Source organism: Geotrypetes seraphini, chromosome 12 (assembly GCF_902459505.1).
Source record: "Geotrypetes seraphini chromosome 12, aGeoSer1.1, whole genome shotgun sequence".
Classification (NCBI taxonomy): domain Eukaryota; kingdom Metazoa; phylum Chordata; class Amphibia; order Gymnophiona; family Dermophiidae; genus Geotrypetes; species Geotrypetes seraphini.
In genome coordinates, this window is record NC_047095.1 from 113,091,235 (window position 1) to 113,379,592 (window position 288,358).

Sequence of the window (288,358 nt, forward strand, 5' to 3'; positions counted from 1 at the left end):
CTACCCACGGCTTTGAGCGAACGCTGCAGGCACTTAAACACCATCGGTCAAGTTCGAGATCTATGTGGGCCAGCACGTGCCCGCCTCTGTGCGCCAGGAGCCCAACTGGGGGCTGTCTTGCTGAGTCTGCACAGCGAAGAGCTCGAGCTCCCCGCAGGTGGCCCAGGGCAGCTGCAGGTGGCACACGCACCCCTTGAGCCCTTCCCTGGCATGCACAAGTGCCGACCCTTGCTGCAAATGGCCATGTGGAACCTACAGCGCTGCTCCATGGACAAGGCCAACAACCCAGTGCTCTGCATTACCCTGCTGGAGAATGGGTAAGGGATCAACGGTATTAAGCAAATGCTTCACTTTGGCCAGGAGGGGTAATTTGGGGGTGAATGCTGCACTGCTGATGGGTGTGTGTGAGGGGGGGGAGAAATGCTGCTTCTCCACAGGGAAGGGAAGGGGAAAGAGAAATTCTGCTGCTGCACCTAATTGGGGGGGAAAGAGTGAAGGAGGGAAAAGGAAAAGGGAGAGGAATGAGAGATTCCAAGTCCATGGGAGGGAGATACCAGCCTAAGGAGGGGGAGGAAAAGATGCCAGGGAATGGGAGGAGGGAAGGAGACAGATGTCAGACCAGCGGAAATGAAGAAAGGAAGGAAGGAGGGAAGGAGGGAGGGAGAGAAAGGAAGGAGAGAGGATGCCAGATAATGGAGGGGGAGGGGAAGGGGGAGTTGGAAGGAGAGGAGAGATGCCATGGCATGGGGAGAGAAGGGAAACTAAGGAGACAAATGCCAGACCAGAGGGAGAAGAGGTGCCAGAGAGAAGAACTAGGGCATGGGGGGAGGGAAGGGAAGGAGGTAGAGATGCCAGACCATAGGGTTTAGTGGTTAGGAAGGAAGGAAAGGAGAAGACAGGGATGCCAGAGCAAAGGGGAGGGGTGGAGACAGAAAAATGGAGGGAATGAAGCTGAAATGAATCATATACAAAGGAGAGAAGGGGCACAGGATAGAAAGTTTATGGAAGGAGCCCTCTCTTCTCCAGTCTCATAAGGATCCAAGCTCTTCCCCTGGGCTAAAATAATCTTTAAAATCAATGGGCTTAGAAACTGGGAGTTACAGACACTAGCAGCGAGTAGCCCTTCAAGAGAAGGTGGAGAGGGCTGGGGGCAGCAGTGAAGGAGACAGAATGAAGGGAAAGATAAAGGGGAGCATGAGCCATAAGATGGAAGAATGGAGGGAATGAAGGAAAGAGATGCAGAGTTGAGGGAGATAATAGAAAGGGAGAATTGGGTGTCTGAGAGAGGGAAAGATGGTGCAATTGGGGAGATAAAGAAAGAGGAGAACTGTTGTTCAGAGAGAGAAGGGATGGAGACAGAGAGAGAATTATTGGACATGGTGGTGGGAGAGGAGTGAGGTAGAGATGCATGGGTGCAGAGAGAATGGGGAGAACATGCTGGGCTAAGGAAGCCTCCTGGACTTTTTTTGGGGGGGAGGGTTTTAAAAGAAGTGCCAGGTTGGGCATGGGGAGAGCTTATGGGAAAAGAAACAGAGGACAGAGAGAGAGATGGTAGGCAATGGTCTGAAGGGAGGGAAGTTAGACCTGGGGTAGTGTGGAAGAAGAGGGAAAGAGATACTTGAAGGGAGAACTGTTGGGAAGAGAAAGAAAGGAGGAAGGGAGAAATGTTAGGCCAGCATCAAGGGGGGAGGGAAGAAGAACAGCAGAAAAGAAAGGGAGCAAAATATTGGACCATGGAGATAGAGGAGGAGAGATGGAACCATGGAAGGGCAGGAGGGAAGAGAGCTAGGATAAGATGATGCTAGGGGATGGAAAGAAAGGGACAGGGAGTTATAGCCTGACCAGTGGAGAGAGGGAGGGGGATTCTGAAAGTGGTGAGCCATGTGGATGAGGTCAAAATGGAGATGACAAGATGAGTCAGAGAGCAGTGAGTACAGTGGTATAAATGTGGTAATAGAGAGTAGATAGAAGGGAATAGGAGGCTGGGAAAGGAGTGAGATGAAAAATGGGAGAGCTAGAGACTTAGTGAAGATGGAGAATTGAGAGATAGTTGAACATTTAAAAAGAAAAAGGGTGAGAAAGAAGGCAAGATTTGAGTAAGAGGCAGAAATGAAAAAGTTAAGAAATCTGAAAGGGAAAAATCAATACGTTGGAGACAGACATAAGAAGGAAATGGAAAGAGAGAAGTAGCAAAAAAAAAAAAAAAAAAAATAGACAGCAGACACTGGAAAGAGAATTAGTTAAAGATAGAGAAAAAGCAGAAAGAGAAACTGGGACCAAGATGATGGAAAAATAAAACATCCAGACAATAAGGTAGAAAAAATTGTTTTATTTTGAATTTTTTTAACTGGAATATGTTAGCTTTGGGATATGTGCATCACAATTATTTTTGTATTCTGTGGCTTAGCCATAAACAGCTGATTTGTGGGAGGGACTGGAGCCTAAAATTAGTGGATGAGCACCAAAGATTCTCCCTGCCTGAGTGCAATTTATAAATACATGAGATAGTGGGGATTCCCAAGCCCTAACAACTGAAGACATCTTCCTCCAGTCTGGCAACTCATAATCTCCAAACTTTGCAGCCAATGGCAATATCCTCAAGCTGTCCCTGCTTACATGCATGCATGAAAGCCAAAGGGGGGGCAGGGAGAAGGGAAGGCAGCAGCTCTGCAATATTGCTGCTGGCTGCAGAACTTGGGAAGTTGGAGGGGGGAGGATGTGGCTGTCAGTTGATGAGGCTTGGGGATCCCTATTAGCTATAGCAGGGGAGATATTCATTTTGAGGGAGTCTAAGCTCAAAGTTGGAGGCCCAAAAAAGCAGTAATATTTGCCCTGATTAAATGATCCTCCACGTGCACTGCTGACAGCTGATTCAGCATCGCCACTCCGATGAGGCTCACCTCTGAAGAGGCTCAACGTAGTTGTAACAGAAGTGAATGGGAGAACCAGGAGCGTGTATCCTTTCTCATCAGAATGGGGATGTGGAAGCCTGTGGCTGCTCCCACTGTACGTGGAGGATCACTCAGTCAGGGTATTACTGCGTTTTTGGGTTCCTCTCCACAGTGTCCCTTTAATGAAGGTTTATTATTAGATACGTGCATCTTCTATATTAGTGATTGCAAATTATGGACCTGCTAAACCTTTTTTGGCTCATCAGCTAGTGTTAGTATTTATGTCCCCAGAAAATTTTTTTGGGCCAATGCGGCCAGGGAAGCCAAAAGGTTGGACACCCCTGCTCTAGGGTATACTTTTGCCACATATATCTTGGTGCATGACTTCCAATGAGGACTTATCTCCATACGTTTGTGTAGTTCATGGTGATGTTCGGTGATGTTATTTGCTCTGGTCCCTTCTCCATGCCTTGGCCTGATTCTGTGGCTGGGGCCTTCAGAGAGGTTGGTCTACTCCTACGAGGATGTAAGGCACTGATATGTTGGTCACTATCACATTCTGTGCACTTACAGTCTTTGGCCATGATCTTGATTGAAGAGCAATAATTATAACAGATTTGGCATTTTCTCAGCAATTTCTTTCAATCTCTCAAGGTCTTCTCCTCAACCCTCAACATTTCAGAAGAGGATGTGATTTCTTATATACTGGACATTGTCTTTTTGGGACCTCTATTTTTTTTCTACAGTAGGAGGATGATCTGTTGGTTGAGCTGCTTTGGGAAGCACGTCCATCTTGTGCTCTACTGCAGACTTTCTAATAGAGTTGCTATACCTCTCGACTGGCTTCTCATTCTGGAAGTAGTCCCATGTTCACTCTTGTGATCAATGTATGTTGCTAGATCTTCTCTTTCTGAGATCCCTACAGTGCTAGTGATGGATAACTGTGGCTGACTACTTGCTGCCATCTGCCCATAGACAGGTACAGAATAAGTGTGCTAGGTGCCCCTTGCATAATCACAATGTGTTGTGTAACATGTGGCAGCTCAGTCTTCCCTGGCATCAGAGTCTTTGTTTGAGATGAAAGGGGAGAGGATCAAGATGGCGTCAGGAGCGGATGCCTGAGCGAGCTCTCCGCTCGTTTGTACTTGAATCTGTGTCGGTGCCTCTTACCCGGTGGTGTTATGGGGAAGAGGAAGGGAGTCGCCCGCGCAGTTCCTCCGGTGGCTGAACCCCTTCAACGGCTGATTCAATCTACCATAACGAGCGCTTTTGCTCGCATGGGTGAGGCGACCCCAGTTACTTCGGGAGGGAACCCGGATCTCTTGGCGAACCTCAGCGCAGAGAGTCGGACTACTTTGAGTCCGGACCAGAGGCTGGTTCCTCCCCAGCCCGGAAGTGCACAAGTGCACAAGTGCTTGGAGCCCGACAGCCCCGAGAGGGAGAAAGTGACTCCAGCATTGGAGGGACATCCCTATCAAGCCTTTCAATGGAAGGAGGAGATGGGAGCCATCAAGAAATTTCCTGCACTTTGGAAGAAGAGGTGAGAGGTGCCTCGGGAGGGAATGTTATCAGTTTTGGGGAGATGAAGAAACCAGATAAGATAGATATGGAGGCGCTATGGCAGGCCATATCAGTCATGGACTCCAATCTCAAATTGACTTTATCTACAATTAAAACAGATTATGGAACTGTTTTCTCCAAAGTGGAGCAACAAGGGGTGCTTCTTACTAAGGTTAATGAAAGGTTGGAGAAACAGGAAAATAATTTGAATGAAGTAAAGAAGGTTCAGGTGGAACTGGTTAAAGAGAGATCTTATGTTTCCCATAAGATGGAAAATTTCGAAAACCAACTGAGGAAAAATAATTTAAGATTTTTGAATTTTCCTAAGTGGCCTATTATTTCACCAGTTGAGATGGCTAAGAAATATTTTCGAGAGACTTTAGCCATTCCACCAGAAAATTTGCCTCCAATTGTTAGAGCTTACTACTTGAATTTAAAAACAACACAAGGGGAATCCACACCTATAGAAACCCCAGTGGATAAAGTAGTGGACTTGAATCTGTCTTCATTTTTGGAAAATTCCCTTGAGGTTGTTACTCAAAGAACTACCATGTTGTTGACTTTAGCCTTGGAGAGTGACAGGGAATTTATTCTTCGTATGTATTTTCGACATATAAATAATAAGTTTTTGGGTTCTAATGTTCGAGTTTTTCCTGATTTAGCTCAGATAACCCAGAGACGTAGGATGGAGTTCTTGTCCTTGAGGTCAAGGTCTCTGGCTCTGGGGGCTACTTTTCTTGTTAAATTTCCTGCAAAATGTTATGTATCTTTTTAAAATAAGAATTTTCTTTTTTTCGAGCCCAAACAACTTTTGGAATTTATTGGATCAAAGGAGAAAATGGTAACCATGACTAGTAATGTATGACTTGCCAGCTGGTTGTAACTTGGGAATCTAATGCCGTGACCTTGTTTAGTTGATTTGTTACTAATGTTTTGGAAGTTTATTTCCTTTCTTGATCTTTAAATTGTGGTTTAAATTGTGGACTAAATAAGACATAATGTTTTTCCTAAATAAGTTTTGTTGAAATATTTTTTCTGGATCTTTTGCATTGTATAATGTAATGCTTGTATTAAAATGGAAAATCTTATAAATAAATAAATAAAATTTAAAAAAAAAGAAATATTTTTCTCGGGGAGGCTTTCTGGAGTGATAGCCAGTGGCAGTGCATCCGTGTGTGCACTTGTGTATGGAGATTAAATGACATACTGTCACCAGAATTTGGGCTGAATTTCTCCCTACCACTGATGATGTTATTTATTCTTTTAACTTTAACTTTAAAGTTAGTGGGAAGAGTAATATGGTTCATATGTTAGTGGGTACCTTCTCCTGATTATATAAAATTGAATATCAGTACATAATCTCCACTGGTCAGGCTATATCTCCATTCCCTTTCTATCATCTCCCCATGCAGAAGAACCCCGATAACCCTCCGACAAATCCCTCTGTTTACCTTTCCATCTCTTCCTCCCATCCCCCATGTGCAACAGAATCCCGACAACCCATCCCCCAGTGCACCTTTCTATCTATCCCTCCTATCCCCCACGTGCAGCAGACCCCGAAGACCCATCCCCCTGCACACCTTTCCATTTCTCCCTCCCATCCCCCATGTGTAGCGGAACCCTTAGAACTCATCCCCCTGTGCACCTTTCCATCTCTCCCATCCCCCATGTGCAGAACCCCAACAACCCATCCCTCTGTGCACCTTTCCATCTCTCCCTCTGATCCCCCACTTGCAGCAGAAATCCAACAACCCATCCCTCTGCACACCTTTCCATTTCTCCCATCCCCCATGGGCAGCAGAATCCATAGAATCCATCCCCCTGTGCACCCTTCCATCTCTCCCTCCCATCCCCCATGTACATCAGAACCCCGACAACCCATCCCCATGTGCACTTTTTCATCTCTCCCTCTGATCCCCCACTTGCAGCAGAAATCCAACAACCCATCCTCTGAACACCTTTCCATTTTTCCCATCCCCCATGTGTAACAGAATCCTGACAACCCATCTCCCTGAGCACTTTTCCATCTCCCCCTCACATCTCTCATGTGTAGTGGAACCCCGAGGATCCATCTGCCTGCGCATCTTTCCATCTCTCACTCCCATCCTCCATGACCAGCAGAACCCCGAGGACCCATCCTCCTGCGTACCTTTCCATCTCTCCCATCCCCCACATGCAGCAGAACCCCAAGGACCCATCCCCTGGTGCACCTTTCAATCTCTCCCTTCCCCCATGAGCAGCAGAACCACAAAAACCCAACCCCCTGCGCACATTTACATCTCTCCCTCCCATCGCCCATGTGCAGCATTACCCCGAGAACCCATCCCCCTGCGTACTTTTTCATCTCTGCCATCCATCCCCCATATGCAGCAGAACCTCGACAATCCATCCCCCTGAAATTTTTCCATCTCTCCCATCCCCCACATGCAGCAAACCCTGATGACCCTCCGAATGCGAGGCCCTGACATACCTCAGTTCTGAAAAGTGCAGCGGTGGCAACCCTGAACAGGCTGCTTCACTGCCTTCCCCGCTAGGGCCTTCACTCTGCCACCGCATCACTAATGATATCATCAATTACACGGCAGTAGAGGGAAGGTCCTGGGGAAGGCAGCAAAGCAGCCTGTTCAGTGCAGCCGCCACTGCACTTTTCAGAACAGAGGTGGGCTGGGAAGGAAGGATGGATACTCTTGCGGTTCAATTGTCAGACAGCTGCGGCTGGGAATAAGGGATCGATATTATCATGGCCCGGCTGTCAGATGGCTATAGCCTGCTAGTGGGCCGCGGATCGGGGGTTGGGAACCTCTGCACTAAGATGTACATATTGAGATCTTTAAGTCTGTCTCCATAAGCCTTATGATAAAGACCATGCACCATTTTAGTAGCCTTCCTCTGGACCAACTCCATTTTTTAAATATCTTTTTAAAGTTGCGGTCTCCAGAACTTTGCACAATATTTTAAATGAGGTCTCATCAGAGTCTTATATAGGGGCATCAATATCCCCTTTTTCCTACTGGCCACACCTCTCCGTATACACCTTAGCATCCTTCTAGCTTTCACTATCACCTTTTCAACCTGTTTGTCCACCTTAGGCTTAGCTGCCTTGTAATAACATCTCTGCCCACATATGCAATGTACTTGATAATTGTCATCATTCTCATCCCCAAACATTTCAGACAGATTAATGTTTGTCTCTCTCTTAATATGCTTCAAAAACAGCAGCAAACTATATTTAATGTTAAGTGCAGAGAACTACAGCAGATGCCCTTGAGATTAAACTCTGAGGAGAAGGACACTATAAAGGTTCTATATCCTTAGCGTGAGAGTTAAACTCAAATCAGCAAGAGACTTAAATGATACCCCCTCCCATTAATTTGATTTCTATTTCTTTGCTTATAAAATTGCCTGGATTTTAGTGGGAAGTGGAATGTCAATAATTTAAAGATGAATTTGAGTGGGATCAGCAAGAACCCTGCAACATCTTCTGCCAGACCAATGAATTATGTACAGTCTCAGCAGCTGATTCGTTGGACAAACTATTTCACAGTTTTGAAGATGAAAACTCATTCTCCTCTGATTATTTTAATTATTTTTCTTATCCTATGGAAGTTCACTGAGTGTTCATGCTCTTTAGGGAAGGATTTTTTGGCTTCACCCGGATATCACAAGAATGGAGACATCATCGTTGGGGGAATAGTAACTATCTTCAACATTGAGTCAACTATGCATTTCATCAAAACTCCTCTTCGATCTGTTGAAAAATATTTGTAAGTAGCCTTGTTTAGCTCATTCATACTAGTTTTATGATCACATATTTTACATTAAATGGTTACTAACGGTGGGAGTTAATGAACGTAGTTGGACCTTTTGAAATTGACTAGGTTGAATTATCTAAATTTAGGATTCTATTATTGATTAGAATTCCAAATTTGCCCAGTGAACTTCGGTGTGATTACCATTGGCTGCCACGGTAATCAGCTTTGTAAAAGAGGACCTTAGCTTCATAACACATTGGTGGCCATGGAGTAGAATAACAACAGAAATTAATATTCCTGAGCACTTTGACATGGAAGAGCACCTGTTTACTGGGTAGGTGCTGCTGACTGGGATATTCTCGGGCACCATCTGTGCACTGTCTCTGAATATCTTTAAAGACCCCTCTGCTTTGTGTATAAAGTGTCAGGGTGTCGTAAGTTATCCAGTGAAGTTAACAGGATAGCAGATGATATTGCCACCATCTGGATTAGTTCCAGTGCTAACCTCCTTATTTGGCTCCTAAATGTCCTGACAACTCATATATAATCAGCCTTGAACCGCAAGGTAATGGCAGAATAGAAATCACTAATGTAATGTAATAAAAACCAAATTGACCACACCAACTGAATATTGAATATGGATTTTAAGTTAGGGCTCCTTTTATCAAGCCGCGGCTTCAGTGCGTGGGACCTTTCATCATGCGCTTCCTGTGTTTGCCTTCCATGCGCTGGCAAAAAACTACCGCCTGCTCATGAGTCCAAACAGTAGGCACATTTCTACAGTGACCAGCCACAGTCAGGAAATTCATCTGTCGTTCCATAGCTCAGTCATTTTGAAAATGAAAGAGTAACTGAATCTCCTGGTAGATCTATTATTACCCCTAAGGGAAGGAAATAAAAGTTTTAGTTTTTGAGAACTTCTTGGAAGATGACATCTAGGGACATTCCAATCTAAAAGAACCGAGTAGTGAAAACGCCAAATAGGATCTTGAAAGCAATGCAGATACATTTAATCACTAGAAATTGGAAAAATTGGGAGCGTTTAAATTTTACCTTTTGGTGAGAAACACTTTGCATATATTACCATTATGAAAGAATGTTGGCGGAACAATCTGGGAAAAGTAAAAATTTTAAAGAAATTTGGAGTCCTTTGAAGTCTTTTGTTAAACAAATTAATGATTCGTAATTCACTAGATTACGTCTTGTTTGCACACACATCTAGGAAGGGAGGGTGTGAAAGGGGGAAGGGATGGGTAATTTGTTTCAGTAATTTACAAGTATGTAAGTGCTGTTTATTGAATTCTTTGAATGTATACTGTTTGCACTTTTTGTATGCTTATAAACGCAATAAAGATTAAAAAAAAGAATTCTGGGATGCATAGGAAGCCAATGTAATTCTTTAAGCAAAGGAGATACATGGTCAAATTTACTTTTACCAGAGATAAGCTTAGCAGCAGATTGCATGTTTATTTTACATTATCTGATACTGAATCTCATTACAGATATAACTTCAACAGCTACTACAACTTCCTGGCCTTCGTCTTTGCAGTGGAGGAGATTAACAACAGCTCAAAGCTCTTACCCAACATCACACTGGGGTATCACCTTTATGACTCTTACAATAATTTGCTCACACAACTTAGGGCTGCCATAAATATATTTTCACGAAACGATGTGCCAAACATTAATTATAATTGCAAAACATCTGGAACACTTGCTGCTATCATAGAAGGTCTCCCATCTGAGGGATCAAGTCAAATATCAAATTTGATCTCAATATACCACTACCCACAAGTAAGGGGACAGCTACATTTTACTTCATTTCCTGTTCTATAATCCATATCTACAGACCATCATCTTTAATAAAAGTGAATCCAAATTGATATTACAAACATAAATGTTATAAGCTTCCAAAACTAAAGGATGGCAATTAAAGTTACATTTTTAGTAGCACATCTATTTGCAAAATCAAATGTATATGCTAAGGGGCTCATAATTTTTTTAAAAAGCAGAAAAAGTGGCCTAAGTCGGTAATTGGATGATCAACAAGACAGATTGTTCAAGTACCAATAATTATAACTGGTTTTGGACGTATAAAAAAACAGCTTAGGCCTTTCCAATGCCTCTGCAAGCCCAAAGTTAAAAGGAGCATTTTTGAAGGAGTGGATAGGGTGGGAAGTAGGCCGACCTAGACTTAGTCATCTCGCAGCCATAACAAAAAAGGTTTGACAGGTTACCAGATGGAACTTATACGTTTTGACTTAGACCAAGTCAATACAGGTGTAAGTTCAGAATCAGGCTGCTGAGCTGATCGTGGCTTCCACAATCAGCTCAGCAGCCCAGAAAAACCATCCTCCCGCACCATTAATGATTGCGGCCTGGTCCGTTGAGTCTACCACAGTCTCTCTCCATCTGGCTTTCACATACTTTCAGACTTGGTGCTAACTCCACCTTCAGTTTTGCCATCTCATTATGGATAATGGATAAAGGGGAATCTATAGACATCATTTACCTTGACTTCCAAAAGGCCTTCGACAAGGTGCCACACGAGAGACTGCTTAAAAAGATATGGAACCACGGGGTACAAGGGGAGGTCCATCGATGGATCAAAAACTGGCTGGCAAACAGGAAGCAGAGGGTTGGCGTGAAGGGCCACTACTCAGACTGGAAAGGGGTCACGAGCGGAGTTCCGCAGGGGTCGGTGCTGGGACCGCTCCTGTTCAATATCTACATAAACGACCTAGAGGCGGGAACCAAGTGTGAAGTCATTAAATTTGCAGATGACACCAAACTATACAGCAGGGCCCAAACCAGGGAAGACTGCGAAGATCTCCAAAAGGATCTAACGCAGCTGGAAAAGTGGGCCGAAAAATGGCAGATGAGCTTCAACGTGGGGAAATGCAAGGTCATGCACGTGGGGAAAAAGAACCCGATGTTCACATACAAAATAGGGGGGAACACCACTAGGGGTCAGTAATCTGGAGAGAGACCTGGGAGTGATGGTAGACGCATCACTGAAGGCATCGGCGCAATGCGCCACAGCCTCAAGGAAAGCAAACAGAATGTTGGGTATCATTAAGAAGGGTATTACGACCAGGACGAAGGAAGTCATCATGCCGTTGTATCGTGCAATGGTACGGCCGCATCTGGAGTACTGTGTCCAGTACTGGTCACCGTACCTCAAGAAAGACATGGCGGTACTTGAGGGAGTACAAAGAAGAGCAACTAAACTGATAAAGGGAATGGAAAATCTCCCATATACCGACAGATTGAAGCAGTTGGGACTTTTCTCCCTGGAGAAGCGAAGACTTAGAGGAGACATGATAGAAACCTTCAAGATCCTGAAGGGCATAGAAAAAGTAGACAGGGACAGATTTTTCAAATTAAGGGGCACCACGAGCACAAGGGGGCACTTGGAGAAATTGAAAGGGGACAGGTTAAGAAAAAACGCTAGGAAGTTCTTTTTCACTCAGAGGGTGGTGGATACATGGAACGCGCTTCCAGAGGCTGTTGTAGACAAGAAAACCTTAAATGGTTTCAAAGAAGGTTTGGATAGATTCCTAGAAGAAAAAGGGATTGAAGGGTATAGATAGGTATAGACCATTGCTCAGGCAATGGGCCTGATGGGCCGCCGCGGGAGCGGACCGCTGGGCATGATGGACCTATGGTCTGCCTCAGCGGAGGCAACTTCTTATGTTCTTATGTTCTTATCTCATAATTTTTTTTTAAAGTTCACTCTGTCATGTTTTAACTGAGTTTAACTAATTAATCGTTTCCATATTGTCCTTTCATATTTTAAGCATGGTATTCTCATTTTAGTACACACGGCTCTCTTTGGTTCTTATCTTTTATTGTTTCATTTGGGTCTTATCTGTTCCTCCCTTCTGATATTTTAGATAAGTTATCTTAATGCTTCATGTGCACTTTTTATTTATGGTTTTAGCATGTATCCTTCAGATATGATTCTGTTTTTTGGGTTTTAAGTGGCTTGCAGATTAATCTGCAGGCTTATAACACTGGATGAGCCCGCGAAGATGGTTTTGGAGGGGTAAGGGTTAATTAATTAGTGGTAGGTAGGTAGGAGAATGGGTAGTGGGTTGTTAGGCAAGTTAGGTAAGGGGAGGGGTGGAAGTAAGAGGTAGGGATAGGTGTAGGTGAGAGCGAGCAAGGATTGTCTAGGAAAAGGGGCTCTGGAATTGGAGGAGTTTTCTGAGGAGAATTGGTGGGCAGTGGAGAACTAGAGGTTTAGAGGGAGTGGGGAAGGTTAGGGTTGGTGGGGAAAATTGTGTGTTTCAATTGTTTAAATTAGCGTGATAGGTGGGTATTTATGGGGCTAGGGGTTTGGTTGGGGGGCGGGTTTCATGGGTAGCCACATGTTACCTCTTTGCTGCTGTTGCTGCATGTAGGCTGCGTCGGGCAGGGCGGGCGATTTGTAGTGGTGGCTGCACTGGACATCGGCGGTAGAGCCTGGTTCATGCTGAGTCAGCTGTTTTGCATTATTGGCAGTGCTGTGTTTGCCTTCCTTGTTGATTTTGCCTGAAGGCTGTGTCGGACAGGGCTGCTGCTTGGTGGGATGCCTTGCCATTTCCTTGTATTGGAGGCAGAGCCTTGTTCGGGACGAGTGCGTTAGCAGCTTACCGCTTTTGGGAGCGCTGTTTTTTCTGCCTTCATTGCTGCTCTTGAAGGCAGGACGCATCAGCTCAGCCCTTGCATCAGAGGTGAGCCTGTCGGGTCGAGTGAGCCGGCTGCTTTCTTGGTGGTGCGTTGCTGCACTTTGCAGGCAGGGAGGCAGAAGCCTCATTCTGGTGCCGCTGGAGTCAGCTTGCGGCAGTTTGTGTGTTGGATCCAGACTTCTGAGCGGTCGGTGCTCTGTTATTCCTGCGTGGCTGGGTGGAAGTTGGAGTGACTTCAGAAGGATAAGAGTCTGCTCTGAAGATTAGGAAGTCTTTATTTGGGAACACCCTTTTTAAGGAAGTCTTTATTTAAGATGGTGCCCAGTAGAACTGGACTGCACATTACTGACTTAATGCTTCAGGCAGTGGCGTACCTAGGGTATGTGGCACCCGGGGCCCATCATTTTTTGACCCCCCCCCCCCCCCATGTAAAAAAAATTTTTTTTTTTTTTTTTTGCAATAACCATGAAATGGAATAAATGGTCAGAATAGAAACAGGCAGTGAAAATTTTCTTTTATTGAACCTCATATATGTAACCATTATTCCAAACATAACATAACATAAATTATGTCTAAATTGTCATGACATTAGAAGTACATATGGAGTAGTTGCAGGTGATGCTTGGGACAGTTCTGATTGTGTTAGTTCGGTTTTATGTGTTTTTTGAATAGAAGGGTTTTTATTTCTTTTTGAAGGTTTTGCAGTCTGTGGTTGATATCAATTGGTTGTAGAGTTGGGGGTCGAGTGTTGCAGCTCGAATGGCTAGGAGGTTGTCGAACAGTTTTTTTCTTTTGACGTTTTTGGTTGGAGGGTGTGTGAATGGTGCACAAGTTCTCCTATGTCTGTTTGAAGTGGATTGAATTATTTAGCTGAAGAAATTAGTTACCCCCCATTCCACACACATTAATTCTCTTCCATTTTTGTTCCCATTATAAAAAACACTGATAAGTTCCCAGAAAAAAAATACATTAAAATAAGAAGTGAAAACAAAGGCCCCTACAGATGAGAACATAACATAAGAATAGCCTAACTGGGTCAGACCAATGGTCCATCATGCCCAGTAGCCCATTCTCATGGTAGCCAATCCAGGACACTAATACCTGGTCAAAACCCAAAGAGTAGCAACATTCCATGCTACCGATCCAGGGCAAGCAGACACTTCCCCCATGTCTTAATAACAGATTATGGACTTTTCCTCCAGGAATTTGTCCAAATCTTTCTTAAAACCAGCTACACTATCTGCTTTTACCATAACTTCTGGCCACTTCATTTTTAAGTTTAGATCTTTCCTTTCAAACAGAGACCTTGCTAGATGTCAAATACAGCACAAGGTAACTTCACATGGACTTAGCTGTGCAGGAAATGTGAATCTCCTCATACACCCACCATATAGTGCAAAAATGTGCAAAGGTCTGTTTTTTTCTTTCGATCACTACATAGCCTAATGCCACACAAGCAGCGCTGTTACAAACATATTCTGTAGGTCAATGCTAAGGATAACAAAGTTTCCTTCCTTGGACCAGAAGGAGATAAACCACTGGAAGAGATCCCAAAACAACACCCAAAGACCCACTCAGTGTGTGAATCAGTTGAGTGGAGTGGACTAACTGGGGGGTGGAAATGGGCCCGGAGTTTGCTCAGCAGAATTTCCCAGACCACCTCTTCCTCTCAACACATTGACACGCTGCCACCATCACCACTAGGAACACCTCACTGGGTAGGCCAGCTATGCTATAAACTTTATAAAACACATTATTATATTTTCTTATAAAGCACATATTTTAACTGACCTCTCTGACATCCTCAGCCTTTCCATTCACAAAAATAGAAGGAAGAAAAGTTCCCATTTCCTGCTGTCTCATGTCCCCGGCCTATACAATATTTTTTTTCTGCAGACCCTTCAAAAGTCTGACCAAATCCTCGTTTCACTTGCATTATAAAGTACTGAGGATGCCATCTCTCCCCAATCCCAGGTCCTAAAGTCTAAGACAGTAGCGCAAACTAATGCTGCCAGATACAGGAAAAAAAATTTTTGATTCGATTCAGCCCTATTGAATTGGTTTTTCAATTCGATTTTCCTGCCCAGTTGGGTGATTTTTTTCAAAACTCCTGGTGGGTTTTATAGCTTTTTCACCCCCTTTGGCTTCTCCTAACCACACTGGCGCTGTGGTGTAAATAAAATAAAGAAACAAAAAGGACTTTTCCTCTTTCTGTTAAATCCTAGCTCACGTTTGCAGTCCAACACCAGCTCTGGCAGGATACACATTTCAAATCTGACATGTTATAATCACAAAACAGAAAATAAAATTAATTTTTCTACCTTTTGTTGTCTGGTTATATTTCAAATCTTGTTGGTCCAAGGCTCTGGTTTTCTTCTGATAACTTGCTTGCCAGGGTCTCCTTCTTTCTGCATGCTAACCATCCATCTGCCAACTCTGTCCTCCCTTTCCATTTCCCTTCCCTTCCCAGGAAGTCTGGTATCTTTCCTTTTTTTCATCTCCCTCCACAGATCCACCTTTTCTTAAATACCCTTTCATCCGGCATCTCTCCCTCCTTCCCCACCATCCCAGAGTCCACCATCTCTCCGTTTCTTTTCCTAATTACCCTCCTATCCAGTATCTCTATCCCTCCTCCACACCATCCCTTGTGTCCAATTTCTCTCCCTTTCTGTTCCTTCCCTCCCTAAATCCCATGGTCCATCATCTCTCTCCCTCTCCTCTATTTTCAGACCCATTATTTCTTCCCCCCCCCAAAGTTTGGCATATGCATGTCTCTTTGAACACCCCCTTCCCTCCGTGTACTTCTAAATCATGGTCCCCCCCCAAAGGCCTGTCCCCCCTTAAAGATCTGCCTGTCCCACCTTGAAGGCCTGCACCCCCCTTGAAGGCCTGTCCCTTCCCCTTGTAGGCCTGTCCCCCCCTTGAAGGCCTGCCTGCCTGTCCCCCCCTTGAAGGTCTGCACCCCCCGAAGGCCTGCACCCCCCCAAAGGCCTGTCCCCCACTTGAAGGCCTGTCCCACCCCCTTGTAGCTTCTCCCCCCCCTTGTAGGCCTGTCCCCCCTTGAAGGCCTGCCTGCCTGCCTTTCCCCCCTTGAAGGCCTGTCCCCCCTTGAAGGCCTGCCCCCCCTTGAAGGCCTGCACCCCCCCCCCTCGAAGGCCTGCACTCCCTTGAAGGTCTGCACCCCCCCCCCGAAGGCCTGTCCCCCACTTGAAGGCTTGTACCACCCCCTTGTAGCTTCTCCCCCCCTTGTAGGCCTGTCCCCCCCTTGAAGGCCTGCCTGCCTGCCTTTCCCCCCCTTGAAGGCCTGCACCCCATTGAAGGACTGCACCCCCCCCGAAGGCCTGCACTCCCTTGAAGGTCTGCACCCCCCCGAAGGCCTGTCCCCCCCTTGAAGGCCTGTCCCACCCCCTTGTAGGCCTGTCCCCCCCTTGTAGGCCTGTCCCCCCTTTAAGGCCTGCCTGCCTGCCTTTCCCCCCCTTGAAGGCCTGTCTCCCCCTTGAAGGCCTGCACCCCCCTTGAAGGCCTGCACCCCCCCTTGAAGGCCTGTCCCCCCCCCTTGTAGGCCTGTCCCCCCCCTTGTAGGCCTGTCCCCCCCCTTGTAGGCCTGTCCCCCCCTTGAAGGCCTGCCTGCCTTTCCCCCCTTGAAGGCCTGCACCCCCTTGAAGGTCTGCACCCCCCCAAAGGCCCACACCCCCCCCCGAAGGACTGCACCCCCCTGAAGGCCTGCCTGCCCCCCTTGAAGGCCTGCACCCCTTGAAGGTCTGCACCCCCCCCGAAGGCCTGTCCCCCCTTGAAGGCCTGCCTGCCTGCCTGTCACCCCCTCCCCCTTGAAAGCCTGCTTGCCTGCCCGCCCGCCCCACCCTGAAGGCCTGATGCCCCGACCCACCCCGAAGGACCGCTCGCCCCCCTGGCCTCCCCGCACCACCTATGAACAGCCGCAGCAGGATCGCGAAGTCAGCGTCAGCGATCCCTGCGCTGCTTCCTGCGCCACGGTCCCGCCCCTCCTCTGACGTCAGAGGAGGGGCGGGATCGCGGCGCAGGAAGCAGCGCAGGGATGCTGACGCTGACTTCGCGATCCTGCTGCGGGCTGCTTCACAGGTGGTGCAGGAAGGTCAGTGGGGCGAGCGGTCCTTCGGGGGTGGCGGGGGACCTGAACGGCAAGGCCGGGAACACCCCCTTAGGGCTGGTACCCGGGGCGGCCCGCCCCCCCGCCCCCCCCCTAGGTACGCCACTGGCTTCAGGGCATAACAATAATACAGTTTGTGGAGTTGATCATAATTACAAGTTGTATTATTGACTCTACAGAAAACTAAGCTGTGTTAACATGCAATATTTTACTGTAGCTTAGTAGCTAACTCCCACAATCTCTGGAAGATAAAGATAATTCTGAATTAACTATATTTCTTGACAGATCAGCTATGTTTATCAGAATCCTTTTAACAGATATATTGTTAAGTTTCCTTATCTATATAACACTATGCCCAATGTTCTTCCTATCATTGATGGGATCATGAAATTACTGAAACATTTCAACTGGACTTGGGTTGGTATCATTATATATGAAGATGACAACAGCCTGCAGTTTGTCCATCTCCTGAAAGAAAGGATTGAGCAGAATGGAGCCTGTATTGAATTCATAGAAATACTCAGAAAGTGGCCAAATCTAAGAGCTGACAAAATGAATGAGACTATTCATAAATCATCAACTAAAGTAATCATTAGCTATTTTGAAATACAGCTTTCATGGACTTTCATTAATTGGATAAATATTCTAGAGATACCTGGCAAGGTCTGTATCATCATAACTGACTTTGATTTTACAACCAGCTACCTATTGAAATCTAATTTCCAGAATAACACCTTGCTATTCACAGGAATGAAGAAAAATATTCCAAGCTTTTTAAAATTTGTACAAGAGGTAAATCCTATTTTGTTTCCTAAAAGTTCAGATATTAATGCGTGGTGGAATGGACTATGTCAAAATTTCTGCTCCAAAAGCATCAGAAAATCATGTAAACATACAAAATCATATTATTTCTTATACCACTGTACCAATACCCACTTTGCCAGCAGTTATACCATTTACAATGCTATGTATGCCCTGGCACATGCACTGGAAGACATGCTTTTCTCTGGCTCTGGAAATACCACCATGTGGAATGGAGACCGACAGAGATTATCAGATTATTTGCCATGGAAGGTAACACCATTTCATAAAGGAATGCTATATTTAGAAATAGAATTGGTGGCAATTGGCTACTGGTAGCGTGGAGGGAGATCCATCTTATTTAAAAGATTTATTATTACCACATGTGTTATCTAGACTTTTGCACTCATCTTAAAACAATTCTTCAGATTTTGGTCAGAATTAAATATATGTATCTTCAAATAAATTTGGGTATATGGGCCGTATATTGTGGGTAAAATCTCTATGGAATTTCCATGATCACCATATCTCTAAAAATATGTGGAGGGGCATTTTCAATATAACTTCCAAATCTGAGATTAGACATTATGTGGAATATGACCATTTTCAAAACAACAAAATATTTATTTGTTTCAAAAATGGCCATTTCTCAGATGTGCTTGTTCTCAGTGCATCTACTGTATCTTTTTTGAACCATTTTAGAAGAAAAAAAGTCCAAGTGGAAAATGTAAAAATAAGCCATTGGGATGAAAGAGGGGCCAACACTTTTAACAGACAGTCCACACAGAGAAGTGGAACACTGCATTGAACTTCACCCAAAAAGGCCCAGGAATATACCTTATCATAACTCCCTTAAGTGTATGGTTGTCCCTCCAAACCCCACTGGACTCAATTGTGCACCACATCAGGTTCATTAGTTATTTATATACTGCGTATCAATGGAGGTTATCAGTTATCTACATTCAGATACTCAAGTGTCTTTCCCTATCTGTCCCAGAGGACTCAAGATCTACTTAACATAACTGGGACAAGAGAGGGTTAAGTGATTTGTCTAGGGTCACAAGAATCAGTGCTGGGCTTGAACCCACAGTCTCAGGGTGTTGAGGCTGTAACTCTAATATACTGTTTTCTGTTTCCTTCATTTACATTCTTTATTCGCCTCATTTTTTAACTATAGTGGCTGTCATCATTTGGTCTTCTCTCTGCCTTTTTTATTATCTGAATCAATTCAATTTTAATCTTATCTCCCACAGTTCATTTCATTACAGTACTTTTACAACTTACCAAAACTTAATTTATTAATAAATATCAGAATAATTTAGTCAGTGAACCTAATCCCCATCACTCATATTCACACTCACTTCCCAACTTTCACACACATACTACAGTATTTGTGATTACACTTCTCCATCGTCATTTGCGGGGGATACGGGCAGAGCTGGACCACGAATGGTGAAAAACCATGATTATCCGGCTCTGATCCACCCCCACCTGCCTGCCACCTTCCCGGCCTTACTTGGTGGTCTAGAGGGCTTTCGGGGCAGGAGCGATCTTCCTACGATCCTGCCCCATGCAGATCGCCATGAGGAAATGGCTATAGGGAGTTCCTGACGTAGTCTCGAGAGACTACAGGAACTCACAGCAGCCATTTCCTCATGTGGATAGTGATTTAAAGCGTTCTGCCAAATGTCGTTCATATTTAACATGAAGACAAACCGAATTCCACCAATGAGTGAAGCTGAGATTAGAGAAGTCTTTCCAATTTTGCAAAATTAATTGAATAGCTAGAAATAGCAAAAGGGTCAAAAGGCGATCATGATACAAAGATAAAGGTGAGGATAATAATAATAATAATAATAATAATTTTATTCTTATATACCACCATACCTTTCGAGTTCTAGGCGGTTCACAACAATTACATTAGGATCCACATTGACATGCCGATTTACAACAATTTATTAGATTAATAACACAATTTAGCCGAACTTGGCTGATGAAGAAGGGAGTGGGTAGAAGAGAGGGAAGAAAGCGTTTAGGAAGGTGGGGGAGGGTCAAACGTGGGGCAGGTAATGCTGGAAGAGGGCGGTTACGGGTCTTGTTTGTTGACTAGGTAAGTTTTGAGTATTTTTCTGAAGCCGAGGTAAGTGGGGGCCTCGAGTATCATTTGGGCAAGCCATGGGTTCATCTTGGCTGCTAGGAAGGCAAAGGTTTTGTGGCAAAGGATAGTGCTGAGGATCCCAGAATTAACACATCTAATGTAAAAGGGTCATTAATAAGAAAAATTTTGGTAATCATATTCCAAATAGAGGACCAAAAAATCTGTAAATGGGGACAATCATATATCATATGTCGTAGAGAGCCTTCTGAGGATTTTCAAGTCCAACAGGAGCTATCTGAGGACCTCTTAATTTTGGCTTTTTTTGGAAGGAGTCCAGAAGGCTCGATGGTATGGAAAAATCGTGGATTATCTATGGGAGGCAGAGTGGAGCGATTTAAAAATTCTGGCCCACAGTTCCTTCCAAATACAATCAGTTAATGGAGACTGCAACAATATATCCCATTTAGTCAGGGAAGCTGGGATTGCAGCAAAACATTTAGAATGCATAAATTTGTACCAATTAGATGATTGGCCTTTGGAGGCAGTGAAGGAAAGAGCCAGAGAGTGTAATTCTGAGGTGGTATGAAGAGATGCTGGGGAAGGGTACCTCGCAGTAAGACAATGGTGAAGTTGAAACCATTTGAAATATTGAGAAGGAGGAATATTAAATTTGGCCATGATGTCTGAAAAGGTGATCCATTTGTCATTATGCAATAGATGGGAAATATACCAAATTCCATGCTGATGCCAAGTTTTCCATATGATCACCACATTGTCTATCTTAAGTTTGGGGTTATGCCAGATTGGTGCAAATACTGAGTCTGTCAATTTCTTGTTTGAGAGGGAGTCAATATGGTTGAGTGCCTGCCACGTACTCAGCAATATTGGGTTTTGTTTTGCCAACTGGGGAAGAGGGATAGCAGGAGCATGATGCAAAATATAAGAATCAACGATAGCAAACTCCAAAGGTAACCAAGTAGGAGCCGTACGCATAGACTCCAAATTCAGCCATAAGGAGCCCTGAGACATCAAAAATGCATAGTGATATTTGCGAAAGCTGGGAAAATTTACCCCACCCTGCTCCTTAGAACATTTCAATTTATGGAGTGCAATCCGAGGCTGCTTGCCTTGCCATAAAAAGGAAGTGATTAATTGTTCAATGCGAGAATAGACCGAATGGGGAAAAAGAAAGGGGAGCATACTAAGAATATAATTGATTTTAGGAGTGATCATCATGCGTATTGTAGATAGTCTACCCCACCAGGAAAGATTAAGGGGTGACCATCTAAAGGTGCAAGAATGAATAATAGAAAAGATACAGTCTGAATTAAGTCGTGAAGTGGATTCAATAGAGGACTCAAAATACAGATCGAGATATTTGATCTTGGAGGGGAACCAGATGAAATCGTATTGGGAGGAGTCAGATTGAATGTCGATACAATTCAACGGCAACAGTTCAGATTTATTGACGTTCAATTTGTATCCAGAAACAGCTGAAAAGCGGTCAATTTGTTCAAGGACAAAGAGGAGAGACTCCAGAGTGACGTAGAGAAGAACATCATCAGCATACGCCGATAGTTTGACTGAAAAGTCATTATAGTGGAAGCCATCAATCCGAGAATCATTCCTAATAGCAGATAAAAGTGGTTGAAGGGCAAGATTGAAGAGTAAGGGAGATAGGGGACAGCCCTGCCTTGTGCCACGGGATGGAGAAAAGGGTTGTGAAAGATGTCAATTGATCATAATACGTGTCGTTGGGTGAGAGTACAGAACTTTAATCATAGATAAGAAGGAATCAGGGAAACCATATCAACGAAGGACATGAAAGAGATAGGGCCATTCAAGACGATCAAAGGCTTTTTTCGGCATCTAGGGCCATAATTAAGAGTCTATCTGAATGAGATGTGGAATGATGGATAATATGAGACAATAGTCGGGTATTATTAGAAGAGTAGCGATTATTTAGAAAACCAGATTGATCTGGAGAAATGAGAAGAGGGAGTACAGATTGTAGACGGGAAGCGAGAATCTTGGCAAAAATTTTGGCATCTACATTGATTAGTGAGATGGGGCGGTAATTTTTGACATCTTGGGAGTCCTTGCCCGGTTTAGGGAAGACAATGAGGGTAGCTTCTGTAAAAGAACCTGTGGAATGACCTTGATTACATAAAAAGTGAAAGAAAGGCAGCATGTGTGGAAGTAAGATGGGTAGAAAGGCTTTGTAGAATTCAATTGTAAGGCCATCAGGATCCGGAGATTTGTTTGGAGCCATGGAGTTAATGGATCCATGAGTTCCTGGGAAGTGAAAGGAGAAGTAAGCGAAAGAGTATCAGTCGGAGAGAGAGGGGTGTGGGAAAGACAGGAAGGAGTTGAGACTAGATAAAGAGGAAGTGGTTTCAGAAGAATAAAGATCTTGATAGAAATTATGGAAGGCGGGAGAGATGGCTGAAGAATCCGTGGTAAGTTGTCCTGCAGGGTCCTTAATAGATGATATGGTGGTCTTCTCTTGGGATTTTTTCAAATAATTTGTGAGCAGGTGGCCGGGCCTATTATTATCTGCGTAGTAAGAAGCAGCCTGGACAAAGACAGATTTGACGGCAGATGAGCTCAATAAAGAGTTATATTGGAGTCTAAGGTTACGCAGAGTAGTCAGGGTCGGAATATCAGTAATGTCTGAAATATGAGTATCCTCCGCTTCACGTATGCGAGATTCAAGATCTCGTAGGACTTGTTTTCTAGAGGAGTGGAGTCGAGCAGTGAATTGAATTATCGTCCCACGTATGAAAGCTTTGAAGGCGTCCCAGGTGGTTATCCAATTGGAGTGTGTGGGAATATTAAAATGAAAAAATTATTGGATGGCAGCAGTAATGCACTCAGAGAATTGGGCCCCAGCGAGGAGAGAGGAATTGAACCGCCATTGCGGGAAGGGGTAAAACGCGGACCTCACGGACCTGACGAACCTCGCGGATCTAAACCTGTACGGCCTTAAAAATCTGAGGTCCGTGTCGGTCCGTGTCTGTGGCGCTTGTAGTTTCTGTCGCTGACAGACCTTGATGAGATTTTAGCACTGACGGATCCGTCTCAGCATAGGGAGGGAAAAGTGTTAGGATCCGTCAGCGCTAAAAATCTCTTCGAGGTCTGTCAGAGCCAGAGACTAGTGCTGGACTTTGGAGACTTCTTTTTCATAACGCACGTCCAAAACCTATGTCCACACTCTCTTGGCTTCTGCTCTGCCGCTCCAGCTCTAGTCTCTGGTTCTGACAGACCTCGAAGAGATTTTTAACGCTGATGGATCCTAACACTTTTCCCTCCCTATGCTGGGACGGATCCGTCAGCGCTCAAATCTCAATCAAGGTCTGTCAGCGACAGAAACTACAAGCGGCAGGGACACGGACCGACACGGACCTCAGATTTTTAAGGCCGTACAGGTTTAGATCCGTGAGGTCCGTCAGGTCCGTGAGGTCTGCGTTTTACTCCTTCCCCACCATTGCCTACTGCAAGGTGTAAGAGAAAAGTAAGAGCAAGTCAGGGTAATAGCAGCATGATCAGAAATTGTGATGGAGTGAATATCAGAAGTGGTGATGTGTGGTAAGGTAGATGCACTAGCAAGAAAATAATCAATCCTTGAATAGGTCGAGTGTGGTTCTGAAAAAAACGTAAATTGATCATGGTTTTGGTGCTGCAGTCTCCAGGGATCTGTTAAATGAAGCTAGGAAATAATATCATGTAATGCGTACCAGCATTTTGGTTTCTTGTATGAGGCATGTGATTTCCTGTCCTTGGAGGGATCTAAAATAAGGTTAAAATCACCTCCAATAATAATAGGAGTATCAGGATCCTGTAAAATATGATTAGCCAAATTATGAAAAAATTCAGGAGAATCTAAGTTTGGAGCATATATATTAATGATACGCAATGCACGATTGGATATAGAAAGTTTGGTACTAACACATCTACCATAAGTATCATGAGAGCTGGATAATATGGAGATGGATGGGTGTTGCTTAATTAGAGTAATAACACCATTTTTTCCATTCAAAGCAGGGGGAAACAAAGGTGAACAAAAACCTTGTTTAAGAAACTTACTTGATCCAGAATCATTAAGATGAGTTTCCTGAAGCAGAATGATATCTGCTTTAAGATCATCAATGTAAGACAGTAATTTAGTTTTTTAATCACATTATTAAGACCTTTGACGTTTAAAGAGATTATAGATAATGACATTGGAAACAGACGTCACGATATATATTCAGTAATGGCCCCTTTAACTTGGAACGACCTGCCTTTATATATAAGAGAAGTTAAAGATCTCAGAAGATTCAAAAATAATTTAAAAACTTTTCTCTTTAAAGACGTATTTAATCTTTAAATAATCCATATGTAATAATCTTATCCCATTTCTCATGTTCTCTCCTTATTTGGCTTCTTCTTTTCTCCCCAATTGAATAATATTAATTTTGTAACTTTCTCCCTTTCCTTTTCCCTTTCCCTATGTATCTGGGTTTGTCTGTTTTGTCAGTCTGTTTTCAATCCCTTTTAAAGATGTACAATGAACTCTAGATCTATCTTATATTTTACTGTTACTCGCTTAGTATGTAATAAGCGATTTATCAAATTTAAATAAACTTGAAACTTGACATTGGAAACAAGGAAATGTGTTATGCAGTAGGATTGAGGTACTTGTAAGAACCATACAAATTTAGATTGAGGACTCATAAGCAATATATATGACAAGGCCAGAAAAAGTAGAAGCTGTATGCATCATGAAACACCAATAGAAAGAATAAATAAATAAATAAATAAAGTAAAGGAGTAGGAAGATATACCTGAAAGGAGGAGAGAGCCCACTGTAATAAAACAGCAAGCCAAAAACTGTGGGTGGCTGAAGAGGGGACAGATAGCCGAGTGAACAAACAGACTCAGCTACCAGCTAAACAGTATTGTGCAAATAGTAGCTCTGAGTGCACACTCAATTAACAAAGCAAACAGCAGAGTCAAAAAGTTCAAGTGCTGTAGCAAAGTGAAACGTCTGAGCCAACAATGGCTAATTAACAGCAATCAGTGCAAACATGTGAGTCAGCAGAGCAATGAGGCACATCTAATGGCTAGTAAACTAATGGAGCATGTTGTGAAAGTAACACTTTTTGATAGTATTAAGAATAAGAGGCATAAAATAGCAATTAACATCCCAGACCATTAGAGAAAGAGGTTAATTCGGAAGGAGATGTCCCTACAAACATAGTGAGCATGGTAATATAACAGAATAGTTTATGATAAGAAAGAAAAATAAAACGCAGAGAAAAAGGGATAAAAAGTAAACAAATGCTCAGTAGCGCTGCAGTTTAATCAGTAAACACGACGGAGAGATATAGATATTAGTAGCTGTAAGGGAAGAGAGCATAGAAGGGGGAAATAAGAAGAAAATGCAGAAGCAAATAGATTGAATATTACAGCTTACATGCAGTACAATAAGACAGTGGCTGAAAAAGGCACTCGAACTCGGTTAACACGTAATCAGTACTGTGAAGCATAGCCAATAATTGTTAACTACAAATAAGGAGCATATTGTGAAAAAATAACACTGCAGGAAAGTGTTGGAGATACCAGGCAGTTAGCAGTAAGGAGTTACTTACAGAAAAGGAAGGTAAAATCGAAGTAAAGGTAGGGACAGAAGAGCAATATGGCCAAGGTGCATGATCCTGCAGAGCAAAGTCACATGGCAGTAAAGAAAAGAGAGCAAAGAACATGAAGAGAGGACCAGCACATACGGCAATAAGGTAGATGAGGTAGAATGAAATATAGAAAGGAGCCATTCAAGCAGGTTATAGCAAAATGAGAGAGAGTCATGGTATAATATTTATGCCATTTAAAATTTGAAAACAAGGTATAAAAGTCACTTTTCAAAGGCAGCTTGAGAGACGAGCAGCAGGCACAGCAGGGACAAGCTCATACAGATTCAATCGTAGTCGGCGAAGTCTCCTCAATGTAAGTAGCCGGGTCAGAGAAGTCCCGTGTTTAATTCAGGAAAGTAACCCTCATTCTCGCCGGATAGAACAATCTGTAGCGGGCTCCCATCTTCTTCAATTGCGGTCTGAATGCAAGGAGTTGCTGGTGGGCTTTAACGGTATTCTTGTGAAGATCTGGAAGGAAGAGGATTTTATTTCCCTCGTGGGTCACAGGCACCATGGATCGAGCTTTTTGTTGAATTTCGATGACCTGTGGGTAGCGGAGGATCTGAAGCACAATGGGTCGTGGATGGCGATCATGCGGGAACCGGGAGGATGGTGAGCGGTGAGCGCGCTCAATCTCAAAATCATGTTTAAAGTGGAAGTCCAGTAATTTGGGGATAAAGGACTCCAGGAACGCCACCATATTATTACCCTCTTGACCCTCCGGGACCCCAAAAGACGCAGGTTATTTCGGCGCGAACGGTTACTTGCGTCTTCCATCTCTTTTTCCAGGGCCAACGTGCATTTCACATGGCCCTACAGTGCCTTAATATTGGCATCTGTGGTCGCCGATTTTATTTCCAAATCCGCTATTTTTAATTTGAAGGTAGTCAGTTCGGTTTGTATTGTGGAAAGGTCATCCTTAAGCTCGGAGATGGCATCTTTAGTCTCAGTCATCAGGTCTTGCACCGTTTTAATTGCATTCCACAAATCAGACATGGAGGGAGCCTCAGGGCCATCATGTGTCTCTGATTTTGAATCCTTTGCAGGATAGGGAGGGTTGGGTTTGTGCCTCTTGCCCTTGGTAGCTGCAGCCATCGTTTACAGTGCAGATGAAGTTGGATTGAGGGGTCTGGCACCAGTGTAGTGCAGCCAGATAGAAGAAAGATGGTAAAGGTTGCTGGAGCTGGTTGTTCAGATGACCATCTTCGTCGGGCTCAACAGCGCCCCCCTGAGGCATATAATCTGAGAGTTGCACAACAGTCTAGCACATGAAAATCACAGTTTCTTAAACACAATTGGCAGGCCTCTCTGTCCTTATGATGGTCCTGTTCTTCAATTCATAAAGCATTCAGCTCAACCCAAGACTGTGTTTCGTCACCTGGCATCTTCAGGAGCTGTGTTTTCAAGGCTCACCAATATCACAACAATATCACATACATTCCCTTTCATTCATACTAAAACCTTCCCAAAATCTTTAAAACACCTTTCTCCTACCAGTAAACTAAGCATGACTTGAGCAGGGATCCAGTGTTCGGCAGAAGCCGGGATCAGCTGGTAAGTAGAAAACATAACGTCTACCAGGAAATCAAACTGCATGACCTCACTTCCTCTCCATATCCTTCTATATCCCTGTTCAAACAACTCCCATTCCAGTTATAACAACTTCCAGTCCACTTCTTTGTTGAAAACAACCATATTCAGCCCCTATTCCTGTCACAACAGATTCCATTTCACTTCTATGTTGAGCCCATAAGGCTTAACCGTATTCCACTCATAAATTAAACTCTGTTCCCTTCTAAGCAGTACCTCAGATATATTACCACCACTTGGCAAAGACAGTTGAATCAAAACCACAAGCCGCATATCCTCTACCTTATGAGCATTTGTTTGCCAATTTGAGATTACTAAGATATTGAACCACCCTAAATTTGATCTTTCATCATGTTTGCCCCAGATACCATTTATCACACGGTCAAACTATACCATACACAACCTGCTTAGTGTCACAGTCTGTGTGTGCTCTTAAGAAAAATTCACGAGCACTCCCAGGGACCACAACCCTGTCAGCTGAATGCTTTATGAATTGAAGAACAGGACAATCATGAGGACAGAGAGGGCTGACGATTGTGTTTAAGAAACTGTGATTTTCATGTGCTAGACTGTTGTGCAACTCTCAGTTTGAAGCCTCTCGGACTAGATGATCATGGACTAATGAATTGATGAACTAGCCAAGATCCAGTTTTGGATAAAAGTAATCACAATGACTGTAGTATGTGTGTGAAAGTTGGGAAGTGAGTGTGAGTGATGGGTATTAGGTTCACTGACTAAATTATTTTGATATTAATTTTTTTTTTTTCTTCTCTTGAAAATTTATTGAAAATTTTATCAAAATACAAAAAAAGGAGAGAAACAAACAATCAATATCAATACCATAATCGTGGAACAGTGGGAGATAAGATTAAAATTGAATTGATTCAGATAATACTTGTTTGTATTAAACATTTAATAGCTGGTTTTAAGAATTTGAGTTATCCAATAGGCAACTATTTAATTAACTGAAAAACACCCCAAGCTTAGGCTTTAGGTTAATTCCACTGAATATTTGGGGATAGCAGCCATTGCTGACCAGTTAAATCATTTTGAATTTCAGATCCTAAGTGTCATTGTGTTTTTAATTGTGCCATGTAATTGAATATTTGACTTGCAGATTATAAATGTTCATAAATATATAATTAAAAGGAAAACCGGCTAATCAGGACATTCCTGAAAATATGTCCTTTATTCTTTAGCTTCATCGTTATCTGAGGAATGTGCACTTTAAGAACATGCTGGGTGAAGTGGTGTTTTTTGATGAGAATGGAGACTTTCTCATGGACTACAACATTATTAATCTTATCTTTCTGCCCAAGAAGATACTGCAACATAAAATTGTTGGAAGTTATAAACCTAATGCTCTCCCTGGGGAGGATTTCACAATCAATGAAAAAGAGATAGGGTGGGAAGCTGCTTTTATCCAGGTGAGAGAGATGTAACATTTTGTAATATAAAAAAAACAAACATAAAACAACACCATAAGATCCAATACAGCAGGAATGACAACAGATCACACAGTTTCTATTGATAACTTTTAATTCGTTATCCCCCCTTTTTTTCAAAAGCTGACAGTGCGGGCCGGAATTGAATGGGCATCGGTGCAAAAGCGTATCTATGCCAAAATAACACAAAGCATGTCCACACAAGTGATGTGTCAGCGGCTATAACCACAACTGATAATAAAATATTTATTTTAATGTTGGATCCATTAATTAGGGATATTGTTTTAACTGATGATATTAAAGGGGTAAATATAGGGGCTTACTTTTAAAATTGCTGCATTTGCAGATGATATTCTAGTATATTTAACTAATCCTCATTAGAATATTGTAAAGAATATGGAGATTTTACTGGTTTTAAATTAAATATGGGCAAATCTGAAGCGTTAGCGACCAATGATAAGTTAAATAGAGAATGGGGCCCAGATTTTCCCTTAAAGTGGACAGAAAATTATTTTAAATATCTAGGTATTTATTTGCCAGGGAATCCTTAAAGGTTATATGAGATAAATATTCCAACTTTGCTTAATTATACTAAACTAAAATTACAAAAATGGCAGAATTTACCTTTATCTTTGGGGGGTAGGGTTGCGTTATTTAAAATGATAATTTTTCCAAAATGGCTATATGTTTTCCAGATGATCCCTTTGGTATTAAGTAATGGTGATTGGCAAAAGTTACGAACTTTAATTATAAAATTTTGTTGGGCTGCTAAAAACCCTAAATTGTCTTTTGATTTTTTACTAGGTCCGGGTATAAAAGGAGGTTTAGGGTTTCCAGATATTCGTATTTATAATTGGGCTTGTTTATTACAACATATAAGGGATTGGGTTTTAAAGGATGATTCATTTACCCCTTTGTCATATGAAAAAGCATTTTTTCACCCTTACCATTTATTATTTTTGATTCAAGTGCCAAGTTCAAGATTACCAGATTATTTAAAAGGTAATTCTATTTTGATTCCATTAAGATTGGTATGGAATAAATTATTGAAATTATGAGAATTTCATCAATTTGTTACAGATTTTTTGCCTATTCAAGGAAATAGTGATTTTTCTCCAGGTATGACTAATGTTACTTTTACACATTGGGCAAATAAAGGGGTTAAATTTATTGCTCAGCTTTTAGATGAGTCTGGGAGATTACGTAGATTTCCAGAACTTTCCTTAATTGTTGGAAGTGGTCCAGGGTCATTGTATGGATATATGCAAGTACAACATTATGTGAGTCAAATCATAAGAGGGGGTTTTTCATTGGGTGTACATCAGGGGTGTCAAAGTCCCTCCTCGAGGGCCGTAATCCAGTCGGGTTTTCAGGATTTCCCCAATGAATATGCATTGAAAGCAGTGCATGCACATAGATCTCATGCATATTCATTGGGGAAATCCTGAAAACCCGACTGGATTCCGGCCCTCGAGGACCGACTTTGACACCTGTGGTGTACATGAAAGGATTTAAAATTTTTTAAAATCAATGTAATGATGTTCCTATTTCTGTATCTTTATTACATAAATTGTGGTGGAGCTAGATTCCAAATAGAACATATGAGAATATTATCCAAAAATGACATGATGAATTGGGAATTCAATTATCACTTCAAGATTTCAGTCATGCTATTCATCGTTTGCCTAAAATTATTACAGGATATATTTGGAGAGAATGTACATATAGACAGTGGCGTACCTAGGGTATGTGGCACCCGGGGCCCATCATTTTTTGACATTCCCCCATGTAAAAAAATATTTTTTGTAATAACCATGAAAAATAAATGGTCATAATAGAAACAGGCACTGAAAATTTTCTTTTATTGAACCTCATATATGTAACCATTAATCCAAACATAACATAAATTATGTCTGAATTTACATGACATCAGAAGTACATATGGAGTAGTTGCAGGTAATGCTTGGGACAGTTCTGATTGTGTTAGTTCGGTTTTATGTGTTTTTTGAATAGAAGGGTTTTTATTTCTTTTTTGAAGGTTTTGTAGTTTGTGGTCGAGGTCAATAGGTTGTAGAGTTGGGGGTCGAGTGTTAGGAGGTTGTCGAACAGTTTTTTTTTTTGACGATTTTGGTTGGAGGGTGTGTGAATGGTGCGTGAGTTCTCCTATGTCTGGTTGAGGTGGACTGAATTATTTAGCTGAAAAAATTAGTAACCCCCCCATTCCACACACATTAATTCTCTTCCATTTTTGTTCCCATTTTAAAAAACACTGATAAGTTCCCAGAAAAAAATACATTAAAATAAGAAGTGAAAACAAAGGCCCCTACAGATGAGAACATAACATAAGAATAGCCTAACCGAGTCAGACCAATGGTCCTTCATGCCCAGTAGCCCATTCTCATGGTAACCAATCCAGGTCACTAGTACCTGGTCAAAACCCAAAGAGTAGCAACATTCCATGCCACCGATCCAGGGCAAGCAGACACTTCCCCCATGTCTTAATAACAGACTATGGACTTTTCCTCCAGGAATTTGTCCAAACCTTTCTTAAAATCAGCAATGCTATCTGCTTTTACCATAATTTCTGGCCACTTCATTTTTAAGCTTAGATCTTTCCTTCCAAACAGAGACCTTGCTAGATGTCAAATACAGAAAGAACAAGGTAATTTCACAAGGACTTAGCTGTGCAGGAAATGTGAATCTCCTCATACACCCACCATATAGTGCAAAAATGTGCAAAGGTCTGTTTTTTTCTTTCGATCACTACATAGCCTAATGCCACACAAGCAGCGCTGTTACAAACATATTCTGAAGGTCAATGCTAAGGTTAACAAAGTTTCCTTCCTTGGACCACAAGGAGATACTGACAAACCACTGGAAGAGATACCAAAACTACTACCCAGGCACAACACCCAAAGACCCACTCAATGTGTGAAGCAGTTGAGTGGAGTGGACTAACTGGGGGGTGGAAATGGGCTCGGAGTTTGCTCAGCAGAATTTCCGAGACCACCTCTTCCTCTCAACACATTGACACGCTGCCGCCGCCACCACCACCACCACCACCATTAGGAACACCTCACTGGGTAGGCCAGCAATGCTTATAAACTTTATAAAACACATTATTATATTTTCTTATAAAGCACATATTTTAACTGAACTCTCTGACATCCTCAGCCTTGCCATTCACAAAAATAGAAGGAAGAAAAGTTCTCGTTTCCTGCTGTCTCATGTCCCCGGCCTATATAATATTTTTCTTCTGCAGACCCTTCAAAAGTCTGACCAAATCCTCGTTTCACTTGCATTATAAAGTACTGAGGATGCCATCTCTCTCCAATCCCAGGTCCTAAAGTCTAAGACAGTAGCGCAAACTAGTGCTGCCCGATTCAAGAAAAAAAATTTTTTCGATTCGATTCAGCCTATTGAATTGATTTTTCGATTCAACTTTCCTGCCCAATTGGGTGTTTGTTTTTTCAAACATCCTGGTGGGTTTATATTATAGCTTTTTCACCCCCTTTGGCTTCTCCTAACCACACTGGCACTGTGGTGTAAATAAAATAAAGAAACAAAAAGGACTTTTCCTCTCTGTTAAATCCTAGCTTACGTTTGTGGTCTAACACCAGCTCTGGCAGGATACACATTTCAAATCTGACATATTGTAATCACAAAACAGAAAATAAAATTAGTTTTTCTACCTTTTGTTGTCTGGTTATTTTTCAAATCTTGTTGGTCCAAGGCTCTGGTTGTCTTCTGATAACTTGCTTGCCAGGGTCTCCTTCTTCCTTCTTTCTGCATGCTAACCATCCATCTGCCATCTCTGTCCTCCCCGTTTCCCTTCCCTTCCCAGGAGGTCTGGCATCTATCCTTTTTTCGTCTCCCTCCACAGATCCATCTTTTCTTTTCTTTTTTTTTTTTTATTTTGTTTATCAAATTTGAATACATTATCATTTATACAAATAATAAAGGAAAATAAATTTTACAGAAACAAAAAGACAAATAATATAACCTCCCAAGGGTTCTCTCTATAATTTCCTCTAGTCCACATAATTGAGAGAGAACAATACAGGCGTTAAATAAAAACCAGATATATTTAAACATAATCATGATCAATAAAGATCAAACATTCTGGTGTATGAGTACAAATAAAAACTCCAAATATTAATTATGTGGTGGGAAAAGAAGATGAACTCGTTTCATGACGTTGTAAAAATTGTTCTAACTGTATTGAGTCCCAATAAACATAATCATTTTCCTGAAATTTAATCAGCATTTACAGGGAAACTTTAAATAGAATGTGGCACCCAAAGCTAATACTCTAGATTTCAAAGCTAAAAAAGATTTTCTTCTTAATTGTGTTGCTTAGGCCACATCTGGAAATATTAATACATTGTCTCCACAAAATTTAGTTTGTTTATTTTGAAAATAAGCTTTCATTATTAAGGATTTATCTATCTCTCTCGAACATGTTATTAAGAGTGTAGATCTAGTTTGGATTATATCCTGTGAATCCTCTAAGAAACCAGTTAAATCAAAATCAATCTGTTCCAACTGATCTATACCCGGTTCTATGGAAACTTTTTTCTTCTGAGGAATATAATATAGATTTGTTAGAGGCAAATTTTCTGTGTCAGCCATCCCCAATACTTCCTTAAAATATTTCTTAACCAATATTTCAGGAGATATCAAATGAGTTTTGGGGAAATTGACTAGACGTAGATTTTTTGCTCTCTGCAAGTTCTCCATTTTTTCAAATTTCAAATGAGTGATATGAAAATCCTTAACAGCTGTTGAGGAGACTGCTTGTAAGGTAAGCATTTGTGACTCTGTTATTCTAATTGATTTTTCTATAATCTTTAAGTTTGAATCAACATTCACAAACTTATCAATCACTTCCTGTGAAAATTTTACATTCTGTGTCACCACCGAATTTAATAACCCCTCCATTCGAGTATTAATTAACCACAAATCTTTCAAGGTAACTTCCTGAGGTTCAGCCATGGGTTCTCTAGGAGCCAAAGCCTCATCTTGAAAGGATAAGGCTTTCGGCATCACCCCATAAGATAATAAGGGTGATGTCTGTTGCTCAGAGACTCCCTCTGGCCGAAGAATGGAGCCCGGATTTGGCTCCAAATCGCCAGGAATACCTGGTGGAGGTGGTGGAGTTCTACCTGGAGGACTAAGAGATGCTCCTGAGAGCGAGTTCGCTCCTTGGTTATGACTAAAGGCACTAGATGGAACTAAATGTCTATCTATGGGACCTGACAAAATAGGCGTAGACACTTTTGCTTTCCCTTTTCTTTTTCCCATATTGTAATTAAAAGTACATACGATTCTCCCGTTTCTTCCAGTGTCTCCAAGGGGCTCCCAAGGGGCAAAACATGCCCCTTAGGGCACGCCCCTTTGGCCACGCCCTGCGGCCGCGTGCCGCAGTTGCAGCGTCCCTTTCAACCACGGAGAAAGGACCCGCGTGACGTCAGGCGTCTGTCTCCACAGGTGCCTGCAGGGATTCAGCTGCCTGACCTCCGGCTTCAGATATTATGGAAGCACTGCAGCCCTGGGCAAATATCAATCCAGCAGGTAATTACACCATCAATCCTGTATCTCCCCGGTCTCCTGCAGTCGCGGCGTCCCTTTCAACCACGGAGAAAGGACCCGCGTGACGTCAGGCGTCTGTCTCCACAGGTGCCTGCAGGGATTCAGCTGCCCGACCTCCGGCTTCAGATATTATGGAAGCGCTGCAGCCCTGGGCAAATATCAATCCAGCAGGTAATTACACCATCAATCCTGTGTCTCCCCGGTCTCCTGCAGTCGCGGCGTCCCTTTCAACCACGGAGAAAGGACCCGCGTGACGTCAGGCGTCTGTCTCCACAGGTGCCTGCAGGGATTCAGCTGCCCGACCCCCGGCTTCAGATATTATGGAAGCGCTGCAGCCCTGGGCAAATATCAATCCAGCAGATAAGTACACCATCAATCCTGTGTCTCCCCCCATCTTTTCTTAACTACCCTTTCATCCAGCATCTCTCCCTCCTTCCCCACCACGCCAGGGTCCACCATCTCTCCCTTTCTTTTCCCAACTACCCTCCTATCCAGTATCTCTATCCCCCCTCCACACCATCCCTTGTGCCCAACTTCTCTCCCTTTCTGTTCCTTCCCTCTCTAAAAACCATGGTCCATCATCTCTCTCCCTCTTCTCTATTTTCAGTCTCATTATTTCTTCCCACCCAAAGTCCGGCATATGCGCGTCTCTTTGAACCCCCCATTCCCTCCATGTATTTCTACACCAGGGCCCCCCTCCCTGAAGGCCTGTCCCCCCCTTAAAGGTCTGCATCCCACCCCTGAAGGCCTGCACCCCACCAAAAGGCCTGCACCCCCCTTGAAGGCCTGCCTGCCTGCCTGTCTGATCCCCTTGAAGGCTTATCCCCCCCTTGAAGGCCTGTCCCTCCCTTGAAGGCCTGCCTGTCCCCCCTTGTAGGCCTGTCCCTCCCTTGAAAGCCTGCCTGACTGTTCCCCTCCCTTGAAGGCCTGTCCCCCCTTTGAAGGCCTGCCTGCCTGTCTCCCCTTTGAAGACCTCCCTGTACCCCCCCTTGAAGGCCTGCCTGCCTATCTGTCACCCCCCTCCCCCTTGAAGGCCTGCCTGCCTGCCCGCCCCACCCCAAAGGACCGCTCGCCCCCCTGGCCTCCCTGCACCACCTATGAAGCAGCCCGCAGCAGGATCGCGATATCAGCAATCCCTGCACTGCTTCGGAGCTGCTTCCTCCGCCGTGGTCCTGCCCCTCCTCTGACATCAGAGGAGGGGTGGGACCATGGCGCAGGAAGCAGCGCCGAAGCAGCTCAGGGATCACTGACATCGCGATCCTGCTGTGGGCTGCTTCATAGGTGATGCAGGGAGGCCAGGAGGGCAAGCGGTCCTTTTGAGGTGGGGGGGATTGAACGGTAAGGCCGGGAGCACCCCCTCAGGGCTTGCACCCGGGCTGGACCACTCCCGCCCCCCCTTAGTACACTACTGCATATAGAGTTTTGCATAGTGTATATTTTTCACACGTACAAGCATTTCATGCAGGATTAGTTAATTCTCCTATTTGTATCAAATGTGAGAAAGATTCTAATACTTTATCTCATGCATTTTGGAAATGTCATCTGGTTAAATCGTTCTGGTCTGCCATCCTATTATTTTTAGGGTCATTATAGAATTGTCAATTGGTTGAATCTCCAAAAGGGGTGTTATTCGGTAAAGCAGCAGCTTGTGGGGTTTTTGGACAGGACAGATGTATTCTATTTCAAAAGGCATGTATGATTGGTCATAAGTGCATATTGCAATATTGGTTACAAGAAGTTCCTCCAAGTTATTGGCATTGGAGGAATCAATTCCATCGTTTAATTTTATTTGAGGTTTTGGAGGTTCGTAAATTTCCTAAAAGAACACTTTTATTTTTAAAAATCTGGGACCCTTATATACAAAAATTATTCTCGAAAGCAAGAAGTTTGATTCTTAATACTTTATATTAAATTTAAGTAAATGTTTTTAGTATTTTTATTTATTTTGTATTTCATGTCACCTTGCATTCTAGGGTCGGGAGGGAAATAGGCATGATGTTTTTAATATATGTTAAATTACTTGAAAAGTATTTCTGTTTAATTCATTTACTGTAATATAATAATATTAAAAAATAATCTAAAGTATAAATGAAATAAATAGAATGAAGGGAGATAAGGGTAAGGGAAAAAGGGAAGGGGTTAAAGGGGGATATAGGAAAAAATAGATTAGGTATATAGAAATATATTTTGGAGGAATGATAAAATATGTATGCAAATGTTTTATTATGAATTTAATTGTAATGAATATCTCTTTTATTGTATATTTATTGTATATTTATTTGATTCCTTTCATAAAATGTTATAACAATAAAATAAAACAATTTGTTAGAAGAAATAATATATAAATTAAGACACATATAAAAAGACAATTATAAAAATATTAAACACTCTTTAACATGTACAACATTCTAGAATAAGTGAAAAATTAATAAAAACTAGACTCATATAAAAAGTGCATAAACCAGCCAGTATAAAAAAATATATAAATGTGGAGGGGCATAATCAAAAAAAGCGTCTAAGTCCCCTTTTGGCCTAAGTCCCTAAACATTCAACCCAGAAGCAGTGAAAGTGTCCATAACCAAAACAAACGTCCATGTTTTGATTATGGCCTTCCTCTGCCTAAACACCCAATCTCCACTGCTCTACTAAAAGTACCCCCACAGCACGTCTACACTTTTTATCCATAATGAAACAAAAACACGCCTAGGCCATAAACATCCAACAAGAAGGGCTTTTAGGCGAAGGAGGAGCCAGTCCTTCGCCTAAAAGCTGGATTCTGTAACCGGTGTCTGTCAAAAACAACACCGGTTACAGAATCCCCCCACAACGATCCAGGCAGGAGGGTGCCCAAGCCCTCCTGCCATGTCAAACCGCGACACCCCCTCCCGACAACATCGGGGCAAGAGGGAGCTCAAGCCCTCTTGCCCCGCCGACTCCCCGACATGATCGGGGCAAGAGGGAGCCCAAGCCCTCTTGCCCCGCTGACTCCCCCGACTCCCCAACACGATCGGGGCAAGAGGGAGCTCAAGCCCTCTTGCCCCCCCGACTCCCCGACATGATCGGGGCAAGAGGGAGTCCAAGCCCTCTTGCCCCGCTGACTCCCCGACTCCCCGACACGATCGGGGCAAGAGGGAGCTCAAGCCCTCTTGCCCCCAGACTCTCTGACATGATCGGGGCAAGAGGGGGCTCAAGCCCTCTTGCCCCCTGACTCCCCGACATGATCGGGGCAAGAGGGAGCTCAAGCCCTCTTGCCCCCTGACTCCCCGACATGATCGGGGCAAGAGGGAGCTCAAGCCCTCTTGCCCCGCCGACTCCCCAACTCCCTGACAATATAGGGCCAGGAGGGAGCCCAAGCCCTCCTGGCCCTGGTGACCCCCCTCCCCCCCACTAATTGTTCGGGCCAGGAGGGAGCCCAAGTCCTCCTGGCCAGCCGATCCTGCCCCTCCCGACAACATCGGGCCAGGAGGGAGCCAAAACCCTCCTGGCCATGGCGACCCCCTACCCGCACCCCGTACTACATTACGGGCAGGAGGGATCCCAGGCCCTCCTACCATCGACGCAAACACCCCTCTCCCCAATGTCCGCCCCCCACCAAGAACCTCCGACCGCCCCCCTAGCTGACCCGTGACCCCCCTGGCCGACTCCCACGACACCCCACCCCCTTCCCTGTACTTTTGTTTAGTTGGCCGGACAGATGGGAGCCAAACCCGCCTGTCCAGCAGGCAGCCAACGACGGAATGAGGCCGGATTGGCCCATCCGTCCCAAAGTCCCGCCTACTGGTAGGGCCTAAGGCACCTGGGCCAATCAGAATAGGTAACCCACAGTGTCACCTCTCCCCTTTGCAATCTGTACAAAAGTCTGTTGCACAACTCATCTTCTACCAACCTCGCTACGTTCATGTCGCCCCTCACCTTAAGTTACTTCACTGGCTCCACATACAGTTCAAGATCTTATTGCTGACCTACAAGTGTGTTCATTCTGCTGCCCTGCAATATCTCCTCACTTTTCTCACCTTATTCACCTCCCAGAGAACTCCATTCCTCAAACAAGTCACTCTTAGCTTTACCCTTCTGTTCCACTGCCAATTCTAGACTTCATTCCTTTCATCTAGCTGCCCCCTATGCCTGGAATAAATTACCTGAGTTTGTCCGTCAAGCCCCTTCCCTTCCCTTGTTTAAAAGCAGACTGAAAACCCACCTTTTTGATATAGCTTTAAATCCTTAACCTTACTCCTCTGCCCTCCAACCCAGCCTGCTGATTAATCGTTCCACTTAACTATATCCATGATATCCTGTTTGTCTGTTTTGGCTGTTTAGATTGTAAGCTCTTTTTGAGCAGGGTCTGTTTCTTATTCTTTGTGACTCTGTGCAGTGCTGCGTGCATCTGATAGTGCTCTAGAAATAATAATAATTATTATTAGTAATAGTAGTAGAAAAATAATGTGCATTTTATACACTACAGTCCACTGTCATTTGAAGACAGTTTTTTTTCCTCAATCTTCAGTCATCTCCACAATCCAGATGCAGTCAGAGCTGTTCTCCTGGCTATAGGAAATTACCCACAGAAGGAAAACCAGTCTGCTGCTATGACTGTACTCCCTGTACAGGTAGAGAGATCTCCAATCAAACTGGTGAGTGATGTTTAACACTTGAGATGCTCATGGTGGCAGGTTATTTAGTACAATGTCTGTTCTGTGAAATTCATAAGAACATAATAAAAGCCGTATTGAAAAAAGACCAATAGACCATCCATCCCAGAATTCTGTCTCCAACAGTGGTTGGGCTTGGTTACTTAGAAGAATCCAGTAGATTATTCAGATCCAGAAGTATATAGAGGAGGTACCCAAGCTTAAGTGTACACTAGAGGCCCTACAGCTAATGGATTTTTGGGAGAATAATTATAAAGGTAGAGTACAAACTGGCCTTTTATTGTAGCTTAATTTATCATGAGAGTCACTAACCTATGGAATGTTATTTATGTGATATTTGAATTAAAAAGCCTGTGATCAATTCCACCTGCTGTCCTATTCATAGTAATCAGAAGCATCAAGATGATAAGCTAAGAGATTGGAAGGAAAAATGATGTCATAGGAGGGTAGGAGGGGATTAGGGGCTTTTATTTTTTTTAAATATAACCCCTGGCCTCCTATGGTACCCTATAGATCAGGGGTAGGGAACTCCGGTCTTCGAGAGCCGTATTCCAGTCTGGTTTTCAGGGTTTCCCCAATGAATATGCATTGAAAACAGTGCATACAAATAGATCTCGTGCATATTAATTGAGAAAATCCTGAAAACCCGACTGGAATACGTCTCTCGATGACCGGGGTTCCCTACCCCTGCTTTAGATGGTTATGTACACAGGAGGCAGGCCAGAAGGACACTATCAGGGAAAAAGAAGGTAAAAAGGACAAATAGAAATTCCCCCTTTACCAGTATATTCAGGGACTGGGACACTGATAAGAACATAAGAACATAAGCAGTGCCTCCTCTGGGTCAGACCACAGGTCCATCTACCCCAGCAGTCCGCTCCCGCGGTGGCCCGAACAGGTCACGGCCTGTCTGAGACACCAGAAGGGGCCCCCTTGCCACCTTGATTTCCCATTGAGTTTTATCTTCCCATCGAAGTCCTAACCCTCCGGTCTTGCACATGCACGACCTGGTTGGGTTTCCATACTTATTACCTGGTTAGCTTTCTATACCTGTGTTACATCCCAGCACCTCTCTCAGTATCCCACGATCCCTTTATCCCTCAGGAATCCGTCCAATCCCTGTTTGAATCCCTGTACAGGGATATATGTATAAAGGTAGCCAGCAACTTAGAGCAATTCTCTACCAGATTCCAGTAAACTATTAACCAGAAAAACAAGTTGCTTCTCCCTACTCCAAACTGTGGTTCTCTCTCTCTCTCTCTACACTGTTCTCAGGCTGAAAAATAAAATTCTGCATCTTTAGAAATCTATTTTAGGAGGATTTGGTGAGATATAAGACCAAAGCATAGTATAGTATAACACACTAAGCCTCCTACACTTTTTAGCACAAAGAACATGCACAATTTAGGGGTCCTTTTATCAAGCCACGCTAGTGGAGTTAGCGAGTCGGATATTTCATCATGTGCTAACCCCCGCAGCTGACTAAAAAACTAACATCTGCTCAATGCATTAAACCCCTACCGCAGCTTGATAAAAGGACACCTTAGTGTAACGGTAATGCTATTCTTTTAAAGTAACAAATATCAGCAATTAATCTGCAAAAACACATAACAGGCAATTCAATAACTTTGTACCACCATTTAGGAACCACAATTAAGTTGGTCTATGGTTCGGTTACCATATGGCTCCAGAAAAAAGAGGATGGATTAAGACATCCAGGTTTTACTTCCATTGCTTTCAATAGAAGTAAAACCCAGATGTCTCATTCCATCCTCTTTTCACTGAAGCCATTGGGTAACTCTAGTCTATGGACCACATAAATGTTAGTATGTAGATGTGATATTTAGGCATCAAACATACAATATTCTGAAACCCATGAGCTTAAATGTAATCTCTGTCTATGGCCTATCTATGTTCCATCCCTTTTAAAACCTCTCTGACATTTTTTAAGCTATATGTGAGGGTTTTTATATTATGGACTTATAATCAATAAAATTCTTGCAAACTTTGCAAATTCTTTATGATTTAAAAAAGGGAGGGAAATTAGGTACAAATTTGGACATTTCATTTTTTGCAAGTATTTTACTTCCCCAATGCAAAGATGTCCTCAAGAACACCCCTAAAAGTGAACCCTTTGCGCACTGTTAAGTAATTCTCTGACTTACTTTGGCTAGTGACATGGCCCAACATTGAATTTATTGACATAAAGTCATCCGTGTTCAGCAAAATGCTTAGCACCACCAGCTGAATATTAACTTTCACATCTTTAAAATTTGGAGCAATATTTAACCATTCTTGAAAACTGAAGCCATTTTTCAGATGCTAAGAAAATTCTATTTCTTCTCAGATATGGACGACTGTATAAGATGCCCAGAGGACCAGTGGCCCAATGAAAAAAGGGATGCCTGTGTCCCAAAAATAATAAGCTTCCTTTCCCATGAAGAAACTTTGGGAATCATTTTGACACTTATCAGCATTTTCATTTTCTTCATCACTGCTATCATTCTGGGAATCTTCATTTATTACCAGGCTACTCCTATTGTGAAATCCAACAACAGGAACCTAAGCTACATTCTTCTAGTCTCCCTCATGCTCTGCTTCCTCTGCTCATTGATATTCATAGGCCATCCAGATAAAGTGACTTGTGTACTCCGACAGGCTGCCTTTGGAATAACTTTCTCCATCTCTCTCTCCTCTGTCCTGGCAAAAACAATCACTGTGGTGATGGCTTTCCAGAGCACTAAACCTGGAAGTAAGCTCCGGAAATGGATGGGTTCCAGGATCTCATGCTCTATAGTCCTTTCCTGTTCCCTTCTTCAAGTCTTCCTTTGCCTCATCTGGTTGGGAGCTGCTCCTCCATTCCCACATCTTAACATGGAAGGAGAAGATGGAACAATTCAAATTGAATGCAATGAAGGGTCGGCAATTGCATTTTACTGTGTTTTGGGTTACCTGGGATTTCTGGCTGGTATCAGCTTTATTGTGGCTTTTCTAGCAAGAAATCTGCCTGGCAGTTTCAATGAGGCCAAACACATCACCTTCAGCATGCTGGTATTCTGCAGTGTCTGGGTGTCTTTCATCCCTACATACCTGAGCACCAGGGGCAAGTATATGGTAGCAGTGGAGATATTTGCTATCCTGGCCTCCGGTTTTGGAATACTGGGGTGTATCTTTATTCCCAAGTGCTACATTATTCTATTGAGGCCTGAAAGGAACAATAGGAAGTATATCGCAAAAAAATGAATTGACTTCAACTTCCCGAAAAGTTAAAGGAGAACTAAGGGCTCCTTTTACTAAGCTGTGCTAGCAGTTTTAGCACACGCTTAGCGTACACTACAATGCCACGAGCGCTAGAAGCTATCACCTCCATTAGTTTTTGGCACATAGCGCAGCGTTAGCGCGAGCGGCAATGTAGTGCACGCTAAAAACATTAGCATACCTTAGTTAAAGGAGCCCAAAAATAACAAATTATTGCATTATGTCAGAAATTTATAAATTCTATAGTTTTATTTCAACTTGTACACAGTCTATCCAATATTCAAAGCCAGCTGTATGTTCATCATTCTCAAGGGCTGAAGAAGAGTAGGATGAAAAACTAAGTTGATTTTGGCAATATTCAGTCGCAATCCTAATAGATTATTCCTTGTAATTTAAAAGTATAGTGCCACCACTGTGACTGAAGAATATGAAACATATAGAGTATAGAGAATAAATTAAATACTGTCACCAGCATTTGGGCTGAATATCTCCCTTCCTCTGAGGATCTGATATTTATTCTTTTAACTTTAAAGTTAAGGGGAAGTGCCATATGGTTCATTTGTTTGTGGGTACCTTCTCTTGACTATATAAAATAGAATATCAGCACATAATCTTTGATTGAATATGATACTAGAATTTACTTTCTTTTGTAGAATAGGCACCACATACAATAGGCAGCTTTCAGATGCCTAAAATTAAGCACCATAGTAACAGATGTTTAAAAGTACAGAATAGTAATGAAAATTGTCATGTTCATAAAAAAATACAGCATTGTTTGTTTCTGGGTAATATGTTCTTTCTTAATTGCCTATGACACAAAAGTATAGGAAATGGTTATCATTTCCCTCACACTTTGCTTTTGTGACCAGGACTTTGATATTCTTAAAATTTGCCTTTCTTATAGAACATTCCAGATTGATTCCAAGCTAAGCAAACTTAGGGGCCCTTTTACTATGGAGTGGTAGGGTACTGATACATGGCAAACAATACCACAGACACATTGCACTTTCTTCTGATGGGAAAAAAAATCTTGGTTTCACTAAGTCCAGAGCCAAACTTTTGAGGTCTAGATTAAGCATTGGCACTTGATTTGAAGTGTGCAAAAAACAGATCAGAGGAAGTGTCAACAAGTTTTTTTTCACCTTCACCCACCTGCTTCTGACAAAATATGACCAGTCTGTTTAATGCAATTGGACTCACCTGTAACCCAAAAGAGTAGCATCTCTTCATTTACAGATCATCCAGGAGCATCAAAAATCATGCTGCACCATAATAGAAACATGTGCTCATCTCTTCCATTGGATCACTCAGTGTACATCTCTTCCATTGGATCACTCAGTGTACCTCAAAGAGGATTACAAAAACATCTGGACCTTACTAGGTGCCTTGAAGTATGATGAGTATGGTTGGGAAGTCATCAGAGACTTCAGAATAGGGGGAGATGTTTTTCCAGTTTTTTTGTGGCTTTGGATAAACTTAGTTGAGCTTTAAGGGATAGAAGGTGTGGTCGCAGCTTTGGGCATGGCAGAAAATGGAGTATTGGCCCAGTTGGAGTTGTGAGATTAGCCATTAATAGTAAATAAATGTAACACTCATAGAAAGAAACATAGAAAATGACAGCAGAAAAGGGCCATAGTGAGAGGAAGCATAGTCTGTCGTGTTGGGGGGATGTTATAGAGTTTAAAAACATAATGGGAGCTAATTTCAACACTGAAGAGCACCCGGGGGTGAAATATACATTGGGCATTTGTAGATTTTGGACATGAATTGTACTGTAACTCAAGATAATATTATTATAAATAATAAAGCTATAGCCAAATATTTATACCTGTAAATTGAGTTGTGTAAGCATATGGAGCATTAGCTGGTCCTACCTTCAGCTCTAGATCTTTGCAGTGGCATACCTAGCATATGTGAAACCCGGGGCCCATCATTTTTTGACACCCCCCAATCTATATCAAAAATATGATTTTTAGTAACAATCCACATATCACAAAACAAGAGTGTACCTAGGAAAAGGCAGCATCTTAAACACTGCAGTGAGCACTAGAACACCAACACATACATTGTAAAACTAAACAAGCCAGATCCCGCACAGTCAATTGATCCTGCAGTCAATGCCAACTGAAAACTATGTCCTTTTCATACACACAGAAAAGAGATGCAACCTCGCCCAATATGGAATAATCATAAACTAAAAATAGAAATATATAGACAAAAGTTAAGCTGAACCGCCAAGAAACCAGACTCTGCATACAATGCAACACCACAACACCACAAAAACAGTGACACATGTCCCCTAATACTGTGCAAAATATAAAGAAAGTAGATGTAAATTTTAAAAAACTGATACTTAACAATCACCACTTTACAAATTAACAAATAAAAATAAAACAAATAATGAGAATAAGAAAATACCATTTTATTGGACTAATCCATTTTTCAATTAGCTTTCAGAGGCCAAATCTTTCTTCAGAACAGTACAGTATACTGCTCTTATGCTATTCTGTCTTGAAGAAAGGGGTGTAGTCCAAAAAATTACCTTATTTCCATTTCCTATTTATAAAATTTTATCAATACAGTTACAATACTACTTGATTCTAAGTAAAGCAACAAAAAAATCTTTCTAACTTTAGTCATGTCTGCTTTAATTGTCTTCTCTTTGCTCTCTTCTTTCTATACAGTGCTTGTCCTCTCTCCCTTTCATGCAACATCTGCCCTCTCTTTGCCCCTTTCACCCAGCTTCTGCCCTCTCTCTACCTCTTCCATCTCCTGCCCACACTCTCTCTGCCCCTTCCATCTACTGTCCACCCTCTCTCTCTTCCATATGGCATCTTCCCTCTTTCTATGTCCCTTCAATAAACTGTATATCCGGGGTCCCTTCTCTCATTTGCACATGATTCATTTCAGCTTCTCCCCCTCTCCATTTTTCTGTCTCCACCCCCTATGCTATGGCATCTTTCTTTCTCATCTCCTTTCCTTCTTTCCTTCCCACTCCACACCATGGTGTCGTATCTCTATCTATCTCCTTCCCTTCCCTCCCCATGCCATGGAATTTCTTCCTCCCTCTCCATGGTCTAGTTTCTCCTTTCCTTTCCATCTTTCCCATGGACTTGGCATCTCTGGTTCCTCTCCCTTGTCTGCCTTCTCCCTTCTTCCCTCTCTCTCCCCAATTGGGTGCAGCAGCAGCATTTCTCTCACCCCTTCCCTGTTCAGCAGTAGCATTTCTCCCTCTTCCCTGTGCAGCAGCAGCATTTCTCTCCCCTTGCCTGTGCATCATTTCTTCCCCCCTTCCCTGTGCAGAAGCAACATCTCTTCCCTGCCCAGCATGTCTGCCAGTTCCCCTGCTCAAAGCAGTGGGCGTCTACACCTCACATGATCCGAGGCTGCGTTGGAAGCCTTCTCTCTGACATCGTGACGTCAGAGGGAACGCTTCCGATGTAGCCACGGATTGCGTGAGGAGCTGACACCCACGGCTTTGAACCGGCCAATAGTGAAACAACCACTAGAGGGAGCAAAAGCTGGGACAGACACCACTGTTTACAGAACGGATGCCCACACTTTTTGGGCTTGCTAGCTACTTTTAAAATGACCAAGTCAAAATGATCTACAAACAATAAAATTAAAAAAAACACAAAACACACTGTACGCAGAGAAAATGTTTATTATCATTTATATTCGGGTTTTTTTTCAAAGAGGTCAAGGCAGATGACTTTATGCAATGTCACTTCAGTAACAACTATACAAAAATGGACAAATACCCCCACCCTTTTTACTAAACCACGATAGTGGTTTTTAGTTCAGGGAGCTGTGCTGAATGCCCCATGCTACTCTCGATGCTCATAGGCTCCCTGCACTAAAAACCGCTATTGCGGTTTAGTAAAAGGGGGCCATAGTGCAAAATATAGACAGCAGATATAAATTCTCAAAACGGACACATTTTGATCACTAAATTGAAAATAAAATCATTTTTCCTACCTTTTTGTCTGGTGATTTCATAAGTCTCTGGTCCTTCTTCTGGTCCTTCTTCTTTCTCCTCCTGGCCCCCTCTCTTTATTTCTCTCTCCCCCTGTTCCCCCTCTTTATTTCTGCCTTTCTTTCTCTCTCCCCATGGCCCCCTCTTTATTTCCCTCTCCCCATGGCCCCCCTCTTTCTTTCTGTCATTGTTTCTCTCTCCCCTGGTCCCCATCTTTTTTTTGCCTTTCTTTTTCTCTCCCACTGGCCCCACTCTTTATTTCTGCCTTTCTTTCTCTCTTCCCCTAGCCCCCAAAAGCCATCGTGCTGATTTTTCTACTTCCATGATTCTTTCCCTATCACCACCCACAAACCAGCAGCCAATTTCTCCCTGCTCCTTCCCCGAGCCAGGCCCGGCGCGTGTCGGGCCCACAAAACTTCACTTCTGGCATCAGTTCTAACGGGGAGGAAGTTCCCGGCCAGCCAGACAGCAATTGGCTGGCCCAGAAGTTACTCTCCGACGTTAGAACTGACGCTGGAGGTGAAGTCTTGTGGGCCCTGCCATTTTCCCCATCCACCTCACCTTTTGTCTCCACCTACCACGCAGTTTCAGGCCAGCTGGGTTAAGGAATAACTCTGTGAAGGAGCTGGTGCCGGGATGCAGTGGTGAGAAGAGCAGCGTCAGAATAGGTAGGGTGGCTGGCTGTGCACCCTCTTGGGGCGTGCAACCGGGCGGACCGTCCCCCCACCCCCTCCCCTTGGTATGCCACTGGAGCTTTGACCAGGGCTGGTGTATCTCATCACAGTAAGAGCAGGATCTTGGCTTTTGGAAACCATGACTATAGGTGTTCTGCTATTGGTTGCAGATGTGAGTACTATTGTGCAACTTTAGGTGTAGGGATTTCTTCCATGATGTCTTTTATCTGGTTGCACTTAATTAGAGCAAGAAAATCTTGCTTGATGCTGCTATCCATTGAGTCTATGGTATAACCACCTGCTTTTCTCCCTTTCTTCCTTGTCCTACTTGAACAGGTTCTAAGGTGGTAGGGGTAGTGCTTTCCCTGGATGTTAAACATATCAAAGAACTGTGTCCTTGTCAGGGACTGGATGCTTTATTCATTGATGACAAAATACATTTCCACTGCCTTTTCTGGTTGCTCTTTAGGGTATACTTTTGCCATGACTTCCAATTAGACCTTCTCCAACATATCTCTGTGAAGTTTGCGGTGATGTTCTGTGACGTTGTTTGCTCTGTCCCCATCTCCAGGCCTTGGCCTTATTATGGGGGTGGGACCTTCATAGAGGTTGGTCTTCTCCTTCCAGTATGTAAGGCACTGATGTGTTGGTTACTATCACATACTGTGCACTTACAGTTTTTAATCATGGTCACTCTTTCCATAAATGCTTGGACTAGGGGCATGCAATGAAGCTACTAAGTGGTAAATTTGAAACCAACCAGAGAAAATATTTTTTCGCACAACATGTAATTAAACTCTGGAATTTGTTGCTGGTGAAATCAGTTAGCTTAGTGGGGTATAAAAATGAGAATTCTATAGGCCATTATTGAGATGGGTTGGGGAAATCCATTGCTTATTCCTAGGATAAGCAGCATAAGATCTGTTTTACTACTTGGGATCTAGCTAGATACTTGGGACCTGGGATGACCACTGTTGGGACAAGGATACTAGGCTTGATGGACCTTCAGTCTGTCCCAATATCACAGTTCTTATGTTCTTATTTATTGTATTTATTTATTGTCTTGGTGTACTGCTTATACCTAAATGCCAATATCGCCCTGAGCCACTTTAAAAATGAGTAAAAACAGTGTATTAAATAATACTTTCAAATGGGAAAAGATTGTTCTGTTTGTATTTGGTCAGGGAGTGAGTTTGAGAGATAGGGAGCTAAAAAATAGAAAGCTTCATGTCTAGTTGATTTGAAATGTGCCTGATATAGGTTGGGAAGTACGAACTGGTTAGAATCTAATGAATGGAGGGCACAAAGCTCTATTGCCCCCACCCCCACACACATACACACATACTCTCTGGTAGGCCTCCTACCTAATAACAACTGTTTGAATTGTGGGCAGGCTTTTGGCTCACTACTTCATGTGATGTACAAATGTACACATATAAAACAATATTGGAAAGAAATTTGGGATATTATACTTAATTTTCTTACTTAATAGGGAGATAAAGCTTAGTATTCTGTGACAAGAATTACTCTATAATATTGTGATCACAGCTATAATCTATTGTTATTAATATTAATATCCTTGTATTATTTTAAATATTATTGTGAAGTGCTCAGACCAAGTAACCCAAAATATAGTGAAGTCACTACAATGAGGTTAACAAGGGGACCATCATCGCCTTCACCTGATGACCACAAACATTTTCAGATCAACTTAATGTACTTATCTGAATAGGAGGGTAGTTGGTTTCGTTAATTCTCATTGATGACTGTGTACTAATAAAACTCATGTGCTCCGTTAAAATCCTAGAACTGTTCATTCATTCTTCCACTCCCGTCCCCCCCGACTCTAGTTTCACCTCTTCATCAGGGAGGGACACTAAGGAAAAATCAAACCAAGATCAAATTTCACAGCTCAAACTACTTGAAACATAGTGCAATAACTCAAATTAATCCTGATGGTTCTGAGTACTATTTACTAAGTACCGATGTACTTACTTAATCTTAATCTTAAAGCTCTTAAAATTCCTATATTACCTGGTGATGGCTTAAGACATTTAATATAAAATATGCTTCAGGAGTATTTCTAATGGAACATTATGAAAAACATTTTGACATTCTTCTTTCCAGAGCACTTAAAAGTTTTTTTTTCTCAATGGAAGTCAACCAACCTTCTTTCCTCCCACTTCTGGTGGCAATCAGTTCTATTACCTATAAATATGAGTCAGTGCTTTGCAAAAAAATTTGGAAATACAATTTCTTTTAATAAACATTGTTCTCCCTTTCAGGCATACTTGCATTTGGTTCCCAGTAATGTTTAATGTCAATGCCTCAATACATAACAATTCTCTCTGCTCCCTTCGTTGTAACTTTATGCTATGTACTGATTTCTATATTGAGGGACTGTGAATCTCATTGATATTCTGTTATGGTGACAGTTCTTTTGCATTTTAATGAAAATTCAATAAAATTTCATGGAAATGTTCTGCATAGTTCTATGAGAGTTTGAAGATGCTTAATTTGATATGTTGGTTGAGTAAATAATTGGTCATTAAAAAGCCAATTATCAACACTCATTACTTTGTTAATCAATTAAGATTTGCATGCTAATTTTAGTGGAGGGGTTATAGAATTAGGAGGAATAGATAAAATTCAGTTCTTAGTGCACAAAGCATGGAGTGTAAACCTGAGTGGAACATGGATGAAGCATGGACAGTCCCACAATTACATGTGTAGCTTTATAGAATACTGCAAGTTACGTGCTAAGGTGACACATTTAGGCACTCACATTTACATCTTGGCATCTAAATATCAACTATGCTTGAATTCTAGAGAAGCTGGGTACCCAAATGCTATTATAAAACTAGCACTTACCACCCTCCATCTTGGAATACTGTATAGAATAACCCCTTTTATGTACACTATAGTTAGAAGAAGGACTGTATGTGGGTCTAAGAAAGTTTTGTGTGATTTGAAAAAGATCTCATGATATTTCAAAAAAATGACATGTATGTATGTTTTTCATGCTATTGTTTTGAATAATCAATAAAACAATTGAAGTTAAAAAAATATGTGTCAATATAAAATTTGTGAGGTATACCGTAAATATGTACAAAATACACATATACATTGGACTTTCCAAACCATACACTGAAAAATGTCTCCTTTCATTTTTCCGTGCAGTTGCAACTATGGCAACTATGGCAGTTGCAACTATGGCCTGTGGACTTCTCTTTTAGGAAATTATCCAAACCTTTTGTTAACCCCGCTAAGCTAACTGATTTTACCACATTCTTATTCCATCACTTACCACATTCTTCTTCCATCAGCCCCAGTAGCTGTTCCGGGAGCCTGTGTCAATGACAGTAGGCCCTGAGCATCCTGCTGGAAATGCACAACTCTGCCTAGCTTATTCTCTTAAACTTCCTTAGCTGGTCTCATGATCTTTATGGTGATATTGGTCATGTCGTTTCCAGATAAGTGGAACCAGCATTTCAGCCTGGAGAAAACCACAGCCTGATGGCTAAAATGTTGGTTTCACTTACCTGGACATAGCATAGAAACATAGAGTATTACGGCAGAAAAGGGCTGTCGGCCCAACAAGTCTGCGCACTCGAACAACCCTTAAGCACTTCCTCGAAGTGAACCCACATGTTTATCCCATTTATTCTTAAAATCGAGCACGTTGTTGGGCTCTACTACCTGAAGTGGAAGATCATTCCATCTATCAAGGACCCTTTCGGTGAAGAAATACTTCCTAGTGTCACCATGAAATCTCCCACCCCTGATTTTTAGCAGATGCCCTCTTGTCACCGTAGGTCCTGTGAGGAAAAAGATGTCTTCTTCTACCTCAGTACGGCCAGTAACATATTTGAACATCTCTATCATGTCTCCCCTCTCTCTGCGTTCCTCAAGAGTGTATAGCTGCAACTTACCTAGGCGTTCTTCATATGGGAGATCCTGAATGACCAGTGTGATTATGGCCGTGATGATAGGGTAGTCGGTCAGGCTCCTCAAAAGGTAGAAGAACAACAGTAGGATAGGCTTAGGGTAGCTCATAACTGCTTGCCACAATTGAGGAAGTCACATCCCTAATCCTGGCATGGGGCAAAGAGAAAGAGGCATGTGCTGGCCCACTAATTTCATGGGGGTAGGCAGAAGGGCTAGTGCTTTCCTATCCTTAAGGAGCAGAATGCAGATTGAGTGTATTGTGGCACTGGGGATAAGGGACTCTGTGACAACATCTGAAGCAGGGGGACCAATCTTCTCCTTGTTCACGATCTGGCAACTGTCCCTCCAGCACCGTGCCTGTGATCCACAGTGTTTTTAGATGAAGCTTCACCATATCCTCCCTGACGATGATTCAATCCAGCACCTCTCCCTCCAGCATTGAGGACAATTCAGCACGACTAAGATGAAAAGTCCTGTGATGAACTGGCTACAATGAATTCTGTCACTGTGGTCTTGGAGTAAGTATAGAATTCTCCCAAAATGTCCCCTTTAATTTTTACATGGAGTTACAAATATGAGGGGGTACTGAAAAGTTCTCAGCTTGCAATACACAAATATATTTATCTTTTTTGGATCTGGTGTGAATTTATGCATACGCATTTGTGCATTTAAGAAGGTTTTATGAGCATTTGTGTAGGGATGTGAGTAGGACTAGTTCTGGGGAAAAAACACATAGATGCCTATTGTTTTTATAAATAGGCTTAATACATAGAAACATGATGACATATAAAGGCCAATGGCCATTATCTCTTCCTCTCTCAGAGATCCAACATGCCTATCCCAAGTTCTCTTGAATTCAGACACAGTGTCTGTCTCTACCACATCTTCCGGGAGACTATTCCATACATCTTCCACCCTTTCTGTAAAATAGTATTTCCATAGATTACTCCTGAGCTTATCACCTCTTAACTTCATCCTATGCCCTCTCATTGCAGAGTTTCCTTTCAAATGAAAGAGACTCAAGAAATGCACAATTATCTCCCCTCTTCTGCCTTTCCTCCAAAGTATGCATATTGGGATATTTAAGTCTTTCCCTATACACTATGTGATGAAGACCACATACCATTTTAATAAACTTCTTCATTACCGCAATCCAGTCAGGTTTTCAGGATTTCCTCAATGAATATGCATGAGATCTATTTACATGCACTGCTTTCATTGTATGCTAATAGATCTCATGCATATTCATTGAGGAAATACTGAAAACCGACTGGATTGTGGCCCTTGAGGGGGGACTTTGACACCCCTGATCTAGAGTTAAAGTTTGAGGCTCAAGTATCTTCTTTTGTTATAATATATTTCTTTCAATTGCATTGTACACTATTCATGTTTATATTCATAAATAATCACTTTTTTTATACCCTAATCACTAGCAGGATGGACTACTGCATTACTCAGTAAAATGGATTGACCGTTATCTTCATTCAAATAATTATAAATGGTCCAAAAAATGTTCTTAGATTTATCTGTTCAGCTAATAAGTTCAATAACATTACTTATTCTTGTAAATTGATTGCCCCCCTATTTCTTACAGGTGTAAAGATTTTGGATTTTCCTTTCGTGACTCTGAAAAATTGCCTGCATATCTATTGATGTAATACTCTCCTTACTTAAACGCTAAATAAAATATTGTACTCTTATGAAGACAAACTACAATTATAAGTTAATACACTTGATTCACCTTGTGACCAGCCAGGAATTCTTCCAGCGCAGGTCCCAGTCAAGATAAAGGGAAAAGAGGTGAAACAGAAATACCGGGTAGGAATTGGTAAAGGACAGGTTGGATCTGAATTAAGTAATTTCATGGACCACCGGGGGAGCCCAAGAGGCCCTTGGAATACTGCCAGGGCTGATACAACAGGGCGTTTCCCCAGATTATATAAGCCTGCCCCTGACAACAGGGAAGGAAGCCGGTTAGGGAGGAAGTTTAGGCTTTGCCTCCCTAGGGACCCTGACCAGCCAAACAGGGACAGAGAGCCCCAACCTATGGAGCTGGATGAGGTTGAACAACCAGAGGGTTTGACTGAATCTGAGGAACTTATGGACTTCCAAGAGTTTTGTGCTGGTGAGGATGCTAACCTACCTGAACCAATGCAGGTGAACTGGACTCTGAGCCACAAACAGTGAGTGGATTTTAGGAACTGTTTGTGTGCTGTTCTTTTGTTGTTGAATGCTGATTTTTGGTATGAAAGCTTAGAGAGAGTATTGGGGGAGAGGTTTTGCTTCCACCTGGGAGGGAATGTGAAAGTCTGTTTGAAAGACTGTATTTTTTTGCAAAACCTACTACTCTCTCTTCTTCCTGGCAACCCTAATTATTAATTGCCAGAGGCTTTCTTATTTTTTCTGTTATGGACTGCAATCTAACTAAAACTTGAAAGCTGGACTGTAGCTGTTTTGAAATAAAGAAAAGGACTGCTTGGCAGCAGTCAGAGTGAGCTCTCTACTGAGCCCAGGTCTCAACAATAGGAGAGACTTAAGAAGCAGTGAGAAAAAGGAAAGTTGGAGTTAATTAGTGCTGCTTCAATTATTCTGCCATTTTGACAGTATTGCATGTTTTTGTTTTTTTTTATATTTTCTTTCTTGGACTTCTGTCTAGAATTCTGAAGCAATGAAAGTATTACTTACCTGATTGGAAGGATTAAGTAAAGAGAACTAGTTATATAAACTGTCCCTGTGTTGGAACTTTATTGTGGTGTTTTTTTTTACTTTTGAAAACCCGATCCTGCAGGGTGACTCCAGGCCGGGTCACACGCTTAGGTGCTGTTTAGTGTAGCCATCAGAATTGCAACTAAGCCCTGTTCAGGGTTATGCTGGTGGCCACAACCTCCATATAAAAAAGTTGAGGTGTCTTCAGCCCTAGTCTATGGACCACATAAATGTTAGTGCTTTGATGTAATATTTACACATAACATGTACTATTCTGAAACCCTTGGACTTAAATGTAATTCCCATCTATGGCCCATCCATGTTCCTGCCCTGTGAATACACCTCTGATATTTCTCAAACTATATGTGATGGGTTTTTTTCTTAAATATAATTTTATGAGTTTGTAATCAATAAAGTTCTTGTAAACGCACATTCTTTATAATATGAAAGGGAGGAAAATTAAGTACAAAATAGGACAAGTTTTGTGTAATTTGACAATGATCTCAATTCTCAAGTACGGACAAACTATGAAATTTCAAAAAATGACATATATATATATATGTATATATATATATATATATATATATATATATATATATATATATATATATATATATATATATATATTACATTACATTACATTAGTGATTTCTATTCCGCTTGTGCCTTGCGGTTCTAAGCGGATTACATTAGAAGATGGCTGGTCATTTCCAGGCGATGACAATACAATTATTTGTATAACTTTACAAACTTTGCATACCTAACTTTACATAACTTTTCGTACATAACTTTACATAACTTTACGTGGAGTTGCTTTGCGTTACTTTACATTATCCTTACCGTGCTTGTATAACTTGCATTAAGTTTACATAATTTATCTTACATAATTTATCTTACATAGCTTTACAAGACTTTACGTAGAGTTACTTTATGTTATTTTACCTTATTATTCCAGTACATTGCATAACTTACATTACATAATATTACAAAGCATAACCTTATGTTATATTACAACGCATAACCTTATGTTACATTACATAATATTACAAAGCATAATCTTATGTTACCAAAAAAATCGTCTGTTCCTAGGTTGTTATATCTGATTTTTCGGTAATTGGAGAAACAGTGTTTCTAGATATGAATTGGCTTATCGCCCGTTGCAGCTAGATTAGATGTTGCCTATGGGGACGAAATTGCAGTTGGTTGTGATTTGCAGGAGGTTATGAAGGGTGAGAAGATGAGGGTGGATTATAATATTGGGATGTGTTTTTTGAATAGTATAGTTTTTATATCTTTTCGAAATGCTTTGTAGTCCGTAGTTGTGGTCAGCAGCTTGGATATGATGGGGTCAATTTTCGCGGCCTGTGTAGCAAGTAGGTTGTCATATAGCTTTTTGCGTTTTGTGCCTTTGAGTGAGGGGTAGGTGAATGGGGTCTGGGTTCTCCTTACTCTAGTTGAGAGGTTTCGGATTAGGCGGCTGTTTAGGTAGAGAGGTGCTGTTCCGTTTAGTGCTTTGAATAATAGACAGTATAGTTTGAATTGAGTTCTTGTTTGTATCGGTAGCCAGTGTGAGTCGAGATAGGCATTAGTGATGTGATCGTATTTTCCTAGCGAGTAGATAAGTCTGAGTGCTGTGTTCTGTACTGTCTGTAATTGTTTGGTCATGTAAGTGGGGCAGGGTAGATAAAGGCTGTTGCAGTAGTCTACAAGTCCTAGTACAAGTGATTGGACTAAGATCCTGTATTGTATTTTGTCAAAGAATTTTCTTATTTTTCGCAGGTTGCGCATGGTGTAGAAGGCTTTTTGGATGGTTTTGTTAGTATGAGTCTGCATTGTGCATCTCCTGTCTATCGTTACTCCCAGGATTTTGAGTGCTGGCTGTATTGGGTATGTGATTGCATTTGTCATCAGATCAGTTAAGGTAGGTTCTTTGTCTTTTTCTAGCAGCAGGAATTTGGTTTTGTCCGTGTTCAGTTTCAGTTTGTGGTTGGTCATCCATGTTTCTACCGTTTCCAGAGTTTTTTTCAGTCGTCCTGATGAATTGGGGTCTTGGGTATTGAAGGGGAGAAGGATTGTTATGTCATCTGCGTAGCTGAATGAGACTATATTTAGGGAGTCTAGAGTGGTGCCCAGTGAGGATACGTAGAGGTTGAAAAGTATGGGTAATAATGGAGATCCTTGCGGTACTCCACAGGGGTTTGACCAAGGGTCAGATATGTGGTCTTTTGTCTTTACTTTATAAGTTCTAGTTTTAAGGAATCCTTGGAACCAGTTGAGTACCAAACCTGAGATCCCTATGGCGTCTAGTATCTGGAGTAGTATGTTGTGATCCACTAGGTCGAAAGCTGCTGAAAAATCTAGTTGGATAAGTAGTATCCTGTTCCCTTTGCTGAGGTGTTGGCGGGCTATATCCATTAGAGATACAAGTAGTGTCTCTGTGCTGTGGTTTTTTCTGAATCCTGATTGTGATGGGTGTAGTATGTTGTGGTCTTCTAGGTAGTTGGTGAGGTATTGTGCTACAAGACCTTCTTGTAGTTTGATATATAATGGGATTGAAGCGATGGGTCTGTGGTTGGCTGGATTATTGTTTGGAGCTTTGGGATCTTTCGGTATGGGGGTGATAATAATCTCGCCTAGTTCTGGTGGGAAGTGACCATCTGTGAGCGTGGATTGTAGCCAGTTCATGAGGTTAGCTTTGAACTTGATGGATGCGGTTGTTAGCAGGTACGATGGGCAGCTGTTTAGGTCACAAGAAGTTTTACTATATTTGTTGTATAGTCGAGTCATGTCGTTCCATTGTACTTTGGGGAAGTTAGTCCACGTTCTGTCAGCTACTAAGGCTTCATCTATTGTTGGTGTTGTTATAATCTCATCGAGGAGGGTTAATGAATTGTTGAATGTGGATCTGATATTGGTGATTTTGTGCTTGAAGTAGTCTGCTAATTGGTGGGCTGAAGGAGATTGGTTTCCTTGAGTAGCTAGGAAAGGTTTGGTGTCCGTGAGTTTTCTTACAATATTGAAGAGTATTTTTGAGTCTGGGTTTTCAGTGCCTATTAGTTTGGAGTAGTATGCTTTCCTTTTTTCCTTTAGTTTGATGTTATATTGTTTGATTTGGTTTCTCCATGCTACTTTTGTTTGGTCTTGTTTCTGTTTTTTCCATATTCTTTCGAGGTGTCTGCATTGTCTTTTTAAATGGAGTAGTTCGGCGTCGAACCATTTGTCTGAAGGTCTACAGATTTTGTTTTTTGTTTTTATTGGTGCTAGCTCGTTCAAAGTAGCTTCGCTAAGGGTACGCCAGTGAGTTACAAATTCTTTGGGGTTGATGTGGTCGAATGCTGGATCTACCTTCTCCCAAAATGTAGTAGGATTGATTTTCTGTCGTGTGTTGATGTGGATTTTTTGGGGTGCGGGTTTGTGGTTGTTTTGAGCCCAATTTATAGTGAAAGTGTATTTGTAGTGGTCTGACCAGAGGGAGGGGTGCCATACACCGTTGGATGTGTGTATGTTTTGAGTATCAAGGTTATGGGACGTGAATGCTGCAATGTCCAGTTGGTGGCCTTTTTCGTGTGTGGGTTCGGGGTTAAGTATCTGATAGGATAGGGTATCGAGATATGAGAGTATTCCCTCTACTTGTTTGGAGGAGTGGTCTTCTAGATGGAGATTTAAGTCTCCGAGGAGTAAGTTGTGGGTGGAAGTTAGTGAATTCTGGAGAATGAATTCTTCGAGTTCTTGTTTTGATGCGGACCATTTCCCTGGTGTGACATAGCATAGAATGCAGGTCAGGTTTCCGGAGAGAGTGTTATCGGAGAGTTGACAGGCTAGAAGGTCCAGGTGTGGGGATGAGTTCTTGGCTAGGACTTTTAAGTTAAAGTTGTTTTTTACTATGATGGCTAACCCTCCCCCTCGTTTGTTTTCTCGACAAACAAGCTCTAATTTATATCCTTTTGGGCAGAGATCTATTATGCTTGGGTCGGAGTCTGAAGTGATCCAGGTTTCAGCTAAGAATAGGCAGCCTAGATGATCTTTGATTAGCCAATCTTTGATTAATTCCACCTTTGGATTGATTGATCTTATGTTCATGTAAGCACATTTTATTGGTGTGAAATTTGTGAAGGAGAATTGTGAACTGATTGAGTTGAGGAAGATTCTTGGGAGTGTCAAGTGTTTATGGCTGTTTGTCTTGGGTTTTGGCGGGGGTCGTTTACCCCAGGATGTTGGGATGCTTTCTAGGCTGGAGTTAGGACATGGTGTCAGAGTTCTGAGGGAGTGGAGTTTCCTGGCTGGTGGAGTTTGCCTGAGGTCTGTTGTAATGATTGGGATGGAGTAAGTATGGTAGCCTGCTGTTTTCCAGTTGGATATGAGGAGGGCGAGCAACAGAAGGACAAGCAGGGTTTTAGCATATACTATATATATATATAGCTATATGTTTTTTCATAGCTTTGTGAATAATCAATAAAACAATTGACATCAAAAATGAATTTGCCAATTAGAAAATTTGGGAGGTATATATGTGTGTCGCCTTTTAAAATACAAAATACACATATATATTGGACCTTCCAAACCAAAGACAGAAAAATGTCTCCTTTAATTTTTCCATGCAGTTTCAAATATGTTTATATGAGGTACATCCTTTGCTTATGCTCAGAGACTGAAGGAGGGCCATTCACATAACTAATGTCTAGAATCGGGAACCTAGACTGTCATCAGTAAAAACCTGGAAGACGTAGGTATTTCACACAGATTGCACTCTCCACTTAGTTGATAATTCAGGCCACTCAAGTAGTTGTGGTCTGAAGCAGTTTATTTAAACATATTTTTTGTTAATAAAAAGCACAATAATAACAGCAGAGGGAGTCAGTTTGGCAGAGGCAGTTAGCAAGCAATATCTAGAAATTCTCTTTAATTGTCTTGTATTCTTTCCAGTTAAAATATATCAATAGCTTCTCTTTAGCCTCCTCTATAACAGGGTAAAAAGTACCATAGCATTGTTTCAAAGAAAGTTCAATAATGTTTGATGCTAAATGTGTTGGTAGACTCAGGAATTTTTTTAAAGTACCTGATCCAGATGGATTGCTCCTCTGAAAACTTGCTTCTCTGAGCAGTTAAGGACATATGATTTGCCAAACTGGGACAAACCAAAGGTCCATCAAGCCCAGTATCCTGTTTCCAACTTTGGCCAACCAACATCCCAAGTACATAGCTAGATCCCATGTAGCAAAACAGATTCTATGCTACTTATCCTAAGAATGAGCAGTGGATTTCTCCAAGACATCTCAATAATGGCCTATGGACTTCTCTTTTAGGAAATTATCCAAACCTCTTATAAACCTTGTTAAGCTAACTGATTTTACCACATTCTTCTTTCATCAGCCCCAGTAGCTGTTCCGGGAGCCTGTGTCAAAATAACAGTAGGCCCTGAGCATCCTGCTGGAAATACACAACTCTGCCTAGCTTGTTTTCTTAAACTTCCTTAGATGGTCTCATGATCTTTATGGTGATATTGGTCATGCCATGTCTAGATAAGTGAAACCAGCATTTTAGCCTGGAGAAAACCACAGCCTGATGGCTAAAATGTCAGTTTCACTTACCTGGACAAGCAGGACCTGAATGATTATGGCCGTGATGAAAGGGTAGTTGGAAAGGCTCCTCAAAAGCTAGAAGAACAGCAGTAGGATAGGCTTAGGACAGCTACACTGGAGGAAGCCACACCCCTAAACCTGGCATGAGGCAAAAAGAAAGAAACATGTGCTGGCCCATTAATTTCATGGGGTGGGCAGAAGGGCTAGCACTTTCCTATCCTTAAGGAGCTGAAGGCAGATTGTGTGTATTGTGACTTTGGGAGAAAAGGACTCTGTGACAACATCTGGAGCAGGGGGACCAAACTCCATCTTATTCAAGATCTGGCAACTGTCCCTCCAGCACCTTGCCTATGATCCATCAGTGTTTTTGGATGAAGCCTCATCACATCTCCCAAAATCTCCTCCCTGATCATGATGCAATGCAGCTCTCTCCAGCAATGGGGACAATTAAGCATGGCTAAGATGAAATGTCCTGTGATTAACTGGCCAAAATGAATTGTCCCATTATGTTGTTGGAGTAAGTGCAGAATTTCCCCCCCCCACCCCCAAAATGCCTCCTTTAATTTTTCATGGAGTTGCAAATATGAGGGGGTACTGAAAAGTTCTTAGCTTGGAGTATGCAGATACATTTACCTTTTTTTGGATCTGGTGTGAATTTGTACTTAGGCATTTGTACATTTAAGAAGGTTTTGTGAACATTTGTGTAGGGATTTGAGTGGGACTAGTTCTGAGGGAGAAGCATATACAGTGTAGACGCCTATTGTGTTTCTAAACAGGCTTGATGCATAGAAATATAGAAACATAATGGCAGATAAAGGCCAAATGGCCCATCTATTCTGCCCATCCACAGTAACCATTATTTCTTCCTCTTTCAGAGATCCCACGTGCCTATCCCAAGCTCTATTGAATTCAGACAGTGTCAGTCTCTACCACCTCTTCTGGGAGACTGTTCCATGTATCTACCACCCTTTCTGTAAAAACATATTTCCAGGAACCGGTAGGGGGAGGATTTGGGAGCGGGTTCATAGGGCAGTTTTATACCTTTTATTGTCTGGTCATTTTGTTTTTTCGTCATCTTGGTCCCAGTTTCTCTTTCTGCTTTTTATCTATTTTTTACCAATTTGCTTTCCAGTGTCTGCCGTCCATTTTTTTCTCCTCTTCTCTACTGTTCCATTCCTTCCTTATGCCTGTCTCCAATGTATTGATATTTCCCTTTAAGCTTACTTAACTTTTTCTTTTCTTCCTCCTTCCACTCAAATCTTGCCCTCTCTCACCCTTCTTTTAAAATTTTCAGCTACCTCTCAATTCTCCATCATCTCTCAGACCCTTGCTTTCCCATTTCCCATCTCACTCCTTTCCCAGCCTCCTATTTCCTTCTATATACTCCCCATTACCACAGTTCTACCACTGCACTCACTGTTCTCTCACTAGTCATCTCCCTTTTGACCTCATCCACATGGCTCACCACTTTCAGAACCCCCTCCCTCTCACCACTCATATCTCGAGTCCCTTTCTCTCATCTCCTCCATGCAAAAGAACCCCGATGACCCTGCCAACCCATCCCTTTGTTCACCTTTCTATCTCTCCCTCCCATCCCCCACATGCAGCAGAACCCCAATGACCAATCCCCCTGTGCACCTTTCCTTCTCTCTCACCCATCCTTCATATGCAGCAGAACTCTGACAACCCATCCCTTTGCACAATATTCCATTTCTCCCATCCCCCACATGCAGCAGAACCCCTATAACCCTCCGACCGCAAGGCCCTAACATACCTCCGTTCTGAAAATTGCAGCGATGGCAGCTCTGAATGGGCTGCTTCGCTGCCTTTTCAGAGGCCTTCAATCTACCACTGCATCACTAATGATGTCATCAGCCTGTTCAGTGCATGCATTTCAGAACGGAGGTGGACTGGAAAGGAGGGATGGATACTCTCATGGCCCGGCTGTCAGATGGCCACGGCCTGCTAGTGGGCAACAGACTGGGGGTTGGGGACACCTACACTAAGATATACATATTGAGATCTTTATGTTTGTCTCCATAAGCCTTATGATACAGACAGATTGTCTGGCAAAGTTACACAAGAAAATGGAGTAGATTCTGCGCCATTCACGGAGGAGAGTGTTTATGAGCAACTTGAAAAACTGAAGGTGGCAAAGCGATGGGACCAGATGGGATCCATCCCAGGATACTAAGGGAGCTCAGAGAGGTTCTGGCGAGTCCTATTAAAGACTTATTCAACAAATCTATGGAGATGGGAGTGGTTCCTGGGGATTGGAGGAGAGCGGATGTGGTCCCTATTCATAAAAGTGGTCACAGGGATGAAGCAGGAAACTACAGGCCGGTGAGCCTCACTTCAGTTGTTGGAAAAATAATGGAAGTTTTGCTGAAAGAAAAGATAGTATACTTCCTTGAATCTAATGGGTTACAGGATCCGAGGCAACATGGCTTTACAAAAGGTAAATCGTGCCAAATGAACCTGATTGAATTTTTTGATTGGGTGACCAGAGAGCTGGATCGAGGACTTATGCTAGATGTAATTTACTTGGATTTCAGCAAAGCCTTTGATACAGTTCCTCATAGGAGGCTGTTGAACAAACTTGAAGGGCTGAAGTTAGGACCCAAAGTGGTGAACTTGGTTAGAAACTGGCTGTCGGACAGACGTCAGAGGGTAGTGGTTAATGGAAGTCGCTCGGAGGAAGGAAAGATGAGTAGTGGAGACCCTCAGGGTTCGGTGCTGGGACCAATCCTGTTCAATATGTTTGTGAGTGACATTGCTGAAGGGTTAGAAGGAAAAGTGTTCCTTTTTGCAGATGATACCAAGATTTGTAACAGAGTAGACACCGAAGAGGGAGTGGAAAATATGAAAAAGGATCTGCAAAAGTTAGAGGAATGGTCTAATGCCTGGCAACTAAAATTCAATGCAAAGAAATGCAGAGTAATGCATTTGGGGATTAATAATCAGAAGGAACCTTATATGCTGGGATGAGAGAATCTGATATGCACGGACGGGGAGAAGAACCTTGGGGTGATAGTGTCCGAAGATCTAAAGGTGAAAAAACAGTGTGACGAGGCAGTGGCTGCTGCCAGAAGGATGCTGGGCTGTATAAAGAGAGGCGTAGCCAGTAGAAGGAAGAAGATGTTGATGCCCCTGTACAGGTCATTGGTAAGGTCCCACTTGGAGTATTGTGTTCAGTTTTGGAGACCGTATCTGGCGAAGGACGTAAGAAGACTTGAAGAAGCCCAGAGGAGAGCGACGAAAATGATAGGAGGCTTGCGCCAGAAGACGTATGAGGAGAGACTGGAAGCCCTGAATATGTATACCCTAAAGGAAAGGAGAGACAGGGGAGATATGATTCAGACGTTCAAATACTTGAAGGATATTAACGTAGAACAAAATCTTTTCCAGAGAAAAGAAAATGGTAAAACCAGAGGACGTAATTTGAGGTTGAGGGGTGATAGAATCAAAGGCAATGTTAGGAAATTCTACTTTACGGAGAGGGTGGTAGATGCCTGGAATGCACTCCTGAGAGAGGTGGTAGAGAGTAAAACTGTGACTGAGATCAAAGAAGCGTGGGATGAACACAGAGGATCTATAATCAGAAAGTAATATTAAAAATTGAACTAAGGCCAGTACTGGGCAGACTTGCATAGTCTGTGTCTGTATATGGCCATTTGGTGGAGAATGGGCTGGGGAAGGCTTCAATGGCCGGGAGGGTGTAGATGAGCTGGAGTAGGTTTTAATGGAGATTTTGGCACTAGGAACCCAAGCACAGTACCGGGTAGAGCTTTGGATTCTTGCCCAGAAATAGCTAAGAAGAAAAAAATAAAAAAAATGTAAATTAAATCAGGTTGGGCAAACTGGATGGACCATTTGGGTCTTTATCTGCCGTCATCTCCTATGTTACTATGTTGTTGTTTTTTAGTAGCCTTCCTATGGGCCGACTCCATCTATTTTATATCTTTTTGAAGGTGCGGGATCTCCAGAATTGTACACGATTTTCTAAATGAGGTCTCACCAGAGTCTTATACATGGGCTTCAATACCTCTTTTATCCTACTGGCCATGCTTCTCCCTATACACCTTAGCATACTTCTTTGCTTTCACTGTCACCTTTTCAACATGTTTGTCCACCTTAAGCTTTGCTGCCTTGTAATAACATCTCTCTTCACATATGCAATGTCCATGATAAGTATCATCATTCTGATCCCCAAACATTTCAGCCAGATTAATGTTTGTCTCTCTCTTAATATGAGTTCAGCTTCAACACAGCTTCAACCTATATTTAATGTTAAACACACAGAGCAACAGAAGATGCCCTTAAGATTAAACTCTGAGGAGATAAACATTATAAAGCTTCTGTATCCTTAACGTGAGAGTTAAACTCAAATCAGCACAGACTTAAATGATACCCCCTCCCATTAATTTGATTTCTGTTTCTATGCTTATAAAATTGCCTGGATTTTAGGGGGAAGTGGAATGTCAATAATTTAAAGATGAATTTGAGTGGGATCAGCAAGAACCCTGCAACATCTTCTGCCAGACCAATGAATTATGTACAGTCTCAGCAGGTGTTTCATTGGACAAACTATTTCAAAGTTTTGAAGATGAAAACTTATTCTCTTCTGATTATTTTAATTATTTTTCCTACCCTATGGAAGTTCACTGAGTGTTCATGCTCTTTAAGAAAGGATTATTTGGCTTCACCTGGATATCACAAGAATGGGGACATCATAATTGGGGGAATAGTATCTATGTTCAACATTAAATCAACTAATGATTTCATCAAAGATTCTGTTCAATCCATTGAAAAAAAATTGTAAGTAGCCTTATTTAGCTCATCCATACCAGGTTTATGATCAAAATTTTTACGTTAAACGGTCACTAACGGTGGGAGTTAATGAACGTAGTTTGACCTTTTGAAATTGACTAGGTTGAATTATCTAAATTTTGGTTTCTATTTTTTTTTAATTCATTATTCATTTTAAAGCCATGAGTAAGTGCAAAAATATAATACAATCATATAACTCTATAAAAGCACTTAAATACATTTACGATTATAATTTGTGACACATAGAAATATCCACACCCCACAATTATATAAAAAATATTACACTCAAATTGAAAAATACATTCCAACCCACTCTTTGCAATATTTTGTCAGTGGCTCCCAAATCTCCAAAAACTGCTTATAATGTCCCTGATGTATAGCCATATTTCATTCTATCTTAAAAACATGACATAAAGACTCCCACCAAAAGGTATAGTTCAGTCTATCCCAGTATTTCCAATTCCTTAAAATAAACTGTATGGCAACCCCTGTCATAATAAATAGAAGTTTATTATTGTGAGATGATATTTGGCTTTTAGCCTATTATTGATTAGAATTCCAAATTTGACCAGTGGACTTCAGTGTGATTACCGTGGGCTGCCACGGTAATTGGCTTTTTAAAAGAGGACCTTAGGGTTATAGCACATTGGTGACCACGGAGTAGAATAAAAACAGAAATTAAAATTCCTGAGTACTTTGCCATAGAAGAGCACCTGTTTACTGGGTAAGTGCTGCTGACTGTGATATTCTCAGGCACCATCTGTGCACTGTCTCTGAATATCTGTAAATACCCCTCTGCTTTGTGTATAAAGTGCCAGGGTGTCCTAAGTTATCCAGTGAAGTTATTAGGATAGCAGATGATATTGCCACCATCTGGATTAATTTCAGTGCTAACCTCCTTATTTGGCTATTCAGTGCCAGCCATAATAGTCACATCAAATAAGAGTATATTTGTTGATTGTCGAAAGTGGCACCTCATTCATAAGAACATAAGCATTGCCTCTGCTGGGTCAAACCAGGGGTCCATCATGCCCATCAGTACGCTACCGTGACGGCCCCCCAGGTCCATGACCTGTAGTGATCCTTTACCTAAATCTTTTATTCCCTAATCATTTTATATCCTGAATGGTAGCCCTCTATCTATACCCTTCAAACCCCTTTTCCTTCAGGAAATCATCCAATCCCTTTTTGAAACCCAATATCGTACTCTGTCTTATCACCTCTTCTGGAAGCGCATTCCTGGTGTCTACCACCCTCTGAGTGAAGAAGAACTTCCTAGCATTTGTTCTGAATCTGTCTCCTTTCAATTTTTATGAATGCCCTCTTGGTTTTTTTCCCCCGCTAGTCTGAAGACTCTGTCCCTATCCACCTTCTCTTTGCCTTTCATGATCTTATAAGTCTCTATCATGTCCCCTCTAATCTCCGCTTTTCCATGGAAAAGAGTCCCAGATTCTCTAGCCTTTTAGCATATGAAAAGTTTTCCATGCCTTTTATCATCCTTGTTGCTCTTCTCTGGACTTTCTCGAGTATCACCATATCCTTCTTAAGGTACGGCAACCAGTATTGGAAGCAGTACTCCAGATGCGGGCGCACCATTGCTCGATATAGTGGCAGGAAAACTTCCTTCGTTCTGGTAGTGATACCTTTTTGATAATGCCCAACATTCTGTTCGCCTTCTTAGAGGACGTTGCACATTGTGCCACTGGCTTCACCTGTGTTATCCACCAATAGCCCCAAGTCCTTTTATATTACATTACATTAGTGATTTCTATTCCGCCTGTGCCTTGAGGTTCTAAGTGGATTACATTAGAACAGTGGTTCTTAACCTAGGTTCGACCGAACCCCAGGGGTTCAGGGAGTCAGTCTCGCGGGTTCGGCGGAGGTCAAAACACACCTCCGATTCATATAGCGCGCAATCCTTTTCGAGGATGCTGGACATAAAAACGAAGAAAAGGAACAGACTTTGTTGCGAAAATGACATGAGAGTGGCACTTGCCAAGGTAAAGCCGTGCATTTCTGAACTGGTCTCTGAGAGGCAACAGCAGAAGTCACACTGATTTGCAGTAAATTTCATTATTATGTTATTATTATTCGAAATATAGGAGAACTTTTTTGTTTTCAAAATTGATATTATTTTTTCCCTCACTGTATACCTATGTTTTGAATTTGTAAAAATCATATTTTATTTTTCCAATAAAGAAGGGTTCGGTGAACACGCATATGAAACTGGTGGGGTTCAGTACCTCCAACAAGGTTAAGAACTACTGCATTAGAAGATATCTGGACATATCCAGGAGAATTACATAACAAAGAAGAAAGAATAACATAACATTCTGTTGAAGGATGCAGGTTTCTGGTTACAAATGGAGGTTATATGTTGAGGTTTCTGAAGTTTTGAGATGTTGAGGATATCTATCAGCAGGTTACAGTACTTTAAAAGGAAGGTTACAGTACTTTAAAAGGGAGCTGGAATCTGGTTATATATTGGGGATTTGGTTTGGAGAGTTGACTAGAAGTTGCCATAGGGGTGGTGTATTCGTGAGGAATATGCAGTTGGGATATGAAAGGGTAGGTTAGATTGATGGGATGTGTTTTTTGAATAGAAGTGTTTTGATTTCTTTTTGGAACACTTTAATGTCTGTTGTTTTGGTCAGCAGCTTGGAGATGGCGGAGTCCAGTTTTACTGCCTGTGTTGCTAGAAGGTTGTCGTATAGTTTCTTGCGTCGAGTGCAATTGAGTGGAGGGTAGGTGAATAGGATCTGGGTTCTCCTTATTCTGGGAGAAAGGTTACGGTATAGGCGGTTGTTTAGGTAGATGGGTGCAGTTCCGTGGGTTACTTTAAATAGTAGACAGTATAATTTGAATTGGGTTCTTGCTTGTATCAGTAGCCAGTGAGAGTCTAGGTAGGCATTGGTGATGTGGTCAAATTTACTAAGAGAGTAGATAAGTCTGAGAGCTGTGTTCTGAACAGTCTGTAGTTGTTTTATCATGTTGGTTGGACATGGTAGGTAGAGGCTGTTGCAGTAGTCTACAATTCCTAGCACAAGAGATTGGACTATGATCCTGTATTGATCTTTGTTAAAGAATTTTCTTATTTTTCGTAAGTGGCGCATGGTGAAGAATGCTTTTTGGGTAGTTTTGTGGATTTGTGTCTGCACTGTGCAGCATCTGTCTATCAGTACTCCCAGAATTTTGAGTGTGATCTGTATTGGGTATTTGATTGCATTTACTTCCAGTTCAGTTAAGGATGGTTTTTTGTCCTTTTCTAGCAGTAGGAATTTAGTTTTATCCGAGTTCAGCTTCAACTTATGGTTAGTCATCCATTTTCCACTGTTTCCAGTGTTGTTTCCAGGCGTCCTGATGAGGCGGGGTCTTGGGTGTCGAAGGGGAGGAGGATGGTTATGTCGTCCGCGTAGCTGAATGATACTATATTTAGGACATCTAGAGTTGTGCCTAGGGAAGCTATGAAGAGGTTGAATAGTATGGGTGATAGTGGTGACCCTTGTGGCACTCCGCAGGGGTTTGACCATGGGTCGGATATAAGATCTTTTGACTTAACTCTGTATGTCCTTGTTTTAAGGAATCCTTGGAACCAGTTGTAAACCCTACCTGAGATCCCTATGGCGTCTAGTATCTGGAGTAGTATGGGATGGTCTACTAGGTCGAATGCTGCTGAAAGATCCAGTTGGATGATTAGCATCCTGTTTCCTTTGCTGAGGTGCTGTCGGGCTATATCCAGTAGAGATACAAGTAGTGTTTCTGTGCTGTGGTTAGCTCTGAATCCAGATTGAGACGGATGCAGAATATTGTGGTCTTCTAGGTAATTGGAGAGATATTGTGCTACAAGATCTTCTATTAGTTTGACGTATAAAGGGATCGAAGCGATGGGTCTATAATTTGCAGGGTTGTCAATTGGACCTTTGAGGTCTTTCAGTATAGGAGTAATTATAATCTCGCCTAGTTCTGATGGGAACTGACGTTCCCTGAGAATGGTTTGCAACCATTGCATGAGACTAGCTTTGAATTTAGTGGATGCTGTAGTTAGTAGGTACGGAGGGCAGTTATTCAAATCACATGAAGATTTGTATATTTTTTGTATAGCCAGTCCAGGTCTGTCCATTTTACTGTTGGGAAGTTAGTCCAGGTTCTATCTGCTGAAATGGCTTCATATTTTGTGGGTTTTATTAGTACATCGTCTAGGTTGTTTAGTGAGTAATTGAAGGTGGTTCTGATTATGGTGATTTTGTGTTTGAAGTGGGGAGCTGTTGGAGACTGGTTTCCTTGAGTGGCTAGGAAAGGTTTGGTATCAGTGAGATTTCTTACAAGGTTGAAAAGTTTTTTGTGTCTGGTGTTTCGGTGCCGATAAGTTTGGAGTAGTGGTCTTTTCGTTTTTCCTTCAGTTTGATTTTGTATTGTTTGATTTGGATTCTCCATGCTGTTTTGGTGTGGTCTTGTTTCTGTTTTTTCCATATCCTTTCTAGATGTCTACATTGCCTTTTTAGATAGAGGAGTTCAGAGTCGAACCATTTGTCTGATGGTCTACATATTTTATTTTTAGTTTTTATTGGGGCTAGCTCGTTCAAGGTAGATTCACTAAGAGTACGCCAGAGATTTACAAATTCTTTAGGGTTATTGGTGTCAATTGCGGGGTCTACTGTGTCCCAGAATGTAGTAGGTTCGATTTTCTGTCTGGTCTTGATGAGTGTTTTGTGGGGAGTGGGTTTGTTGTTATTTTGAGCCCAGTTGATAGTGAAGGTATATTTGAAAATGGTCTGACCAGAGGGTAGGATGCCAGGAGCTGTTGGAGATATGGATATTTTGTGTGTGGAGGTTAGGAGACGTGTATGCAGCAATATCAAGTTGGTGGCCCTTTTCATGTGTGTGTTCGGAGTTGAGGATCTGGTAAGATAGGGTGTTGAGGTATGAAAGTATTCCCACTACTTGTTTGGAGGAGTGGTCTTCTAGGTGGAGATTTATGTCTCCAAGGATCAAGTTATGTGTGGAGAAGAGAGAGCTCTGGAAGATGAATTCTTCGAGTTCTTGTTTTGAGGTGTTCCATTTTCCTGGTGTGACGTAGCAGAGAAGGCAGTTCAGATTTCCTGTGAGAGTGTTGTCAGAAAGTTGGCAGGCTAGAAGGTCTAGGTGAGGGGTGGAGTGCTTGGCTAGGACTTTTAGGTTGAGGTTGTTTTTTACTAGGATTGCTAGTCCTCCTTCTCGTCTGTTTTCTCGACATACTAGCTCTAGTTTGTGTCTGTTGGGGCAGAATTCGGTAATGTGTGGGTCTGAATCTGAGGTGAGCCAGGTTTAAGCTAGGAAGAGGCAGCCTAAATTATCTTCAATTAGCCAATCCTTGATTAGTTCTGCCTTTGGGCTGATAGATCTTATATTCATGTATGCGCATGCTATTGATGTGAATTTTGTGTGGTAGAGGGGAGTAATGGTTGGGTTGAGGAAGGTTCTTGGTGGTGTTTGGCATTTTTGTATGTTTGTCTTAGGCTTTGTTGGTGGTCTTTTTCCCCAGATTGTGGGAATGCTTTCGTGGCTGGACAGTGGACACGGAATCAGAGTTCTAGGGATGTGGAGTTTCCTAGGTGGTTGAGCTGGCAGTCATGGATGCTAAGTTTCACATGGAGGAGTCTCTGGCAAAAAACATCAAGAAGGGAGATAAATCCTTCTTTAGGTATATCAGTGACAGAAGTAAAAACTCAGGCGGGATTGTCAATAAGAACATTAGCCTCTTATCCTAGCAGCAGCCCTTTCTTCTACAATTCTACCACAGTGACTTTTTCCTCTTCCTCATGTAGCCTTCTGCTTTAGAATAATGAGTGGCTTACTTTGCATATCATAGCTGGGATATCATCTCATCTCATCTAGCTACAGTTGCATAACATTACACTCGCATCTGCCTTGGCCTGCTCCCAGGCCTCCCCCTCAGCAGCCACCTCCTCCCGGGCCTCCGCCTCTGCCGCTGCCTCCTCGGCCAGAGCCTCCCTGGCCTCTTCCTCCTCGGCCTTCATGGCCTCCTCATCACCGGCTCCTGGACTGTCAGGGGGTATTAGCGCAGCTGCTGCTTCATCTAGACAGGAAGGAAGCAGGATACCATCAGGTAGGTGAAGTACAGTTTTGAACATTATGATGGTATACTTTGGTTTTATTATGTTAAAGCTTGCAGTCCTGCAATAATGATAACAAATCAGTAAAAAAAACATTTGTATATATAGGGACGTCTATCTGGCGTCTATAGGGGGTTTGGGAATGCATGCCTAACACATGCCTAAGAGATGTTCAGCGCCTTAACTACGTCTATCCGATGCCTAAGTAACGCTGATTGCCATTTGTGCCACAAGGACGTCTAAAGCATGCCTAAAACTAGACTTAGTTTATAGAATCGGGGTCTAAATGCTTTGATGCTACTCCAATGCTCATAGAATTTATATAATTTTCCCTTCTGTCCATAAATCTGTTGCTTAATAAGAATATTCTGTTCCCTTCTCTTGAGGTATTTTTCTAAAATGATAAGCCATGAAAATGAATCAATTCTTGGCTGCTTGGGTTTTTTGATCTGCTCGGGTTCTTCCCTAATACATTAAGATTTATGGAGACTTCCAGACAACATTCATATATCTGATTATTGTAAAATAATGAATTCATTTTTATCTATTTAAAAATATTGCATGCTCAGAGTCCAATCAAACAGCTACATATTGTTAGATAGCCAGCAGGTCACATCCTGATGTTTCCATCCCTTCATCTGCAGAGCTTCATTTATCAAGTACTAGATGATGACCCGGCGTTGCACGGGTATTTAATTATAGCAATAACACTGTAAATGGATTCAAATAAAGATACTTTATAGTGGTGAATGAAATTATTGTTTTACAGCTTAATAAAAAGTACAATATTCAAATTATAATGTGAAATATTTGACAAAATGAATACAATACAACTAATGCAAAACGTGATTATAAACAACATTTTTAGTTTCACCTCCAGGAGCAAGAACATATAAATTGTTGGGTGAACCCACCCTTGAGCAAGCAACATAGAGTTGTGGGCCGAGAGACCCCCAGAACATACCACCCCAGGTAGTGAGGGATCTGCATAACAAGTTTCGTTCAAATCGGTCAAGTCGTTTTTGAATTACTGTGAGAATGGCAGCTTTTTACATTTTTTCCATTGACATGAATGGGTGAAATCTGATTTTCTGTTTGTAGCTCCGCCCACGTGTGCAGGAGGGCCGCGAGACCCCCAGAACATATCACCCCAGGTAGTGAGGGATCTGCATACCAAGTTTCGCTCAAATCGGTCAAGCCGTTTGTGAATTACTGTGAGAATGGCAGCTTTTTACATTTTTTCCATTGACATGAATGGGTGAAATCCGATTTTCTGTTTGTAGCTCCGCCCACGTGTGCAGGGGGGTCGCAAGACCCCAATAACATATCACCCCAGGCAGTGAGGGATCTGCATACCAAGTTTCGTCCAAATTGGTCACAGTGAGAATGGCAGCTTTTTACATTTTTTCCATTGACATGAATGGGTGAAATCTGATGTTCTGTTTGTAGCTCCGCCCATGTGTGCAGGTGGGCCGCAAGACCCCCAGAACATATCACCCCAGGTAGTTGGAATTACTGTGAGAATGGCAGTTTTTTACATTTTTTCCATTGACATGAATGGGTGAAATCTGATTTTCTGTTTTTAGCTCCATCCATGTGTGCAGGTGGGCTGCGAGACCCCCAGAACATATCACCCCAGGTAGTGAGGGATCAGCATACCAAGTTTAGTTCAAATCGGTCCCACAGCTTTTTACATTTTTCCCATTGACTTGAATGGGTGAAATCTGAAGTTATGTTTGTAGCTCCGCCCACGTGTGCAGTTGGGCCGCGAGACCCCCAGAACATATCATCCCGGGTAGTGAGGGATCCGCATACCAAGTTTCGTTCAAATCGGGCAAGCCGTTTTTGCGTTGGCAGCTGTTTTACATTTTTTCCATTGACATGAATGGGTGAAATCTGATTTTCTGTTTGTAGCTCCGCCCAGGTGTGCAGGTTGGCCGCGATACCCCCAGAACATATCACCCCAGGTAGTGAGGGATTTGCATACCAAGTTTCGTTCAAATCGGGCAAGCCGTTTTTGCGTTGGCAGCTGTTTTACATTTTTTCCATTGACATGAATGGGTGAAATCTGATTTTATGTTTGTAGCTCCGCCCACATGTGCAGGTGGGCCGTGAGACCCCCAGAACATATCACCCCAGGTAGTGAGGGATCCGCATACCAAGTTTCGTTCAAATCGGGCAAGCCGGTTTTGCGGAGGCAGTTTTTACATTTTTTCCATTGACATGAATGGGTGAAATCCGATTATCTGTTTGTAGCTCCGCCCACGTGTGCAGGTGGGCCGCGAGACCCCCAGAACTTATCATCCCGGGTAGTGAGGGATCTGCATCAGTGTTCCCTCTAAGCGGGCGGGTGTTGTGAGCAAACTTTTTTCACTGTGAGCTAAAAATATCGGGCGCCAGCAAGTTATGAGCCAAATAAATATGTTGTCAAAGTTGCTGATACATGAGGACGAGGTATTCAAAGGAATTTTAGGCCTACACGCTAAATTAAATAACGTTAAATAATATTTTTAAGAACACAGAAATTGGGAATTTACCCAGTTAACTATTAAGTTATTTGGGCAAATTCCTTTGAAAACTGTGGTAATACTGCCTCCACTTTGCTAAATTTAAAATAAAATCATTTTTCCTACCTTGTCTGGTGATTTCTGGTTGCACTTTCTTCTTCTGACTGTGCATCCAATCTTTCTTCCCTTCTATCAGCCTGTATGCTTTCTCTCCTCCACACCTCATTCCCTCCCCCAACTTTTTCTTCCTCTCTCCCTGACCTTTCTTTCTTTTTTTCTGTTTCTCTTCTTTCCTTCTGTTTCCCTGCCTGCCCCCTTTCTTTCTTTCTCCCAGCCTCCTGTCCAGCAGTAACTCTCTTCCCTTCCTCCCCTCCCAGCAGCATCTCTCCGTCTCCCTCTCCAGTAGCAGCTGTCCCTTTTTTTATCTTGCCCAGCAGCTTCCCAGATTCCTTTCCCTCCTCCCCTCCCAGAAGCATCTCTCCTTCTTCTCCCTCTCCAGTAGCAGCTGTCCCTTTTTTTTCCTGGCCCAGCAGCTTCCCAGATTCCTTTCCCTCCTCCCCTCCCAGATGCATCTCTCCTTCTCCTTCTCCCTCTCCAGTAGCAGCTGTCCCTTTTTTTCCTTGCCCAGCAGCTTCCCAGATTCCTATCCCTCCTCCCCTCCCAGAAGCATCTCTCCTTCTCCCTTTCCAGTAGCAGCTGTCCCTTTTTTCCCCTGCCCAGCAGCTTCCCAGACTGATAGTGGTTTTCTCCCCTCCCAGCAGCTCTTCTTACTTCCCAGCGCAGCGATTCACGAAGGCAGCCTCGGGTCCTTTGTTGTGTCGCGCCGCCTCTGAGGAAAGAGGAAGTTGCATCATCAGAGGCAGCCGCGACTCAGCAAAAGCCCCGAGGCTGCCTTCGTGAATCGCTGCGCTGGGAAGTAAAGGAGAGCTGCAGAGAGGGGAGAAAGCCACTGTCGGAGGCTCCCCAAGATCTCTCCGGCCCAGCGCACGCTTCCGATGCTGATCTTGCCGGTCCTGCGCGGACCGGCAGGAAGTTCAAATGAGTCAATCTTGCCGGTCCTGCGCGGACCGGCAAAAATTTCCTGCGGACCGGTACCGGTGCGCTGTGACGAGAAACTTGTGCGCTGCGATGCAATATTTTGTGCGCCAGCGCACGCCAGCGCAGCTTAGCGGGAACACTGATCTGCATACCAAGTTTCGTTCAAATCGGTCAAGCTGTTTTTGCGTGATCGCGGCACATACATACATACATCCGATTTTATATATATAGATTATGTTTCTATCTATTAAGCATATTTATAAAATCAATAGGCATCTATGTGTTTTTTTCCCAGAATTAGTCCCACTCGCAAATGCTCACAAAACCTTCTTAAATACACAAATGCCTATGTACAAATTCACACCAGACCCAAAAAAAAGGTAAATGTATCTGCATACTCAAAGCTGAGAACTTTTCAGTACCCCCTCATATTTGCAACTCCATGCAAAAATTAAAGGAGGCATTTGGGGGATTCTGCACTTACTCCAAGAACATAATGGTACAATTCATTTTGGCCAGTTCATCACAGGACATTTCATCTTAGCCATGCTTAATTGTCCCCATTGCTGGGGAGAGCTGGATTGCATTATGGTCAGGGAGGAGATTTTGGGGGGTGTGATGAGGCTTCATCCAAAAACACTGCTGGATCACAGTCAAGGTGCTGGAGGGACAGTTGCCAGATCATGAGCAAGGAGGAGTTTGGTCCCCCTGCTCCAGATGTTGTCACAGAGTCCCTTTTTCCCAAAGCCACAATACACACAATCTGCCTTCAGCTCCTTAAGGATAGGAAAGTGCTAGCCCTTCTGCACACCCCATGAAATTAATGGGCCAACACATGTTTCTTTTCTTTGTCCCATGCCAGGATTAGGGGTGTGGCTTCCTCCAGTGTAACTGTCCTAAGCCGTCCTGCCGTTCTTCTAGCTTTTGAGGAGCCTTTCCAACTACCCTTTCATCAAAGCCATAATCAGGGAAGGGGTAAAACGTGGACCTCACGGACCTAATGGACCTCACGGATCTAAACCCGTACGGCCTTAAAAATCTGAGGTCCGTGTCGGTCCATGTCCGTGGTGCTTGTAGTTGCTGTTGCTGACAGATCTTGATGAGATTTTTGCACTACTTTGGCTCGGCCCAATTTTAGATCATTTACCCACCTCCATCCCACTACCTTCCGGCCCCACTCTTCAGCTTGAGTTTTCAAGTAAAGTCCTAGGCATCGTCATAGACTCCTCTCTCTCCTTCAATGATCACCTCAACTCCCTGGTTTATAAAATGCTTCTTTAGCCTTCATATGTTGAGGAAAGTGAGATCCTTCTTTCATCATTCTCGTTTTGCCGTCCTCGTTCAATCCACCATCCTCTCTAGACTGGACTACTGCAACTCCATCTATATAAGCCTAACTAAGAAAAACCTCCATAGACTTCAGCTAATTCAGAACGCCGCGGCCAAGCTTATTTTCGCAAAAGGTACGTTCGATCACGTCTCCCCACTCCTCTCCAAGCTTCACTGGCTCCCAGTATACTCCAGAATCCTCTATAAATGTGCCTGCATAGCATTCAAGATCCTACATGGCGTCCTTCCTCCCGTTATCCCATTCTTTTGGAATTCCTCAAACCCACACACCACTAGACTCTCCCAAAAAATGAAACTATCTTCCCCCTCTATAAAAGGTATATCCCGCGCAGGAAAACTTGGAACATCCCTCCCCTTTAGAACCACAGAACTCTGGAACAACCTCTCATCCCCGCTCAGAAATTCAAGTTCCTTCCAATCCTTTCGCAAACACTTGAAAACTTGGCTCTTTTCAAAAATCTAATCACCTCCTGTTTTCTAGTACCCTGTCCCTCTCTATCTTCTTAGCCCTCTCCTATCCCTTCATTGTAGTTCCTTTCCTCTTAACTTCTGTAAACCGTGCCGAGCTCTGCGCTGCGGAGATGGTGCGGTATACAAACCTAAGGTTTAGTTTAGTTTACTTTAGTATCCTGCCAGAGCTGGTGTTAGACCGCAAACGTGAGCTAGGATTTAATAGAGAGAGGAAAAGTCCTTTTTGTTTTGTTTCTTTATTTTATTTACACCACAGCGCCAGTGTGGTTAGGAGAAGCCAAAGGGGGGTGAAAAAGCTATGAAATAAACCCACCAGGATATTTGAAAAAAACACCCAATTGGGCAGGAAAATCGAATAAAAAAAACAATTCAATAGGCTGAATCGAAATTTTTTTTCCTGAATCTGGCAGCACTAGTTTGCGCTACTGTCTTAGACTTTAGGACCTGGGATTGGGGAGAGATGGCATCCTCAGTATTTTATAATGCAAGTGAAATGAGGATTTGGTCAGACTTTTTGAAGGGACTGCAGAAGAAAAATATTGTATAGGCCGGGGACATGAGACAGCAGGAAACGGGAACTTTTCTTCCTTCTGTTTTTGTAAATGGCAAGGCTGAGGATGTCAGAGAATTCAGTTAAAATATGTGCTTTATAAGAAAGTATAATAATGTGTTTTATAAAGTTTATAAGCATTGCTGGCCTACCCGGTGAGGTGTTCCTAGTGGTGGTGGTGGTGGTGGCACCGTGTCAATGTGTTGAGAGGAAGAGGTGATCTGGGAAATTCTGTTGAGCAAACTCCTTGCCCATTTCCACCCCCCAGTTAGTCCACTCCACTCAACTGTTTCACACATTGAGTGGGTCTTGGGTGTTGTGCCTGGGTAGTTGTTTTGGGATCTCTTCCAGTGGTTTTCTTGATTACATGTACTGTAATGCTACTGGAAATGTCCAGTCTTCTAACTTGTAATCCGCTTAGAACCGCAAGGCACAAGCGGAATAGAAATCACTAATGTAATGTAATGTAATGTAATGTTTGTCAGTATCTCCTTGTGGTCCAAGGAAGGAAACTTTGTTAACCTTAGCATTGATCTTCAGAATACGTTTGCAACAGCACTGCTTGTGTGGCATTAGGCTATGTAGTGATCATAAGAAAAAACCAGACCTTTGCACATTTTTGCACAATATGGTATGGTATGAGGAGAATCACATTTCCTGCACAGCTAAGTCCATGTGAAGTTACCTTGTGCTGTATTTGACATCTAGCAAGGTCTCTGTTTGGAAGGAAAGATCTAAGCTTAAAAATGAAGTGGCCAGAAGTTATGGTAAAAGCAGATAGTGTAGCTGGTTTAAAGAAAGATTTGGACAAATTCCTGGAGGAAAAGTCCATAGTCTGTTATTAAGACATAGGGGAAGTGTCTGCTTGCCCTGGATCAGTAGCATGGAAGGTTGCTACTCTTTGGGTTTTGACCAGGTATTAGTGACCTGGATTGGCTACCATGAGAATGGGCTACTGGGCATGATGGACCATTGGTCTGACCCAGTTAGGCTATTCTTATGTTATGTTCTCATCTGTAGGGGCCTTTGTTTTCATTTCTTATTTTAATGTATTTTTTTCTGGGAACTTATCAGTTTTTTTATAATGGGAACAAAAATGGAAGAGAATTAATGTGTGTGGAATGGGGGTAACTAATTTCTTCAGCTAAATAATTCAATCCACCTCAACCAGACATAGGAGAACTCACACACCATTCACACACCCTCCAACCAAAAACGTCAAAAGAAAAAAATTGTTTGACAACCTCCTAGGCATTCGAGCTGCAACACTCGACCCCCAACTCTAAAACCTATTGACCTCGACCATAGACTACAAAACCTTCAAAAAAAAATAAAAAACCTTCTATTCAAAAAACACATAAAACCGAACTAACACAATCAGAACTGTCCCAAGCATCACCTGCAACTACTCCATATGTACTTCTGATGTCATGACAATTCAGACATAATTTATGTTATGTTATGTTTGCAATAATGGTTACATATATGAGGTTCAATAAAATAAAATTTTCACTGCCTGTTTCTATTCTGACCATTTATTCCGTTTCATGGTTATTACAAAAAATATTTTTTTTACATAGGGGGTGGGGGTTTCAAAATGATGGGCCCCGGGTGCCACATACCCTAAGTATGCCACTGGCATTTTTTAGCACAGGGAGCTGCGCTGAATGCCCTGCGCTGAATGCTCTCGATGCTAATAGGCTCCATGCGTTAAAAAACACTATTGCAGTTTAGTAAAAGGGGGCCATAGTGCAAAATATAGACAGCAGATAAAAACTCTCAAAACGGACACATTTTGATCACCAAATTGAAAATAAAATTATTTTTCCTACCTTTGTTGTATGGTGATTTCATGATTCTCTGGTTGCACTTTCTTCTTCTTCTTCTGTGCATGCAATATTTCTTCCCTTCTTTCAGCCTCCTGTATGCTTCCTCTCCTCCAGACCTCATTCCCTCCCCCAACTTTTTCTTCTTCTCACCCTGCCCTCCTCCCCTTTCTTTCTTTCTGTCTCCATGCCCCCTTTCTTTCTGTCTCCTTGCCCCCCTTTATTTCTGTATGTCTGTCTTTCTCTCTCCATTCCCTTTCTGTCTGACTCCCTATCTTTCTCTCTCCATGCCTTTTCTGTCTGTCTCCCTCCATGCCTTTTCCATCTGTGTCCCTGTCTTTCTTTCTCCATGCCTTTTCTGTCTGTCTCCCTGTCTTTCTCTCTCCATACCCCTTCTGTCTGTCTCCCTGTCTATCTTTCTGTCTCCCTGCCCTCCCCCAAGCCACTGCCGCCATTGGAGAGGAAGTTCCGGGCCAGCCAGGCAACGATTGGCTAGCCCGTAACTTTTTCTATGACGTCAGAATTCATGTTGAGTGAGGAACGTTGGTCGACCCGATGCTTCAGTGTCTTCTTTACAGGTAGAACGGAAGGCAACGTGAGTCTATCATGGAGCCCGGGATGGGCTCCTTGATCAACTCACATTGCCTTCGTAATCTACTGGTCGATCACGATCAACCTTTTGGGCACCCCTGCTTTAAGAGAACAGAAAATCTAAATTAAAAAAGGGGCTAGTTTTCAAAATGTTTAGCAAACAGGAAAGACTTCAGAGCTTTCCAGAAGTGAAAGAAGGATCTCAAACTTCATAGTATAAGCGGTAAGTTATTCCATAGCTTAGTCATTTTGAAAACGAAAAAGTAACTGAATCTCCTGATAGATCTATTATTACCCCTAAGGGAAGGAAATAAAAGTTTCTTGCAAGATGAGATCTATGGGCATTCCAATCTAAAGGAACCAGAGAAGTGAAAATGCCAAATTGGATCTTGAAAGCAAAGCAGATACATTTAATCACTAGAAACTGGGAGCATTTAAATTTTACCTTTTGATGGGAAACACTTTGCTTATACTACAGCTATGAAAGAATGTTGGCGGAACAATCTGGGAAAAGTAAAAATTTTAAAGAAATTTGGAGTCCCTTGGAGTCTTTTGTTAAGCAAATAAATGATTCATAATTCACTAGATTAAGTCTTGTTTGCACACATATCCAGGAAAGGAGGGGGAAGGGATGGGAATTTGTTACAGTAATTTGCAAGTATGTAAGTGCTGTTTATTGAATTCTTTGAATGCATACTGTTTGCACTTTTTGTATGCTTAGAAAATCGATAAAGATTTAAAAAAAAGAATTATGGGATGCATAGGAAGCCAATGTAATTCTTTAAGCAAAGGAGTTACATGGTCAAATTTACTTTTACCAAAGATAAGCTTAGCAGCAGATTGCATGTTTATTTTACATTATCTGAAACTGAATCTCATTACAGATATTTACCCAACAGCTACTACAACTTCCTGGCCTTCATCTTTGCAGTGGAGGAGATTAACAACAGCTCAAAGCTCTTACCCAATATTACACTGGGGTATCACCTTTATGACTCTTACAATAATCGACTCACACAACTTAGGGCAGCCATGAATATATTTTCTCAAAATGATGTGCCAAACTTTAATTATAACTGCAAAACATCTGGACCACTTGCAGCTATCATAGAAGGTCTCCAATCTGAGGAATCAACTCAAATATCAAATTTGATCTCAATATACCACTACCCACAAGTAAGGGGACAGCTACATTTTACTTAATTTCCTCTTCTATAATCCATTTCTACAGACCATCATCTTTAATAAAAGTGAATCCAAATTACAAACATATTACAAACATATTACAAACATATAAATGTTATAAGCTTCCAAAACAAAAGAATGGCAATTAAAGTTACATTTTTACTAGCACATCTACTTGCAAAGTCAATTGTATATGCTAAGGGGCTCATAATAAATATAAGGTAGAAAAAGTGGCCAAAGTTGGTATTTGGATGATCAACAAGACAGATCATTCAAGTACCAATAATTAAAACTGGTTTTAGACATATCTAAAACCAGCTTAGGTCTTTCTACTGCCCCTACGCCCAGAGTGAAAAGGGTCATTTTTGTAGGAGTGGATAAGGCAGGAGGTGGGCCGACCTAGACTTAGTCATCTCATGGCCATAACAAAAATGGTTCGACAGGTTGCCAGATGGAACTTATACGTTTTGACTTAGACTAATTCAATACAGGTATAAATTCAGAATCAGGCTGCTGAGCTGATTGTGGTTGCTGCAATCAGCTTAGCAGCCCAGAAAACTCATCCCCCCCATACCATTAACGATTGTGGCCTGGTCCGTTGAGTCTTACTTTATGCCCACCCTCCTATAGGACAAAATAACTTAACTTTATTGCAAAATGTAATATTTGATCATTGTACAACCTTTCCCTGCCCTCTGATCCTAGGGGATTTTAACATTCATTTTGAAGACCCATCAATCTCAATTACAAAGGACATGTTAACTTTTTTCAAAACTTTAAATCTATTAACACTTATCCATGATTCCACTCATGTGGCCAATCACACATTAGATATGATTCTTATTTTGAACCCCCATCCTTTTAATTACTCTGCACCATCAATCTCACCGGTACCTTGGTCAGATCACTATCTTATTTCTTTTAACCTTAACTTCCAACAAATCAAACCACACCAGCCAATACCTGAACATAAAAAGATCTCATTTAGAGATTTTTCAAAAATTGAACCATCTGATATTATGGCTACTTTTAATCCTATTAGCCCAAACTTTAACTCCTCCACACTTGACGAGCAATTACGAACCTGGGACTCCTCATTAAAGTCCCTCATAGATAATAAAGCACCTTTAATATCAAAAATATTTTCACCTCGCAAAATCTCAAACCCCTGGTACAAGGAAGAACTTTCCCTTTTAAAAAAACAACAAAGGTCACTAGAAAGAAAATGGCGACTTAATAAATCTTCCAGAAACCTACAATTATATAAAGAACAGGCTATCTTTTACAAAAAGAAAATTAACCAAGCAAAAAAAATTATTATAACAATAAAATCTCAAAAGCGAAAAACCTTGCGGTTTTATATTCTATCGTGAAATCCATTACCCCTATGTTAAAAAAAGACATTAATCAAAAATGTAATCTTACAGCACAAGAACTTGCCAATTATTTCTCAACCAAAATAAGTTCCGTTCGAAATACTTTCCAACAACTTCACAAATAAAAGCAATTTTTCATCTATTTCCACATCCAAGTGCTCCAAATTTTAAATTCCTACCATAAACAAAATAGAAACTCTTTTCCAGAGAACCAACCTAAAAAGTTCACGAGAGGAAATCATTCCTCCATTCTATCTCAAAATTTATTTTCCTGTTTTGGAACATTCATTCATTCTCTAGTTCAAAAAAGCCTTCTTACCGCCTCCGTCCCCCTCCCATGGAAAAAATCTATTATTATACCAATTTTGAAAGATCATAAAATTAGTTCAGACGAAATCTCCAATTATCGTCCCATCGCCAATATACCTTTCCTCGCCAAATTAACTGAAAGATAGGTTTTTGAGCAGGTTTCAGATTTCATTGAATCCACTAATGTCTTCCACCCTCATCAAACTGGTTTTCGGAAATTTTATAACACCGAGTACTCAATGATAGGCTTGACTAATAATATTCATTACTTTCTGGACCATCACAAATCAGTAATCCTATTTTCACTAGATCTAACTGCGGCCTTTGAAACAATCGACCATGATCTATTACTTAAACGATTGGAATCATTTGGTATCTAGGACAAAGTCCTAACCTGGTTTGTTTCATTTCTATCGAATCGCTCTTCTGTAGTTAGCTTCAATGATAAAAAGTCAAAAGTCTACTCCCTAAACTATGGTATCCCCCAAGGTTCTATTTTATCTCCTCTTCTGTTCAACATCTTCCTTTCTCCACTCTTAAGCATAGCACAATCATTAGGTTTTACACCTTTCACATACGCTAACGACATTCAATTTCTTCATTCTCTAGACCCTGAAAACAAAGAAGACATTACAGTTATCAACAATAAACTCGAAATTATAAAAAATTGGCTTAACATAAATAAACTAGCACTAAATATTAAGAAAACCAAATCAATGCTTTTTATGTGGAAAAGGGATATAACTAAGTACTCCTTTTTCTCTTAATAACTCCAAATTAGAATTGGTCCCCATTTTAAAAATTTTAGGCGTCATAATCGATGATAAACTTACATACCATGATCAAATCAGCAATATAGTTAAATTGTGTTTTTTTAAATTACGTTTAATTCATTCAGTATCTAAATTCCTGGAGCCTAAATCCATAAACATTTTAATACATTCCTTGGTAATTTCCAAAATTGACTATTGTAACTCTCTTCTTCTCAATGTTTCACAAAAGGAAAAAAGAAGGCTCCAACTAATTCAAAATACGGCCGTCAAACTGATCCACGATGCGAAGAAATACGATCATGTTACTCCCCTGTTGATTATATCCCATTGGCTCCCTGTCAGCCATCGCATCACTTTAAAATACTATTCTCAGTTTCTAAAACTTTGAGTTATAAGGAGCCTCAATTCATAACCAGGATGTTAATACCATATAATTCCCCATGATCTCTCCGTTCGACTTCCCATAATCTTCTTTCCATTCCCTCTCTGAAAATCATAGGCACCAGTGGCACGACATGTTCTCGGTTATTGCCCCTCAACTATGGAACCTTTTACCTCAATATATTAGAGAACTAAAAGACATCATCATTTTAAAAAAACCTTAAAAACTTACCTTTTCAATGATGCATTCGATCTTTTACTTTCCATTCAATAGTCTTTTTTCTTTTCATCTAATAATATATAAAGCCAATTTGGCATCAAATTTACCCTCCCTTTTGTTCATTCCATTAATGTTTTTCTTTCTTACTCAATTAGCATTGTAACTCTGCCCCTTTTTCCCTCACGACTCACGTTAGTTTTACCCCATACTGTCATTGTCACTTTGTTCATCAGCACCAGATATTTATTTGCATATTTCTTTTATTATATTGTACATCGCTTAGTATATTAAATAAGCGATTCATTAAATACAAATAAAACTTGAAACTTAAACATGATATTCTCATTTTAGTACACCCGGCTCTCTTTGGTTCTTATCTTTTTTGTTTCATTTGGGTCTTATCTGTTCCTCCCTTAAGACATTTGGTTTTAGATAAGTTATCTTAATGCTTCATGCTCACTTTTTATTTATACTTTTAGCATGTATCCCTCAGATATGATTCTGGTTTTTGGGTTTTATTCATGGTTCAATTAAGTAGTTTCAGCCCCATATATTTCATTCTAAGATAGTTTGCATGGTTAAGCCTTTTTATTTGGCTTGTTTTCATGTTTTAAATGCTGTTTTATTAAATAACACCGAGCAAGCTTCAAATCCCTATGGGAGAACCCCATTTCACAAGTTGCATCTTCAAGGGAATAATGCACCAGTAGCTCCATATTCAATAAGGCAAAAAGGCCATTTGAGTCTTAGCATTTCCTAGTCCTTTGGGGCTTTAACTGATGTCTTTTTCGCCACCTGTTGTTTTCTTGTTGAGGTTTTCTGTTACCTCTCAGCCTCCACAGCAACCCTTTCCAGAGTATCGTATTTTCACGCATATAATGCGCATACGCGTATAGCACGCGGGAACAACGCATTTATGTAAAAAAAATTCAAAATAGCACGCATACGCGTATACCGCGCATGCTGCTAAAACCTCCTCCCGCAACCCCCACTTACTCCCTCTTCTGGCCCTGCGAACCTGCATCTCCCCCCCGCTCACGTCACCCCCCTCCCCCACCACGATCCTACATCCCCCCAGCACCGCAAAGACATCGCTTACCCCGATTGGGCACCGGCACCAGCACCAATGCACAGAACATGCCAGTGCCAGTGCTAGATGATCCTTCCTCGCCTGGGCTGGGCTGGGCTGGGTTGGGCGGAGCGAGGGAGATCCTCCCTCTTCCCTGTGCTGGGCTGGACTGGGCTTTGAGCATTTGCGCATGATCAAAGCCTTCTGGTCTCGCTCTCTCCGAGATTATGAATCTCGGAGAGAGCGAGACCAGAAGGCTTTGAGCATGCGCAAATGCTCAAAGCCCAGTCCAGCCCAGCACAGGGAAGAGGGAAGATCTCCCTCGCACTGCCCAGCCCAGCTCAGCCTAGCCCAGCCCAGCCCAGGCGAGGGAGGATCTTCGGGCACTGGCACTGGCACATCCTGTGCCATTGTATCGAGCGATGGTGCGTCCACATCTTGAATACTGCGTTCAATATTGGTCGCCGTACCTCAAGAAGGACATGGCGGTACTTGAGAGAGTTCAAAGGAGAGCAACGAAACTGGTAAGAGGGCTGGAACACTGCCTATACGCCGAGAGGTTGGATAGGCTGGGGCTCTTCTTTCTGGAAAAAAGGAGGCTCAGGGGAGATATGATAGAGACCTTCAAGATCATGAGGGGCATAGAGAAGGTGGATAGGGACAGATTCTTCAGGCTGAAGGGGTCAACAGGCACGAGGGGGCATTCGGAGAAACTGAAGGGAGATAGGTTCAGAACAAATGCAAGGAAGTTTTTTTTTAACCAAAGGGTCGTGGACACTTGGAATGCGCTACCGGAGGAAGTGATCAGGCAGAGTACGGTACAGGGATTCAAACAGGGATTGGACGGATTCCTGAGGGATAGGGGGATCGTGGGATACTGAGAGAGGTGCTGGGATGTAACACAGGTATAGAAAGCAAACCAAGTAATAAGTATAGAAATCCAACCAGGTCGTGCATGTGCAAGACCGGAGGGTTAGGACTTCGATGGGAAGATAAGACTCAATGGGAAACCAAGGTGGCAAGGAGGCCCCTTCTGGTGACTCAGACAGGCCGTGACCTGTTCGGGCCGCTGCGGGAGCGGACTGCTGGGCAGGATGGACCTATGGTCTGACCCGGCGGAGGCACTGCTTATGTTCTTATGTTCTTACTACTGAGATGAAATTGTGAAATAAGGAATTTTCATATTGTATTTTTAACTGTTAATGCAAACCCTAGAAGTAGTCTATTTTTAATCCAAAATAGAATGGGATAACTCCTTCCCCATCTGCTAGACAGCAGGGAATCCCTTAGTAGGTCCAGTGGATTTCTGGGGAGTTAAGGGGCTGGGGTGACTTGAGGTGGGTGAGGGATCTGGTAAGGTGACTTTGGAGGCAGTTAATATAGTTTGTGGGCTTGATCATAATTATTAACTCTACTGAAAACTAAGCTGTGTTAACATGCAATATTTTACTGTAGCTTAGTAGCTAACTCCCACAATCTCTGGAAGATAAATATAATTCTGAATTAACTATATTTCTTGACAGATCAGCTATGGTTCTCAGAATCTTTTTAATAGCCATATTGTTAAGTTTCCCTATCTATATCAGCCTATGCCCAACATTCTTCAGATCATTGCTGGGATCATGAAATTACTGAAACATTTCAACTGGACTTGGGTTGGTATCATTATATGTGAAGATGACATCAGCCTGCAGTTTGTCCATCTCCTGAAAGAAAGGATTGAGCAGAATGGAGCCTGTATTGAATTCATAGAAATACTCAGAAGGGATCCAAATTCAAATATTTCCAAAACGAAAAAGACTATTCATAAATCCTCAACTAAAGTAATCATTACCTATTTTGATATTCAGCTTACATGGGGTCTCCTTTATTGGTTTACTGTTCTAGCAATACCTGGCAAGATCTGTATCACCATAACTGACTTTGAATTCACAACCCGCTACCCAATAGGATTTAATTTCCTGAATAACACCTTGCTATTCAGAGGAATGAAGAAAAATATTCCAAGCTTTATAAAATTTATACAGGAGATAAAACCTATTATGTTTCCTAATAATAAAGAAACTGAATTGTGGTGGAATGCACTATGTCAAGATTTCTGTGCCAAAAGAATTAGAAAAACATGTAGCCATACAAAAAGTTATTTTTACTTTGACCACTGTACCAATACCCACTTTGGCAGCAGTTATACCATTTACAATGCTGTGTATGCTCTGGCACATGCACTGGAAGACATGCTTTTCTCTGGCTCTGGAAATACCACCATGTGGAATGGAGACCGACAGAGATTATCAGATTATTTGCCATGGAAGGTAACATCATTTCATAAAGGAATGCTATATTCAGAAATAGAATTGGTGGCAATTGGCTACTGGTAGCGTGAAGGGAGATCCATCTTATTTAAAAGATTTATTATTACCACATGTGTTATCTAGACTTTTGCACTAATCTTAAAACAATTGTTCATATTTTGGTCAGAATGAAATATTTGCATCTTCACATAAATTTGGGTTTATGGGCCGTAAATTGTGAGTAAAATCTCTATGGAATTGCCATGGTCACCATATCTCAAAAAATATGTGGAGGGGCATTTTCAATATAACTTCCAAATCTGAGATTAGACATTGTGTAGAATATGACCATTTTTAAAACAACAAAATATCTATTTGTTTCAAAAATGGCCATTTCTCAGATGTGCTTGTTCTCGGTGCATCTACTGCATGTTTTAGAACCATTTCAGAAAAAAAAAATCCAAAAGGAACATGCACAAAACAAACCATTGGGATGAAGGAGGGGCTATCATTTTTAACAGGCCACATAGAGAAGTGAGACACTGCAGTAAACTTCATACAAAAAGGCCCAGGAACACAACTCACCATAACCACCTTATAGTGTATGGTGGTCCCTCCAAACCCCCCTGGACTCAACTATGCATCACATCAATGGAGGTTATCGGTTATATACATTTAGGTACTCAAGTGTCTTTCCTTATCTGTCCCAGAGGACTCAAGCTCTACCTAACATAACTGGGGCAAGAGAGGGTTAAGTGACTTGCCTAGGGTCACAGCGAACAGTGCTAGGCTTGATCCCATAGTCTCAGAGTGTGGAGGCTGTAACTCTTATATATTGTTTTCTGTTTCCTTCATTTACATTCTTTATTCACCTCATTTTTAAACCATAGTAGATGCTATCATTTGGTCTTCCCTCTGCCTTCTTTAATACAAGAGATACATCTGGCCTGAATTTCTAAGAGGGTCTTCTGACATGACATGTATTTCTGATGTCAATCCTTAGCCTTTTTAGATGTTCCTTGTAACCTTTTGAAACCAGTTCACGGTTACAGCAGTTATCTCCCACTGAATATTTAATAACTCAAATTCTTAAAACCAGCTATTAAATGTTTAATAAAAACAAGTATTATCTGAATAAATTCAATTTTAATCTTATCTCCCACAGTTCATTTCATTACAGTACCTTTACAACTTACCAATACTTAATTTATTAATAAATATCAGAATAATTTAGTCAGTGAACCTAATCCCCATCACTCACTCTCACTTCCCAACTTTCACACACATACTACAGACATTGTGATTACTTTTATCCAAAAATGGATCTTGGCTGGTTCATGAGTTCATTAGTCCATTATCATCTAGTCAGAGAGGCTTCAATCTGAGAGTTGCACAACAGTCTAGCACATGAAAATCACAGTTTCTTAAACACAATCGGCAGGCCTCTCTATCCTCATGATGGTCCTGGTTTTCAATTCATAAAGCATTAAGCTTAAACCAAGACTGTGTTTAACCACCTGGCATCTTCAGGAGCTGTGTTTTCAAGGCTCACCAATATCACAACTTCACCTACATATAAAATAATTCCCTTTCATTCATACTAAAACCTCACCAAAATCTTTGAAACACCTTTCACCTACCAGTAAAATAAGCATGAATTGAGCAGGGATCCAGGGTTCAGCCCAAGCCGGGATCAGCTGACAAACAGGAAACACACCGTCTACAGGAAATAAAACTGCATGACCTCACTTCCTCTCCATAAACTTTATATCCCTGTTCAAACCACTTCTTTGTTGAAAACAACCATATTCAGCCCCCATTCCTGTTACAACAGATTCCATTTCATTTCTTTGTTGAGCACATAAGGCTCAACTATATTCCACTCATAAATTAATCTCTGTTCCCTTCTAAGCAGTACCTCAAATATATTACCACCACTTGGTAAAGACACTTGAATTAAAACCACAAACCGCATATCTTCTACCTTATGAGCATTTGTTTGCCAATATGAAACAAGTGGGGTATCCTCCTTACCCAATCTGAGATTACTAAGATGTTGAACCACCCTAAATTTGATCTTTCATAACATTTGCCCCAGATACCATTTATCACACGGGCAAATTATACCATACACAACCTGCTTAGTGTCACTGTCTGTGTGTGCTCTTAAGAAAAATTCACGAGCACTCCCAGGGAACACAACCCTGTCAGCTGAATGCTTTATGAATTGAAGAACAAGACCATCATGAGGACAGAGAGGCCTGACGATTGTGTTTAAGAAACTGTGATTTTCATGTTCTAGATTGTGGTGCAACTCTCAGATTGAAGCCTCTCTGACTAGATGATCATGGACTAATGAACTCATGAACTAACCAAGATCCAGTTTTGGATAAAAGTTATCACAATGACTGTAGTATGTGTATGAAAGTTGGGAAGTGAGTGTGAGTGATGGGGATTAGGTTCACTGACTAAATTATTCTATTTATTAATAAATTAAGTATTGGAAAGTTGTAAAAGTACTGTAATGAAATGAACTGTGGGAGATAAGATTAAAATTGAATTGATTCAGATAATACTTGTTTGTTTTAAATATTTAATAGCTGGTTTTAAGAATTTGAGTTATCCAATAGGCAGATATTTAATTAACTGAAAACCCCCGTAAGCTTAGGCTTTAGGTTAATTCCAATGAATATTTGGGAATAGCAGCCATTGCTAAATAGTTAAATAATTTTCAATTTCAGATCCTGTCATTGTGTTTTTAATTGTGTCATGTGATTGAACATTAGACTTGCAGATTATAAATGTTCATAAATATATAAATAAAAGGAAAACTGGCTATTTAGGACATTCTTGAAAATGTGTGCTTTATTCTTTAGCTTCATCGTTATCTGAGGAATGTGCACTTTAAGAACGTGCTGGGTGAAGAGATCTTTTTTGATGACAATAGGGACTTTCATATGGACTACACCATTATTCATCTGATCTTTCTACCCAATTGGGAACTGAAACGTAAAATTGTTGGAATTTATAAACCTTATGCTTCCCCTGGGGAGGATTTCACAATCAATGAAAAAGAGATAGGGTGGGAAGCTGCTTTTTCCCAGGTAAGAGTGATGCAACATTTTGTAATATGAAAAACATATAAGCACATAAGCAGTGGCTCTGCTGGGTCAGACCAGGGGTCCATCACGCCCAGCAGTCCGCTCACGGGGTGGCCTATCAGATCCAGGACCTGCATTGTAATCCTTTATCTGTACCCTTCGATCCCCTTTTCCTTCAGGAAGTCATCCCATCCTCTGTCTATACCCTTCAATCCCCTTTTCCTTCAGGAAATCATCTAATCCCTTCTTGAAACCCAGTAGCGTACTCTGTTGTATCACGCCCTCTGGAAGCGAATTTCAGATGTCCACCACCCTTTGGGTGAAGAAGAACTTCCTTACATTGGTTCAGAATCTGTCCCCTCTTAATTTTTCTGAATGTCCTCTCCTTCTTGTAGTTTTTGAAAGTTTGAAAAATCTGTCCCTCTCAACTTTCTCCATGCCCTTCATGATCTTGTAAGTCTCTATCATGTCCCCTCTAAGCCTCCGCTTCTCCAGGGAAAACAGGCCCAGTTTCTCCAATCTTTCAGCATATGAAAGGTTTTCCATACCTTTTATCAGTCGCGTCACTCTCCTCTGAACCCTCTCGAGTATTACCATATCCATCTTAAGGTACGGCGACCAATATTGGACGCAGTATTCCATATGTGGTCAGACCATCGCCCAATACAATGGCAAGATAACATCCTTTGTTCAGGTTGTGATGCCTTTCTTGATAATACCTAGCATTCTGTTTGCCTTCTTAGAGGCTGCTGCGCACTGTGCCGACGGCTTCATTGTTTTGTCCACCAGTACCCCTAAGTCCTTCTCTAGGCTACTTTCACCCATTGCCAGCCCTCCCATCGTATAGCTGTACATCGGGTTTCTGTTTCCTGCATGCAAGACTTTACATTTCTCTACATTAAACTTTATCTGCCATTTATTTGCCCATTCCCCTAGTTTGTTCAGGTCCCTTTGTAGATCTTCACAGTCCTCTTTATTCCTAACCCCACTAAAAAGTTTTGTGTCGTCAGCGAATTTTATAACTTTGCACTTCAGTCCTGTTTCTAGGTCATTTATGAATACATTGAACAGCAGCGGTCCAGGTACCGACCCCTTTGGAACACCACTCGTGACCCTTCTCCAGTCCAAGTAGTGGCTCTTCACTCCTACTCTTTGCTTCCTACCAGCCAACCAATTTTTGATCCATCTATGTACATTCCCTTACATCCCATGGTTCTTTAGTTTCCTAAGTAGGCGTTCATGGGATACCTTGTCGAAAGCTTTTTGGAAATCCAAGTATACGATGTCTATGGGTGTCCCTTCATCCATTTGCTTGTTTATTCCTTCGAAGAAGTGCAATAAGTTTGTTAGGCATGATCTTCCCTTGCAGAATCCATGTTGGTTTGTTTTCATGAGTTTATTCCTTTCTAGATGCTCATCGATGCTGTCTTTTATCAGTGCTTCCGCCATCTTTCCCGGAACCGAAGTCAGTCTTACCGGTCTATAGTTCCCCGGGTCGCCTCTTGATCCTTTTTTAAAGATGGGCGTAACATTTGCTATCTTCCAATCCTCCGGGATCACCTCTGTTTTCAGGGACAGATTACAAACTTGCTGTAGTAATTCCGCTATTTCCTCTTTTAGCTCTTTCAATACCCTAGGGTGGATTCCGTCTGGGCCCGGAGATTTGTCAGTTTTTAATCTATCTATCTGCTTGAGCACGTCTTTGAGGCTTACCTCCATGGATGTTAATTTTTCTGCTTGATCTCCTTTAAATATTTTTTCAGGTTCCGACACATTGGATGTGCCACTTCCTTTTCCTCCTTCACCACTCCCTTCCTATCTCCTTCTTCTAGCGGTCCCACCTCCTCCCTTGCTGGCTGCTTCCCTTTAACATATCTGAATAACGGTTTGAAATTTCGCACTTCCCTGGCTATCCTCTCTTCTTATTCTCTTTTTGCTCTTCTAACCACACAGTGACATTCTTTTTGATGCTTCCTATGCTCTTTCCAGTTTTCCCTGGTTTTGTCCTTTTTCCACATCCGGAATGATTTTTTCTTATCTCCTATCACTTTCTTCACTTCTTTAGTTATCCACGCCAGGTCTTTTGTTCGGTTTTTTTTGCATCCTTTTCTAAATCCGGGGATATACAGATTTTGCGCTGCACTCACCGTTTCCTTAAATAAAGACCAGGCTTGCTCCACAGTCTGTGATTTCTTTGAGCTGTTCCTTAGTTTCTTTCTTACCATTACTCTCATCACTTCGTAGTTTCCCTTCTTGAAGTTAAAAGTTGTTGATGTGGTTCTCTTCCCCTTCGATATTCCTACTTCAACTCTGAACTGGATCATATTGTGATCACTGTTCCTAATGGCCCCACTACTTCCACTTCCTTTGCAGGTCCTCTTAGTCCATTAAGGATTAGATCCAGAGTGGCATTCCCTCTCGTCGGTTCTATGACAAGCTGCTCCATGAAACAGTCCTGTATTGCCTCCAGGAATCTGGTTTCCCTAGCTCATTTTGAGTTTCCAAGACTCCAGTCTATCCCGAGATAGTTGAAGTCTCCCATAACAATGGTGGTACCGTTTTTGCATTCCTGCCTCAGTTCTGCTTCCATTTCTTCAACGTTTTCTTCGGTTTGCCCAGGTGGATGATAGTACAGGCCCATCTTTATCTCGAGCCCATTCTTTCTTGGTATTTTAACCCATAGCGATTCCAGTTTGTCGGTCATTGACACTGTGTCCACTCTGGTCGAGTGTATGTTATCCTTTATGTATAGGGCTATTCCACCTCCTTTCTGGTCTGACCTATCTTTTCGATAGAGTTTATACCCCGGCAGTACTATGTTCCAATTATTTTATTCATTCTACAATGTTTCAGAGACCCAATGATGTGTAGGTTCTGTTTTATGGCCATGACTTCTAATTGTCCCATTTTGTTCCTTAGGCTCCTTGCATTAGTATACATGCAGTTTAAGTCCTGATCCATTCACTTGTAATATCAAAAATGGACTACTGTAACTCATTATTAAAAGGAATCTACCACAAAGATTTAAAATGCTTGCATCTTATTCAAAACACGGCCATTAAGATAATCTCGGGTGCAAAAAAATATGATCATGTTACCCCTTTGCTTCAAAATGCCCACTGGTTGCCTGTCTCACATAAGGTAACTTACATAATCGCCCTTCTGACATTCAAAACAATGCAGAATAACACACCAGCATTCATAGATAGACTTTTGATCCCATAAGACCCCTCAAGATCTTTAAGATCTATCTCTCAATATAACCTTAACATTCCTTCTTTAAAAATTATAGGCACACGTCGAACCTCCACTTTTTCTGTAACAGCCCCTATGATCTGGAATGCTCTTCCTTTATATCTAAAAATGGAAAAAAACTTAAAAAATTTTAAAAGCAACTTAAAGTGCTTTCTTTTTAAAGATGCTTTTAACTGAACTATTGTATTTTAGCTATCAATTTTTACGTGTTCTTTTTTATACTGTTCCCCAGTTCCTAAGTGTTTTCCTTATATGTTCCTCACATTTTCTATTACAATTGTATTTCTCCCCCCTTCCCACTTGTGTCTATGGCCTATGGGTCAATATTTACCCAGTTTGAACGGTTGGTAGTCTTGAAGTTTTTATAGGAAAGTATGTTTAATTGTTATTTTTGTTTAAATGTTATTTTTACCTTGTACAACGCTTTGTAGAAACAAAAAAGCGTTTAATCAAAAACTGAATAAACAATAAACAATATTTTCTTGTCTTCTTTTCCTTTTCCTGTGCTACGTTCTTATCATCATTTTCTTGTCGTGTCAACTCTTGTTTTTCGTCCATTTTGTCTTCACCCTGTGCTACATTCTTCATATCATCCTCTTGTTCTGTCAACTCTTGTTGTTTGTCCGTTGTGCCTTCCCAGCATTTTTCCCACTCAGTGTCTTCCCAGCATTTTTCCCACTCAGTATCTTCTCAGGATAACTTCTTCCAAATCATCGACTCCTGGTCGACTGTCAGCTTTCCCCTTCTTCTTAGTTTAAAGCCTGCTCTATTCCTCTCCTGATGTTATTTGCTAGAAGTCTAGTTCCCGCCATGCTCAGGTATAGTCCATCTCTCCTGGAGAGCTTGTTCTTGCCCCAAAATGTTGTCCAGTTTCTCATGAAGTGGAATCTCTCTTCCTCACACCATCTCCTCATCCAGGCATTTATTGATTGTAGTTCCCTCTGCCTCTTCACGTCTGCCCTCGGTACTGGTAGGATCTCTGAAAACGCTATCTTCCGAGTCCTCATCTTCAACTTCCTTCCCAGAATCTTGAACTGTTCAATCAGTGTGTTCCTGTTGTAGTCTCTCCTGCTGACATCATTTGTCCTAATGTGGATCATCACTGCAGTCTCTTCAATCTCTGCTCCTTCTAGGATCCTTTCAATTTTGTCGATGATGTCTTTTGTTCTTGTTCCTGGCAGGCAGGTCACTAGTTGATCCTCTCTCCCTCCTGCTATGTGGCTATCTACTTGCCTTAGGATTGAGTCTCCCACTAGGATTGCAGACTTTCCCTTTTTCAGTTTTTGCTCCGGTCTCAGGTCTGTGTCCTCGGAGTGCTTTACTGCTTCCTCTTCTTGGCACCGGCAAGTCCTTGCCTCCCCTTCCAGCAGAATTCTTCTATGGACTTCTTATTCCTTGAAGTCCGATCACTCTTGTCCTCTGTTCCATGCACGTGTATCTTCTTCCTTCCTAATGATGTTCATGTTCTTGTTCTTCTACCCTCCACAAACAGAAAACAACACCACAGCAGAAGATCCACAGGATCCAATATAGCAGGAATGACAACAGATCACACAATTTCTATTGCCAACTTTAAATTCACTATCCCCCTTTTTTTCAAAAGCTGACGGTGTGGGCTGGCATAGTAAATTCTCTGATGCCCATAGGTGCATTGAATGGGCATCGGTGTATTTGCCATATGGCACTCAGCTCTGCGGCGTTGTAAAAGGGTGTCTATGCCAAAATAACACAAAGCATGTCCACACAAGTGCTGTGTCAGGGGCTATAACCACAACTGATAATAAAATAAAACAATTTGTTAGAAGAAATAGTATATAAATTAAGACACATATAAAATGACAATTATAAAAATGTACAACATTCTAGAATATATGAAAACTTAATAAAAACTAGACTCATATAAAAAAGTACATAATCCAGCCATTATAGAAAAACATATAAACATAATTTCTATTTAGATGCTCCTAATTACAAAAATCACATTATGATCTGCCCAGAAATTCAGTATCAAATCACTAACACAAACTAGACAGGCAACACCCAACACCATAAAGTAAGCTTGCACTATAAGGGCCAGATTCTATAAACGGTGGCCTAGTGCCGCCAAACTGAAATCCAACCTAACCTAAATTAGCTTAAATGGTGTGGTAATTGAAGTTAATTGACTAATTAATTAAAAAAATAAAATTAAAAGTTAGGCACACAATTCCACACAATTCCACGTTGTGCCAGAATTAAACCCAAATAATCAAGGCTGGGCCATTTTCAGCAATCAATAATGAATATGCAGGACAACCAACCAATAAAATGTTAACCAGTTATACAAGCAGTCAAAGATAGGACAGCTATTTATGTGATCCTTTTAGACCATTAACCTGTGTTGAATATTGATGCCTAACCAGATAAATTGTATATGTCCAATTATGCACTTTCTCTCATTGAATATTACAGCTTCAGCCATGTCCTTTTTTTTTTTTTTAAATATGGCGCAAGGTTACGTTGTAGGTTGTGTGCCTCTTTCCTTCCTGTTTTATTTCGCATCCTATCTCTGTTTTTTTCCACATCAATTTGCTTAATATTTTATTATTTTATTTCTCCTTCTGTTTTTTTCTACCGAATCAATCTGAGTTATATTGATTAGAAGGAACTATACAACACTTGACTGACCCACAGCTCACTCTCTGTTGTCTCCATGACAGCAATCAGCATTAATCACTGCTGAATAGAGCACAGCAATCTGAAGCAAACAGTAGGCAGGAACTTTTATACAGAATGCTTCCTCATATCATACATAATCCTCAAACATTACAAAAAAAGTGTATAAGTCCAGCATGACAGGAAAAGTTTGCCAAAATCCAACAATACAAAAATCTTCAGTGAGATTCCGGCACAAATCAAAACTCTTCATATAGCCAAGCAATAGGGGGCAAACTCAGGCAAACAAACTAAGCCTTCATCCTGTTTAACTACTACCATGTTCAGAAAAGTGACCTTTTGGGTGTCCCAAGTTATTCTAAACTGCAAATGACAATCTATAGAATTGTGCGAGACAGTAAACCTTTGCAAATCTTCAACTGACCTTCTATGCCACTGGTATACCTCCATGTCCATTCTGTTCAATACAATTTTCTCCTCAATATTACCAAAGAGACTTAACCTCTCCTTTACTAACACATAGCATGGGTTTTAGCTCCAGGATTGGCAGAAATTGCTCCAACGGTCATAGAATTCCTATGAGCATCGGAGCAGTTACCGCCACTGCCAGTGCTAAAACCTGCACATGTTAATAAAGAAGGGGGTTAATAACTAATAATTGGGGTTAACAGTAAAACATGTCTTAATGGTAGTAACCCTAAACACCCCTACAGAAATGTGTACTTATTAATGAATTAATTAATATTACTTCCAATGAAAAATAGTTGGCTATAATTAGCTGTTCTAGGAGTAAATTATCTGTAGAGCAGTGTATCGCAAACTGTGTGCCATGGCATCTCCTGAGATTTCAGGTGTGCTGCGGCCCACTGGGGAGGGCACCAGCTGACTGCCTACAGGATGTACCTCCTGTCCATCCAACTATCGCCCTGTCTCCCTTCTTTTGTTCCTAATCAAGATACTCAAGCATGCTATTCTCTGACACTGCCTGGACTTTCTTTCAACTCGACAATTCTCAATCCTCTAAAATCTGGTTTTCACTTCCAACACTCCACAGAGACTGCCCTCACTAAGGTCTGCAGTGACTTGTTCATAGCCATATTTAAGGGCCTTTACTCTATCCTTATCCTTCTTGACCTGTTTGCTTCTTTGATACTGTAAATCAAATCTTACTCCTTGATAAGCTGTCCTCGTTTTGATTCTGTGATTCTGTCCTCTCCTAGTTTGCGTCCTACCTTTCCCAATGCACCTTTAGTGTACTATGTGTTGGTGGGTCCTCTTCTGATGCTACCCCATTAGTGGTTGGCATACCCAAGGATTCTGATTTAGTATATCTTCTCTTCTCTCTCTACACCTCTTCTCTTGGTGCCCTGATCTCCTCCCATGGCTTCCAGTATCACCTATATGCTGATGACTCCCAGTTCTACCTCTCTACACCGGAAATGTCACCTAACATCCAAGAAAAAGTCTCTGCTTGTTTGGCTGACATTGCTGTCTGGATGTCCTGCCATCATCTGAAATGAAATATGTCCAAGTCTGAGCTGCTCCTTTTCCCTCCTAAACCCTCTGCTCCTCCTCCTCCTTTTTCCATCTCAGTAAATAATACTGACATTGTTCTAGTCTCCTCTGCTCACAACCTTGGAGTGGTCTTCGATTCCGACCTTTCATTTTCTACACATATCCAACAAGCTGCTAAGACCTGTCACTTCTATCTCTTCATTATCACCAAAATTCACTCCTTTGTCTCTGAGCACAGTGGCCGGACCCTTGACTTGTAACCTCACGCTTAGATTACTGCAATCTACTCCTAAATGGTATCCCACAGTGTCACCTCTCCCCCATGCAATCTGTGCAAAACTCTTTTGTACAACTCATCTTCTACCAACCTCGCTACGCTCATGTCACCCCTTTCCTTAATTTACTTCACTGGTTCCCTATCTGCCATCGCATACAGTTCAAGATCATATTGCTGACCTACAAGTGTGTTCATTCTGCTGTCCCGCAATATCTCTCTTCGCTTCTCTCGCCTTATACACCTCTCAGAGAACTCCATTCCTAGATAAGTCACTCTTAGCTTTACCCTTCTGCTCCACTGCAAATTCCAGACTTCATTCCTTTCATCTAGCTGCCCCTATGTCTGGAATAAATTACCTGAGTTTGTCCATCATGCCCCTTCCCTTGTTTAAAAGCAGACTGAAAACCCACCTTTTTGATATAGCTTCCAATCCTTAACCTTACTCCTCTGCTCTCCAACCCAGCCTGCTGATTAATCGTTCCACTTAACTGTATCCATGATATCCTGTTTGTCTGTTTTGGCTGTTTAGATTGTGAGCTCTTTTGAGCAGGATCTGTTTTCTTATTCTTTGTGACTACATAGAAACATAGAAAATGACGGCAGAAAAGGGCCATAGCCCATCAAGTCAGCCCACACTATTAACCCTCCCCTTAACTACCCTCTTAGAGATCGCACTCTGATGACCCACCACCTATACACTACCCTCGTAGAGATCCGACATGGGCATCCCACTTATTCTTAAAATCTGGCAAGCTGCTGGCCTCGATCACCTGCATAGGAAGCTCATTCCAGTGGTCAACCACTCTTTCGGTGAAGAAATACTTCCTGGTGTCGCCATGAAATTTTCCACCCCTGATTTTCAGCGGATGCCCTCTTGTGGCCGAGGGTCCTTTAAGAAAGAAAATATCATCTTCCACCTTGATACGACCAGTGATATACTTAAATGTCTCAATCATGTCTCCCCTCTCTCTATGTTCTTCGAGAGAGTATAGCAGCAATTTGTTCAGCCTTTCCTTGTACAAGAGATTCTTGAGCCCCGAGACCATCCTGGTGGCCATTCGTTGAACTGACTCAACTCTCAGCACATCCTTACAGTAATGTGGCCTCCAGAATTGTATACAATACTCCAGATGAGGTCTCACCGTGGTTCTGTACAATGGCATTATGACTTCGGGCTTCCGACTAACAGAAACATGGTGGAACGAGGAAAATGAATGGGACACAGTACTGCAGGGATACAAGCTTTACAGAAGAGACAGAATAGGGCAGAAAGGGGGGGGAGGTATTGCCTAGTATGTCCAGGAGGGAATAGAATCTACCAGAGAAGGGAAGACGGAGGGGATAAAGAAACTGGAGTCCCTCTGGGTAAAGATCTCAAGAGTGAACGGAGCGGACACAAAAATAGGTCTCTACTACTGTCCCCCAGGTCAGACGGCTGAAACAGACTCTGAGATGATAGATGAAATAAGGCATGAATGTAGGACGGGCAATGTAACGATCATTGGGGACTTCAACTTCCCAGGGATAGACTGGAACCTAGTAACCTTAAACTGTGGCAAAGAAACAAAGTTCCTGGAAATGATGGGAGACTGCTTCTTAGAACAAATGATAGGAGAACCGACAAGAGGTAACGCCACCTTGGACTTGGTCCTAAACGGCATAACTGGGCAAACAAAAGAAGTAGAAGTCATGGTCCCACTGGGGACGAGTGATCACAGCATGATCAACTTTAAGCTCGACATCGGGAAGGGAAAGAGAACCAGGACCCAAACCACAACCTTTAACTTTAAGAAAGGAAGGTACGATAACATGAGAGCCATGGTGAGAAAACGGATCAAGAAAAAGATAGACAAAATCGAAACGGTGGAGCAAGCTTGGTCCCTACTAAAAAATACCATCACCGAAGCACAGAAACTATACATTCCGCAGATAGCCAAAGGAAGGAAAAATAAAGACAAAAGGGAACTAGCTTGGCTAACCAAAGAGATGAAGGATGCAGTGAGGGAAAAGAAGGACTCATTTAAAAAATGGAAACGCGAGAAAACAACCGAGGCTTGGGACAGCCTCAAAGCCAACCAGAAGAAGTGCCACAGGGCAATGAGAGAAGCCAAAAGGGTCTATGAGGAAAAGTTGGCGCAAGAGGCCAAAAATTTCAAACCCTTTTTTAGATACGTTAAGGGGATGAAACCGGCTAAGGAGACAGTGGGCCCTCTCGATGACAATGGAAGAAAAGGATACATCAAAAATAACAAACAGATTGCAGACAGATTAAATTCCTTCTTTGCATCTGTTTTTACCAAAGAAGACGACACATCAATACCGGAGACATTGAAAGTATTCAAGGGAGAAATAGAGGAGAGCCTCACCACAGTGGAGGTGGATCTGGACCAGATATACTATCAGATTGACAAAATAAAAAGTGACAAATCCCCTGGCCCAGATGGAATTCACCCGAGAGTATTAAAGGAGCTAAAGGTAGAAATCGGAGAACTACTGAAATCCCCTGCTAACATGTCAATTAGAACCGGACGGATACCAGAGGACTGGAAGATAGCGAACATCATCCCAATCTTCAAAAAAGGATCAAGAGGAGAACCGGGAAACTATAGACCTGTGAGTCTCACATCGGGCCCTGGGAAAATGGTCGAGACTTTGATTAAAGATAGCATAGTCCAGCATCTGGATACCCATGACCTGTTGAGAGGTAGCTAGCATGGATTCAGGAAAGGGAAGTCATGCTAGACGAACCTACTTCAATTTTTTGAAACGGTGAACTAACATGTCGATAGCGGAGAACCGGTGGACATAATATACTTGGACTTCCAGAAAGCGTTCAACAAAGTACCACACGAGAGACTTCTCAGATAACTACAGTCATGGAATAGAAGGGGATATACTAAGATGGATAGGAAATTGGCTGGAATACAGAAAACAAAGAGTAGGCATAAATGGGGAGTACTAGGACTGGAAGCAAGTAACTAGTGGCGTGCCTCAGGGCTCGATTCTTGGGCCTATTTTATTCAATATCTTCGTAAATGACCTGGATGAAGAAACGACCAGTCTCATCACCAAGTTTGCAGATGACACAAAGCTTTGCAGGGCAATCAGATCACAAAAAGACAACGAGGAACTCCAGAGAGATTTGAACCAACTTGAGAGATGGGCAGAAAATTGTCAGATGAGTTTTAATGTAGTAAAATGCAAAGTGATGCACCTGGGCAGGAAAAACAAGGAGCATGAGTATAAACTGCTAGGTATAACATTGGGGAAGAGCGAACAGGAAAAGGACCTGGGGGTACTGATAGACAGGAATCTGAAGCCGTCGGCTCAGTGCACGGTAGCGGCAAAGAAGGCTAACAGGATGTTGGGCATGATAAAAAAGGGAATCACGAGTAGATCGAAAGAGGTCATAATGCCGCTTTATAGAGCAATGGTCAGACCACACTTGAATACTGTGTACAACACTGGTCTCCATACCTGAAGAAGGATATAACACTGCTGGAGAGGGTGCAGAGGCGAGTGACAAAGCTAGTAAAAGGTACGGAGAACTTGAGCTACCAAGAACGCCTCAGAAATCTGGATTATTCACCCTTGAGAAGAGAAGACTGAGAGGGGATCTAATAGAGACTTTTAAAATATTAAAAGGAATCGACAAAATGGATCAAGCTCGCTCACCGACAAGGAGAAAGTATGGAGACCAAGAAACAGTGTTATTCACTTTGTCAAATGTGACTCGGACAAGAGGTCATGGACTGAAGCTGAAAGGGGTCACGGCCATGACTAATGTCAGAAAGTTCTGCTTCGCACAGCGGGTAGTGAACGCCTGGAACTCTCTCCCAGAAGATGTGGTGGAGGAAACCACCATTTTAGGATTCAAGGTAAAATTGGACGCACATCTTCTTGCGGGACACATTGAGGGATACAAATGATTAAGGTATTCGCCCAAGTACGCCTGGCTGAGCCTCCGCGTGTGCGGACCACCGGACTGGATGGACCCCAGGTCTGATCCAGTGCAGGCATTTCCGGTGCAGGCATTTCATCATTCAAGACCAGACAAATGCTGTCGGATACAACCCAGCATTTGTCTGGTCTTGAATGAAGCCTTTGGATACAACCCAGCATTTGTCTGGTCTTGAATGAAGCCTTCTCCACTTGATTGGCAATTTTCAAGTCTTCACTAATGATCACCCCTAAATCTCGTTCTGCTGCAGTCCTAGCCAAGGTTTCACCATTCAGTGTGTACGTTCTGCACGGATTATTGTTGCCAAGGTGCATGACCTTGCATTTCTTATCGTAGAAGCCCAGCTGCCAGGTCAAGGACCAATGTTCCAATAAAAGCAGGTCCTGCGTCATACTGTCGGACAAACCACATTTACTTACAATGTTACCTAATTTAGCGTCTTCTGCAAATAATGTTATTTTACCTTGAAGTCCCTGAGTCAGGTCTCCTATGAATATGTTGAAGAGGATTGGGCCCAAGACCGAGCCCTGCGGCACTCCACTGGTCACCTCCGATGTTTCAGAGAGGGTACTGTTAACCACCACCCTCTGAAGTCTACTACTTAGCCAGTCATTGACCCATGCAGTTAGTGTTTCACCTAATCCCATTGATTTCATCTTGCTCAATAACCTGCGGTGGGGGACGCTATCAAAAGCTTTACTGAAGTCCAAGTACACGACGTCCAGGGACTCTCCTAAGTCCAGATTTCTCGTTACCCAGTCAAAGAAGCTGATAAGATTGGATTGGCAGGACCTATTATTGGTGAATCCATGTTGGTGGGGATTGCATAGATTTTCCACGTTCAGGATCATGTCTAATTTGCGTTTGATTAGTGTTTCCATAAGTTAACTCACTATCGATGTGAGACTCACCAGTCTGTAACTCGCCTCTACACTGCAACCCTTTTTGTGCAGAGGAACGATGTTGGCTGTTTTCCAGTCCAAGGGGACTCTTCCCATGCTCAGGGAGAGATCGAAGAGTACGGATAATGGTTCCGCTAAGACGTCACACAGCTCTCTGAGCACTCTGGGGTGTAGATTGTCCGGTCCCATGGATTTGTTCACCTTGAATCTAGATAGTTCGCTGTAGACGTCACTGGGTGTAAACTCAAAATTTCAAAACGGATCTACCGAGCTTTGCTTTTCCTGCAACTGTGGACCGGACCCTGGCGCCTCGCAGGTGAAGACTGAGCAGAAGTATTCATTTAGTAGTTCGGCTTTATCTGAATCTGATTCTACATAATTCCCGTCAGGTTTTCTAAGGTGTATTATCCCATCTGTGTTTCTCTTTCTGGCACTAATATACCTGAAGAAGGATTTGTCCCCCTTTTTAATGTTCTTTGCTAGGCTTTCTTCTACTCTAAGAAGAGCCTCTCTGACTGCCGATTTGACAGCTGTAGACTTGGACATATATATGTGCAGTGCTGCATGCATCTGACATTGCTATAGAAATATTTAATAGTAGTAGTAGAAAAATAAAATGCATTTTATACACTACAGTTCACTGTCATTTGAAGACAGGTTTTTTTTCCTCAATCTTTAGTCATCTCCACAATCCAGATGCAGTCCAAGCTGTTCTCCTGGCTATAGGAAATTACCCAGAGAAGGAAAGCCAGTCTGCTGCTATGACTGTACTCCCTGTACAGGTAGAGAGATCTCCAATCAAACTGGTGAGTGATGTTTAACACTTGAGATGCTCATGGTGGCAGGTTATTCAGTACGATGTCTATTCTGTGAAATTCATAAGAACATAATGACTTTCTGCTGGAAAAGGGAATAGAGGGGTATAGATAGAGGATTACTGCACAGGTCCTGGACCTGTTGGGCCGCCGCGTGAGCGGACTGCTGGGCATGATGGACCTCAGGTCTGACCCAGTAGAGGCATTTCTTATGTTATGTTATGTTCTTATAATAAAAGCCGTATTGAAAAAAGACCAATAGACCATCCATCCCAGAATTCTGTCTCCAACAGTGGTTGGGCTTGGTTACTTAGAAGAATCCAGTAGATTATTCAGATCCAGAAGTAAATAGTGGAGGTACCCAAGCTTAAGTGTACACTAGGGGCCCTACAGGTAATGGATTTTGGGGAGAATAATTATAAAGGTAGAGTACAAACTGGCCTTTTATTGTAGCTTAATTTATCATGAGAGTCACTAACCTATGGAATCTTATTTATTAGATATTTGAATAAAAAAGTCTGTGATCAATCTCATACGCTGTCCTATTCATAGTGATCAGAAGCATCAAGATGATAAGCTTCTTAAAGAGACTGGAGGGAAAGAGGATGGTATTGGGAGGGTAGGAAGGGATTGGGGGCTCTTATTTTTTTTAAATGTAACCCCTGGCCTCCTATGGTACCCTATGGAGGCAGGCCAGAATGACAATATCAGGGAAAAAGAGGGTAAAAAACCCAAAAAGAAATTCCCCCTTTGCCGGTATATTCAGGGACTGGAACACTGATCCCCAGAGCTATAAGTATAAAGATAGAAAGATACTTAGAGTAATTCTCTTCAAGATTCCACCAAACTATTAACCAGAGAAACTAGCTGTTTCTCCCTACTCCAAACTGTGGGTCAGTCTCTTTCTACACTGTTCTCAAGCTGAAAAATAAAACTCTGAATCTTTATAAATTTATTTTAGGAGGATTTGGTGAGATATAAGACCAGATCATAGTATAGTATAGCACCATAAGCCTCCTACACAAACATGCACAATTTAGTAAAACGGAAATGTTATTATTTTAAAGTAACAAATATCAGCAATTAATCTGCAAAAACACATAGCAGGCAATTCAATAAGAGTGTACCACCATTTAGGAACCAAAATTAAGCTGGTCTATGGTACGGTTACAATATGGCTCCAGAAAAAAGAGGATGGATTAAGACATCCAGATTTTACTTCCATTGCTTTCAATAGAAATAAAACCCAGATGTCTCATTCCATCCTCTTTTCACTGAAGCCATTGGGTAACCCTAGTCTATGGGCCACATAAATGTTAGTATGTACATATGATATTTATGCATCAAACATACAATATTCTGAAACCCGTGGGCTTAAATGTAATCCCCGTATATGGTCTATCTATGTTCCATCCCTTTTAAAAACCCTCAGACATTTTTCAAGCTATATGTGAGGGTTTTTATATTATGGGCTTATAATCAATAAAATTCTTGCAAACTTTGCAAATTCTTTATGATTTAAAAAAGGGAGGGAAATTAGGTACAAATTTGGACATTTCATTTTTTGCAAGCATTTTACTTCCCCAATGCAAAGATGTCCTCAAGAACACCCCTAAAAGTCCATGGTTCATGAACCCTATGTGCAATGTTAAGCAATTCTCTTACTTTGGCAAGTGACATGGCCCAACATTGAATTTATGGACATAAAGTCATCCGTGTTCAGCAAAATGCTAAGCACCACCAGCTGAATATCAACCTTCACATCTTTAAAATTTAGAATTTAGATATTCTTGAAAACTGAGGCCATTTTTCAGATGCTAAGAAAATTCTATTTCTTCTCAGATATGGACGACTGTATAAGATGCCCAGAGGACCAGTGGCCCAATGAAAAAAGGGATGCCTGTGTCCCAAAAATAATAAACTTCCTTTCCCATGAAGAAACTTTGGGAATCATTTTGACACTTATCAGCATTTTCTTTTTCTTCATCACTGCTGTCATTCTGGGAATCTTCATTTATTACCAGGCTACTCCTATTGTGAAATCCAACAACAGGAACCTAAGCTACATTCTTCTAGTCTCCCTCATGCTCTGCTTCCTCTGCTCATTGATATTCATAGGCAATCCTGATAAAATGACTTGTATTCTCCGACAGGCTGCCTTTGGAATAACTTTCTCCATCTCTCTCTCCTCTGTCCTGGCAAAAACAATCACTGTGGTTATGGCTTTCCAGAGCACCAAACCTGGAAGCAAGCTCCGGAAATGGATGGGTTCCAGGGTATCATACTCTATAGTCCTTTCCTGTTCCCTTCTTCAAGTCTTCCTTTGCCTCATCTGGTTGGGAGCTGCTCCTCCATTCCCACATCTTAACATGGAAGGAGAAGATGGAACAATTCAAATTGAATGCAAAGAAGGGTCGGCAATTGCATTTTACTGTGTTTTGGGTTACCTGGGATTTCTGGCTGGTATCAGCTTTATTGTGGCTTTTCTAGCAAGAAATCTGCCTGGCAGTTTCAATGAGGCCAAACACATCACCTTCAGCATGCTGGTATTCTGCAGTGTCTGGGTGTCTTTCATCCCTACATACCTGAGCACCAGGGGCAAGTATATGGTAGCAGTAGAGATATTTGCTATCCTGGCCTCTGGTTCTGGAATAATGGGGTGTATCTTTATTCCCAAGTGCTACATTATTCTATTGAGGCCTGAAAGGAACAATAGGAAGTATATCGCAAAAAAATGAATTGACTTCAACTTCCCGAAATGTTAAAGGAGAACTAAGGGCTCCTTTTACTAAGCTGTGCTAGCAGTTTTAGCACACACTACAATGCCACGAGCACTAGAAGCTATCACCTCCATTGAGCTGCCATTAGTTTTTGGCACATAGCACGGCGTTAGCGCGAGCGGCAATGTAGCGCACGCTAAAAACACTAGCACACCTTAGTTAAAGGAGCCCAAAAATAACAAATTATTGCATTATGTCAGAAATTTGTAAGTTCTATAGTTTTATTCCAACTTGTACACAGTCTATCCAATATTCAAAGCCAGCTGTATGTTCATCATTCTCAAGGGCTGAAGAAGAGTAGGATGAAAAATTAAGTTGATTTTGGCAATATTCAGTCGCAATCCTAATAGATTATTCCTTGTAATTTAAAAGTATAGTGCCACCACTGTGACTTAAGAATATGAAACATATAGAGTATAGAGAATAAATTAAATACTGTCACCAGCATTTGGGCTGAATATTTCCCTTCCTCTGAGGATCTGATATTTATTCTTTTAACTTTAAAGTTAAGGGGAAATGCCATATGGTTCATTTGTTTGTGGGTACCTTCTCTTGACTATATAAAATAGAATATCAGCACATAATCTTTGATTGAATATGATACTAGAATTTACTTTCTTTTGTAGAATAGACACCACATACAATAGGCAGCTTTCAGATGTCTAAAATTAAGCACCATAGTAACAGATGTTTAACAGTACAGAATAGTAATGAAAATTGTCATGTTCATAAAAAAATACAGCGTTGTTTGTTTCTGGGTAATATGTTCTTTCTTAATTGCCTATGACACAAAAGTATAGGAAATGGTTATCATTTTCCTCACACTTTGCTTTTGTGACCAGAACTTTGATATTCTTAAAATTTGCCTTTCTTATAGAACATTCCAGATTGATTCCAAGCTAAGCAAACTTAGGGGCCCTTTTACTAAGGAGTGGTAGGGTACTGATACATGGCAAACAATACCACAGACACATTGCACTTTCTTCTGATGGGAAAAAAAATCTTGGTTTCACTAAGTCCAGAGCTGAACTTTTGAGGTCTAGATTAAGCATTGGAACTTGTTGATTTGAAGTGTGCAAAAAACAAATCAGAGGAAGTGTCAACAAGTGTTTTTCACCTTCACCCACCTGCTTCTGACAAAATGTGACCAGTCTGTTTAATGCAATTGGACTCACCTGTAACCCAAAAGAGTAGCATCTCTTCATTTACAGATCATCCAGGAGCATCAAAGTCATGCTGCTCCATAACAGAAGCATGTGCTCATCTCTTCCATTGGCTCACTCAGTGTACCTCAAAGAGGATTACAAAAACATCTGGACCTTACTAGGTGTCTTGAAGTATGATGAGTATGGCTGGGAAGTCATCAGAGACTTCAGAATAGGGGGAGATGTTTTTCCAGTTTTTTGTGGCTTTGGGTAAACTTAGTTTAGCTTTAAGGGATAGAAGGTGTGATCGCAGCTTTGGGCATGGCAGAAAATGGAGTATTGGCCCAGTTGGAGTTGTGAGATTAGCCATTAATAGTAAATAAATATAACACTCATAGAAAGAAACATAGAAAATGACAGCAGAAAAGGGCCATAGTGAGGGGAAGCATAGTCTGTCGTGTTGGGGGGATGTTATAGAGTTTAAAAACTTAATGGGAGCTAATTTCAACACTGAAGAGCACCCGGGGGTGAAATATACATTGGGCATTTGTAGATTTTGGACATGAATTGTACTGTAACTCAAGATAATATTATTATAAATAATAAAGCTATAGCCAAATATTTATACCTGTAAATTGAGTTGTGTAAGCATATGGAGCATCAGCTGGTCCTACCTTCAGCTCTAGAGCTTTGCAGTGGCGTACCTAGCATATGTGAAACCCGGGGCCCATCATTTTTTGACACCCCCCAATCTATATCAAAAATATGATTTTTAGTAACAATCCACATATCAAAAAACAAGAGTGTACCTAGGAAAAGGCAGCATCTTAAACACTGCAGTGAGCACTAGAACACCAACACATACATTGTAAAACTAAACAAGCCAGATCCCGCCAGTCAATTGATCCTGCAGTCAATGCCAACTGAAAACTATGTCCTTTTCATACGCACAGAAAAGAGATGCACCCTCGCCCAATATGGAATAATCATAAACTAAAAATAGAAATATATAGACAAAAGTTAAGCTGAACCGCCAAGAAACCAGACTCTGCATACAATGCAACACCACAACACCACAAAAACATTGACACATGTCCCCTAATACTGTGCAAAATATAAAGAAAGTAGATGTAAATTTGAAAAAACTGATACATAACAATCACCACTTTACAAATTAACAAATAAAAATAAAACAAATAATGAGAAATAAGAAAATACCATTTTATTGGACTGATCCATTTTTCAATTAGCTTTCAGAGGCCAAATCTTTCTTCAGAACAGTACAGTATACTGCTGTTATGCTATTCTGTCCTGAGGAAAGGGGTGTAGTCCAAAAAATTGCCTTATTTCCATTTCCTATTTATAAACTTTTATCAATACAGTTACAATACTACTTGATTCTAAGTAAAGCAACAAAAAAAATCTTTCTACCGTTTGTCATTTCTGCTTTAATCATCTTCTCTTTGCTCTCTTTTTTCTATACAGCACTTGTCCTCTCTCCCTTTCATTCAACATCTGCCTTCTCCTTGCCCCTTCCACCCAGCTTCTGCCCTCTCTCTCTACCCCTTCCATCTCCTGCCCACACTCTCTCTGCCCCTTCCATCAACGGTCCACCCTCTCTCTCTTCTATATGGCATCTTCCCTCTTTCTATGTCCCTTCTCTCCTTTGCACATGATTCATTTCAGCTTCATCCCCTCTCCATTTTTCTGTCTCCACCCCTCCCCTATGCTTTGACATCTCTCTTTCTCTTCTCCTTTCCTTCCTTCCTTCCCACTCCACACCATGGTGTGGTATCTCTATCTATCTCCTTCCCTTCCCCCCCCCATGCTATGGCATCTCTTCTTCCCCCTCCATGGTCTGGTATCTCCTTTCCTTTCCATCCCTCCCATGGACTTGGCATCTCTGGTTCCTCTCCCTTGTCTTCCTTCTCCCTTTTTCTCTCTCTCTCCCCAATTGGGTGCAGCAGCAGCATTTCTCTCACCCCTTCCCTGTTCAGCAGAAGCATTTCTCCCCCTTCCCTGTGCAGCAGCAGCATTTCTCCCCCCTTGCCTGTGCAGCATTTCTCCCCCCCTTCCCTGTGCAGAAGCAACATCTCTTCCCTGCCCAGCTTGTCTGGCCAGTTCCCCTGCTCAAAGCAGCGGGCTTCTACACCTCACATGATCCGCAGCTGCGTTGGAAGTCTTCTCTCTGACATCGTGACATCAGAGGGAACGCTTCCAACGTGGCCGCAGATTGCGTGAGGAGCCGACACCCGCAGTTTTGAGCAGGGGAGCCGGCCAGAAGTGAAACAACCACAGGAGGGAGCACAAGCTGGGACGGACACCACTGTTTACAGAAGGGATGCCCACACATTTTGGGCTTGCGAGCTACTTTTAAAATGACCAAGTCAAAATAATCTACAAACAATAAAATTAAAAAAAACACAAAATTAAAATTAAAAAACACTGTACGCAGAGAAAATGTTAATTATCATTTATATTTGGGGTTTTTTTCAAAGAGGTCAAGGCAGATGACTCTGCAATGTCACCACAGTAACAACTATAAAAAATAGACAAATACCCCTGCCCTTTTTACTAAACCGCGGTAGTGGTTTTTAGTGCAGGGAGCTGTACTGAATGCCCCATGCTGCTCTCAATGCTCATAGGCTCCCTGCGTTAAAAACCGCTATTGCGGTTTAGTAAAAGGGGGCCATAGTGCAAAATATAAACAGCAGATATAAATTCTCAAAACGGACAAATTTTGATCACTAAATTGAAAATAAAATCATTTTTCCTACATTTTTGTCTGGTGATTTCATGAGTCTCTGGTCCTTCTTCTGGTCCTTTTTCTTTCTCCTCCTGGCCCCCTCTTTATTTCTCTCTCCCCCTGTCCCTCCTCTTTATTTCCATCTTTCTTTCTCTCTCCCCCTGGTCCCCCTCTTTATTTGTGCCTTTCTTTTTCTCTCCCACTGGCCCCCTCTTTATTTCTGCATTTCTTTCTCTCTTCCCCTAGCCCCCACAAAGCCATCATGCTGATTTCTCTACTTCCATGATTCTTTCCCTACTCCCACCCTCAAACCAGCAGCCTATTTCTCCTGTTCCTTCCCCGAGCCAGGCCCGGCACGTACAAGCGTCGGGCATACAAAACTTCACTTCCGGCATCAGTTCTAAAGGGGAGGAAGTACCCGGCTGGCCAGCCAGCGATTGGCTGACCCAGAACTTACCCTCCGATGTTAGAATTGACGCCTGGATTTATGAAAAAATTCTATTGTCCATTGGTACTTAGCTTTTGGAAATCTATTTGGGGTCAAGTAAATAATTTACTGGAAAATCCGTTGACATTATCGTATGATACTGTGTTATTTGGTACATCAATGGGAGCTAAGAGCCAAATATCTTCTTATAATAATAAACTTTTACTCATTATGACAGGAGTTGCCATACAGCATATTACAAAAAACTGGAAAAATTGGGACCGGCTGAGTTATAATTTTGGGTGGAATTCTTTATACCACATCTTTAAAATGGAGAGTGTAATAGCCATACAGCAGGGACATTTTAAGAAATTTAAGGATGTTTGGAAGTGACAAGGACAGTGTGTTCAGTATTAAGAGAAAAGTTTAGTGTGGAAAAAGAAAAACACAAAACAAAACAATTGGCTATGTAAAATTTTGCAATTCGTAGGAGAATTGCATGCAGAACTAAGGAAGCTAGAAATGTTTTCCTGTTGCAAAACAAAGGGCTTTGCAAAGAGGTGCTGCCTATGAGACCCCTTAAAGTTTTTAAGTTAGGAAAAAGAATAATTTAAGATGATGCCTTAAACAGAGATGGGAGGCGGCATGGAGGCTATAATTGTAGCTCCGGAGTGTCCTGTACATTAAAGATTGTCCTGTACAGTGAAGGTACATTTTGTGGAGGGTGTGGCCAGCCGACTGCAAATGTACCTCCGCTAATCTGTTTTTGTTTGCTGCCTGTATATCTCTATATTTGCTTAGCCAGCATTATGAAGCTACAGCATTCGGTAAGGGTTAGAGCTTAGAAGGCTCACTCCCCCTTCACAGATCATTAGCGGCTTCCTGTACTGAAAAGCAAACGTAGTTTGTATACCTTGGAAACTTGTGGAGCAATAGGAGTTAGAAAAAAAAAAAAATTGTTAAGCTGCCCGTTACCCTTATATTGTACACTGCTTAGAAACCTGATTAAGCGGTTTCAAAAGTCTTTTACTTAACTTGCACCTTGATTTATGGGTTTTAGAGAGTTTGTCGGCCCATTTGAACTAAGGCCATGGAGATCTTTGTAATCCGACGCTTTCCTGATGTTTTTTGTATGTGTGACCGTATGTGACATGTCAAAAATCCATCGGAATCTTCTCTTGCTTCCCGCTTTACGCTAGAGACTGTGAGCCAGAGTGGGGACAAGAGGAAAAAGTTTCCTTATGCCCTAGTATTTAATTTATGCTTGAACCGAGGTGCCACGCTTAAATTCTGTTTTTTATGGATTTCCTGTTACACTGTAAATCGGTGCCTTTATCTTGCTTTCATTTCGAGGGGAAAACCAAACAAGCTGACCCCTCACAGTGGACAATTGTTCTATTACATTGGAAATAGAATTGCAAACAGTGGTATACATGATTTTAAACAGAATGGGTCTAGAGATAATAAGGACAGGGTTTTCTTTCTTTCTTTCTTTTCTTTTCTTTTTTGTTGTTGTTGACTGTCCCTCTTTTTCTTCTTACATGAGGGGGGAATACATAGCATACATAGTCCTGTTTTTCATCCTGAGACGTAACATCTCAACCCTGCCAGTTATGGCAGGCTTGCAGACGATGATATCATACAATGCAATTTTTATTTGGGTACTTATGGATTCAATGTTCACTGCGTTTGAATACTAATAAAACAAAACACTTAAGGAGCCAAGAACTAGTTTTCTGATCTATATAAACTATTTCTGCCTTCCTAGTTTTAGGATATTTTTTGACTTTAGGAGACATTATACTTCATTTACATTTACTAGCATCAGTTTCTGATGGCAGACCTTTCTGCGTTGGTTATATGAACTTTGTACACCGTAATGTGTATGTGACAGGACCATAAGAACATAAGAACATAAGAACATAAGCAGTGCCTCCGCCGGGTCAGACCACAGGTCCATCCTGCCCAGCAGTCCGCTCCCGCGGCGGCCCAAACAGGTCACGACCTGTCTGAATAACCAGAAGGGGCCCCCTTGCCACCTTGGTTTCCCATTGAAGTCCTATCTTCCCATCGATGTCCTAACCCTCCGGTCTTGCACATTCACGACTTGGTTGGGTTTCCATACTTATTACCTGGTTAGCTTTCTATACTTGTATTACATCCCAGCACCTCTCTCAGTATCCCACGATCCCTTTATCCCTCAGGAATCCGTCCAATCCCTGTTTGAATCCCTGTACTGTATTCTGCCTGATCACTTCCTCCGGTAGCGCATTCCAAGTGTCCACGACCCTTTGGGTGAAAAAAAACTTCCTTGCATTTGTTTTGAACCTATCTCCCTTCAGTTTCTCCGAATGCCCCCTCGTACCTGTTGTCCCCTTCAGTCTGAAGAATCTGTCCCTATCCACCCTCTCTATGCCCCTCATGATCTTGAAGGTCTCTATCATATCTCCCCTGAGCCTCCTCTTTTCCAGAGAGAAGAGCCCCAGCCTATCCAACCTCTCGGCGTATGGGCAGTGTTCCAGCCCTTTTACCAGTTTCGTTGCTCTCCTTTGGACTCTCTCAAGTACCGCCATGTCCTTCTTGAGGTGTGGCGACCAATACTGAACGCAGTATTCCAGATGTGGACGCACTATCGCTCGATACAATGGCATGATGACTTCCCGCGTCCTGGTTGTTATGCCCCTCTTTATGATGCCCAGCATCCTGTTGGCTTTTTTCAAGGCTGCTGCGCACTGCGCAGATGGCTTCAGTGATGCATCCACCAGCACACCCAAGACTCTCTCTAGACTGCTGTCTCCCAGCAATGCCCCCCCCCCCAATTTGTAGTTGAACAACGGGTTCTTTTTCCCTATATGCATGACCTTGCATTTTTCCACATTAAAGCGCATTTGCCATTTGTTTGCCCAGTCTTCCAGCTTGTCCAGGTCCCTTTGCAGGTCCTCACACTCCTCCCTGGATCTAACTCTGCCGCACAGTTTGGTATCATCTGCAAATTTTATAACCTCGCACTTTGCCTCCTTTTCCAGGTCATTGATAAATATGTTGAAGAGTAACGGCCCCAGCACCGATCCCTGTGGTACACCGCTCGTGACTCCCCGCCAGTCAGAATATTGTCCCTTTACTCCGACCCTCTGCAGTCTACCCGACAACCAGTGCTTAATCCATCTGTGCACATCCCCTCCCACCCCGTGGTTCCACAGCTTCCTAAGCAGCCTTTCATGTGGCACCTTGTCGAAAGTCTTTTGAAAATCGAGGTAAATGATGTCTATGGGTTCCCCATTGTCCACCCGACTGCTTATTCCCTCAAAGAAGTACAAAAGGTTCGTTAAGCATGACCTTCCCTTACAGAATCCGTGCTGGCTTGTTCTCAGTAGGCCATTTCTCTCGATGTGCTCGCAAATACCATCCTTGATCATAGCTTCCACCATCTTCCCTATAACCGCTTGTGTTTGGCTTTAGGGATTGCAATGTATTTTGCCTAAGATAAATAAAATACGGTATGCTCATTAGTTCTGACTTGGTTCAGGCTTTTACACACTCTCCTCATCTTATGGTTTCGTACCATTTAGCTAAATTCAAAGCAACAAAACTAACACCCACACGTTTTCCCTTTGCCCTATTGCTTTTCTTCCATCTATGTTCTCTTTCCTTTCCCTCCTTGAAGTTTTTTTTTTTTCTTTCTTTCCTTGTTTCTTATATGTTTAACTCTGGGTTTGTAGAGTTTTTTTTGGTATAATTTTGTAATAAATTACCCAGGGAGCTGGAAAAAGCATTTAGGTTGGAAACCTGGGAAAGGTTAGTAAAGCAAGCCAGCATGATTGTTGCCGAAAGTTGCAGACAGGATTGTGTAACAGGGTAAAATGCATGTGGATCTAGCCAGAATTAAGAATGTGAGTTTCACACTGATGAACGTGAATAAGGACTGTGATTTTCGACATATCATTTTGTCAAGCTCGAAGGAACTAGTGTTTGATCCTGCGTGCAGTGGAGCAGTGGATTTGTTACAGGCAGTGAGTAATTTAAAGAGAATTGAGCCAGATAGGTTCTCGCAGTTGTAAAAGTGTGTCTGCTGGTAATAAAAAAAAAGAAAAAAAATAAACGACCATTTGTCAGACATGTGGGGTTTGTGTTGGGCACATCCCTGCCTTTGTATCCCAGTGTTGGGGGATTTAAAGTACAAGCCTACCAATGCTAGAGGTTAGGTATCCATATTTTTCTGACCATTGAAATATTTGGATTGTGATTCATTCTTGTGTGCTTACTGTCTCCTTTGCTTTCCCGTTTTGTGTCTTTCTCCTGGTGTTCTTTATGAATTCTTTCTTCCCATGCACGTTTGTATAACGTGCTATTATCACTCAGCTTCTACATACAATTATCCATTATTATGGCCCTGCCACCTGGGCGGAGGATGGGTCATGGGGCTACCGCACTCCTATTTACATGCTTAACAGAATTATTCGCCTTCAGGTTGTTGTTGAAATCATAACCAATGAAACTTCTTTGGCTTTAAACCTCCTCACTCAGCAAAGCACTAAGATGCGCACTGCTATCTATCAGACTCCCTTGCCCTCGATTACCTCCTTGCTGCGGAGGGTGGGGTGTGTGGCAAGTTTAATCTTTCTAACTGTTGCCTTGAGATTGATGACACTGGTAAGGTAATTGAAGAGATCACTGATCGCTCTCTCCTCAGCGTGTAGCGGGACCCAGGTGTCAGACAAGGGTTCCGGTTCTGCCTGCAGGGAACCTGGCTAAGTGTCCTCAGGGGTGGTGTCACGTTACAATGTCTCTTCTTTGTCTTCGCAGTCATACATACAGAGCTGTTCTGGACCTGTTACAATGAGCCTTTTTCTAACCCAGAGAAGGAGGACACTGTTATGCTTTCAGTAACCTTGAAATGACCTTGCACTTAACATTTAACTTGTTTCTTTTTTTTTCCTTTGAATTGACATTGCCATACTTCAGAATACCTCTATATTTCACATTGTACACTGTATCTTACTTTACCTAGTAAGTTTTGCTTATTTTTCCAGATTGAAGCTCACCCTAGCAGTTGCGTCCCTGTCTGCCTTATGAATGAAATAGGCAGGGCACCGAGTCAGCGTGATCACATTCTTACGGTTTCTCTTTCAGAAGTTCCAGTAACCATTTAGATGCCTTTTCTGATTATGTGATTATTATGCCATGTGTTATATCGCACTTTACTTTGCCACTGTGTGCACACAATTATGATTCGTGCTATGATGGATGTTTGTTTTTGTCTAACTGTGCATTTCTCTGCAGATCTAAGTTCAGCTCTAAATCTTTGACTGATGGAAGAAAAGTTCCACGCCTGTACCTTTGTGTTTTCTATGTTTGTGCTCTGTAATCTTTGTGTTGTCTATCTGTTTGGTTTGTGGGGTATCCCGGGGAAACCGACTATACCATTGACCATTTTTGGAGATTTTTCTTTGGCCATTTTTGGAGATTTTTCTCTCCCTTTTTTGCATTTTAGTTTTTTTATTTCTATCTAAATTGCCTTTTTACAATACATTTTTATTTTTATTTTTTTTCTCTTTCATGGCCTGAGCGCTGCTCCGTTAGGGGTTCTCTTATTTAGAGAAAGGTTCTATAGACTTAATGGTATTTTTCTCCTGAGTTTACACCATGTAACATGTCCTCTTCTGCATATTGTGTACTTGAATCTTGTATCTTTCTTACTGTACTTATGATCAGTAAATGCATGATTTTTGTCCCTTGTTGACGCCCTCAGTACGGGCAACCTGTTCTCTCTCTTTCTTTTCTTTGACTCTCTTCACTGGATTTTGGCTGCTGGATGATGATACCTGGACTTCTTTCAAGATGGTGTATGTGCAGGCCCCTTTCATTCCGAGTGTGCACCGTACCGGTTTAAAGTGACTGCGTGCCTTGAAACGTTGCATCCTGAACTTTTACTTTCTTGGACACTTTCTCTCCCATGTTTGGTTTATGCCTGTTTTGCCGGTTTGCTGGACTTTATCTTGTCTTCAGTTTTGACTCAGGACTTATTTTTGTGGAGGACTGCTTGTTTTATTCTGTATATTCTTTTTAAGTGACATTATGATTTTTATGCTGTGATGCCTAGGCTAGGTTATGGACCTGTCAAGTTTGTCCATTTTTGTTTTTTGTTTTTATTATTTACTACCATGTCATTCGTTTCTTTTAATGCTTTATTTATATTTTGTTAGCTTGCCTCTTATACTACCACCTGAACAGAAACACATATGTCCTGTATGTATTTCTTGCTTTCATATCTTCCTATGGTCTGGTTCTCATATTTTTGATGACTCTCAATGCTGTTCTTTACTTAGCAATGACTACTGTCTTGACTGCTGTTGAATCCTGCTTTTGCCCACTGTTGTTTTTATGGTTCACCTATTAGCCTTTTGTACCTCCATCCTCTGGTTCTGGCATGTACTGTTGTTTAGTTTAGCTAGATAGTTGGGAGGGCTGCCCCTCCTCCACGCCTCTGTTTCTTCCTCTCTATGCTACCTTTTGTGTGGTGGGCTTCCGACGTCCTTCAGCCCACCATGAGGGGACTGACATGTATATCCTGGACATATGGATGATTCAACTGAACTCTACAGACCTAGATTTTCACTTGTGTATGCTGGACACTACAGACATAATTTCCCATAGCCAGGCCCAGCCTGTACCTTGCTGTCTGTAATCATCTTCAGCCTGTTTGCAATGCTAACAATGATGTTCTTGTTTCCCTGCTGGGATGATATCCCTTCAAGGTTATGCTGAACTGTTATCACTGCTGTATGACTTCATATGCCAGACACCCTAGAAAGACATAAAACTTTTATAATGAGCAAGGAGCTCTGCTCATGTGGGTGTAACGAGATGAAAGAACTTGGTACCAAACCATGGGTTTCCTGTCTCCCAACCAAGCTATGGGAACCAGACAGCTGGATTGCTGAAAGGTCATCTTTGCCAACTTTTCATCTTATAAGGACACCAACTCGAATATGCACAGAATTGTAACACCTCTAATTAGCAGCTGCATGTTTCAATGCTGAAAGAAGAAAGTTCAACACCAGTTCTCTGTTTCTGTAAGACCCCCCTTTTACTGGGGGGGGGGTGTGGAGGTGAGAGAGAGGCGTGGACGAATGGGAAGAGTTAGATGTATATTATTTTTATGTACCAATAGGGAATTACATAACCAGAATTCGGGGATGGACTTTCTTGGGACAAAGGAAGAATTGCTCTGTATAAAAATACGTGGGTTCTAGGTAAAGCCAGAGAGATTCACTTACTTATGCTACGGGGAACTGCTAGCCCCCTGCTAAGCATATGGGTGCAAATTCTTCTCTCCATTGCATATTCTGAACTGACAATATATTTTTTTCCAATATGTCTTTGCTGCTGTAATACTGTAAGTTTTTTATACTAACAATAAACAAATATTGTCTGTTTTGGAAGATACAATGCCGTCTTGTAGTTATTCCAATGAGGTAAACAAAGCAGCCTTTTACTTCAGAAGCCATTAACAAAATATTGTAAAGAATGAATATTACTTTCTCCCTTTGAATATACAAGTCCAAGTTGGAGGGGGGAGGCAGGTACTTTTTCTTTTCTTAAGCCTGAGAATAATTGTTGGGAATGTGGGGGGAGAGATATGTGATATGAATTAGACTTTGATAGAGTATTAAGTGATGTTAAAGTGTAAAATGATTTTATCTTGTATTGCACTTATTGAAAGTTATTGCACTTCATGAAATGAATAAAGAATTGCACTTATTGAAATAAATAAATAATTTTAAATATATATATATATTACTGAATGTCAAGGGCTTTAATAATATTATTAAAAGAAAGAAAATTATGTTGTACTTAAGTTCCTCACAACCAGATGTCATGTTACTACAGGAAACCCATTTCAGTGCTACAGAGGCTAATAAAATACGACTTCACTGGGCCCATTTACCTTACTTTTCTCCTGCATTATTGAAAAGAAATGGGGTCCTTACCCTAATCAGAAATAGACCGGATATACATTTCTTCTCATGATACTAATGGAAGATGGGTCCAGGTTAACCTGTGTGTTGATAAATGTCCTGTATCTGTTACTAATCTTTATGCACAACAAATAACCACAATATCAATGGTAATCTATTAGCAAAATAATATATTAGAGACCATTAGCAAAAACTCAACAATGGACACATAATTGTAAATTACTATTTTCCACTAGTTTAAATTAAATCATTAAATTATCATTTTATAAAAAATTCTCAATTTAAATAATTTATTTTTAATTTTAAATATTTTAAAAGTTTTGGGAACAAGCCTCAGACCTCGGAGTCCATAATTCCCATAATGGGACTTTTTCAAGAGAAAAAAGAACAAGAAATGCCTTCTTCTCCTGCCTCCTTATAACATCACCAGCTTATATCCCACCTCCCTACCAATTAATGAACTTCTACTCTCAAACCTACCTACATCTTATTATAAAAACTTCTTAAATTTTTTAATTACTTTATAAATTTACTTTAATATTTAAAAAACTATTTAAATACTTCTCTAAATAATACTATAGGGTATATGAAATTTTACTTATAGTGTGGAGGGAATGTGGAAGACATATATGTTATGTGGGGATGGGGCAGGGATAAGGACTGAACTCACAGGGATTGAGCAGGGATGGGGACAAGCTCACAGGGACAGGGTGGGAGCAATGAAAAAAAATTTTCCCCGTCATTCTCTAATATATGTCAATGATAGATAAGTATCAGCACTCCTGATTATCTTTCATTGATGGAGCTCGTTCTGCATGGTCATTGTCCAGCATATTCTTCATGAATATTATAAAGTGCTGTTTTGTCTCTGGTTTCTTCCATAAAGTTCTCTGCAGTGAAATGAGCTGAGATAGAGCTTGTTCTCTATTGTTTAGAAGTTGTATTCTGGGTGTCCAAAAAGGTAGAATAGCCACCCAACTGTTAGACTCATCTTTAGAGAATTCCTGAATCATGACCTTGAGGAACTCTCTATCCTCATCTGAAAGTAAGTTTGTCATCATCCTTCATGACTTGGAACACTGTATCACCCAAATGATTTTCTGGATATTGCTCTGGTAAATGATTGAACTAGGTTCTGGTTCTTTCCAACTGTAGACATTTTTACATGCAGATGGTTCTGACAAGGCTTGAATAAGGTAGTGCATCTGTTGGCCAAGACACACATCTTGTGCACATCTTCATTTAGTCTCCTCAGCCCATTGAGGCAGACGTCACCTACAATCACCCATCTGAGGATGAGTTGGTAAGCATATAGAGCATCAGCTGGTCCTACCTTTAGCTCAAGAGCTCTGACAAGGGCTGGTGTATCTCTTCATATTAAGAGCAGGATCTTGGCTTTTGGATGCACTGATTGCAGGTGTTCTGCTATTGGTTTCAGAGGAGAGTACTGTTGTGCAACTTCAGGTGTAAGGATTTCTTCCATGATGTATGGTATCTGGTTGCAATTAAAGTTGGTAAATCATGCTTGATGCTGCTATTCACTCGCTTTTCTCCCTGTCTTCCTAGTCCTCCATGAACAGGTTCTAAGGTGGTAGAGGTAGTGGTTTCCCTGGATTTTTATTTGTTTATTTATTTAAAAGTATTTATAACCTGCCTATCCACAAATCTAGGCGAGAAACAGAGTAACATACAAAATATGGTAAAAACACACACAAAAACAATATTGCATACATAATGTAAAACAGAAAAATCTAAACATTCTCAGAGATGGAGCCAAAGAAACACTCATACACTAAAGTCTTGAACCCCTTTCTGAAATGCAAAAGCAGAGTAGTTTGGCACAAAAACAAAGGAAGGGCATTCCAGAGCTTGGGCCTGGACTGAAATCATTGACTTGTGATTTCTCGAAAGTCATACCATTGCTAAGAATGGCACATCCAAACAAGTTTTATCAGCGGATGCAACTCCCGTGAAGGACGATATCACTGCAACAAAGAGCGAACACTCAATGGACAGTTGAACTGAAGCAGTTTGAAGATCAAGCAAAGAACGTTAAACTCAATCTGCATAACGATTGGCAACCAATGAAGCTCACGAAGAATCGGTATGATATGATCATATTTGAAGGTGTGAACAATAAGACGTGCTGCAGCATTTTGTGCAAGCTACAACGACCGCAAAACACATTTGGGTAAACCGAGATATTAAAAAATCTGTCCTTGCCAGGGACGGGATTCTTTATTCATTGATGACAACATACATTTTCACTGCCTTTTCTGGTTGCTCTTTAGGGCAAGGGTGTCCAACCCACAGTCCCCGGCCACATGCAGCCTCATGAAATATTTTGTGTAGCTCAGCTTATGCTCGAGAGTGATACAGTGTTTTTCTCTGCTTCCCCAGGTGTTTACAGTCTTGCCGGCTCCATCCTCCGTCTTGCAGCAGCTTTTGCTCAAAGCCACGAACATCAGATCCTGTGTACCTCTTGCGGCTGACCTAAAAGTGTTCCCTCTGACTTTGCAACATCAGAGGGAACTCTTCCAGATCAGCCTCAGGAGGCGCGTGGAAGCTGCTTGCTCGCGACTTTGAGCGAACGCTGCAGGCACTTAAACACCATCGGTCAAGTTCGAGATCTGTGTGAACCAGCACTTGCCCACCTCCGTGCGCCAGGAGCCCAACTGGGGGCTGCAGCTGGCATGCAAGCCACAGCCCAACCGCACCTTGCTGAGTCTGAACAGCAAAGAGCTTGAGCTCCCTGCCGGTGGCCCATGGCAGCTGCAGGTGGCACACGTACCCTTGAGCCCTTTCCTGGCATGCACAAGTGCCATCCCTTGCTGCATATGGCCATGTAGAACCTACAGTGCTGCTCCATGGACAAGGCCAACAACCCAGTGCTCTGCATTACTCTGCTGGAGAGTGGGTAAGGGATCAGCAGTATTAAGCAAATGCTTCACTTTGGCCAGGAGGGGTAATTTGGGGGTGAATGCTGCATTGCTGATGGGTGTGTGTGAGGGGTGAGAAATGCTGCTTCTGCACAGGGAAGGTAAGGGGGAAGAGAAATGCTGCTGCTGCTGCTGCACCCAATTGGGGGATAGAGGGAAGGATCGAGAAGAAAAAGGGAGAGGAATGAGAGATGCCAAGTCCATGGGAGGGAGATACCAGACCATGGAGGGGGAGGAAGAGATGCCAGGGCATGGGGGAGGGAAGGAGACAGATGCCAGACCATGGAAAATGAAGGAAGGAAGGAGAGAAAGAGGGAGAGAAAGAAAGGAAGGAGAGAGAATACCAGATAATGGGGGAGGGCAAGGGGCAGTTGGAAGGAGAGGAGAGATGCCAGGGCATGGGGGAGAGAAGGGAAACTATGGAGATAATGCCATACCAGAGGGAGAAGAGGTGCCAGAGAGGAACTACCAGGGCATGGGGGGAGGGAAGAGAAGGAGAAAGAGATGCCAGACCATAGGGTTTAGTGGTTAGGAAGGAAGGAGAATAAAGGGATGCCAGAGCATAGGAAAAGGTGGAGACAGAAAAATGGAGAGCGGGTGAAGCTGAAATGAATCATATACAAAGGAGAGAAGGAGCACAGGATAGAAAGTTTATGGAAGGAGCCCTCTCTTCTTCAGTCACATAAGGATCCAAGCTCTTCCCCTGTGCTAAAATAATCTTTAAAATCAACGGGCTTAGGAAGTGGGAGTTACAGACACTAGCAGTGAGTAGCCCTTCAGGAGAAGGTGGAGAGGGCTGGGGCAGCAGTGAAGGAGACAGAATGAAGGGAAAGATAGAGGGGAGCATGAGCCATAAGATGGAAGAATGGAGGGAGTGAAGGAAAGATGCAGAGGTGAGGGAGATAATAGAAAGGGAGAATTGGGTGTCTGAGAGAGGGAAAGATGGTGCAATTGGGGAGATAAAGAAAGAGGAGAACTGTTGGGCAGAGAGAGAAGGGACGGAGACAGAGAGAGAATTATTGGACATGGTGGTGGGAGAGGAGTGAGTAGAGATGCATGGGTACATTGAGAATGGGGAGAACATGCTGGGCTGAGGAAGCCTCCTGGACTTTTTCTGGGGAGAGGGTTTTAAAAGAAGTGCCATTTTGGGCATGGGGGAAGAGCTTATGGGACAAGAAACAGAAGACAGAGAGAGAGATGGTAGGCAATGGTCTGAAGGGAGAGAAGTTGGACCTGGGGTAGTGTGGAGGAAGAGGGAAAGAGATACTTGAAGGGAGAACTGTTGGGAAGAGAAAGAAAGGAATGGTGGACCTGGGGAAGGGAGGCAGGTAGGCAGGGGGATAGATTGAATGGGGGAACAGTTGGGAAGAGAAAGGAAGAGAAGTTTGATCTGGGGATGGGAGGGAGGGAGAAATATTAGGTCTGTGGATGGAAGGCAGAGAGATGCAGCATCTCTTTTTTATTTTCCATTTCATTGTTCAGCCTCAAGGGGGGAGGGAAGAAGAAAAGCAGAAAAGAGAGGGAGCAAAATATTGGTCCATGGAGATAGAGGAGGAGAGATGAAACCATGGAAGGGCAGGAGGGAAGAGAGCTAGAATAAGATGATGCTAGGGGATGGAAAGAAAGGGACAGGGAGTTATAGCCTGACCAGTAGAGAGAGGGAGGGGGATTCTGAAAGTGGTGAGCCATGTGGATCAGGTCCAAAATGGAGATGACAAGATGAGTCAGAGAGCAGTGAGTGCAGTGATATAAATGTGGTAATAGAGAGTAGATAGAAGGGAATAGGAGGCTGGGAAAGGAGTGAGATGGAAAATGGGAGAGCTAGAGACTAAGTGAAGATGGAGAATTGAGAGATAGTTGAACATTTAAAAAGAAGAAGTGTGAGAAAGAAGGCAAGATTTGAATAAGAGGCAGAAAAGAAAAAGTTAAGAATCTGAAAGGGAAAAATCAATACATTGGAGACAGGCATAAGAAGGAAATGGAAAGAAAGAAGAGGAGAAAAAACTGGACAGCAGACACTGGAAAGAGAAAAAGCAGAAAGAGAAACTGGGATCAAGATGATGGAAAAATATAACATCCAGACAATAAGGTAGAAAAAATTGTTTTATTTTGAATTTATTAACTGGAATATATTAGCTTTGGGATATGTGCATCACAATTTTTGTATTCAGTGGCTTAGTCATATACAGCTGATTTGGGGGAGGGACTGGAGCCCAAAATTAGTGGATGAGCACCAAAGATTCTCCCTGCCTGAGTGCAATTTATAAATACATGAGATAGTGGGGATTCCCAAGCCCTACCAACTGAAGACATCTTCATCCAGTCTAGCAACTCAAAATCTCCAAGCTTTACAGCCAGTGGCAATATCCTCAAGCTGCCGCTGATTTCATGCATGCATGAAAGCCAAAGGGGCAGCAGGGAGGAGGGAAGGTGGCAGCTCTGCAATATTGCTGCCAGCTGCAGAACTTGGGAAGTTCGAGGGGGGAGGATGTGGCTGTCAGTTGATGAGGCTTGGGGATCCCTACTAGCTACAGCAGAGGAGATATTCATTTTGAGGGAGCCTAAGCTCAAAGTGGGAGGCCCAAAAATGCAGTAATATTTACCATGATTAAATGATCCTCCACGTGCGCTGCTGACAGCTGATTCAGCATTGCCACTTTGATGAGGCTCACCTCTGAAGAGGCTCAATGTAGCTGTAATAGAAATGAATGGGAGAACCAGGAGCTCGCATCCTTTCTCATCAGAATGGGGATGCTGAAGCCTGTGGCTGCTCCCACTGTCAGCGGTGTATGTGGAGGATCACCCAGTCAGGGTATTATTGCTTTTTTGGGTTCCTCTCCACAGTGTCCCTTTAATGAAGGTTTATTATTAGAAATGTACATCTTCTATATTAGTGATTGAAAATTTGGGACCTGCTCAACCTTTTTTGGGCTCATCAGCTAATGTTAGTGTTTGTATGGCCCCAGAAAATTTTTTTTGGCCAATACGGCTCAGGGAAGTCAAAAGGTTGGACACCCTGCTCTAGGGTATACTTTTGCCACATATATCTTGATGCATGACTTCCAATGAGGACTTCTCCCCATACATTTGTGCAGTTCATGGTGATGTTCTATGATGTTATTTGCTCTGTCCCCTTATCTGTGCCTTGGCCTGATTCTGGGGCTGGGACCTTCAGAGAGGTTGGTCTACTCCTGCAAGGTCGTAAGGCACTGATGTGTTGGTCACTATCACATACTGTGCACTTACAGTTTTGGCCATGTTCTTGATTGAAGAGCAATACTTATAACAGATTTGACATTTTCTCAGCAATTCCTTTCAATCTCTCAAGGTCTTCTCCTTCAACCATCAACATTTCAGAACAGGATGTGATTACTTATATACTGGACATTGTCTTTTTGGGATCTCTATTTTTTTCTACAGAAGGAGGATGATCTTTTGGTTGAGCTGCTTTGGGAAGCACGTTCATCTTGTGCACTACTGCAGACTTTCTAGTAGAGTTGCTATAACTCTCGACTGGCTTCTCATTCTGGAAGTAGTCCCATGTTCACTCTTGTGATCAATGTATGTTGCTAGATCTTTTCTTTCTGAGATCCCTACAGTGCTGGTGATGGATAACTGTGGCTGACTACTTGCTGCCATCTCCCCTTAGACAGGTACAGAATAAGGTGTGCTAGGTGCCCCTTGCATAATCACAGTGTGTTGTGTGGCATGTGGCAGCTCAGTCTTCACTGGCATCAGAGTCTTTGTTTGAGATGAGATGTGCACTTGTGTATGGAGATTAAATGACATACTATCACAAGAATTTGGGTTGAATTTCTCCCTACCACTGATGATGTTATTTATTCTTTTAACTTTAACTTTAAAGTTAGCGGGAAGAGTAATATGGTTCATATGTTAGTAGGTTACCTTCTCCTGATTATATAAAATTGAATATCAGTACATAATCTCCACTGGTCAGGCTATATCTCCATTCCCTTTCTATCATCCCTCCATGCAGAAGAACCCTGATAACCCTCTGACAAATCCCATTGTTTACCTTTCCATCTCTTCCTCCCACCCCCCATGTGTGCAGCAGAACCCTAACAACCCATCCCCTGAGCACCTTTCTATCTCTCCATCCTATCCCCCATATGCAGCAGAACCCTGAGAACCCATCCCCCTGCGCACCTTTCCATCTCTCCCATCCCCCATGTGTAGAAGAACCCCGATAATCCATCCCCATGCACACCTATCCCTCTCTCCCTCCCATCCCCCATATACAGCAGAACCCTTAGAACCCATCCCCCTGTGCACCTTTCCATCTCTCCCCTTCCCCACATGCAGAAGAACCCTAACAACCCATCCACCTGCATACCTTTCCATCTTCTCCATCTCCCACATCAGCAGAACCCCAAAGACCCACCCCTGTTGCACCTTTCCATTTCTCCCATCTCCTATGTGCAGCAGAACCTTGACAACCCATGCCCCTGCGCACCTTTCCATCTCTCCAGCCCATGTGCAGCAGAACCCCTGAGGACCCATCACTCCTGCGTATTTTTCCATCTCTGCCATTCATGCCCCACATGCAGCAGAACCTTGACAGCCCATCCACCTGCAAATTTTCCATCTCTCCCATTCCCCACACGCAGCAAACCCCGATGACCCTCCGAATGCGAGGCCCTAACATACCTCAGTTCTGAAAAGTGCATCGGTGGCAACACTGAACAGGCTGCTTCGCTGCCTTCCCCGCTAGGGCCTTCACTCTGCCGCCGCCTCATGAATGATATCATCAGTGATGCGGCAGTAGAGGGAAGGCCCCGGGGAAGGCCACTGCACTTTTCAGTACAGAGGTGGTCTGGGAAGGAAAGATGGATTCTCTTGTGATTCAACTGTCAGATGGCTGCGGCTGAGAAGGAGGGATTGATGCTCTCTTGGCCCAGTAGTCAGATGGCCATGGCCTGCTAGTGGGCCAAGGATCGGGGGCTGGGATTCACTGCACTAAGGTGTACATATTGAGATCTTTAAGTCTGTCTCCATAAGCCTTATGATAAAGACCATGCACCACTTTAGTAGCCTTCCTCTGGACCAAATCCATTTTTTAAATATCTTTTTAAAGTTGCGGTTTCCAGAACTTTGCACAATATTCTAAATGAGGTCTCATCAGAGTCTTATACAGGGGCATCAATACCCCCTTTTCCCTACTGGCCATACCTCTCCATATATACCTTAGCATCCTTCTAGCTTTCACTATCACCTTTTCAACCTGTTTGTCCACCTTAGGCTTAACTTCTTTGTAATTACATCTCTGCCCACATATGCAATGTACTTGATAAGTGTCATCATTCTGATCCCCAAACATTTCAGCCAGATTAATGTTTGTCTCTCTCTTAATATGAGTTTAGCTTCAAAAACAGCAGCAAACTATATTTAATGTTAAGTACAGAGAACTACAGCAGATGCACTTGAGATTAAGAAGGAGGAGAAGGACACTATAAAGTTTCTGTATCCTAAGCGTGAGAGTTAAACTCAAATCAGCAACATACTTAAATGATACCCCACTCCCATTAATTTGATTTCTGTTTCTTTGCTTATCAATTTTATTGTATTTTAAGGGGGAGTGGAATGTCAATAATTTAAAGATGAATTTGAGTGGGATCAGCAAGAACTCTGCACCATCTTCTGCCAGACCAATGAATTATGTACAGTCTCAGCAGATGTTTCGTTGGACAAACTATTTCACAGTTTTAAAGATGAAAACTCATTCTCTTCTGATTATTTTAATTATTTTTCTTATCCTATGGAAGTTCACTGAGTGTTCATGCTCTTTAGGGAAGGATTTTTTGGCTTCACCTGGATATCACAAGAATGGAGACATCAAGGTTGGGGGAATAGCAACTTTGTTTGAATTTAAATCAACTATGTATTTCTTCAAAACTCCTCTTCAATCCATTTTTAAAGAAATGTAAGTAGCCTTGTTTAGCTCATCCATACTAAGTTTATGATCACAAATTTCACATTAAATGGTCCCTACGGGGGGAGTTAATGAACGTAGCTGGACATTTGAAATTGACCAGGTAGGAAACTCTTATATCTTGGCATCCCAAGTCCTCTAAATTTTCTTTACACTTCTACCTCTAACCCTCTGTTGTAGTTCCTTCCTATTTCCCCTACTGTAAACCGCGTCGAGCTCTACGAACGTGGAGATGATGCGGTATACAAACCTAAGGATTAGATTAGATTAGATTAGAATTCCAAATTTGCCCAGTGGACTTCGGTGTGATTACCGTGGGCTGCCACGGTAATCGGCTTTGTAAAAGAGGACCTTAGCTTCATAACACATTGGTGGCCATGGAGTAGAATAAAAACAGAAATTAATATTCCTGAGCACTTTGCCATAGAAGAGCACCTGTTTACTGGGTAAGTGCTGCTGACTGGGATATTCTCAGGCTCCATCTGTGCACTGTCTCTGAATATCTTTAAAGACCTCTCTGCTTTTGTTTATAAAGTGCCAGGGTGTCCTAAGTTATCCAGTGAAATTATTAGGATAGCAGATGATATTGCCACTATCTGGATTAGTTCCAGTGCTAACCTCCTTTTTTGGCTATTCAGTGCCAGCCATAATAGTGACATCAAATAAGTGTATATCTGTTGATTGCCGAAAGTGGCAGATAAAAATCAAACTGAACACAGCAACTGAATATTGAATATGGATTTATAACTTATTGTGATAAGTAGGCACCCGCCCCCTCTTTTACAAATGTATAGTGAGGGTTTTGGCGCCAGCAGCACCAACATCGGCGCTAAATTCTATGAGAATCAAAGCAGTTACCGCCACTGACACGACTAAAACCGTGTCATAAAAGAGGGAGCTAATATAGGCAACTTTTCTTGGATAATTCATTGCAAACTCCACTTAAATTTCAAGAAAAAGCATTAATATATTCATGAATGCAAATGTAAAATGTTTCAACACTATCAAGATAAATGGATGAGAAAATACCAGAGATAAAGGCTTAACAGCTGTGTGGTGTGAACAAGTATAAACAGAGAGCATCTCTTGTTCCAAACAGTCAGCACATTTCTACAGTGACCAGCCCCTCTCAGGGTGGATTTCATCAAGAAATTCATCTGTAGTTTTCTCCTTCATTACTTCTTACTCTAAGGTGCCCGTCATGATTGATTTGCACCAGGGTTTTATTTAATTAAGTTTTTATATATCACTTATAGCCTAATTGGTTTACAATCAGGTACTTAAGTCTTTCTTCCAATCTATACCTGGGGCAAGGAGTGTTAGGTGACTTGTCCAGGGTCACAAGGAGCAATTCTGGGCTTGACCCTGCAACCACAGCAAAAATCAACCTCACTAATTAGGGTTCGATTGTAGAGTGGCCTAAGAACTTATCTTGATGTGTCATAGAATATAGTTCTAACTGGCCATGAGATGGTAGCAAAAAATGCTGTCTCTATACATTGAGGTGTTACTTTTTAAATTAAAGTGTTGGTCTAGTAAAAAATAAAAAATAACAACTTGTAAATCTTTTTACTTATCTTTTAATGCAGTATTACTTGCGTACCCCGTACGGGACCCGTTTCGCCTAAACAGGCTTTCTCAAGGGCTCAAACAAGGAGCACTTATTTCGTCATCCTCTTTGTTTAGGGGCTAGAGCTGCTCATCATTGGTCTTAGCAAATAGCTTGTGCAACAAATACTTTTATTTAATTTTAAACAGGCTCTGCATAAATTCGTAATTCACTAGATTAAGTCTTGTTTGCACAAACATCTAGGAAGGAAGGGAGGGAAAGGGGGAAGAGATGGGTAATTTGTTGCAGTAATTTACAAGTATGTAAGTGATGTTTATTGAATTCTTTGAATGTATACTGTTTGCACTTTTTGTATGCTTATAAACGCAATAAAGATTAAAAAAAAGAATTCTGGAATGCATAGGAAGCCAATGTAATTCTTTAAGCAAAGGAATTACATGGTCAAATTTATGTTTACCAAAGATAAGCTTAGCAGCAGATTGCATGTTTATTTTACATTATCTGATACTGAATCTCATTACAGACTTAACTACAACAGCTACTACAACTTCCTGGCCTTCGTCTTTGCAGTGGAGGAGATTAACAACAGCTCAGAGCTCTTACCCAACATAACACTGGGGTATCACCTTTATGACTCTTACAATAATCGACTCACACAACTTAGGGCAGCCATGAATATATTTTCACAAAATGATGTGCCAAACATTAATTATAACTGCAAAACATCTGGACCACTTGCAGCTATCATAGAAGGTCTCCCATCTGAGGGATCAAGTCAAATATCAAATTTGATCTCAATATACCACTACCCACAAGTAAGGTGTCAGCTACATTTTACATTATTTCCTGTTCTATAATCCATAATCTTTAATTAAAAGTGAATCCAAATTGCTATTACAAACATATAAATGTTATAAGCTTCCAAAACTAAAGAATGGCAATTAAAGTTACATATCTAAAACCAGCTTAGGCCTTTCAAGTTTCAAGTTTATTATAATTTTGATTAATCGCTTATTCCAAATTTTAAGCGATGAACATATCAGTAAAATTACAAAAATTGAGGGGATAACAAAACAGACAAAGAACTAAACCTTACAAGACATATTGAAGACTGACTTTAAAAAACTAATAAAACATGAGGAAAGGATGGGAAAAGAAATACAATTTGGATGATAGAAGAGAAGACAATTAAGGTAAAAAAAACAACAAGACGGGAAAAAACAATGAACTTTAGAGAGATTATGGATTTGGAGTGAGACTCCTAGTCAGGCTTTCTAATTATTAAATGCATCATTAAAAAGAAAGCTTTTTAGTTTACTCTTAAATTTGTCCAAATTGTTTTCTTCCCTTAAGTATATAGGGAGGTAATTCCATGTCTGAGGAGCTGTACCAGAAAAGATGAAGTACTACCGTGTATTAATAATTTTAAGTGAGGGAATAACTAGAAGATGTTGATCATTAGACCTCAGAAGTCTGGTTGAAGTATAGGGAATCAATGATTTGTAAATGAAAGCCAGAGTTTTATATAGTAAAGATTTAAAGGTGAGCAAATTTAATTTATAATTTATACGGTGTGCGACTGGGAGCCAGTGCGCTTGCTTAAGAAGAGGAGTCACATGATCAAATTTCTTAGCTTTCATTATAAGTTTGATTGATGCCTCTGTACGCCCAGAGAGAAAAGGGGCATTTTCGTAGGAGTGGATAAGGCGGGAGGTGGGCCGACCTATACTTAGTTATCTAGCAGCCAAAACAAAATAGGTTTGACAGGTTGCCAGATGGAACTTATATATGTTTTGACTTAGAATAAGTCAAAACATAAGTACAGAATCGGCTGCTAAGCTGATTGCGGCTGCCTCAATCAGCTCAGTAGCCCAGATATCTGTCCCCCCACATCGTTAACAATTGCGGCCTGGTCCGTTGAGTCTACTACAGTCTCTCTCCATCTGGCTTTCACATACTTTCAGATTTGGTGCTATCTCCAGTTCCACCTTCAGTCTTGCCATCTCATAGTTTTTAAAAAAAAAGTTCACTCTGTCGTTTTTTAACTGAGTTTAACTAATTAATCATTTCCACATTGTCCATTCATATTTTAAGCACAGTACACTCATTTTAGTACACAGGGCTCTCTTTGGTTCTTATCTTTTTTTTGTTTCATTTGGGTCTTATCTATTCCTCCCTTATGACATTTGCATTTAGGTAAGTTATCTTAATGCTTCATGCACACTTTTTATTTATGGTTTTAGCATGTATCCCTCAGATATGATTCTGTTTTTTTGGGTTTTATTCATGTTTCAATTAAGTAATTTTTGCCTAATTTCATTCTAAGATAGTTTGCAAGGTTATGCCTTTTTATTTGGCTTGTTTTCATGTTTTAAATGCTGTTTTATTAAGTAACACCGAGCAAGCTTCAAATCCCTACGGGAGAACCCCATTCACAAGGCACAAATTCAAGGGAATAATGCACTAGTAGCTCCATGTTCAATATAGCAAAAAGGCTATTTGAGTCTTAGCATTTCCTAGTCCTTTGAGGCTTTAACTGAGGTCTTTTTCGCCACCTGCTGTTTTCTTGTTGTGGTTTTCCGTTATCGCTCAGCCTCCACAGCAACCCTTCCCAGTGTACTTTCCTTAATTTGTTCTCTCTTTCTCTATAATATTGTAGTTCCAATATTTTTTTCCTTTTGTTTCTGTTTGTTCCTGCTTAAAGTGTCCTAGGATGTATTAACTACCCCCAAAAATGTTTATTATTTTTAATTTGTAGTATAGTCAATATCTGTTTTTACTATAATTGTACACCGCCTAGAAGTTTGATTAGGAGGTATAAGAAATTTTAAATAATCTTCAAACTTGAAACTTGACTTTTGATAAATATATTGAGAGTGATTTCTACTCTTTCCTTATATTCATTTTCTTTTTCTAGAGCCATATGTTAACCGTATGCCTGGTAAAATTATTTTTTCACTCTTCATTCTCTTCTTTTCTTTATCTTCCTTTATTTTTGCCTGATTTCCATCTTTGGTTCTTGTCTTCTGGTCTCAGAGAGGTTGACTTGCCCAATCTGATGAGATTCAGCACTCCCATCTTTCTCTTTTGACCTTTTATAAAGGCTAACTCAATCCCAGGAATCTTTTGTCTGCTCCATTCACAAAGTATGTATATTCCACCGACACAGGGAGAATTGCATCCCATATCAATACAACTCTTTATTTTACACTTGCAGGTAACTATATCCATCATTGTGTTGAGCTTCTCCATAAATCTGTTTTTCTCTTCCAGTTTTGCTCTGTCCATGGAAATTTGTTAGCTTTCTCCCATATGGAAGAGGCACTGTGAGTCAAAATGGAAAGAGGGAAGGGAAATGTATTTACTTTAGTGTAATATATAGGCCTCATTTACAGACAGAAGACGTGAACAGGTATTTAATAGAAGACATTCAAAATATGGCAGGAAAAAGGGAAGTAATATTAGTAGGTGATTTTAATATGCCATATATTGATTGGGGAATTCCTATTTTGGGGTCTTCTAGAACTATGGAAATCCTGTATTTTTTACAAGGAGAACTGTTCCAGCAGTTGGTACTAGAACCTCTGCAGGATTGGACCATACTGGATTTACTGCTTACAAATGGGGAAAGTGTTTTTGATGTCACAATGAATGATTATCTGTCTTCAGTGATCGCCACATTGTGTGGTTTAATATTAAGACAAGTGTAGAGAGGGCTCATTGAAAAGTAAAGCTTTTGCTCTTAGAAAAAAACTAACTTTATTCAGATGGAGGATCGCGTCAAGGAATTCTTTTCTAGATGGGAACATCTGGAAGGAGTAGGAAAGCAGTGGACAAAACTGAAAGGAGCTATTGTATGGGCAACAAGTCATTTTGTAAGGACAGTAAGTAAAGTAAGGCTGCTTTGATTCTCAAAAATAGAAGCTGAGAAAGTAAGGAAAAGAGATTAGTTTTCATAAACTAGAAAAGATTACAGAAAGAGGATCATAGACAGTTATCTAGGATAGTTAAAAAAAAAGGTTGAATAGTCAGGAAAGCAATGATAGAAATAGAAGAAAAAAACAGATGACATGGTAAAAACAGCTGATAAAGATAAGACAGGATTGCTTAACAAATATTTTTTCATAATAAGATGTATGGGTATAAACTTAAAGATCTCAATATGTATACTTTGGAGGAAAGGCAGGAGTGGGGATATATTATAGAGACATTTAAATACTCTCCACAGAATAGACTATTACCCTCCTGAAGACCCTTCACAGAATCCCCACCCTCAAACTCATTTCTCCCCAAATCCTCAGGACCTACCAAAGCATTCCCTGGGGTCTAGCATCTGAGGCAGAAGATATTCTGACATTTTTACTCTCCAGGTTTAAAATGGAACCTGTTAAATCCTTAAGTAGTTTTATACGTCTACTGCTGAGGTGAAATTGTGAAATAAGGAATTTTAATATTGTATTTTTAACTAGTAATGCAAACTCTAGAAGTAGTCTATTTTTAATCCAGAGCCTGATGGAGCAAAATAGAATGAGATAACTCCTTCCCCATCTGCTAGACAGCAGAGAATCCCTTGGTAAGTCCAGTGGATTTCTGGGGAGTTAAGGGGCTGGGGTGTCTTGAGTTAGGTGAGGGATCTGGTAAGGTGACTTTGGAGGTAGTTGCTTCTGGGAAACAGAGTTGACTTCAAGGGTTTGATAATATGTTTGAAGGAGGGGGTGGCCTCAGGAAGTGAGAGTTACTTCAGAAGGATAAGAGTGTGCTCTGGGGGTTAGGAAGTCTTTATTTGGGAACACCCTTTTTAAGGAAGTCTTTATTTAAATGGTGCCCAGAAGAACTGGACTGCCCATTACTGGCCTAATGCTTCAGGGCATAACAATAATACAGTTTGTGGGGTTGATCATAATTACAAGTTGTATTATTGACTCTACAGAAAACTAAGCTGTGTTAACATGCGATATTTAACTGTAGCTTAGTAGCTAACTCCCACAATCTCTGGAAGATAAAGATAATTCTAAATTAACTATATTTCTTGACAGATCAGCTATGCTTCTCAGAATCCTTTTAACAGATATAATAAGTTTCCTTATCTATATCAGACTATGCCCAACATTCTTCATATCATTGCTGGGATCATGAAATTACTGAAACATTTCAACTGGACTTGGGTTGGTATCATTATATATGAAGATGACAACAGCCTGAAGTTTGTCCATCTCCTGAAAGAAAGGATTGAGCAGAATGGAGCCTGTATTGAATTCATAGAAATACTCGGAAAGTGGCCAAATCTAAGAGCTGACAAAATGAATGAGACTATTCATAAATCATCAACTAAAGTAATCATTAGCTATTTTGAAATGTATCTTTCATGGGCTTTCCTTAATCAGATACGTATTCTAGCGATACCTGGCAAGGTCTGTATCATCATAACTGATTTTGATTTCACAACCCACCAAGCATTGACTAATCGTATAAAGAATAACACCTTGGTATTCACAGGAATGAAGAAAAATATTCCAAGCTTTATCAAATTTGTACGAGAGGTAAATCCTATTATGTTTCCTAGTAAAAAACATATTGAAGCGTGGTGGTTTGGACTATGTCAATACTTCTGCCCCCAAAGCATCAGAAAATCATGTAAACATTATGGTTACTTTAACCACTGTACCAATACCCACTTTGCCAGCAGTTATGCCATTTACAATGCTGTGTATGCCCTGGCACATGCACTGGAAGACATGCTTTTCTCTGGCTCTGGAAATACCACCATGTGGAATGGAGACCGACAGAGATTATCTGATTATTTGCCATGGAAGGTAACATCATTTCATAAAGGAATGCTATATTCAGAACAGTGGCATACCTAGGGTATGTGGCACCCGGGGCCCATCATTTTTTGACACCCCCCCCAATGTAAAAAAATATTTTTTTGTAATGACCATGAAACGGAATAAATGGTCAGAATAGAAACAGGCAGTGAAAATTTTCTTATATTCCAAACATAACATAACATAAATTATGTCTGAATTGTCATGACATCAGAAGTACATATGGAGTAGTTGCAGGTGATGCTTGGGACAGTTCTGATTGTGTTAGTTCGGTTTTATGTGTTTTTTGAATAGAAGGGTTTTTATTTCTTTTTGAAGGTTTTGCAGTCTGTGGTTGATGTCAATTGGTTGTAGAGTTGAGGGTCGAGTGTTGCAGCTCGAATGGCTAGGAGGTTGTCGAACGGTTTTTTTCTTTTGACGTTTTTGGTTGGAGGGTGTGTGAATGGTGCGTGAGTTCTCCTATGTCTGTTTGAAGTGGATTGAATTATTTAGCTGAAGAAATTAGTTACCCCCTCATCCCACACACATTAATTCTCTTCCATTTTTGTTCCCATTATAAAAAACACTGATAAGTTCCCAGAAAAAAAATACATTAAAATAAGAAGTGAAAACAAAGGCCCCTACAGATGAGAACATAACATAAGAATAGCCTAACTGGGTCAGACCAATGGTCCATCATGCCCAGTAGCCCATTCTCATGGTAGCCAATCCAGGACACTAATACCTGGTCAAAACCCAAAGAGTAGCAACATTCCATGCTACCGATCCAGGGCAAGCAGACACTTCCCCCATGTCTTAATAACAGATTATGGACTTTTCCTCCAGGAATTTGTCCAAATCTTTCTTAAAACCAGCTACACTATCTGCTTTTACCATAACTTCTGGCCACTTCATTTTTAAGTTTAGATCTTTCCTTTCAAACAGAGACCTTGCTAGATGTCAAATACAGCACAAGGTAACTTCACATGGACTTAGCTGTGCAGGAAATGTGAATCTCCTCATACACCCACCATATAGTGCAAAAATTTGCAAAGGTCTGTTTTTTTCTTTCGATCACTACATAGCCTAATGCCACATAAGCAGCGCTGTTTCAAACATATTCTGTAGGTCAATGCTAAGGATAACAAAGTTTCCTTCCTTGGACCAGAAGGAGATACTGATAAACCACTGGAAGAGATCCCAAAACAACACCCAAAGACCCACTCAGTGTGTGATCCAGTTGAGTGGAGTGGACTAACTGGGGGGTGGAAATGGGCCCGGAGTTTGCTCAGCAGAATTTCCCAGACCACCTCTTCCTCTCAACACATTGATACGCTGCCACCACCACCACTAGGAACACCTCACTGGGTAGGCCAGCTATGCTATAAACTTTATAAAACACATTATTATATTTTCTTATAAAGCACATATTTTAACTGAACTCTCTGACATCCTCAGCCTTTCCATTCAGAAAAATAGAAGGAAGAAAAGTTCCCATTTCCTGCTGTCTCATGTCCCCGGCCTATACAATATTTTTTTTCTGCAGACCCTTCAAAAGTCTGACCAAATCCTCGTTTCACTTGCATTATAAAGTACTGAGGATGCCATCTCTCCCCAATCCCAGGTCCTAAAGTCTAAGACAGTAGCGCAAACTAATGCTGGCAGATTCAGGAAAAAAAATTTTGATTCGATTCAGCCTATTGAATTGTTTTTTCAATTCGATTTTCCTGCCCAGTTGGGTGATTTTTTTCAAAACTCCTGGGGTTTTATAGCTTTTTCACCCCCTTTGGCTTCTCCTAATCACACTGGCGCTGTGGTGTAAATAAAATAAAGAATCAAAAAGGACTTTTCCTCTCTCTGTTAAATCCTAGCTCACGTTTGCAGTCCAACACCAGCTCTGGCAGGACACACATTTCAAATCTGACATATTATAATCACAAAACAGAAAATAAAATTAATTTTTCTACCATTTGTTGTCTGGTTATATTTCAAATCTTGTTGGTCCAAGGCTCTGGTTTTCTTCTGATAACTTGGGGTCTCCTTCTTTCTTCTTTCTGCATGCTAACCATCCATCTGCCAACTCTGTCCTACCTTTCCATTTCCCTTCCCTCCCCAGGAAGTCTGGTATCTTTCCTTTTTTTCATCTCCCTCCACAGATCCACCTTTTCTTAACTACCCTTTTATCCGGCATCTCTCCCTCCTTCCCCACCACCCGAGTCCACAATCTCTCCCTTTCTTTTCCCAATTACCCTCCTATCCAGTATCTCTATCCCTCCTCCACACCATCCCTTGTGTCCAATTTCTCTCCCTTTCTGTTCCTTCCCTCCCTAAATCCCATGGTCCATCATCTCTCTCCCTCTCCTCTATTTTCAGACCCATTATTTCTTCCTCCCCCCCAAAGTTTGGCATATGCACGTCTCTTTGAACACCCCCTTCCTTCCGTGTACTTCTAAACCAGTGTCCCCCCCAAAGGCCTGTCCCCCCTTAAAGGTCTGCCTGTCCCCCCTTGAAGGCATGCACCCCCTTTGAAGGCCAGTCCCACCTCCTTGAAGGCCTGTCACCCCCCTTGTAGGCCTGTCCCCCCCTTGAAGGCCTGCCTGCCTGTCCCCCCCTTGAAGGCCTGTCCCCCCCTTGAAGGTCTGCACCCCCCCGAAGGCCTGCACCCCCCGAAGGCCTGTCCTCCCCCCTTGTAGGCCTGCCTTCCTGTCCCCCCCTTGAAGGCCTGTCCCCCCCCCTTGAAGGTCTGCACCCCCCCCGAAGGCCTGCACCCCCCTGAAGGTCTGTCCCCCCTTGAAAGTCTGCACCCCCCCGAAGGCCTGCACCCCCCTTGAAGGCCTGTCCCACCCCCTTGTAGGACTGTCCCCCCTTGAAGGCCTGCACCCCCCTTGAAGGCCTGCACCCCCCCTGAAGGCCTGCACCCACCCCGAAGGCCTGTTCCCCCCTTGAAGGCCTGACCCACCCCCTTGTAGGCCTGTCCCACCCCCTTGTAGATCTGTCCCCCCCCCCTTGAAGGCCTGCCTGCCCCCCCTTGAAGGCCTGTCCCTCCCCCTTGAAAGTCTGCACACACCCCCAAAGGCCTGTCCCCCCCCTTGAAGGCCTGCCTGTCCCCCCCCCCTTGAAGGCCTGTCCCCCCTTGAAGGCCTTCCTGCCTGTCTGTCACCCCCCTCCTCCTTGAAAGCCTGCCTGCCTGCCCGCCCGCCCCACCCCGAAGGACCGCTCGCCCCCTGGCCTCCCCGCACCACTATGAAGCAGCACTACCTATGCTCCCGGCCTTGCCGTTCAGTCCCCCCACCACCACCCCCGAAGGACCGCTCGCCCCACTGACTTTCCTGTACCACCTATGAAGCAGCCACAGCAGGATCCCGACGTCAGCGATCTCTGCGCTGCTTAGGCGCTGCTTCCTGCGCCGCGTTCCCGCCCCTCCTCTGATGTCAGAGGAGGGGCGGGACCGCGGCGCAGGAAGCAGCGCCCAAGCAGCTCAGGTATTGCTGAAGTCGCGATCCTGCTGCGGGCTGCTTCACAGGTGGTGCAGGAAGGTCAGTGGGGTGAGCGGTCCTTCGGGGGTGGTGGGGGGGAATGAACGGCAAGGTCGGGAACACCCCCTCAAGGCTGGCACCCGGGGCGGACCGCCCCTCCCGCCCCTCCCTTAGTACGCCACTGATTCAGAAATAGAATTGGAGGCAATTGGCTACTGGTAGAGTGCAGGGAGAAATTTAAAATTTTATGTATGATCCATCTTATTTAAAAGATTTGTTATTACCACATATGATATCTAGACTTTTGCACTCATCTTAAAACAATTCTTCAGATTTTGGTCAGAATGAAATATTTGTATCTTCACATAAATTTGGGTATATGGGCTGTAAATTGTGGGTAAAATATGGAATTCCCATGGTTACCATATCTCAAAAAATATATGGAGGCACATTTTCAATATAACTTCCAAATCTAAGATTAGACATTGTGTAGAATATGACCATTTTCAAAACAATAAAATATCTATTTGTTTCAAAAATGGCCATTTCTCAGATGTGCTTGTTCTCAGTGCATCTACTGTATGTTTTTGAACCATTTCAGAAAAAGAATCCAATAGGAACATGCACAAAACAAGCCATTGGGGATGAAGGAGGAGCTATCATTTTTTAACAGGCCACATAGAGAAGTGGGATACTGCAGTAAACTTCATACAAAAAGACCCAGGAGCACAACTCACCATAACCACCTTATAGTGTATGGTGGTCCCTTCAAACCCCCCTGGACTCAATTATGCATCAGATCAATGGAGGTTATCAGTTATCTACATTCAGGTACTCAAGTGTCGTTCCTTATCTGTCCCAGTGGACTCAAGCTCTACCTAACATAACTGGGGCAAGAGAGGATTAAGTGACTTGCTTAGGGTCACAACGAATAGTGCTGGGCTTGAATCCACAGTCTCAGAGTGTGGAGGCTGTAACTCTAATATACTGTTTTCTGTTTCCTTCATTTACATTCTTTATTCACCTCATTTTTTAACCATAGTTGTTGTCATCATTTGGTCTTCCCCCTGCCTTCTTCAATACAAGAGATGCATCTGGCCTGAATTTCTGAGAGGGTCTTCTGACACGACATGTATTCCTGATGTCAATCCTTAGCCTTTGTAGATGTTCCTATTTCTATCATTGCTTTCCTGACTATTCAACCTTTTTTTTTAACTATCCTAGATAACTGTCTATGATCCTCTTTCTGTAATCTTTTCTAGTTTATGAAAACTAATCTCTTTTCCTTACTTTCTCAGCTTCTATTTTTGAGAATCAAAGCAGCCTTACTTTACTTACTGTCCTTACAAAATGACTTGTTGCCCATACAATAGCTCCTTTCAGTTTTGCCCACTGCTTTCCTACTCCTTCCAGATGTTCCCATCTAGAAAAGAATTCCTTGACGCGATCCTCCATCTGAATAAAGTTAGTTTTTTTCTAAGAGCAAAAGCTTTACTTTTCAATGAGCCCTCTCTACACTTGTCTTAATATTAAACCACACAATGTGGCGATCACTGAAGACAGATAATCATTCATTGTGACATCAAAAACACTTTCCCCATTTGTAAGCAGTAAATCCAGTATGGTCCAATCCTGCAGATTGTACCATACTGGTACCAACTGCTGGAACAGTTCTCCTTGTAAAAAATACAGGATTTCCATAGTTCTAGAAGACCCCAAAATAGGAATTCCCCAATCAATATATGGCATATTAAAATCACCTACTAATATTACTTCCCTTTTTCCTGCCATATTTTGAATGTCTTCTATTAAATACCTGTTCACGTCTTCTGTCTGTAAATGAGGCCTATATATTACACTAAAGTAAATACATTTCCCTTCCCTCTTTCCATTTTGACCCACAGTGCCTCTTCCATGTGGGAGATTGTGGGTTACAGCAGTTATCTACCACTGAATATTTGATAACTCAAATTCTTAAAACCAGCTATTAAATGTTTAATAAAAACAAGTATTATCTGAATCAATTCAATTTTTATCTTATCTCCCACAGTTCATTTCATTACAGTACTTTTACAACTTACCAATACTTAATTTATTAATAAATATCAGAATAATTTAGTCAATGAACCTAATCCCCATCACTCACATTCACACTCACTTCCCAACTTTCACACACATACTACAGTCATTGTGATTACTTTTATCCAAAACTGGATCTTGGCTGGTTCATGAGTTCATTAGTCCATGATCATCTAGTCAGAGAGGCTTCAAACTGAGAGTTGCACAACAGTCTAGCACATGAAAATCACAGTTTGCTAAACACAATCATCAGGCCTCTCTATCCTCATGATGGTCCTGTTCTTCAATTCATAAAGCATTCAGCTCAACCCAAGACTGTGTTTCGCCACCTGGCATCTTCAGGAGCTGTGTTTTCAAGGCTCACCAATATCACAACAATATCACATACATTCCCTTTCATTCATACTAAAACCTCTCCAAAATCTTTAAAACACCTTTCACCTACCAGTAAACTAAGCATGAATCGAGCAGGCATCCAGGGTTTGGCACAAGCCGGGATCAGCTGAAAAACAGGAAACACAACGTCTACCAGGAAATCAAACTGCATGACCTCACTTCCTATCCATAAACCTTATATCCCAGTTCAAACAACTCCCATTCCAGTTATAACAACTTCCAGACCACTTCTTTGTTGAAAACAACCATATTCAGACCCCATTCTTTATTACAACAGATTCCATTCCACTTCTTTGTTGAGCACATAAGGCTCAACTATATTCCACTCATAAATTAATCTCTGTTCCCTCAGAAATATTACCACCACTTGATAAAGACACTTGAATCAAAGCCACAAACCGCATATCCTCTACCTTATGAGCATTTGTTTGCCAATGTGAAACAAGTGGGGTATCCTCCTTACCCAATCTGAGATTACTAATATGTTAAACCACCCGAAATTTGATCTTTCATTGCGTTTACCACAGATACCATTTATCACACGGGCAAACTATACCATACACAACCTGCTTAGTGTCACAGTCCATGTGTGCTCTTAATAGAAATTCACGAGCACTCCAAGGGACCACAACCTTGTCAGCTGAATGCTTTATGAATTGAAGAACAGAACCATCATAAGGCTAGAGAAGCCTGACGATTGTGTTTAAGGAACTGTGATTTTCATGTGCTAGAATGAGGTGAAACTCTCAGTTTGAAGCATCTCGGACTAGATGATCATGGACTAATGAACTCATGAACCAGCCAAGATCCAGTTTTGGATAAAAGTAATCACAATGACTGTAGTATGTGTGTGAAAGTTGGGAAGTGAGTGTGAGTGATGGGGATTAGGTTCACTGACTAAATTATTCTGATATTTATTAATAAGTTAAGGGCTCCTTTTACTAAGGTTATTAGCGATTTTAGCGCACGCTCAGCACACCCTACAATATTGCATGCACTAAACTCTAATGCCTCCATAGAGCTTAGTGAAAGGAGCCCTAACTATTGCTAAGTTGTAAAAGTACTGTGGGAGATTAGATTAAAATTGAATTGTTTGTATTAAATATTTAATCACTGGTTTTAAGAATTTGAGTTATCCAATAGGCAACTATTTAATTAACTGAAAAAAACCCCAAGCTTAGGCTAATTTCAGATCCTAAGTGTCATTGTGTTTTTAATTGTGCCATTTGATTGAACATTAGACTTGCAGATTAAAAATGTTCATAAATATATAAATAAAAGCAAAACTGGCTATTCAGGACATTTTTGAAAATGTGTGCTTAATTTTTTAGCTTCATCGTTATCTGAGGAATGTGCACTTTAAGAACGTGATGGGTGAAGAGATCTTTTTTGATAAGAATGGAAACTTTCCCATGGACTACACCATTATTAATCTGATCGCCCTGCCCAAGAAAGAACTGAAATATAAAATTGTTGGAAGTTACAAACCTTCTGCTCCCCCCGGGGAGGATTTCACAATCAATGAAAAAGAGATAGGGTGGGAAGCTGCTTTTACCCAGGTGAGAGAGATGTAACATTTTGTAATATAAAAAACAAACATAAAACAACACCACAGCAGAAGATCCACAAGATCCAATACAGCAGGAATGACAACAGATCACACAATTTCTATTGCCAACTTTTAATTCATTATCCCCCTTTTTCAAAAGCTGGCAGTGTGGGCTGGCACAGTAAATTCTCTGATGTCCATAGGAATTGAATGGAAATCGGTGCATTTTCCACATGGCACTCAGCTCTGCGGCTTTGTAAAAGGGTGTCTATGCCAAAATAACACAAAGCATGTCCACACAAGAGCTGTGTCAGGGGCTATAACCACAAATGATAATAAAATAAAACAATTTGTTAAAAGAAATAGTATATAAGTTAAGACACATATAAAAAGACATTTATAAAAATATTAAACACTCTTTAACATGTACAACTTTCTAGAATATATGAAAAAATTAATAAAAACTAGACTCATATAAAAAAGTGCATAAGCCATCCAGTATAGAAAAAACATATAAATATAATTTCTATTTAGATGCTCATAATTACAAAAATCACAGAAATTCAGTATCACATCACTAACACAAACTAGACAGGCAACACCCAACACCATAAAGTAAGCTTGCACTATAAGGGCCAGTGACGCCAAACTGAAAGACAACCTAACCTAAATTATTTCAATTAGATTGAATGGTGTGGTAATTGAAGTTAATTGAATAATTAATTAGAAAAAAATAAAATTAAAAGTTAGGCACATAATTCCACGTTGTGCCAGAATTAAACCCAAATATTTAATGCTGGGCCATTTTCAGCAACCAATATTGAATATGCGGGGCAGCCAACCACTAAAATATTAACCGGTTATACTATCAGTCAAAGATAGGACAGATATTTATGTGATCCTTTTAGAATATTAACCTGTGTTAAATATTAATGCCTAACCAGATAAATTGTAGAATATGTCCAATTATGCACTTTCTCCCATTGAATATTACAGCTTCGGCCATGTCTTTTTATTTTTCAAGATGGTGCCAGGTTAGGTTGTATGTGGTGGTGCCTCTTTCCTTCCTCTGTTTTATTTTGCATCCTATCTCTATTTTTTCACATCTTTTTGCTTAATATTTTATGATTTTATCTGGCTGTCTTTTTTTTCTACTGAATCAATCTGAGCTATATTTATTAGAGGGGAAAATATAACACTTGGCAGACCCACAGCTCACTCTCTGTTGTCTCCATGGCAGAAAACAGCAGTAATCACTGCTAAATGGAGCACAGCAATCTGAAGCAAACAGTAGGCAGGAACTTTTATACAGAATGCTTGCACCTATCATACATAATCCTCAAACATTAGAAAAAAGTATTTAAGTCCAGCAGGACAGGAAAAGTTTGCCAAATACAACAATGCAAATATCTCCAGTGAGAGTCCAGCACAAAATAAAAACTCTTCATATAGCCAAACAATAGGGGGCAAACTCAGGCACACAACTTAAGCCTTTATCCTGCTTAACTATTACCATGTCCAGAAAAGTAACTTTTAGGCATCCCAAGTTATTCTAAACTGCAAATGGCAATCTATAGAATTGTGCCAGACAGTAAACTTTTACAAATCTTCAATTGACCTTCTATACCACTGGTATACCTCCATGTCCATTCTGTTCAATACAATTTTCTCCTCAATATTACCAATGAGACTTAACCCCTCCTTTACTAACACATAGTGTAGGTTTTAGCACCAGGATTGGCGGTAATTGATCCGACAGTCATAGAATTCCTATGAGCATCGGAGCAGTTACCGCCACTGCTAGTGCTAAAACCTGCACTACGTGTTAATAAAGGAGGGGTTTAGTTACTAATAATTGGGGTAAACAGTAAAACATGTCTTAATGGTAATAACCCTAAAAACCCTACAGAAATGTGTACTTATTAATTCATTAATATTACTTCCTTTGAAAATTAGTTGGCTATAATTAGCTGTTCTAGGAGTAAATTACCTGTAGAGTAGTCTATCGCAAACTGTGTGCCGTGGCACATCCTGAGATTTCAGGTGTGCTGTGGCACACTGGGGAGGAGGACAGTCACTGGCACTGGCTGACTGCCTACAGGATGTGTCTCCTGCCCATCCAACTATCGCCCTGTCTCCCTTCTATTCCTAATCAAGATACTCAAGCGTATTATTCTCTGAAACTGCCTGGACTTTCTTTCAACTCGTCAATTCTCAATCTTCTAAAATCTGGTTTTCACCTCTAACACTCCACAGAGATTGCCCTCACTAAGGTCTGCTGTGACTTGTTCATAGCCAGATTTAAGGGCCTTTACTCTATCCTTATCCTTCTTGACCTGTTTGCTGCCTTTGATACTATAAATCAAAGATTACTCCTTGATACGCTGTCCTCATTTGGATTCTGTGATTCTTTTCTCCTGTCCTCTCCTGGTTTGCCTCCAACCTTTCCCAACGCACATTTAGTGTACTATATGTTGGTGGGTCCTCTTCTGCTGCTATCCCATTAGTGGTTGGTGTACCCCAGGGTTCTGGACCTTTTCTCTTCTCTCGGTGCCCTGATCTCCTCCTATGGCTTCCAGTATCACCTATATGCTGATGACTCCCAGATCTACCTATCTACATCTGAAATTTCACCTAACGTCCAAGAAAAAGTCTCTGCTTGTTTGGCTGACATTGCTGCCTGAATGTCCTGCCATCATCTGAAACTAAATATGTCCAACACTGAACTGCCCCTCTTTCCTCCTAAACCCTCTGCTCCTCCTCCTTTCTCCATCGCAGTAAATAATACTGACATTGTTCCTGTCTCCTCTGCTCACAACCTTGGAGTGGTCTTAATAATACTGACATTGTTCCAGTCTCCTCTGCTCACAACGGAGTGGTCTTCGATTCCGACCTTTCATTTTCTACACATATCCAACAAGCTGCCCTCTCCTTAAGTTACTTCACTAATTCCCTATCTGCCATTGCATACAGTTCAAGATCTTATTGCTGACCTAGAAGTGTGTTCAATGCCCAGCAATATGTCTTCTCTCTTCTCTCACCTTATACACCTCCCAGAGAACTCCATTCCTCAGATAAGTCACTCTTAGCTTTACCCATCTCCTCCTCTGCCAATTCCAGACTTCATTTCTTTAATGAAGGAAGCCCCTATGCTTGGAATAAATTACCTGAGTTGGTCCATCAAGCCTCTTCACTTCCCTTGTTAACAAGCATGCTGAAATCCCACCTTTTTGATATAGCTTTCAATCCTTAACCTTACTCCTTTGCCCTCCAACTCAGCCTGCTGATTAATCATTCCACTTAACTGTATCCATGATGTAATGTAATGTAATGTAATTTATTTCTTATATACCGCTACATCCGTTAGGTTCTAAACGGTTTACAGAAAATATACATTAAGATTAGAAATAAGATATCCTATTTGTCTGTTTTGGCTGTTTTAATTGTAAGCTCTTTTTGAGCAGGGTCTGTTTTCTTATTCTTTGTGACTCTGTGCAGTGCAGAAATAATTAGAAGTAATAGTAGTAGTAGTAATAGAAAAATAATGTGCATTTTATACACTTCAGTCCACTGTCATTTGAAGACAGATTTTTTTCCTCAATCTTCAGTCATTTCCACAATCCAGATGCAGTCAGAGCTGTTCTCCTGGCTATAGGAAATTACCCACAGAAGGAAAACCAGTCTGCTGCTATGACTGTACTCCCTGTACAGGTAGAGAGATCTCCAATCAAACTGGTGAGTGATGTGTAATACTTGAGATGCTCATGGTGGCAGGTTATTCAGTACAATGTCTGTTCTGTGAAATTCATAAGAACATAATAAAAGCCGTATTGAAAAAAGACCAATAGACCATCCATCCCAGAATTCTGTCTCCAACAGTGGTTGGGCTTGGTTATTTAGAAGAATCCAGTAGATTATTCAGATCCAGAAGTATATATTGGAGTTACCCAAGCTTAAGTGTACACTAGGGACACTACAGCTAATAGATTTTTAGGAGAATAATTTTAAAGGTATAGTATATAGAAACATAGAAACTTAGAGTATGATGGCAGAAAAGGGCCGTCATCACAATACATCTGCCCATTCAAAAAACCCTCCCCTTAAAAGAACACTCCCCCTAAGCAACACCCCGAAGTGAACCCACTTGTTTATCCCATCTTTTCTTGAAGTCGAGCACGCTGCTGGCTTCAACTACCTGAGTGGAAGGCCATTCCAATGATCAACCACCCTTTCAGTGAAGAAGTACTTCCTGATGTCACCTTGAAGTCTCCCACCCTTGAGTTTGAGCGAATGCCCTTTTGTTGCCGTGTGACTCGTAAGAAACTGGCCTTTTATTGTAGCTTAGTTTACTATGAGAGTCACTAATCTATGGAATCTTATTTATGTCATAATTGAATAAAAAAAACCTGTGATCAATTCCACCTGCTGTCCTATTCATAGTGATCAGAAGCATCAAGATGATAAGCTTCTTAAAGAGACTGGAGGGAAAGAAGAGGTCATTGGGAGGGTAGGAGCGGATTGGGGGCTCTTATTGTTTTAAAATGTAACCCCTGGCCTCCTATGGTACCCTATAGATAGTTATGTGTACATGAGGGAGGCCAGAAGGACACTATCAGAGAAAAAGAAGGTAAAAAGAACAAATAGAAATTTCCCCTTTACCAGTATATTCAGGGACTGGGACACTGATCCCCAGAGCTATATGTATAAAGGTAGCCAGCTACTTACAGCAATTCTCTACAAGATTCCACTAAACTATTAACCAGAGAAACAAGCTGCTTCTTCCTACTCCAAACTGCGGGTCTATCTCTTTCTACACTGTTCTCAAGCTGAAAAAATAAAACTCTGCATCTTTAGAAATCTATTTTAGGAGGATTTGGTGAGATATAAGACCAAAGCATAGTATAGTATAGCACCATAAGCCTCCTATACTTTTTAGCACAAAGAACATGCATAATTTAGTGAAACAGTAATGCTATTCTTTTAAAGTAACAAATATCAGCAATTAATCTGCAAAAACACATAGCAGGTAATTCAATAACAGTGTACCACCATTTAGAAACCAAAATTAAGCAGATCTATGATACTGTTATCATATGGCTCCAGGAGAAAGAGGATGGATTAAGACTAAGGTGACCATACATCCCTTTTTGAATGGGACAGTCCCTTTTTCACATCCCCTGTCCCATTGTCCCCACTCACAGCTTTGGGACGCCGAAATGTCCCGTTTTCAGAGAGGGCGTCTCGAAGCTGTGATTGGGGACAACGGGAAAGGGGATCGCAGCCTGGATTCAGGCCCCGCTGACCCTCCTATCTCTCCCTCCCAGCGAGTTGACAACCTCCTTCCAGTAGCATCGGCAGTCGCAGCAAGCTAAACAGACTGCTTCATGGCTTTCTCCTGCCGGCAAGTCCATCTGCCGCGTCACTGATGATGTCATCGGTGATGTTTCAGAAGGACTCACCAGCAGGAGAAAGCCGCGAAGCAGCCTGTTTAGCTTGCTGCGGCTGCCAACACTACTGGAGGGAGGTTGTCATCTCGCTGGGAGGGTTGGGAGGGATAGGAGGGTCAGCGGGGGTTCTGCTGGGAGGGGGGAGAAGCGGTCTGCCTCGTTGCTCCATTATCTTTTTCGGGCAGCAGCAGCGTTTACAATTCGCTGCTATTGCTGGCTTCAGGCCTTGCTCTCTGCCGGGTCCTGCCTATTTCCTGTTTTCATGAAGACAGGACTCGACAGAGAGGAAGGCCTGAAGCCAGCAACAGCAGTGAATTGTAAATGCTGCTGCTGCCTGATGAAGTTCAGGACACCAGGCCTTGAGTGACAAGGAGGAAAGGGAGCAGAGGGGGAGAGAATTGGGGAGATTGTTGAAGAAAGATGAGGTAGGGAATCAAAGGAAATGCCAGGGCTTGGAGGAAAGGAGGAAGGTATGCCAGACCAAGGGAAAAGGAAGGGGGAAAGGAAGGAGGAGGTGTCAGAGCATGGAGGGGGAGGGAGAGATGGAAGAAAAGGAAAGGAAAGAGATGCCGGGAATCAGGGAAGGGATGATGCCAGACCATAGGGGAAGGAAAGAAAGAGAAGAGAGAGATGCCAGAGCATAGGATAGGGGGTGGTGACAGAGAGAGAAAAATGGAGAGGTGACAGAGCTGAAATCAATCATGTACAAAGGAGAGAAGGGGCACGGGATAGTTTATGGAAGGAGCATAGAAAGAGGGAAGATGCCATATGGGAGAGAAAGAGAGAGAGGGTGGACACTGGATGGAAAGAGCACAGAGGGCAGTGAATGGAAGGGGTGAGATAGAGGGTGAACAGTAGATGGAAGGGGTAGAGAGAGGGAAACATACACTGAATGGAAGTGTGGGGGAGAGGAGGGACAGCCGCTGAATGGAAGATTGAGGGACAGGGGAGCAGACACTGGAAGGAAGTGGGGAGGAGAAAGAAAAAAGGGCACATGCAGGATTGAGGGAAGAGTATAGAGTTAGTTACTGGAAGGGGTGAGGGAAAGAGGTGGCAAGCTATAGGTAGACACAGTGAAAGATTGAAATTGAGGACTGAATAGTAAAAAAGAATTTAGACAGAGGCAGAAAATAAATTGATAAGGAAGACCTGGGAAAAACAGGAGGAAGGGAGCGGAAAGAGAGATGTCAGAGCAGGGTGGAAGAGGAGACAGATACCAGACTGAGGAGGAGGAAAAGAGGAAGGAGACAGATACCAGATCCGAGGGGAAAAAAGGAGGAGAGAGATATGCTAAAATCTGCTGGGAGGGAGGAAGGAAAGAAGGAGAAAAAGAGGCAGAGAAAGGGGGGTTATAAGCACATTTGAAAGACTACAGAGAAAAAGGCTTTGATGAAATTGGAAAGATAGGAGGCAGATGCAGGACTATGGGAGGTTCAAACAGAGGGGTAGAGAGAGGGAGACCTGGAACAAAGATAGAAAGGAGAACTGACACTGAATCTGGGGAGGGTAACAGAGGGAAAAGACAAAGATACCTGGACCCAATGGGGATGGGGCTGGATTCTGAAAGAAATGTTGAATGCAAAAGAAAGAAAGATTGGATGCACAGTCAGAAGAAAGTGGAACCAGAGACTCATGAAATCACCAGACAACAAAGGTAGGAAAAATGATTTTATTATTATCAATTTAGTGATCAAAATGTGTCTGTTTTGAGAATTTATATATGCTGTCTATATTTTGTACTATATTTGTCTATTTTACTATAGTTACTGAGGTGACATTGCATATTTTAAAGTAATCTGCCTTGACATCTTTGAAAAAACCCTGAAACTCATAATTGATAATTAATATTTTCTCTGCGTAGAGTGTGCATTGTGGTTTTTTTATATATTTTATTTTTACCACTATGAATTAATATGATATTGTGTGTACATGAAAATGAATGGAAGAAATTGGGGGTGGGGCTAGGGCGGGATTAGGGGCGGGACTGAATATTAATAGATGTCCCATTTTGATGGAAAAAATAAATGGTCACATTAATTAAGACATTCAGGTTTTACTTCCATTGCTTTCAATAGAAGTAAAACCCAGATGTCTCATTCCATCCACTTTTCACTGAAGCCATTGGGTAACCCTAGTCTATGGGCCACATAAATGTTAGTATGTACATTTGATATTTATGCATCAAACATACAATATTCTGAATCCTGTGGGCTTAAATAGGTGACAGGTCAAAAGGGCGCGCCGTCAAAGGCGTGCCGACAACCCAGCACAGACAACTGAGTGCAAGGCGGAAGTGTGCTGAAGAAAAACAGTATTTTAAGGGGCTCCAATGGGGGGTGTTGGTGGGGAACCCCCCCACTTTACTTAACAGAGATCACGCCGGCATTGTGGGGGGTTTGGGGGGTTGTAACCCCCCACATTATACTGAAAACTTCACTTTTTCCCTAAAAAAGAGGGAAAAAGTAAAGTTTCCAGTAAATGAGGGGTATTACAAACTCAACCCCCCCCCAACACCAGCGCGATCTCTGTTAAGTAAAGTGGGGGGGTTCCCCACCAACACCCCCCATTGGAGCCCCTTAAAATACAGTTTTTCTTCGGCACGCTTGTGCCTTGCGCTCAGTTGTCTGCGCTGGGTTGTCGTCGCACCTTTGTCGTCGCATGCTTTTGTCTATGAACCCTTAAATGTAATCCCCATCTTTGGCCTATCTATGTTCCATCCCTTTTAAAACCCCTCTGACATTTTTTAAGCTATATGTGAGGGTTTTTTAAAAATATAATTTAATGGGCTTATAATCATAAAATTCTTGCAAACTTTGCACATTATTTATGATTTAAAAGAGGGAGGGAAATTAGGTACAAATTTGGACATTCCATTTTTTGCAAGTATTTTACTTCCCCAATGCAAAGATGTCCTCAAGAACACCCCTAAAAGTGCATGGTTCATGAATCCTATGTGCAATGTTAAGCAACTCTCTGACTTACTTTGGCTAGTGACATGGCCCAACATTGAATTTATGGACTTAAAATCATCCATGTTCAGCAAAATGCTAAGCACCACCAGCTGAATATCAACCTTCACATCTTTAAAATTTAGAGCAATATTTAGCCATTCTTGAATACTGAGGCCATTTTTCAGATGCTAAGAAAATTCTATTTCTTCTCAGATATGGACGACTGTATAAGATGCCCAGAGGACCAGTGGCCCAATGAAAAAAGGGATGCCTGTGTCCCAAAAATAATAAACTTCCTTTCCAATGAAGAAACTTTGGGAATCATTTTGACACTTATCAGCATTTTCTTTTTTTTCATCACTGCTGTCATTCTGGGAATCTTCATTTATTACCAGGCTACTCCTATTGTGAAATCCAACAACAGGAACCTAAGCTACATTCTTCTAGTCTCCCTCATGCTCTGCTTCCTCTGCTCACTAATATTCATAGGCCATCCAGATAAAGTGACTTGTGTTCTCCGACAGGCTTCCTTTGGAATAACTTTCTCCATCTCTCTCTCCTCAGTCTTGGCAAAAACAATCACTGTGGTCATGGCTTTCCAGAGCACTAAACCTGGAAGCAAGCTCCGGAAATGGATGGGTTCCAGGGTATCATACTCTATTGTCCTTTCCTGTTCCCTTAAGAACATAAGAACATAAGAACTGCCTTCTCCGGATCAGACCTTCGGTCCATCAAGTCCGGCGATCCGCACACGCGGAGGCCCTGCCAGGTGTACACCTGGCTTAATTTATAGTCCACCATATCCTTATATGCCTCTCTTAAGGAGATATGCATCTAGTTTGCTCTTGAAGCCTAGGACGGTCGATTCCGTCATAATCTCCTCTGGGAGGGCATTCCAGGTGTCAACCACTCTCTGAGTGAAGCAGAACTTCCTGACATTAGTCCTGAACCTGTCCCCCCTTAGCTTCATTACATGTCCTCTAGTCCGTGTCAAATTGGACAATGTAAATAATCTTCTCTGCTCTATTTTGTCGATTCCTTTCAGTATTTTGAAAGTCTCGATCATATCCCCACGCAGTCTCCTTTTCTCAAGGGAGAACAATCCTAGTGTTATAAGTCTGTCCTCGTATTCCAGTTTCTCCATACCCTTCACCAGTTTTGTTGCTCGTCTCTGCACCCTCTCCAGCAGTTTTATATCCTTCTTTAGGTAGGGAGACCAATGTTGGACGCAGTATTCCAAGTGTGGTCTGACCATTGCCCTATAAAGCGGCATTATAACTTTCTCCGATCTACTCGAGATTCCTTTCTTTATCATGCCCAACATTCTATTTGCCTTCTTTGCCGCTGCCGCGCATTGTGCCGACGGCTTCAGGGTCCTATCTATCAGTACACCCAGGTCCTTTTCTTGTTCACTCTTCCCCAGAGTTGCATCTGACATTGTATACTCGTATTCCTTATTTTTATTGCCTAAATGCATTACCTTGCATTTCTCCACATTGAACTTCATCTGCCATTTCTCCGCCCATGTTTCTAACCGACACAAGTCGCTCTGGAGTTTCTCTCTATCATCCTGCGATCTGATTGCCCGGCATAGTTTTGTATCGTCTGCAAACTTGATGATCTCACTGGATGTTCCTTCCTCCAGGTCATTGATATAAATATTAAAAAGGATCGGCCCAAGTACCGAGCCCTGGGGTACACCACTAGTCACTTTCTCCCAGTCGGAGAACTTCCCATTTATGCCCACTCTCTGCTTTCGGTTTTCCAGCCATTTGCCTATCCACCTCTGTATATCCCCCTCTATGCCATGGCTTTGTAGTTTCCTGAGAAGTCTTTCGTGTGGAACTTTGTCGAACGCTTTCTGGAAGTCCAAGTATATTATGTCCACCGGCTTCCCACTATCAATTTGCTCGTTCACGGTCTCAAAAAATTGGAGTAAATTCGTCAAACATGATTTCCCTTTCCTGAATCCATGTTGACTGGGTTTCATCAAGTCATGTGCGTCCAAGTGCTGGACTATGCTATCCTTGATCAGTGCTTCAACCATCTTGCCAGGGACAGACGTAAGACTCACAGGTCTATAGTTGCCCGGTTCCCCTCTCGATCCTTTTTTGAAAATTGGGGTGACGTTCGCTATCCTCCAGTCGTCCGGTATCTGTCCAGTTCTGATTGTCAGGTTTGCAAGTTTTTGCAATAACTCTCCGATTTCAACCTTCAATTCCTTTAAGACTCTCGGATGAATCCCATCCGGTCCAGGGGATTTGTCACTTTTAAGTTTGTCGATCTGATAGTATATCTGGTCTAAGTCCACTTCAACTGTGGTGAGGCTGTCTTCTATTTCTCCTGCAAACACTTTCTCCGCTTCAGGTATTGTTGAGGTGTCCTCCTTCTTCAAGTCTTCCTTTGCCTCATCTGGTTGGGAACTGCTCCTCCATTCCCACATCTTAACATGGAAGGAGAAGATGGAACAATTCAAATTGAATGCAATGAAGGGTCGGCAATTGCATTTTACTGTGTTTTGGGTTACCTGGGATTTCTGGCTGGTATCAGCTTGATTGTGGCTTTTCTAGCAAGAAATCTGCCTGGCAGTTTCAATGAGGCCAAACACATCACCTTCAGCATGCTGGTATTCTGCAGTGTCTGGGTGTCTTTCATCCCTACATACCTGAGCACCAGGGGCAAGTATATGGTAGCAGTGGAGATATTTGCTATCCTGGCCTCTGGTTCTGGGATACTGGGGTGTATCTTTATTCCCAAGTGCTACATTATTCTATTGAGGCCTGAAAGGAACAATAGGAAGTATATCGCAAAAAAATGAATTGACTTCAACTTCCCGAAATGTTAAAGGAGAACTAAGGGCTCCTTTTACTAAGCTGTGCTAGCAGTTTTAGCACACACTACAATGCCACGAGCGCTAGAAGCTATCACCTCCATTGAACTAGCATTAGTTTTTGGCACATAGCGTGGCGTTAGCGCGAGCGGCAATGTAGCGCATGCTAAAAACGCTAGCACACCTTAGTTAAAGGAGCCCAAAAATAACAAATTATTGCATTATGTCAGAAATTTGTAAGTTCTATAGTTTTATTCCAACTTGTACACAGTCTATCCAACATTCAAAGCCAGCTGTATGTTCATCATTCTCAAGGGCTGAAGAAGAGTAGGATGAGAAATTAAGTTGATTTTGGCAATATTCAGTCGCAATCCTAATAGATTATTCCTTGTAATTTAAAAGTATAGTGCCACCACTGTGACTTAAGAATATGAAACATATAGAGTATAGAGAATAAATTAAATACTGTCACCAGCATTTGGGCTGAATATCTCCCTACCTCTGAGGATCTGATATTTATTCTTTTAACTTTAAAGTTAGTGGGAAGTGCAATATGGTTCATAGGTTTGTGGGTACCTTCTCCTGACTATATAAAATTGAATATCAGTATATAATCTGTGATTGAATATGATACTAGAATTTATTTTCTTTTGTAGAATAGGCACCACATATAATAGGCAGCTTTCAGATGCCTAAAATTAAGCACCATAGTAACAGATGTTTAACAGTACAGAATTGTAAAGAAAACTGTCATGTTAATGATAAAAAAAATATTGTTTGTTTCTGGGAAATATGTTCTTTCTTAATTGTCTGTGACACAAAAGTATGGTTATCATTTCTCTCAAACTTTGCTTTTGTGACCAGGACTTTGATATTCTTAAAATTTAGCTTTCTTATAGAACATTCCAGATTGATTCCAAGCTGAGCAAACTTAGGGGCCCTTTTACTATGGGGTGGTAGGGTACTGATGCATGGCAAACAATACTACAGGCACATTGCACTTGCTTCTGATGGGAAAAAAATCTTGGTTTCACCAAGTCCAAAGTTGAGCTTTTGAGGTCTAGGTTAAGCAATGGAACTTGATGATTTGAAGTGTGCAAATCACAAATCAGAGAAAGTGTCATCACGATTTTTTCACCTTCACCCACCTGCTCCTGCCAAAATGTGACCAGTCTGTTTAATGCAATTAGACTCACTTGATACCCAAAAGAGTGGCAACTCTTCATTTACAGCTCATCCAGGAGCATCAAAGTCATGCTGCTCCATAACAGAAACACGTACTCATCTCTTCCATTGGCTCACTCAGTGCACCTCAAAGAGGATTACAAAAGCATCTGGACCTTACTAGGTGCCTTGAAGTATGATGAGTATGGCTTGGAAGTCATCAGAGACTTCTGAATAGGTGGAGATGTTTTTCTGGTTTTATGTGGCTTTGGGTAAACTTGGTTGAGCTGTAAGGGTTAGAAGTGTGATCGCAGCTTTGGGGAAAGCAGAAAATGGATTATTGGACCAGTAGGAGCTGTGAGATTATCGATTAATAGGTAAATAAATGTAACACTTGTAGGTGACACCTCTGCCAGATGAAGCATAGCCTGTCACGTTGGGGGGATGTTATAGAGTTTAAAGACTTAATGGGAGCTAATTTCAACATTGAAGAGCCCCCAGGAAGGTGAAATATACATTGGGCATTTGTAGATTTTGGACATGGATTGTACTGTAAGTCAAGATAATATTATTATCTAATATAATAAAACGCTAGGCCGCGCTTGCGCACTCCCATCGTGTGCGTCCGTTTTCCGTGAGCTATAGCGACCTGCAGATAGGAGTGCACATGCGCTGCTTAGGGTTCCATTTTTCCGTCTGGCCTGCTCCCTGCCAGTTGGCCGCCTTCCTTGCCAGAGTTATTTTTCTGTTTAAAGGTGCCGCCGCGGTTCCTGTCACCAGCCACACCTGGCTAAACACTAACACGCCGCGACTCACCCCCCCTCACCCAGCACAGCACCTCACCCAGCACAACTGAAACCCCCGTTGACCCTCCCACCGCTACAAGGCCGACAAACCCAGCAGGAGCAGCAGTGTCCCAGGCACACTAAACGCTGCTTCGGGTCTTCTAATGGCCTAATTTCCTCTGCCCCGTCCCTGATGACATCAGGCAGGCATCGGGGTGGGGGGGGGAGTTTCAGTGGAAGGGGAATGGGAGGCAGGCTGGCTGGCATCGGAGGAGGGGTGGGGTGTTCAATGGAAGGCAGACAGGCAGGATGGCATGGGGGGTTCCATAGAAACATGCTGCTCAGGGGGATGGGAGGCAAGCAAGCAGGCAGGCATTGGGGTGGGGGGGGTTCAGTGGAAGAGGAATGGGAGGCAGGCAGGATGGCATCGGAAGTGGGGTAGGGGGTTCAATGGAAGGCAGACAGCCAGGATGCCATGGGAGGGTTCCATTGAAACATGCTACTCAGGGGGATGGGAGGCAGGCAGGCAGACTGGCATGGGGGGGTTTTCGGTGGAAGGGGGATGGGAGGCAGGCAGGCTGGCATTGGAGGGGGTGGCGGGTTCAATGGAATACAGGCACGCAGGATGGCATCGGGGGTTTTTCCATGGAAATATGCTGCTCAGGGGGATGGGAGGCAGGCAGGCTGGCATGGGGGGGTTTCAATGGAAGGGGGATGGGAGGCAACAGAGGGGGTGGAGGGTTTTCAATGGAAGGCAGGCTGGCATCGGAGGGGGAGGAAGGAGGCACTGGGGGCACTAAGGACATAGGAAGGAGGCACAGGGAGATTCACAGACAGAAAAATGACAGACAGGCAGCATGCAAGGAGAGAGAGACAAAGAAAAAAAATACCCAGACAGACAGACATGAAGGGAAGGGGGAGCCGACAAAGAAGAGGACTCGAGCCGCAAGGAAGAAGCTGGGCCTGCTTGCCTGTGGGGAACGCTATAAGGAAAGAAAGAGGAGCCGAACAGAGCAGCCAGATCGCAGCAGGACCCAACGCGGGGGAGGGGCTGAACGAAGCAGGCCAGATTGCGGTAAGAGAAGAGAAGGGGTGGGGGAATTGCTGCAACTGCTGCACAGGTACCTGGAGGGGAAGGCAAATACCGCTGCTGCTGCACAGGGAAGTCGGAGGGGGGGAGGGAAATGCTGTTGCTGCTTCACAGGGAAGTGGGGTGGAAATGCTGCTGCACAGAGAAATGGAGGCAAAGAATGACAGACAGACAGCAGGAGGTAGGGAGACAGACAAAAAAATGGAGCCAAGGAGAAAGAGAGAGAGACAGCGGGAGAAAGAGAGACAGAAAGAAAGAAAGACAGACAGACATATATTCTAGCACCCATTAATGTAACGGGCTTAAAGACTAGTAAATAATAAAGCTGTAGCCAAATATTTATACCAATAAATTGAGTTGTGTAAGCATATAGAGCATCAGCTGGTCCTACCTTCAGCTCAAGAGCTTTGACCAGGGCTGGTGTATCTCTTCATAGTATGAGCAGGATCTTGGTTTGGATGCCCTGACTGAAGGTGTTCTGCTATTGGTTGCAGATGAGAGTACTATTGTGCAACTTCAGGTGTAGGGATTTCTTCCATGATGTCTGGTATCTGGTTGCACTCAATTAGAGCTGGAAAATCTTGCTTGATGCTTCTATCCATTGAGTCTATGGTATAACCACCTGCTTTTCTCCCTGTCTTCCTTGACCTCCTTGAGAACAGGTTCTAAGGTGGTAGGGGTAGTGCTTTCCCCGGAAGTTAAAAATATCAAAGAACTGTTTCCTTGCCAGGGACTGGATGCTTTATTCATTGACGACAATATACATTTTCACTGACTTTTCTGGTTGCTCTTTAGTATATACTTTTGCCATGACTTTGAATGAGGTTTTCTCCAACATACCTCTGTGCAGTTTGCGGTGATGTTCTGTGACGTTGTTTGTTCTGACCCCTTTTCCGTGCCTTGGCCTGATTCTGGGGCTGTGGTCTTCATAGAGGTTGTTCTTCTTCCAGGATGTAAGGCACTGATGTGTTGGTCACTATCACATACTGTGCACTTGCAGTCTTTAACCATGGTCACTCTTTCCAAAAATACTAGGACTAGGGTATCCAGGAGGCTGCTAATTTACCTGGATACATGTTCAGGAGAAGTTCTACAGGATGAAAATTCCTCTCTTAAGCAGTAAGAGAAGAGCTTCCCTTCCTGGTGTATAAAAATTGAACACAAAGCACTACAGACTTTAAACAAAATCTTCAAGATTTATTATAATAAAGGCAAGTTAAGTATTAAATTATAAAGTAGTTATGTATTCAATTGGAAGAGATATGAAACTCCTGTTCAAATCCCTTCAACAGAATCTAGTCAAAGCTATATATTTTATCCTTTTTATGACATTAACATAGAATAGTCTGATGTGTAAGCTTCCTAAACACGTTTATCCTGAGGAGCTTAGTTCATTTACAAAAACATATTTTTCCTCAAATAATTATCCAAATTAACCCTTGATAGTCTGAACGAACGATAAATTTCCAATGTAAAAGATAGACCAGTAATTGCTCGTCACATCCAATAGATGTCAGTGTTGCTCCTTTTTCTCCATATAACAACTGAAATTTGTAACCTGTCAACCATACATCTTGTCAGTAGAAAGGTTTTACTTCCTGGTTTATAAAGACAGACTTCCTAACATATTTATAACCTCTTAATTAACTTTTTGTGTTCGTTATCTGTAAGAAACAGTAGCTTTCACAAGGCATTCACATAATTATGTGTAAGGCTATGTATAAAGACAGTTTTCCTGTTTCCTCCAAAATCTTTATCTTTCTCTTCCCTGATTATTTAAACAATGTTATATGGATTTACTTGTGTCTTAGAAGTCACAAATCAAACTTTTGAACTTCCTTAGCATTAGCTAAAATGTAGCATCAGCAATTTAAACCTTTCATTCCTTAATTACAATTGCCTCAGACTATGTTACTATAGATCCATCTGAATCTCAAATCTTTAATAGATACCTTATTTTAATTCATTCTCAACCTCAATTTTCTGTGACATCTTATCCATCGCATGTGTAAATTTCAGAAATTCCTCAACAAGGGGCATGCGATGAAGCTACTAAGTAGTAGATTTGAAACCAACCAGAGAAAATATTTTTTCACACAACATGTAATTAAACTCTGGAATTTGTTGCTGGTGAAATCAGTTAGCTTAGTGGGGTATAAAAATGAGAATTCTATAGGCCAGTGGTTCCCAATCCTGTCCTGGAGGACCACCAGGCCAATCGGGTTTTCAGGCTAGCCTTAATGAATATGCATGAGAGAGATTTGCATATAATGGAAGTGACAGGCATGCAAATCTGCTCCATGCATATTCATTAGGGCTAGCTTGAAAACCCGATTGGCCTGGTGGTCCTCCAGGACAGGGTTGGGAATCACTGCTATAGGCCATTATTGAGATGGTTGGGGAAATCCATTGCTTATTTCTAGGATAAGCAGCATAAGATCTGTTTTACTACTTGGGATCTAGCTAGATAATTGGGACCTAGGATGACCACTGTTGGGACAAGGATACTGGGCTTGATGGACCTTCAGTCTGTCCCAATATGACAGTTCTTATGTTCTTTTTTTTTTTTTTTATTTGTCTTGGTATACTGCTTATACCCAAAATCCAATATCACCATGAGCCACTTTAAAAAAGAGTGAAAACCGTGTATTAAATAATACTTTCAAATGGGAAAAGATTTTTTGATTTGTATTTGGTCAGGGAGTGAGTTGGAGAGATAGGGAGCTAAAAAAATAGAAAACTTCATGTCTAGCTGATTTGAAATTGCCGTTATAAAAAATATTGCTGTTATAAAAATTGCAGGTAAAGTTCATGTATGGTTAGGTGACCTGATTCAACAATCTGCATCTTAGTGCACCTTTAGAAAATTGGTTAAGACCTATTTGTTCAAAAAATTTGTTACTTGATTGATGACTATGTCATAATTTCTTATTGTATTTTTCACTATTGAAATATTGTATTGCTTTTCTGTGTGCTTTGTATCATCACTGGAATGTCCAATCTTCTTTATTCTGTGAACCTCCTAGAACTTTTTGTGTGTTGGCGGTATAGAAAAATAAAATCATTATTATTATTAATATGAGGAAATGTTCCTGATATGGTTTGAGAAGTACGAACTGGTTAAAATCTAATGAATGAAGTGCACAAAGTTCTATTGCCCCCCCCCCCCCACACACACACATACACACATAATCTCTCTAATAACAACTATTGGAATTGTGGGCAGGCTGATGGCTCACTACTTCATATGATGTACAAATACAGTGGAACCTTGGTTTACGAGCATAATTCGTTCCAGAAGCATGCTCGTAAATCAAGTTACTCGTATATCAAAGCGAGTTTCCTCATAGGAATGAATGGAAACTCGCTTTGATTCGTTCTACCTCCTCTTCCCCCCCAAGGCTACCGATGCTGCTCCATCACCCCCTCTCCCCCGCTCTAACTGGCATTGCACCCCCCGAACCGGCATTGCACCCCCACTCCCCCCGCGAATGTCCCCCCCCGGTGAGAACTGCATCGCACCCTCATGCTGAAAGCGGCATCTGCCTGCCCTTCCTCCCAAACATGCTCCTTAGCCCATCTGCCAGTTGTGCCACTGAAAGAAATCTCCAGCCTCTTGCCTGGGCTGGGCCTTGAGCATCTGCGCATGCTCAAGGCCTTCTGGCTCTCATTCTGTCCGAGATCTTGGAGAGAACGAGAGCCAGAAGGCCTTGAGCATGCGCAGATGCACCATGGCCCCCTTTTACTAAACCGCAATAGCGGTTTTTAGCGCAGGGAGCCTATGAGCGTTGAGAGCAGCGTGGGGCATTCAGCGCAGCTCCCTGCACTAAAAACCACTATCACGGTTTAGTAAAAAGGGAGGAGGTAAATTTGTCTTTTTTTGTATAGTTCTTACTGAGGTGACATTGCATAAAGTCATCTGCCTTGACCTCTTTGAAAATCCGCGGAATATAAATGATAATTAACATTTTCTCTGTGTACAGTGTGCTTTGTGTTTTTAAAATTTTATTGTTGGTATATCATTTTGACTTGGCCACAAAGGTAAAGGGAAGGGAGGGGAGCTGCTGAAAGACATCTAGTAATCCTTGCAGGCTTGACTGTGCAGGGAATTATTTTTGTAAAATCACGTTTTGTTATGTGACTGGCATTATTTAGACTTTAATTTCTAGGAATAAATAGAATGAAAATGATATAAAATTACTTGCTTGTTTTTAGGTGTATGCACTGAAGGAAAGTGGAGAGAGAGAGGGCTGAGGACGCTGAAGGGAAATGGGGAAAAGAGAGAGTGGGGAGAAGACGCTGATTTATAAATTGACAATTGTACAGAATATTGTTTCTTTTTATACTTTAATATAATAAGTTCAATATAAAACAATTCAAGGCTTGTGTGGATGGAATCAGGTGGTTTGTGGGGATGGGGACCGAGCTTACGGGGATTAGTCCAATAAAATGGTATTTTTTTATTTCTCATTATTTGTTTTAATTTTATTTGTTAATTTGTAAAGTGGTGATTGTTATGTATCAGTTTTTCAAATTTACATCTACTGTTTTTATATTTTGCACAGTATTAGAGGACATGTGTTACTGCTTTTGTGGTGTTGCATTGTATCCAGGGTCTGGTTTCTTGGCGGTTCAGTTTAACTTTTCTCTACATAGAAACATAGAAGATGACGGCAGATAAGGGACATAGCCCATCAGGTCTGCCCACTCTACTGACCCACCCCCAAGTCTACTATCCTAGGGATCCCATTCCTGGTGACAGGTTCCCTTGGCTTAACCCTCTAAGGGATCCCACATGGGCATCCCATTTGCTCTTAAATTCTTGCACGCTGTTTGCCTCGATCACCTGCACCGTGATTATTCCATATTGGGCGAGGGTGTAGCTCTGTTCTGTGTGTATGAAAAGAACATAGTTTTCAGTTGGCATTGACTGCAGGATCAATTGACTGCGGGATCTGGCTTGTTTAGTTTTACAATGTATGTGTTAGTGTTCTAGTGCTCACTGCAGTGTTTAAGATGCTGCCTTTTCCTAGCTACACTCTTGTGCGATATGTGGATTGTTACTAAAAATCATATTTTTTATATAGATGGGGGGAGTCAAAAAATGATGGGCCCTGGGTGTCACATATGCTAATTATGCCACAGGCATTGTATCAAAGAAAGTTCAGTAATGTTTGATGCTAAGGCCCGGATTCTATATGGAATGCTGGTCCCGGGCATCCTATACAGAATCGGGCCTACATCCGCCCGAAGTTAACCCAATTCTGTAACCGACTTCTATGTTGTAGATGCCGATAACTGAATTGGTTTTAACATGCCCAACCCCCCTCCCCGGACCCCCCCAAGGCCCCCCTGAAGATCGCCAGCAGGAGTGTCCCAACTCTTCCTGCCGGACCCCCAATGCATCCCCTAAGATCGCCGGCAGGAAGGTGTTCAACCCTTCCTGCCAACAGAACCCGCACCCCCGACAATTGCCAGCAGGAAGGTTCTCAGACTTTCCTGATGACAGAACCCACCCCCAACGATCATGGCAGAAGGGTACCCAACCCCTCCTGCTGACCCCCTTTACAGCCTTCCTGAAGATCATGGCAGGAGGGTACCCAACCCATCCTGCTGGGCCCAACTATGATCGCCGGCAGGAGGATACCCAACCCTTCCTGCCGGACACCCCCAACCACCACCCCTACCCCAGAGCCCCCTTTGGACTTACTTGTAAGTTGGATTGGAAGGCCCCACCCATGTCCAGCCAGCAGGCCTGCCTCCATCCAAATGAGGTAGGCCTTCCCCTCCCATGCCCAACCCACAGGATCCTAGGGCCTGATTAGTCCAGGCACCTAAGGCCCCTCCATTATAGGTGGGGATTTAGGTGCTTGGGCCAATCAGGCTCTATGATCCTGAGGGTTGTGCAGGGGAAGGGCGGGCCCACCTTATTTGGATGGAGGAGGGCCTGCTGGCCGGATGTGCAAGGAGCTGTCCAGTCCAACTTTCAAGTAAGCACAAGGGGGGTTCCGGGGTAGGGGGTTCGTTGGGGGATTTCCAGAAGGAGGGGTTAAGCACACTCCTGCTGTTGATCTTGGGGGGCGGCAGGAGGGGTTGGATACCCTCCTGCTATGATCTTCGGGAGGGCCTTTGGGGTGGTCAGCAGGAGGGATTGGATACCCTCCTGCCACAATCGTCAGGGGGCGGGTTCTGTTGGCAGGAAGGGTTGAGCACCTTCCTGCTGGCGATCATCAGGGGGTGGGTTCTGTCGGCAGGAGGGGTTGGGTATCCTCCTGCTGCGATCGCTGGGGGGAGGGGAGACTTGATGTAGCCATGGCTGCTATAGTAATCACGGCAGGGAGATCCTTGCTGCGATTAGGTACAGCAGCTGTATCTACTTACCATGTAGGCCAACATTTTGGTAGCCTACATTGTAAACATCTCCCGTTCTGCTAGGGAGATGTATAGGGCCGCCTAGGTTCACTTAAGGCTACCGCCTAGCCTTAGGCGAGCTTAGGTGGGCTTGCGGGCCTCTCTAGGCTGCCTGGAGGTTCCTTCAATATAGGTGGCATGCCTGGGGAGCATTTTTTTTTTTTTTACAAAATGTGCCTCCCGATTGGCTGATTAGACAGCTGTAGGACACCTACAGTTGCCTACAATCAGGAGTACTTTGCAGAATCAGGGCCTAAATGTGTTCGGAGACTCAAGTATTCTTTTAAGGTACTTAATTCAGATGGATTGCTCCTCTGAAAACTTGCTTCTCTGAGCAGTTGACATAAGAATTACCAAAGTGGGACAGACCAAAGGTCCATCAAGCCCAGTATCCTGTTTCCAACAGTGGCCAACCCAGGTCCCAGGAACATAGCTAGATCCTAAGTAGCAAAACAGATTCTATGCTGCTTATACTAGGAATAAGCAGTGGATTTCCCCAATCCATCTCAATAATGGCCTACGAACTTCATTTTTAGGAAATTATCCAAATTTTTTTAACCCCACTAAGCTAAATGATTTTACCACATTCTTATTCCATCAGTACCAGTAACTGTTCTGGGAGCCTGTGTCAATGACAGTAGCCTCTAAGCATCCTACGGGAAATGTACAACTCTGCCTAGATTGTTTTCTTAAGCTTCCTTAGCTGGTTTCATGATCTTTATGGTGATATTGGTCATGCCGTGTCCAGATAAGTGGAACCAGCATTTCAGCCTGGAGAAACCTACAGCCTGATGGCTAAAATGTTGGTTACATTTACCTGGACATAGCATGACCTGATTGACCAGTGTGATTATGGCCGTGATGAAAAGGTAGTTGGAAAGGCTCCTCAAAAGTTAGGAGAACAGCAGTAGGATAGGCTTAGGGCAGCTCATAAAAGCTTGCCACAATTGAGGAAGTCACACCCCTAATCCTGGCATGGGGCAAAGAGAAAGAGGCATATGATGGACCACTAATTTGGAGTGGGCAGAAGAGCTAGTGCTTTTTTATCCTTAAGGAGCAGAATGCAGATTGTGTGTATTGTGGTACTGGGGATAAGGGACTCTATGACAACATCTGGAGCAGGGGGACCAATCTCCTCCTTGTTCATGATCTGGCAACTGTCCCTCCAGCACCATGCCTGTGATCCAGCAGTGTTTTTAGATGAAGCTTCACCACATACCCCAAAACATCAGCCCTGACCATGATTCAATACAGCATCTCTCCCTCCAGCATTGAGGACACTTCAGCACGACAAAGATGAAAAGTCATGTGATGAACTGGCTACAATTAATTGTCCCACTGTGGTCTTGGAGTAAGTACAGAATCTCCCCAAAATTCCCTCTTTAATTTTTGCATGGAGTTACATATATGAGGGGGTACTGAAAAGTTCTCAGCTTGCAATGCACAGATATATGCACCTTTTTTTAGATCTGGTGTGAATTTGTGCATAGGCATTTGTGCATTTAAGGTTTTGTGAGCATTTGTGTAGGGATGTGAGTGGGATTAGTTCTGGGAAAAAAAACACCTAGATGCCTATTGTTTTTTTAAATAGGCTTAATGCATAGAAACATGTTGACATAAAAAGGTCAAGAGTCATTATCTCTTCCTCTCGAGAGCCCCCTCCCTCTCACCAATGGTCAGGATATATCTCTAGTCCCTTTCTCTCATTCCCCCCGTGCAGAAGAACCCAGATGACCCTGCCAACCCATCCCGCTGTTCACCTTTCCATCTCTCTATCCACTCCCCCACGTGCATCAGAACCCCGACGACCAATCCCCTGTGCACCTTTCCATCTCTCCTCCATGTGCAGCAGAACCCCATCCCGTTGCACACCTTTCCATTTCTCCCATCCCCCAAGTGCAGCAGAACCCCTATGACCCTCCGACTGCAAGGCTCTGACATACCTACGTTCTGAAAATTGCAGTGATAGCAGCACTGAACAGGCTGCTTCGCTGCCTTCCCTGGGGCCTTCAATCTGCCACCGCATCACTAATGATGTCATCAGCCTGCTCAGTGCACACATTTCACAATGGAGGTGGGCTGGGAAGGAGGGATGGATACTCTCGCGGCCCGACTGTCAGATGAACACGGCTGGGAAGGAAGGATGGATACTCTCATGGCCTGGCTATCAGATGGCCGATGCTTGCTAGTTGGCCACGGACTGGGGGTTGTGGACCCCTACACTAAGATATACATATTGAGATCTTTATGTCTGTCTCCATAAGCCTTATGAAAAAGGCTTATGCACCATTTTAGTAGCCTTCCTCTGGATCGACTCCATCTTTTTTATATCTTTTTGAAGGTGCATCTCCAGAATTGTATACGATATTCTAAATGAGGTCTCACCACAGTCTTATACTAGGGTATCAATACTTCTAACTTTCACTGTCACCTTTCCAACCTGTTTGTCCACCTTAAGCTTAGCTGCCTTGTAATAACATCTCTCCTCACATATGCAATGTCCTTGATAAGTGTCATCATTCTCATCCCCAAACATTTCAACCAGATTAATGTTTGCCTCTCTCTTAATATGAGTTCAGCTTCAAAAACAGCAGCAAACTATATTTAATGTTAAGTGCAGAGAACTACAGCTGATGCACTTGAGATTAAACTCTGAGGAGAAGGACATTATAAAGGTTCTGTATCCTTAGCGTGAGAGTTAAACTCAAATCAGCAACAGACTTAAATGATACCCCACCCTCCCATTAATTTGATTTCTGTTTCTTTGCTTATCAATTTGATTGGATTTTAAGGGGGAGTGGAATGTCAATAATTTAAAGATGAATTTGAGTGGGATCAGCAAGAACCCTGCAACATCTTCTGCCAGACTAATGAATTATGTACAGTCTCAGCAGGTGTTTCGTTAGACAAACTATTTCACAGTTTTAAAGATGAAAACTCATTCTCCTCTGATTATTTTAATTATTTTTCTTATCCTGTGGAAGTTCACTGAGTGTTCATGCTCTTTAGGGAAGGATTTTTTGGCTATACCTGGATATCGCAAGAATGGGGACATCATAATTGGTGGAATAGTAACTGTGTTCAGCTTAAAGTCACCTAATTTCTTCAAAACTCCTCTAAAATCCCTTCTTAAAGAAATGTAAGTAGCATTGTTTAGCTCATCCATACCAGGTTTATGATCACAAATTTTACATTAAATGGTCACTAACGGTGGGAGTTAATGAACATAGTTGGACATTTGAAATTGACTAGGTTGAATTATCTAAATTTAGGATTCTATTATTGATTAGAATTCCAAATTTTCCTAATGGACTAGAGAGCTGCACGGGAACGGCAGCTGTAAGAAGGTAATTTAGATTCGCGATTAAGGGCAGGGAGGTTTGTCGGACCGGGGCTGTTGTCGGTCGGTCGGTCGGACGGGGAAACGCCACAAAAGTAAGGGGGCCTGGCCGGCTGTTCTGCACCCGATGCGGGAGAGAAGGAGGGGGGAGAAGGATGCTGAAAGCACTGGGGAAGACAAAGGGGTGGAGAAGGATGCTGAAAAGCCATGGGGAAGACAGAGAGGGAGAAGGACGCTGAAAGGACACGGGGAAGACAGAGGGGGGAGAAGGACACTGACAGGACATGGGGAAGACGGGGGGGGGAGAAGGACGCTGAAAGCACTGGGGAAGACGGGTAGAGAAGGACGCTGAAAGGCCATGGGGAAGACAGAGAGGGAGATGGATGCTGAAAGCACATGGGGAAGACAGAGGGGGGAGAAGGACACTGAAAGCACATGTGGAAGACAGAGGGGGAGAAGGACGCTGAAAGGACATGGGGAAGACGGAGGGGGGGGAGAAGGACGCTGAAAGCACATGGGGAAGACAAAGGGGTGGAGAAGGACGCTGAAAGGCCATGGGGAAGACAGAGAGGGAGAAGGACGCTGAAAGGATATGGGGAAGTCAGAGGGTGGAGAAGGACACTGAAAGCACATGTGGAAGACAGAGGGGGGAGTAGGATGCTGACAGGACATGGGGAAGATGGGGGGAGAAGGACGCTGAAAAGAAATGGGGAAGAGAGAGTGGGGAGAAGATGCTGGCAGGGAAGAAGACAGAGATGCCAGGCTATGGGGGGAGCGGAGGGAAGAAGATGGGTGCCAGACCAATTTGGAAGGGGGAAGAAAGGGAGAAGCACAGTAAGAGAGCAAATGGAAGACGCAGAAGGAAGAGAGACAGTGGATGGAAGGAATTGAATGAGAACATGAGGAAAGCAGAAACCAGGCAACAAAGGTAGGAAAAGTATTCTATTTCTTTTTTTTTTTTTGCTTCAGGATAAAGTAGTATATTAGTTGTGTTGATAAAAATTTATAAACATTAGAGGCTCTGGTAGAAACCCGTTTACAAAGTAAGTATTCTTCCCAATTAATATATCCAAATTAATAAAATCTTTTTGCTTATTTGTAAATGGGTTTCTACCAGAGCCTTTAATTCAGTAGCATAATTAAATGAAATAACTATTTCTGAAGTTTATAGGGATGGGCGGGGACGGAGGGGATTTCTCACGGGGACGGGCGGGGACGGAGGGGATTCCTCGCGGGGACAGGTGGGGATGGAGGGATTCCTCACGGGGATGGGTGGGGATGGGTGGGATTCCTCACGGGGACGGGTGGGACTTTGGCGGGGACGGTTGGGGACGGGTGAGATTTCTGTCCCCGCACAACTCTCTACAATGGACTTCGGTGTGATTACCGTGAGCTGCCACAGTAATCTGCCTTGTAAAAGAGGACCTTATATCACTTAATAGAGAAGTGATTAGAATGAATTTCCATTATACTTTTTTACTCGAATACTATAAGAAACAGATGATCACCCGTGGTCTACGCATCATGAAAGCACAGACGATGTTCTGCGATTTGTTTTCATCGGTAGAATAAAAACAGAAATTAATATTCCTGAGCACTTTGCCAAAGAAGAGCACCTGTTTACTGGGTAAGTCCTGCTGACTGGGATATTCTCAAACACCATCTAGATAAATTGATGAGAAAATACCAGAGATAAAGGCTTAACAGCTGTGTGGTGTGAACAAGCATAACAGAGAGCATCTCTTGTTCCAAACAGTCGGCACATTTCTAGTGATCTGCCACAGTCAGGAAATTCATCTGTCGTTTTCTCCTTCATTCCTTCTTACTCTAAGGTGCCCTTCATGATTGATTTGCACCAGGGTTTAATTTATTTATTTAAGTATTTATATACCACTTATAGCTTAATTGGTTTACAATCAGGTACTTAAGTCTTTCTTCCTATCTGTACCTGGAGCAATGGAGAGTTAAGTGACTTGTCCAGGGTCACAAGGAGCAATTCTGGGCTTGAACCTGCAACCTCAGGGCTGAAGCTGCAGCCCTAACCACTAATTGTACCACCTCAGTTATCCACCTATTAAAAACCTTTTTACTTCAACTTCATATAAATGCACCTTGATTTTCAAATATTCATTCCAAGGAAAATACTAATTATATGTGTTTTCTTAATGCCTGCTGGAAAATCTGTTTCCATTTCCAGATTTTGTAATATGTTGACTATATATGATTTTGAAATGTTCCATATTACAATCTTCTATATTTTTTATCTGTAGTCACCAAACTCTGCCAGTCACCTAAAAATTCACAGAACAGCACCATGGCTATAGAGGTGCTTCATGATGCCTAATGCCTAATGCCACTTCTGTGTCATTATGTGTCATAAAGAACCTCTGTGGTTGAGGTTTCTACCATGACTCAGAGCAGTAAATGCTTTCATTCTACTCCAATGCTCATAGAATTTTCCCTTCTCTATTCATATTAATAAGAATATTCTGTTCCCTTCTTTATCACTAAATAATATTATCTCTTGGAGTATTTTTCTAAAATGATAAGCCATGAAAATGAATCAATTCTTGGCTGCTTGGGTTATTTGATCTGCTTGGGTTCTTCCCTAATACAGTAAGATTTATGGAGACTTCCAGACAACATTCATAAATCTGATTATCGTAAAAGAATGAATTCATTATCTATTTAAAAATATCGCATGCTCAGAGTCCAATCAAACAGCTACATATTGTTAGATAGCAAGCGGGTCACATCCTGATGTTTTCATCCCTTCATCTGCAGAGCTTCATTTATCAAATATGGGGTTTTTAGGTAGGAGTTTGAGTCCCAAGAGCTCAGCTGTTCAAATGATTATGCATGTAAATAGGAAATACAAACCTTTTCAAGCCCTCTTCCATATTCTATAGATTATGTCATAGCAACTTTATTAATTCTGTAGATTATAAGGTGGAAAATGGTGTTAGGATGCTTTTACTTCTGCACTTAACAAAGTTTGCACATTTATTCAAGATTTATTCCATTAAAGTGGGGGTATGTTTAATTAAAGACCTTACTTTGTAAGTTTCCCAAAACAAGCAAGAAAATGGAAGAGTCCCAAAGTGAAAACCTGTAAACAACATGAAAAACTGGACCAGTTTTCCTGGAATAATCTCTAAAGCTAAAGGATGCATGGATCCTTTGCTTTGGAAATAATTACTATTCATCACTTTGCATGTACAGGAGGATATGCATATCGGTGGTAAAATAGAGGAATTACTGTTGTGTGCATGCGGGAAGGATGACTGTTTGACTGTTGTGGTTGGCACCTGCAGAGAAGTGGAAACATTGGAAAAGAGAAGGAAAAGAAAGGTAGAAATAAGCTGTGCACTTTCTCAGTTTAGTGGATGATTTACTAAAGATGCTATTTATTTTACTGTTTATTTATTTGGAGAATGGTATTAAAAATATTAGAAGTTCTGAGATGCTGCTGTATCTTTTGACACATAATACAAGGGCTGGTCACTGCTAAGACCCCCTGGTAATTTTACCAGCGTAGTATTGAATGCAATTGACCCTCAGAAATGCCACCAGCCACTCAAATATGTTTCATAGTGGTTGGATTTATACATTATATCCTCACCGGGCCATTTTTGTTTTGTTTTGTTTTTAAATTTGTGAATATCTTAGTTTTTCATAAAGTGCAACAGTGCCAAAGTAAAACTTATTGTAGATAAGAGCTACCGTATTTTCACGCAAATAACGCGCACCCGTATAAAACGCGCACACGGGTATAGCGCGCAGAAATCACGATGATATGTACAAAAACTTTGGTATACCGCGCTCACGGGTATACCGCGCATGCTGCCCGACGCTCCTTTCGCCCGCCCTGACTTTCCGTGCGCTGTCCCGACTCTCGTTCACCCCCCCTGACTTCCGTGCACTGTCCCCCCTTGAAGGTCTGTCCCCATCCTGAAAGCCTGATGCCCCCCCCCCCGACGTCCGATACATCCCTCCCCCCGAAGGACCGCCGATTCCCCAACAATATCGGGCCAGGAGGGAGCCCAAATCCTCCTGGCCACGGCGACCCCCTAACCCCACCCCGCACTACATTACGGGCAGGAGGGATCCCAGGCCCTCCTGCCCTCGACGCAAACCCCCCTCCCCCCAACGACCGCCCCCCCAAGAACCTCCGACCGCCCCCCCAGCCGACCCGCGACCCCCCTGGCGACCCCCACGACCCCCCACCCCCCTTCCCCGTACCTTTGGTAGTTGGGCCAGAAGGGAGCCCAAACCCTCCTGGCCATGGCGACCCCCTAACCCCACCCCGCACTACATTACGGGCAGGAGGGATCCCAGGCCCTCCTGCCCTCGACGCAAACCCCCCCCCCCCCCAACGACCGCCCCCCCACGAACCTCCGACCGCCCCCCCAGCCGACCCGCGACCCCCCTGGCGACCCCCCACGACCCCCCCACCCCCCTTCCCCGTACCTTTGGTAGTTGGCCGGACAGACGGGAGCCAAACCCGCCTGTCCGGCAGCCAGCCAACGAAGGAATGAGGCCGGATTGGCCCATCCATCCTAAAGCTCCGCCTACTGGTGGGGCCTAAGGCGCGTGGGCCAATCAGAATAGGCCCTGGAGCCTTAGGTCCCACCTGGGGGCGCGGCCTGAGGCACATGGTCGGGTTGGGCCCATGTGCCTCAGGCCGCGCCCCCAGGTGGGACCTAAGGCTCCAGGGCCTATTCTGATTGGCCCACGCGCCTTAGGCCCCACCAGTAGGCGGAGCTTTAGGATGGATGGGCCAATCCGGCCTCATTCCTTCGTTGGCTGCCTGCCGGACAGGCGGGTTTGGCTCCCGTCTGTCCGGCCAACTACCAAAGGTATGGGGAAGGGGGGTGGGGGGGTCGTGGGGGTCGCCAGGGGGGTCGCGGGTCGGCTGGGGGGGCGGTCGGAGGTTCTTGGGGGTGAGGGGGGTTTGCGTCGAGGGCAGGAGGGCCTGGGATCCCTCCTGCCCGTAATGTAGTGCGGGGTGGGGTTAGGGGGTCGCCGTGGCCAGGAGGGTTTGGGCTCCCTTCTGGCCCGATATTGTCGGGAAGTCGGCGGTCCTTCAGGGTGGGGGTGCGAGTGGTCCTGCCGGGGGGGGGGGATGTATCGGACGTCGGGGAGTCGGCCGGGCAAGAGGGCTTGGGCTCCCTCTTGCTCCGATCGTGGATGCGGGTGCGGGTGGGAGCGCGTGCGAGCGGTCGTTCGGGGTGGGGGTGCGAGTGGTCCTGCCGGGGGGGGGGGATGTATCGGACGTCGGGGAGTCGGCCGGGCAAGAGGGCTTGGGCTCCCTCTTGCTCCGATCGTGGATGCGGGTGCGGGTGGGAGCGCGTGCGAGTGGTCGTTCGGGGTGGGGGTGCGAGTGGTCCTGCTGGGGGGGTGAATTAGGCGTCGGGCGGGGTGGGAACTATGTTTTAAAACTTTTGTATACCGCGCTCACGCATATAACGCGCGAGGGGTATGCGCGGTAGGTAAAAACGCGTATAACGCGCGCGTTATATGCGTGAAAATACGGTAATATTTATCTTAGGTATACTGGTCCATTCTAAGGGATACTATCACCAACATGTTTCGCCCAACACGGGTTTTTCATCAGGGCTGTGATCCCTAGAATATTAAAAGACATTTAGAAACTGTATTAAACTCTAATATTCTTACAAACACTTAAAAACCATTCACCTCTGAATAATTAAAGTATTTACCTCGATTAGAATGTGTTTCCCATGACGCAACCACTCTATAGGTTTTAAAATGGCCGCGGTGTGTTATAACTGCTGTTTAAATACCCCCCTCACCGGGGAGCCAGAACCACCCCCAAACCGGGTCAGCAGAGACCATGTTGACGTCAGCAAGTGGGCAGGGTGGCTGCCCGGAGGCGGGGCAGAGGAGAGAATCCTGCATTCACCGTGGGCCTCATCTGGGGCAGCCTCCTTGGAGCGGCTGGGGCACGGGCAGTGTGTCTGGGAGGGAATGCATGGATGGGAGAACATCGCAGGGGAGGAGACATAGGCATCCTGGGACTGTCGGCCAAGTCTCTTCCCTGAAGAAGCCCTTTCTGGAAACGTCAATCGCTCCTCCTAAACTTACTTGCTCCACTTCATCACTGACGCTGACCCATTCTGCTTCTATTCCTTTCTCTCCTCTCTTCTACCTTCCAAAGTATTTAGATCAATGCTGTCTTTTTAAAATGTTTATTTTATTTTTATTTTTCCTCTAACTCTACTTTTCACTTCTCTATTACCCTCCAGGTACTTTAGTTAGATTGTGAGCCTTCGGGACAGTAAGGGAATTTTCCAAGTACCTTTCTTATTTCTAATCTTAATGTATATTTTCTGTAAACCGCTTAGAACCTAACGGATGTAGCGGTATATAAGAAATAAATTACATTACATTACATTACATTACATTTCATAATTTCAAAATCCCATACCGGGATCTTACAAAAATCTTTAAGTACTCCCTCCTTTCTAGATTAATATTAAAATTAAAAACGAGGGGGAAGAAAGCATAATCAGGCAAGACCTCAAATAAGCATCTGCCATTCCAGTTCCAGATTAAGGCCCCAAGGGGTAACTGTATTAAGACGATATATCCACCTTTGCTCAAGGAAGTTCAGCTTAGCCTCAAGATTACCCTCTGTCCCTTGCACAGTAAGTTTATCAATTATTTGCCACCTAATCTGATCTACCCTGTGTTTCATATCTAACCAATGTTGGACCAGAGGGGCTGACAGGGATTCCGTGGTGATACGTGATTTATGCTCATTTAAGACGCAAATGAACTGGTCGCTTAGTGCGACCTACATATACCAAAGGACAGGGGCACACTATTATATAAATCATCCAATCAGATTTGCAGTTGGTATCTTGTCTAGCCTGAATAACTCTACCTGTTTGGGGATCCAAATACATCGGGATAGGGAGCATCCTACCATGTACCTAAGTAGGAAATTATTGCCGTGGAAGCAGGCATATTCCACTGTCGAGAAAGAGCGCTTGGCCATTAGGCGGGCCATTGACACCTTAAAATACTACTTGGAAGGGAGGGCTTTCACACTGGTAACAGATCACGCTGCCCTAACATGGATGGAGAAAATGAAAGATAGCAACACACGACTGACTCGGTGGTATTTAGCTTTCCAGCCTTATAACTTTAAGGTAGTACATAGACCTGGGGCTCTTCACAAAAATGCCGACGTTTTGTCGCGTTTGGGAGCGGTCGCAGAGGATTCCAAAGAGGAAAGTACTAATAGTGGGTTAAGTAGGGGGGTATGTGACAGGGAAGTCCCTGTCCCAGCCAAGAGAACTATGAAACCCAGCATGCACCCAGCCCAGGTCCCTGGAAAACCTGGCAAGGAGTCCGAGCAGCCGGCACAGCCAGGAAGGGAAGGGAAAAGGCAGGTCATAGCCCAGCCCAAGAGCCAGAGGGGGAGGGCCCTAGTACCTAATTCTTCCCCCTATTACTCCTTTCCTCAAGCTCCAAAACCTAAAACCCACCCAGGAGGGGGTGGAGTTAGCCCTCAGGGTGTGCAGCTCCAACAGCCTCAAATACGAAACAGGGATAGTCAGCACGGGAGCTCAGCTGGTGCTAATCACAATCAGCCAGCCACCAGCAGGGAGTGCAGCTTCCCAGGAGCTCCTGTGCCCCAGCCCCGTACGCTATTGAGGAGGCAGTCCAGCCAGAGGGAAATTGAAATCCCTAGACGATATCGTGCCCTGGCAGACAAACCCTGGGAGGGTGAAACAGAAGACTGGCCTTGGAGAAGACAGGTTAGCAAGGAGCTTACTCGCAGGCAAGGAGGGGCCTGGGAAGAGCCACCGGAGGTCACCGGGTGGAGAAGCAGCCTTGGCTATGAGTCCCATGACTGGGAGATGCACAGTCTTCCTGGGGAGAGTGAGCCTGGGGAAGACATGGATATAGGGGAGAGTGAGGTATGAGAGGTCTTGCCAATCCTCTCAGAAGTCCAGTCCAGGTTAATTGTAACCCTGGACACAAGCAGAGCTGGGAGCAAGGCCGGGATCGGCCTGCCCAATTGAGAAAAGTCATTGCCTGAGGTTTTACGTTGCCTTACCTCTGGAGAACTTGTAAGAACCCCCTGGAAGTTAGCCCAAGTGGTGCCTGGCTACAGCCAGCTACTAAGGACACAACCTGTATAGGGGAATTTGGACTACAAATCTTTTTTTTTGTTTGTGTTTTGGGGTTGGTGTATTAACTTGCTCTGTTTACTGGACCTGGAAGCTCCAGGTGGGGCCAAGGACTGGAGCGCATGTTATGCTTTGGGAGAAAATGTGAAGAACTAATTATAGGTTCCAACATGTTTTGCTTTTGAAAACATTAATAAAGCTGCATCCAGTTCCTAGAAAATCCATTATCCGGGTTTTTCATTCACGCAGCCATATAAAAGGCGCTACAATAAATCTGCCTGTGGTCCGAGCCTGGTTTCCCACCTACTTAGGAACTGGCCAGTCACAATATATATATATATATATATAAATAATTATTTATTTATTTCATTAAATGCAATAACTTTCAATAAGTGCAATACAAGATAAAATCATTTTACACTTTAACATCACTTAATAATCTATCAAAGTCTAATTCATATCACATATCCCTTCCCCCACATCCCCAACAATTATTCTCAGGCTTAAGAAAAGAAAAAGTATCCCCTCCCCCCTCCAACTTAAACTTGTATGTTCAAAAGGAGAAAGTAATATTCATTCTTTACAATATTTTGTTAATGGCTCCCAAACATCCTTAAATTTCTTAAAATGCTCCTTCTGTATGGCTGTACAAGTGTCATCCTTAAGAAATGAGCAGACCACAATATGTTGCATGGTTGCACTATTATCAGAAGTGACCTCCAACACAAACACTGGAAATAATGCAAAAGAGCTACTTCCATAAACAACCAAAGGTTCTACTGAAAAGGGACACTTCTATGTGCATTCAAGGGACCTGACACAGCACTGTGTTTTGGTAAAGATTATTCTCCCTTGGTGTTCAATAGGTCTGGAAATATAGATCTGGCACAATCTTCATCAAAACATGGTGCTGTGCCAGGTCTCTTGGATGAATATAGAAGTTTCACTCATGAGATCAGCCTTTGGTTGTTTATGGAAGTAGCTCTTTCGCATCAAAATTTGCTAAATATTTAGCATGCACTATAAAGGCTAGTGCGCCTTAGTATACCACATAAACTCCTTAATCAAAAGAGGGTTTTTCACTCTCTGGAAACTTAAGTCCATTAAGGCGTACTTCCACAATCCAGCTTTTAGAATTCTAGTACAATCCCTAATACTAAACCACCTGGACTATTGCAACATCACCCATCTAACAATCCCCCAGAAGCAAATGCAAAGACTACAACAGATACAAAATGCAGCAGTCAGGATGATCTTCGGGCTGAAGAAGTCCGATCACATAACCCCTTCCTACCGACTCCTACACTGGCTACCGATGGAGGCACGCACGAAGTTCAAGCTAGGATGTCTCTGCTTCAAGGTACTAAATGGTCTAGCCCCAAAATATATTACAGACCTCTTCTCATTCCCAACCAACAGACATGAAAGAAAAACACACATGAAATTTATCTCCCCACCGGCTAGAGGGTGCAAATCTAAGAGACACCATCAACAACTGCTATCATATCAAGCTGCCATATGGGGTAAAGACCTAGAAAAACTAATTGCGCACACAAACAACTATGAAGAATTCAGAAAACACCTAAAAACTTACCTATTCTTGAAATACCTAGGTAACGAACCGGAATATCAACCCCCCTCGTAACATCACAACACACCTGAACTTGCAACTGTTAACTCCAAACCCCTAATCACTAAACATGAACACTATATGAACTTACGGAATATTTCTACTTCTATGCAAACAACTTGGCGCTTCCTGGCCTTGCAACACACAAACTGACGTTAACATTATTAATGTTATCAGATGTACAATACTATACTCTTTAAGTAGTTGTACGAGATATACACTGCTATACTCTCTAATTCGCTGTATGTAAAACTTCTCTTGATTGTATTTACAGTTTAGTTTATTGTAAACCGCCTAGAAGTCGCAAGATTACAGGCGGGATATAAGAATAAAGTTATTATTATTATATAAGGATCCCAAAGTCTTTTTTAGAAACAGACTTTATTTTTGGTTGAAAAGCCACCTCCCTTGTCTGTCTTTGTTGCACTACATGTAAAACATCACATTGTAATATGGAACATTTTAAATTGATGTATAGTCAATATATTTAAAAGTTTGGAAATGGAAAAAGATTTTCTAGCAGGCATTGAGAAAACAAAAATAAGTAGCATTTTATATGGAATGAATACCTGAAAATCCAGATGTCTTTATATGAAGTTGAAGTAATAGGTGGAGAACTGAAATTATATGATTAGAGGCTAGGGTTGAAGCTTCAGCACCCTGAGGTTCAAGTCCAGCACTGGTCCTTGTGACCCTGGCAAGTCACTTAACACAAGATTGCCCCAGGTACATTAGACAGATTGTGAGCCCACCAGGACAGATAGGGAGATATACTTGAGTACATGATTTTGAATAACTTAGGGCTCCTTTTACTAAGGTGCGCTAGTGGTTTTAGCATGTGCTAAATTGCCCCGCGTGCTACACGCTAACACCTCCATAGAGCTTGCGTTAGTATTTTTGGTGTAGTGCAGGGTTAGCACATGCTAAAAATGCTAACGCACCTTAGTAAAAGGAGCCGTTAGACTATGGGCTCCTTTTACATAGGTGTGCTAGCATTTTTAACGCACGCACTGGATTAGCGCACGCTATAGTGCTAGTCCAGTGTACTTGTGTGCTTAGGGGCCCTTGATGAATTAATCCTGCCCTGCCCATGCCAGGATTAGGGGTGTGACTTCCTCAACTGTGGCAAGCAGTTATGAGCTGCCCTAAGCCTATCCTACTGCTGTTCTTCTAGCTTTTGGGAAGCCTTTCCAACTACCTTTTCATCATGGCCATAACCATACTGGTCATTCAGGTCATGCTATGTCCAGGTAAGTGAAATCAACATTTTAGCCATCAGGCTGTGGTTTTCTCCAGGCTGAAATGCTGGTTCCACTTATTTGGACACTGCATGACCAATATCACCATAAAGATCATGAGACCAGCTAAGGAAGCTTAAGAGAACAAGCTAGGCAGAGTTGTGCATTTCCAGCAGGATGCTCAGTGCCTACTGTCATTGACACAGGTTCCCGGAACAGCTACTGGGGCTGATGGAATAAGAATGTGGTAAAATCAGTTATCTTAGCGGGGTTAAAAAAAGGTTTGGATAATTTCCTAAAAGAGAAGTCCATAGGCCATTATTGAGATGGATTGGGGAAGTCCACTGCTTATTCTTATGATAAGCAGCATAAAATCTGTTTTGCTACTTGGGATCTAGCTATACCTGGGACCTGGATTGGTCACTGTTGGAAACAGGATACTGGACTTGATGGACCTTTGGTCTGTCCTACTTTGGTAATTCTTATGTCAACTGCTCAGAGAAGCAAGTTTTCAGAGAAGCAATCCATCTGGATCAAGTACCTTAAAAGAATCCTTGAGTCTCCGAACACATTTATCATCAAACATTACTGAACTTTCTTTGATACAATGCTATGGTACTTTTTACCCTGTTGTAGAGGATGGTAAAAGAAGCTACTGATACATTTTAACTGTAAGGAAAGAATACAACAAGCTTTCCATTTAAATATTGTACTTAGCTTTGTTTTCCTCGACCGGCTTTGTGTACAGCTAGTAATACAGACTTCTTGCTGTCCACTCGAATACCATCATTAAGTACAGCAAGAAGTCTATATTACTGGCTGTACACATAGCCGGACGAGTAAAATAAAGCAAAGTACAATATTTAAATGGAAGACTTATTGTTCCTCTAGCAATGGTTATCAAGGTTACTGTTTTGAAAGATAAATAAACTTAATTTGTTGAAAACAAACAAAATTTATATTATTAAAATCAATCATTAATTAGAAAAATGTATTGTTTATAAAAGAATAGAAAAAAGAAAAAAATAAGAAACAAGAAAAGAAAAAAATAAGAAGAAAGGGGAATTGAAGGGACCAATGATAGCTTGCATTAAAGCTAGACTAGTTCTAAAGTCAAAATAGCAGCAAGCACTTGAGGTCACCTTTTCCCAGAATATGCTACATATCAAAATGGTTACCAAGATATTCAATTCAGTCATTAAATGTAAGGAGGTCTAATCCATTCATATATAGTCCATCAACTATTGAGAAGGGTGATTAGTCAGCGACAATATTTTGAGAAGGGAGTGATATATTTAAATAAAGGGATGACATGATCATTTTTATGCTTACCAAATATCAGTTTTGCTGCAGTATTCTGGATGAGCTGTAACCTTTTCAGGTTACATTTGTTCAAACATAAAGTGAATTAACATAATCTAATTGTGATAAAATAACTGCCTGGACCAAAACTGTAAAATGTTGTTGGGAAAAATAAATGACGAACCCGTCTAAGTATCCTGAGGCTGAGAAAACATTTTTTTTCATTACTTTACTAACTTGAGAAGAAAGAGAAAGTGAAGAATCCAAGATAAAGCCCAGGATTTGAGATGTAAAATCAATTTTGAATGAATCACTTGAAATTAACAGTACTGTAGAGCAGTGATTCCCAACCCTGTCCTGGAGGAACACCAGGCCAATCGGGTTTTCAGGCTAGCCCTAATGAATATGCATGAGAGAGATTTGCATATGATGGAAGTGAGAGGCATGCAAATTTGCTTCATGCATATTCATTAGGGCTAGCCTGAAAACCCGATTGGCCTGGTGTTCCTCCAGGACAGGGTTGGGAACCACTGCTGTAGAGGGTAGCATTTCTGTTTTAGGGCTAAAGCATAAAAGATTTTTTTGTGTGGTGTTTAATTTCAAACGCACCGATGAGGCCCAGTCCTGAATCCTTGAAATACTGGAATATATACTGGATGTTAAACTTTTTAAAGAAGAGTCAATTTCGAGCAGAATGAAAATATCATCTGCATAAACTCCCCCAAAGCAGCCTTATCTACTCTTTATCTCCTCTAGAAATTACCAGATATCTTATTGTAATACTTTTTTTGTAATTCTTTTGTAATCCGCCTTGAACCGCAAGGCAATGGCGGAATAGAAATTGCTAATGTAATGTAATAAGTAAAGATTGATTCTGTTGGAAATAATTTTAGGTGTTGTAATGTCGTCATGTATATATTGAATAGAATAGGGGACAGTGGTGAGTCCTGTGGCACTCCACAATTAGATGTCCAATGGAAGGAGATTTTACCCTCATTGTAGACTTGATATGATCTTAATGTTAGAAAACCTTTGAACCAATCCAAAAGTTTCTCATCGAGGCCGATGTTAGCCAGCAGTTGAATAAGAATACTATGATTAATAACATCGAAAGCTGCTGATAAATCAAATTGAAGCAATATAGCATGTCGTCCCTGAGATAACAAACCCTGAATCTTGGCTACTAATAATATTGCTTGCTAACTGCCTCTGCCAAACTGACTCCTTCTGCTGTTATTAACCAAAAATACTTTTAAATAAACAGTTTTAGAAGACAACTTCTTCAGTGGCCTGAATTATCAACTAAGTGGAGAGTGCAGTCTGTGTGAAATACTTACCTAATTCTCCCAAGTTTTTACTGATCCCAGCTAAGGTTTCCGATTCTTGAAATTAGTTATGTGAATGGGCCCCCTTCGGTCTCTGAGCATAAGCAAAGGATGTACCTCATATAAACATATTTGCAACTGCATGGAAAAATTAAGAGACATTTTTCAATGTATGGTTTGGAAGCTCCAATGTATATGTATATTTTGTACACATATAGGCCCTGATTCTGCAAAGTGAGTCCTGATTTTAGGTAGCTATAGTTGTCCTACAGCTGTCTAATCAGCTAATCGGGATACACATTTAAAAAAAAAAAATGCTTCCCAGGCAGGCCACCTATATTGAAGGTGGCTCCGGGAGCCTAGGGGGACCGCAAGACCGCCTAAGCTCGCCTAAGGGCCTTAGGCAAACCTAGGTGGTCCTACTCGTCTCCCTAGAAGAGGAAGAGCCGCTTACAATGTAGACCAGCAAAATGCTGGCCTATATTGTAAGTAGAAGCGGCTGCTATACTTATCGCGGCAAGGGATCTCCCTGCTGCGACAAATATAGTGGCTGCAGCTGCCTGTCCAATCACCGGCAGATGAGTTCACCTCCCCTCCTGCCAGAAAGCCGCCCCCCCCAACACTCCCAATCACCAGCAGAAGGGTACCCAAACCCTCCTGCTGGAACTCCGCCCCCCCCGCCAAAACTCCAGATCGCCAGCAGGAGGGTGCCCAACCCCTCCTGCTGGAAGGCCGCACCCCTTGCTAACGCCCCCCCAAGCTACAACCTCCTGATGACCTTCCTAACCTCCCCCCAACTACCCTCTAATTGTTGGCTGACTGAATGGTTCTTGCTGCCATCCAGCCGGCAGGCCTGCCTCGTCCTTGCCCATCTCCGCTAAGCCCAAGGCCTGATTGGCCCAGGCTCTACAAGCCTGGACCAATCAGACCTTAGGCATAGCTGTCCGTTCATCCCCACTAACCCTAAGGCCTGATTGGCCCAGCCGCCAAGAGCCTGGGCCAGTCAAGCCTTAGGCTTAGTAGGGATAAGTATAGCGGCCGTGTCTACCCTAACCCGATTCTCTAACTGGCATCTGTAACATGGACGCTGGTTACAGAATCGGGGTTAGTCTAGGCCCGATTCTGTATAGGACGCCCCTCCCGGGCGTCCTATACAGAATCAGGACCATACTGTATACCTCACAAATTTTCTCATTGGTACATATTATTTTAACTTCAATTGTTTTATTGATTATTCAAAACAATACTATGAAAAACATATAGCTTTATATATATGTCATTTTTTTGCAATGCCATGAGATCCTTTTCAAATCACACAAAACTTTCTTAGACCCACATACAGTCCTCATTCTAACTACAGTGTACATAAAGGGGGTTATTCTATACAGGATTCCAATATGGATGGTGGTAAGTGCTTGTTTTAGAACAACAATTGGGTACTCAGCTTCTCAGAATTCAAACATAGTTGATATTTAGATGCCAAAATGTAAATGTGAGTGTCTAAATGTGTCACCTTAGCACGTAACTTACAGTATTCTATAAAGTTACACATGTAATTGTGGGACTGTCCATGCTTTATCCATGTTCCACTCAAATGTACACTCCATTCGTTTCTACACTAAGAACTGAATTTTATCTATTCCCCCAAATTCTATAACCCCCCCCCCCACTAAAATTAGCATGCAAATCTTGATTAATAAAGTAATGAATGTTGATAATTGGCTTTTTAATGACCAATTATTTACTCAACAAACATATCAAATGAAGCATCTTCAAACTCTACAGAACTATGCAGTACATTTCCATGAAATTTTATTGAGTTTTCAGAAAAATACAAAAGAACTGTCACCATAACAGAATATCAATGAGATTCACAGTCCATCAATATAGAAATCAGTACATAGCATAAAGTTACAATTTTTGTTTGCATGCTTACAGTTACAACGAAGGAAGCAGAGAGAATTATTATATATTGAGGCATCGTCATTAAACATTACTGGGAAGCAAATGCAAGTATGTCTGCAAGGGAGACCAATGTTTATTAAAAGAAATTGTATTTCTAAATTTTTTGCAAAGGACTGGTTTATATTTATAGGTAATAGAACTGATTGCAAGCAGAGGTGGGAGGAAAGAAGGTTGGTTGACTTCCATTGAGAAAAAAATGCTGTTAAGTTCTATGGAAAGAAGAATGTCACAATGTTTTTCATAATATTTCATTAGAAATACTCCTGAAGCGTGGAGGGGCATAATAAAAAAAATCGTCTAAGTCCCCTTTTGGCCTAAGGCCTTAAACGTTGAAAGTAGAAGCAGGGAAAATGTCCATAATCAAAAAAAGTCCAAAAGGAGGTTTTTTTTAAATAATGGCCTGCCTCTATGTTCAGCTGTTTAAATGCCCAGACCACCAAACTACGTCTAAACTTATACTCCATAATGAACCTAAAAAATGCCTAAGCCCCAAACATCCAACACAAGGACTTTTAGGCAAAGGAGGAGCAAGTCCTTCGCCTAAAAGCTGGATTCTGTAACCGGTGTCTGTCAAAAACAACACCGGTTACAGAATCTACCCCAACCCCCCCACGATATCGGGGCAGGAGGGAACCCAAGCCCTCCTGCCCCATGATCTCCAACCCCCTGATTATGTTCGGGACAGGAGGGAATCCAAGCCCTCCTGCCCCGCGATTCCCAACCCCCCCGATTACGTTCGGGACAGGAGGGAATCCAAGCCCTCCTGACCCACGAATCTCAACCCTCCCTGAGTCCAATCCAGCCAGGAGGGAGCCCAAGCTCTCCTGGCCTCTCACCCCCCACCCCCTACAAGATTGGGCAGAAGGAAGCCCAACCCCTACTGCCCAGGCAGACCCCCTACCCCCACCCCCAACTACAATATGGGCAGAAGAGATCCCAGGCCTTCCTGCCCTCGACACAAACCCCCCCAATGACCGCCCACCCCGAACCCCCGATCAGCCCCCCCCCGCTAACCCGTGCCCCCTACCTTCCCCACGACCCCTCCACCCCAATCCTACCCCCATACCTGTTAAATGTTGGCCAGATGGACGGGTGCCAAGCCCGACCATCCAGCAGGCCAGCCGGATCCGGAATGGGGCCGGATTGGCCCAGACAGCTGAAACCCCACCCAAAGGTGGGGCCTAAGGCACCTCGGCCAACCAAAATAGGCCCGTGAGCCTTAGGTCCCCTCCTGTGGGCGGGGTCTTAGGCACATGGGCCTGGGCAGGAGGGTTTGGGCTCATAGGGCATCTCTCCTGCCGTGGGTCACAGCAGTTTGGGTAGAGAAGTGATGGCATCACGGTAGGGGAGATGAAGCATCTCTCCTGCCGCGATCATTGCTGTAGGCGGTAAGCAGGTTGCTGGGATGGCTGAGCTGATCGCAGCAGCCATGATCAACTCAGTAGCCCCTTTTTCGGCACTTATACCTGTTTTGACTTGGTCTAAGTCAAAATGTATAAGTGCCGACTAGACAACCTGTCAAACTCTTTGGTAATACGTGTTGTACGCATAGGTGTAGGTTGGCCCACCTCCCGTCTACCGCCCGCCCTTTCTCCTCCTCTAAAAATGCCTCTTTTCTCTCTGTGCATTTAAAGGCAGGGGAAAGGCCTAAGCTGGTTTTAGATACGTCTAAAACCAGCTTTGATTATGGGTACTTAAATGATCAGGCTTTTTGATCGTCCAAGTAGCCATTTAGGCCACTTTTTAGACTTTTTTTTATTATGAACCCCATGTTGTATATTAAATATCTTAAGTATAATATCCCAAATTTCTTTCCAATATTGTTTTATATCTGTACATTTGTATATCATATGAAGTAGTAGGCCCACAGCCTGCCCATAATTCCAACAATTTTTATTAGGTAGGAGGCTTACTAGAGAATGTATGTGTGTGTGTGTGGGGGGGGGCAATAGAGCTTTGTGCCCTCTTTTCATTAGATTCTAACCAGTTCGTACTTCCCAACCCATATCAGGCACATTTCAAATCAACTAGACATGAATCTTTCTATTTTTTAGCTCTCTATCTCTCCAACTCACTCCCTAACCAAATACAAACAGAACAATCTTTTTCCATTTGAAAGTATTATTTAATACACAGTTTTCACTCTTTTTTTAAAGTGGCTCAGGGTGATATTGGCGTTTGGGTATAAGCAGTATACCAAGACAATAAATAAATACAATAAATAAGAACATATGAACTGTCATGTAGGGACAGACTGAAGGTCCATCAAACCCAGTATCCTTGTCCCAACATTTGTCATCCCAGGTCTCAAGTATCTAGCTAGAACTCAAGTAGTAAAACAGATCTTATGCTGCTTATCCTAGGAATAAGCAATGGATTTCCCCAACCCATCTCAATAATGGCCTATAGAATTCTTTTTTTATATACCCCACTAACCTACCAGAAACAACAGCAACAAATTCCAGAGTTTCATTGCATGTTGTGTGAAAAAATATTTTCTCTGGTTTATTTCAAATTTACTTAGTAGCTTCATCGCCCCTAGTCCTAGTTTTTTTGGAAAGAGTGACCATGGATAAAGACTAAGCGCACAGTATGTGATAGTGACCAATGCATCAGTGCCTTACATCCTGGAAGGAGAAGACCAACCTCTCTGAAGGCCCCAGCACCATAATCAAGCCAAGGCACGGAGAAGGGGACAGAGCAAACAATGTCACAGAACATCACCCCAAACTGCACAGAGGTATGTTGGAGAAGACCTCATTGGAAGTCATGGCAAAAGTATACACTAAAGAGTAACCAGAAAAGGCAGTGAAAATGTATGTTGTCATCAATGAATAAAGCATCCAGTCCCTGGCAAGGACACAGTTCTGTGATATGTTTAACATCTAGGGAATGCACTACCCCTACCACCTTAGAACCAGTTCAAGGAGGACAAGGAAGACAGGGAGCAGGGAGAAAAACAGGTGGTTATACCATAGACTCAATGGATAGCAGCATCAAGCAAGATTTTCCAGCTCTAATTGAGTGCAACCAGATACCAGACATCATGGAAGAAATCCCTACACCTGAAGTTGCACAATAGTACTCTCATCTGCAACCAATAGCAGAACACCTATAGTCAGGACATCCAAAAGACAAGATCCTGCTCTTACTATGAAGAGATACACCAGCCCTGGTCAAAACTCTTGAGCTGAAGGTAGGACCAGCTGATACTCCTTACTCTTACACAACTCAATTTATTGGTATAAATAATTGGCTACAGCTTTATTATTTATAATAATATTATCTTGACTTACAGTACAATCCATGTCCAAAATCTACAAATGCCCAATGTATATATCACCCCTCCACCCCCGGGTGCTTTTCAGAGTTGAAATTAGCTCCCATTAAGTCTTTAAACTCTATAACATCCCCCCAATGTGACAGGCTATGCTTCCCCTCGCAGAGGTGTCACCTACAGTGTTACATTTATTTACCTATTAATGGCTAATCTCACAGCTCCAACTGGGCCAATACTCCATTTTCTGCTATGTCCAAAGCTGCAACCACACCTACTAACCTACACACCTACCACACATCTGAATTCAACAACTTCCTTACCTCTCTAGGTTTTCCCCCACCCACCCCATCCCCAACCCACGAAAAAGGGCATACCCTAGACTTCACCACCTTCATGGATCTTACTGCCTTCAAAACCTCAACCGACGACACTCGCTGGGAACAAGTCCCCTGGTCAGATCACTTCTTAGGGACTACCTGTCTCCCTGTCTTCATGTCACATCTTGACTCCCCACCCCACTCCTCTCATTCCATAACCTTCCGCAAAAAAACCTCAAGCAATCTATTCTGGTCCAAACTCCTCAACAAACTCTCCTCCAACCCTAGACCTACAGATCCCGAATCACATTGGCACAACTGGACCGCCCTCTCCGAGTCCACCTACCACTCCCTCGCTCCATTAACCACCAAAACCATCTCCTACCCCCGAAAGGCCCCCTGGTACCTACCTCTTCACAGAGAGTTGAAACAGAAATGTCGCGCTTTGGAGCGCAAATGGAAAAAATCTAAATCCCCCTCTGATAGACAGACCTGGAGGACCAATATTAAATTTTACAATTCAACATTAAAAAAAGCCAGAAAAAACTTCTTCGGAGACAAGATCTCTAGATCCAACAACCAGATCAGTGCGTTGTTCAACATCTGGCGCTCCCTAACTACAAAAAAAGACCCACCTTCGCTTCCACCATCTCTATCTGCCGATGCCCTTGCAAAGTTCTTTAATGAAAAGGTTACCACTCTAAGATGCTCCTTCCCTCCCACAGTCTCCTACAATTCCCTGACCTCTATTGATCTCAACCCTACCTTACCTGTATCCACCCCTATTCCTGCCGACAGATCCTGGACCACCTTCGAGCTTGTCTCTGAACCGCAAGTCTCCAAACTCTGCCTCAAACTAAAAACTTGCAAGTGCATTTTGGATCCTTTCCCCTCCTATCTATTCGAGAATATCCCTACACAGGCCATCGCTTCCCTCACCGACCTTATAAACTCTGCCCTAACATCGGGCCTTTTCTCCCCTGACATGGGACACATTTCATTGTCCCCTCTACTGAAAAAGGCCGACCTTGATCCCACCATTCCATCTAACTACCGTCCTATAGCAAATATCCCTCTCCTAACCAAGCTATTAGAATCCATCATATCCACCCAACTCTCATCCTACCTAGAACGTTTCTCTATCCTCCTACCCCACCAATTCGGCTTCAGACCCAACTTCAGCACCGAATCCCTCCTGGCCTCACTAATCTCTAAGGTACAACAACTCCATTCTCACAACAAATTTGCTGTTCTTCTTCAATTCGACCTCTCCGCAGCCTTCGACGTCGTTCACCACGACATCCTAATCTTCCAACTCTCCAAAATAGGCATTAGCTCCACAGTCCTTGATTGGTTCTCGAAATTCCTACGCTTCCGCTCCTACACCGTTAACACAAACGGTTCCTCATCCCCCGCCTGGAAGCCGAATTGTGGAGTCCCGCAAGGCTCACCCCTCTCCCCTATCCTTTTCAACATCTACATGTCCTCTCTGAAACTCCTTCATCTATCCCCCCTAGAAACTCTCTACTCCTATGCGGATGACATCCTCATCCTCCTCGAAACTGACGCGAACCTCTCGAACCTCGCCGAGAACATCTCCACATGTATTACGAACCTCCAATCCTGGGCCCAATCTGTACAAATGAAACTGAATGAGTCCAAAACCAAACTACTCTGGCTCGGCCCAATTTCAGATCATTTACCCACCTCCATCCCTCTACCTTCCGGCCCCACTCTTCAGCTTGAGTTTTCAAGCAAAGTCCTAGGCATCATCTTAGACTCCTCTCTCTCCTTCAACGATCACCTCAACTCCCTGGTAAAAAAATGCTTCTTCAGCCTCCATATGTTGAGGAAAGTAAGATCTTGCTTTCATCATTCTCATTTCGCCATCCTCGTTCAATCCACCATCCTCTCTAGACTAGACTACTGCAACTCCATCTATATAAGCCTAACTAAGAAAAACCTCCTTAGACTTCAGCTAATTCAGAACGCCGCGGCCAAGCTTATTTTCGCAAAAGGCAAGTTCGATCACGTTTCCCCACTCCTCTCCAAGCTCCACTGGCTCCCAGTATACTCCAGAGTCCTCTATAAATGTGCCTGCTTAGCCTTCAAGATTCTACATGGCGTCCTTCCTCCCGTTATCCCACTCTTCTGGAATTCCTCAAACCCGCTCTCTTCTAGACCCTCCCAAAAACTGAAACTATCTTTCCCATCTATAAAAGGTATATCCCGCGCAGGAAAACTCGGAACATCCCTCCCCTTTAGAACTACGGAACTCTGGAACAACCTCTCATCCCCGCTCAGAAATTCTAGCTCCTTCCAATCCTTCCGTAAACGCTTGAAAACTTGGCTCTTCTCAAAAATCTAATCACCTCCCGTTCTCTAGTTCCCTGCCCCTCTCTATCTTCTCAGTCCCTCTCCTATACCCTTTCTTTGTAGTTCCTTTCCTCTCAACCTCTGTAAACCGTGCCGAGCTCTGCGCACGCGGAGATGGTGCGGTATACAAACCTAAGGTTTAGTTTAGTTTAGTTTAAAACTCAACCATGTTTATTCAAAGCCACATAAAACTGGAAAAATATCTCCCCTATTCTGAAGTTTCTGCAGACTTCCCAGCCATACTAATCATACTTCAAGGCACCTAGTAAGGTCCAGATGCTTTTGTAATTCTCTTTGAGGTGCACTGAGTGAGCCAATGGAAGAGATGAGTACTTGTTTGTGTTATGGAGCAGCATGACTTTGATGCTCCTGGATGAGCTATAAATGAAGAGATGCCACTCTTTTGGGTTACAAGTGAGTCCAATTGCATTAAACAGACTGGTCACATTTTGTCAGAAGCAGGTGGGTGAAGGTGAAAAAAACTTGTTGACACTTCCTCTGATTTGTTTTATGCACACTTCAAATCAACAAGTTCCAATGCTTAATCTAGACCTCAAAAGTTTGGCTCTGGACTTAGTGAAACCAAGATTTTTTTCCCATCAGAAGAAAGTGCAATGTGTCTGTGGTATTGTTTGCCATGTATCAGTACCCTACCACTCCAGAGTAAAAGGGTCCCTAAGTTTGCTCAGCTTGGAATCAATCTGGAATGTTCTACAAGAAAGGTAAATTTTAAGAATATCAAAGTCCTGGTCACAAAAGCAAAGTGTGAAGGAAATGATAACCATTTCCTATACTTTTGTGTCATAGGCAATTAAGAAAGAACATATTACCCAGAAACAAACAATGCTGTATTTTTTTTATCTGAATACTAGCAAAACCCATTCAGGCCCCCTGGATCAGGGGTAGAGACAACCTTTGTAGAGTGTGTTTTTTGATTGAGTTTGCACCTATCAGCACTTTTTTTGTGTGTTATTTATCACTAAATTTTACAGAGATCCCGGGGATGTTTCACAGTTGACACCCTGTTGGGTATAAGCCAGTGACAGCCGTTACTTCTCGGAGTACCCGGAGGGAGGCTGTGCGACTGAGGGCTCTCTAAAATTCAGAATATCTCATATTATTTATTATTCTTGTTTGAGTGGTAGTAGTATTTCCACCCTACAGGTTGTCTCTCCCCCTCATCTAGTTCCCTTTCTTGGGGCTTTAGGAGATTATTTTTGTTTGAGTATTTTTTTAACAACATGACAGTTTTCTTTACTATTCTGTACTGTTCAACATCTGTTACTATGGTGCTTAATTTTAGGCATCTGAAAGCTGCCTATTGTATGTGGTGCCTATTCTACAAAAGAAAATAAATTCTATTATCATATTCAATCAAAGATTATGTGCTGATATTCTATTTTATATAGTCAAGAGAAGGTACCCACAAACATATGAACCATATGGCACTTCCCCCTAACTTTAAAGTTAAAAGAATAAATATCAGATCCTCAGAGGAAGGGAGATATTCAGCCCAAATGCTGGTTACAGTATTTAATTTATTCTCTATACTCTATATGTTTCATATTCTTCAGTCACAGTGGTGGCACTATACTTTTAAATTACAAGGAATAATCTATTAGGATTGCGATTGAATATTGCCAAAATCAACTTAATTTTTCAACCTACTCTTCTTCAGCCCTTGAGAATGATGAACATACAGCTGGCTTTGAATATTGGATGGACTCTGAACAAGTTTAAATGAAACTATAGAACTGACAAATTTCTGACATAATGCAATATTTTGTTATTTTTGGGCTCCTTTTTCTAAGGTGTGCTAGCGTTTTTAGCATGCGCTACATTGCCGCTCACGATAACGCCGCGCTATGTGCCAAAAACTAATGCCAGCTTAATGGAGGCGTTAGCGTCTAGCGCTCTTGGCATTGCAGCGCGCTCTAAGCGTGTGCTATAACCACTAGCGTAGCTTAGTAAAAGGAGCCCTTAGTTCTCCTTTAACATTTCATTTAACAAGTCAATTCATTTTTTTTTTATATACTTCCTATTGTTCCTTTCAGGCCTCAATAGAATAATGTAGCACTTGGGAATAAAGATACACCCCAGTATTCCAAAACCGGAGGCCAGGATAGCAAATATCTCCACTGCTACCATATACTTGCCCCTGGTGCTCAGGTATGTAGGGATGAAAGACACCCAGACACTGCAGAATACCAGCATGCTGAAGGTGATGTGTTTGGCCTCATTGAAACTGCCAGGCAGATTTCTTGCTAGAAAAGCCACAATAAAGCTGATACCAGCCAGAAATCCCAGGTAACCCAAAACACAGTAAAATGCAATTGCCGACCCTTCATTGCATTCAATTTGAATTGTTCCATCTTCTCCTTCCATGTTAAGATGTGGGAATGGAGGAGCAGCTACTAACCAGATGAGGCAAAGGAAGACTTGAAGAAGGGAACAGGAAAGGACTATAGAGTATGAGACCCTGGAACCCATCCATTTCCGGAGCTTGCTTCCAGGTTTGGTGCTGTGGAAAGCCATGACCACAGTGATTGTTTTTGCCAGGACAGAGGAGAGAGAGATGGAGAAAGTTATTCCAAAGGCAGCCTGTCGGAGAACACAAGTCACTTTATCAGGATGGCCTATGAATATCAATGAGCAAAGGAAGCAGAGCATGAGGGAGACTAGAAGAATGTAGCTTAGGTTCTTGTTGTTGGATTTCACGATAGGAGTAGCCTGGTAATAAATGAAGATTCCCAGAATGACAGCAGTGATGAAGAAAAAGAAAATGCTGATAAGTGTCAAAATGATTCCCAAAGTTTCTTCATGGGAAAGGAAGCTTATTGGTTTTGGGACACAGGCATCTCTTTTTTCATTGGGCCACTGGTCCTCTGGGCATCTTATACAGTCATCCATATCTGAGAAGAAATAGAATTTTCTTAGCATCTGAAAAATGGCCTCAGTTTTCAAGAATAGCTAAATATTGCTCTAAATTTTAAAGATGTTTAGGTTGAAATTCAGCTGATGATACTTAGCATTTTGCTGAACACAGATGACTTTATGTCCATAAATTCAATGATGGGCCATGCCACTAGCCAAAGTAAGTCAGAGAATTGCTTGACAGTGCGCATAGAGTCCATGAACCATGGACGTTTAGGGGTGTTCTTGAGGACATCTTTGCTTTGGGGAAGTAAAATACTTGCAAAAAATGGAATGTCCAAATTTGTACCTATTTTTGCTCCCTTTTTTAAAAATCATAAAGAATGTGCAAAGTTTGCAAGAACATTATTGATTACAAGCCCATTAAATTATATTTATGAAAAAAACCTTCACATATAGCTTGAGAAATGTCAGAGGGGTTTTCACATAGATGGAACATAGATGGGCCATAGACGGGGATTACATTTAAGCTCATGGGTTTCAGAATATTGTATTCTTTGATGCATAAATATCACATCTACATAATAACATTTATGTGGCCCATAGACTAGGGTTACCCAATAGCTTCAGTGAAAAGAGGATGGAATGAGACATCTGGATTTTACTTCTATTGAAAGCAATGGAAGTAAAACCTGGATGTCTTAATCCATCCTCTTTTTACTGGAGCCATATGGTAACCGTACCATAGAGCTGCTTAATTTTGTTTCCTAAATGTTGGTACACTGTTATTGAATTGCCTGCTAAGTGTTTTTGCAGATTAATTGTTGATATTTGTTACTTTAAAAGAATAGCATTACCGTTTTACTAAATTATGCATGTTCTTTGTGCTAAAAAGTGTAGGAGGCTTATGGTGCCATACTATACTATGCTTTGGTCTTATATCTCACCAAATCCTCCTAAAATCGATTTCTAAAGATGCAGAGTTTTATTTTTCAGCTTGAGAAAAGTGTAGAAAGAGAAAGACCCGCAGTTTGGAGTAGGGAGAAGCAGCTTGTTTTTTTGGTTAATAGTTTGGTGGAATCTTATAGAGAATTGCTCTAAGTTGCTGGCTACCTTTATACAAATAGCTCTGGGGATCAGTGTCCCAGTCCCTGAATATACTGGTAAAGGGGGAATTTCTATTTGTCCTTTTTACCCTCTTTTTCCCTGATAGTGTCCTTGTGGCCTCCCTCCTGTACACATAACTATCTATAGGGTACCATAGGAGGCCAGGGGTTACATTAAAAAAAATAAGAGCCCCCAATCCCCTCCTACCCTCCCAATGACATCTTCTTTCCCTCCAGTCTCTTTAAGAAGCTTATCATCTTGATGCTTCTGATCACTATGAATAGGACAGCAGGTGGAATTGATCACAGGTTTTTTTAATTCAAATATCACATAAATAACATTCCATATGTTAGTGACTCTTATGGTAAAATAGGCTACAATAAAAGGCCAGTTTGTATTATACCTTTATAATTATTCTCCCAAAAATCCATTAGCTGTCGGGCCCCTAGTGTACACTTAAGCTTGGGTACCTCCACTATATACTTCTGGATCTGAATAATCTACTGGATTCTTCTAAGTAACCAAGCCCAACCACTGTTAGAGACAGAATTCTGGGATGGATGGTCTATTGGTCTTTTTTCAATACGGCTTTTATCATATTCATAGAACAGACATCGTACTGAATAACCTGCCACCATGAGCATCTCAAGTGTTACACATCACTCACCAGTTTGATTGGAGATCTCTCTACCTGTACAGGGAGTACAGTCATAGCAGCAGACTGGCTTTCCTTCTCTGGGTAATTTCCTATAGCCAGGAGAACAGCTCGGATTGCATCTGGACTGTGGAGGTGACTGAAAATTGAGGGAAAAAAACCTGTCTTCAAATGACAGTGAACTGTAGTGTATAAAATGCACATTATTTTTCTACTACTACTACTACTAATAATTATTATTATTTCTAGAGCACTATCAGATGCACGCAACACTGCACAGAGTCACAAAGAATAAGAAAACAGACCCTGCTCAAAAAGAGCTTACAATCTAAAGAGCCAAAATAGACAAATAGGATATCATGGATACAGTTAAGTGGAATGATTAATCAGTAGGCTGGGTTGGAGGGCAGAGGAGTAAGGTTAAGGATTGAAAGCTATATCAAAAAGGTGTTTTATTTTATTTATTTTTTTTATTTATACTTTTGAATACATTTACAATATCCAATAATTCAAGGAAAAAAAGAAAAATCTCTCAAAACAATTCATAATCATTCATTCAAACAAAATTCTTTTTAAGCCCACGTTATGGGGAAACATGTTACAATTTCTAAACAAACAAGTTTAAAGGAAAAAATTAAGGACAAAAATTCTCAGTTCGTCCTAGCGAACCTTGAATCATTCCTTACTAATAGGGATTCTAATTTCTCCTCTTATTCTCTACAGATGAAACAAAATCATTTCTGTTCTCTCGCTACTAAAAATTGCTGTAATTGTATGGGGTCCCAAAAAACATACTCAATATCTTGCAACTTAATCAAACATTTACAAGGAAATTTCATGTAAAAAGATGCCTCTTGAGCCAAAACTCTAGCTTTTAACTTCAAAAATTATTTTCTTCTCAACTGAGTTGTTCTAGAAACATCCGGAAAATCTTAACCAAATCTCCACAAAATTTCATTAACCTGTTTTTAAAGTAAAGTTTCATTAATAACATCTTATCTATTTCACTCATGCATGTTATCACCAGGGTGGACTGACTCTGAATCACATCCTGAGTATCTTCCAAAAACTCAGTCAAATTTACTTCAGTAATGACCAGATGGTCCACCTCCTGGGCAGATTCTATTTTTTTTGGAGGAATATAATAGTAATTATTTATAGGAAAATTCTCAGCATTAGCCAATCCCAATACTTCTTTTTTTTATATATATATATTCTTTATTCATTTTCAAAATTACATTAAGTGTAAAATATATTCATTCACAGTAACAATAAATATATCACTTATAAACAATCATTAGTACATTATATAAATTTTTATCCCTTCCCCTTTCCCATCCCTCCCATCCATATCTTCCATTATTATATAATATATGTAATAATAAAAATACCCCCTCCCTATATCCTGAACTGATAATTAAAAGAGAAATAATTTTACTTAATCCTTACAATATTTTGTTAATGGTTTCCACACATCCTGAAATTTCTTAAAGTATCCCCTTTGTAAAGCAATAAATCTTTCCATTTTATAGATATGGCATAAAGAATTCCACCAAAAGTTATAATTTAATCTCTTCCAATCCTTCCAATTATATGTAATTTGCTGATTGGCAACCCCAGTCATTATTAGTAATAATTTATTATTGTTAGCAGAAATCTGACTTTTTGCTCTCATTTCCATACCAAATATCACAGTATCATAAGATAATGCCACTGGGTTATCTAATAAATTATTAATTTGGTCCCAAATTGATTTCCAAAAATTCATAATATATGGTCAATGAAACAATAAATGATCTAAAGTTCCTACTTCTAGATGACAATGCCAGCATCTATTAGACAAAGAACTATCTAATTTTTGCAACCTAACAGGGGTCCATAACGCTCTATGTAACAGAAAAAACCAAGTTTGTCTTATAGATGCAGACACCGTACATTTCATCCTCCAAGACCAAATTCGTGGCCATTGAGATGCAGTAATTTCATGCTTAATCTCAATGCTCCAAATATCTCTTAAACCAGTTTTTAATTTCTTTTTAGTAAATCCACTTAATATTTTATACCACTGGGTGGCCTGGTGACCCAAGAAGTCTGTCTGAAAACAAAGAAACTCCATACTATAATGATTATTAAGATTTTTCCAATCAGGGAACCCCGCCTGAATGGCATGCTTCAGTTGCAACCATCTAAAAATTTCTGATTTATTAAGTCCAAACTTATGCTGCAACTGTGAAAATTCAAGCATAGCACCATTAGAAATAACATCATCCAATATACGTATTCCTGCTATCATCCAATGCTTCCAGACTAGCCTTTCTCCGCCAATTTGAATCTTGGAGTTTACCCATATAGATTGACTTGTAGATTTGCAAATTGGAATAGTTGTTAAATTGCTTACATACCGTAAAGTTTTCCATGTATTGGCTAGTATTCTGTTGTCCTTACTGTAACTAGGCATTTTGATACTGAGCACATGGCACAGACGCAATGGAGACATGAGTTGCCATTCTATCCATAACCAGTCTGGGAGTTTTCCTATGAGTTCTGGGAGGATCCAATACATACCATGGCGCAAAATATAGGCTTGATGGTACCTATAAAAATTTGGAAAATTTACCCCTCCCTCTGAAATTGATCTTTTTAAGGATACCAAAGCCACTCTAGGAGTTTTACCCAGCCAAATAAATTTTAACAGAATGCTATTTAATTTTTTATAAAAGGACCCTTGAAAATATACCGGTAACATACCCATCTGGTAACAAACCACAAGCAAGATAGTTTGGACTCTCCCCCACCAAGAAAGGTGTAAAGGATTCCATTGCTCACACATTTCCGTAACCTTCTGCAACAACGATTTTTCATTTATTTTCATTGTTTCATCCAATGTATTTTTAATCCAAATGCCTAAATATTTTATTCCATCTTCCTTCCAAAGAAAAGGAAATGAATCAAACAAACCTTTTGTACAGTGTACATTGAATGGAAGAATTTCTGATTTAGACCAATTTATCTTATAGCCCGAAAATTTCCCAAAATTCTCAATCATTTGAAGTAAACATGGAATGGTTGTCTTAGGATTCCTTAAATAGAGCAAAATATCATCCGCATAAGCCGAGATCTTATATTCTCGATCCTTATGAGGAATACCCTGAATCTCCTCCGCTTGCTGAATAGCTAATAACAAGGGTTCCAAAACAATATCAAAAAGCAAAGGAGATAAGGGACAACCTTGTCTAACCCCCTGTTGCAACCTAAATCCTTCTGAAAAATTATTATTAATATACAATTTAGCAACAGGGGAACTATACAATGCTTGAACCATTTGTATAAATCCTGGGCCAATACCAAACCATGCCAACATTTGGTACATAAAGGTCCATTCAACACGATCAAAGGCCTTCTCTGCATCAAGAGATACAGAAAAAACCGGATCATTTAAGGCTTTTGACAAATTCAGCATATGACATGCAAGCCTAGTGTTGTTAGAAGAATGCCTTTGAGCAACGAATCCTGTTTGGTGCAATCCAATAATAAAAGGGAGAGGTTTAGCCAAACATATAGCCAAAATTTTAGCTAACAGTTTTCCATCAACATTAATTAAAGAAATAGGCCTGTAGTTTGAAACCACTGTAGGATCTTTATTTGGCTTAGGCAAAACTATGGTTAACGATTCTGCCATGGTACCTGTAATACAACCAATATTTCTTTAAAAAACTTCCTTAATAGAATTTCAGGTGACAATAAATGAGTTATTGGGAAATTGACTAAGCGTAGATTTTTCCCTCTATTCATATTTTCCATAGATTCTATTTTAGCATGTATCACCGTAGAATCTTTAACAGCAGATACCGAAACAGCTTGAAGTGTATTACATTGAGTCTCCATAACATTTAATCGTTTATCCAAACAATTTAAATTGGAATCCACATTTTCTAATTTATGAGAAACTGACTGAGAAAAGTCCCCCATTTGTCTCATCATTGTCCTGAGAAACCCTTCAACTCTAGAAATTCCTAACCATAAATTTTTAAGGGTTATATCTTGTGTTTCCTCCGTTAGTGGATTTTCCTCCAATCCAACTGAAAAAATAAATGGTTTAGGTATTTCAGTATAAACTAATTTATTAATGTGGGTGGAGGATACCACTTGTCCATTGGAATTAGTAGGGTTTATATTCCTACTATCACTAGATACTGGGTGAAGGGGAGGAGTCCGTTCGAGGGGACTCACTGAAGCTCCTGACAAAGAGGAGCCAATATTTAATGATGCTAATGAGGGATTTTCACAAAAAGATGCTTTTAAACAAGGGAAGGGGCTTGATGGACAAACTCAGGTAATTTATTCCAGGCATAGGGGGCAACTAGATGAAAGGAATGAAGTCTAGAATTGTCTATGAAACAGAACGGTAAAGCTGAGTGACTTATCTGAGGAATGGAGTTCATGGGAGGTGTATAAGTTGAGAGAAATGAGGAGAGATATTGCAGGGCAGCAGAATGAACACACTTGTAGGTCAGCAATAAGATCTTGAATTGTATGTGATGGCAAATAGGGAGCCAATGAAGTAACTTAAGGAGAGGGGCGACATGAGCGTAGCGAGGTTGGTAGAAGATGAGTCGTGCAACAGAGTTTTGCACAGATTGCAAGGGGGAGAGATGACACTGTGGGATACCAGTTAGCAGTAGATTGCAGATTGTAGATTGTAGATTGTAGAGTGCGGTTACAAGTCTTGGGTAGTGTGCTCAGAGAGAAAGGGGTGAATTTTGGTGATATTGAAGAGATAGAAGCGACTAGTCTTCACAGCTTTTTGGATAGGTGTAGAAAATGAAAGGTTGGAATCGAAGACCACTCCAAGGTTGCGAGCAGAGGAGACTGGAACAATGACATTATTATTTACTGAGATGGAGAGAGGAGGAGGAGCAGAGGGTTTCGGAGGAAAGCGGAGCAGCTCAATCTAGGACATATTTAGTTTCAGATGATGGCAGGAAATGCAGACAGCAATGTCAGCCAAACAGAGACTTTTTTTGGAAGTTAGGTGAAATTTCAGGTGTAGAGAGGTAGATAATTTGAGTGAATTACTTTTCAGAATTGAAAATTAATTTAAACAGAGGTGTCTTGATAGTACTTTTCTGTACAAGATGTTTATGCTTGAAAATTTTTTTATAAAGTTGTATAAATAAATAAATAAATAAAAAGAATCATCCATAGAGACCAACACTATAAGAAATTCGACCACGTGACACCCTACTATCGGCAGCTGCACTGGCTACCAATGGAAGCCCGAGTAAGGTTTAAATTTGCCTGCCTCTGCTTAAAAGTACTATACGGCCTGACCCCCAAGTACATAACGGACCTTTTCGCATTTTCTAATAACAAACTCAAGAGAAACACACACCTAAAACTCATTTCCCCTCCAGTTAGAGGCTGCAAAATGAAAAAACACCACGAACACCTTCTCTCTCACCAAGCAGTCCTATGGGGCAAAGACTTAGACCAACTGCTTTCGCCCACTACATACGGGGAATTCAGGAAACGCCTAGAAACATACCTGTTCCAGAAATACCTAAACAATTGACCCACTCTCCCTCTCCCTCCCCCCTCCCTATTCCACCTGAACTTATAGCACTGTTATAAATATAATCTGTTATCTTCATCTTATCGTAACTTTACATTTCTATTTATCCCCAACAGGTCCTGTCGGACATTACCTACTAAAATGTACATATTACATTTTCGCTCAGCAAATTGTATTTCTATACTATTGCCTCCTGAGGTCTCTGATCTCTGTATTTCCTCTGAATATCTGCTTATTGTATTTCGCTGAATGTCCAGCACTCTTGATTGTAAACCGCCTAGAAGTCGCAAGATTGTGGCGGTATAGAAGAATAAAGTTATTATTATTATTATTATTATCTGAGAGTCATCAGCATATAGGTGATACTGGAAGCCATGGGAGGAGATTAGGGCACCGAGGGAAGAGGTGTAGAAAGAGAAGAGGTCCTAAATCAGAACCCTGGAATACACCAACCACTAATGGGGTAGCAGCAGAAGAGGACACATAGAACACTAAAAGTATGTTGGGAAAGGTAGGAGGCAAACCAGGAGAGGACCGGAGGACAGAATCACAGAATCCAAATGAGGACAGCGTATCAAGGAGTAAGCTTTGATTTACAGTATCAAAGGCAGCAAACAGGTCAAGAAGGATAAGGATAGAGTAAAGGCCTTTAAATCTGGTTAAGAACCACTCACTGCAAACCTTAGTGAGGGCAGTCTCTGTGGAGTGTTGGAGGTGAAAACCAGATTTTAGAGGATTGAGAATTGACGAGTTGAAAGAAAGTCCAGTCACTGTCAGACATTAGCATGCTCGAGTATCTTGATTAGGAACAGAAGAAGGGAGACAGGGCGATAGTTGGATGGGCAGGAGGTACATCCTGTAGGCAGTCAGCTGGTGCCAGTGACTGTCCTCCTTCCCAGTGTTCCGCAGCACACCTGTAATCTCAGGAGGTGCCACGGCACACAGTTTGTGATACACTGCTCTACAGATAATTTACTCCTAGAACAGCTAATTATAGCCAACTATTTTTCATAGGAAGTAATATTAATGAATTAATAAGTACACATTTCTGTAGAGGTGTTTAGGGTTACTACCATTAAGACATGTTTTACTGTTAATCCCAATTATTAGTAACTAATCCCTTCCTTTATTAACACGTAGTGCAGGTTTTAGCACTGGCAGTGGCGGTAACTGCTCCAATGCTCATAGGAATTCTATGACTATCAGAGCAATTATCGCCAATCCCGGCGCTAAAACCCATGCTATGCATTAGTAAAGTAGGGGTTAAGTCTCTGGTAATATTGAGGAGAAAATTGTATTGAACAAAATGGACATGGAGATATACCAGTGGCATAGAAGGTCAGTTAAAGATTTGCAAAGGTTTACTGTATTGGTACAATTCTATAGATTGCCATTTGCAGTTTAGAATAACTTGGGATGCCCAAAAGGTCACTTTTCTGGACATGGTAGTAGTTAAGCAGGATGAAGACTTAGGTTGTGTGTCTGAGTTTACCCCCTCTTGCTTGGCTATATGAAGAGTTTTGGTTTGTGCTGGACACTCACTTACAGGAGATTTTTGCATTGTTGGGTTTTGGCAAACTTTTCCTGTCCTGCTGTACTTAAACATTTTTTTATAATGTTTGAAGATTATGTATGATTTGAGCAAGCACTCTGTATAAAAGTTCCTGCCTACTGTTTACATCAGATTGCTGTGCTCCACTCAGCAGTGATTACTGATGATTGCTGCCATGGAGACAACAGAGAGTGAGCTGTGGGTCTGTCAAGTGTTGTCCCCTCTAATCAATATAGCTCTGATCGATTTGGTAGAAAAAACAGATGGCCAAATAAAATCATAAAATATTAAGCAAAAAGTTGTGAAAAAAATAGAGATAGGATGCGAAATAAAACAGAGGAAGGAAAGAGGCACCCCCACCTACAACCTAACCTGGCGCCATCTTGAAAAAAAAAAAAGACATGGCCGAAGCTGTAATATTCAATGGGAGAAAGTGCATAATTGGACATATTATACAATTTATCTGGTTAGGCATTAATATTCAACACAGATTAATGGTCTAAAAGGATCACATAAATAGCTGTCCTATCTTTGACTGCTAGTATAACAGGTTAATATTTTAGTGGTTGGCTGCCCCACATATTCAATATTGTTTGCTGAAAATGGCCCAGCATTGGATATTTGGGTTTAATTCTGGCACCATGTAGAATTCTGTGCCTAAATTTTAATTTTATTTTTCTAATTAATTATTCAATTAACTTCAATTACCACACCATTTAATCTAATTGAAATAATTTAGGTTAGGTATGGATTTCAGTTTGGCATCAGTAGGCCATCGTTTATAGAATCTGGCCCTTATAGTGCAAGCTTACTTTATGGTGTTGGGTGTTGCCTGTCTAGTTTGTGTTAGTTATGTGATACTGAATTTCTGGGCAGATCATAATGTGATTTTTGTAATTAGGAGCATCTAAATAGAAATTATGTTTATATATTTTTTTATACTGGATGGCTTATGCTCTTTTTTATATGATTCTAGTTTTTATTAATTTTTCACATATTATAGAATGTTGTACATAAAGAGTATTTAATATTTTTATAATTATCTTTTTATATGTGTCTTAATTTTTATACTATTTCTTTTAATTAATTAATTGTTTTATTTTATTATCATTTGTGGTTATAGCCCCTGACATAGCACTTGTGTGGACATGCTTTGTGTTATTTTGGCATAGACACCCTTTTACAAAGCCGCAGAGCTGAGTGCCATGTGGAAAATGCACCGATTCCCATTCAATTCCTATGGACATCGGAGAATTTACTGTGCCAGCCCACACTGCCAGCTTTTGAAAAAAGGGGGATAATGAATTAAAAGTTGGAAATAGAAATTTTGTGATCTGTTGTCATTCCTGCTGTATTGGATCTTGTGGATCTTCTGCTGTGGTGTTGCTTTATGTTTGTTTATATTACAAAATGTTACATTTCTCTCACCTGGGTAAAAGCAGCTTCCCACCCTATCTCTTTTTCATTGATTGTGAAATCCTCCCCAAGGGGAGCAGAAGGTTTGTAACTTCCAACAATTTTATATTTCACTTTCTTCTTGGGCAGGAAGATCAGCTTAATAATGGTGTAGTCCATGGGAAAGTCTCCATTGTCATCAAAAAAGATCTCTTCACCCATCACGTTCTTAAAGTGCACATTCCTCAGATAACGATGAAGCTAAAGAATAAAGCACACATTTTCAGGAATGTCCTGAATAGCCAGTTTTCCATTTATAAATATATTTATGAACATTTATAATCTGCAAGTCTAATGTTCAATTACATGATACAATTAAAAACACAATGACACTTAAGATCTGAAATTCAAAATGATTTAACTGGTCAGCAATGGCTGCTATCCCCAAATATTCAGTGGAATTAACCTAAAGCCTAAGCTTCAGTTTTTTTTCAGTTAATTAAATAGCTGCCTATTGGATAACTCAAATTCTTAAAACCAGCTATTAAATATTTAATACAAACAAGAATTATCTGAATCAATTTAATTTTAATCTTATCTCCCACAGTTCATTTCATAAAGTACTTTTACAACTTACCAATACTTAATTTATTAATAAATATTAGAATAATTTAGTCAGTGAACCTAATCCCCATCACTCACACTCACTTCCCAAATTTCACAAACATACTACAGTCATTGTGATTACTTTTATCCAAAACTGGATCTTGGCTAGTTCATGAGTTCATTAGTCCATGATCATCTAGTCAGAGAGGCTTCACACTGAGAGTTACACATGAAAATCACAATTTCTTAAACACAATCGGCAGGCCTCTCTGTCCTCTGTTCTTCAATTCATAAAGCATTCAGCTGATAAAGTTGTGGTGAATTTTTCTTAAGAGCACACACAGACTGTGACACTAAGCAGGTTGTGTATGGTATAGTTTGCCTGTGTGATAAATGGTACCTGGGGCAAACACGACGAAAGATCAAATTTAGGATGGTTCAACATTTTAATAATCTCAGATTGGGTAAGGAGGATACCCCACTTGTTTCGCATTGGCAAACAAATGCTCATAAGGTAGAGGATATGAGGTTTGTGGTTTTGATTCAAGTGTCTTTACCAAGTGGTGGTAATATTTCTGAGGTATTGCTTAGAAGGGAACAGAGATTAATTTGTGAGTGGAATGCAGTTGAGCCTTATGGACTCAACAAAGAAGTGGAATGGAATCTGTTGTAACAGGAATGGGGGCTGAATATGGTTGTATTCAATAAAGAAGTGGACTGGAAGTTGTTATAACTGGAACTGGAGTTGTTTGAACAGGGATATAAGGTTTATGGAGAGGAAGTGAGGTCATGCAGTTTGATTTCCTGGTAGACGGTGTGTTTTCTGCTTGTCAGCTGATCCCGGCTTGTGATGAACTCTGAATCCCTGCTCGAGTCATGCTTAGTTTACTGGTAGGTGAAAGGTGTTTTAAAGATTTTGGTGAGGTTTTAGTATGTGAATTATTTTGTATTGTAGGTGAAGTTGTGATGTTGGTGAGCCTTGCAAACACAGCTCCTGAAGACACCAGGTGGTGAAACACAGTCTTGTGTTGAGCTGAATGCTTTATGAATTGAAGAACAGGACCATCATGAGGACAGAGAGACCTGCCGATTGTGTTTAAGAAACTGTGATTTTCATGTGCTAGACTGTTGTGCAACTCTCAGATTGAAGTCTCTCTGACTAGATGATCATGAACTAATGAACTCATGAACTAACCAAGATCCAGTTTTGGATAAAAGTAATCACAAATACTGTAGTATGTGTGTGAAAGTTGGGAAATGAGTGTGAATATGAGTGATAGGGATTAGGTTCACTGACTAAATTATTCTGATATTTATTAATAAATTAAGTATTGGTAAGTTGTAAAAGTACTGTAATGAAATGAACTGTGGGAGATAAGATTAAAATTGAATTGATTCTGATAATACTTGTTTGTATTAAACATTTAATAGCTGGTTATCAAATATTCAGTTGGAGATAACTGCTGTAATCATGAACTGGTTTCAAAAGGTTACAAGGAACATCTACAAAGGCTAAGGATTGACATCAGGAATACATGTCGTGTCAGAAGACCCTCTCAGAAATTCAGGCCAGATGCATCTCTTGTATTGAAGAAGGCAGAGGGAAGACCAAATGATGACAGCCACTATGGTTAAAAAATGAGGCTAATAAGGAATGTAAATGAAGGAAAAAGAAAATAGTATATTAGAGTTACAACCTCCACACTCTGAGACTGAGGGTTCAAGCCCAGCACTGATCCTTGTGACCCTATACAAATCACTTAACCCTCTCTTTCCCCAGTTATATTAGATAGAGCTTGAGTCCTCTGGGACAGATAGGGAAAGACACTTGAGTACCTGAATGTAGATAACTGATAACCTCCATTGATAGGAATTATATAAATAACTAATGAACCTGATGTGGTGCAAAATAGAGTCCAGTGGGGTTTGGAGAAACCACCATACACTTAAAGGGTTATGGTGAGATGTGTTCCTGGGCCTGTTTGTGTGAAGTTCACTGCAGTGTTCCACTTCTCTGGTGGCCTGTCTGTTAAAAATGTTGTCCCCTCCTTCATTCCAATGGCTTATTTTTACATTTTCCACTTTGACTTTTTTCTTCTAAAATGGTTCAAAAAAGATACAGTAGATGCACCAAAAACAAGCACATCTGAGAAATGGCCATTTTTTAAACAAATAGATATTTTGTTGTTTTGAAAATCGTCATATTCCACAAAATGTTCTAATCTCAGATTTGGAAATTATATTGAAAATGCCCCTCCACATATTTTTTGAGATATGGGAATTCCATAGAGATTTTACTCACAATTTACAGCCCATATACCCAAATTTATGTGAAGGTACAACTATTTCATTCTGACCAAAATCTGAAGAATTGTTTTAAGATGAGTGCAAAAGTCTAGATAACACATTTGGTAATAATAAATCTTTTAAATAAGATGGATCTCCCTCCACGCTACCAGTAGCCAATTGCCACCAATTCTATTTCTGAATATAGCATTCCTTTATGAAATGATGTTACCTTCCATGGCAAATAATCTGATAATCTCTGTCGGTCTCCATTCCACATGGTGGTATTTCCAGAGCCAGAGAAAAGCATGTCTTCCAGTGCATGTGCCAGAGCATACACAGCATTGTAAATGGTATAACTGCTGCCAAAGTGGGAATTGGTACAGTGGGAATAGTAAGAATGGTTTTTTGTATATTTACATGATTTTCTGATATTTTTGGCACAGAAATCTTGACATAGTCCATTCCACCACGCATTAACATCTGAACTTTTAGGAAACAAAATAGGATTTACCTCTTGTACAAATTTTAAAAAGCTTGGAATATTTTTCTTCATTCCTGTGAATAGCAAGGTGTTATTCTGGAAATTAGATTTCAATTGGTGGCTGGTTGTAAAATCAAAGTCAGTTATGATGATACAGACCTTGCCAGGTATCTCTAGAATATTTATCCAATTAATGAAAGGCCATGAAAGCTGTATTTCAAAATAGCTAATGATTACTTTAGTTGATGATTTATGAATAGTCTTCCTCATTTTGCTAATTCTTCGATCTACCCACTTTTTGAGTATTTCTATGAATTCAATACAGGCTCCATTCTGCTTAATCCTTTCTTTCAGGAGATGGACAAACTGCAGGCTGTTGTCATCTTCATATATAATGATACCAACCCAAGTCCAGTTGAAATGTTTCAGTAATTTCATGATCCCAGCAATGATCTGAAGAATGTTGGGCACAGTCTGATATAGATAAGGAAACTTAACAATATATCTGTTAAAAGGATTCTGAGAAGCATAACTGATCTGTCAAGAAATATAGTTAATTCAGAATTATCTTTATCTACCAGAAATTGTGGAGTTAGCTACTAAGTTACAGTAAAATATTACATGTTAACATAGCTTAGTTTTCTATAGAGTCAATAATAAAACTTGTAATTATGATCAACCCCACAAACTGTATTATTGTTATGCCCTGAAGCATTAGGCCAGTAATGGGCAGTCCAGTTCTTCTGGGCACAATCTTAAATAAAGACTTCCTTAAAAAGGGTTTTCCCAAATAAAGACTTCCTAACCCCCAGAGCAGACTCTTATCCTACTGAAGTCACTTCAATTTCGTGAGGCCACCCCCTCCTTCAAACATATTATCAGACCCTTGAGGTCAACCCTATTTCCCAGAAGCAACTGCCTCCAAAGTCACCTTACCAGATCTCTCACCCACCTCAAGTCACTCTAGCCCCTTAACTCCCCAGAAATCCAGTGGACCTACCAATGAAATCCTTGCTGTCTAGCAGATAGGGAAAGAGTTATCCCATTCTATTTTGCTCCATCAGGCTCTGAATTCAAAATAGATTACTTCTAGGGTTTGCATTACCAGTTAAAAATACAATATGAAAATTCCTTATTCCTTATTTCACAATTTCACCTCAGCAGTAGACGTATAAAACTACTTAAGGAGAGTAAAAATGTCAGAATAACGTCTGCCTCAGATGCTAAACCCCATGGAATGCTTTGGTAGGTCCTGTGGGTTTAGGGAGAAATGAGTTTGAGGTTGGGGATTCTGTAAAGGGTCTTCAGGAGGGTAATATTCTTTTCTGTGGAGGGAAGGTTGACTTTGGGTGATAAGTCTATTCTGGGGATTGGGATGATTTTGAGTGATAGGGTTGGAAGAAGAGTATGAAGGGAGGCACATACCTCTTTGTATGCATTCGTCCTTTTAACATAGAAACATGATGGCAGATGAAGGCTAATTGACACATCTAGTATGTCCTTCTGCAGCATCCACTATCTCCTTTTCTCCCTCCCTAAGGGATCTTATGTGCCTGCCTCAAGGTTTCTTGAATTCAGATACAGTCTTTGTCTCAACAACATCTACCGAAAGACTATTCCATGCTTCTACAACCCTTTCAGTAAAAAATATATATTTCCTTAGATTACTTCTGAGCCTATCACCTCTTAACCTCATTCTATTCCCTTTCACTCTGGAGTTTCATTTCAGTTGAAAGAGACTCACCTTGTGTGTATTTATGCCACACAGGTATTTAAATGTCTCCATAATATCTCCACTCTCCTGCCTTTCGTCCAGAGTACACATATTGAGATCTTTAAATCTATACCTATACATCTTATTATGAAGACAGAAATATTTGTTAAGCAATCCTGTCTTATCTTTATCAGCTGTTTTTACCATGTCAGCTATTTTTTCTTCCATTTATATCTCTGCTTTCCTAACTATTCATCCAGCCTTTTTTTAATTATCCTAGATAGTTTTGCCTGTGTTCCTCTTTCTGTGATCTTTTGTGGTTTATGAAAGCTAATCTCTTTTCTTTAGTTTCTCATCTTCTACTTTTGAGAACCAAAGCCGCTTTGTTTTCCTCGTAATTTACTTACTGTCCTTACAAAATGACTTGTTGCCTTGTAATTGCTCCTTTCAGTTTTGTCCACTGGTTTCCTACTCCTTCCAGATGTTCCCATCCAGAAAAAAATTCCTTGACGCGATCCCCCATCTGAATAAAGTTATTTTTTTTCTATGAGTGGAAGCTTCACTTTTGAATGAGCTCTCTCTACACTTGTCTTAATATTAAACCACATGATGTGGTGATAACTGATGCCAGATAATCACCCAATGTGACATCAGAAACACTTTCCCCATTTGTAAACAGTAAATCCAGTATAGAAACATAGAAACATAGAAATAGACGGCAGATAAGGACCACGGCCCATCTAGTCTGCCCACCCCAATGACCCTCCCCTACCTTTCTCTTTGAATAGATCCCACGTGTCTATCCCATTTGGCCTTAAAATCAGGCACACTGCTGGCCTCAATAACCTAAAGTGGAAGACTATTCCAGCGATCAACCACCTTTTCAGTGAAAAAGAATTTCCTGGTGTCCCCATGCAGTTTCCCGCCCCTGATTTTCCATGGATGCCCCCTTGCTGCCGCGGGACCCTTGAAAAAGAAGATATCTTCTTCCACCTCGATGCGGCCCGTGAGATACTTGAATGTCTCGATCATGTCACCCCTCTCTCTGCGTTCCTCGAGTGAGTACAGCTGCAACTTATCCAGCCATTCCTCGTACGGGAGATCCTTGAGCCCCGAGACCATCTGGGTGGCCATTCTCTGGACCGACTCCAGTCTCAGCACATCCTTACGGTAATGCTGCCTCCAGAATTGCACACAGTATTCCAGGTGAGGCCTCACCATGGATCTATACAATGGCATAATGACTTCAGGCTTACGGCTGACGAAACTCCTGCGTATGCAACCTATGATTTGCCTTGCCTTGGATGAAGCTTGCTCCACTTGATTGGCAGTCTTCATGTTCTCACTGACGATCACCCCTAATTCTCGTTCTGCTTCAGTTCTTGTTAGGATCTCGCCATTAAGGGTGTAAGGCTTGCATGGATTATGGCTACCCAGGTGCATGACTTTGCATTTTTTGGCATTGAAGCTGAGTTGCCAGGACCTAGACCAGCTCTCCAGTAGGAGTAGGTCGTGCATCATGTTGTCGTACATTGAATTTATGTCTGTTGTGCTTTTGCCCACTACATTGCTTAGTTTGGCGTCATCGGTGAATAATGTTATTTTACCTCACAGCCCTTCTGCCAAGTCTCTTATAAAGATGTTGAATAGGATCGGGCCCAGGACCGAGGGTGTGGCACTCCACTGATTACCTCCGTCATTTCGGAGGGGGTGCCGTTCACCACTACCCTCTGAAGCCTACCTCCAAGCCAGTTCCCAACCCATTTCGTCAATGTTTCACCCAATCCTATAGAACTCATCTTGCTCAGCAACCTGTGGTGTGGTACGCTATCGAATGCTTTACTGAAGGCCAGGTATACGATGTCCAGGGACTCCCCAACATCCAGCTTCCTCATCACCCAGTCAAAGAAGCTGATCAGGTTGGATTGGCAGGATCTCCCCTTAGTAAATCCATGTTGACGGGGATCCCGTAGATTCTCCTCGTTCAGGATCGTATCCAATTGGCGTTTGATTAGAGTTTCCATTAGTTTACACACTATTGATGTGAGACTCACTGGTCTGTAGTTTGCTGTCTCCATCTTGGAGCCTTTCTTGTGGAGTGGAATGACGTTAGCCGTCTTCCAGTCCAACGTGACGTTACCCGTACTAAGGGAGAGATTGAAGAGCGCGGATAGCGGTTCCGCCAAGACATCACACAACTCCCTGAGCACCCTAGGGTGTAGGTTGTCAGGCCCCATTGCCTTGTTAACCTTAAGCTTTGACAGCTCGCAGTAGACACCGCTGGGTGTAAACTCGAAATTACTAAACGGGTCATCTGCGTCAACCCTTGACAGTAGCTGAGGGCTGAGTCCTGGCACCTCGCGGGTGAAGACTGAGCAAAAGTATTCATTTAACAGTTGGGCTTTTTCCGAGTCTGCTTCTACAGTCCCCATCTGGTTTCCTAAGACGTACTATCCCGCCTGAGTTCTTATTTCTGTCACTGATATACCTGAAGAAGTATTTCTGGATGTTCTTCGCTAGAGAATCCTCCATGCGGAATTTGGCCTCCCTAAGTGCTGTTTTGACGGCTTTTGACTTGGCCAGATAGATTTCCCTAGAGTCCTGTTTCCCTGATTGTTTTTAAGAGATGAATGCTTTTTTCTTCTCCTTGATGAGGTCCAAAATCTCTGCAGAGAACCACTGTGGCTTATTGTTCCTTCGCCGTTTACTTACTGATTTAACATAGCGGTTTGTTGCTTCTTGTATGGTGGCTTTCAAAGTCGACCACATTTCTTCCACGTTATCGGTTTCTGCTTGGCTTTGTAGCGCCTGGTGAACGAAGTCTCCCATTTCTTTGAAGTTTGTGTCCTTGAATTTAAGGACCTTGGTCAGTGTGGTAGATTTAGTGAAACCTTTCCTGAGATTGAACCATATCATTTTGTGGTCACTGGAGGCCAATGTGTGGCCCACCGAGACCTCTGTGACATTTTCTCCATTGGTAAGTATCAGGTCCAGTATTGCCTGATCCCTTGTTGATGCCTGAGTTTTGCTCCCTTCATAGAGTTTAATAGCCTCCTGCTGCTGCCGGAAGCAGATGAAAGCGTGTCCCAATCCACATCAGGCATGTTGAAGTCACCTAACAATACCGTGTTCCCACGCAAGGTGATATTCTCTATATCTCCAATTAATTCCATATCTAGGTCATCCTGTTGTCTTGGGGCTCTGTATATTACACCAAGATACAGGCATTTGTCCTTCCCTCTGGCCAAATTTACCCAAAGGGATTCCCCAGTGTAGTGGACATCTGTGATTCTAGTGACCTTAATGTCATCTTTAGTATATAATGCTACACCTCATCCCATTTTGCCCTCCCTGTCCCGACGAAGCAAGTTGTAAACAGGTATGACCATGTCCCACCCGTGGGAATCCGTGAGCCAGGTCTCAGATATCGCCACCACATCCAGGTCGGCATTCCTCATTTCTGTTTCTAATTCCGGGATCTTGTTTCCCAGACTGTGGGCGTTTACGTACATAGCCCTCCATGTTGTATGTTTGTTATGTCTCAGTGGGGATGTTCCCGCTTGAGCTACTTGGACACCTTTAGCATTATTTGCATATTTTGTACTTTCCCTAGACCCAGAGTTACAACGTGCACCTATCCTGGACTCCCCAGACCCAGAACTACAGTGTGTTCCTATCCCAGACTCGGAAATGTGTTTACCCTGTGGGGGATTCCCGCTTGGGCTACTTGAACTCCTTTAGTACAATTTGCAATGTGTTTTCTCTCGCTGGTCCCAGAATTACAATGTGTACTCCCTCTAGACCCAGAATTACAATGGGTACTCCCCTTAGACCCAGAATTGCAATGTGTACTCCCCTTAGACCCAGAATTACAATGTGACCCAGAATTATAATGTGAGCCAACCCCATACTCGAAAGTGTGTATACTCTCCCCTGACCCAGATCGGTGTTTACTTACCTTAGTCTCAAAAAAGTATTGGCAGCTTAGCTCGCCAGGTAGGTTTTTTGTGCCCGTACCCTCTCCCAACTTACCTAGTTTAAAGCCCTGTGTAGTAGGCGGGCTAGACGGTGTCCAAGGACGTTCTTCCCTCTTCTGGTCAGGTGTAACCCGTCTGGTCCCTGTAGTCCTTGCAATGCCTCTCCTTGGTGCAAGAACCCAAAGTTCATCTCCTTGCACCATCCCTGCAGCCAGTCGTTTGCCCTCTGGATGCGATCTTCCCTGGCACTGCCCTTGCCCCTTACTGGGAGGATCAAGGAGAAGACCACCTGCGCATCCATCCTCCTCAGCTTCTCACCCAGGGCTCTGAAGTCTTCAGGTATGCTCTCCGGGGTGCTCCTGGCGGTGTCGTTGGTTCCGACGTGGATGAGAATCATGGGGAAGTGGTCACGGGGCTTGAAGAGTCTGTCCAGGCAAGCAGTTACATCCGGGATCCTGGCCCCTGGCAAACAGCAGACCTCTCTTGATTGCAGGTCTGATCTACAAATTGGACCCTCAGTGCCCCTCAGCAGCAAATCACTGATGACCACCACTCTGCGCTTCTTAGGGGTGGGCCGATCTGTTGGCTCCGGAACTAGAACCGTCTGCTGAACAACTTCCTGTTCCTCGTTGTCAGGACCTTCCTGTAGCAGCTGGTATCTGTTCCTCAGGGTGATTTGTGGTGTCGATGTAGAGCTACCCTGTATGTGAAAGAAAGAGACAGAATAAGGTCTTCTGCGTTTTCCTGTGGAGGAAGTTACCAGCTGCCAGAAATCAGCGTCCCCAGCCACTTCCTGTATTCCGACGGTTGGTCTCAAGTTTGCAGGTTTGGATGCTTTGGGTGTCTCTGGGATGGTCTTGTCAGATTCCTGTTCAGCAATCTGAGACAGCTCCTGGATGACTCCGTCGATGAAGGTCTCGTCGTCTCGGATACATCTTAAGCGCTGAACCTCCGCTCTCAGGCTCCTCAGCTCTAGCTAAAGGCTTTCATCTGGCTGATCCATTCCTTCCGTCTGTGTGGAGACTGTAGACATCTTTGAGGGGTTGGCCTCGGTCTGTACAGAGACCTCTGCCCTCCATTATGGCTTCCCTTCCATCTGTACGAAGACCGTAGCCATCCCCTGGGTACTTTCGGTGACTGGACTGCCTGTCTTGATAGAAGTCTTGCTGCTTCTAGTTCTACCTGCCATTTACAAAAGTTGGTTTGGTTTTTTTTTTATATATTTTTTAGGATGGGGGCTGTTAGGTGTTGTCAGAAAGTGTTGAGATTGGTGGGATAGAGGTAGCTAGTTAGTTCTTGGTCTGGGAGATAGAGTAGTTAGTTAATTGTCAATTAAGGTTACCTGCTTGTTAGTGTGCTAGTGAGGTCAGTCTGATTAAATGTTAGAGGATAGTGTGGTCTGCCTGTTAAAATGGTTTGGGGATAGAGTGATTGGTGTGGTCCACCTGTTAAGTGTGAAAGGTTTAGTTGCTTATTGGTTAGGTAGAAAGTTGAAAGTTGAAAGACTTGGAAGAAAGTTGAAGAAAGACTGAAGTCAATTGGTTAATTAGCTAGTTGTAGAAGTTAAGAGACCAGCTAAAGTTGATAGCCCTTCCTTGATGCCCTTCTTAAGGCCCTTCGCAAAGGTGCTCTCGCTAAGGTGAGCGCCTTTGCCGCTCGCCTTGGCTGCGCACCGCTGGCTCGTCCCCTTTTATGGGGAGAGTTTGGCTGGTGACGTCGGGGGGTGGGCGGAGTTAGCTTTCGCCTCTTCCCCTGCTAGCACCGCCTTCTCTGCTCCTCTCTCCGCTTCTTCCTGCTAGCACACCCTCTGCTCCACTCACTGTTCTGCCATGTGTTCAGGACTAGGCACAGCTCCTACAGTCTCCCTTCGGCTGGTCCATTCCTGCAGAGGTTCTAGTACCAACTGCTAGAATAGTTCTCCTTGTAATAAATACAGGATTTCCATACTTCTAGAAGACCAAACAATAGGGATTTATATGGCAACAATAGGGATTTATATGGCAACAATAGGGATTTATATGGCATATTAAAATCACCTACTAATATTACTTCCCTTTTTCCTGCCATATTTTGAATGTCTTCTATTAAATACCTATTCACGTCTTCTGTCTGTAAATGAGACCTATATATTACACTAATGTAAATACATTTCCCTTCCCTCTTTCCAGTTTGACCCACAGTGCCTCTTCCATGTGGGAGAAAGCTAACAAATTTCCAAGGACAGAGCAAAACTGGAAGAGAAAAACAGATTTATGGAGAAGCTCAACACAAAGATGGACATATTTACCTGCAAGTATGAAATAAAGAGTTGTATTGATATGGGATGCAATTCTGCCTGTGTTGATGGAATATACATACTTTGTGAATGCAGCAGAGAGAAGATTCCTGGGATTGAATTAGCCTTTATAAAAGGTCAAAAGAGAAAGATGGGAATGCTGAATCTCATCAGATTGGACAAGTCAACCTCTCTGAGACCAGAAGACAAGAACCAAAGAAGGAAAGTGAAGCAAAAATAAAGAAAGATGAAGAAAAGAAGAGAATGAAGAGTGAAAAAAGAATTTTACCAGGCATAGGGTTACCATACGGTTCCAGAAAAAGAAGACGAATATAAGGAAAGAGTAAAAATCACTCTCAATATATTTATCAAAAGTAAAGTTTCAAGTTTGAAGTTTATTTAAAATTTCTTATACTTCCTAATCAGACTTCTAGGCGGTGTACAGTTATAGTAAAAACAGATATTGACTATACTACAAATTTAAAATAATAAACATCTTTAGGGGTAGTTAATGCATCCTAGGACGCTTTAACCAGGGACAAACAGAAATAAAAGGAAAAAAAGGTTGGAACTACAATATTATAGAGAAAGAGAGAACAAATTAAGGAAAGTACATTGGGAAGGGTTGCTGTGGAGGCTGAGAAGTAACGGAAAACCACATTAAGAAAATAACAGCTGGCGAAAAAGACCTCAGTTAAAGCCCCAAAGGACTAGGAAATGCTAAGACTGAAATGGTCTTTTTGCTTTATTAAACATGGAGCTACTGGTGCATTATTCCCTAGAAGATGCGCCTTGTGAAACGGGATTCTTCTGTAGGGATTTGAAGCTTGGTTGGTGGTACTTATTAAAACAGCATTTAAAACATGAAACCAAGCCAAATAAAAGGCATAACCATGCAAACTATCTTAGAATGAAATATATGGGGCTGATGTCATAAGGCAAAAACTACTTAATTGAAACATGAATAAAACCCAAAAACAGAATCGTATCTGAAGGATACCTGCTAAAACCATAAATAAAAAGTGCGCATGAAGCATTAAGATAACTTATCTAAAAGCAAATATCATAAGGGAGGAACAGATGACCCAAATGAAACAAAAAAAGATAAGAACCAAAGAGAGCCGTGTGTACTAAAATTAGAATACCATGCTTAAAATATGAAAGGACAATATGGAAACGATTAATTAGTTGAACTCAGTTAAAACACAAAAGAGTGAACTTTAAAAAAAAATATGAGATGGCAGAACTGAAGGTGGAGTTAGCACCAAGTCTGAAAGTATGTGAAAGCCAGATGGAGAGAGACTGTGGTAGACTCAACGGATTAGGCCGCAATCATTAATTGTGAGGGGGGATGGGTTTTCTGGGCTGCTGAGCTGATTGCAGCAGTCACGATTAGCTCAGCAGCCTGATTCTGAACTTATACCTGTATTGACTTGGTCTAAGTCAAAATATATAAGTTCCGTCTGGCAACCTGTCAAACCTTTTTTGTTATGGCTGAGAGATGATTAAGTCTAGGTCGGCCTACTTCCCACCCTATCCACTCCTCCAAAAATGCCCCTTTTAACTTTGGGCTTGCAGAGGCAGTGGAAAGGCCTAAGCTGGTTTTTTATATGTCTAAAACCAGTTTTAATTATCGGTACTTGAATGATCTGTCTTGTTGATCGTCCAATTACCGAATTAGGCCACTACTTCTACTTTTTTTAAAAATTATGAGCCCCTTAGCATATACATTTGACTTTGTAAGTAGATGTGCTACTAAAAATATAATTTTAATTGCCATCCTTTACTTTTGGAAGCTTATAACATTTATATGTTTATATTAGCAATTTGGATTCACTTTTATTAAAGATGATGGTCTGTAGAAATGGATTATAGAACAGGAAATGAAGTAAAATGTAGCTGTCCCCTTACTTGTGGATAGTGGTATGTTGAGATCAAATTTAATATTTGACTTGATCCCTCAAATGGGAGACCTTCTATGATAGCAGCAAGTGTTCCAGATGGTTTGCAATTATAATTAATGTTTGGCACATCCATTTGTGAGAATATATTCATGGCTGCCCTAAGTTGTGTGAGCTGATTATTGTAAGAGTCATAAAGGTGATACCCCAGTGTGATGTTGGGTAAGAGCTTTGAGCTGTTGTTAATCTCCTCCACTGCAAAGACGAAGGCCAGGAAGTTGTAGTAGCTGTTGAAGTTATATCTGTAATGAGATTCAGTATCAGATAATGTAAAAGAAACATGCAATCTGCTGCTAAGCTTATCTTTGGTAAAAGTAAATTTGACCATGCAACTCCTTTGCTTAAAGAATTACATTGGCTTCCTATGCATCCCAGAATTCTTTTTTTATTTTGAATCTTTATTGATTTTATAAACATACAAAAAATGCAAACAGTATACATTCAAAGAATTCAATAAACATCACTTACATACTTGTAAATTACTGAAACAAATTACCCATCCCTTCCCCCTTTCCCACCCTCCCTTCCTAGATGTGTGTGCAAACAAGACTTAATCTAGTGAATTATGAATCATTAATTTGTTTAACAAAAGACTCCAGGGGACTCCAAATTTCTTTAAAATTTTTACTTTTCCCAGATTTTTCCACCAACATTCTTTCATAATGGTAGTATAGGCAAAGTGTTTCCCACCAAAAGGTAAAATTTAAACGCTCCCAATTTGAAAGAATGATTTAAATTTGTTTGAAATATTATTGCAATTCTTATTGTATTGAATGTATTTTTGTATTATCCTATTGTACTGATTATTTGATTCTTTCAATAAAAATTGTTATACATAAACGCTCCAAATTTTTCTAATTTCTAGTGATTAAATATATCAGCATTACTTTCAAGATCCTATTTGCCATTTTCACTACTCTGGTTCCTTTATATTGGAATGTCGATAGATCTCTTCTTCCAAGAAGTTCTCAAAAACTAAAACTTTTATTTCCTTCCCTTATGCCTGGGGTAGGTAACTCCGGTCCTCATGAGCCGTATTTCAGTTGGGTTTTCAGGATTTCCGCAATGAATATGCATGAGATCTATTTGCATGCACTGCTTTCAATGCATTTTCATTTGGGGACATCCTGAAAACCCGACTGGAATATGGCTCTCGAGGACTGGAGTTCCCTACCCCTGCTCTTAGTGGTAATAATAGATCTACCAGGAGATTCAGTTACTCTTTCATTTTCAAAATGACTGAGCTATGGAATAACTTACTACTTATACTATGAAGTTTGGGATCTTTCTTTCATTTCTGGAAAGCTCTGAAGACTTTCCTCTTTGCTAAACATATTGAAAATTAGCCCCTTTTGTTAATTTAGATTTTCTGTTCACTATTCTCTTAAAGCATTATGTTATCACTTACTGTAAACCGAGTCGAGCTCCATTTGGATGATGACCTGGTGTATAATACTAAAGGGCAAATTCTATAAGCACCCAAAAGTTAGGCGCCTATATAGGCACTGTTCAGCGCAATTCATAGAATAGGCCAGCTCTAGGCAAAACTAAAAGTTAGGCACCCATGTGAGTGCTTAAGCTTGCTTATGAGCAGTGATTCTGTAAGAAAGCACCTAACACGTAGCCATGCCCATGCCTAACATGCATAGCGCCTATTTTTTGAAGGCTGCGTAAATTTTTAGAGGCGCCTTTTTACAGAATCGCGCTTTCTTGATAGGCACCTAGGTTTCAATCAGTGCTAATTAAAAAGCTTAATTGAGCTTATTATTCAATTTAGATAGGCACCTATCTAGTTGGGCACCTCTGAAATAGATGCCTAACTTTTGGCGCTGGTTACAGAATTTGGGCCTAAGTTATAGTTTAGTTTATATCAAATCGAATATATGTATAACTCTGAAACGCATAGACAGATTTCAACCAAATATGGTATACATATTACTTACTATCTGTGGAAAAATATTGTAGAGGTGGGAATATTGTAGAGGTGGGACGTAAAAATTATTGAAAACAACAGATTTAGGCCTAGATTCTGTAAAGTGCGTCTAATTTTAGGCGTGGTTTAGACATCTTCGTAGTGCAAGTGTCAATCAGCGGTACGTAGGCTCTAGATATCCTCAGTTCTTCATCCTTCTGATAGTCTTCAGACATTGGATGATCCTGTGGATTCTGTATGAAGTTATAGAACTTTCCTAGGATAAGATCTGTCTTGAGTGGTTACAAGATCAAAGGAAGGAACATCATTACCCCACTGCACTACAGGTGTTTCAGCTACCTGTTTCGCTTGGCGTCGAGTAATAGCATGTACCATCAAGAACAACTCTTCAGGGCATTGCCATAGTTCACCTGACAAAGCACCTTCTTTGGCCAGTTGATCCGCAAGGTCATTTCCGATCTTGTCAGAACTATTAACCTTGGCGTGACCTTTCACTTTCTTCCAATAGATGGTCATGTCATTGTCTCGTACCAATTGATCTAAGGCTAGAATCAAGTCGCCATGATGGACAGGCTTTCCTTTGGAATTTAACATGTCCTTCTTTTTTGCCAAGCTGGCATGGTCCATTCCCTATAGTGGAAAAAGCTTCACCTGTGGCCTATCAAATTCGCACCAAGTCAAATTCTCCAGGTGCAGATGTCCTTAAATGGGTCCACATTAATCAACTGAGACCATGTCATCCCAGTAAATTTGCCCAGGATGAAACCATTGTTGTGATGAATGACATTAGCCTAGCAACAGCCTAGGCTGTTCTCTCTCTTTTCTGTTTTTCAGATGGCGAAACGAGTTCTGTCGATGCTGTTCCTGGTTGTCCTGCTGATTGGAGTTGTTACCAAAGTGATCAATCCTGGTCTGCAGTCCCGTGTTGTCCTTCAAGATTCTCCTGGTTTCTTGTTCTTTCCGTTCCAGATCCTGCTCCAGAACATCTTCTTTCGATGTTTCTCTTTTCCATTTGGACTTTACTCCTACTGAAACTGAATTGGAAATCCTGGATGTTTTCCGTGGACATCCCATCAACTTTACCCTTGAAGTGGAACAATATTTGTTGTCAAAACCTTCCCACACTATTGAACTGAAAGTTGATAATGATAAGCTTCATGTTGAGGACTTTCATATTGGCTCCTCCAATGTACATGAAGTTGTTGATACCCGCAGTATTGATCTTTTTATCACTGTTGTTATTCCAATTTTTGCCATCCTGTGGGTTCTCTTATTTGGGTTCTCTGTTTTTGCACTCTATGAGTCCATCCGGATTCGACGTCTTATTTGTCATAAACAATCACATATGGACTTACAAATGCATGATTACATTGCGGCTATGAAGGAGTGATTTTGCCAGCCGTATTTATGATTATGATCTATCTGTCTTAACTTTTGCTTTGGCATACCTTTTGTGCCTTGCTAAGTAGTTATAATTTTTGATTTTATCATATATTGCCATTAATCAGTGATTTTGTTATCATTTATTTGGCTGGGTTCCTATATTTTGCCCTTGCCTTTATGATTATTATACATTGATTATTGATATCTTTGATTTATTGCTGATTTTTATGGTATTGCTTATGTTTATGCATTTTGTATCACCTTGGGTCTTGGCGATCTTTTCCTACTTAGTTAGGTTGAAGGTGAAATAGACTCCATTGAATTTATTTCTCCTTCAAGAGGGGGGACTGTAGGGGTGTTTCCGTATTCACACCTGTGGGTTAGGCCTCTCTGATGTCATCAAAGCCTGAACCATTCTCGAAATCTTTCATGCTGATTTTTCCAGCATGAATTGCAAGAAGAAAGAAGTTCACAGCTTTGCTGTTTCTGCCTGATGCATTATGGGTATGTACCAGAATGTTACTATGCAAGGACATCTATCTGTGCCTTCATAATGGGACTTTGTGAGTCTTGGAGAAATTTTCCTGTTCTTATCTGTCTAACGGCCCTGGGTCTACCAGCCTATATGATACTTTACACAGAAAGGCTATTCATCCAAGTTCTGTTTCTGGATTGGTCCGAGGAGGTCATCTGATGAGATACAAGAAAGACGGTGCTAATTAATTAATTAGTTAGTCTGTGTTGAGGTGCGGGGTAGCTCACATCTTCACACAGGTGTCTGCATATAACTTTTCTCTTTTAATAATTAGACCTGTAAGTTACCTCGTGTGACTCTCTGCCTAAGAGAGAGAAATTCGGACTTTTTAAACAGCTCTGAATTCAGCACTAAACGGGACTTGTTTGCTGATGATTTATAGCCTCACCAAGGTTTGTCAAAACGTGTACCTTTAACAACAGGATTTCTGACATCTTCCAAAGCTAACAAGAAGGTTTCCCTTCCACCTAATTTCGCCTGAGTGGCTGATCCTAAGGTGAGAATATGGAATTTACACTCTTATCAGCTGGGTTAGATAAGGATCCAATTGTGATAAAGGACAAGGTTTGTAAAGCTCCATTGGTGATAATATAATCATTTGCTAATCAGGGATTATTATTATTATAAGGAATTGTTTAGTGTGGGTGTAACAAGTAGAATTACTTAATTGTCTAACAATTAGATTGTGATAATTATGTACTGAGTTTCATTTGTGTAATCAGATATTTTGTGATCAATATTTAGATATTGCAACTGGCTTGTGAATTATATTTTTCTATTTTCATAATAAAAGTATTTCTCATTAGCCTGGGTCTTGTATTGTGTAAACAGGCAATAAAGCAGAACCTTGATCAGCGTTTATGGTTTTCCAAATTTGTTTATGTAACTGATTAGTATCTATCATAAATCTTCCTACACAACCTATTGGCTGAGAAAATAAAGGCGAAAGAGTTGGCGTTCGTAGAATATAAAAAAACCCAAGAAGAGGAGAGCAGAAAGGACTACAGGGTGAAACTGAAAGAAGCCAAGAGAGAGATACGTTTGGCAAAAGCACAGGCAGAAGAACAAATGGCTAAAAATGTAAAAAAGGGAGACAAAAATTTTTTCAGATATATTAGTGAAAGGAGGAAGATGAAAAATGGAATTGCTAGGCTAAAAGATGCTGGGAACCAATATGTGGAGAGTGATGAGGAGAAAGCAAATGTGCTAAACAAATACTTCTGTTCTGTGTTCACAGAAGAAAATCCTGGAGAAGGACCGAGATTGTCTGGCAAAGTTACACAAGAAAATGGAGTAGATTCTGCGCTGTTCACGGAGTAGGGTGTTTATGAGCAATTTGAAAAACTGAAGGTGGACAAAGCGATGGGACCAGACGGGATCCATCCCAAGATACTAAGGGAGCTCAGAGAGGTTCTGGCGAGTCCTATTAAAGACTTGTTCAACAAATCTCTGGAGACAGGAGTGATTCCTGGGGATTGGAGGAGAGCGGATGTGGTCCCTATTCATAAAAGTGGTCACAGGGATGAAGCAGGAAACTACAGGTTGGTGAGCCTCACTTCAGTTGTTGGAAAAATAATGGAAGTGTTGCTGAAAGAAAGGATAGTGTATTTCCTTGAATCTAATGGGTTACAGGATCCGAGGCAACATGGCTTTACAAAAGGTAAATCGTGCCAAACGAACCTGATTTAATTTTTTGATTGGGTGACCAGAGAGCTGGATCGAGGACATATGCTAGATGTAATTTACTTGGATTTCAGCAAAGCCTTTGATACAGTTCCTCATAGGAGGCTGTTGAACAAACTTGAAGGGCTGAAGTTAGGACCCAAAGTGGTGAACTGGGTCAGAAACTGGCTGTCGGACAGACGCCAGAGGGTGGTGGTTAATGGAAGTCGCTCGGAGGAAGGAAAGGTGAATAGTGGAGTCGCTCAGGATTCGGTGCTGGGGCCAATCCTGTTCAATATGTTTGTGAGTGACATTGCTGAAGGGTTAGAAGGAAAAGTGTGCCTTTTTGCAGATGATACCAAGAGTTGTAACAGAATAGACACCGAAGAGGGAGTGGAAAATATGAAAAAGAATCTGGAAAAGTTAGAGGAATGGTCTAATGCCTGGCAACTAAAATTCAATGCCAAGAAATGCAGAGTAATGCATTTGGGGATTAATAATCGGAAGGAACTGTATATGCTGGGAGGTGAGAAGCTGATATGCACGGACTGGGAGAGGAATCTTGGGGTGATAGTGTCCGAAGATCCAAAGACGAAAAAACAGTGTGACAAGGAAGTGGCTGCTGCCAGAAGGATGCTAGGCTGTATAAAGAGAGGCGTAGCCAGTAGAAGGAAGAAGGTGTTGATGCCCCTGTACAGGTCATTGGTAAGGCCCCACTTGGAGTATTGTGTTCAGTTTTGGAAACTGTATCTGGCGAAGGACGTAAGAAGGCTTGAGGCGGTCCAGAGGAGGGCGACGAAAATGATAGGAGGCTTGCGCCAGAAGACATATGAGGAGAGACTGGAAGCCCTGAATATGTATACCCTAGATCAGCGGTCTCAAACACGCGGCACGCGTGGCTCTCCAGGTTTTATTTGCGACCCACAGTCTGGAGGCATCATTCTCTTCCTTTTGGAGCAGCAGGCAGCTTGTTCGTTCAAAGCCGCAGGTTGGCGGCTCCTTGCGCTATCCACTCCTGCATCGGAAGCCTCTCTGATGTCACAACATCAGAGAGGCTTCAGACGCAGGCACGGATCTCGCAAGGAGCCGCCACCCGCGGCTTTGAACGAACGAGCCGGCCAGACACGCTGCTGCTCCAGTGGCGTACCAAGGGGGGGCGGTCCACTGTTCTCCCTAGAGTGCGGCTCATGGCTCATCTAGAGTAGTGGTGCCGAACCTGCTTCCCTTCCCTTCTCACTGTTGCCATCGGGGATCAGGCTGACACCGTGTTCTTTGATCTCCCTGCGGGGCCGACCAACTCTCGCGGCCCGACATCAATTCTGACGTCGAGAGGATGTTCTGGCTAGCCAATCGCTGCCTGGCTGGCTGGAACGTCCTTTCCGACATTAGAATTGACATCGGGCGGCGAGAGTTGGTCAGCCCGGTGCAGAAGAGAAGCAGGGAGATGGCCTGTTCCCGATAGCAGCAGCAGCCTATTCCGCGGCGGCGGTAACATGGGGGAGGGAAGGAAGAAAGAAAGAAAGAAGGTGGGGTGGGGACAGGGAGCCAGAAAAAAAAAGCAAAAAATGGGGCACGGAGGAAGAAAGAAGGAGGGGGGACAGGGAACCAGAAACAAAGCAAAAAATGGGGCACGGAATCAGAGAAAGACAGACAGAGAAAGAAAGAAAAAGTTGGGGGAGGGAATGAGGTCTGGAGGAGAGGAAGCATACAGGAGGCTGAAAGAAGGGAAGAAATATTGGATGCACAGTCAGAAGAATAAAGTGCAACCAGAGACTGATGAAATTACCAAACAAAGGTAGGAAAATGATTTTATTTTCAATTTAGTGATTGAAATGTGCCAGTTTTGAGAAAGAAAAGATATTGAACTTTAAATGTGAGTGCTGCAGAAAAAAAATAGAGTACTTGGAGGGCTGCAGAAAAAATAGTTAATGTCTTATTAAAGAAATGACAATTTTACATGAGGTAAAACTCTTTATAGTTTATATATCTTTCCTTTTAACTGTTAAAGGAAAGTTTTATAAACTATAAAGAGTTTTACCTCATGCAAAACTGTCATTTCTTTAATAAGACATTAACTATTTTTTCTGCGGCCCTCCAAGTACCTACAAATCCAAAATGTGGCCGCGCAAAGAGTTTGAGTTTGAGACCACTGCCCTAGAGGAAAGGAGAGACATGGGGAGATATGATTCAGATGTTCAAATACTTGAAGGGTATTAATGTAGAACAAAATCTTTTCCAGAGAAAGGAAAATGGTAAAACCGGAGGACATAATTTGAGGTTGAGGGGTGGTAGATTCAGGGGCAGTGTTAGGAAATTCTACTTTACAGAGAGGGTAGTGGATGCCTGGAATGTGCTCCCGAGAGAGGTGGTGGAGAGTAAAACTGTGACTAAATTCAAAGAAGCGTGGGATGAACACAGAGAATTTAGAATCAGAAAATAATATAAAATATTGAACTAAGGCCAGACTTGGGCAGACTTGCATGGTCTGTGTCTGTATATGGCCGTTTAGTGGAGGATGGGCTGGGGAGGGCTTCAATGGCTTGGAGGGTGTAGATGAGCTGGAGTAAGTCTTAACAGAGATTTCGGCAGTTGGAACCCAAGCACAGTACCGGGTAAAGCTTTGGATTCTTGCCCAGAAATAGCTAAGAAGAAAAAATTAAAAAATTTACATTGAATCAGGTTGGGTAGACTGGATGGACTATTCAGGTCTTTATCTGCCATCATCTATTATGTTACTATGTTACTATGTTACTGACACTCCCAATGCTGTTTAAGTCCAAGTTCCAGGTGTAATCACTGAATACATGTCTATCGATACTGAAAGATTGGGATAAACAAATATCTGGGCAACACCGGGTGATCAGCTAGTAAAACATATAATAGAAACATATGATTTTCAGTGGTAGACAGAAAACATATCTCATTGCACTGTCTGTGGTCTTGAATTAGCGTTAGTAAAATTTGGCACTGTACAAGTGCCATCCTCAAGAAATGGTCTGACCAGAATATGTTGCTTGGTTGCACTATTATCAAAATTGACCTCCAACACAAGCACAAGTCCCAAAATTCTGGAAATTTTAATGTAAAAGAGGTACTTCCATAAACAACCACAGGTTCGACTGAAAAGGGACACTCCTATGTGCATTCAAGGGACCTGACACAGCACTGTGTTTTGGTAAAGATTATGCTCCCTTGGGGTTCAATAGGTCTGGAAATATAGATCTGGCAAAATCTTCAACAAAACATGGTGCTTATCAGATGAGCCTTTGGTTGTTTATGGAAGTACCTCTTTCGCATCAAAATTTGCAGCATTTCAGGACTTGTGTTCATTTGTTCTCCCCTTTCTCCCTTTCTGTTTCCACAAGTCTCAGATGGGGAAGAGTGTCCTTATTTTCCCAGATCAACCTTGAACTGCCTGTGCAGGAAAAGAGTTGATTTAAGTACTTCAAAAGAATCACAGCTGTATCTCAGGACTTCTAACCTTTTTTTTTTTTTGTAAAATCTTTATTCGTTTTAAAACTTACAATGTGTGACAGTGAGTTAAAACATTTTAACATTAAATAGAACACTTAATAATCAGCAATAATCCAAAACTTATCTCCCTCCCTCCCCACTCTTCCATAGCAAATATAAAACATATGTATCATATGATAAAAGACTTCTAATCTTTTTAATACCATTCTCCAAATAAATAAATAGTAAAATAAATAGCATCTTTTGAAACTTTACTAAATCATCCACTAAATTGAGAAAGTGCACTGCTTATTTATACCTTTCTTTTCCTTCTCTTTTCCAGTGTTTCTACTTCTCTGCAGGTGCCAATCACAACAGTCAAACAGTCATCCTTCCCACATGCACACAACAGTAATTCCTCTATTTTACCATGCATATCTAATCTAATCTAATCCTTAGGTTTGTATACCGTATCATCTCCACGTTCGTAGAGCTCAGCGCGGTTTACAGTAGAAGAAATAGGAAGGAACTACAACAGAGGGTTAGAGGTAGAAGTGTGAAGAAAATTTAGAGGACTTGGGATGCCAAGATAAAAGAGTTTCCTTGATTCCTAATTTGGAGGGAGACTTACATTTTTTGAGAAAAGCCAGATTTTCAGATGCTTGCAGATTTGGAGAGAGCTCAAGTTCCAAAGAGGGGAGGTAAGGTTGTTCCAGAGCTCAGTGATTTTGAAGTGGAGGGAGGTCCCTAGCTTTCCTTTGCGGGAAATGCCTTTTTGTGAGGGGAAGGATAGTTTTAATTTGAGGGAGGATCTGGTGGTATTATGGTTTGAGGAATTCCAAGAAAGAGGGATAAAGGAGGGAGGATACCATGTAGGATTTTGAAAGCTAAACAGGCGCATTTATAGTGGACCCTGGCGATTATCGGAAGCTAATGGAGCTTGGCCAGGAGCGGGGAGACATGGTCAAATTTGCTTTTAGCGAAGATGAGCTTGGCCGCGGCATTCTGAATTCATTGGAGTTTGTGGAGGTTTTTCTTGGTTAGGCTTAAGTAGATAGAGTTGCAATAGTCCAATCTGGAGAGGATGATGGATTGGACAAGGAGGGTAAAATGTTTTTGATGGAAGCAGGATCTAACTTTCCTCAGCATGTGAAGGTTGATAAAGCATTTTTTTACCAAGGATTGGAGGTGGTCATTAAAGGACAATGTGGAATCAATGATAACGCCCAAGACCTTGCTCGAGAACTCAAGTTGCAGAGAGGAGCCAGAGGGTAGTGGGAAGGAGGTGGGTAGGTGGTCTAGTTTTGGGCCTCCTGTACATGCAAAGTGATGAATAGTAATTATTTCCAAAGCAAAGAATCCATGCATCCTTTAGCTTTAGAGATTATTCTAGGAAAACTGAACTTGTACATATTCACTAAGTGTGTGCAGGCCAAAACTTTTTTCTTTGGTATAGTTTTTCATGTTGTTTACAGGTTTTCACTTTTGGACTCTTCCATTTTCTTGCTTGCTTTGGGAAACTTACAAGGTAAGGTCTTTAATTAAATATACCCCCACTTTAATAAAATGTGCAAACTTTGTTAAGTGCAGAAGTAAAAGCATCCCAGTATTCACATCCTAACACCATTTATCACCTTATAATCTACAGAATTAATAAAGTTGTTATGACATAATCTATAGAATATGGAGGAGGGCTTGAAAAGGTTTGCATTTCCTATTTACATGCATAATCATTTGAACAGCTGAGCTCTTGGAACTCAAAATCCTACCAATCAACCCCATATTTGATAAATGAATCTCTGCAGATGAAGGGATGGAAACGTCAGGATGTGACCTGCTGGCTATCTAACAATATGCAGCTGTTTGATTGGACTCTGAGCATGCAATATTTTTTAATAGATAAAAATGAATTCACGGTAGAAATAAAGAGGTTCTTTATGACGCGTAATTCCACTGTAGGCATTGTGTGATTTTTTTAGGTGACTGGCAGAGCTTGGTGACTACAGATAAAAAATGACATTGTAATATGGAACATTTCAAAATCATATATAGTCAACATATTAAAAAATCTGGAAATGGAATCAGAATTTCTAGCAGGCATTAAGAAAACAGATATAATTAGTATTTTCCAAGGAATGAATATTTGAAAATCAAGGTGCATTTATATGAAGTTGAAGTAAAAAAGTTTTTAATAGGTGGATAACTGAGGTGGTACAATTAGTGGTTAGGGCTGCAGCTTAAGCACCCTGAGGTTGCAGGTTCAAGCCCAGAATTGCTCCTTGTGACCCTGAACAAGTCACTTAACTCTCCATTGCCCCAGGTACAGATTGGAAGAAAGACTTAAGTACCTGATTGTAAACCAATTAGGCTAAATACTTAAATAAATAAAACCCTGATGCAAATCAATCATGAAGGGCACCTTAGAGTAAGAAGGAATAAAGGAGAAAACGGCAGATGAATTTCTTGATGAATTCCCCCTGTGTGACTGGTCACGATAGAAATTTCAAACAAAAATATGAATTTATGCTTGTTCATACCACACAACTTTTAAGAATTTATCTCTGGTATTTTCTCATCCTAATTTATTTAGATAGTGTTGAAATACTTTACATTTGCATTCATGAATATATGAATGATTTTCTTGAAATTTAAGTGCTAGATGACAGACACTAAACTGTAGGTTTCAAATTAATTAACCAAGAAAAGTTTCCTAAATTAGCCCCCTCTTTTATAAATGCATAGTGTGGGTTTTAGCGCCATGGAATTTCTATGAGTGTCGGAGCAGATACCACCACTGCCGGTGCTGCTGCCGCTAAAACCCATACTATGCACTTGTAAAAGAGGGGGCAGGTGCCTACTTCTGACAATAAGGGCTCCTTATATCAAGCCACAGTAGCAGTTTAACGTGCGTTAAACCGCCGGCCGCACTAGCCGCTACCTCTTGAGCAGGCGGTAGTTTATTGGCCAGCGCGGGGGTAGCACATGATGAAATGTCCCGCGCACTGAAGCCGCGGCTTGATAAAATGAGCCCTAAGTTAAAATCCATATTCAATATTCGGTTGCTGTGGTCAGTTTAGTTTTCATTACATTACATTAGTGATTTCTATTCTGCCATTACCTTGCGGTTCAAGGCTGATTACATATGAGTTGTCAGGACATTTAGGAGCCAAATAAGGAGGTTAGCACTGCAACTAATCCAGATGGTGGCAATATCATCTGCTATCCTGTTAACTTCACTGGATAACTTACAACACCCTGGCACTTTATACACAAAGCAGAGGGGTCTTTAAAGATATTCAGAGACAGTGCACAGATGGCGCCTGAGAATATCGCAGTCAACAGCACTTACCCAGTAAACAGGTGTTCTTCTATGGCAAAGTGCTCAGGAATATTAATTTCTGTTGTTATTTTACTCCATGGCCACCAATGTGTTATGAACCTAAGGTCCTCTTTTACAAAGCCGATTACCGTGGCAACCCATGGTAATCACACCGAAGTCCACTGGGCAAATTTGGAATTCTAATCAATAATAGAATCCTAAATTTAGATAATTCAACCTAGTCAGTTTCAAAAGGTCCAACTACGTTCATTAACTCCCACCGTTAGTGACCATTTAATGTAAAATTTGTGATCATAAACCTAGTATGAATGAGCTAAACAAGGCTACTTACAAATATTTTTTAAGGGATTGAAGAGGAGTTTTGAAGAAAGGCATAGTTGAATGAATGTCGAAGATAGTTACTATTCCCCCAACTATGATGTCTCCATTCTTGTGATATCCAGGTAAAGCCAAAAAATCCTTCCCTAAAGAGCATGAACACTCAGTGAACTTCCATAGGATAAGAAAAATAATTAAAATAATCAGAAGAGAATGAGTTTCCTTCTTTAAAACTGTGAAAAAGTTTGCCCAACGAAACACCTGCTGAGATTGTACATAATTCATTGGTCTGGCAGAAGATGTTGCAGGGTTCTTGCTGATCCCACTCAAATTCATCTTTAAATTATTGACATTCCACTCCCCCCTAAAATCCAGGCAATTTGATAAGTAAAGAAACAGAAATCAAATTAATGGGAGGGGGTATCATTTAAATTTGTTGCTGATTTGAGTTTAACTCTCACACTAAGGATACAGAAGCTTTATAGTATTTATCTCCTCAGAGTTTAATCTCAAGGGTAACTGCTGTTGTTTTGTGCATTAAACATTAAATATAGTTTGCAGCTGTGTCTGAAGCTGAACTCATATTAAGAGAGAGACAAACATTAATCTGGCTGAAATGTTTGGGGATATGAATGATGACACTTATCAAGACATTGCATATGTGAGGAGAGATGTTATTACAAGGCAGCTAAACTAAAGGTGGACAAACAGGTTGAAAAGGTGACAGTGAAAGCAAGAAGGATGCTAAGGTGTAAAGGGAGAGGTACCCCCCTCATATTTGTAACTCCATGCAAAAATTAAAGGGGGCATTTAGGGGGGATTCTGTACTTACTCCAAGAACACAATGGGACAATTCATTGTAGCCAGTTCATCACAGGACTTTTCATCTTAGTCATGCTGAATTGTCCTCAATGCTGAAGTAGAGGTGCTGGATTGAATCATGGTCAAGAAGGATATTTTGGAGTATGTGGTGAAGCTTCATCTTAAAACACTGCTGGATCACAGGCACGGTGCTGGAGGGACAGTTGCCGGATCATGAACAAGGAGGAAATTGATCCCCCTGCTCCAGATGTTGTCACAGAGTCCCTTATCCCCAAAGTCACAATACATTCAATCTGCCTTTTCTTCCTTGAGGATAGGAAAATGCTAGCCATTCTGCCCATCCCCATGAAATTAGCGGTCCAGCACTTACTTCTTTCTCTTTGTCCCCATGCCAGGATTAGGGGTGTGACTTCTTCAATTGTAGCAAGCAATTATGAGCTGCCTTAAGCCTTTCCAACTACCCTTTCATCACGGCCATAATCACACTGGTCATTCAGGTCATGCTATGTCCAGGTAAGTGAAACCAACATTTTAGCCATCAGGCTGTGGTTTTCTCCAGGCTGAAATGCTGGTTCCACTTATCTGGATACGACATGACCAATATCACCATAAAGATCATGAAACCAGCTAAGGAAGCTTAAGAGAACAAGCTAGGCAGAGTTGTGCATTTCCAGCAGGATGCTCAGGGCCTACTGTCATTGACACAGGCTCCTGGAACAGCTACTGGGGTTGATGGAATAAGAATGTGGCAAAATCAGTTAGCTTAGCGGGGTTAAAAAAAGTTTGGATAATTTCCTAAAAGAGAAGTCCATAGGCCATTATTGAGATGGATTGGGGAAATCCACTGCTTATTCCTAGAATAAGCAGCATAGAATCTGTTTTGCTACTTGGGATCTAGCTATGTACCTGGGACCTAGGTTGGCCACTGTTGAAAACAGGATACTAGGCTTGATGGACCTTTGGTCTGTCCCACTTTGGTAATTCTTATGTCAACTGCTCAAAGAAGCAAGTTTTCAGAGGAGCAATCCATCTGAATCAAGTACCTTAAAAGAATCCCTGAGTCTCCAAACATATTTAGCAACTGTGAGGAAAGAATACAACAAGACTTCCATTTAAATATTGTACTTAGCTTTGTTTTCCTCGTCCAGCTTTGTGTACTGCTAGTAATACAGACTTTTTGCTGTCCACTCGAATACAATCATTAATTACATCAAGAAGTCTGTATTACTAGCTGTACACAAAGCCGGACGAGGAAAACAAAGCTATGTACAATATTTAAATGGAGGACTTGTTCCTCTAGCAATGGTATCAAGGTTACTCCTTCGTCCACTGGGTGGGGGAGCATGCCGTGATCCGGCCTGGGGGATAGCACCTGGGACTGCAGCACTTGGGAATTTGCGTGTCCTGGTGGGATCAACGGGGCATGCGATGGCATCAGCTGTTACCATTGTTGGCTGACTTCCAACGTCGCCCTCGCCGTCCGGATGTACTACTGCTGCATTTGGGTGGTAACGACGTGGATTCCTTGACGGGAAAGCACCTGATTGACTCTATACTGGGTGATCTTCGGATGGTTTTGGAATGGTTCCCTGGCACAACGCTGCTGTGGTCAGACATTATTCCCCGACCACGCCGTCTGGAGTCCCGGAGATGGACCAGGGGTTTGTGCAAAGTTAACCGTCACTTTCTATAACATCACTGAATGTTAAAGGTCTTAATAATATGATTAAGAAGCGCAAAACACTGTCTTATATTGATGATCTTAAATCTGATATAATCCTTCTCCAAGAGACTCATCTTAATGATTCTGACTCAGCTAAATTTATTAAACATGGATTTTATGCTCCTATATTTTCCCCTACTCCTGAAGGATAATGGTCTAGTTAAGGCCACTACCTGTAAATCCACTCAAGTAGAATCTTTCTTCAGACCCTCAGAAATGCCACCATCCACTTCAATAAACTTCATAGTGGTTGGATTTAAACATTAAATCCTCACTGGGTCATTTATATTTATGAATGTTTCAAATGGTAATGTGTTCTCGATTCACTTCACATAAGTTTTAAATATAAAGCTAATACTTAGCTAAAGTGGTTCATTCAAGGGATCTATTGCCAACATGTTTCACCCTGAATGGGTTTCATCAGGGCTCAAATCCCTCTATCCACAATTGGTTTCCCACTGCACGACCACTCCTAATTTTATTTTTTTTTTTTAATAAAATTAGATGTGGTCGTGCAGTGGGAAACCAATTGTGGATAGAGGGATTTGAGCCCTGATGAAACCCGTTCAGGGTGAAACATGTTGGCGATAGATCCCTTGAATGAACCACTTTAGCTAAGTATTAGCTTTATATTTAAAACTTATGTGAAGTGGGGGGGGGGGGGCGCTAGAGGGTGCGATAAGGAATGGCGGCATAGTCAGTGAGCTCCGGCATTGCAGACTAAATAATCAATAAATAATCGGTGATATCCTCAACGGTATATTAAAAAATCAGCCCTCTGTCTTCCTTATATCTGATGGCTTCGTCTAAGGTAGGCAAACGCCACAAGCCCGAGCCTACCTCTCCACAAAAAGCAGCGGACGACAAACCCGAGCCGGAATCCACTCAGGCACTATTAGCTGAGCTGCGGGCTATGAGGGAGGTAGTCAACGAGACCAAAGAAGACACCTCGGAAATCAAACAAGACTTAACGTCGCTGAAGCAAGATATAGTGCAATTATCTACCAGACTGGATGTAGTCGAAACCGCTCAATCCTCTGCACAGGCTACCATTAAAAGCATGCAGGGTCAGCTGAAAAAAGTTCCTCAGCTGGAAAAAGACCTGGAGGACCTTCAGCTTCGCTCACGCCGGAACAACCTGCGTGTCCTTGGGGTACCTGAGGGAAAAGAGGGAGCCGATATATTATCCTTTATGGAAAAATTAACTCCTGACATCCTCAACCTACAATTCACGAGAGAGTTCGAGTTGGAAAGAGTACCGTCGTTTAGACCAGCGAATGCCAGATATCCCAGGGCTATTATTGTTCGGTTCCTACGCTACACGCAGCTATCAGAGGTCATGCAGCGAAGCGAAGCTGAAGTCGCCCATCAAATTGGACACTCATACCATCCTATTTGTTCCGGATCTTACTAAGAACGCGGCCTAAGGAGGAAACAACTGCTCTCATATCGACCTGTGCTCAGAGAGCTCAAAGCACAATTCAGCATGCTTTTCCCTGTCACGATGCGAGTTACAATTAACAATCAAACCCAAAACTTTACAGATTCTCAGCTTCTATCGGATTTCCTTGAGGATCTCCAACCGACTAACATAGACAGAGTTTAAAGCGTTTCCCTATCCCATGAGGATCATCAGAGCCCTTACGTTTTGATTATGAATACTGCAAACGGCATGGCGGCCATATTCTTGTCATCACGTGGAAGCTGCTTCTTCAACCTCCAGACTCAGGCTTGGCGGGAACTTCACTAACGCTTGTTTGCATTCGCCCATTCTTGCCCTCTCACCTCCCTTTTAATTTTATAAATTTTTGTCTGGACTTTCCACATACATTCATTTAATAGACTACCTGTTGAACACTTTACTGCTCCACTAGACGTGTTATTAATTTGTGACTTTTTCTGGGTTATATACAGGCTACATGAATTATTTTCTGTCTCTGAACAATAGTATTAATTGCTTTAGTCTTTGCTGATTGGTTCATTATGCTGCATCCTATAGGTCCGAGTTTATGAATTAGACAGACTTATTACTAATATTAAAGTCCCTCAAATCTCAGCAATCCACTGTAACTTCCCTTTCTCTTTATGCTGCATATTTGTCTTGTCTCCCTTGTCGCGTATGTATGTCATATCATTGTACGATTCCTCCTTTAATATGTTTCTGTCCTCTATCGCCGTTTTATTGATTCCTCTATCAATTTGCTGGGTTTTGTGTATGTTGCTGTAATCGCCCCGCATCTCATGAACTATCGTTGCTTGTTCCCTGCTTGCACTGCTTCCACTGGTTTGCACAAGTGACTCTCTTTTCATAAGATAGTCACCTTTTTATGCTTAGTTGACCTTACATCTGCTGCTATTTCACTACCAATTTTAATTTTGTAATGTCTGAATATGTCGTTCCGATGCCTCCTCTACTCCTTTTGAATTTTTTTATGAATTTCTCGCTCCTTCCCTGTTCGGCGTGCTGCTTTTAATTATAGGTTTCAAAGCCCTTATTAATCATTTTAACTTGTCTTGTCTTCTGTACGTCTATAGTTTTATGCTATTCTTTATTAACTTTAGCTTGCCTGCTATGTTGCTATGAATTCTTCTTCCTCTTTATGAATTTTGCTTCCTCTTCCTTATATGTAATGTTATTTTATTGACTAATTATGAGTGTTTCCCACTATGAATTGGCACCCTAGGCATCTTTTCTGTCCTTCTTCCTAACGATTCATTTTTCATTATATTCATATTACTCTGTCCATCTAATGTACTGTAATCTTTTCATATCTTAAATGTGCTCCTGCATCACTTGTTCCATGCTCTGATTCACTTACTTCTTGTTCTTATTAAATTGCTGTTGAGATCTGCAATATTATTTCCCTGCTCCAAAATCAATTATCTAGGTATGTCTCCTGCCCTTCTTTTGCAAGCCTTGGTATCATGTCTGTTTGTTTTGCACCATGCGCTTTATTTATTTATTTATTTTTTTTTGCATATATGCACTTTACTTAGACAATCTTTTCCATAAGATGTGGGTTACATGCGAATGTGCGTTACTTCATTTAATATGTTTATTGTAAGCCAAGTTCCATCTAACTGCTTTATGTATATGTGCTGACATGCTGAACTTGATCATGCTGCTGACACTTCATCTCAGCTTCCCTTCGTTAAACTGGACCATGGGGGGTCTCTCTTGGTCTTCTTACCTGGTTGGTCTTTTTGGCTGACATCCTCTTACTGTTATATTGCTATACCATGTAGGTATTTACATGCTACTAGTTATTATCTACGTGCTATTATTCTATTATTGAAGCACAGTAATTCTGTTGTTTTTATAATGTTATCACATAAGCTGATTTTCAATCTTTATTAATGTTACTATTTCACTTATTTGAGTTACTGCATTACCTGCACAGGGCTTCATGGTTTTGATATATTAGGATATCCTAATTACATTGTCGGTGCACTGACTGTGTTTCCCTTATGCTCTCTCTACCCATAGGGGTTCACTGTACAATGTCCTTTTTAGGACATTACAGTTTTTGCGTGCTTCTGTACAATGTATTGTTTTCCAACCGATGTATGTGTCACTATATGCCACACTATATACAAGGTGTTATTTTCACCAGGTTAATCACCTCCTTTGATACTCATTTTTCTCCTGCTAAATGGTAAAAATCATATCCTTAAATGTCAAGGGGTTTAATAATCCCATTAAACGTAAAAAGATCTTAGATTACGTCTCTAAAAAATCTCCAGACATAGTCTGTTTCCAAGAAACACACTTAACCATGCTGGAGTCAGCTAAACTGAAAACCTCCTGGTGGTCATTGCCTGTTATTGCTTCACCTGCTTCTCAAAAAAAAATGGCACGGCCGTGTTGATTAGAAAATGCGATCACATCAAACTATTATCTCATTCCACTGATACTGAAGGGCATTGGATATCCGCTAAACTTCTCATTCATCAGAAAGAGCTGACATTGATAAATATATATGCTCCCAATCAGGACAAACCTGAATTTTTTGACTGTCTCTTGGCTTCTATACTAGAAGATAATTCTCAATCTCATATATTAACAGGTGACTTTAATTTAACACTTGACCCGGTGGTTGACAGAAAATCGGCGGTTAGCCACAAAACTACTAGGTCTTGGCAATGTCTTCATAACCTGATTACACAATTGAAACATGTTGATGTCTGGCGGCTCATGAACGGAGATGATAAGCAATATACCTTTTATTCTGCGCCACACAACTCCTATTCGAGGATTGACTTTTTCTTGATTAGCAATAACCTCTTGAATAGTGTCTCTCACTCTACCATTAACGAAATCTCGGTGTCGGATCATGCAGCCATTGAGCTTTCCTTTGAAGGTACCACATTATCAAAAAAGGGAATGGTTTGGCGGTTCAATAATGCCCTACTCCAAGATGTAGAGTTTGTGAAGCTTATCAAAACAGCGATAGCTGAGTACTTTGAATTTAATTCTACTGACGATGTTGATTGGCCAATTTTATGGGATGCATTTAAAGCCACTCTCAGAGGCATTATCATATCATACTAGGCTCGTCAATCTAAACTGCTATCCAAACAACTTTCTGGTCATGAAATGGCTATCAAGGATCTGGAAAGGCGCCATCAAGCTAATCCTGCTGATATGCTAACTTTGAAGCTCCTCCATCAAGAGAGATTGAGCTATAATTTATTACTCAGCAAAAGGGCAGGGAATGCCATATTTATGCAAAAAGCAAACTATTATTGTGACTCTAACAAAGCTGGAAGTGCTCTGGCTCGCTACTTAAAGATACAGGAAGAAAGATTAAATATTTCTGCCATCAATATGGCTGATGGAAGTCTTACGGCTGACCCTAACGTAATATCGCAAACGTTTAGTCAATTCTATGAAAATTTATACTCGTCGGAAATCTCCAATCCAGATCCCTCTAAGATATTAACTGATACTCCGCATCCTATGCTCACGCCAGAAGATAACATCATCTTATCATCAAACATCTCCGAGTCTGACATTTGCTCAGTATTGCACACATGGCGAAAAGGAAAGCTCCAGGGCCGGATGGCTTCACTTCTGAATTTTACTCAACTTTCCAAGAGGTGTTATCGCCCCACCTAGTCAAACTGTATGACTACTTTATACGATCAGGTGATGTAAGAGGCACGTTCACTGAAGCAAGCATAATCGTGTTACCTAAGCCTGGCAAGGATCACCTTCAGGTCTCCAATTATCGCCCATTGGCCTTGATCAATGTAGATGCAAAAATATATGGGAAAATACTAGCAACTCATTTGCAGAGCCTGCTTCCTAAATTGATTGGACCTGATCAAAATGGCTTTATGTTGAATAGACTCTCGAGTGATAATTCACGAATGTTTGCAAATGTTATCCATCATGCTAACCTTCATAAGTCTCCTTTACTTGCCTTAGCGCTTGATGCAGAAAAGGCATTTGATAGAGTGGAATGGGACTATCTCTTTATGACTCTAAAATGGTTTGGATTTGATGATTCGACCATACAAATGATCAAAGTGCTTTATTCGGCTCCCACGACTAATGTACGGATTAACGGTCTCACCTCTTCTCAATTTAAACCCACTAGAGGCACGAGGCAAGTGTGCCCACTTTCGCCACTACTTTTCAACTTAGCATTGGAGCCCTTCCTGCATTCCATCCGTGTCAACGACAATATCTGTGGGGTTTGTTGTGGTAGTTCTGAAGTGAAGTTCTCTGCATATGCGGATGATGTCCTCCTGTACCTCACGCCTGATTCCATTCCTACTCTACTCGCTCTCATTGATGACTATGCTGCAGTTTCGGGATATAAACTTAATAATAGCAAAACGGAGCTTATGCCTTTGAACTCCCAAGTTCAGCAATGCAGGCTTAACCAGTATGGCTTCCGCTGGTCTGACACCTCGTTGAAATATTTAGGCATTCCTTTTGGTAAGACGCTGGACTCCACCTTAGAGAATTGTTCGTCTCACCTTTTGAAGACCATCAAAGATCAAATCAACAAATGGACTCCCTTGAACCTTTCGTGGTGGGGGAGGTTGGAATCGATTAAGATGGTGCTAACGCCTAAAATACTATATACCTTGAGTATGCTGCCCGCCCTTCTACATCTTTCCGTTTATAAACATTTGGAATCCATACTAACCAAATACTTATGGAACAACAACACGCCCAGGATTGCCTTACACAAACTAAAACAATGCAGAAAATATGGAGGTGTGAATTTTCCTGACCTATTAGACTACCATTGTGCGTTTTTGTCTCGACAGGGTGTCCGATGGATGCTTTCTGATACTATTTTCGATCAAAACACCCGCTGGCTTGCTTTTGAAAAGGCTAGATATTTTCCATATAGTCTACAGCAACTCCCCTTCATGTTACCGCCTGCATCTCCTGACATCCGCGATCACTTATTATTATCCATGATTCAGGTCTTTAAGCAGCTGGAATCAATGCTTACTATTCCCTGGCTGGACACAATATATGCACCCATTTGGCGTAATAAATCACTTCGTATCCAAAACAACATCATTGATTGGAAAGCATGGCAAACAGCTGGGGTGTACCAGATTACTCAGTTGTACAATGGCAATGAATGGAAGACCTTTGACCAGCTGTGTATTATCACTGGTTTGCCAAAAACCCAGCACTATCATTGGCTACAACTTAAACACGCCCTGTTAACACAGCTCAAAAACAAACCTCTGATCACAGATACTCCTGACATAATGTCGCTTTGTCTATCGATGTCTAGTCACAAAAAAGAAGCATCTAAGTGGTATAAATATATTCGTCTACAAAAATTGCAGCGTCCTCTTGAAACTGAACATAAGTGGTCACTTGAATTACAACTGAATTTAGGCGATGATCAATGGGAATATTTGTGGTCTCGTACCCCTATCATCTGCAAAGCTGCAACCCCCTCCAAACTTCTTTATTTCTAATGCATAGGGCTTACTGGATTCCTAGTCACCTAGCTCGATTCCAACATGGTGTAACGGATAAATGCTGGTCCTGTGATTCCTCGCAGGGCACACTTTGTCATATGCTATTCGATTGTCCGTTGCTTCAATCCTTCTGGAATAGAATAGTTGATGACATTAATAGTTTACTTCAAGTGTCCATTCCGCTTGCTTATCGCTCCATTATTCTGGGAAGTATTGGTTCCTCTGATCTTTTCTCCAAAGATACTGATTGTCTAATCCACATACTTATCCTCATAGCTGTCAAGATTATACTCACCAATTGGAAAAACCTTGATGCTGTGAGTTACAATAACTGGTGGAACACTGTATGTATGACAGTTAAATATGAAAAAATTGCTGCAGAATAGTCAGGTGTAATGCATAAATTTGACAGGCTATGGGGCCCGCTACTCCAACATGCTGGTTTGTCCCATGCGGATAGTTCACCGAACACATAATAGGCAATTGTATTGTACTCATTCCCTCTTGACATTGTCATACCCTGATTACTGTTGTGATTTAACCATTTACTTATTCCTTGATCAGAGGTAGTGATACACATTTGTATAGTGCTTTTCTTTACTGATCTGAGCTTTAAATGAATAGATGCTACTCTTTTGGGTTTCAGGTGAGTCCAATGGCATTAAACAGACTGGTCACATTTTGGCAGGAGCAGGTGGTTGAAGCTGACACTTTCTCTATTTGTGATTTGCACACTTCAAATCAACAAGTTCCACTGTTTAACCTAGACCTCAAAAGCTCGGCTTTAGACTTGGTGAAACCAAGATTTTTTTTCCATCAGAAGCAAGTGCAATGTGCCTGTGGTATTGTTTGCCATGCATCAGTACCCTACCACTCCATAGTAAAAGGGCCCCTAAGTTTGCTCAGCTTGGAATCAATCTGGAATGTTCTACAAGAAAGGTAAATTTTAAGAATATCAAAATCCTGGTCACAAAAGCAAAGTTTGTGGGAAATGATAATCTTTTCCTATACTTTTGTGTCATAAGCTATTAAGAAAGAACATATTGCCCAGAAACAAACAATATTTTTTTATCAACATGACAATTTTCATTACTGTTCTGTACTGTTAAACATCTGTTACTATGGTGCTTAATTTTAGGCATCTGAAAGCTGCCTATTGTATGTGGTGCCTATTCTACAAAAGAAAGTAAATTCTAGTATCATATTCAATCAAAGATTATGTACTTATATTCAATTTTATATAATCAGGAGAAGGTACCCACAAACATATGAACCATATTGCACTTCCCACTAACTTTAAAGTTAAAAGAATAAATATCAGACCCTCAGAGGAAGGGAGATATTCAGCCCAAATGCTGGTGACAGTATTTAATTTATTCTCTATACTCTATATGTTTCATATTCTGCAGTCACAGTGGTGGCACTATACTTTTAAATTACAAGGAATAATCTATTAGGATTGCGATTGAATATTGCCAAAATCAACTTAATTTTTCATCCTACTCTTCTTCAGCCCTTGAGAATGATGAACATACAGCTGGCTTTGAATATTGGATGGAATCTGAACAAGTTGGAATGAAACTATAGAACTTATAAATTTCTGACATAATGCAATAATTTGTTATTTTTGGGCTCCTTTAACTAAGGTATGCTAATGTTTTTAGCGTGCACTACATTGCCGTTCACGCTAACGCTGCGCTATGTGCCAAAAACTAATGGCAGTTCAATGGAGGTGATAGCTTCTAGCACTCGTGGCATTGTAGTGTACGCTAAGCGTGTGCTATAACCACTAATGTAGCTTAGTAAAAGGAGCCCTTAGTTCTCCTTTAACATTTCAGGAAGTTGAAGTCAATTCATTTTTTTGCGATATACTTCCTATTGTTCCTTTCAGGCCTCAATAGAATAATGTAGCACTTGGGAATAAAGATACACCCCAGTATTCCAGAACCAGAGGCCAGGATAGCAAATATCTCCACTGCTACCATATACTTGCCCCTGGTGCTCAGGTATGTAGGGATGAAAGACACCCAGACACTGCAGAATACCAGCATGCTGAAGGTGATGTGTTTGGCCTCATTGAAACTGCCAGGCAGATTTCTTGCTAGAAAAGCCACAATAAAGCTGATACCAGCCAGAAATCCCAGGTAACCCAAAACACAGTAAAATGCAATTGCCGACCCTTCATTGCATTCAATTTGAATTGTTCCATCTTCTCCTTCCATGTTAAGATGTGGGAATGGAGGAGCAGCTCCCAACCAGATGAGGCAAAGGAAGACTTGAAAAAGGGAACAAGAAAGGACTATAGAGTATGAGACCCTGGAACCCATCCATTTCCGGAGCTTGCTTCCAGGTTTGGTGCTGTGGAAAGCCATCACCACAGTGATTGTTTTTGCCAGGACAGAGGAGAGAGAGATGGAGAAAGTTATTCCAAAGGCAGCCTGTCGGAGAACACAAGTCACTTTATCAGGATGGCCTATGAATATCAATGAGCAAAGGAAGCAGAGCATGAGGGAGACTAGAAGAATGTAGCTTAGGTTCCTGTTGTTGGATTTCACGATAGGAGTAGCCTGGTAATAAATGAAGATTCCCAGAATGACAGCAGTGATGAAGAAAAAGAAAATGCTGATAAGTGTCAAAATGATTCCCAAAGGTTCTTCATGTGAAAGGAAGCTTATTATTTTTGGGAAACAGGCATCTCTGTTTTCATTGGGCCATTGGTCCTCTGGGCATCTTATACAGTCATCCATATCTGAGAAGAAATAGAATTTCCTTAGCATCTGAAAAAAGACCTCAGTTTTCAAGAATGGCTAAATATTGCTCTAAATTTTAAAGATGTGAAGGTTGATATTCAGCTGGTGGTGCTTAGCATTTTGCTGACCACGGATGACTTTAAGTCCATAAATTCAATGTTGGGCCATGTCACTAGCCAAAGTAAATCAGAGAATTGCTTAATAGTGCGCATAGGGTTCATGAACCATGTACTTTTAGGGGGGTTCTTGAGGACATATTTGCACTAGGGAAGTAAAATACTTGCAAAAAATGGAATGTCCAAATTTGTACCTAATTTTCCTCCCTTTTTTAAAATCATAAAGAATGGGCAAAGTTTGCAAGAATTTTATTGATTATAAGCCCATTAAATTATATTTAGAAATAAAACCCTCACATATAGCTTAAGAAATGTCAGAGGGGTTTTCACAGAGATGGAACATAGATGGGCCATAGACGGGGATTACATTTAAGCCCACAAGTTTCAGAATATTGTATGTTTGATGTATAAATATCATATGTACATACTAACATTTATGTGGCCCATAGACTAGAGTTACCCAATGGCTTCAGTGAAAATGGATGGAATGAGACATCTGGGTTTTACTTTTATTGAAAGTAATGGAAGTAAAACCTGGATGTCTTAATTCATCTTTTTTTTCTGGAGCCCTATGGTAACCGTACCATAGACCTGCTTAATTTTAGTTCCTAAATGGTGGTACACTGTTATTGAATTGCCTGCTATGTGTTTTTGCAGATTAATTGCTGATATTTGTTACTTTAAAAGAATAGCATTACCGTTTCACTAAGGGGTCCTTTAATCAAGCTGCGGTAAGGGTTTTTTAAAAAAAATTTATTTATGCTTTTGAATACATTTACAATATCCAATAATTCAAGGAAAAAAAGAAAAATCTCTCAAAACAATTCATAATCATTCATTTATACAAAATTCTTTTTAAGCCTACATTATAGGGAAACATGTTACAATTTCTAAAAAAACAAGTTTAAAGGAAAAGATTAAGGACAGTAATTCTCAGTTCGTCCTAGCGAACCTTGAATCATTCCTTACTAATAGGGATTCTAATTTCTCCTCTTATTCTCTACAGATGAAATAAAATCATTTCTATTCTCTCGCTACTAAAAATTGCTGTAATTGTATGGGGTCCCAAAAACATACTCAATATCTTGCAACTTAACCAAACATTTACAAGGAAATTTCAGGTAAAAAGATGCCTCTAGAGCCAAAACTCTATCTTTTAAATTCAATAATTATTTTCTTCTCATTTGAGTTGTTCTAGAGACATCGGGAAAAACCTTAACCAAATCGCCACAAAATTTCATTAACCTATTTTTAAAGTAAAGTTTCATTAATAACATCTTATCTATTTCACTCTTGCATGTTATCACCAGGGTGGACCAGCTCTGAATCACATCCTGAGTATCCTCCAAAAACTCAGTCAAATTTACTTCAGTAGTGACCAGATGGTCCACCTCCTGGGCAGATTCTACTCTTTTTGGAGGAATATAATAGTAATTATTTATTGGAAAATTTTCAGCATTAGCCAATCACAATACTTCTTTAAAAAACTTCCTTAATAGAATTTCAGATGACAATAAATGAGTTATTGGGAAATTGACTAAGCATAGATCTTTCCCTCTATTCATATTTTCCATAGATTCTATTTTAGCATGTATCACCGTAGAATCTTTAACAGCAGATATCGAAACAGCTTGAAGTGTATTATATTGAGTCTCCATAACATTTAATCGTTTATCCAAACAAATTAAATTGGAATCCACATTTTCTAATTTATGAGAAACTGACTGAGAAAAGTCCCCCATTTGTCTCATCATTGTCCTGAGAAACCCTTCAACTCTAGAAATTCCTAGCCATAATTCTTTAAGGGTAATATCATGTGTTTCCTCCGTTAGTGGATTTTCCTCCACTCCAACTGGAAAAATCAGTGGTTTAGGTATTTCAGTATAAACTATTTTGTTAATGTGGGTGGAGGATACCACTTGTCCGTTGGAATTAGTAGGGTTTATATTCCTACTATCACTAGATACTGGGTGAAGGGGAGGAATCCGTTCGAGGGGATTCATTGAAGCTCCTGACAGAGAGAAATCAATATTTAATGATGTTACTGGGGGATTTTCAGATAGTAATAGCAAATGTCTGTCCATGGGGCCAGATACAGCAGGTGTTGAACTTTTTGGTTTGATTTTTCTTTTCCCCATATCCAGATCAGTTAATCAAAAGTACAATAATTATAAAAGTAAATAACCAACTTGATTTCTGGCTCCAAGGGGCGTGCCCAAAGGGCCTTGGGCACGCCTCTTCAGCCACGCCCTGCGGCTGCGGCCGCAACCACGTCAGCGGCTGAACTTTAAAGTGTTGGAGACAGACCCGGTGAAGTCAGGGGTCCGTCTCTGTCGATGCCTGCGGGCGGGTGCAAAGAAATGCCAAACCGCTGCTGCAGGAAGTCAGGGAACACAAAAAGCCTCCTCTTCTTTCTCACTCCGGGTCAGAAACAGCTCCCCCTTGGTAAGGGTTTAATGCATGTAATATAGCGTGTTAAACCGCCTAATGCTTGCATTGAGCAGGCATTAGTTTTTTAGCCAGCTGCATGTTCTTTGTGCTAAAAAGTGTAGGAGGCTTATGGTGCTATACTATAAAATGCTTTGGTCTTATATCTCACCAAATCCTCCTAAAATAGATTTCTAAAGATGCAGAGTTTTATTTTTCAGCTTGAGAACAGTGTAGAAAGAGACAGATCCACAGTTTGGAGTAGGGAGAAGCAGCTTGTTTTTCTGGTTAATAGTTTGGTGGAATCTTGTAGAGAATTGGTCTAAGTAGCTGGCTACCTGTATACAGATAGCTCTGGGGATCAGTATCCTAGTCCCTGAATAGACTAGTAAAGCGGGAATATCTATTTGTCCTTTTTACCTTCATTTTCCCTGATAGTGTCCTCTGGCCTGCCTCCTGTGCACATAACCATCTATAGGGTACCATAGGAGGCCAGGGGTTACATTTAAAGATAATAAGAGCCCCCAATCCCCTCCTACCCTCCCAATTACATCTTCTTTCCCTACAGTCTCTTTAAGAAGCTTATCATCTTGATGCTTCTGATCACTATGAATAGGACAGCGTATGAAATTGATTACAGGTTTTTTTAATTCAAATATCACATAAATAATATTCTATAGATCAGTGACTCTCATAGTAAACTAAGCTACAATAAAAGGCCAGTATCTTACGGGTCCCATGGCAACAAGAGGGCATCCGCTCAAACTCAAGGGTGGAAGATTTCAAGGTAACATCAGGAAGTACTTCTTCACTGAAAGGGTGGTTGATCATTGGAATGGCCTTCCACGTCAGGTAGTTGAAGCCAGCAACGTGCTCGACTTCAAGAAACAATGGGATAAACATGTGGGTTCACTTCGGGGTGTTGTTTAGGGGAAGTGTTCTTTTAAGGGGAGGGTTCTTTTGAGTGGGCAGACGTGTTGAGCCGACAGCCCTTTTCTGCCGTCATAATCTATGGGTCTTATAATCAAAAGAAAAAAAACGTCTAAAAAGTGGCCTAAATGGCTACTTGGACGATCAAAAAGCCTAATCAAAGCTGGTTTTAGACATATCTGAAAACCAACTTAGGCCTTTCCCCTGCCTCTAAATGCACAGAGAGAAAAGAGGCATTTTAAGAGGAGCGGAAAGGACGGGGTGGGCGGGAGGTGAGCCTACCTAGACCTAGGCGTGCAGCAGGTATAACCAAAACTTTAGGCAGTTTGCCCAGTCGTCACTTATACATTTTGACTTAGACCAAGTCAAAACAGGTATATGTGCCGAAAAGGGGCCACTGAGCTGAACGTGGCTGGCGCGATCAGTTCAGCTGACCGGCAACCTACCCCCCCTCACCGCAAACCATCGTGGCAGGAGAGATGCCTCATCTCCCATACTGCGATGCGATCACCCCTCTACCCGAACTGCCACGACCCGTGGCAGGAGAGATGCCCAATCTCTCCTGCCGTGGGTTGTGGCAGTTTGGGTAGGGGAGTGATCGCATCACGGCAGATGAGATGGCCAATCTCTCCTGCCATGATACATCACCCCCCCACACACACACGCACTTTCATGACAGGAGGGAGCCCAAGCCCTACTGCCCCGTGATCTCTAATCCCCATGAGTCCGATGGGGCCAGGAGGGAGCCCAAGCCCTCCTGGCCACGTGACCCCCACCCCCTACAAGATTGGGCAGGAGGGAGCCCAACCTCTCTTGCCCAGGTGGACCCCCTACCTCCCAAACCCACTAAAGTATGGGCAGGAGGAATCCCAGGCCCTCCTGCCCTCGAATCGTCTCCCCATGACCGCACCCCCGAACCCCCAATCGGCACCTGCTGACCCCACGACCCCCCTACCCGCAATCCCACACTCCATACCTTGTCAACGTTGGCCGGACGGATGGGTGCCAAGCCCACCTGTCCTGTAGGCCAGCCGGCTCTGGAATGGGGCAGGATTGGCCCAGGTGGCTTAAACCCTGCCCACAGGTGGGGCCTGAAGCACCTGGGCCAACCAGAATAGGCCCAGTAGCATTAGGCTCCTCCTGTGGGCTGGGCCTTAGGCACATGGGCCCAACCCTCCTGCCCCAATAGTGTGTTTGTGTGGGTGGGGTTTAAGCCGCCTGGATCAATCCGGCACCATTCCAGAGCCGGCTGGTCTGCCGGATGGGCAGGCTTGCCACCCGTCCATCCGGCCAACGTTGACAAGGTATTGAGGGTGGGATTGGGGCTACAGGGGTTGTGGGGTCAGCAGGGGGGGTCACGGGTTAGCAGGGGGTGCCGATCAGAGTTTCGGAGGGGGTGCGGTCATGGGGGGCCATTTGAGGGCAGGAGGGCCTGGGATCCCTCTGGCCCATAGTTTAGTGTGGGTGTGGGGTAGGGGGTCCACCAGGGCAGGAGGGGTTGGGCTCCCTCCTGCCCGATCTTGTAGGGGGTGGGGGTCGTGTGGCCAGGAGGGCTTGGGCTCCCTCCTGGCCCCATCGGATTTGGGGGAGATTGGAGATGGCGGGGCAGGAGGGCTTGGGCTCCCTCCTGCCCCGAACGTAATCAGGGGTTCGGGGATGGGCCTTGGGGCAGGAGGGCTTGGGCTCCCTCCTGGCCCCATCAGACTCGGCAGGGGGGTTGGGGATCGCGGAGCAAGAGGGCTTGGGCTCCCTCTTACACCGATGTTGTCGGGAGGTTGGGGGTGCCGCGGGGCAAGAGGGCTTGGACTCCCTCTTGCCCCGATACCGTGGGGGGGGTGGATTCTGTAACCAGTGTTGTTTTTGACAGACACTGGTTATAGAATCCAGCTTTTAGGTGAAGGATTGGCTCCTCCTTTGCCTAAAAGCTCTTGTTTTGAACGTTTGGGGCATAGGCTTTTTTTGGTTGATTATAGAGTATAAGTTTAGACGTAATGGTGGTCTGGGCGTTTAAACAGCTGAACGTAGAGACAGGCCATTATTTTAAAAAAACCTCCTTTTGGACATTATTTTTGATAATGGACATTTTCCCTGCTTCTACTTTCAATGTTTAAGGCCTTAGGCCACAATGGGGCTTAGACGTGTTTTTTTTTTTATATGCCACCTCAAAGTTTCTATGTTTCTATATACTATACTTTTAAAATTATTCTCCCCAAAATCCATTAGCTGTCGGGCTCCTAGTGTACACTAGAGAGTTGCGCGGGGACAGAAATCCACCCGTCCCCGCCAAAGTCCCACCCGTCCCCACCCGTCCCCGTGAGGACTCCCACCCATCCCGACCCATCCACGCGAGGAATCCCTCCGTCCCCACCCGTCCCCACGAGGAATCCCCTACGTCCCCGCCTGTCCCTATAAACTACAGAAATAGTTATTTCATTTAATTATGCTACTGAATTAAAGGCTCTGGTAGAAACCCATTTAAAAATAAGCAAAAAGACTTTATTAATTTGGAAATATTAATTGGGAAGAATACATACTTTGTAAACTGGTTTCTACCAGAGCCTCTAATGTTTATACATTTTTATCAACACAACTAATATACTACTTTATCCTTAAGCAAAAAAAAAAAAAAAAGAAGAATTTTTTTCCTACCTTTGTTGCCTGGTTTCTGCTTTCTTCATGTTCTCATTCAATTCCTTCCATCCACTGCCTCTCTTCTCTCTGTGTCTTCCATTTGCTCTGTTACTGTGCCTCTCCTTTTCTACCCCTCCCAAATTGGTCTGGCACCCATCTTTTTCCCTCCGCTCCCCCCATAGTCTGGCACCTCTGTCTTCTTCCCTGCCAGCGTCTTCTCCCCATTCCCTCTTCCCCATTTCCTTTCAGTGTCCTTCTCCCCCACCATCTTCCCCATGTCCTGTCAGGCAGCATCCTTCTCCCCCCTCTGCCTTCCCCATGTCCTTTCAGCGTCCTTCTCCCCCCTCTGTCTTCCCCATGTCCTTTCAGCGGCCTTCTCCCCCTCTGTCTTCCCCATGTCCTTTCAGCGGCCTTCTCCCCCCCTGTTTTCCCCAAGTCCTTTCAGTGGCCTTCTCCACCCCTGTTTTCCCCATGTCCTTTCAGTGGCATTCTCCACCCCTTTGTCTTCCCCAGTGTTTTCAGGGTCCTTCACCCCCCTCTGTCTTCCACATGTGCTTTTAGAACCTTCCCCCCCTCCTCCCGTTTTACCCCATGTCCTTTCAGCGTCCTTCTCCACCCCTTTGTCTTCCCCAGTGCTTTCAGTGGCCTTCTCCCGCCTGAAGCGTGTTTTCTTCTCCACTCCACCTTTCCTCCCTCCCTGTCCCTTACCTTTCTGGCGCTTCCGCACCCGACCGACAATAGAACAGACCTGGTCGGACAAATCTCCCTGTCCTGTAGCCGCAAATCTAAATTACCTTCTTACAGCAGCTGGAGTAGTGAAGCTGCTGTAAGAGGTAATTTGGATTCGCGGCTACAGGGCAAGGAGATTTGTCGGCCGGGCCTGTTGTCGGTCGATCGGGGGACCTGACCGGCTGTGCACATTCTCCGGGGAGGACCGCCCCCTCCCCCCTCTTTCGTACGCCATTGCCTTCTAACTACCTGCCCTGCCGCACACAGCCGACCAAAAGTCTTCCTGATGTCAGCGCTGACGTCGGAGGAAGGGAGGGCTTTGCTTAAGCCCTCCCTCCGACGTCAGCGTTGACATCGGGAAGACTTCCGTTCGGCTGTGTGCTGCGACAGGGCAGGTAAGGAGGAGGAGACTACCCTTGTGGCTCGAGTGCACTGCGATCCAACCCCACAGGAAATCCGTGACCCTCGGAGGCGTCCCCACGGGATCCCCGCGACCCTAGGGGGCATCCCCACAGGATCCCTGTGACCCTAGGGGGCATCCCCACAGGATCCCCGTGACCCAAAGGGGGAACCCGCGGGATCCCTGTCATCCTCGTTCCCGTGCAGCTCTCTAGTGTACTCTTAAGCTTGGGTACCTCCACTATATACTTCTGGATCTGAATAATCTACTGGATTCTTCTAAGTAACCAAGCCCAACCACTGTTAGAGCAGAATTCTGGGATGGATGGTCTATTGGTCTTTTTTCAATACGGTTTTTATCATATTCACAGAATAGACATCGTACTGAATAACCTGCCACCATGAGCATCTCAAGTGTTAAATATCACTTACCAGTTTGATTGGAGATCTCTCTACCTGTACAGGGAGTACAGTCATAGCAGCAGACTGACTTTCCTTCTCTGGGTAATTTCCTATAGCCAGGAGAACAGCTCTGACTGCATCTGGATTGTGGAGATGACTGAAGATTGAGGAAAAAAAAAACTGTTTTCAAATGACAGTGGACCGTAGTGTATAAAATGCACATTATTTTTCTACTACTACTAATTATTTCTATAGCACTATCAGATGCACGCAGCACTGCGCAGAGTCACAAATAATAAGAAAACAGACCCTGCTCAAAAAGAGCTTACAATCTAAACAGCCAAAACAGACAAACAGGATATCATGGATACAGTTAAGTGGAACGATTAATCAGCAGGCTGGGTTGGAGGGCAGAGGAGTAAGGTTAAGGAATGAAAGCTATATCAAAAAGGTGGGTTTTCAGTCTGCTTTTAAACAAGGGAAGGAAAGGCATGACGGTAATTTATTCCAGGCATAGGGGGCAGCTAGATGAAAGGAATGAAGTCTAGAATTGGCAGTGGAACAGAAGGGTAAAGCTAAGAGTGACTTATCTGAGGAATGGAGTTCTCTTGGAGGTGTATAAGACAAGAGAAGTGAGGACAGATATTGCAGGGCAGCAGAATGAACATACTTGTAGGTCAGCAATAAGATCTTGACCATCAGAGCAATTACAGCCAATCCACGCTATGCTTTATTAAAGCAGGTGTTAAGTCTCATTGGAAATATTGAGGAGAAAATTGTATTAAACAGAATGGAAATGGAGGAATTTGAGTGGCATAGAAGGTCAGTTGAAGATTTGCAAAGATTTATTGTCTGGCACAATTCTATAGATTGACATTTGCAGTTTAGCATAACTTGGGACGCCCAAAAAGTCACTTTTCTGGACACGGTAGAAGTTAACCAGGATGAAGGTTTAGGTCGTGTGTCTGAGTTTCCCCCTATTGCTTGGCTGTATGAAGAGTTTTGGTTTGTGCTGGACTCTAACTGGAGATTTTTGCATTGTTGGGTTTTGGCAAACTTTTCCTGTCCTGCTGGACTTAAACACTTGTTTGTAATGTTTGAGGATTATGTATGATATGAGCAAGCATTCTGTATGAAAGTTCCTGCATAATGTTTGCTTCAGATTGCTGTGCTCCATTCAGCAGTGATTACTGCTGATTGCTGCATGGAGACAACAGAGAGTGAGCTATGAGTCTGTCAAGTGTTGTAAAGTCCCCTCTAATCAATATAGCTCAGATCGATTCGGTAGAAAAAACAGATGGCCAAATAAAATCATAAAATATTAAGCAAAAAGAGGTGAAAAAAATAGAGATAGGATGCGAAATAAAACAGAGGAAGGAAAGAGGCACCACCACATACAACCTAACCTGGCACCATCTTGAAAAATAAAAAGACATGACTGAAGCTGTAATATTCAATGGGAAAAAATGCATAATTGGACATATTCTGGTTAGGCATTAATATTCAACACAGGTTAATGTTCTAAAAGGATCACATAAATGGCTGTCCTATCTTTGACTGCTAGTGTAACCGGTTAACATTTTAGTGGTTGGCTGCCCCACATGTTCAATATTGGTTGCTGAAAATGGCCCAGCATTGAATATTTGGGTTTAATTCTGGCACCACATGGAATTCTGTGCCTAACTTTTAATTTTATTTTTTTCTAATTAATTATTCAATTAACTTCAATTACCACACCATTCAATCTAATTGAAATAATTTAGGTTAGGTTGGATTTCAGTTTGGCATCACTAGGCCACCGTTTATAGAATCTGGCCCTTATAGTGCAAGCTTACTTTATGGTGTTGGGTGTTGCCTGTCTAGTTTGTGTTAGGGATGTGATACTGAATTTCTGTGATTTTTGTAATTATGAGCATCTAAATAGAAATTATATTTATATGTTTTTTCTATACTGGATGGCTTATGCACTTTTTTATATGAGTCTAGTTTTTATTAATTTTTCATATATTCTAGAAAGTTGTACATGTTAAAGAGTGTTTAATATTTTTATAAATGTCTTTTTATATGTGTCTTAATTTATATACTATTTCTTTTAACAAATTGTTTTATTTTATTATCATTTGTGGTTATAGCCCCTGACACAGCTCTTGTGTGGACATGCTTTGTGTTATTTTGGCATAAACACCCTTTTACAAAGCCGCAGAGCTGAGTGCCATGTGGAAAATGCACCGATTCCCATTCAATTCCTATGGACATCAGAGAATTTACTGTGCCAGCCCACATTGCCAGCTTTTGACAAAAAGGGGGGATAATGAATTAAAAGTTGGCAATAGAAATTGTGTGATCTGTTGTCATTCCTGCTGTATTGGATCTTGTGGATCTTCTGCTGTGGTGTTGCTTTATGTTTGTTTTTTATATGACAAAATATTACATCTCTCTCACCTGGGTAAAAGCAGCTTCCCACCCTATCTCTTTTTCATTGATTGTGAAATCCTCTCCAGGAAGAGCATAAGGTTTGTAACTTCCAACAATGTTATATTTCATTTTACTCTTGGGCACGAAGTTCAGATTAATAATGGTGTAGTCCAAGGGAAAATCTCCATTCTCATCAAAAAAGATCTCTTCACCCAGCATGTTCTTAAAGTGCACATTCCTCAGATAACGATGAAGCTAAAGAATAAAGCACACATTTTCTGGAATGTCCTGAATAGCCAGTTTTCCTTTTATTTATATATTATGAACATTTATCATCTGCATGGCACAGGGTTGTGTTCCCTGGGAGTGCTCATGAATTTTTCTTAAGAGCACACACAGACAGTGACACTAAGCAGGTTGTGTATGGTATAGTTTTCCGGTGTGATAAATGATATCTGGGGCAAATGTGATGAAAGATCAAATTTAGGGTGGTTCAACATCTTAGTAATCTCAGATTGGGTAAGGAGGATACCTCGCTTGTTTCACATTGGCAAACAAATGCTCATAAGGTAGAGGATATGCGGTTTGTGGTTTTGATTCAAGTGTCTATACCAAGTGGTGGTAATATATCTGAGGTACTGCTTAGAAGGGAACAGAGATTAATTTATGAGTGGAATACAATTGAGCCTTATGTGCTCAACAAAGAAGTGTAATGGAATCTGTTGTAACAGGAATGGGGGCTGAATATGGTTGTTTTCAACAAAGAAGTGGACTGGAAGTTGTTTGAACAGGGATATAAAGTTTATGGAGAGGAAGTGAGGTCATGCAGTTTGATTTCCTGTAGACGGTATGTTTCCTGTTTATCAGCTGATCCCGGCTTGTGCCGAACCCTGGATCCCTGCTCAATTCATGCTTATTTTACTGGTAAGTGAAAGGAGTTTCAAAGATTTTGTTGAGGTTTTAGTATGAATGAAAGGGAATGTATATGAATTATTTTGTATTGTAGGTGAAGTTGTGATATTGGTGAGTGGCGAAACACAGCTTGAGCTGAATGCTTTATGAACTGAAGAACAGGACCATCATGAGGACAGAGAGGCCTGCCGATTGTGTTTAAGAAACTGTGATTTTCATAAGCTAGACTGTTGTGCAACTCTCAGTTTGAAGCCTCTTTGACTAGATGATCATGGACTAATGAACTCATGAACTAACCAAGATCCAGTTTTGGATAAAATAATAATAATAATAATAACAACAGTTTATATACTGCAGGACCGTGAAGTTCTATGCGGTTTACAATGGTTAAAAGATTTTACAAATTAATTAGAATTAACAAGGTTAGAAGCTAGTTATTAACAGCGCTAGAGATAAGTTATTGTGGAGTAGGATTGTACAGGTTAGTTGCCTAAATACTTCAGGAACGGGTATGTTTTTAGGTGTTTCCTACATTCCTCATAAGTAATATGTGTGAGCAATTGTTCCAGATCTTTGCCCCATAATGCCGCTTGACGTGAGAGAATATGTTGATGGTGTTTTTTAAATTTACATCCTTTAAACGGTGGGGAAACAAAATTCGAGTGTGAGCTTCTCTTATGTCTGTTGTTTGAGAAAGAGAAGAGGTCAGGGGCTAAACCGAATACTGCCTTAAAGCAAAAGCATCCAAACTTAAACTTCACCTGTGCCTCCATCAGTAGCCAATGTAGAAGTTGGTAGGAAGGTGTTATCTGATCAAACTTCTTCAACCCAAAAATTAGCTTGACTGTTACATTTTGCACCAATCGCCGCATATTTTTCTGGGAAATTGCCAGATAGGCGAAATTGCAATAATCTAATTGACTCAGTATAAGGGATTGTATTAGGATTCTAAATGATGAGACATCGAAATATGCTTTAATGGACCGAAGCTTCCAGAAAGTAACTTTCATGGTTAGACTCTGGTCCAGTGTTACACCCAATATCTTCATAGGGGTTGGATGGGATAACTATGTTTATTGATGCACAGTGATGTTTTAGTGTCAAGTGGGTATGATGAAGCAACAAAAAATTTTGTTTTTTCTGAATTAAGCTTCAGTTTGAATTCAGTCATCCATTGCTCCATTGAGTTTAGTACTTCTGTTGCCTTAGGAGTGACTTCTGAGAGAGAGGTAGCAAATGGGATAATGATTGTAAAGTCGTCTGCATAACTAAATAATTTTATTCCCAGCTGGGTTAGTTGTGCACCTAATGACGACATGTAAACATTGAAAAGCAGTGGGGACAATGGTGGTGACCCTTGCGGCACACCAGATGGATTTCTCCAGGTATCAGAGAGATCGTAATTAAAATTTACTTGATAGAAGCGGGACATAAGGAAGCCTCGAAACCAGTCTAACACTTCTCTGATACCAATTGCATCTAAGTATTGTAACAGTTTCCCATGGTTCACTAAGTCAAAGGCAGAGCTCATATCGAATTGCATGACCAGGGCATTAAGGCCCTTACTAAACAAGAACCATAAAAGTAATCACAATGACTGTAGTATGTGTGTGAAAGTTGGGAAGTGAGTGTGAATGTGAGTGATGGGGATTAGGTTCACTGACTAAATTATTCTGATATTTATTAATAAATTAAGTATTGGTAAGTTGTAAAAGTACTGTAAGGAAATGAACTGTGGGAGATAAGATTAAAATTGAATTTATTCAGATAATACTTGTTTGTATTAAACATTTAATAGCTGGTTTTAAGAATTTGAGTTAAAAATGATAGCCCCTCCTTCATCCCAATGGCTTGTTTTGTGCATGTTCCTTTTGGACTTTTTTTTCTGAAATGGTTCAAAAACATGCAGTAGATGCACCGAGAACAAGCACATCTGAGAAATGGCCATTTTTGAAACAAATAGATATTTTGTTGTTTTGAAAATGGTCATATTCTACAAAATTTCTAATCTCAGATTTGGAAGTTATATTGAAAATGCCCATCCACATATTTTTTGAGATATGGTGATCATGGGAACTCCATTGAGATCTTACCCACAATATACGGCCCATATCCAAATTTATGTGAAGATACAAATATTCCATTCTGACCAAAATCTGAAGAATTATTTTAAGATGAGTGCAAAAGTCTAGATATCATATGTGGTAATAACAAATCTTTTAAATAAGATGGATCATACATAAAATTTTAAATTTCTCCCTCTACTCTACCAGTAGCCAATTGCCACCAATTCAATTTCTGAATATAGCATTCCTTTATGAAATGATGTTACCTTCCATGGCAAATAATCTGACAATATCTGTCGGTCTCCATTCCACATGGTGGTATTGCCAGAGCCAGAGAAAATCATGTCGTTCAGTGCATGTGCCAGGGCATATACAGCATTGTAAATGGCATAACTGCTGGCAAAGTGGGTATTGGTACAGTGGTGAAGGAAACCATATGGTTTTGTATGTTTACATGATTTTCTGATGTTTTTGGAGCAGAACTTTTGACATAGTCCATTCCACCAAGCATTAATATATGAACTATTAGGAAACATAATAGGATTTACCTCTCGTACAAATTTTAAAAAGCTTGGAATATTTTTCTTCATTCCTGTGAATAGCAAGGTGTTATTCTGGAAACTAGGTTTCGATGGTGTGTGGGTTGTGAAGTCAAAGTCAGTTATGATAATACAGACCTTTCCAGGTATCTGTAGCATACCTGTCTTAAGAAGGAATTTCCATGAAAGATGCATTTCAAAATAGCTAATGATTACTTTAGTTGATGATTTATGAATAGTCTCATTTATTTTGTCAGCTCTTAGATTTGGCCACTCTCTGAGTATTTCTATGAATTCAATACAGGCTCCATTCTGCTCAATCCTTTCTTTCAGGAGATGGACAAACTTCAGGCTGTTGTTATCTTCATATATAATGACACCAACCCAAGTCCAGTTGAAATGTTTCAGTAATTTCATGATCCCAGCAATGATACGAAGAATGTTGGGCATAGTCTGATATAGATAAGGAAACTTAATATATCTGTTAAAAGGATTCTGAGAAGCATAGCTGATCTGTCAAGAAATATAGTTAATTCAGAATTATCTTTATCTTCCAGAGATTGTGGGAATTAGCTACTAAGCTACAGTAAAATATTGCATGTTAACACAGTTTAGTTATCTGTAGAGTCAATAATACAACTTGTAATTATGATCAACCCCACAAACTGTATTATTCTTATACCCTGAAGCATTGGGCAAGTAATGTGCAGTCCTGTTCTTCTGGGCACCATCTTAAATAAAGACTTCCTTAAAATAACGACTTCCTATCCTTCTGATGTCACTCCCACTTCCTAAGACCAACCCCTCCTTCAAACATATTATCGGCCCCTTGAGGTCAACCCGATTTCCCAGAAGCAACTGCCTCCAAAGTCACCTTACCAGATCCCTCACCCACCTCAAGTCACCCCAGCCCCTTAACTCGCCAGAAATCCACTCGACCTACCAAGGGATTCCTTGCTGTCTAGCAGATGGGGAAGGAGTTATCCCATTTTATTTTGCTCTATCAGGCTCTGGATTCAAAATAGATTACTTCTAGGGTTTGTATTACCAGTTAAAAATGCAATATGAAAATTCCTTATTTCACAATTTCACCTCAGCAGTAGACGTATAAAACTACTTAAGGATTTAACAGGTTCCATTTTAAACTTGGAGAGTAAAAATGTCAGAATAACTTCTGCCTCAGATGCTAGACCCCAGGGAATGCTTTGGTAGGTCCTGAGGGTTTGGGGAGAAATGAGTTTGAGGGTGGGGATTCTGTGAAGGATCTTCAGGAGGGTAATAGTCTATTCCATGGAGGGAAGGTTGACTTTGGGTGATAAGAGTCTATTCTGGGGATTGGGATGATTCTGAGTGATGGGATTGGAGGAAGATTATAAAGGGAGACACATACCTCTTTGTATGCATTGGTCCTTTTAACATAGAAACATGATGGCAGATGAAGGCTAATTGACACATCTAGTATGCTCATCTGTAGCATCCACTGTCTCCTTCTCTCCCTCCCTAAGGGATCCTATGTGCCCGCCTCAAGCTTTCTTGAATTCAGATACAGCCTTTGTCTCAACAACATCTATCGAGAGACTATTCCATGCTTCTGCAACTCTTTCTATTAAAAAAAAAAATATTTCCTAGATTACTCCTGAGCCTATCACCTCTTAACCTCATTCTATTCCCCCTCACTCTGGAGTTTCCTTTCAGTTGAAAGAGACTCACCTTGCGTGTATTTATGCCACACAGGTATTTAAATGTCTCTATAATATCTCCCCTCTCCTGCCTTTCCTCCAAAGTATACATATTGAGATCTTTAAGTCTATACCCGTGGAGGGGCATAATAAAAAAAAAAGTCTAAATTCCCTTTTGGCCTAATGCCTTAAACATTGAAAGTAGAAGCAGGGAAAATGTCCATAATCAAAAAAAATGTCCAAATGGAGTTTTTTTTTTTTTTATAATGGCCTGCCTCTACATTCAGCTGTTTAAATGCAAAGACCACCACAAAGTCTACACTTATACCCCATAATGAACCAAAAAAACGCCTAAGCCCCAAACGTCCAACACAAGGGCTTTTAGGCGAAGGAGGAGCCAGTCCTTCACCTAAAAGCTGGATTCTGTAACAGGTGTCTGTCAAAAACAACACCGGTTACAGAATCTACACTTACCCCCTCATGACATCGGGGCAGGAGGGAACCCAAGCCCTCCTGGTCTCTCGCCCCTCACCCCCTATACGATCGGGCATGAGGGAGCCCAACCCCTCCTGCCCAGGTGGACTCCCTACCCCCCACCCCCACTACAATATGGACAGGAGGGATTCCAGGCCCTCTTGCCCTTGACACAAACCCTGCCATCAAACGCCCCCCTGAGCCCCCAATCGCCACCCCTGCTAACCTGCAATCCACCACCGACCCCACGACCCACCCCCCCATACCTGTAAAATGTTGGCCGGACGAACAGGTGCCAAACCCGCCCATCCACAGGCTGCAGAATGGTGATGGATTGGTCCAGGCATCTGAAATCCTGCCCACAGGTGTGGCCTAAGGTGTTTGGGCCAACCAGAATAGGCAGTAGAGAGAAGATTCCTGGGATTAAGATAGCTTTCATAAAAGATCAAAAGAGAAAGATGGGAGTGCTGAATCTCATCAGATTTGACAAGTCAACCTCTCTGAGACTAGAAGACAAGAACCAAAGAAGAAAAGTCAGGCAAAAACAAAGCAAGACGAAGAAAAGAAGAGAAAAAAGAATGAAAAAAGAATTTTATCAGGCATAGAGTTACCCTATGGCTCCAGAAAAAGAAGACGAATATAAGGAAAAAGTAGAAATCACTCTCAATATATTTATCTAAAATCAAGTTTCAAGTTTGAAGTTTATTAATTTCTAAAATTGAAGTTTATTAATTTCTTAAATTGAAGTTTATTAATTTCTTAAACTTCCTAATCAGACTTCTAGGTGATGTACAATTATAGTTAAAACAGATATTGACTATACTACAAAATTAAAATAATAAACATCTTTACTGGTATTTAATACATCCTAGGAAGCTTTAATCAGGGACAAACAGAAAGAAAAGGAAAATAAGGTTGGAACTACAATATTATAGAGAACGAAAGAACAAATTAAAGAAAGTACAGTGGGAAGGGTTGCTGTGGAGGCTGAGAGATAACGGAAAACCACAGCAAGAAAACAACAGGTAGCGAAAAAGACCTCAGTTAAAGCCCCAAAGGACTAGGAAATGCTAAGACTCAAATGGCCTTTTTGCCATATTGAACATGGAGCTCCTGGTGCATTATTCCCTTGAAGATGTGCCTTGTGAAAGGGGTTCTCCCATAGGGATTTGAAGCTTGGTTGGTGTTACTTAACAAAACAGCATTTAAAACATGAAACCAAGCCAAATAAAAAGGCATAACCATGCAAACTATCTTAGAATGAAATATATGGGGCTGATGTCATAAGGCAAAAACTACTTAATTGAAGCATGAATAAAACCCAAAAATCAGAATCATATCTGAGGGATACATGCTAAAACCATAAATAAAAAGTGTGCATGAAGCATTAAGATAACTTACCTAAAAGCAAATGTCATAAGGAAGGAACAGATAAGACCCATATGAAGCAAAAAAAAGATAAGAACTAAAGAGAGCCGTGTGTACTAAAATGAGAATACTGTGCTTAATATATGAATGGACAAGAATGGCAAGACTGAACGTGGAGATAGCACCAAGTCTGAAAGTATGTGAAAGTCAGATGGATAGTGACTGTGGTAGACTCAACGGACCAGGCCGCAATTGTTAACGATGTGGGGGGGGGATGGGTTTTCTGGGCTGCTGAGCTGATTGCGGCAGCCACGATCAGCTTAGCGGCCTGATTCTAAGTCAAAACATATAAGTTCCATCTGGCAACCCATCAAACCTATTTTGTTATGGCTGCTAGATGACTAAGTATAGGTCAGCCCACTCCTAAAAAAATGCCCCTTTTCACTCTGGGCGTACAGACCTAAGCTGGTTTAGATACGTGTAAAGCCAGTTTTAATTATTGGTACTTGAATAATCTGTCAACTCCTTGTTAATCGTCCAAATACTGACGTAGCCCACTAAAAATGTAACTTTAATTGCCATCCTTTAGTTTTGGAAGCTTATAACATTTATAATAGCAATTTGGATTCACTTTTATTAAAGATGATGGTCTGTAGAAATGGATTATACAACAGGAAATAAAGTAAAACGTAGCTGTCACCTTACTTGTGAGTAGTGGTATATTGAGATCAAATTTGATATTTGACTTGATCCCTCAGATGGGAGACCTTCTATGATAGCAGCAAGTGTTCCAGATGTTTTGCAGTTATAATTAATGTTTGGCACATCCTTTCGTGAAAATATATTCATGGCAACCCTAAGTTGTGTAAGCTGATTATTGTAAGAGTCATAAAGGTGATACCCCAGTGTAATGTTGGGTAAGAGCTCTGAGCTGTTGTTAATCTCCTCCATTGCAAAGACGAAGGCCAGGAAGTTGTAGTAGCTGTTGAAGTTAGGTCTGTAATGAGAATCAGTTTCAGAAAATGTAAAATAAACATGCAATTTGCTGCTAAGCTTATCTATGGTAAAAGTAAATTTTACTATGTAACTCCTTTGCTTAAAGAATTACATTTGCTTCCTATGCATCCCAGAATTCTTTTTTCTTTTAATCTTTATTGATTTTATAAGCATACAAAAAGTGCAAACAGTATACATTCAAAGAATTCAATAAACAGTACTTGCAAATTACTGAAACAAATTACCCATCCCTTCTCCCTTTCCCACCCTCCCTTCCTAGATGCGTGTGCAAACAAGACTTAATCCAGTGAATTATGAATCATTAATTTGTTTAACAAAAGACTCCAAGGGACTCCAAATTTCTTTAAAATTTTTACTTTTCCCAAATTGTTCCACCAACATTCCGGATGTGGAAAAAGGACAAAACTGAGGAAAACTGGAAAGAGCACAGGAAGTATCAAAAAGAGCAAAAAGAGAATACGAAGAGAGGCTAGTCAGGGAAGCACAAAATTTCAAACCGTTTCTTCAGATGTGTTAAAGGGAAGCAGCCGGCAAGGGAGAAGGTGGGACCGCTGGATGAAGGAGATAGGAAGGGAGTGGTGAAGGAGGAAAAAGAAGTGGCAGATAGACTAAACAGGTTCTTTTCGTCCGTATTTACAACAGAGGACACATCCAAAGTGCCGAAACCTAAAAAAAACTTCAAAGGAGATCAAGCAGGAAAATTAACATCCTTGGATGTAAGCCTTGAAGATGTACTCAAGCAGATAGATAGATTAAAAGCTGACAAATCTACGGGCCTGGACGGAATCCACCCTAGGGTACTGAAAGAACTAAAGGAAGAAGTAGAGAAATTACTACATCAGGTTTGTAATCTATCCCTAAAAACGGGTGATTCCGGAGGATTGGAAGATAGCAAATGTTACACCCATCTTTAAAAAAGGATCAAGAGGTGACCCGGGGAACTACAGACTGGTAAGTCTGACTTCGGTCCCGGGGAAGATGGCAGAAGTGCTGATAAAAGACAGCATCGATGAGCATCTAGAAAGGAACAAACTGATGAAAACAAGCCAACATGGCTTCTGTAAGGGAAGATCATGCCTAACAAACTTACTGCACTTCTTCGAAGGAATTAACAAACAAATGGATGAAGGGGCCTCCACAGACATCGTATACTTAGATTTTCAAAAAGCCTTCGACAAGGTACCCCATGAATGCCTACTACGGAAACTGAACCATGGGGTGGAAGGTGACGTACATAGATGGATCAAAAATTGGTTGTCAGGCAGGAAGCAAAGGGTAGGAGTGAAGGGCCACTACTCGGACTAGAGTGGTGTTCCACAGGGGTCGGTACTCAGACCACTGCTATTCAATATATTTATTAATGACCTAGACACAGGGATGAAGTGCGAAGTTATAAAATTTGCAGATGACACAAAACTTTTTAGTGGGGTTAGGACTAAGGAGGATTGTGAAGATGTACAAAGGGACCTAAACAAACTGGGAGAGTGGGCAAATAAATGGCAGATGAAGTTTAATGTAGAGAAATGTAAAGTCTTACATGTAGGAAACAGAAACCTGATGTACAGCTATACAATGGGAGGGCTGGTAATGGGTGAAAGTAGCCAAGAGAAGGGGTACTGGTGGACAAAACATTGAAGCCATCGGCACAGTGCGCAGTGGCCTCTAAGAAGGCGAATAGAATGCTAGGCATTATCAAGAAAGGTATTACAACCAGAACGAAGGACATTATCTTGCCGTTGTATCGGGTGATGGTGCACCTGTATCTGGAGTACTGCATCCAATATTGGTCGCCGTACCTTAAGAAAGATATGGCGATGCTCGAGAGGGTTCTGAAAAGAGCAACGTGCTTGATAAAAGGTATGGAAAACCTTTCATACGCTGAAAGATTGGAGAAGCTAGGGCTCTTTTCCCTAGAAAAACGGAGACTTAGAGGGGACATGATAGAGACTTACAAGATCATGAGGGGCATGGAGAGGGTGGAGGGGGACAGATCTTCAAACTTTCGAAAACTACAAGAACGAGAGGGCATTTGGAAAAATTGAGAGGGGACAGAATCAAAACCAATGCTAGGAAGTTCTTCTTCAGCCAAAAGGTGGTGGACACCTGGAATGCGCTTCCAGAGGGTGTGATACGACAGAGTACAGTTTTGGGGTTCAAGACGGGATTAGAAGATTTCCTGAAGCTGGAGGATTAACATACATGTCCTGAACCTGATGGGCCGCCGCGTCAGCGGACTGCTGGGTGCGATAGATCTCTGGTCTGACCTAGCGTAGGCACTGCTTATGTCCTTAAGTCCTTAACATTCTTTCATAACGGTTGTATAAGCAAAGTATTTCCCACCAAAAGGTAAAATTTAAACGCTCCCAATTTTTCCAATTTCTAGTGATTAAATGTATCTGCATTGCTTTCAAGATCCTATTTGGCATTTTCATTACTCTGGTTCCTTTAGATTGGAATGTCCATAGATCTCATCTTGCAAGAAGTTCTCAAAAACTAAAACTTTTATTTCCTTCCCTTAGGGAAGGAAGATTCAGTTACTCTTTCATTTTCAAAATGACTAAGCTATGGAATATCTTACCGCTTATACTTTGAAGTTTGGGATCCTTCTTTCACTTCTGGAAAGCTCTGAAGACTTTCCTGTTTGTTAAACATTTTGGAAACTAGCCCTATTGTTAATTTAGATTTTCTGTTCACTGTTCTCTTAAAGCATTATGTTATCACTTACTGTAAATCGAGTCAAGCTCCATTTGTATGATGACCCAGTGTATAATACTAAAGGGCAAATCCTATAAGAAGCGCCCTAAAGATAGGCACCTATATAGGCACTGTTCAGCGCAATTCAAGTAAAGGTGGGTGATGTTTAGTGAATCACGCTGAGCTGTACCTATTTTGGAGGCGACCATAAAATAGGCCAGCTCTAGGCAAAATTAAACGTTAGGCACCCATGTGAGCGCTTAAGCATGCTTATGAGCAGTGAATCTTTAAGAAGGCACCTAACATGTAGCCACGCCCACATCTAACATGCATAGTGCCTGTGTTTTTGAAGGCCACCTAAATTTTTAGAGGTGCCTTGTTACAGAATCGTGCTTTCTTGATAGGCACCTAGGTTTCAATCAGTGCTAATTAAAAAGCTTAATTGAGCTTGTTATTCAATTTAGATAGGCGCCTATCTAGTTGAGCACCTCCAAAATTGGTGCCGAACATTTGGCGCTTGTTACAGAATTTGGGCCTAAGGTATAGTTTAGTTTATATAAAATTAGATATATGTATAACTCTGAAACGCATGGACAGATTTCAGCCAAATATGATATAAATATGGTATACAAATCTCTGGGGAAAAATACTGTGAAGGTGGTAAAGGGATGAAGTAAAAATTATCGAAAACAACAGATTGAGTGTCTACCCCATAGTGTTTTCGGGCTCGCTGAGATGAATACTCAGCATAACTGATACGCATGGAGAGATTTCAACCAAACTTGGTATACATATGACTTACTATCTTGGGAGAAATACTGGGGGAGAGGGTAAAATGGGGTAACATGTGGGTTGAGGAAGGGGATAGGAAGAGGGTGGGAAGGGGGTGACATTAAAAACGACAGATATTAGTGTTTAATCCATAAATGTATGCACATATTTCAACCAACTTGGTATACATAAGACTTACTATCTGGGCACAAATACTGGGGGGGAAGGGGTGGGGGAAGTGGGTAGGAAAGTGGTGACATAAAAAATGACTGAAATTAGTGTCTAATCTATAAACGCATGGAGAGATTTCAACCAAACTTGGTAAATATAAGACTTACTATCTAGGAAAAAATACTGTGGGGGTGGGAAGGGGGTAATATTAGATATTAGTGTCTAATCTATACTTTTCGGGCTTGCTGAGATGAATACTGACACTCCCAATGCCGTTTAAGTCCAAGTTCCAGGAATAATCACTGAATACAAGTCAATCGATACCGGAAGATTGGGATAAACAAATATCTGGTGATCAGCTAGTAAAACATATAATAGAAACATAAGATTTTCAGTGGGGGTCAAAAAAAATATCTCATTCCACTGTCTGTGGTTTTGAATTAGCGTTAGCAAAATTTGGCACTGTACAAGTGCCATCCTCAAGAAATGGGCAGACCACATGGTTGCACTATTATCAGAAGTGACCTCCAACACAAGCACAAGTCCCAAAATTCTGAAAATTTTAATGCAAAAGAGCTACTTCCATAAATAACCACAGGTTCCACTGAAAAGGGAGACTTCTATGTGCATTCAAGAGACCTGACACAGCACTATGTTTTGGTAAAGATTATGCTCCCTTGGTGTTCAATAGGTCTGGAAATATAGATCTGATACAATCTTCATCAAAAAATGATGCTCATCAGATGAGCCTTGGTTGTTTATGGAAGTACCTCTTTCACATCAAAATTTGCAGCATTTCAGGACTTGTGTTCATTGGTTCTCTCCTTTTCTGTTTCCACAAGTCTCAAATGGGGAAGAGTATCCTTATTTTGCCAGGTCAGCCTTGAACTACCCGTGCAGGAAAAGAGTTGATTTAGGTGAATTTCAAGAGTTGATTTGGGTGAATTTCAAGAGAATCACAGCAGCACTTCAGGACTTCTAATCTTTTTAATACCATTCTCCAAATAAATAAACAGTAAAATAAATAGCATCTTTAGTAAATCATCCACTAAACTGAGAAAGTGCACAGCTTATTTCTACCTTTCTTTTCCTTCTCTTTTCCAATGTTTTTACTTCTCTGTAGGTGCCAACCTACAGTCAAACAGTCATCCTTCCCGCATGCACACAACAGTAATTCCTCTATTTTACCACCGATATGCATATCCTCCTGTACATGCAAAGTGATGAATAGTAATTATTTCCAAAGCAAAGAATCCATGCATCCTTTAGCTTTAGAGATTTTTCCAGGAAAACTGGTCCAGTTTTTCATGTTGTTTATAGGTTTTCACTTTGGGACTCTTCCATTTTCTTGCTTGCTTTGGGAAAATACAAGGTAAGGTCTGTAATTAAACATACTCCCACTTTAATTATTCACCTCCTAACACCATTTTCCACCTTATAATCTACAGAATAAATAAAATTGCTATGACATAATCAATAGAATATGGAGGAGGGCTTGAAAAGGTTTGTATTTCCTATTTACATGCACAATCATTTGAACAGCTGAGCTCTTGGGACTCAAAATCCTACCATTCAACCCCATATTTGATAAATAAAGCTCTGCAGATGAAGGGATGGAAACATCAGGATGTGACCCCCCTGGCTATCTAACAATATGTAGCTGTTTGATTAGACTCTGAACATGCAATATTTTTAAATAGATAATAAAGAATTCATTTTTTTATGATAATCAGATATATGAATGTTGTCTGGAAGTCTCTATAAATCTTACTGTATTAGGGAAGAACCCGAGCAGATCAAAAAACCTAAGCAGCCAAGAATTGATTCATTTTCATGGCTAATCATTTTAGAAGTTTTAAGTTTTATTAGGATTTTATATACCACCTATCAAGGTTATCTAAACAGTTTTACAATCAGGCACTCAAGCATTTTCACTATCTGTCCCAGTGGGCTCACAATCTATCTAACGTACCTGGGGCTATGGAGAATTAAGTGACTTGCCCAGAGTCACAAGGAGCAGCACGGGGTTTGAACCCACAACCCCAGGATGCTGAGGCTGTAGCTTCAACCATTCAGCCACACACTCCAAGAGATAATGTTATTTAGTGATAAAGAAGGGAACAGAATATTCTTATTAAGCAACAGATTTAAGGACAGAGAAGGGAATATTCTATAAATTCTATGAGCATTGGAGTAGCATCAAAGCATTGAGTTCTCTGGGTCACGGCAGAAACCTCAACCACAGAGGTTCTTTATGACACGTAATGAACGGAAGTGGTATTAGGCATCATGAAGCATCTCCATAGCCATGGTGCTGTTCTGTGAATTTTTAGGTGACTGGCAGAGTTTGGTGAATATAGATAAAAAATATAGAAGATTGTAATATGGAACATTTCAAAATCATATAAAGTCAACATATTACAAAATCTGGAAATGGAAACAGATTTTCCAACAGGCATTAAGAAAACACATATAATTAGTATTTTCATTGGAATGAATATTTGAAAATCAAGGTGCATTTATATGAAGTTGAAGTAAAAAGGTTTTTAATAGGTGGATAACTGAGGTGGTACAATTAGTGGTTAGGGCTGCAGCTTCAGCACCCTGAGGTTGCAGGTTCAAGCCCAGAATTGCTCCTTGTGACCCTGAACAAGTCACTTAACTCTCCATTGCCCCAGGTACAGATAGGAAGAAAGACTTAAGTACCTGATTGTAAACCAATTAGGCTATAAGTGGTACATAAATACTTAAATAAATAAATTAAACCCTGGTGCAAATCAATCATGAAGGGCACCTTAGAGTAAGAAGGAATGAAGGAGAAAACGACAGATGAATTTCCTGACTGTGGCTGGTCACTGTAGAAATGTGCCGACTCTTTGGAACAAGAGATGCTCTCTGTTTATACTTGTTCATACCACACAGCTGTTAAGCCTTTATCTCTGGTATTTTCTCATCAATTTATCTAGATAGTGTTGAAACACTTTACATTTGCATTCATGAATCTATGAATGTTTTTTCTTGAAATTTAAGTGCTAGATGACAGACACTAAACTGTAGGTTTGCAATTAATTAACGAAGGAAAGTTGCCAAAATTAGCCCCCTCTTTTATGAATGCATAGTGTGTGTTTTAGCGCCATAGAATTTCTATGAGTGTCGGAGCAGATACCACCACTGCCGGTGCTGCTGCCGCTAAAACCCGCACTATGCATTTGTAACAGAGAGGGCAGGTGCCTATTTCTGACAATAAGGGCTCCTTATATCAAGCCACGGTAGCGGTTTAACATGCGTAGGAGCACGCATTCAACCGCCAGCCGCGCAAGCCGCTACAGCCTCCTCTTGATGAAATGACCTGCGCACTGAAGCTGCGGATTGATAAAAGGAGCCCTAAGTTAAAATCCATATTCAATATTCAGTTGCTGTGGTCAGTTTGGCTTTCATTACATTACGTTAGTGATTTCTATTCTGCCATTACCTTGTGGTTCAAGGCTGATTACATATGAGTTGTCAGGACATTTAGGAGCCAAATAAGGAGGTTAGCACTGGAAATAATCCAGATGGTGGCAATATCATCTGCTATCCTGTTAACTTCACTGGATAACTTACGACACCCTGGCACTTTATACACAAAGCAGAGGGGTCTTTAAAGATATTCAGAGACAGTGCACAGATGGCGCCTGAGAATATCCCAGTCAACAGCACTTACCCAGTAAACAGGTGCTCTTCTATGACAAAGTGCTCAGGCATATTAATTTCTGTTGTTATTCTACTCCATGGCCACCAATGTGCTATGAACCTAAGGTCCTCTTATACAAAGTCGATTACGGTGGCAGCCCACGGTAATCACACCGAAGTCCACTGGGCAAATTTGGAACTCTAATCAATAATAGAATCCTAAATTTAGATAATTCAACCTAGTCAATTTCAAAAGGTCCAACTACGTTCATTAACTCCCACCGTTAGTGACCATTTAATGTAAAATTTGTGATCATAAACCTGGTATAGATGAGCTAAACAAGGCTACTTACAATTGTTTCTGAAGGGATTGAAGAGGAGTTTTGAAGAAATACATAGTTGAATCAATGCCGAAGATAGTTACTATTCCCCCAACTATGATGTCTCCATTCTTGTGATATCCGGGTGAAGCCAAAAAATCCTTCCCTAAAGAGCATGAACACTCAGTGAACTTCCATAGGATAAGAAAAATAATTAAAATAATCAGAAGAGAATGAATTTTCATCTTCAAAACTGTGAAATAGTTTGTCCAACGAAACACCTGAGACTGAGACTGTACATAATTCATTGGTCTGGCAGAAGATGTTGCAGGGTTCTTCCTGATTCCACTCAAATTCATCTTTAAATTATTGACATTTCACTCCCCCTTAAAATCCAATAAAATTGATAAGCAAAGAAACAGAAATCAAATTAATGAGAGGGGTATCATTTAAGTCTGTTGCTGATTTGAGTTTAACTTATGCTAAGGATACAGAAACTTTATAGTGTCCTTCTCCTCAGAGTTTAATCTCAAGGGCATCTGCTGTTGTTTTGTGCATTTAACATTAAATATAGTTTGCAGCTGTGTCTGAAGCTGAACTCATATTATGGGAGAGACAAACATTAATCTGGCTGAAATGTTTGGGGATCAGAATGATGACACTTATCAAGACATTGCATATGGTGAGGAGAGATGTTATTACAAGGCAGCTAAGCTTAAGGTGGACAAACAGGTTGAAAAGGTGACAGTGAAAGCAAGAAGGATGCTAAGGTTTATAGGGAGAGGTATGGTCAGTAGGAAAAAAGGGGTATTGATGACCCTTTATAAGACTCTGGTGAGACCTAATTTAGAAAATTGTGTATAGTTCTGGAGACCGCACCTTCAATAAGATATAAAAAAGATGGAGTCGGTCCACAGGAAGGCTAGTAAAATAGTGTATGGTCTTTATCATAAGGCTTATGGAGACAACCATAAAGATCTCAATATGCATATCTTAGTGTAAGAGTCCCCAACCCCCAGTCCATGGCCCACTAGCAGGCGGCAGCCATCTGACAGCCAGGCCATGAGAGTATCCATCCCTCCTTCCCAGCTGTGGCCATCTGACAGTTGGGCTGTGAGAGTGTCCATCCCTCGTTCCCAGCACACCTCCGTTCTGAAATGCATGCACTAAACAGGTTGTTGACATCATTAGTGATGCGGTGGCAGATTGAAGGCCCCAGGGAAGGCAGCGAATCAGCCTGTTCAGTGCTGGCATCGCTGCAATTTTCAGAACGGAGGTATGTCAGGGTCTTGCGGTCGGAGGGTCATAGAGGTTCTGCTGCACATGGAGGATGGGTGGGAGAGATGGAGAGGTGTACAGGGGGATTTGCCATCAGGGTTCTGCTGCACGTGGGTAATGGAAGGGAGATATGGAAAGGTAAACAGAGGGATGGGTTGGAAAGGTCATAGGGGTTCTTCTGCATGGGGGAGATGAGAGAAAGGGACTTGAGATATATCCTGACCAGTGGTGAGAGGGAGGGAGTTCTGAAAGTGGTGATCCATGTGGATGAGGTCAAAAGGGAGATGACTAGTGAGAGAACATTGAGTACAGTGGTAGGACTGTGTTAATGGGGAGTATATAGAAGGAAATAGGAGGCTGGGAAATGAGTGAGAAGGGAATTGGGAGAGCTAGGGACTGAGAGAAGATGGAGAATTGAGAGGTAGCTGAAAATTTAAAAAGAAGAAGGGTGAGAGAGGGCAAGATTTGAGTGGAAGGAGGAAGAAAAAAAAGTTAAGAAAGCTGAAAGGGAAACATCAATACATTGGAGACAGGCATAAGGAAGGAATGGAACAGTAGAGAATAGGAGAAAAAATGGATGGCAGACACTGGAAAGAGAATTGGTAAAAGATAGACAAAAAGCAGAAAGAGAAATCGGGACCAAGATGATGGAAAAACAAAATAACCAGACAACAAAAGATATAAAACTGCCCTACGAACCTGCCCCAAATCCTCCCCCCCTACCGGTCCCTGGAAAAATTTGCTTCTATAAAAGCGGTCCTTGGCATCAAAAAGGTTGGGGACCACTGCCTTACAGGAAAGGTGGAAAAGAGGAGATATGATAGAGACATTTAAGTACCTATGTGACATAAAGGCACATGAGAATAGCCTCTTTCATTTGAAAGGAAGTTCTGGAATGAGAAGGCATAGGATGAAGTTAAGAGGTGATAGGCTCAGGAATAATTTAAGGAAATACTTTTTTACAGAAAGGGTGGAAGATGCATGGAATAGTCCCCCGGAAGATATGGTAGAGCCAGACACTGTGTCTGAACTTAAGAGACTTGGGATAGGCACGTGGGATCTCTGAGAGAGGAAGAGAAAATGGCCCTTGGCCTTTATGTGTCATCATGTTTCTTCTATTAAGCCTATTTATAAAAACAATAGGCATCTATGTGGTTTTTTTCCCAGAACTAGTCCCACTCACATCCCTACACAAATGTTCACAAAACCTTCTTAAATGCACATATGCCTATGCACAAATTCACACCAGATCCAAAAAAGGTAAATATATTTGTGCATTGCAAGCTGAGAACTTTTCAGTACCCCTCTCATATTTGTAATTCCATCCAAAAATTAAAGAGGGCATTTGGGGGGGATTCTTTACTTACTCCAAGACCACAATGGGACAATTAATTGTAGCCAGTTCATCACAGAACTTTTCATCTTTGTCATGCTGAATTGTTCTCAATGCTGGAGGGAGAGGTGCTGAATTGAATCATGGTCAGGGAGGATATTTTGGGGTATGTGGTAAAGCTTCATCTGAAAACACTGCTGGATCACAGGCACGGTGCTGGAGGGACAGTTGTCAGATCATGAACAAGGAGGAGATTGGTCCCCCTGCTCCAGATGTTGTCATAGAGTCCCTTATCCCCTGTGCCATAATATACTCAATCTTCCTTCTGCTCCTTAAGGATAGGAAAGCGCTAGCCCTTCTGCCCACCCCATGAAATTAGTGATCCAGCACATGCCTCTTTCTCTTTGCCCAATTGCCAGGATTAGGGGTGTGACTTCCTCAATTGTGCCAAGCAGTTATGAGCTGCCCTAAGTCTATCCTACTGCCGTTCTTCTAGCTTTTGCGGAGCCTTTCCAACTACCCTTTCATCACGGCCATAATCACACTGATCAATCAGGTCAGTGAAACCAACATTTTAGCCATCAGGCTATGGTTTTCTCCAGGCTGATATGCTGGTTCCACTTATCTGTACATGGCATGACCAATATCACCATAAAGATCATGAGACCAGCTAAGGAAGCTTAAGAGAACAAGCTAGGCAGAGATGTGCATTTCACCACAAATTGTACACTCAGCACTTGTTGCTCTATTCCCCCCCCCCCCCAGTGTCCATCGTGATACAATGACGAGACTCAGGCGTTCATCAACTAGAGTGGAATTTATTTTGGCCACAACTATAACAACACAATACATTACATCACAAACTATCATCAATCGAGGAGCATAACAACTCATGAACTGTGATCAACTGTACATCAAAAATGAACATATGAACATTACATAACACTCCATGTCTATATCACTTATTCGTAATATGCAACATATAACCACATGATCAGGTGCACAGCATATGCCTCTCTATTCATTCACAATGTGGGGTGCCGTACAAGCTTCCCCTGCTCACCGGACCCATCCCTCCAAGCGAGGTGACGTGCCCCTTTCTTTAACCACTGTAAAGGTGTATGTCTTTTACTCATATGCTGTGCTTACCTTTCTCGAATCTGGCTGCGACAGTAGTCGAGGGTGGGTGGGAGGGAAGTCGCGTCTGCCTCCCGTGATCGCCGGATCGAAAAGGGGCAACCCTCCTTCCGTTCACCCCTAGTCTGTCTCCTCCTTCTCCCCTCCCCTGCCCCAGCCTACTCTCTGGTGATTGGCCTTCTTCCTCGGCCTTCCTCCTTACCCTATCCTTCTCTGTCCTCCCTTCCCCCGCCTCGCACAAGGCTTCGGCCAATTTGGCCACGCTCCTATCTATCTGGGATCGGAGCTTGTTTTTAAAGATTATGAGACCAGCTAAGGAAGCTTAAGAGAACAATCTAGGCAGAGTTGTGCATTTCCAGCAGGATGCTCAGAGCCTACTGTCATTGACACAGGCTCCCATAACAGCTATTGGGGCTGATGGAATAAGAATGTGGTAAAATCAGTTAGCATAGCGGGGTTAAAAAAAGGTTTGGATAATTTCCTAAAACAGATGTCCATAGGCCATTATTGAGATGGATTGGGGAAATCCACTGCTTATTCCTAGGATAAGCAGCATAGAATCTGTTTTTTTCCAATTCTTTTTTCACTTTTACATCTTACAACAAGTGTGATCAGAAAATATATTTATACTTACAAACATCACTTGAATTTCTATTACAATCATAATTAAATTAATGAAATGTAACCCCCCTCCCACCCATACCATAACATATATTAACACATATATCATATAATATATTCTTTTCTACTAATCCAAACAATTAATATGAGATCAGAACCCCCCCTTCTCATTTGCAATTGTATAATTAAGGGAAAAATATTATTTACTCATTACAATAATCTGTTAATGGTCCCCAAACATCCTTGAATTTATTAAAATGTTCTTTCTGTATGGCTAATATTTTCTCCATCTTATATATATGACACAAAGAGTTCCCCAGAAATTAAAGTTTAATCTACTCCAATTCTTCCAGTTAAATGTAATTTGTTAAATGGCCACTCCAGTCATAATTAGCAAAAGCTTATTATTTTTTGAGGATATTTGACTCTTTGCCCTCATTGACATGCCAAACAAAATAGTATCATGTGATAGGGCCACCGGATTCTCCAATAAACTATTTATTTGGCCCCATATTGATTTTCAGAAATTCAAAATAAATGGACAATAGAATAATAGATGATCTGGAGTCCCAGCTTCGAGATTACAGTGCCAACATGTATCAGACTTAGAGCTATCTAATTTATGTTAACAAACAGGGGTCCAAAATGTTCTATGTAACAGAAAAAACCAAGTTTGTCTCATAGATGCCGACATTCTACATCTCATCCTCCAAGACCAAATTCATGGCCATTGAGACACCGTAATTTGATGCTTGATCTCAATGCTCCAAATGTCTTGAAGACCATTTTTTGTTTTTTATTTATAAATCCAGATATTAATTTGTACCACTGTGCGGCCTGGTGTCCCAGAAAGTCCACATGAAAGCATAAGAACTCTAAACTATATTGATTAGTGAGATTTTTTCCATTCAGGGAACCCTGCCTGAATAGCCTGCTTCAGTTGCAACCATCTATACATTTGTGAATTATTGAGACCATATTTATGTTGCAACTATGAAAACTCAAGCAGTTTACCATTAGAAATAACATCTTCTAATACACGTATTCCTGCCATCATCCAATACTTCCAGATGACTTTATATCCGCCAATTTGAATCTTGGAGTTCAGCCATATAGTTTGATTTGTTGATTTGTTAATTGGATTAGGTGTTAAATTGTTCACATATCTTATTGTTTTCCATGTGTCAACAAGTATCTGTTTTCTTTATATAGTCTAGGCATTTTGATACTAAGTACATGGCATAATCACAGAGGAAACATGAGGCGCCATTCCAACCAAAACCAATCTGGGATATTATCAACAGGCTCTGGGAGGATCCAATACATACTATGGCGCACAATATAGGCTTGATGATACCTATAGAAGTTTAGAAAATTTACCCCTTCCTCTGTAATCGTTTTTTGTAGAGATACTAAAGCAATTCTAGCCTTTTTACCCAGCCAAATTTTGTTAGAATACAATTTAACTTTTTATAAAAGAACCCCTGAAAAAAAAAACTGGTAGCATACCCATGTGATAACAAACCACAGGCAAAATCATCATTTTAATAGTTTGAACTCTCCCCCACCAGGACAGATGTAAAGGAGTCCATTGCTCACACGGTACTGTTACCTTCTGTAATAAAAAAATTTTCATTCACTTTCATTGTTTCTTCTAACGTGTTTTTTATCCAAATGCCTAAATATTTTATTCCACCATCCTTCCATAGAAAGGGGAATGTTTCAAATAAACTTTTTGTACAATGGACATTGAGTGTCTACCCCATAGTGTTTTCGGGCTCGCTGAGATGAATACTCAGCATAACTGATACGCATGGAGAGATTTCAACCAAACTTGGTACACATATGACTTACTATCTGGGGAGAAATACTGGGGGAAGGGTGTAAAATGGGGTAACATGTGGGTTGGGGAAGGGGATGGGAAGATGGTGGGAAGGGTGTGACATCGGGCTCACTGAGATGAATACTGACACTCCCAATGCCATTTAAGTCCAAATTCCAGGCGTAATCACTGAATATAAGTATATATCGATACAGGAAGATTGGGATAAACAAAGATCTGGGCAACGCCGGGTGATCAGCTAGTAAAACATATAATAGAAACATATGATTTTCAGTGTTGGACAAAAAAAATATCTCATTCCACTGTCTGTGGTCTTAAATTAGTGTTTGCAAAATTTGGCACTGTACAAGTGCCATCCTCAAGAAAAGGGCAGACCACATGGTTGCACTATTATCAGAAGTGACCTCCAACACAAGCACAAGCCCCAAAATTCTGAAAATTTTAATGCAAAAGAGGTACTTCCATAAATAACCACAGGCTCCACTGAAAAGGGACACTTGTGTGTGCATTCAAGGGACCTGACACAGCACTGTGTTTTGGTAAAGATTATGCTCCCTTGGTGTTCAATAGGTCTGGAAATATAGATCTGGTACAATCTTCATCAAAATATGATGCTCATCAGATGAGCCTTTGGTTGTTTATGGAAGTACCTCTTTCGCATCAAAATTTGCAGCATTTTGGCCGAGAGATCCAAGATGGCGACGGAGCTAGTCGCATAGCTCGAGGCTCTCTCTGCACTGGAAATTTAAGTACTTTGAATCTTTTTCTTCGTACCTTTTCAGCATGCCCAAGCGCAGAGGGAAACAGAGAGGTGATCTTCCTGCCTCCTCTGCCTCCTCGCTAACGCGCCAGACAGCAATAACTTCTTTTGCTGTCCCGGTTGTCCAGGGCGTTCCGGCTCGTCGAGAGGGATTGATCTCGACTTCGGGAAGCGAAGTCTCGCTTAGCCCTGTTGGTCCGGGAGCCCCCCCACGCCCAGGGAGAATGTCGGGTACGCCGACGGCGTTGCAGGAAGCAGCGGGGATATTATCTACTCCGCTTGTGCTGCCGGGTTTACCCTTGACCCCGGAGGCAGTTTCAGTCTCGCTGGATCTATCACAACAATTGCCAGTGCTGGGGGGACTAGGAGCTCACGGTGGTTCAGGTAATGGAACAATTCAATCTGACTTGGACTCTTCTGTTTCATCGACATTTCCTGCTTCTCTCCTGACCCCATTGAAGAAACCATTGGTGATTGACTTGGAAGCACTCTGGGAGGCTATTGAAAGCCTTCATAAGGTATGCTCCTATTCTGTTACAGCTATGCAAACTTCCTCATCACAATTGAAAGAGATTGAGGGGAAAATTCAACATCAAGACCAGAGACTAGACAAATTTGAGAAACAGGTCTCTGATTTACAAAAAATCTCTAATCTTCAAGTTAAAGACAAAGCAATGTTGTCTAGGAAGATTGAAAACATGGAAAATGCCAACAGAAATTTAAATTTAAGACTAATTAATTTTCCAGTTACCAGACTACAATCACCCAAGGAACTTTTTCATCAATTCCTAACTTTAGTCTTAAAATATCCTGAGACTTCACTGCCTCCCTTACAGAAATTATATTATTTAAATACTCCTAAACCAATGACTCAGGACATAGAAAATCAACAGACTGAACTAGATATTACAAATATATTGGAGTCTTCATCTTCTGAAATTTCTGAAAGGGCTACTTTACTTGTGACCTTTATTTTTTTACAAGACAAAGAAGCAGTTCTCGTCTATTCTTTAGGGCTGAGAATGTTGAATTTTATGGTTCTAGAATAGCTATATTTCCAGATGTTTCTAAATGGACGCAGCTGCGTCAAAAAAAATTTCTAATGTTACGTCAATCTGTATTGGGGTTAGGAGCTACCTTTCAGCTGCGCTTTCCATGTAAATGTTGTATTACTTATCAAGCAAATAGATATGTTTTTTATGAACCCGATCAATTACAATTTTTCTTGGAGGGTAAAGCGGCTTCTGTATCCCCTCAGATGTCCAATGAAGTCACCAACCAGACCGTATAGTTAGTATACAATCGTTATGCTCTGTACTTATTATATGTATAATTTTGCTTATGTTAAAATCAGCTATCCCTGATTTCTGCTTGATTCTCTCTCCCATAGTAGTGGACTGTTATCATGGTAATATATATATGTAATACTTAATGTTTTATTTCCTATTGGGTATTATTTTGTTTCTTTATCAAATAATTTCTTTTGATGTCAAATAAAGCTGAAAAAATAAATAAAAAAAAAATTTGCAGCATTTTAGGACTTGTGTTCATTTGTTCTCTCCCCTTCTGTTTCCACAAGTCTCATATGGGGAAGAGTATCCCTATTTTGCCAGGTCAGCCTTGAACTACCCGTGCAGGAAAAGAGTTGATTTAGGTGAATTTCAAGAGAATCACAGCAGCATCTCAGGACTTCTAATCTTTTTAATACCATTCTTTAAATAAATAAACAGTAAAATAAATAGCTTCTTTAGTAAAACATCCACTAAACTGAGAAAGTGCACTGCTTATGTCTACCTTTCTTTTCCAATGTTTCCACTTCTCTGCAGCTGCCAATCACAACAGTCAAACAGTCATCCTTCCCACATGCACACAACAGTAATTCCTCTATTTTACCACCGATATGCACAATTCTCCTGTACACGCAAAGTGATGAATAGTAATTATTTCCAAAGCAAAGAATCCATGCCTCCTTTAAAGGTCTTTAAAGATATTCATAGACAGTGCACAAATGGCGCCTGAGAATATCCCAGTCAACAGCACTTACCCAGTAAACAGGTGCTCTTCTATGGCAAAGTGCTCAGGAATATTAATTTCTGTTTTTATTCTACTCCATGGCCACCAATGTGCTATAAACCTAAGGTCATCTTATACAATGCCGATGACCGTGGTAGCCCACGGTAATCACACCGAAGTCCACTGTGCAAATTTGGAATTCTAATCAATAATAGAATCCTAAATTTAGATAATTCAACCTAGTCAGTTTCAAAAGGTCCAACTACGTTCATTAACTCCCACTGTTAGTGACCATTTAATGTAAAATTTGTGATCATAAACCTAGTATGAATGAGCTAAACAAGGCTACTTACAAATATTTTTTAAGGGATTGAAGAGGAGTTTTGAAGAAATACATAGTTGAATCAATGTTGAAGATAGTTACTATTCCCCCAACTATGATGTCTCCATTCTTATGATATCCTGGTATAGCCAAGAAATCCTTCCTTAAAGAGCATGAACACTCAGTGAACTTCCATAGGATTAGAAAAATAATTAAAATAATCAGAAGAGAATGAGTTTTCATCTTCAAAACTATGAAATAGTTTGTCCAACGAAACACCTGCTGAGACTGTACATAATTCATTGGGCTGGCAGAAGATGTTGCAGGGTTCTTGCTGATCCCACTCAAATTCATCTTTAAATTATTGACATTCCACTCCCCCCTAAAATCCAGGCAATTTGATAAGCAAAGAAACAGAAATCAAATTAATGGAAGGGGGTATCATTTAAGTCTGTTGCTGATTTGGCCTTTATAAGTCATCATGTTTCTATCTATTAAGCCTATTTATAAAAACAATAGGCATCTATGTGGTTTTTTCCAGAACTAGTCCCACTCACATCCTTACACAAATGCTCACAAAACCTTCTTAAATGCACAAATGCGTATGCACAAATTCACACCAGATCCAAACAGGGTAAATATATTTGTGTATTGCAAGCTGAGAACTTTTCAGTATCCCCTCATATTTGTAACTCCATGCAAAAACTAAAGGGGGAATTTTGGGGGGATTCTGTACTTACTCCAAGAACACAATGGGGCAATTAATTGTAGCCAGTTCATCACAGGACTTTTCATCTTTGTCATGTTGAATTGTCCTCAATGCTGGAGGGAAAGGTGATGGATTGAATCATGGTCAGGGAGGATATTTTGGGGTATGTGGTGAAGCTTCATCAAAAAACACTGCTGGATTACAGGCACGGTGCTGGAGAGACAGTTTCCAGATCATGAACAAGGAGGAGATTGGTTCCCCTGCTCCAGATGTTGTCATAGAGTCCCTTATCCCCAGTGCCATAATACACTCAATCTTCATTGTGTTCCTTTAGGAAAGAAAAGCGCTAGCCCTTCTGCCCACACCTATGAAATTTGTGGCCCAGTACATGCCTCTTTCTCTTTGCCCCATGCCAGGATTAGGGGTGTGGCTTTCTCAATTGTGCCAAGCAGTTATGAGCTGCCCTAAGCCTATCCTACTGCTGGTCTTCTAGCTTTTGCGGAGTCTTTCCAACTACCCTTTCATCACGGCCATAATCACACGGATCATTCAGGTCATGCTATGTCCAGGTAAGTGAAACCAACATTTTAGCCATCAGGCTGTGGTTTTCTCCAGGCTGAAATGCTGGTTCCACTTATCTAGACAACGGCATGACCAATATCACCATAAAGATCATGGGACCAGCTAAGGAAGCTTAAGAGAACAAGTTAGGCAGAGTTGTGTATTTGCAGCAGGATGTTCAGGGCCTACTGTCATTGACACAGGCTCCAAGAACAGCTACTGGGGCTGATGGAATAAGAATGTGGCAAAATCAATTAGCTTAGCGGGGTTAAAAAAAGGTTTGGGTAATTTCCTAAAAGAGAAGTCCATAAGCCATTATTGAGATGGCTTGGAGAAATCCACTGCTTATTCTTAGGATAAGTAGCATAGAATCTGTTTTGCTACTTGGGATCTAGCTATGTACTTGAGACCTGGGTTGTCCACTTTTGGAAACAGGATACTGGGCTTCATGGTCCTTTGGTCTGTCCCACTTTGGTAATTCTTATGTCAACTGCTCAGACAAACAAGTTTTCAGAGGAGCAATCCATCTGGATCAAGTACCTTAAAAGAATCCCTGAGTCTCCGAACACATTTAGTATTAAACATTACTGAACTTTCTTTGATACAATGCTATGGTACTTTTTACCCTGTTGTAGAGGATGGTAAAAGAAGCTATTGATACATTTTAACTGTGAGGAAAGAATACAAGCCTTCCATTTAAATATTGTACTTAGCTTTATTTTTCTCATCCGGCTTCGTGTACAGTTAGTAATACAGACTTCTTGCTGTACATTCGAATACCATCATTAAGTACAGCAAAAAGTCTGTATTACTAGCTGTTCCACCACTTATTTCTGTCAGATGGGATGATCAGTGTCACTCAGAAAAGCACACAGACAATATAAAAGCATAGACAATAATCCTTTAATATATATATATATATATATATATATATATATATATATATATATATATATATATATATATATATATATATATGAATATAAGAATAAAATAGCTTCACCGTGATCTCAGGCAACTACCATCCTTCACAATTGGGAATCCCTGCAATTGATAGGTGGGTGGACCAAATGAGACTGTCCCATGGTTGCAACGCCTTGGATTCTAATGTTAGGGGCAGAGTCCCGTCCTTATATAGGGTGAAAACTGCTGAGTTCATAGTTATACAGCTGATCCTGCAGTAACCAGCGTCCTTCACTACGATTCAGGCACACTCGGTCCTGGTCTTTTGTTCTTTGTTTTGGCAGCACCCAGGTCACGGATGTCAGGATAGCAGATAAGCAGACTTGTTGCAGAAACCAGCTGTCTTCACTCAGACATCTGGTCAACCTGGTTTTACTGTCCTTTTGTTCTCTGTTTTGGCAACACCCATGTCACTGAGGTCAGAAAGACAGATAAGCAGACTTGTTGCAGAAACCAGCTGTCTTCACTCGGACACCTGGTCAACCTGGTTTTACTGTCCTTTTGTTCTCTGTTTTGGCAACACCCATGTCACTGAGGTCAGAAGGTTAGATAAGCAGACTTGTTGCAGATACCAGCTGTCTTCACTCGGACACCTGGTCAACCTGGTTTTACTGTCCTTTTGTTCTTTGTTTTGGCAACATCCATGTCACTGAGGTCAGAAGGTCAGATAAGCAGACTTGAGGAGACATGTCACGTAGTATGCTGAGTTTCAGTTCCCCCCTGGCCATAGGCATAACAGTCCACCCCTGGATCCTCAAGTCTGCACCTCCGAATAAGAAGTCATCCGAATAAAGGGAGAGACTGTCCGTTTGTATACACAATAGGTAAACCCACAATTAAGAAATGTTAACATAAGGATAGCAAAAAAATATAGAGTAAGGTATATAGAGTAAAAGCATCCCACCAATGGTGTGCAGTGGTAGCTTCAACGTGATCTGCCACAGAATGCAAGTTAGTATTGCAAAATTCAGTATCTATAGGATTGCTATATTTTGCATGGCTTTCTTTATAGATGGCAATAAAATAATTGGAGTAAGTACATCGGCAAAAGAAAAATTAATATTTACATTTGATATAAACATACTGAAAAGGGAGCTTGAATAGCAGGAATCACAAGTTCAACAGTACTGCTAGCAACACAAACATTTTTATGTGATATTTCTTGTATAAAGGTATAACCTTGCGGTGGAATGGTCCATTGGCACAAATTGTAGGTATGTTGTATGACACTTTTGTTTTATTCTGTTCATCTATTTGTTGCCCATGATAAGTGGGAAACCCTAATTGGGGTCCCAATGTCAAAGGCATCACCGTAAAAGGACACATTGTTTCATATCAAAATTACACCATTTTCTATCTAAGGGTGTGGTTTTAAATCAATGAGATAAAGTTAATTCTTTGTGGTATAAAAAACAAAACACAGTTATCATTGACGACATGTAACATTAACTGATCATATCGTAGTGTTAGTTCATGATTATGTACAGTATTTGGCACCCATTCACCTTCCCATCTAAATACATCTGCTACTCTGGAGCCAAAATATGCTTGTTTGCCAGCCAGTATTTCAGAAACAATAGTATTTACTATACCTCAGGTTCTACATTTAGGTAAAATAGGAAAATTAATTTTCTATTCATAAATTATTTCCTTATGTTCTAAACCTGGTATTCTTGCATTCTCTAATATTTCTTGCTAATTAGGCATTTTACTTGAAAGTATCACGTATAGGGAATCATGGAAATTAATAATCTTATTAACATTATATTTGTGCTCTTACTCATGGCTTACATACATTTAGGGTAGCTTCATATTCACCATCGATCACTGCAGTTATCTGGTATCCCGTTTTTCTTAGCAGCTTAGGTTAGGGTCTGGCTATGCTCCAGTTTCAATAGGCTTGCTATGCCACTCACATGCCTTCACTCACGTAAGAGTCAAGTGTACCACCCCCAGAGACCAGACCTAATGTGAAGCGGCAGGATATAGGCTCACTTTTATTCCCAAGTCGGTGCCAGATAATAGCGTCATGGCACGGCACTGTATGTCTGGTTGCGTGTCATCATCTTCTCGATCTGGTGAAATTTTCTCTTAACCCAGCATGTTAGCCAAATCATAAGAATAAGAGAGCAGAACTGACCAATTCTATCACAAAGGGATGAAAGTCTATATGGAATAACATTTCCCAGTACATGATTTTCCAAGGAAAATATTTCATCATGACTGTTTAGCTTCAATGCTTTAGTTACAATAAACACCCCTAGTGATAAAAGAGAAGATAAGAAAAAGAAAAAGGAGAAAAACCACTTTATGTACAGAATGTGATAACATGTGACACAATACTTACATGTGTGTAAGGTAGTATTTGTTTGAGATAAGAGAAACAACACTAATGCCCTTAAAGGTATTCTGTAGGACATTCAGAAAATACACCTTTTTATGTTCTGGACATAATTATTATGTCACTTAAGAGAGACCATAAACACGTACTGATGGTAATACCAAAATAACTTATGTCAGAGATGTGCACTGCACTGTTTATACCTGGTAAGTTAAATAAAGAGAGACCATTTTTTTATTTTATTTAGCAAATATCAAATACCAATGAGCACCATTTTACCAGGTAAAAAGCTTTCTAATTTTTTCTCTTCAGATATCCTCTTATAATATAACCCCTAACTAAATTATAATTGGGCTGTACGAGCCATAGCATAAAATCATTGTGAGCATGGTTTTCATAAGAAACTTTCTTGTATGTGGGGGAATCTTTTTTGGAAAGGGATATGGTACCATTTGGACTAATAGAAGGGGTGGAAAAACTCTGGAAATGGCCAATGTGCGATGTTTATTGGGGTACCCCATAAGCTAAAACAGACAACACATAACAGAAACAGACAAACACAGAGCTCCAGCATGCTTTCTTCCATCGGCAATGATTCAGGGTTGAATTTAATCTGTAAACAAGCACACTATTAATCAAAAGAGTCATAAACAAATTTGGTATCCATTGGATTCCCACTATCAGGTCACAGTGCTGGAAGTATTTTAAATATGGCACAGTGAAATTGGTTCTAATGACCATGTCTGGATGCTAAGCTTCTAAAAGAAAGAGAGATAGAAACTTAAGTTAATTGCTCTATAGTTTTGCTGGTCTCCTTTCTACTTCCATTTCCAAGCTCTGTCACACAATCATAAGAGAATGCAAGCAGAGACGTTTTAATCTATAAAGCATACAAGAGAGATTTACGTGCAGGTACAGTGGTTCACAATGTTAGAGTTTGAGGTAAAAGACACATTTGCAAAATCACTTGGAGTGCAACTTCCTTATACTATCTAACAAAACTTTATACATTATAAAGGTCACTTAGCAATATTTCTACTCTTTTATTTGTCCAACCTACCCCATATGTCACCCCAGATGTGAAATATGTTGCCTCCAGAATCCAAAAAGGCCCAAGTTTGCTTTTTACTTTGGGGAGAAGGGAAGTTTACAATCTTCTGTTTAACTTTCTCTATCACCTCTCGGCATCCTTTTGCCCACTTAGTCAATATAGTGTGATAGTTCTACTCCTGCATGTAAGGTATAATTATCTAAATGTTCTGCTATAATCTTGTGATAGAAAGTGGGACTATGTAAGTATTTTTGTGGTAGTCTGGTAGATGTATATTGCCTCCCTTGCCAAGTGAATGCAAATTGTTCTGGACATTGCTCCACTATAGGAATAGTAAAAAATGCATTGGTTCATGTTTACAATTTTAGTGGAGATCGGTACTACTATTGGTTTGGATAATTTCCCCACCACTACTGATCTCTTAGGAATGTCTGTCAATTTACCAAAACTATAGATTCCATCGGAAAGCTTTAATGTTACCCCTTTTAAGATATCCATCCCTATTATATTTTAAGGAATCTCATTGATCAATACAGTATATTCCCGAATTGGTAATTGTCCAATTTTTAAATGTTTTTTTTGTACCGCTTGTATAATTTCCCCCCCAATCCTGATATTTATATTCCTCCACCCCAGTGTCCACTACAGCTTGTACCTTTTGCTCCCCAGATTTCCAATAAATATTTATCTCTACATGCAGACACTGTTCTAATTTGGTCCAGGCAAACACTGAGGCTTGGCATTCACATCATTGATCCTCCCAACACTTCCACCTTTTTAAATCAGGATAAAGAATGGAAGCAGTTCCTCAGGAGGAACCGTTGGCACCAAAATATCCTCCCTCTCTCCTTTGTTCACTTGTGCTTGAGATATAGATTTCTTTCCCAGTCCTCTACTTTTGTACATTTCCCATAACATCCCTGTATCTTTCCCATCTATTTCTTCCCTCTTTACACCATCTTTTATTAATGCCAAAAACATATTCCTCCAAGACACCCGATTAGCCCTGTTTGAATTGGACTGTCCTTTTCTCTTTTTATCAAAAGTATTTTGAGGTCCCCAGTCCCTCTGATCTCCTAACTGTTGGACCGCTTCTAAGGCTTCCAAAATAGTCCTGTCTATTTGATTGATCAACAAAGTTATCATTACCTGTTTGTATGCTGGTGCAGCATACTTGATAATTTTATTTCTCATGGACACTGTAAAAGGTAATGACATATATGTGTCAGCGTGACCTATTACTAAGGCTACCTTCATATCCTCCTCCTTAATTCTCATTTGAGCATCTTTTAATGTATACTAAATTTTATCATTTGAGGGCCAATCAGATTCAAGTGGATATCGCCTCGTGACACCTCTACTAATTATCTCTAATAAAGACCATTTGGCATATTTTGCAGGATAAGGATCCTCCCGTAACACATTTTGTACTGCTACTTCTTGACTAATTTGAACAAATTTAGGGGCATCTGTGGCATCCAACATAATCCCTGCTGCGCCCAGCTCCTGCACCCGAATTACCCATTGTATTAGTGGTTCCCCAGGCTGCTGTGTAAAGCGTGCCATCATATCCATGACTTCTTGTTGAGTAACATCCTCCATAACATTATTTCTAGTCAGATTTTCTCCTGTCTGCAGATTTCCCTGTAATCTTTGTCTCCTCACAGGCTTTGCTTCTAAACTTTCTGCCTGTTCTCCTTCAACACATATATCCTCCTCACTGTTATTAGAATTTGAATCCCAAATATCCCCATCCCGTTTGTTTGGATTCCAATCATCCGGCAGATGATAAATTAAGATTTTAACTTTTCTGTAACTCACTTTCCGCCTCCGTTTCTTGTATTTATATCGTGCACATCGCACAGCTGCCTTTTCTGTTACATTTTGATAGGTGTCTACCTTATCCATTAACAACTTATTCTGACATTGTAGCATTGTAATGGCATGCTGTTGATTACACATTTTCTTTTCCAGCTCTCCTAATTTCAATTGTAACTCATGTTTAGCTTCATGCAAATTCCTCCATGCTGACAAAATCATCCATCCTTGTCTAGAAATTCCTTCTTGCTCTTTTCCTTTTGAGATTTTCACCTTTTGTAAGGAGGCACATAATTCATGTGGATCCCCACTTCCAAAAGTACAGGATTCACATAATCCTGCTTCTACAGACCACTCAGTGGCCATTAATTTACCTATACTGTCATCCCAATCCGGAATGGAGGGATTGGGAGCCTGCTCCTCAACCCCTTGTTCTTTGTGCAGCTTTTCTGATGACATTTGACCACCACACTTCTGGTACCAATATGTTCCGCCACTTATTTCTGTCAGATGGGATGATCACTGGAGTTCCGTTCCTTCCCTAACCATGTAAACCGTGTCGAGCTCCATCTGCGGAGATGATGCGGTATATAAACCCAAGATTTAGATTAGATTAGATTAGATCACTCAGAAAAGCACACAGACAATATAAAAGCATAGACAATAACCCTTTAATATATATATATATATATATATATATATATATATATATATATATATATATATATATATATATATATATATATATATATGAATATAAGAATAAAATAGCTTCACCGTGATCCCAGGCAACTACCATCCTTCACAATTGGGAATCCCTGCAATTGATAGGTGGGTGGACCAAAGGAGACTGTCCCATGGTTGCAACGTCTTGGATTCTAATGTTAGGGGCAGAGTCCCGTCCTTATATAGGGTGAAAACTACTGAGTTCATAGTTATACAGCTGATCCTGCAGTAACCAGCGTCCTTCACTACAATTCAGACACACTCGGCCCTGGTCTTTTGTTCTTTGTTTTGGCAGCACCCAGGTCACGGAGGTCAGGATAGCAGATAAGCAGACTTGTTGCAGAAACCAGCTGTCTTCACTTGGACACCTGGTCAACCTGGTTTTACTGTCCTTTTGTTCTCTGTTTTGGCAACACCCATGTCACTGAGGTCAGAAGGTCAGATAAACAGACTTGAGGAGACATGTCACGTAGTATGCTGAGTTTCAATTACCCCCTGGCCATAGGCATAACACTAGCTGTACACAATGCCGGATGAGGAAAACAAAGCTAAGTACAATATTTAAATGGAAGGCTTGTTGTTCCTCTAGCAATGGTTATCAAGGTTACTGTTTTGGAAGATAAATCAACTTATTTATTGAAAACATACAAAATTTATATTATTAAAATCAATCATTAATTAGAAAAATTTGTTGTTTATAAAAGAATACAAAAAAGAAAAACATAAGAAGAAAGGAGAATTTAAGGGACCAATTATAGGTTGCATTAAAGCTATATTGATAAGACTAGTTCTAAAGTTAAAATAGCTATTGAGAAAGGTGATTAGTCAGCGACAATATTTTGTGATAGGAATGATATATTTAAATAAAGGGGTGACATGATCATATTTATGCTTACCAAATATCAGTTTTGCCGCAGTATTCTGGATGAGCTGTAACCTTTTCAGGTTAATTTGTCAAACAAATATAAAGTGAATGAACATAATCTAATTGTGATAAAATAACTGCCTGGACCAAAACAGTAAAATATTCTTGGGAAAAATAAATGACGAACCCGTCTAAGCATCCTGAGGCAGAGAAAACATTTTTTCGTTACATTACTAACTTGAGAAGAAAGAGAAAGTGAAGAATCCAAGATAAAGCCCAGGATTTGAGATGTAAATTCAATTTTCAATGAATCACCTGAAATTGAGGCATCGTCATTAAACATTACTGGGAAGCAAATGCAAGTATACCTACAAGGGAGAACAATGTTTAATAAAAGAATTGTATTTTCAAATTTTTTTTGCAAAGGACTGACTCATATTTATAGGTAATAGAACTGATTGCCACCAGAGGTGGGAGGAAAGAAGGTTAGTTGACTTCCATTGAGAAAATATGCTCTTAAGTGCTATGGAAAGAAGAATGTCAAAATGTTTTTCATAATGTTCCATTAGAAATACTCCTGAAGTGTGAGATTTAAATATTATTATGGAAAGAGAGATATCGGTTTGTGTATTAAATACTTTTTAGGGGCCGAGTCCCATCTTTTATATAGGTTAAAAACTGCTGATTTCATAGTAAAACAGCTGGTCCTGCTATTACGATTCAGGCACACCCAGTCCTGGTCTTTTGTTCCTTGTTTTGACAACACCTAGGTCAAGGGGGTGTTGCAGAGACTGGTTTCCCATCTGGCTTTATTGTCCTTTTGATGTTATCAAGGAGGTGTTGCAGAGCCGGTTTCCCATCTGGTTTCAATGTCCCTTTGATGTTGTTTGGGCAACACTTAGGTCAAGGAGGTCAAAATGTCAGATAAGCAGACTTGTGGATACATGTCAGTAGTATGCTGAGTTTCAGTTACTCCCCTGGCCAGTCCCTCTGATGTTGTTTGGGCAACACTTAGGTCAAGGAGGTCAAAATGTCAGATAAGCAGACTTGTGGATACATGTCAGTAGTATGCTGAGCTTCAGTTTCTCCCCTGGCCAGTCCCTCTGATGTTGTTTGGGCAACAATCAGGTCAAGGAGGTCAGAATGTGAGATTTCAGTTACCCCCCTGGCCATAGGCATAACAGTCCACCCCTGGATCCTCAAGTCTGCACCTCCGAATAAGAAGTAATCCGAATAGAGGGAGAGAGTGTTCGTTTGTATACACAATAGGTAAATCCACAATTAAGAAATGTTAACATAAGGATAACTAAACAAATATAGATTAAGGGATGAAGAAACACCTTTCGTGCTGTAGCACTCCATCCGGTAAAAGCATCCCACCAATGGTGTGCAGTAGTAGCTTCAATATGATCTGCCACTGAATGCAAGTTAGTATTTAAAAATTCAGTATCTATTTTATGCTGCAGCAAGGTAAGGTTACGTTGCTGATTTGCTTTATTTAGGTTTGCTATATTTTGCATGGCTTTCTTTACAGAGGGTAATAAAATAATTGGAGTAAGTACATCAGCAAAAGAAAGATTAACCTTTACATTTGATATCCAGGGTTCATAAAAATGATAAGTTGCATTATTTGCCCACAGCAACACACTAACATTCTGTAAACATACTGAAAAGGGAGCTTGAATTGCAGGAATCACAAGTTCAACAGTACTGCTAGCAACACAGACATATTTATGTAATATTTCTTGTATAAAGGTGTAACCTTGAGGTTGAATGGTCCATTGGCACATATTGTAGGTATGTAGTAAAGAACATGGTTCATAGATCGCATAAGGAGATGGACAAACTTGTCCATGTTGAATTTGTTTACAATTTTTTAACACGTATGTTTTGTTCTGTTCATCTATTTGTTGCCCATAGTAAGTAGGAAACCATAATTGGGGTCCTAATACCAAAGGCATCACAGTGAAAGGACACATTATGGTAGAGTTCCTTACATCAAATAACGTAAGCAACCCTTCACAGGAGAAATCAGAACATTGTTTTATATCAAAATTCCACCATGTTCTATCTAAGGGCGTGGTTTTCTTAAATAATACAAAAATCAATGAGGTATTTCGTAATTGTAATTGCTGGATAAAGATAATTCTTTGTTGTATAAAAGACAAAACACGAATCTCACAAGTAGTCCACAGTAAGGCTGAAGAAACATTACTATCTAAAGTATATTGCTGTATTATAGTATCATTAACAACATGTAACATTAACTGATCATATCGTAGGGTTAGTTCATGATTATGTACAGTATTTGGCTTCCATTTACCTTCCCATCTAAATACATCCGCTACTCCGGAGCCAAAAGATGCTTGTTTGCCAGCCAGTATTTCAGAATCATTAGTATTTACAATACCTAATGTAGTTCCCGCCCCCCCTAATAGTTGATCCAGCCATCTTCGGGTCCTACATTTGGATAAAATAGGAAAATTAATTTTCCATTCATATCTCATTTCCTTATGTTCTAAACTGGTATTTTTGCATTCTCTAATATTTCTTACTAATGAGGCATTTAATGAAGTAGGATTGGTATGGATAAATGCCATAATAATTACCATGTCAGTGCGGTTTTCAATTTTTGTTGCATTCATACAAATTATCCCCTGTGTCCTGTTAATGGGTAAGGATAAATTCCAAAATGTAGTGCTAGTAAACTTTTGTGTTTGTATGATATCCCGAGCCACTTGTTTACTAACTATATTTTGGGGAAAAGTATAGTTAGTACATTGGATTCCAGTGTGATTTCGAATAGTAATGCTAATTGCAGAGGCATTCATCACCCAAAAAGGAGTTTTATAATATTTAGTGAACCCGGTATCTGTGTCATATCGAATGACAGGGGAAGGAGAAAATGTAAAATTCCAAATGTTACACAGAGAGTTTTCGCTGCATGTGAAATTATCTTATTTTCTCATTGAAGTTGCATTTTTCCACTGGACCATGACGACAGTGGTTGGACGGTCACTCTTCACTGGCATTATTGTAGTTTGTCCGTACCATACCAAAGATAGAATGGTGATACACTTCCATGTTAGGTCCTGTGGAAAGAAAAAGAATCTTTATTCTCTCCTAAAACATTGGTCTCGAGGAGCGAAGATTGGATGTTCATAACCATCCACTAGTATTTGTAAAATACTATCTTTCCCTGCAGCTATTACGGTGGCTCCTACTATTGGTTGGAGTGGTTTCTTCCACCAGATTCTCATACCAGCTTTAATTACATTAGCTGCCCCAAAGCCTTGTTCACTTCGGCCATAATGGTGCAGGGGTTTATCAATTATCAATTGTGCAACACGATCCCTCTTTTGGAGAATGATAGCTTCTTTTCCAAGGTTTAATAATAATATTCCAATTTCGCCCCGATAGTTTGAATCAATGACACCCCCCATTAAAGTTACACCTTTAAGAGCCAAACTTGATTGTGGACAAATCTGTCCATAATATCCTTTTGGAATAATCACCCCCAAACCCATTTGAATAGGTCTCACTATTTGTGGATCCAATTTGCATTCATTAGGGCAATATACATCTAGTCCAGCAGATCCATCAGTGGCCCTTATAGGAAGCTGTACTCCAGGTCTAACAGTCCAAAACTGGAGGGTACAAATTTTGTCACTTGCTTCAAGAATGGAATACAGCATCCTATTCAGGGGTGTAGTATGTGAAGCTATAGGTCTATTGTTCAAAATTTGTAAGGCTTCAGTTAAATGTTCTCTCCACCTACACAATGACTGATATCCTAATCTCTTTAATTGGGTTTTTTAATAATCCATTCATCCTTTCTATAAGTCCTGAAGCCTGTGGATGATAGGCTACATGTAGTCTCCATTGAACATTGTTATCATTGATCCAATCCCTAATCATATTACCTGTAAAATGTGTCCCCCTGTCTGACTGTATTTCTAGAGGGTGTCCGTAATATAATGTAATTAATCCTAATGCTCTAATCATGTTTTCTTGATTGGCTTTCCGGCAAGGATAAGCCACTAACAACCCTGAATAGGTATGTACCATGGTACACACATATTGACATCCTTTAGACAATGGTAGAGGGCCTATATAATCTATTTGCCAAATCTGACCTGGTAGCCTGCCTCTGGCTATTTTCCCAAAAATTGGGGGCATCTGCTGCGCTGATGTGAGAGCTAGTTTACATAAATGACAATTGCTGATTATTGTCTTTACCATATCTACAGTACAATGTATTCCTCTGTCATGTGCCCACCTAATAGTTCCCTTCTCTCCAAGGTGTCTGGACTTTTGATGTGCCCATGTTGCCATGGCCATTTCGGAAGCAACATCTGTTTCCATGACCACAACGTGCGGGGTAGAAGAGTTTTGTTCTTCTGCCAACTCTGTTTCAGTGAGTTTGGATGCACTATCTGCAATAGAGTTGAAAACAGTGTCAAGCGTATCTTTCACAACATGTGCATCTACATGGTACACTGTTATTACGGTAGTATTGGCCCATTCCAGAATATCTTGCCAAAGTCTGGCTCCCCAGACTTCTTTATTATGAATTGTCCAATTGTCCTTTTTCCATTTCATCATCCAAGTTGTCATTCCATTCGCTACTGCCCATGAATCAGTAAAGATATGGCATTGTTGTCCTTGTTCTAGCCGTATGGCCTGCCACACTGCATATAGTTCAGCATATTGTGAGCTCTCTCCTTTTCCGGTAGTTGTTAGCAGTTGCTTTGTGACTGGATTAAAGCACACGCCCTTCCAATGTCTCAGTTGGCCCTGGTATTTGGAGGAACCATCTGTAAACCAGGTATGCTTTTGTTGTGTCTCAGTTAGTTCTTGATATGTCTTTCCCCACCGAATGGGACTTTCACATATGTCGTCCACTTGCATTGGGGTATCTTCTGTGGGTACATTAAATACTTTTTCATGCAGCATCGTTACTCCATGGAGGCCTGACTTAGCCCTCTGTTGGATGTAACATTTCCATTTTATGATACTCTGTTCCTGGGCATGTCCAATACGATGAGTTTTTGGGTCACTCATGATCCATGTCATAATGGGTATTTCTGGTCGTAGCATTACTTCGTGTCCTATGGTCAACTGTTCTGTTGCTACCAAAGCCCAGTAGCAAGCTAGTAGCTGTTTTTCAAAGGGTGTATATCGGGTCCCAGTCTCCGGGAGGGTCCTATTCCAGAATCCCAAAGGCACTCGTCGTCCAGCTTGCTTTTGCCATAGGCTCCAATTAGCATATCGCTCCTGCACACTCACTTGCAATTCTACTGGACCCTCCTTTAATGGCCACAAATTCATGGCTTGCTGAATAGCTTCCTTTGCTCTCTGGAAAGCCTGCTCCTCGTGCTCAGTCCAGACAAAATCATATTTTTTCCTTGTGATTTTGTACAGAGGAGATAGGATTTGCCCCAAGTGTGGAATATGTTGCCTCCAGAATTCAAAAAGGCCAATAAAGGCCTGGGTTTGTTTCTTACTTTGGGGAGAAGGGAAGTTTACAATCTTCTGTTTAACTTTCTCTATCACTTCTCAACACCCTTTTGACCATTTAATTCCTAAAAATACCACTGTTTGTGCTGGTCCCTGCACTTTCTTTGGATTTATTTCCCACCCAGTCTGTCTCATTGTTTCTACTACCAATGCCAAAGCATCTGCAACTTCCTTTTCTGTATTACCCTGGATCAAGATGTCATCAATATAGTGTGATAATTCTACTCCTTCAGGTAAGGTACAGTTATCTAAATGTTCTGCTATAATCTTGTGACAGAAAGTGGGACTATGTAAGTATCCTTGTGGTAGTCTGGTAAATGTATATTGTCTCCCTTGCCAAGTAAATGCAAATTGTTCCTGACATTGCTCCACTATAGGAATAGAGAAGAATGCATTGGCTAAATCAATAACTGCATACCAAGTACCAGTTCGTGATTGAATTTGTTCAACCAGTGTTATCACATCTGGAACAGCGGCACTTAAAGGTGGCATGTGTTTATTCAATTCTCGGTAATCTACTGTCATTCTCCAACTTCCATCTGCCTTATGGATGGGCCATACAGGATTATTGAAGGCGGAGGTAACCGTTTTTATTACTCCCGCTTTCACCAAATCCTG

The 288,358-nt window shown here is 41.5% G+C and overlaps 3 protein-coding genes and 1 pseudogene across 3 annotated transcripts; 3 read left to right on the top strand and 1 right to left on the bottom strand.

The window, feature by feature from the left end:
• Positions 1-4,527: 4,527 nt before the first annotated feature.
• On the top strand, positions 4,528-42,092 carry LOC117346309 (vomeronasal type-2 receptor 26-like). Its single transcript, XM_033915709.1, has 7 exons — positions 4,528-5,156; positions 9,706-9,997; positions 17,288-17,794; positions 28,363-28,590; positions 33,464-33,580; positions 38,705-38,831; positions 41,197-42,092. The coding sequence occupies exons 1-7, from the start codon at positions 4,528-4,530 to the stop codon at positions 42,090-42,092; spliced, it is 2,796 nt and encodes a 931-aa protein (XP_033771600.1).
• A 10,659-nt stretch (positions 42,093-52,751) lies between these two features.
• Positions 52,752-123,859, top strand: LOC117346310 (annotated as a pseudogene).
• Positions 123,860-126,388: 2,529 nt separating this feature from the next.
• Positions 126,389-152,407, top strand: LOC117346312 (vomeronasal type-2 receptor 26-like). The gene is made up of 7 exons (XM_033915710.1): positions 126,389-126,420; positions 128,411-128,702; positions 132,924-133,700; positions 140,974-141,201; positions 144,800-144,926; positions 149,803-150,261; positions 151,968-152,407. The coding sequence occupies exons 1-7, from the start codon at positions 126,389-126,391 to the stop codon at positions 152,405-152,407; spliced, it is 2,355 nt and encodes a 784-aa protein (XP_033771601.1).
• Positions 152,408-188,823: 36,416 nt separating this feature from the next.
• On the bottom strand, positions 188,824-213,593 carry LOC117346313 (vomeronasal type-2 receptor 26-like). The gene is made up of 5 exons (XM_033915711.1): positions 213,216-213,593; positions 203,087-203,875; positions 199,996-200,223; positions 191,456-191,582; positions 188,824-189,719 (listed from the first exon to the last, which is right to left on the bottom strand). The coding sequence occupies exons 1-5, from the start codon at positions 213,591-213,593 to the stop codon at positions 188,824-188,826; spliced, it is 2,418 nt and encodes an 805-aa protein (XP_033771602.1).
• Positions 213,594-288,358: the final 74,765 nt, after the last annotated feature.

Excerpts from the sequence above, each read along its gene's own strand:
- LOC117346309 (XM_033915709.1), top strand. The coding sequence starts at position 4,528 with ATGGACTCCAATCTCAAATTGACTTTATCTACAATTAAAACAGATTAT. Across the intron at positions 5,157-9,705 it reads ATGGAGTTCTTGTCCTTGAG|ATATAACTTCAACAGCTACT; the intron begins GTCAAGGTCTCT and ends ATCTCATTACAG. Across the intron at positions 38,832-41,196 it reads AGAGATCTCCAATCAAACTG|ATATGGACGACTGTATAAGA; the intron begins GTGAGTGATGTT and ends ATTTCTTCTCAG.
- LOC117346312 (XM_033915710.1), top strand. The coding sequence starts at position 126,389 with ATGAACGTAGCTGGACATTTGAAATTGACCAG. Across the intron at positions 133,701-140,973 it reads CTGATTATTTGCCATGGAAG|CTTCATCGTTATCTGAGGAA; the intron begins GTAACATCATTT and ends TTAATTTTTTAG. Across the intron at positions 144,927-149,802 it reads AGAGATCTCCAATCAAACTG|ATATGGACGACTGTATAAGA; the intron begins GTGAGTGATGTG and ends ATTTCTTCTCAG.
- LOC117346313 (XM_033915711.1), bottom strand. The coding sequence starts at position 213,593 with ATGGTCAAATTTACTTTTACCAAAGATAAGCTTAGCAGCAGATTGCAT. Across the intron at positions 203,876-213,215 it reads CAACATACCACTATCCACAA|ATCAGTTATGCTTCTCAGAA; the intron begins GTAAGGGGACAG and ends ATTTCTTGACAG. Across the intron at positions 191,583-199,995 it reads GGGAAGCTGCTTTTACCCAG|TCACCTCCACAGTCCAGATG; the intron begins GTGAGAGAAATG and ends CTCAATTTTCAG.